The 252,412-nt window shown below is 45.1% G+C and overlaps 4 protein-coding genes across 10 annotated transcripts; all 4 read right to left on the bottom strand.

Moving 5' to 3' along the window:
- Positions 1 to 62,401: 62,401 nt before the first annotated feature.
- On the bottom strand, positions 62,402 to 66,126 carry LOC103108899 (fibroblast growth factor-binding protein 1-like). Of its 2 annotated transcripts, none has more exons than XM_007517882.2 (2): positions 66,008 to 66,126; positions 62,402 to 63,792 (listed from the first exon to the last, which is right to left on the bottom strand). In XM_007517882.2, exon 2 carries the CDS (start codon positions 63,770 to 63,772, stop codon positions 63,071 to 63,073), a length of 702 nt encoding a protein of 233 aa, XP_007517944.1. In that variant the 5' UTR covers positions 63,773 to 63,792; positions 66,008 to 66,126; the 3' UTR covers positions 62,402 to 63,070. The 2 variants fall into 2 exon arrangements, with proteins under 2 accessions (XP_007517944.1, XP_060044288.1); XM_060188305.1 differs by having other exon boundaries at positions 62,402 to 63,796; positions 66,008 to 66,118.
- Positions 66,127 to 75,626: 9,500 nt separating this feature from the next.
- On the bottom strand, positions 75,627 to 77,077 carry LOC103108887 (dynein light chain 1, cytoplasmic-like). The gene is made up of 2 exons (XM_007517868.3): positions 76,566 to 77,077; positions 75,627 to 75,781 (listed from the first exon to the last, which is right to left on the bottom strand). The coding sequence occupies exon 1, from the start codon at positions 76,969 to 76,971 to the stop codon at positions 76,702 to 76,704; it is 270 nt and encodes an 89-aa protein (XP_007517930.1). The 5' UTR covers positions 76,972 to 77,077; the 3' UTR covers positions 75,627 to 75,781; positions 76,566 to 76,701.
- Positions 77,078 to 98,719: 21,642 nt separating this feature from the next.
- On the bottom strand, positions 98,720 to 100,645 carry LOC103108897 (fibroblast growth factor-binding protein 1-like). Its single transcript, XM_060188639.1, has one exon. The coding sequence runs from the start codon at positions 100,629 to 100,631 to the stop codon at positions 99,993 to 99,995; it is 639 nt and encodes a 212-aa protein (XP_060044622.1). The 5' UTR covers positions 100,632 to 100,645; the 3' UTR covers positions 98,720 to 99,992.
- A 16,839-nt stretch (positions 100,646 to 117,484) lies between these two features.
- Positions 117,485 to 217,736, bottom strand: PROM1 (prominin 1). 6 transcript variants are annotated; one of them, XM_060188302.1, is made up of 25 exons: positions 217,686 to 217,736; positions 209,911 to 210,353; positions 195,773 to 195,828; positions 191,937 to 191,963; positions 188,271 to 188,476; positions 179,227 to 179,347; positions 173,882 to 173,945; positions 171,900 to 171,989; positions 168,865 to 169,082; positions 166,968 to 167,042; positions 165,258 to 165,321; positions 163,456 to 163,615; positions 157,839 to 157,991; positions 155,050 to 155,173; positions 149,504 to 149,607; positions 146,714 to 146,798; positions 144,466 to 144,612; positions 142,356 to 142,427; positions 140,251 to 140,343; positions 136,439 to 136,492; positions 133,075 to 133,155; positions 131,070 to 131,138; positions 128,742 to 128,834; positions 126,397 to 126,512; positions 117,485 to 117,889 (listed from the first exon to the last, which is right to left on the bottom strand). In XM_060188302.1, the coding sequence occupies exons 2-25, from the start codon at positions 210,128 to 210,130 to the stop codon at positions 117,835 to 117,837; spliced, it is 2,547 nt and encodes an 848-aa protein (XP_060044285.1). In that variant the 5' UTR covers positions 210,131 to 210,353; positions 217,686 to 217,736; the 3' UTR covers positions 117,485 to 117,834. The 6 variants fall into 6 exon arrangements, with proteins under 6 accessions (XP_060044285.1, XP_016041399.1, XP_060044287.1 ...); XM_016185913.2 differs by lacking the exon at positions 217,686 to 217,736 and adding an exon at positions 217,161 to 217,253; XM_060188303.1 differs by lacking the exons at positions 117,485 to 117,889; positions 217,686 to 217,736 and adding exons at positions 125,790 to 125,862; positions 217,161 to 217,253 and having other exon boundaries at positions 126,393 to 126,512.
- Between the last annotated feature and the right edge of the window lie 34,676 nt (positions 217,737 to 252,412).

The following is a 252,412-nucleotide window of genomic DNA, read 5'->3' as shown; positions in this document are numbered from 1 at the left end:
TAGGAGGGGTACAACTCCACACAATTCCCACCACCCAATCTCCATATCCCACCCCCTCCCCTGATAGCTTTCCCATTCTCTATCCCTCTGGGAGCATGGACCCAGGGTCATTGAGGGTTTGCAGAAAGTAGAAGGTCTGGCTTCTGTAATTGCTTCCCCGCTGAACATGGGCGTTGACTGGTCAGTCCATACTCCCAGTCTGCCTCTCTTTCCCTAGTAGGGTGGGTCTCTGGGGAAGCTGAGCTCCAGGACACATTGGTGGGGTCTTCAATCCAGGGAAGCCTGGCTAGCATCCTAATGGCATCTGGAACCTGGTGACTGAAAAGAGAGTTAACATACAAAGCCAAACAAATTGTTGAGCAATCATGGACCCAAAGCTTGGAATAGTGGAGAGGAAGTGTTAGGGAGGGTACTCACTGCAAACTCTAGTATACTTCTGCTTTCTTACTTTGGTGCCATACTCCAAACTCAGTCAATTTCTGCTTTGCGTTTCTACTTTTTTTTTTTTTTACATGCATAACATTCCCCAGATTCCCATTTAACAATACAACCCCCACTATTTCATTCATCATTTTTCATGGACCTGTATTCTCCCCACCCACCCACCCACCCCCGAGTCTTTTACTTTGGTGTAATACTCCAATTCCATTTCAGGTTCGACTTGTGTTTTCTTTTCTAATCTTGTTTTTCAACTTCGGCCTGAGAGTGAGATCATCCCATATTCATCCTTCTGTTTCTGACTTATTTCACTCGACATGATTTTTTTCAAGGTCCATCCAAGATCGGCTGAAAACGGTGAAGTCACCATTTTTTACAGCTGAGTAGTATTCCATTGTGTATATATACCACTACTTGCTCAGCCACTCATCTGTTGTTGGACACCTGGGTTGCTTCCAGGTTTTGGCTATTAAAAATTGTGCTGCCAAGAACATATGTGTACACAGATCTTTTTGGATGGATGTGTTGGGTTCCTTAGGATATATCCCCAGGAGGGGAATTGCAGGGTCATAGGGTAGGTCCATTTCTAGCCTTCTGAGAGTTCTCCAGACTGTTCTCCACAGAGGTTGGATCAATTGACATTCCCACCAGCAGTGCAGGAGGGTTCCTTTGACCCCACACCCTCTCCAGCATTCGCTGCTGTTACCTTTTCTGATGTGTGACATTCTCACAGGAGTGAAGTGATATCTCATTATTGTCTTGATTTGCATTTCTCTGACAATTAGAGACTTGGAACATTTTTTCATGTGTTTCTCGGCCTTTTGGATCTCTTCTGTGGTGAATATTCTGTCCAAGTCCTCCCCCCATTTTTGGATGGGGTTATTTGTTGTCTTGTTGTTGAGTCTGGCAAGCTCTTTATATATGTTGGTTATTAAACTCTTATCTGATGTATGGCATGTAAAGATCTTCTCCCATTCTGTGAGGGGTCTCTTGATTTGGGTAGTGGTTTCTTTTGCTGTGAAGAAGCTTTTTAATTTGATGTAGTCCCATAGGTTTATACTTGCCTTAGTCTTCCTTGTAATTGGATTCGTTTCATTGAAAATGTCTTTAAAATTTATGCTGAAAAAAGTTCTGCCAATATTTTCCTCTAAGTATCTGATAGTTTCTGGTCTAACATCCAAGTCCTTGATCCACTTGGAATTTACTTTTGTATTTGGTGAAATACAGTGATTCAGTTTCATTCTTCTGCATGTTTCAACCCATTGTTTCCAACACCATTTGTTGAAGAGACTCTGCTTTCCCCATTTAATAGTCTGGGCCCCTTTGTCAAAGATTAGATGTCCATAGGTGTGGGGCCTCATTTCTGGGCTCTCAATTCTATTCCACTGGTCAGTGTGTCTGTTCATGTTCCAGTACCAAGCAGTTTTGATGACAATGGCCTTATAATAAAACAGTTTGAGATCTGGGAGTGTGATGCTTCCGGTTATGTTCTTTTTTCTCAAGATTGTTTTGGCAATTCTAGGTCTTTTCTGGTTACAGATAAACATTTGTAGCATTTTTTCTATTCTCCTAAAAAATGTGCTTGGGATCTTGATGGGGATAGCATTAAATTTGTAGATGGCTCTGGGTAATATATTCATTTTGATGATGTTAATTCTTCCAACCCATGAACATGGAATATCTTTCCACTTCTTTGTGTCTTTTTCAATTTCTTTGAGTAGTGACTCATAATTTTCAGTATACAAGTCTTTCACTTCTTTGGTTAGGTTTACTCCTAGATATTTTATTGTTTTTGTTGCTATAGAAAAAGGAACTGATTTCTGGATTTCAATTTCTTCTAATTTAGTGTTTGCATAGAGGAATGCCACTGACTTTTGAATGTTAATTTTATAGCCTGCCACCTTACTGTATTGCCTGATGATTTCCAAAAGCTTCTTGCTGGATTCCTTAGGATTTTCCATGTATACTATCATGTCATCTGCAAATAAGGAGAGTTTGACTTCTTCTCTTCCAATCTGTATGCCTTTAATTCCTTGCTCCTGCCTGATTGCTATGGCAAGAACTTCCAACACTATGTTGAATAGTAATGGTGATAGTGGGCAGCCCTGTCTAGTACCTGATCTGAGTGGAAATGCTTCCAGTTTTTCACCATTGAGTATGATGTTGGCTATAGGTTTGCTATATATAGACTCCACTATCTTCAGGAATTTTCCATCTATTCCCATTTTTTGTAGTGTTTTAATCATAAAGGGATGTTGTATTTTGTCAAAGGCTTTCTCTGCATCTATTGATATGACCATGTGGTTTTTGGTCTTGCTTTTGTTGATGTGGTGGATCACATTGATTGATTTATGTATATTAAACCAACCTTGCATGCCTGGGATAAACACCACTTGGTCATGATGAACAATCTTTTTGATATATTGCTGTATCCGGTTGGCTAGAATTTTGTTCAATATTTTCGCATCTATGTTCATCAGAGATATTGGTCTGTAGTTTTCTTTTCTTGTTGTGTCCCTGTCTGCTTTTGGTATCAGAGTGATGTTGGCTTCATAGAAGCTGGCAGGGAGTATTCCAGTGTCTTCAATCTTCTGGAAGACTTTTAAAAGTAGAGGTATTAGTTCTTCTTTGAAAGTTTTGTAGAATTCATTTGTAAAACCATCTGGTCCAGGACTTTTATTTTTGGGAAGATTTTTGATAACTGTTTCAATTTCATTAGCTGTGATGGGCCTGTTCATGTTATCCACTTCCTCTTTACTTAGTTTTGGAAGTTGGTAGGTATCTAGGAAGTCATTCATTTCTTCCAGGTTCTCTAGCTTGGTGGCATATAGTTGTTCATAGAAGTCTCGCATGATATGTTGAATTTCTGCAGTGTCTGTTGTGATTTCTCCTCTTTCATTTACTATCCGATTTATTTGGGTCTTCTCCCTTTTTTGTTTTGTGAGTCTGGCTAAAGGTTTGTCAATTTTGTTTACTCTTTCGAAGAACCAACATTTACTTTCATTGATCATTTGTATGGTTTTCCTATTCTCAATGTTATTTATTGCTGCCCTAACTTTAGTAATTTCTGTCCTTCTGGTTGCTTTAGGATTCCTTTGTTGTTCTTCTTCTAGGTCTTTGAGATGTGCAATCAGGCTGTTTATTTGTACCTTTTCTTGTTTCCTAATGTGTGCTTGTATAGCTATGAACTTCCCTCTTAGGACTGCTTTAGCTGTGTCCCAAATATTTTGATAGCTTGTGTCTTCATTTTCATTGAACTCTCGAAACATTTTGATTTCTTCCTTGATTTCCTCTTTGACCCAGAAGTTGTTAAGAAGTGTACTGTTGAGCTTCCACATTTTGGCACTGTTACTAATCTTTTGTTGATTGTTAAGTGTTAGTTTAATTCCACTGTGATCTGAGAAGATGCTTGAGATGATTTCAATGCTCTTGAATTTGCTGATGCTGTCTTTGTGGCCTAACATATGATCTATCCTTGAGAATGACCCATGTGGATTTGAGTAAAATGTGTATTCCAGTTTCTTGGGATGAATGACTCTGAAAATGTCCAATAGTTCTAGTTTATCTATCTCTTCATTTAGCTCCCTTATGTCTTTACTGATTTTCTTCCTGGATGATCTGTCAAGTTGAGATAGTGGGGTGTTGAAGTCCCCTACTATGATTGTGTTACTGTTAATATATTGCTGTAGCTCTTTCAGTAGAAGTTTGATGTATTTAGATGGCTTCTCATTGGGTGCATAGATATTAATAATTGTTAAGTCCTCTTGATTGACTGATCCTCTGAGCATTAAGTAGTGTCCATTCCTATCTTTTTTAATCTTATCTATTTTAAAGTCTATCATGTCAGATATGAGAATAGCTTTTCCTGCCCTTTTTTGTGGGCCATTGGCTTGAATGATAGTTTTTCATCCTTTCACTTTAAGTCTGTGTTTGTCTTGTTGTGTTAGGTGAGTTTCCTGTAGACAACATATTGTTGGGTTGTGTTTTCTGATCCATCTTCCTACTCTGTGTCTTTTAATAGGTGAATTCAGGCCATTGACATTTATTGATATCAAAGATTGAAGATATTTTAACGCCATTCTTGTAGAGTTTTAGAGTGTTTTGATATATGTCCTATTTGTGGTGGTCTGGTTGTTTATAGGAGACCTTTCAGAACTTCTTTCAGGGCAGGCTTGGTGATAGTTGCTTCCTTCAACTGTTGCTTGTCTGAGAAGGTTTTGATGCTTCCATCTAGTCTGAATGACAATCTAGCAGGATATAGTATTCTTGGCTGAAAGCCTTTCTCATTGAGCACTCGATAGATATCTTGCCATTCTCTTCTGGCCTGTAGTGTTTGTATGGAGAAGTCTGCTGCTAATCTTATGGGTTTTCCTTTGTAGGTGACTCTTTGTTTTTCTCTTGCAGCCTTGAGGATCCTTTCTTTATTCTTATTCCTTTCCATTCTAAGTATGACATGTCTTGGTGTCTTTAGGTCTGGGTTAATTCTGTTTGGGACCCTCTGGGCTTCTTGAATCTTTATGTCTTTGGTATTGTCTAGACTAGAGAAATTTTCAGCTGTTATGGCCTGGAGAATGCTTTCTTCCTCTCCTTCTCTTTCTTCCTCTGGTAAGCCAATAATGCGTATATTGTTTCTTTTGAAGTCATCCCATAGGACTCTGTTGTTGTTTTCAGCATCTCTTAATCTCTTTTTGAGATCTCTTACTTCTTTTTTAGTTGTCTCTAATTCATCTTCAATCTTGCTAATTCTGTCTTCAGCCTCATAGATTCTATTCTCTCTGCCCTCTACTGCTTTCTGGAGTTCATCTATTTTGTTGCCCTGCTCTGATACTGTTTTAGCTTGTTCAGCTAGTTGCCTTCTTAGCTTAGAGATTTCAGCTTTCAGCTCTCTAATAACCATGAGATTATTAGAATTTTCTTCCATATTCTCATTTGTTGTTCCTGCAGTTCTGATTACAATTTTTTCAAATTCTTTACTCACTCCTGTTATCATTTCCTTAGCTAATGTTTGGATGTTGAACTCGTTGTTTTGTGCTTCACCCTCTGGAGGACTTTTAGCTGGACTCTTGTCCTGGTTTGAGTCCCCAATATTTTTTCTTGTTGTTTTAACCATTTTATATATTATGTTATGAGTTCCCTTTATCAGTACTTTTCAAATTATTGATCACTATTGCCTGGATTGACTTGTGTCTAAGTAATTTAATTAAAGGGTGGAAGTTAACAGTTTTTTTTCAATCCCTGAGTTGGAGCTCAGTGGTGTAAAAGCCTCTTTTTTTTCTTCCCTGTAGGCTATGGGTGCCTGAGGGCTTTTAAACTATCAATAGGCTTCTTTGCTTATTCACTGACTCCTGACCAAGAGATAAAGCAGGGTGTGGCAGAGATAATCCAGTGGTTATGCAAAGAGACTTTCACAGCCCCTCAGCTATGCCAAGGAGGTATAGGTCTTCTCCTGAGTTTCCCGGTTAGATCTCTGTCCCCTGGTGTCCCTCCCTGTTGCTGCTCCAGATTCTGAGGGTAGTAGCAATGGAGACTCAGAGTTGCACTTGGTGAGTCTCTGGGGAGTCCTTTCCTCCCTTCAGCTGTCCCCTTGTTGTGGAGCAGACTGGAGGTGGTGTCTCCACTGATAAACTGCTGAATGTTAGCAGTCACTTAATCTCTCCTTAGGCCCCTCTCTCCTCTCTGTCACCAGCCACGCGTGTTTGTACTCACGGGTGATTTACTGGGTTCCTGTGGTCATTCTAGTCCTGTCTTGTTTCGGTCCGGGTGGTCTCCTTTGGTATTCCGATCCAACGTGTCTAATAGAGAAGGAATTTGAGACTTTTACATAGCAACAACGTCTTTTTAACCTTTTGTTACACCCATTCAAGATGGAGACACACCCTAGGTGTGGGCCGAGAGGAAACCTCAGGCATGAGAATAATTAGCATAGCCATTGTGCGATCTAGGATCTACCATTTCTAATAGAGAAGGTAATGGAGAGTTTTACACATCAACAGGTCTATTTAACCTTTTGTTTAGACCAACTTAGTTAAAATATATTGCTTGTTAACTAATTTTTACCTTAGACTTTAAATGTAAATTAATTTTATCTTTATGAGAATTATGTTGAAAACCTTTTTCATTTAACTTTGTCTAGTAAGAATTTAGCCTTAAAGTTACTGTTTACCAAACTTTAAACATACACATAAACATGGTCATTAATACACAAGGAGAGAAACCTTTGTTACGAAGACATGTCATTTTAAACACAAATTTAGATATGTACTGTCTTAGTTGTTGGGGGGGTTCACCATCCAGAGGTGGCTTCCCGCGCAGCTTCACTTTTAGGAATTGCAGGTTGCAATCTCTGCACAAATCTCTGCGTACTCCAGCAACTGGTCACAGGTGAGGTGTTCTCTCTCTCAGACTAGTACAACAACCTGTCACAGGTGAGGTGTTCTCTCTCTCTGCGATTAGGACAGCAACCTGTCACAGGTGAGGTGCTCTCACTCTCTAGGACTAGGAAAGCTACCCGACACAGGTGAGGGGTTCTCTCTCTGCGACAAGGACAGCAACCTGACACAGGTGAGTTGTTCTCTCTCTCTTGGATTAGAGCAGCACCTGACACAGGTGAGGTGTTCTCTCTCTGGGACTAGGGCAACAACCTGAAACAGGTGAGGTGTTCTCTCTCTTGCATTAGAGCAACAACCTGGCACAGGTGAGGTGTTCTCTCTCTAGGATTAGGTCAGCAACCTGTCACATGTGAGGTGTTCTCTCTCTAGGACTAGTTCAGCAACTGGTCACAGGTGAGGTGTTCTCTCTCTGGGACTAGGACAACAACCTGACACAGTTGAGTTGTTCTCTCTCTAAGATTAGAGCAGCAACCTGACACAGGTGAGTTGTTCTCTCTCTTCGAGTATAGCAGAACCTGACACAAGTGATGTGTTCTCTCTCTAGGACTAGAGCAGCAACCTGACACAGGTGAGGTGTTCTCTCTCTAGGATTAGAGAAGCTACATGTCACAGAGAGGTGTTCTCTCTGTAGAAGTTAGACAGCAACCTGTCACATATGAGGTGTTCTCTCTCTAAGACTAGTTCAGCAACTGGTCACAGGTGAGGTGGTCACTCTATGGGACTAGGACAGCAACCTGACACAGGTGAGGTGTTCTCTCTCTTGGATTTGAGCAGCAAACTGACACAGGAGAGGGGTTCTCTCTCTAATGGATTAGAGCAGCAACCTGACACAGGTGAGGTCTTCTCTATCTAGGCCTAGGAGACCTACATGACACAGGTGAGGTGTTCTCTCTCTCTGGGACTAGGGCAGCAACCTGACACAGGTGAAGGGTTCTCTCTCTAGGACTAGGACAGCAACCTGACACAGGTGAGGTATTCTCTATCTAGGACTAGGACAGCTACCTGACACAGTTGAGATGTTCTCTCTGTGGGACTAGGATAGCAACCTGACACAGGTCTGGGGTTCTCTCACTTGGGTTAGAGCAGCAACCTGACACAGGTGAGGTTTGCTCTCTCTGGAACTAGGACAGCAACCTGTCACAGGTCAGGCATTCTCTCTCTTGGATTAGAGCAGCAACCTGTCACAGGTGAGGTGTTCTCTTTCTCTGGGACTAGGGCAGCAACCTGACACAGGTGAGGGGTTCTCTCTCTTGGATTAGAGCAGCAACCTGACACAGGTGAGGTGTTCTCTCTCTCATATTAGGACAGATACCTGACACAGGTGAGGTCTTCTCTCTCTCTGGGACTAGGGCAGCAACCTGACACAAGTGAGGGGTTCTCGCTCTTGGATTAGAGCAGCAACCTGACACAGGTGAGGTGTTCTCTCTCTAGGACTAGGACAGCAACCTGACACAGGCGAGGTGTTCTCTCTCTCTGGGACTAGGGCAGCAACCTGATACAGGTGAGGGGTTCTCTCTCTTGGATTAAAGCAGCAACCTGACACAGGTGAGGTGTTCTCTCTCTAAGACTAGGACAGCAACCTGTGACAGGTGAGGTGTTCTCTCTCTGGGACTAGGACAGCAACCTGACACAGGTGAGTTGTTCTCTCTCTTGGATTAGAGCAGCAACCTGACACAGGTGAGTTGTTCTCTCTCTTGGATTAGAGCAGCAACCTGACACATGTGAGGTGTTCTCTCTCTCTGGGACTAGGGCAGCAGCCTGACACAGGTGAAGTGTTCTCTCTCTCGGAGTAGGACAGCAACATGTCACAGGTGAGGTGTTCTCTCTCTATTGGTGGGCAGACACCTGACCCAGGTGAGTTGTTCTCTATCTAGGACTACAGCAGCAAACTGACACAGGTGAGGTGTTCTTTCTCTGGGACTTGGACAGCAACCTGACACAGGTGAGTTGTTGTCTCTCTTGACTTAGAGCAGTAACCTGACACAGTTGAGGTGTTCTCTCTGGGACTAGGACAGCAACCTGACACAGGTGAAGGGTTCTCTCTCTCTAGGACTAGGGCAGCAACCTGACACTGGTGAGGTGTTCTCTCTCTTGCATTATAGCAACAACCTGGCACAGGTGAGGTGTTCTTTCTCAAGGATTAGTTCAGCAACTGGTCACAGGTGAGGTGTTCTCTCTCAGACTAGGACAGCAACCTGACACAGGTTAGGTGTTCTCTCTCTCTGGGACTAGGGCAGCAACCTGACACAGGTGAAGGCTTCTCTCTCTTGGATTAGAGCAGCAACCTGACACAGGTGAGGTGTTCTCTCTCTTGGATTACAGCAGCAACTTGACACAGGTGAGGTATTGTCACTCTGGGATTAGGGCAGCAACCTGACACAGGGGAAGTGTTCTCTCTGTAGGATTAGAGCAGCTACCTGTCACAGAGAGGTGTCCTCTCTGTATGAGTTAGACAGCAACCTGTCACATATGAGGTGTTCTCTCTCTCCGACTAGTTCAGCAACTGGTCACAGGTGAGTTGTTCTCTCTCTGGGACTAGGACAGCAAACTGACACAGGTGAGGTGTTCTCTCTCTAGGATTAGGACAGCTACCTGACACAGTTGAGGTATTCTCTCTCTAGGACTAGGGCAGAAACCTGACACAGGTGAGGTGTTCTCTCTCTTTCCTTAGAGCAACAACCAGGCACAGGTGAGGTGTTCTCTCTCTGGGACTAGGGCAGCAACCTGACACAGGTGACGTGTTCTCTCTCTTGCATTAGAGCAACAACCTGGCACAGGTGAGGTGTTCTCTCTCTAGGACAAGTTCAGCAACTGGTCACAGGTGAGGTGTTCTCTCTCTGGGACTAGGTCCGCAACCTGACACATGTGAGTTGTTCTCTCTCTTGGATTATAGCAGAACCTGACACAGGTGAGGTATTCTCTCTCTGGACTAGGGCAGCAACCTGACACAGGTGATGTGTTCTCTCTGTTGGATTAGAGCAGCTACCTGTCACAGAGAGGTGTCCTATCTGTATGAGTTAGACAGCAACCTGTCACATATGAGGTGTTCTCTCTCTAGGACTACTTCAGCAACTGGTCACAGGTGAGGTGTTCTCTCTTTGGGACTAGGACAGCAACCTGACACAGGTGAAGTGTTCTCTCTCTTGGATTAGAGCAGCAACCTGACACAGGTGAGGTGTTCTCTCTCTAGGATTAGGACAGCTACCTGACACAGGTAAGGTGTTTTCTCTCTGGGACTAGGACAGCAACCTGACACCGGTGAGGAGTTCTCTCTCTTGGATTAGAGCAGCAACCTTACACAGGTGAGGTGTTCTCTCTCTATGATTAGGACAGCTACCTGACACAGGTGAGGTATTTTCTCTCTGGGACTAGGACAGCATCCTGACACAGGTGAGTTGTTCTCTGTCATGGATTAGAGCCGCAACCTGACAAGGTGAGGTGTTCTCTCTCTGGGACTAGGGCAGCAACCTGACACAGGTGATGTGTTCTCTCTCTTGCATTAGAGCAACAATCTGGCACAGGTGAGGTGTTCTCTCTCTAGGATTAGTTCAGCAACTGGTCACAGATGAGATGTTCTCTCTCTCAGACTAGGACAGCAACCTGACACAGGTTAGGTGTTCTCTCTCTCTGGGACTAGGGCAGCAACCTGACACAGGTGAGGTGTTTTCTCTCTAGGATTAGGACACCTACCTGACACAGGTGAGGTGTTTACTCTCTGGGACTACGGCAGCAACCTGACACAGGTGAGGTGTTTTCTCTCTGGGACTACGGCAGCAACCTGACACAGGTGAGGAGTTCTCTCTCTTGGATTAGAGCAGCTACCTTACACAGGTGGGTGTTCTCTCTCTAGGATTAGAGCAGCAACCTGTCACAGGTGAGGGGTTCTCTATCTAGGACTAGGACAGCAACCTGACACAGGTGAGTTGTTCTCTCTCTTGGATTACAGCAGCAACTTGACACAGGTGAGGTGTTCTCTCTCTGGGACTAGGGCAGCTAAGTGACACAGGAGAGGTGTTCTCTCTCTTGCATTAGATCAATAACCTGGCACAGGTGAGGTGTTCTCTCTTGGACAAGTTCAGCAACTGGTTACAGGTGAGGGGTTCTCTCTCTGGGACTAGGACCGCAACCTGACCCAGGTGAGTTGTTCTCTCTTTTGATTTATAGCAGAACCTGACACAGGTGAGGTATTCTCTCTCTGGACTAGGACAGCAACCTGACACAGGTGATGTGTTCTCTCTGTAGGATTAGAGCAGCTACCTGTCATAGAGAGGTGTCCTCACTGTATGAGTTAGATAGCAACCTGTCACATATGAGTTATTCTCTCTCTAGGACTAGTTCAGCAACTGGTCACAGGTGAGGTGTTCTCTCTCTGAGACTAGGACAGCAACCTGACACAGGTGAGTTGTTCTCTCTCTTGGATTAGAGCAGCAACCTGACACAGGTGAGGTGTTCTCTCTCTAGGATTAGGACAGCTACCTGACACAGGTGAGGTGTTTTCTCTCTGGGAGTAGGGCAGCAACCTGACACAGTTGAGGTGTTCTCTCTCTTGCATTAGAGCAACAATCTGGCACAGATGAGTTGTTCTGTCTCTAGGATTAGAGCAGCAACCTGTCACAGGTGAGGGGTTCTCTCTCTAGGACTAGTTCAGCAACTGGTCACAGGTCAGGTTTTCTCTCTCTGGGACTAGGAGAGCAACCTGACACAAGTGAAGTGTTCTCTCTCTTGGATTAGAGCAGCAACCTGACACAGGTGAGGTGTTCTCTCTCTTGGATTAAAGCAGCAACCTTACACAGGTGAGGTGTTCTCTCTCTAAGATTAGGACAGCTACCTGACACAGGTGAGGTGTTTTCTCTCTGGGACTAGGGAAGCATCCTGACACAGGTGAGGTATTCTCTCTCTTGCATTAGAACAACAATCTGGCACAGATGAGGTGTTCTGTCTCTATTTTAGAGCAGCACCTGTCACAGGTGAGGGGTTCTCTATCTAGGACTAGGACAGCATCCTGACAAAGGCGAGTTGTTCTCTCTCTTGGATTAGAGCAGCAACCTGACACAGGTGAGGTGTTCTCTCTCTGGGACTAGGGCAGCAACCTGACACTGGTGAGGTGTTCTCTCTCTTGCATTATAGCAACAACCTGGCACCAGTGAGGTGTTCTCTCTCTAGGATTAGCTCAGCAACTGGTCACAGGTGAGGTGTTCTCTCTCAGACTAGGACAGCAACCTGACACAGGTTAGGTGTTCTCTCTCTCTGGGACTAGGGCAGCAACCTGACACACGTGAGGTGTTTTCTCTCTAGGATTAGGACACCTACCTGACACAGGTGAGGTGTTTACTCTCTGGGACTACGGCAGCAACCTGACACAGGTGAGGTGTTTTCTCTCTGGGACTACGGCAGCAACCTGACACAGGTGAGGAGTTCTCTCTCTTGGATTAGAGCAGCTACCTTACACAGGTGGGTGTTCTCTCTCTAGGATTAGAGCAGCAACCTGTCACAGGTGAGGGGTTCTGTCTCTATTTTAGAGCAGCACCTGTCACAGGTGAGGGGTTCTCTATCTAGGACTAGGACAGCATCCTGACAAAGGTGAGTTGTTCTCTCTCTTGGATTAGAGCAGCAACCTGACACAGGTGAGGGGTTCTCTCTCTGGGACTAGGGCAGCAACCTGACACTGGTGAGGTGTTCTCTCTCTTGCATTATAGCAACAACCTGGCACAGGTGAGGTGTTCTCTCTCTAGGATTAGTTCAGCAACTGTTCACAGGGAGGTGTTTCTCTCTCAGACTAGGACAGCAACCTGACACAGGTTAGGTGTTCTCTCTCTCTGGGACTAGGGCAGCAACCTGACACAGGTGATGGCTTCTGTCTCTTGGATTAAAGCAGCAACCTGACACAGGTGAGGTGTTCTTTCTCTAGGATTAGAGCAGCAACCTGTCACAGGTGAGGGGTTCTCTATCTAGGACTAGGACAGCAACCTGACACAAGTGAGTTGTTCTCTCTCTTGGATTACAGCAGCAACTTGACACAGGTGAGGTGTTCTCACTCTGGGATTAGGGCAGCAACCTGACACAGGTGAAGTGTTCTCTCTGTAGGATTAGAGCAGCTACCTGTCACAGAGAGGTGTCCTCTCTGTATGAGTTAGACAGCAACCTGTCACATATGAGGTGTTCTCTCTCTCCGACTAGTTCAGCAACTGGTCACAGGTGAGTTGTTTTCTCTCAGGGACTAGGACAGCAAACTGACACAGGTGAGGTGTTCTCTCTCTTGGATTAGAGCAGCAACCTGACACAGGTGAGGTGTTTTCTCTCTAGGATTAGGACATCTACCTGACACAGTTGAGGTGTTCTCTCTAGGACTAGGGCAGCAACCTGACACAGGTGAGGTGTTCTCTCTCTTTCATTAGAGCAACAACCAGGCACAGGTGAGATGTTCTCTCTCTGGGATTAGGGCAGCAACCTGACACAGGTGAGGTGTTCTCTCTCTTGCATTAGAGCAACAACCTGGCACAGGTGAGGTGTTCTCTCTCTAGGACAAGTTCAGCAACTGGTCACAGGTGAGGTGTTCTCTCTCTGGGACTAGGTCCGCAACCTGATACATGTGAGTTGTTCTCTCTCTTGGATTATAGCAGAACCTGACACAGGTGAGGTATTCTCTCACTGGACTAGGACAGCAACCTGACACAGGTGATGTGTTCTCTCTGTTGGATTAGAGCAGCTACCTGTCACAGAGAGGTGTCCTATCTGTATGAGTTAGACAGCAACCTGTCACATATGAGGTGTTCTCTCTCTAGGACTACTTCAGCAACTGGTCACAGGTGAGGTGTTCTCTCTTTGGGACTAGGACAGCAACCTGACACAGGTGAAGTGTTCTCTCTCTTGGATTAGAGCAGCAACCTGACACAGGTGAGGTGTTCTCACTCTAGGATTAAGACAGCTACCTGACACAGGTGAGGTGTTTTCTCTCTGGGACTAGGACAGCAACCTGACACAGGTGAGGAGTTCTCTCTCTTGGATTAGAGCAGCAACCTTACACAGGTGAGGTTTTCTCTCTCTAGGATTAGGACAGCTACCTGACACAGGTAAGGTGTTTTCGCTCTGGGACTAGGACAGCATCCTGACACAGGTGAGGTGTTCTCTCTCTGGGACTAGGGCAGCAACCTGACACAGGTGAGGTGTTCTCTCTCTTGCATTATAGCAACAACCTGGCACAGGTGAGGTGTTCTCTCTCTAGGATTAGTTCAGCAACTGGTCACTGTTGAGATGTTCTCTCTCTCAGACTAGGACAGCAACCTGACATAGGTGAGGTGTTCTCTCTCTTGGATTAGAGCAGCAACCTGACACAGGTGAGGTGTTCTCTCTCTAGGATTAGGACAGCTACCTGACACAGCTGAGGTGTTTTCTCTCTGGGACTAGGACAGCATCCTGACACAGGTGAGTTGTTCTCTCTCATGGATTAGAGCAGCAACCTGACACAGGTGAGGTGTTCTCTCTCTGGGACTAGGGCAGTAACCTGACACAGGTGAGGTGTTCTCTCTCATGCATTAGAGCAACAACCTGGCACTGGTGAGGTGTTCTCTCTCTAGGATTAGTTCAGCAACTGGTCACAGGTGAGGTGTTCCTTCTCTGGGACTAGGACCGCAACCTGACCCAGGTGAGCTGTTCTCTCTCTCGATTTATAGCAGAACCTGACACAGGTGAGGTATTCTCTCTCTGGACTAGCGCAGCAACCTGACACAGGTGATGTGTTCTCTCTGTAGGATTAGAGCAGCTACCTGTCATAGAGAGGTGTCCTCTCTGTATGAGTTAGATAGCAACCTGACACATATGAGGTGTTCTCTCTCTAGGACTAGTTCAGCAACTGTTCACAGGTGAGGTGTTCTCTCTCTGGGACTAGGACATCAACCTGACACAGGTGAGGTGTTCTCTCTCTTGGATTAGAGCAGCAACCTGACACAAGTGAGGTGTTCTCCCTCTAGGATTAGGACAGCTACCTGACACAGGTGAGGTGTTTTCTCTCTGGGTTTAGGGCAGCAACCTGACACAGTTGAGGTGTTCTCTCTCTTGCATTAGAGCAACAATCTGGCACAGATGAGGTCTTCTGTCTCCAGGATTAGAGCAGCAACCTGTCACAGTGAGGGGTTATCTCTCTAGGACTAGGACAGCTACCTGACACAGGTTATGGGTTCTCTCTCTGGGACTAGGGCAACAACCTGACACAGGTGAGGTGTTTTCTCACTTGTATTAGAGCAGCAACGTGACACAGGTGAGGTATGTGTTCTCTCTCTAGGTCTATGACAGCAACCTGTCACAGGTGAGGTGTTCTCTGGGCCTAGTGTAGCAACCTGACACAGGTGAGGTGTTCTCTGTCTAGCACTAGTTCAGCAACTGGTCACAGGTGAGGTGTTCTCTCTCTGGGACTAGGACAGCATCCGACACAGGTGAGTTGGTATCCTTCTTGGTTTAGAGCAGTAACGTGACACAGTTGTGGTGTTCTCTCTCTGGGACTAGGACAGCAACCTGACATAGGTGAGGTGTTCTCTCTCTTGGATTAGAGCAGCAACGTGACACAGGTGAGGTGTTCTCTCTCTAGGATTAGGACAGCTACCTGACACAGGTGAGGTGTTCTCTCTCTAGCACTAGTTCAGCAACTGGTCACAGGTGAGGTTTTCTCTCTCTGGAACTAGGACAGCATCCGACACAGGTGAGTTGGTATCCTTCTTGGTTTAGAGCACCACAGTTGTGGTGTTCTCTCTCTGGGACCACAGTTGTGGTGTTCTCTCTCTGGGACTAGGACAGCAACCTGACACTGGTTAGGTGTTCTCTCTCTTGTATTATAGCAGAACCTAACACAGGTGAGGTATTCTCTCTCTGGACTAGGGAAACAACCTGACACAGGTGATGTATTCTCTTTGTAGTATTAGAGCAGCTACCTGTCATAGAGAAGTGTCCTCTCTGTATGAGTTAGACAGCAACCTGTCACATATGAGGTGTTCTCTCTCTAGGACTAGTTCAGCAACTGGTCACAGGTGAGGTGTTCTCTCTCTGGGATTAGGACAGCAACCTGACACAGGTGAGTTTTTCTCTCTCTTGGATTAGAGCAGCAACCTGACACAGGTTAGGTGTTCTCTCTTGGATTAGAGCAGCAACCTGACACAGGTGAGGTGTACTCTCTCTAGGATTAGGACAGCTACCTGACACAGGTGAGGTGTTTTCTCTCTGGGACTAGGGCAGCATCCTGTCACAGGTGAGGTGTTCTCTCTCTTGCATTAGAGCAATAACCTGGCATAGGTGAGGTGTTCTCTCTCTAGGATTAGTTCAGCAACTGGTCACAGGTGAGGTGTTCTCTCTCTAGGATTAGGACAGCTACCTGACACAGGTGAGGTGTTCTCTCTCTGGGATTATGGCAGCAACCTGACACAGGTGAGGAGTTCTCTCTCTTGCATTAGAGCAACAATCTGGCACAGATGAGGTGTTCTTTCTCTAGGATTAGAGCAGCAACCTGACACAGGTGAGGTGTTCTCTCTCTAGGATTAGGACAGCTACCTGACACAGGTGAGGTGTTTTCTCTCTGGGACTAGGGCAGCATCCTGTCACAGGTGAGGTGTTCTCTCTCTTGCATTAGAGCAATAACCTGGCATAGGTGAGGTTTTCTCTCTCTAGGACAAGTTCAGCAACTGGTCACAGGTGAGGTGTTCTCTCTCTGGGACTAGGACAGCAACCTGACACAGGTGAGTTGTTCTCTCTCTTGGATAATGGCAGCAACCTGACACAGGTGAGGAGTTCTCTCTCTTGCATTAGAGCAACAATCTGGCACAGATGAGGTGTTCTTTCTCTAGGATTAGAGCAGCAACCTGTCACAGGTGAGGGGTTCTCTATCTAGGACTAGGACAGCATCCTGACACAGGTGAGTTGTTCTCTCTCTTGGATTATAGCAGCAACCTGACACATGTGAGGTGTTCTCTCTCTAGGACTAGGGCAGCAACCTGACACAGGTGAGGTGTTCTCTCTCTTTCATTAGAGCCACAACCTGGCATAGGTGAGGTGTTCTCACTCTGGGACTAGGGCATCAACCTGACACAGGTGAGGTGTTCTCTCTCTTGCATTAGAGCAACAACCTGACACAGGTGAGGAGTTCTCTCTCTTGCATTAGAGCAACAATCTGGCACAGATGAGGTGTTCTCTCTCTAGTATTAGAGCAGCAACCTGTCACAGGTTAGGGGTTCTCTATCTAGGACTAGGACAGCAACCTGACACAGGTGAGTTGTTCTCTCTTGGATTACAGCAGGAACCTGACACAGTTGAGATGTTCTCTCTCTGGGACTAGGGCAGCAACCTGACACAGGTGACGTGTTCTCTCTCTTGCATTAGAGCAATAACCTGGCACAGGTGAGGTTTTCTCTCTCTAGGACAAGTTCAGCAACTGGTCACAGGTAAGGTGTTCTCTTTCTGGGAGTAGGACCGCAACCTGACACAGGTGAGTTGTTCTCTCTCTTGGATTATAGCAGAACCTGACACAGGTTAGGTATTCTCTCTCTGGACTAGGGCAGCAACCTGACACAGGTGATGTGTTCTCTCTGTAGGATTAGAGCAGCTACCTGTCATAGAGAGGTGTCCTCTCTGTATGAGTTAGATAGCAACCTGTCACATATGAGGTGTTCTCTCTCTAGGACTAGTTCAGCAACTGGTCATAGGTGAGGTGTTCTCTCTCTTGGACTAGGACAGCAACCTGACACAGGTGAGGTGTTCTCTCTCTTGGATTAGAGCAGCAACCTGACACAGGTGAGCTGTTCTCTCTCTAGGATTAGGACAGCTACCTGACACAGGTGAGGTGTTTTCTCTCTGGGAGTAGGGCAGCAACCTGACACAGGTGAGGTGTTCTCTCTCTTTCATTAGAGCAACAATCTGGCACAGATGAGGTCTTCTGTCTCTAGGATTAGAGCAGCAACCTGTCACAGGTTAGGGGTTCTCTCTCTAGGACTAGGACAGCTACCTGACACAGGTGAGGTGTTTTCTCACTTGTATTAGAGCAGCAATGTGACACAGGTGATTAGGTGTTCTCTCTCTAGGTCTATGACAGCAACCTGTCCTAGGTGAGGTGTTCTCTGGGCCTTGCGTTGCAACCTGACACAGGTGAGGTGTTCTCTCTCTAGGACTAGTTCAGCAACTGGTCACAGGTGAGGTGTTCTCTCTCTGGGACTAGGACAGCATCCGACACAGGTGAGTTGGTGTCTTTCTTGGTTTAGAGCAGTAACGTGACATAGTTGTGGTGTTCTCTCTCTGGGACTAGGACAGCAACCTGACATAGGTGAGGTGTTCTCTCTCTTGGATTAGAGCAGCAACTTGACACAGGTGAGGTGTTCTCTCTCTAGGATTAGAGCAGCAACCTGACACAGGTGTGGTTTTCTCTCTTCGGACTAGGACAGCTACCTGACATAGTTGAGGTGTTTTCTCTTTAGGACTAGGATAGCAACCTGACACAGGTCAGGGGTTCTCTCTCTTGGATTAGAGCAGCAACCTGTCACAGATGAGTTGTTCTCTCTGGGACTAGGGCAGCAACCTGACACAGCTGAGGGGTTCTCTCTCTTGGATTAGAGCTGCAACCTGACACAGGTGAGGTGTTCTCTCTCTCTATTAGGACAGCTACCTCACACAGGTGAGGTGTTCTCTCTCTCTGGGACTAGGGCAGCAACCTGACACAGGTGAGGGGTTCTCGCTCTTGGATTAGAGTAGCAACTTGAGACAGTTGAGGTGTTCTCTCTCTAGGACTTGGACAGCTACCTGACACAGTAGAGGGGTTCTCTCTTCGGGGCCACGCCAGCAACCTGACACCGGTGTGGTGTTCTCTCTCCTGGATTAGAGCAGCAACCTGACACAGGTGACATGTTCTCTCTCTCTGGGACTAGTACAGCAACCTGACACAGGTGCGGTGTTCTCTCTCTTCGATTAGAGCAGCATTCTGACACATGTGAGGTGTTCTCTCTCTGGTGCTAAGGCAGCAACCTACCATTTTATTTTGCTCTTTTCCTGTTAATATCTTCTATGTCTGAGGAAATATGATCAAATCTGGAATAGGTCTGTTCTGGATATCTTCTAAACAGATACATTTCCCCTTCTTCATTCCCTTCTTTCTCCTCATGCTCAGTATTACATGTGTAGTAGGCTGGTAATAAACGTATTTTATTCTTAGACTGGTATTTTGTTGTTGTTGTTGTTGTGTTATTTTTTTTTTCTTTCTGGTTTTTGAGCTTGTTGGGGATTTGTCAAGGTTATTGCTTAATGAACACCAAACTTCAGCTTTACTGCCTTTGTTGTTTTGTTTAATCTTCTTAGTTCTAGAGAGATAGAAATTTCTTTTACTTTCTTGGTGTTTCTTTGACTAACATCTTGTGGGGAAAACTTGAGAGACTTGGTTTCCAATTCATTTTCTTTTGTCATACCGACAAGTCACACTCAGCTGGCTTGCAGCAAAGGCGTGAGCAGAATCTCGTTTTCTCAGCTTTATGTTTTCCTTCCATTAAGCATTGTGTGGGTGGGGGGGGGGGGAGTTGGGAGATAGCTCATCTGATAGAGTGCACACTTTATTATGTGCAAGGACTTGGGTTTGAGCTACTGGCTGCCATCCATGTAAAGGGGAAGCTTCAGGGGCCCGTTGGTGGTGCACTTGGTTATGTACAGAGACCCAGGTTCAAGCCCCTGGCCCCCACCTGCAGCCCAAAGGCTTCACAAGTGGTGTCGTGGTGCTGTAGGTGTCTCTCTGTCTCTTCTTCTCTCTATCCCTCTTCCCTCACAATTTCATTTTGCACATCAAACTACATCACTTAGTCCTCAATCCACACTCTGTTACTTTCAACTGTCATTAAAAAGTCTAGAATTTTGCCAAAAGTACAGAGAAATGAGAGTCAGGTGGGGGCTAGGTGAGGCCAGGTGGTGGTACACCTGGTTAAGAGCACACACTACAGTGCTCAAGGACCTGGGTTCAAGCCCCTGGTCCCCACCTGCAGGGAGAAAACTTCATGAGTGTTGAAGCAGAGCTGCAGGTGTCTCTCTCTCTCTCTCTCTTGTAGAAAGATATCTCTTTTAAAATATTTTATTTATTTTACTTATTAATGAGAAAGATAGGAGGAGAGAAGAGAAAGAACCAGACATCACTCTGGTACATGTGCTGCTGGCGACTGAATTTGGGATCTCATGCTTGAGAGTCCAGTGCTTTATCCACTGCGCCACCTTCAGGACCACTTTCTCTCCCTCTCTATCTTCTCTTCCCCTCTCAATGTCTTTCAGTCTATATCTAATAATAAATAATAGAAAAAAGGAAAAATATTAAACAAAAATGAGCATCAGGTGTGGCCTGACCTCAGAATTGTGCTTTCAGTCATAGGGGTAAGGAACAAGCCAATATCAAACCTTTTAGCCCCATCTTAAAGTATTCATTTGTGGTGTTCTTTTAATAAATCAGTTAAATTTTTTATTGCCACCGGGGTTCTTCTGTAGCAATTGGAAAAGGTTACATAAAAATGTCCACATTTCCAGGGGGTCGGGCAGTACCTCAGCAGGTTAAGCTCACATGGCGTGAAAAGCAAGGACTGGCATAAGGATCCTGGCTTGAGCCCTCGGCTCCCCACGGTTCGAGCCCCCCCACCTTGCTCCCCACCTGGGGGGGGTCGCTTCACAAGTGGTGAAGCAGGTCTGCAGGTGTCTGTCTTTTTCTCCCCCCTCTCTGTCTCCTCCTCCTCTCTCCATTTCTCTCCATTTCCTATCCAACAACAATAGCAATGACAATAATAATGATAACAACAACAACGATAAACAACAAGGGCAACACAAGGGAAAAAAATGGCCTCCAGGAGCAGTGGATTCGTGGTGCAGGCACTGAGCCCCAGCAATAACCCTGAAGGGAAAAAAATAAAAAGTCCACATTTCTGTTTTAGTTTGTTTTTAGATGACTGCTTTATAAGATTATAAATGGTTTAGAATTAAAATATCATATCTTTTCAAAATATAACCATACCATAGCCACCACCAAAGCCCTGATAACTTTGCAACTCACTCACCCCCACCCCCCTTGGCATCCTCTGTTCCTCAGTCTGAGTCTAAGCTTGTCCACGTTTCACTTATCGTTGGGGCATTCATTTGAATTCAGTCAAAAGCTTTTCCCCAAGAAATGTAATACAATTTTACATATTTGGGCCAAAGGTGAATAAAAGCAATGCAAATATGTTTCTCGGAGGAAAAAAACCTATAGTATAAAATACTTTGCCTGCATTTTGTCCTTTTGACTTTGGAGGAAAAAATAGTCATTTTTCTCTCTCAGTTGAAGGCTAAGTATAGTCTGTTAAAAATACATTCTAAATAAGCATGAGGCAAAGAAAAGTTTAATTAATGGGAGGGTGGAGGGGTAGATAGCATAATGGTTATGCAAAGAGACTCTCATGTCTGAGGCTCCAAGGACTCAGGTTCTATCCCCCGCACCACTATAAACCAGAGCTGAGTAGTGCTCTGGTAATGAAAAAAAAAAAAAACAAGTTAATGGGTAGTTAACATTTACTAAGTAACAACTTTAATTGATTGTTTGGTAAATAATCTTTGTGTGGCAGATTCTACAGTGGACTAATAGAGTATCAGTGTTTTGATAACTGTCATAGAAAGATCTCGTCCTGGGGCTGGATGGCGGCTCACCTGGCTGAACGCACATGTTACAGTGCTCAAGGAGCTGCAGGGTCTCTTTCCTTCTCTATTACCCAGTTCCCTCTTGACTTCTGGCTGTTTCTATCCAATAAATAAAGATAATACAAAAAATTACAAAGGTAAATATGCTAAAGAGGAAATAAAAATCATTTCTAATGCCATCACTCGGAGGTAGTCACCACCGTCATCGTTTTATTGTAGCGTTAAACTTAACCGCTTGCTAATGGTAGGTGCGTTCAACGTGTTCACCCGTTGGGCTGCCCTCAAGTCTTCATGATGATACAATGGATGTTGATGCAGATCATTTTAATTGGCAATCATAGTTCACCGGTTTCGTAAATTGTTTTTAAACATAGAATTCAAAATAATGAGCCCAAGTGAGTTTTCTGTTTGATACAGTGTCGCTGGAAATATTCCCATGACTTCAAGCAAGCTGGTTGCAGCTGGGGAGATGGTTCAACTGATGGAGCATGGGGGTCGCATGCTTGAGCTTCCCAAGTCGACCCTTGGAATCTCATGTGGTGCTCTGATTGCTCGCTTTCTTTCTCTCTTTCTCTCTTTCTTCCTTTCTTTCTTTCTTTCTTTCTTCCTTTCTTTTCTCTTTCTTTCTTTCTTCCTTTCTTTTCTCTTTCTTTCTTTCTTTCTTTTCTCTCTCTCTCTCTTTCTTCCTGTCTTTCTTTCCTCCTTCCTTCCTCTCTCTTTTTCTTTCTTTTTCCTCCAGCATTATCACTGGGGCTTGGCGCCAGCACTACAAATCCAGTGCTCCTGGCGACTATTTTTTCTTTTTCCCTGGATAGGACAGAGAGAAACAGAGAGGAGGGGAAAGATAAAGATGGAGAGAGAAAGACAGACGCCTGCAGACATGCTTTACTGCTTGTGAAGCATCCACCTTACAGGTGGGGAGTTGAGGGGCTTAAACTCAGATCCTTGTGTGGGGTCCTTTCATGTATTAGTATTAGTACTCTAGCACTAGTATTAGTATTACTATGTGCACTTAACCAGGTGTGCCACCGCCCAACTCTGCTATGACTTCTTTCTCACCTACTCTCTCTCTCTATAAGTCCCATTTGAAACATTCATACATAGTAAATAAAGTAAATCTTTAAAAAAAATAATAGTTGGCAAAGTCTTTGATTCAGTCTAAGGAATGTGTGTGTTTCATACTAATGCTCTCTGGGAAGAAGGTTCTGAAAAGGAGATCTGAGAGTAGACGTATGTTGGGGTGCTTTTGGGAATGCATGGTTCAGGAAAGGAGACAAAAATCAAGAGTGTGCAAACAGGGACATGAGAGGCAACAGCTGATCCCACAGGCAGCTGAGCTGGTGCTTCTGGTTGTCTCCTGGTCCTTCTGGTCTTTCTGGTTGTCATGACTTTGGGCAAGCTGGATCTTTTGAACCAAGAGCAATTCTGGAGGGGACTCATCTGAGGACCATTAGCTGTCAGCATGGCCAGAACCTCTCACAGTACTGATAAGCCAGACACAGCTGGGGAACATTTTAATTTTAGATTCCCTGTTCATATTTTTTTGATTTTTAAAAAATATTTATGTATTTATTTATTTATTTATTCTGTTTCCCTTATTGTTTTATTGTTGTAGTTATTAATGTCGTTGTTGGATAGGACATAGAAAAATGGAGAGAGAAGGGAAGACAGAGAGAGTGAGAGAAAGGTAGATACCTGCAAACCTGCTTCACCACCTGTGAAGCGACTTCCCTGCAGGTGGGGAGCTGGGGGCTCGAACCAGGATCCTTACACTTGTTCTTTGCACCATGTGCGCTTAACCCGCTGTGCTACCACCTGACTCCCTCTGTTCATGATTTTCTTTTTAAGATTTATTTATTAATGAGAAAGATAGGAAAAGAGAGAGAAAGAACTAGATATCACTCTGGTACATATGCTGCCAAGGATCAAACTCAGGACCTCATGCTTGAGAGTCCAATGCTTTATCCACTACACCACCTCCCGGACCATGAATTTTTTTTTTATTTTTAGATTCATCAATACAGACCATCCAGCTTTTATGAACTTTATTTTTTTCAAGTTAATCCAATCCCAATTTGCTGAAGAAAAGTTATCACGGTGGACTACATTAGGAAGAAGGAGACATGACCCTTATCTGACTCTACTAGCCAGAAATCTGGATCCCAGTGGAATTCTGTGAAAGAACTTGTAGAAATCATTCTAAGCCTACAAGCACTACTGACACAAGTATCATTCTCTCAAGACTGTATAGTTACTACATTTGCTATAAATGTATGGACTTAATTTAAGCAGATAAAGGTCATCTGACTGAGATGGACACTCTGGGATTTACCCACCAGAATATTGCTTGGTCTGGGCAGGGGAGATAGCATACTGATCATTCAGAGAAACTCTCATGTCTGAGGCTCCAAATTCTCAAGTTTAATTCCCCCATACTACCAGAAACCAGAGCTGAGCAGTACTCTGGTAAAATAAATAAATAATTACTTGGTTCTAATTAATTGCTCTTCTGTTTTCCATAGTTCTCTTCCCACATGGATAAGTTATCTCAGTAAATACAATATAGGTATATAGCCAGGGGGGAATGGTTAAGTTTCATGGGACCTCTGTGGAATGAAACGGTAAAAAGAAGGCCATTTCTTGATCTGACAAAGTGACAGGCAATTGTCAAATGGGGCCAAAGAGTTACAGAACTCCCCCAAGTTGAGAGACTTCTTACATGCCCTGTTCAAGCTGAGGATTAAGAACCCAATATTCTGAGGAGATATAATCCGATCCATAACAAGTATGTAAAAAATCATCTTTTGAGGCTGGGTAGTGGTGCACCTGGTTGAGCGCACATGTTACAATGCACAAGGAGTGGTGTTCAACCTCCCCTGTCCCCCACCTAGGGAAAAGCTTCACGAGTGGTGAAGCAGGTCTGCAGGTGTCTCTCTGTCTCTCTCCCTCCCTATCTCTTCCTTCTCAGTTTTTGGCTGTCTCTATGCAATAAATAAATTAAGAAAAGCACTTACTTTGGGTCAAGGACTGGCCTATGCCCTACACATATTTCATCTTTTTAATATTCCAAAGATAGGGGCAGACTGGGAGAATGGACCCACCAGTCAACACCCATGTTCAGCGGGGAAGCAATTACAGAAGCCAGACCTTCTACCTTCTGCATCCCACAATGACCCTGGGTCCATACTCCCAGAGGGATAGAGAATGGGAAAGCTATCAGGGGAGGGGGTGGGATATGGAGATTGGGTGGTGGGAATTGTGTGGAATTGTACCCCTCTCCTACCCTATGGTTTTGTTAATTAATCCTTTCTTAAATAAAAAAGAAAAAAATGATTCAAGCCCTGCAGAAGGTTCACCGCTGATTTTAAATTAAAGTTCTGTTTCATTCAAGTAGAGTTTTGTTTACACAAACTTTAAAAATGCTGGCTCCACTGTAAAAAATAAAGCCTACCTATAATAAATCTGATTAATAGCCTTCAAAATGCTGTCAGGAACTGGCTTTTTTTCCCCCCTGACTTCTGAGGAATTAGACACTGAAAGATGACTAATCAAGTACTCAGAGGTCAGGGTAAGTCAATAGATTGGATCGTGTGGTGTCAAATAAGTTTGCTGCCCTTTGAAGTTTATCATTCAATTAAAAAGCTTGAATTTCAGGTTCTTTATTCTACTATAATGGAGTGTGAGGATAAAGAATAAAAATGTCAACATCAATTTGAGACTGAAATCTAATGTTCTAGAACTTGTGTTCTAATCTCACCTCAGCAATTCATTCTTTGAGTGACTTTGAGGAAGGTAATTAATTCATTATAGCTTCTGATTTCTCACAATCGAGTGGGTTAGCACAGTCATGTTGTGTTGTGCCCTGTTCTGTGAGCTGGGAATCTCAGCATGGTCCAGCACACCTGAAGGTCTCATGTCTGCCTCTTGGCTACTCTGCTGGAGTGGCTTCCCTGGGACAAGAGGATCCAAGATGTCTTCAATCTCAGGTCTGGTGCCTGAGTTAGAAGGATTCAGATATTGGGGGTCTTGTTCCTGTGGTGGCAGCTGGTATCCCTCATAAACATGGAACCCAGGTCCTTTTCTACGCTGCTGTCTTCTGTCTGTTAGGATAGCCCGAGTTTCTCACCACGGCTGTCTAGAACCATCTCTAAGTGAACTCAGAGTCCACACAGTTTATAGGCCTGGACCGACAGTTCTGGAGCATCACAATGACTGAATTCCATTGTCCAGATTGAGTCACCAAGCTCATTCTGATGTCAGCCTATGGCAAGTGGGATCCACCTTCTGGTAGGTAGAGGGAGAAGGGACCATCTTTGTAAATAACCTACCCCAGAAACTTTCTTTCCAACGCTAGTAAAAGTTAACAGTAAACAGAGGACCATTCCCATGGTTTAAGCCCATCTGATAGAACAATTGAGCCTCAGGGCTAGAACCCAGGGTTCCTGACTCCTCAGGGATTGTCCTTTGGCTCAATTTCATTGGAGTCAGTAATGCAGCCGGGCTGATTTCTTTTGGCTCACTTCTTTGGGTTGCTATGTGCTATGAAGTCAAGTAGGAAAGGAGGTGGTTTCTCATGGCTTCTGACCCACAGCTTGAACCTTGTACTTGAACTGTACCTTAATTCTGTTGTAAAAGCTATAGAGCATTCAGAGTAAACCCTTAGGCTTGAAATCAGTCTTTCCAAAGAAGACGCTCAAGATAAGCAATATGCTACTTGCCAGGTCGTTGTTATTGCCTCCAATTTAGTGTTTTACTAGTTTTTTAAAAAATATTTATTTATTTATTTATTTATTCCCTTTTGTTGTCCTTGTTGTTTCATTGTTGTAGTTATTATTGTTGTTGTCATTGTTGGGTAGGACAGAGAGAAATGGAGAGAGGAAGGGAAGACAGAGAGGGGAAGAGAAAGACAGACACCTGCAGACCTGCTTCACCGCCTGTGAAGGGACTCCCCTGCGGGTGGGGAGCTGGAGACTTGAAAGGGGATCCTTACGCCAGTCCTTGCACTTTGCACCACCTGCGGTTAACCTGCTGCACTACCACCTGACTCCCCTGTTTTACTAGTTTTTACTTTTTTTTCTTTTTTAATTAATTATTTTTTATTGCCACCAGGGTTGTCACTGGGACTTGTTCTTAATGAACCCATCACTCCCAACAGCCATTTTCCCTTCTTTATTTTAAATATTTCTTTGTTTTGAAAAGACAGAGAAATTGAAAGGGAAGGGGAGATAGAGATGGAGATGGAGATAGAGACGGAGGGGGAGAGAGAGAGGGAGAGGGAGGGGGAGAGAGAGGGGGAGGGGGAGGGGGAGAGGGAGAGGGAGAGAGACTCACAATCATGCTTTACAGCTCATAAAGTTTCCCCTCTGCAGTTAGGGACCAGAGGCTTGAACCTTGGTCCTTGCACATGGTTATGTCTGAACTCAACAGAGTGTGTCACCTCCTGGCCCCCAAAGTGGAATGTTTTATAAAAAATCTGATTATTTTGAAACAAAATTAACCTTATTATTTTCTTTTTAAAAACTATTTTTTGGGAGTCAGGCTGTAGCGCAGCAGGTTAAGCGCAGGTGGCACAAAGCACAAGGACCGGCATAAGGATCCCGGTTCAAACCCTGGCTCCCCACCTGCAGGGGAGTCGCTTCACAGGCGGTGAAGCAGGTCTGCAGGTGTCTATCTTTCTCTCCTCCTCTCTGTCTTCCCCTCCCTCTCTCCATTTTCTCTCTGTCCTATCCAACAACAACAACAACAACAATAATAACTACAACAATAAAACAACAAGGGCAACAAAAGGGAATAAATAAATAAAATAAATTTTAAAAACTACTTTTTATTTATTATTGGGTAGAGTCAGAGAGAAACTGAGAGGAGAGGAGCAGGGTAAGAGGGAAAGAGACAGAGAGACACCTGCAGCCCTGCTTCACCACTCATGAAGCTTTCTTTCTGCAAGTGGGGACCAGGAGCTTGAACCCAGGTCCTTGAGCATTGTCATGTGAGCGCAAAAGAAGATATGCCACCATCAGGCCCCCCTTATTATTTTCTCCAATTTGTTTAATAGTTGTACAACCTCTCAGCAGAGAGATTCACAGACCTGAATATTGTGCTCTAGGGTTAATAAGATGCGTCAAGGGCTGTCGTTGTTTTTAGTACTACTTGGAACCAAGGAATCATGCAGGTTTCACAAAACCCAAGCTCTGTGAGCATTAGAAACTCCACATATGGACAGCACCTGAGCCCACACACTACTCAACAGCAGCCATCGATAACGGTCAAAGCCAACTGCTCTGTGCACCAGGTCTCATATTTCTTGCCCACTACTGCTATCTCTATGTCTACTCAAGAGCATTTTTTCTCAAACTTCTGCTCTGTTCTCTAGAACATCCGTAGTTTGGCCTGTTGCTAGATGATTCTTATTGGCACATAAACCAGTGGTTCATTTGTCCATTTAATAAGCATCAGACATACAAACAGAAAAGTACTTCCCTGGCCTTCTGCACTGGTGCTTTCACCAGCTTGCATCCAAATGCGAATCAATGGAAACACAAAGCTTCCCAAAGGCCTGCAAATTGCATTGTTGTTTATAGAGTGACTACCACCAAAATGGCTACATAGCCCTTCTCTCTCCTGATGGAAAAATGGGTCACTGTAATAAGGAAGGGAGGTGGAGTGAGAGTCAGGTAACCCAGGACTCCTCTGACTAGAATTAGCAACTCTATACATTTTTCCTATTAACATTTTTTTATTTCCTGTGTGTGTGTGGTATATGGATATACATTATATTTTTAACAAAAAAAGAGGAAAAAAAGAGAGAAAGAGAGAGGGAGAGTCATTCCTCCCTTTAGGTGGAATAATGTAATATTTGGACAGCAGGGTGCGGGAGACAACATAATGGTTCTGCAAAGAGAATCTCTTCCATGAGACCCCAAAGTCCCAGGTTCAATATTTCAGCATTCTATGTTCATCAGAGATATTGGCCTGTAGTTTTTGTTGTTGTTGTTGTTGTTGTTGTTGTATCTTTGTCTACTTTTGGTATCAGAGTGATGTTGGCTTCATAGAAGCTGGAAGGGAGTATTCCTGTGTCTTCAGTCTTTGGGAAGAGTTTTAAAAGTAGAGGTATTAACTCTTGCTTGAAGGTTTTTTAGAATTAATTTGTAAAACTATCTGGTCCAGAACTTTTATTCTTGGGAGGTTTTTAATAACTGTTTCAACTGTTGTTACTGTTGTTGTTGGATAGGACAGAGAGAAATTGAGCAAGGAAGGTAAGGCCGAAAGGGGAAGAGAAACAGAGACACTTGCAGGCCTGCTTCATGGCTTGAAAAGAGACCCCCATGCAGGTGAGGAGCCAGGGGCTCAATTGGGGTAAAATATTTTTTTAAAAAAAGTAATTGAACAAGTCAGAAGAGAATTTGGGTTTCCTGGCGCACATTCAAGAGGCATTTATACTCTACTGTAATAACAAGTACGTTGTCTGTGCAGATGCATTTCTATGAATGTGTAAAGTAGAATACATACCTTAATTAAAAATACTAACTCTGATCTTTTTTATTTTTATTTATTTATTTAATAAAGGAGACATTAACAAAACCATAGGATAGGAGGAGTACAACTCCACACAATTCCCACCACCCAGTCTCCATATCTCATCCCCTCCCTTGATAGCTTTCCCATTCTCTATCCCTCTGGGAGTATGGACCCAAGGTCATTGTGGGATGCAGAAGATGGAAGGTCTGGCTTCTGTAATTGCTTCCCTGCTGAACATGGGCGTTGACTGGTTGATCCATACTCCCAGTCTGCCTCTCTCTTTCCCTAGTAGGGTGGGGCTCTGGGGAAGCGGAGTTACATACAAGATGCTAGGTATTATACAGCAAACCCAAACAAAGGGACTTTTCAAAGTTAACCCAATTACCAAATAATGTGATGATAACAATAACTATCCATTGTCTTCTTGAACACTAAGACAGTAGGAACCTCACAGTTCCACTATAGAGCCTATATTTACCCCAGTCCTGGAACCTTAGGGTGGGGCCCACATTCCTGCATGCTCCTCTCAATTCATATCAAATAATATTGCATCCACCGATCGCAACCTAATCAATGCAACAAGTGCCACCCTAGCATGCTTAACTTCAGACTGTGTCCAGAGACTTCAGGTGTGGAATGACAACCCTTCAGCTTCATCACTCGGGTGAGACCTTTCCTTTCATAGTATTCTCTAATTCCATTCCAGGTGGTCCACTCCCCAATAAAGTCCCAAAACCTACATATAACTCTGATCTTCTTATCCCAAATGTGTTACACGTGTTCCTCACCATGAAACATGTGTAAACTTCTGAAATACAATAAAGTCAGCACAGGGAGATGAGGTGCGCTGGTTCTGCTGCAAAGAGCTATCCTTGTATTTTGGGATAAATAGCAAGAAAATGCAACACATCATGTTGGGCTTCTTTTCTTTATTTATTTTCCCTTTTGTTGCCCTTGTTGTTTTATTGTTGTTGTTGTTATTGATGTTGTTGGAGAGGACAGAGAGAAATGGAGGGAGGAGAAGACAGAGAGGGGGAGAGAAAGATAGACACCTGCAGACCTGCAGGTGAGGAGCCAGGGGTTCGAACCAGGATTCTTGCACTGGTCCTTGCGCTTTGCACCATGTGTGCTTAACCCGCTGCACTACCGCCCAACTCCCTCATGTGGGGTTTCTAACTGATTTTTGAAGGATCTCAACAAGTGACATTTTTATTGCAAAGTAATAGGCCTTCTGAGAAGTACACAGACCATAAATGTACACTTTGATTTTTTTTTCATATGAGCACAGCCCTGAGACAAGCCCTCCAGGTTAAGAAACAGTATTTTCTCTAGTTCCAAACCTCCTCTCACACCCTTTTCCTCTAACTAGCTCCAGAATAAACACTTTGTATCTTCTTTCAGCTTAATAGAAGCAAAATCATAAAACATAGGGACTATTTTGTGTTGGGTCAACATTGCACTTGCAAAAGTCACCCTTATTATTTTCTAAATTATATATTTATTTGTTGAACAGAGACCGAGAGAGATTGAGAGGGAAGGGGAGATTGAAAAGGAGGGAGGGAGAGAGAGAGAGAGAGAGAGAGAGAGAGACCTGCAGCAATGCTGCACCACCCATGAAGCTTCCCCCCTGCAGATGGGAACTGGAGGCTTGAACCTGGGTCCTTGTGCACTGTAATGTGTGCACTCAGTCATGTGCACCACCAGCCTGCCCCCATCATTCTTATTCTTGTATGCTGGATAATTATCCTTCCTATTACTGTATGACATTTTATTGTGAGAATATATATTCTCCTTTTCGCTATCATTTGAAAATTTCTAGTTTGGGTTTACTATGAGAATTTCAGTGAATCTTTGTCAACCCTTGTTATTGTTCATCTTTTTCATGCCAACTATTCTGGTGGATGTGGATAAATATAATACTGTAGCGGGCCGGGCGGTAGTACAGTTGGTTAAGCGCATATGACACAAGCACAAGGACCGGTGTAAGGACCCGGCTCAAGCCCCCGGCTCCCCACCTTGGGGGGGGGTGTCATTTTACAAGTGGTGAAGCAGGTCTGCAAGTGTCTGTCTTTCTCTTTCCCTCTCTGTCCACCCATCTCTCTCCATTTCTCTCTGTCCTATCCAGCAATGACATCAATAGCAACTATAATAATAATAACCACAACAATGATAAAACAACAAGAGCAACAAAAGGGGAAAAAATAGCCTCTAGGAGCAGTGGGTTTGTGGTGCAGGCACTGAGTTCCAGCAATAATCCCGGAGGCATATATATATATATATATATATATATATATATATATATATGTGATATATATATATCACTTTGAATTAAAACTGATTTTTTAAAAAATTCCTGAGGCTGGCACTGCTGTCAATAATACCACTGCACTATGGGTCAATTATCTATAATACTGGAGGAGCCAAGTTCAGTGTCAAATTCTCAAGTGTTTCTCCAGTGCTGCCACATTTATAATTCACCTCCCACCTCCTCCACCACCACCTCCATCACCATCACCGCCACCACCAGGTGCCTTCCCTCAAGTCATGTTGACCTCCTATCCTTCTGTTTTTTTCCCCACATTCTCTTTCCCTTACACTCTCATATTTGGCCCTTCCTGTATCTTGAAATTCCACTTTCTGCCATCATTGCCTGATGCATGAAATTCAACTCAAGTCTCCTCTATCCAGGAAACTTGTAATCTTCATGGTTTAACTGCCCACCCTAGTCCACTGGTCTATGTGCTTATGTGCCTATGTTAGTATCTATCAGTTCTTTAAGGGAAAGACAATTTAAGAGGTTGACAAAGGATAGGGCCAGCGAATGTCTGTGAAATAAAAGAACAAATGAATGCTCTGATGTGGTAGATGTGGAAATGAGAGGGACCAGATCTGAGTCTGGTAAATACCTAAAGTACTTGAAAATAACAATGATAGCAATAAAAACAGTAATGGTGATGCTCTATTTCAGTCAACCAAGTTCCCATATAACTTGGTCATAGTAATAATTTTCTATTGCCTTCTTAAACCCTAAAGCAGCAAGGAACCTTCTTCTTTCTCTATAAAACCCATATTTCTCCCAGCCCTGGGACCTATTTCCCCCTCTGTTCAACTGGTTTAAACGAAGGATGACATATGCAAAATATAACACACTTTCTGTTCAGTTCACTGCCAGGACTGAGATGATATTGAGATACTCAGGACTTAGGCATGGGTGAATGCCTTTCCTCACCGCAGTTACTCAGCCGGCCATAGGGAAAGTGGTAGCAAACAGGGATTCACTGTTGGGCTCAGTGAGAATTGTCCCAATCCTGCCTTCAGGGTCTGATGGGCTGTGAGGTTTTCTGTTCTTACCAATGTCTTTGGGTCCAGACATGATCTGGCGTATCCTTTGCCTCTTGGTATTTCCCTTGTAGATTTCCTAGGTAGGGAGGTTCTTGGAAACCAAGACAATGGGCCATCACTAAATATGATATCACTGTCATTTCTTGTACATTGACTGGATCCAGTAAAAGCGTCAATGGAAGCATCTCCTGGTGGGACTTAACAAACACTGCTCAAGAGAGTTGGGCAGTAGCACAGCGAGTTAAGCGCAAGTAGCGCAAACCCAAGGACCAGCATAAGGAGCCCGGTTGGAGCCCCCGGATCCCCACCTGCAGGGAAATCTCTTCACAGGCATTGAAGCAGGTCTGCAGGTGTCTCTCTTTCTCTCCCCCCTCTGTCTTCCCCTCCTGTCTCCAATTCTCTCTGTCCTATCCAACAATGACAACATCAATAATAACAACAACAACAATAATAACAAGGGCAAAAAAAGGGAATAAATAAATAAAAAGAAAGACTGCTCTGGCATAATTACCAATATCTGGTGGTGATTTGGGCTAAAATTTAGAGTACATTTATTTTCCCTTTTGTTGCCCTTGTTGTTTTTTATTGTTGTAGTTATTATTGTTGTTGATGTCGTCGTTGTTAGATAGGACAGAGAGATGTGGAGATAGGAGGGGAGGACAGAGAGGAGGAGAGAAAGATAGACACTTGAAGACCTGCTTCACTGTTTGTGAAGAGACCCCCCCCCAGCATGTGGGGAGCCAGGGGCTCGAACTGGGATCTTATGCCAGTTTTTGCGCTTTGTGCCACTTGCGCTTAACCCGCTGTGCTACCGCACGACTCCCTGACATTTCTTTTTTATATTTTTATTTATTACTGGATAGAGACAGAGAGACATTGAAAGGGGAAGGAAAAAATGAGGAGGGGGAGACAGAGAGATACTGGCAGCCCTGCTTCACCACTTGTGAAGCTTTTACCCTATAAGTGGAGACATGGGGCTTGAACCCGGGTCCTTGTGCACTCTAAGGTTTGCACTCCAATTAGCTGTGCCACCACTTGGCTCCAATATTCCTTTTTTAATTTTTAATTTTTATTTTATAAGACAAAACAATTGAGAGAAGGAGGAGAAAGAGGGAAACAGAGAGAGAGAAAGAGAGAGACTTGTAGCAGTGTTTCACCACTTCTGAATTGTCCCCCTGCCCTCCCCCACTACAGACAGAGGCTGGAGACTTGAAGCCAAGTCCTTGTCAGTGGGTCAGATTATGGTAATAAGAAGTCAATGTTGGATGTTAGATTTACTTTTTTAATTTTAAGATTTTATTTATTTTTTTAATATTTATTTACTCATTTATTCCCTTTTGTTGCCCTTGTTGTTTTATTGTTGTAGTTATTGATGTCATTGTTGTTGGATAGAACAGAGAGAAATGGAAAGAGGAGGGGTAGACAGAGAGGGGGAGAGAAAGACAGACACTTGCAGACCTGCTTCACTGCCTGTGAAGCGACTCCCCTGCAAGTGGCGAGTCGTGGCCTCAAACTGGGATCCTTACGCAGGTCCTTGTTCTTCATGCCATGTGCGCTTAACCAGCTGTGCTACCACCTGACTCCCAGTTTTATTTATTTATTAATGAGAAAGATAGGAGAGAGAGATATTGAACTAGACATCACTCTTGTGGTACATGTGCTGCCAGATATTGAACTCAGGACCTTGTGCTTGAGTGTCCAGTGCTTCTGGATCTTAGATTTAGAACCTGAGCAAATAGAGAGTCGTGAACCCCACCTGTAGCTTTGGGAGTCAGTTGGGAGTCAAAACTTCTGGAGAAGCTAGCTTTAATTACCTACTATGCCCATGCTGCACATCAGCTTGGAGACAGATGAGTTTAAAACCACACACAGAGACTGGAAAGAGAAGATGATTTCATCAAAGGTGATCCGTGAAGTGAGACAAGCTAGCAGTGTGATGACCCACAATCACGTAAGCAGAGTATTTCAAGGAAGATTTGAATGATCAACATGTCAGGAAGTCGTAAGAGTTTTGAGTAAGAGAAGCTCTGAGAATCAACACATAGGAAAGAAAACGTGGCAATTCAGATATGCCCGTATCCTCACTCGGGTTTGATCATTGGCTTCTTTGACTCAGAGAACTCAGGAAAAGGCTGTGTTTTGGGGGCCAGGTGGTGGCGCACCTGGCTAAGCACACACACTATAGTGCGTAAGGACCCAGGTTTGAGCCCCAGTTCTCACCTGCAGGGGGGAAGCTTCACGAGCAGATATCCCTCTGTCTCTTTCCCTCTCTATCTTCCCCTCCCCTCTCAATTTCTCTATGTCTGTATCTAATAAAAAAAAATAGAAGAGACTCTGCTTCTAATTATAATTTATTATAGGGGAGTCGGGCTGTAGCGCAGCGGGTTAAGCGCAGGTGGCGCAAAGCACAAGGACCGGCATAAGGATCCCGGTTCAAACCCCGGCTCCCCACCTGCAGGGGAGTCGCTTCACAGGAGGTGAAGCAGGTCTGCAGGTGTCTATCTTTCTCTCCTCCTCTCTGTCTTCCCCTCCTCTCTCCATTTCTTTCTGTCCTATCCAACAACGACAACAACAATAATAACTACAACAATAAAACAACAAGGGCAACAAAAGGGAATAAATAAATAAATAAATATTAAAAAAAATTTATTATAAAGGGCATAAATGAGTAGTCACATGGCCTGAAAGTTTCAAACCTCTCACCACATGGTTAATTCCTCATGCCTTTTGGTCTGAAGAAGTAGAACTCAGTGATCCAGATTGGTACACCCTCTGTTTTTTCAGTTCCTTGATAGCATTTCAAGCATTTTCACTTTATATTGCATATTGCAAACAGCAACCTGAACTGTCTGTTTCTGTCAGGACCCCTTGGTAGCCTCCTGGACAATCACCATGGGCCCAACATTCGTCAGTTATGGGCATGAAACCCAACTGGGACCCTCTGCCTGGTGCTACAGAAAGCCAGAGACCATCACCCCAACTGTTACAAGCAGAGAAAGGCTCTTACTGCAGTCTAGGAGTACAGTGGAGGGAGGAGGTATACTTAGACCTACTTCTTCTTCATCTCCTTTCCTTCAGGGAATATTTATCTACTGTTTTGGAGAAGAAACGATATATTGTTGGCCACCCATGGAGGCAGGCATCTTGAGATCTTGACCAGGAGACCACGGTGCCAGACCATGTCATAGGCTGCTGTGAGATCAACAAAGACAGCACCCGTCTTTAAATTCTTCTGGAATCCATTTTCTGTCTTTTTTTTTTTATGCTCTGTTGTTCCTCAGTTGTTGTGTCTTGAGTACAAGTAACACTGTACTAAATACCTTTATGACAATTGCACTCACCAACCTCCGGAATTACAGTAGCAACTGAAGTAAGTATTGAAGTAGTTTAATCGTTACCAGTTAGCCAAACAATTTCTCCAGTCCGTGAAAAAACAGTAGCCAAATCCCAGTGAAGAAAGAGAAAAGAAAGAGAGGATAGCAAGAATAGACAGTTATGCAAATCTACTATCCAGTGTATATTCTAGGGGTAACAAGAGGGGAAAGGGAACTAGAGCAGAGATACACACATAGAGAGTCCACTCTGAGTCATATTTCTTCCCCAAAGTAATTCACAAATTCAGAAAGGCAAAGAGGAAAGAAGAAGTGTATGACAAGATTAAAAAGAGAGAGAGAGAGAGAGACAAGAGAGAGAAAAGGGAGAAGATAAGAAAAAGAGTTGTAATTAAAGAGCAGTGCAAGGAACTTCCCAAATGTGTATCAGTGAATTAAAAAAAAAAACACCCTGTTTGGTGGTATGGGGTATCTTGCTAGGAGCTGGTCCCCAGGGACTGCTTATGGGGGGGGGGGGAAAGAATGTATGCTTGAAAATTAAAAGGAAGAAAAAAGAATTTTTTTCCCTACTCTAATTCTTAACCCAAATTAAGTTATAGTCACCTCCTTGGTGTCTAAGGACACCTCATTGGCTGGCCTGCTAAAGGCAGAAAATCCTATTGTTTCCAGGGGAGTGTGTTTGGAGCTCAGGGGCTAGCAGCTTCTCCGTCCGCCATCTTCCAGGAAACCCCCCCCCCCAGACTTTTTTAAAGGATTTCTCGAAAATGAAAACTAGCTCCAGGTCCTTTGATCCAATGAGAGCTATACTCAAGAAGTCTTTGGATCTGCCCTCAGGGTCGCGGTGGTCCCTGGAGACTCCCAAGAGAAAGCCCCCGAGCTAAAGTGCTCTCTCCGGGTCCTCTGCCGGCCGCCCAGCAGCGCTCTGCAACCGGCGGAGGAGCCGCCTTCCCGGGCGGAGGACGATGCCGGGCGCACTCGCCTTGCCCGGCGCCGCCTGGGAAGTCTGGAGCCCCGCTAGTCCGTGTCACCTTTACTCTAATTCTTAACCCAAATTAAATTATAATCACCTCTTTGGTGTCACCCCTTCACAGCTTCTCAGTCCGCCATCTTCCCCCAATTCTAGAATCCATTTTCAATGTAAGTTGAGAGGGCCAGGGCTTGTTCGCAGGTAGATCTTCTGGGTACATCTGGGTGACAAGTCTAGCAGATGGAGACTTGTCTCAAGTGGCCTCCCCCAGGGCTCTGTTCTGGCTCCTACGCTATTTAATATTTACATCAATGACCTCCCAGAAACTTCTTCAAGGAAGTTCATCTACGCCGATGACATCTGCTGTGCAACTCAAGCATCCAAGTTCGACATCCTCGAGGAAACACTCACGAAAGACATGTCTCTGATATCTGATTACTGTAAAAAATGGCGACTAATTCCTAGCACTACTAAAACGGTATCATCTGTTTTCCATCTACACCATGCTTCGGCCTCACGTGAGCTTAATGTGCAGCTTGGCGATACAAGAATCCGGCATGAAGCCCAGCCAGTCTATCTTGGCGTTACTCTCGATCGCACTCTGTCATTTCACAAACATCTCATAAAAACTTCAGCAAAGGTGGGCGCGAGGAATCACATCATTGCAAGACTGGCCAGCTCCTCATGGGGCACGAGCGCTTCCACACTACGATCATCCTCTCTGGCATTATGCTATTCCACTGCAGAATACTGTGCCCCAGTATGGTTCCATAGCCCCCATGTCCACTTGGTCGATTCCAAATTATATTCCTCCATGAGGATCATTTCTGGAACCATCCATTCCACCCCGGTTCCATGGCTTCCAGTTCTTAGCAACATCGCCCCGCCAGATATTCGTCGGGAAGCGGCATCATCTAAGTTCATTTCCCACGTCTATGCTTGACCGGACCTGCCAATATACGCGGATATCTTCGCCCACCCTGTCCAACGCTTGACGTCTCGTCACCCAATCTGGTCCCCTACGCCTACACTGAACTTCTCTGTTCCAGTCTCTTGGAAACAGAGCTGGCAGTCAGCTGAGGTAAAGAACAAACACCTCATCACAGACCCCTGCAAGCGTCAACCCGGCTTTGACCTAGCACTTTATGATTGGGCCCTCCTCAATCGCTATCAAACAGGCCATGGCCGGTGCGCCACTATGTTCCATCGCTGGGGAGCCAGAGACGACCCGAACTGCCCCTGTGGCTACAGACAGACTATGACCCACATAGTCAACAACTGCCACCTCTCCAGATTCAAAGGAGGTCTCGAAACTTTACATCAGGCTCAACCTGATGCTGTTGACTGGTTACGGAAGAAGGGCAAACGCTAGAAGAAGAAGGGAATATATGGGCATAAAGAAGGGCTGGAAACATTAATCTGTTTTCTTGAAACAAAAAGTAAATAAATAAATAAATAAATAAATAAATAAACATAAAATAACAAGTGATAGATATTGTGACCAATGGGATGAAGACCCGTAGGGAAAAAAGGATCCAATGGGGGACCCGGTGGTAACGCAGCAGGTTAAGCACAGGTAGTGCAAATCGCATGGACTCGCTCAAGGATCCCCGTTGGAGCCCCAACTCCCCACCTGCAGTGGGTTGGCTTCACAAGCAATGAAGCAGGTCTGCAGGTGTCTATCTTTCTATCACTTTCTCTTTCTTCCCCTCCTCTCTTGATTTCTGTCTGTCCTATCTAACAAAAATGGCAGCAATGACAACAACAACAACGATAAAACAACAAGGACAACAAAAAGGAAAAATAGCCTCTAGGAGCAGTGGGTTCATGGTGCAGGCACAGAGCCCCAGCAATAACCCTGGAAGCAAAAAAAAAAAAAAAAAAAAGTCCAGTGTTCTTTTTGGTGGAAGGCAAGGTACACTGACTCCTGTCTCGACGGAATGCAGTTATGTACACATGTGGCAAAAAACTACCCTGTACATCAGCATTTTCTCAATAGCATGATATTGAAGTTAAAGATTGATTTCTTTTTAAACTCTAACTTGGTTTTATTCAAGAATATGCCACATTCTTGGTTTGTCTTGAATTTTCTCCTGGTGTGATTTAACTTGTTCCTTTCACCCCTGTATTTCCTACAATCTAGGTAATAGTATAGATGTTGGTTGTTGGCATCAAACATTCTTATCCAGAATATTTCTGTTAGTGTCCTGTTTCTGCCACACAAATTATTACAAATGTATTGACTCAAATCTATACAAATTCATAATCTCTAGTTCTGAAGATTAGAAGATTTATAAAGGTCTCAAAAGACTAATGCTGAGATAGAGGAAGGGCCTCATTCTTGTCTGGAAGCTTTAAGGGAAAAATAAATTTTCTCTTTTCTTCCTTTTTTTCTTTCTCTTAATTTTCTAGACATTCCTTGACTCAGACCTTCTTCTTTGTCTTCAAAGTCAGCATCACTACATCTCTCTGACCAATTTTTCAGAGTTAGTGAAGGTTATTCACTTTTGAGGGATTGCGTTGTTCATCTGGGTATGCAAAGTAGTACCTTAACTTAAATTCCTCCAAGTTTCTTTTTGCCATGCAAGAAAACACATGCATCTAATGGCTGTGCAAAGAGACTCTCATGCCTGAGGCTCTGAAGTCCCAGGTTCAATCCCCTACACCACCATAAACCAAAGTTGAGCAGTGCTCTGGTAGAAAGGAGAAAGCAAGAAAGCAAGGGAAAGAGAAGGGAAGGGGAAGGGAAGGTGAAGGGGAAGAGGAAGGGGAAGGGGAAGGGGAAGGGGAAGGGGAAGGAAAGGAAAGGAAAGGAAAGGAAAGGAAAGGAAAGGAAAGGAAAGGAAAGGAAAGGAAAGGAAAGGAAAGGAAGCACATACATAGATTCTAGAACTAATAACATGGTTGTCTTTTAGGAGTTAGTATCCCAGCACAGCTTCACAGGTGTTTCTCTGCATGTTATTATATCAAGATTTCCATGAGTAAAATGCCCCCTGTTGAGGACAATTTCCTTGTCATGAAGCTAAATTTCTGGGAGGACAAATATATATATGAAAGAGGAGCAGTCAGAAAAGCTTCACACCTCAGAACTACTTGAGTGTGAGGGAAGGGGCTGCAATCATGCAGCTAGCAAAGCTTCATCTTGGAGAGTTTGACTCATCTGGTCAGGGTAGGTGGCTGTCGGATTGGTTCCATTTCCTGATTCAGAAGTGAGTGAATCACACTTACTCAAGCCAGGGACTCAGCCCTCAAGGAAAGAAGTTAGATAGCAGCTGAAGCTCACTTGCCTCATCCTCGCCCCCACCCCACCACCACACACACACTCTCTTCACCCCCCAAACCATGAGGTCTGGTTTCTCAAGGACACCTGGGGTGATGGAGTCATTTCTCAACTTGCCAACAGTCACCAGCAAGAGAAAACATGCAGGTAACTGTCACAATAGGTGAGTTTCCTCAGGGAAATGTTCAGTGGCATGGTCTTCCTTGGGGGACTTATTTAGTCAGACTACCCACCCAAAAAGGGGGGAGGAAGGGGGGACCCACACACCCTTCTTGCAATATTTTGCTAATTAATTTCTGGATTAAAGATGTGATTGCAAACTTTGGGTGTATATCAATAGATAAGTCTTCCTCCTTAGCTCCACTCCCAGTAACCAGTTGCTATTATCAACTTTTGTGTGTCCTTCCAGAAATAGATTCTGTGTGTAGACATTCTGTGTGTACACACAGCTACACTTGTATCATACAAATAACGCCCTCTTGTACACACATATTCTGTATTTTTCTTCTTGGGCTCAATTTCATATCAGAACATATGAGCTTTTTGGCAGATGCATACCTTACATCAATATCTATGAGCTACCTTGCCATTATTTCCTTAAGAAATCTTTTAGGTTTTTTTTTTAATATATATATTTTTTCCTACTAATGACATGACTAATCTTGTTTGGATGTTACCTGAAACACATCTGAGTCTAGTCTACAGCAAATATCTATAAATGGATTTGGGTTTGCTGGTTTGCAAGTTTGATTCAATATTGCCAAATCATTTTCTAAGGAGTTTGGTAAGGAATGATACTACCGCCAGAATGGAAGCTGACTTGTTTCAAAGTCCTTCTTTTGTATTCACTTTTAGTAAGCAAGTAAAGTCTCAAATCAGATTCAAGAGAGAAAACACCCTTCTAAACACCAGAGTGGTGTAAGTGCCCTAGTTCAGATTCTCTTAAGTCACCCTCTCTGGAACTCAGCGTTCTCATCTGAGGCAAAAGGTGAATGCTAAGGCCATAATGCCCACCTGGTAGGGCAGTGCCCACTCAACCTAACTGAAAAGGGCAGGGAAGAGATTCTTCAAGGGACCAGGTCCTGGAAAACAAGTCAGAAACCCAGGTGAACTCGGTGAGGACCCGCAAAAGTGCAGCCTTTGGCCAGGCTGCCGGAGAAGGTGCCACCAGCTACCTGGAGCTACCAGGCGAGCGCGTCGAGCACGCTGATTGGCCTGCGCACATGGAACCGCATCAGGCGCTGGGGCCAGGTGGGCGAGGCAGGTTGAGTTGCTTCCCTTCCTCCCTGGTAGGATTAGGCAAAGGGGTGAGCCAGCCAGCCTGCGCCTCTCTCGCTGCCAGGTGGGTGACTAAGCCCTGGGCTGACAGAGAAAGTGAAAGTTTCCTGGTGGAGAGGTGATCACCACTTTCCACTGATTAGAGGTGACTTCTTTTCTCCTGGGCTGAGGATTTTACATGCCCCGGCTTAACCGGGTCTCACAACTATCCTGTGGAATGGGGGGTATTTTAATCCCTATTTTATAGATGAGGAAACTGAGACCAGAGAGGCTTTAAAAAAAAAAAAACTGTCCACCCCCTACAGTCCACACAGCGGCAAAGGGGCTTCTGACTCTTGGTCTCTGCTTCCAAAGGGATTGAAACACAGCGCTATGACTTCTTTAAAACAGTATAAAACTCGGCTTTGAAAGCATTTTCTTACTTCACCAGGATGTACTCCGAGACTTGAAAGTCCTTTCAGGCACTGTAGGGGTAGACAAACTCACTCACTCACAGCCCCGCCTCCGGGTGCCAAGCCCACCTCTGAATGTCTGAGTCTCCATCCAGACCTGTTTCCCCTGAATTTCTCAGTCAGTGAATGGGCAGGCCAGAAGTTCAGGAGGGGGTCCTCACTCTACAATAGTCCTCTCTGGACTGTCCTGGGGGACAATGTGAACTCTGAAAATGCCTGGACAGGGTGAGGGTAGATAGCATGATAGTTGTGAAAAAGACTCTCATGCCTGAGGCTCCAAAGTCCCAGGTTCAATTTCCTGCACCACCATAAGCCAGAGCTGAGTGCTGCTCTGATACAAACAAAACAAACAAAACAAAAACACAAAACTGGACAGCTAACTTCCCTTTCTGCACACCTAGGGGTGTGGGAGACCCTCCCCTACTCCTTCATCCTCTCATCACTGCCCCACCCCACCCCTTCCCCATCTGTAGCTTTAAGATGTTTCTATTTATATATTTATTTATTTGATAGAAACAGAGAGAAATTGAGAGGGGAGGGGAGATAAAGAAGGAGAGAGCAAGAAGCACCTGCAGACTTGCTTCAAGGCTTGTGAAGCCTCCCCTGTGCAGGTGTGTGTGTCGGGGCGGGGGGAGGACGGGAGACTTGAACCAAGGGCTTTGCACATTGTAGCATGTGCATTCAACCAGGTACTCCAATCTCCACCCTGCCTTCCCCATTTGTACTGACCATCAGGGCATAAGGCAGGTCCCTCTGCAAGGGGTGTGAGTGACTGCTTGTCTGCTGCCAGTCTCATACATGGAGTTTCTCTAGCTTTCTCGCTCAATAAATTTTTTAAAATGTGTAAAAAAAAAAAATGATCCTGCACCAAGAGTTGCCTTGTACCTATGAGAGTTCACTGGTGCCAGCCAGCAGTTGTGAAATATTTAGGTAGTTTCCCTGCCGCCACACTTTCCCAGTTGTTTTAACTAATCCCTCCTTTTGGGCGTTTATATTGTTTTACACATTAGGCTTTGCCATCAAAACACAGTCACCATAAAGTACTTAATCAAACAGTTTCTACTTAGATCCAGAAACCCTCCTTACCTACTTCCTATTTCACCTCCCTCAATCACTGCAAGGCTAGCCTTGTCAGATAAAGTAAGGACTACAGGAGAAGAGAGGGCTTCAGAGACTACATCCCTCCACCTCTGCCAGTGCAGGACTCACTTCTATCCTACCTCCAACTCTTATGTCTCAAAACATGATGGTCCTCTGTGAAAATACTTTCCTCATTAACTCTCGCTAACCATGAACCAGAGTCCCAGGGTTTATACACAGCTGTGTTCAAGTTGAAGATGACTCTGGAGGAAGAATCACTGAGGTTCTCTCTCTCTCTCCTTCTCTCTCTAACTTTCTCTTTCTCCCTCTTTTTCTCTCTCTCCCTCTTTCTCTTTATCTCTCTCTCTCTCTCCAAGTTTAAGCTTTGCGCTATCTAGTTCTCACAGGAAGGACAAAAAAGAGCTTGTAAAAACCTTGACAGCTTCTAAGTAAACTAAACCAGCCCTTGGCAAGAAGGGAGAGTCCTAGTCACACAGTCCAGCACCTGTGTGTGTGTGTGATTCTACACCTTCTAAGGTTCCTGAAGGCTAGTTCTTCCAGGACCCAGAGAGTCAGCATGTTAACCCTTGCTGACCAAGGCCTGTGAGATCATTTGGCTCACACAGAGTCAGCAAGCCCAGTAACAGGATTATCAGCTCATAGTGATGTGCCCAGGACTTAGCTCTGGTCATCTGTTACCCTGGAAGCTCCCTGCTCCTGCTACAGAAGTGTAAGAGTGAAGGGAAGCATTAGACAAAGGGTGGGGTTTCTCCAGTACAGATCTGAATGCCCCTTGACCCATGTTATAAACACCTTGATTTATCATGGCAGTGAGATTCAATAGGAAGAGCATTCACAGTCTCATCTCAGAAGCTGGTAGAGCCCACAATATACATTTCTCATCCTCATTTTAAACTCTGAAGCTGAGCACACTTTTTTTTTTTGCCTCCAGGGTTATCGCTGGGGCTCGGTGCCAACACTATGAATCCAGTGCTCCTAGAGGCTATTTTCCCCATTTTGTTGCCCTTGTTGTAGTTGTTATTTTTACTGTTATTATAGCTGTTGTTGTTGTTGGACAGTGTGGGATTATGTGAAAGTGTCGTATGCTTTACATTGGTTTGTTCTAGTTCTCCCCCGCCAAGAGAATTAGATCAGTCCAGTTAATTTCGCGGGCCCGCTTGGCCCCGCCCCTAGGAAACCCGCCAGAGTTCCAGAGTGACAGAGTTCCTGGGTTCCTGAGTTCGAGAGTAAGAGAGAGTGCTTGCACCACAGCAAAGAGACAGCACAGTTTTGTTTGGTGATTAGTTTGTCTTAGTTTATGAATCGTTGTTCCTGAAAAAAGAAATACAGCTTCCCTGCCCAGCCGTTGTCTCCGCGTCTCTGTTACCCGCCGTGAAGCTAGCTAGCCCCGCCTGCTAGAGCTTACGAATTTTAACAACATGAAAGCATGGTAGAGCATAGGGGGACTCCCCCATCCATGAGATGGAGGTCTGAAAAGACACCCCACCTGTCAGTCTCTTCCTTTCAGGGATAGAACGTGGCGGGGAAACGCTTTTCCTGACTCAGCTTCCCCTTATCAGCCTCCCAAACTCCACAAAGACCTGCAGCTTCTAACACTTAACTCATTCCCCTGCTGCAAACCAAAAGGCTGCCTGCTTGAATACTCCCCACACTGCCTTGCCAGTAGCATAACAATGAGACTTCCACACACCCCATTTCCGGGTTCTTTGATCATCATGGCTTACATCAATACTCTGCCCTTCTCTGCTTTATCTCACTCCGCTGGTTTAACAACCATGTCTTTCCTAACACCTTTAGATAATTAACATTTCTTACCTTATGATTTTGACCTTTTTTGTATCTCATCAATTGCAGTCATACCTTAGCTCTCCCCACCATAGGGATACTGACCCTTTGAAAATCTGTGATCACTGACATATGTGAAAAATGTTCTTTGTCCCACCTTGCTATGTAAGCCTTGTCCTTCTCAGAATAAAATCGGAAGTTCGTACCTGAATTTCTTCTGGTGTTTCTTTTCTGCATCATGCAGTCACTAGAACCAATGACGTGAAAGCCAGTGGCTTACCTCTGTTGTGAGGCCACCCACATGAGCACCAGCAGGACAAGATAGAGAGAAATAGAAAGAGAGGATGGGAAGACAGAGAGGAGGAGAGAAAGATAGACACCTGAAGACCTACTTAAACTGATTGTGAGGCAACCCCCTGCAGATGGGGAGCCAGGACTCGAACCGGAATCCTTAAGCTGGTCCTTGAACTTTGTGCCATGTGCACTTAACCTGCTGCACTACCGCCCAACCCCCATACTTCCCCCCACCCAGGATTATTGCTGGGGCATGATGCCTGCACTACAAATCCACTACTCCTGGTGGCCACTTTTTTCCATTGTTGTTGTTACTGTTGCTGTCATTGTTGGATAGGACAGAGAGAAATGGAGAGAGGAGGGGAAGACAGAGAGGGGGAGAGAAAGAGAGACACCTGCAGACCTGCTTCATCGCTTATGAAATGACCCCCCTGCAGGTGAGAAGCTGGGCACGCAAATCAGAATCTCTGTGTCAGTCCTTGAGCTTCAAACTATGTGTGCTTAACCTGGTGTGCTACCACCCAGCACCCCTGAGTACACCTTTGTAGGAAAACTGTGAGGAGAGAATTGGAACTTTTCCCAATTCCTTCCCCTTACCCGTTCAAGCACACCGTTTTCATTTGCAACAATAAGAAGGGAAGTTGTTGTCCCAACATCATCTGGACATGAGGAAGGAGGTGGGCTGAACTGAAACCCCAGATCTACCTGAAGCCTTCACTGACTCAGAACCTGTACCGTGGGACCTAACTGAGGGGTCTTGTGCTTAGGAAGACCTCTTAGTGTGTCCACAGCAATTCCTGGGCATGGAAGCTAAATGACTTGGCCAGAGCCGTACACTAGTAAATCAGAAATACAAAGAAAGTCATCTGAACCTGAGTCACGAAGAGGGTGTGTGTTGTTGCAACCTCAGATCTGTAGCCAAGTCAGACACATGTTATATGTTGCCGGGACGCCTGTCACTTGTGATTGACATCTGAAAGGGAGGCTGTCTCATACATAGGGCCGAGCCTCTTGACCTGGGGCATGCGGAGTCACCCGCAGGCAGAGTATCAATACTGAGTCAAACTGTGGCTCAGCTCGTGTGTGGGAAAGGCCCATCTGCTACCAGCAGTTCTGCAGAAGTGTAAGAGCCAAGGGAAGCATTTGACAAAGGGTGGGGGGGGTTTCCAACACAGATCTGAACACCCTTTGACCCATGTTATAAACACCTTGATTTCACATGGCAGTGAGATTCAATTGGAAGAACATACACAGTCTCAGGATTATGATAATGTTCACCACAGACTGAGAACACATGAGAAGCTTTGATGGATGTCCTGTCTATTCTCTGTTTCAGGAGGAAACCCTCAGCACCCTTCTTGGGCCAGCCCTTTCATGCTGAGAGCTTGTTTGGAGGTTCTAGCAGGGGAGTGCAGCTACTCCTATACCCTCCACCAAAGACCGGTCCATTGGTATTCGGGGAAGGGGAAGGCTATCCTCTTTGACCAAGCCTGTGGCTTCGGGAGGGACGCACATGGAGCAGTGAGGGAGGAAGGGGACACCCTCTTAGCCAGCCAGATCAGCCAAATCAACCCTGGCGATCAATGGGGTGACAGATGTCGCAGCCAGGTCACCCTCACATCCAGCAGCCCTTTCATTCTGTTCTTCCAGTGGATATTAAATTATATGAACCACAGCACCATCCTGCCATCCACGAAGCTTCCCCTGATGTTGGAGCGCTGTCATGTGGTCACAGCACTTGAACCTGTGGCCTCATGCACATGGTATTTTAAGGCTCTGCTGAGTGAGTGCTCTCCTGGCCTTCACTGATCCTTCTTTTTCCAGGTCCAAGTAGTTTTCCTGGTTCACAGCAAAGAGGTCTCTATGAACGTCCACCAGTGACTGTCCTGCCTCCCTACCAAAACCCCCTGCAGGGGTGCTGATAACTGATGGGATAAATCACCAGCTCTTAGCTTACAAGTGCTGAGAGTTTTCATTGCCTTCCATTGGGATCCACGGGAACCTTTCTCTACCTTTCTGTGACCTAGAAGGTTGGACTTGCGTGCATAGGCTCAGCTGGATTCATTGGCCCTCCGGTTTCTGTGTGAGATTGTTCAGCAGGATGCCAGTAGGCAGGACAAGCTGGGATGTCTCTTTTGCCTCCCTGTGCACCAAAGCTCAGGTTCTTCTACCAAAGGTCCACCTCCATTCCTGTTGGGGCAGAGTCTCCAGGGTTAAACCTACAGACCAGATAGTTGGGAGGAAGGCAGGAAGACAGGACCATTCTCCTGTGAAACTATGAAAACTTACCTGAAGAATCAACAAACTACAACTGGGCTAAGGGGAATTGATCAGTGTCCCTCAGCCTGGATTTATATTCCCCTCCAAAAGCGCCAAGCTGCTGCTGCTCTGTAGTCTGTACTTTTGAACCAATCTCTTGACTTTCTTCACAACTTGAAGATATCTTTTGGTTCATAGACAGAACTGAACTGAAGTGGCAGTGCCAGCTCAGCATACTAACCACCCCACTCCACCCCACTTTCTCCTGCTCTGCTTCATATGTGGAGGGTGTAGTGAGAGGCAAAGCAGTTTCATTTCCCAGGTTTACTGGCTCACTGGGTCTCCATGGCAGGGAGGTCAATTAGGGGAACAGAGGGACGGAGAAATCAGGACTCTGGGGGATGGGGGGTGGCTCACCGGTTAAGTGCACATAGCCCTAAGTGCAAAGACCTACACAAAGATCTGTGTTCCAGTGCCTGGCTCCACACCTGCAGGGGGCTTGCTTCACAAGCAGGTCTGCAGTTGTCTGTCTCTATGCATGTATGTATCATTGTATTGTCTGTCTATCTATCTATCTATCTGTCATCTACCTATCTATATATATATATATATATATATCTCCTATCAATTTCTCTCTGTCCTATCCAATAAAACGGAAAAAAATGGCCACTAGGAGCAGTGGATTCACAGTGCTGGCACCAAACCCCAGCTATAACTCTGAAAGTGAAAGGAGAGAGAGGGAGAGAGAGAGAGAAAGAGGGGGGGGATCAGAACTCTTGTTTCTGGTGGCATTTCTTTATTATTATTATTTCTTTATCGGGGAATTAATGTTTTACATTCAACCGTAAATACAATAGTTTGTACATGCATAACCTTTCTCAGTTTTCCATATAACAATACACCCCCCACTAGGTCCTCTGTCATCCATCTGGGACCTGTATTCTCTCCTCCACCCACCCCAGAGTCTTTTACTTTGGTGCAATACACCAATCCAGTTCAGGTTCTACTTGTGTTTTCTCTTCTGATCTTGTTTCTCAACTTCTGCTTGAGAGTGAGATCATCCCATATTCATCCTTCGGTTTCTGACTTGTTTCACTTAACACAAATTTTTCAAGGTCCATCCAAGATTGGCTGAAAACGGTGAAGTCTCTGGAGGCATTTCTATCAACTTCTGGGTCTCCTGATCCTCATGGGTACTCTCTGTACAGCACCCCAGGCCTTGGACTCTGGGTCTCTGTCCATCCCCAGGGCTACTGTGTATTGGGGGGGGGGCAGGGGCACTAGTTTGAGCCTGCCTCTCCTCTCCTTCTTTGTCCTCGTAGCACTGCTCTTTATTTTAAACTACCTCCATTGAACTCTCTGCTCTATCCTTATAAATTGTATCTGTTCCCTTTGCTGAAGGCTGAACTACCCCAGCACTCACAAAAGTGAGGCATTATTGCCAGGTTCTTCTACTGCTAGTGGGAATGGAAACTGTTGCAAAATTTCTGGCAGGCAGTTTGGCAAGATGTTCCAAGGGCTTGACAAACAGGTGCACCTTTGCCTTACCGTACAGAGCAACTTGTTGAAGTATTTATGAGCAAGGTGATGAATATCTGGGATTTGCTGCCAAATAATCCAGAGAAGATGGTGAGGACTGCACCAGGATCAGAGGATATTGGTCATGAGCTTGTGGGCTCTAGTCCAGTGAGGTGCTGTGGATATGACTCTCATGCATCCACTTCACTAGTGAATGTTTCTCTCTCTTTTTTTTTTAAATAATTTATTTATTCATGAGAAAGATAAGCAGAGAGAGAGAGAAAAAGAACCAGACATCACTCTGGTACATGTGCAGCCAGCGATTGAACTCAGGACCTCATGGTTGAGAATCCAATACTTTATACACTGCACCATCTCCTGGATCACTAGTGAATGTTTTTCAATAGTAAAGGTGTCCTTTGTGTGAAGCTGTATCCCTCTTATCCTATGGTTTTGTCAATGTTTCCTTTTTATAAATAAAAAAAATTTTTTTAAAAAAGAAAGAAAAGCACAGACTTGAAAAAGTTTCTGGAGGTGGGGCTATGGAGCAGCAGCAGCTGTGTTTCTCTCCTGTCCTCTCCAGGGTCAACTAGGATACCAATGGACACTACCTAGGACCGCAACAAGACAGGACTAGAATGACTTCAAAAACCCACGAAACCACTGTTGAGTGTAAATACGTGTGATGTGTGAACAGAGAGGAGCCTAGGGAGAGATTAAGTGGCTGGTAACAGTCGGGCAGCTTACCAGTTGAGACACCACCTCCAGTCTGTTTCACCAACAAAAAGACAGCTGAAGGGAGAGAGGACTTCCCTATAGGGAAGAAAAAGAACAAAAGAGGTTTTTAAGCCACTGTGCTCCAACTCAGGGATTAAAATAATATTGAAACAACTGTCAATTTCCACAACTGTGAACTCTTTAAGTACCTTACTTAGGCACAAGTCAATACAGGCAAGAATAATCAGTAATTTGAAAAGTACTGAGAGAGGGACCTCAGAACATAATATATAAAGTGGTTAAACCAACAAGAAGAAATATTGGAGAAATGAACCAGAACAAGAGTCCAGCTAAAAGCCCCCCAAAGGTTGAACCACAAAATAATGAGATCAACATCCAAACACTAGTCAAGGAAATAATAACAGGAGTGAGTAAAAATTTTTGAAAGAATTCTCACAAGAAATGCAGAAACAACAAATGAGACTCTGGAAGAAAACACTAATTATCTCAAGGTTATTAGAGAGCTGAAAGCTGAAATAGCTGAGCTAAGAACACAACTAGCTGAACAACTAAAACAGTATCAGAACAGGGTAGTAAAATAGGTGAAATCCAGTAGAGGGGAGAGAGAATAGAATCAATGAAGCTGAAGACAGAATTAGCAAGATCCAGGATGAATTAGAGATAACCAAAAAAGAAGGAGAAAGGGAAGAAGGAGGAGGAGGAGGAGAAGAGAAAGACACTGACCAATTCCCCTTAGCCCGGTTGTAGTTTGTTGATTCTTCAGGTAAGTTTTCATAGTTTCACAGGAGAATGGTCCTGTCTTCCTGCCTTCCTCCCAACTATCTGGTCTGTAGGTTTAACCCTGGAGACTCTGCCCCAACAGGAATGGAGGTGGACCTTTGGTAGAAGAACCTGAGCTTTGGTGCACAGGGAGGCAGAAGAGACATCCCAGCTTGTCCTGCCTACTGGCATCCTGCTGAACAATCTCACACAGAAACCGGAGGGCCAATGAGTCCAGCTGAGCCTATGTACTCAAGTCCAACCTTCTAGGTCACAGAAAGGTAGAGAAAGGTTCCTGTGGATCCCAATGGAAGGCAATGAAAACTCTCAGCACTTGTAAGCTAAGAGCTGGTGATTTATCCCATCAGTTATCAGCACCCCTGCAGGGGGTTTTGGTAGGGAGGCAGGACAGTCACTGGTGGACGTTCATAGAGACCTCTTTGCTGTGAACCAGGAAAACTACTTGGACCTGGAAAAAGAAGGATCAGTGAAGGCCAGGAGAGCACTCACTCAGCAGAGCCTTAAAATACCATGTGCATGAGGCCACGGGCTCAAGTGCTTTGACCACATGACAGCGCTCCAACATCAGGGGAAGCTTCATGGATGGCAGGGTGGTGCTGTGGTTCATATCATTTAATATCCACTGGAAGAACAGAATGAAAGGGCTGCACCCATTGCTAGACACATCTTCCTTGAGTGGTAGAGGATTTTGGTCCTACCTCCCTTCTGAGAATGGGGCAGCCGCTATCATTGTTGATCCTCATTGAGGGCAAGGTCCTATGGGGCATTCAGATGTCAACTATTACAAATTGTGCTGCTATGAACCTAGGTATTTAAATATCTTTTGGGGTAGGTGTGTTTGGTTCCTTAGGATATATCCCCAGGAGAGGAATTGCAGGGTCATAGGGTAGGTCCATTTCTAGCATTCTGATAATTCTCTAGACTAGACTACATCCTTCTCCTATTACACCACAGCTGAGTAATATTCTGATCTCTCTTTTGTTGTCTCTCTCTTGTAAAAATAAACAAATCTTGGGAGTCGGGCTGTAGCACAGCGGGTTAAGCGCAGGTGGCGCAAAGCACAAGGACCGGCGTAAGGATCCCGGTTCGAGCCCTGGCTCCCCACCTGCAGGGAAGTCGCTTCACAGGCGGTGAAGCAGGTCTGCAGGTGTCTGTCTTTCTCTCCTCCTCTCTGTCTTCCCCTCCTCTCTCCACTTCTCTCTGTCCTATCCAACAACGACAACAACAATAATAACTACAACAATAAAACAACAAGGGCAACAAAAGGGAATAAATAAATAAAATAAATATTAAAAAATAAAATAAAATAAAAAAAAATAAACAAATCTTTAAAAAAAAAAAACTTTTAGGATAAAGGCTTGGGCTGGGCAGTGGTGCCCTTGTGAGAACATGTATGCTACCATATACAAGGACCTGGGTTCAAGCACCCGTTCTCCACTTGTAGGGGGAAGCTTCATGAGCGGTGAAGTAGTATTGTAGGTGGCTCTCTGAGTCTCTCCCTCTCTAGGTCCCACTTGCCTTTTCATTTATTTCTGTCTCTATCCAAATAGAATCAGTTCAAAAGTTCTGAGTTATAGGTTACTTGTCAGGCTCTGGAGTCCATTCCTACACTAGGGGGATGTGATCTGAGCCCAGTTCTATGTCAGACTACCAGAACACCATAGACTCTCATTGGGAAGAAAATACAATGCTTGATTTTTAGTTATTTCTATTTTAAGTGTTTTATCGATGTGAATTTGGCTCACATTATGATTAGATTTCAGGAGCACAGCTTCACACACATAGATGCAAATATGTCACTGCATCCCACCACTAAAATTCCAGTGCCATGCCACTAAAGAGACCCCTCTAGCTCTCCTCAACTTTCCCTCCCTGCCCCTCCTATCACCACCACAGCTTCCACAGAATTAAAGTTCACTCTGAGTCTGTGGTGTACCTAGTTGAGTGTACATGCTACAAGGCACAAGGACTCAGGTTCAAGCCCCCAGTACCTACCTGCAGTGGGGAAGCTCCATGAGCAGTGAAACAGTGTTATAGTTCTCTCTCTCTCAGTCTCTCTCTCTCCCTCCCTCTTCCTCACCTCTTAATTTCTCTCTGTCTCTGTCAAATAAATAAATAAAATATTTAAAAATACAATCAGTTTAGGGGCTAGACATTGGCACACTCAGTAGACCACACACTTTACAATGTGAGAAGACCTGGGTTCAAACCCCCCATACCTACCTTTAGGGGGGCTTCATAAGTGGTAAAACAGGACTGCAGATGTCTCTTTTTCTCTCCCTCTCTATCTCTCCCTCCCCTCTCAGTTTCTCTCTGTCTCTACCCAAAAACCAAACCAAAACAATTTTTTTATTATTTTATTTATTTATTAGTGGGAAAGATAGGAGAGAGAGAGAAAGAACCAGACATCACTCTGGTACATGTGCTGCCAGGGACTGAACTCAGGACCTCATGCTTGAGAGTCCAATGCTTTATCCACTGTGCCACCTCCCGGACTATTAGAACAAAATTTTTTTAAAAGGCTGTTCATTATTTTTGGCAAGTTCATTTGCCTCAGTTAATTATATGCCACAAATGAGTCAATTAGCCCGAAGTTGTCTTTTACTTTATCATATTTATTTCACAGAACACAGTTGTCACCTGTTCTGTCCCCAGAGACACATTCGGCTCTGTCATGGGCAGAGTAACGTCCCATGAGTCTGCTTCCTGCAGCTGCCGTGCCAGAGTGTTCTGCAGATGGACGAACACACTTGAGGCCCAGAGGATCACAGAGGGACAGACAGATGGTAGCAAATACACATCTTCCACATCACAGTCAAGCCAGGGAATCTGTTCTCTCAGCACCATGGAACCTGGAACTGTCCTTAGCATTTTACTTTATTTTTATTATTAGTGATTTAATACTGATTTACAAAATCATAAGACAACAGGGGCATACTTCCAAATCTTTCTTACCACAGAGTTCTGTGTTTCCATTCCCTCTATTAAAAATTGCAGTGGTTCTCCCAAGATCACAGATATGTAACTAACTATATCTATATATAGTTGCCTTTGGATTTTTTTTTTTTTTGCCTCCAAGTTTATTGCTAGAGCTTGGTGCTGGCACTATGAATCCACTGCTTCCTAGTGGACATTTTTTCCATTTTTACTGGATAGAACAAAGAGAAATTGAAAGAGGAGAGGAAGGTAGAAGTGGAGAGAGAAAGATAAACACATGCACCCTTGCTTCATTGCCTGTGAAATGTACCCCCTACGGGTGAGAAGCTGGGTGCTCAAACCCAGATCATTGTGTGGGTCCTTGTGCTTAGCACTCTGTGTGTTTAGCCAAGTGCACCATCACCCATCCACCTTATTTGATCACTTTTTCTTTTTAAAATTTTTTACAGGTCCATGAAAAATGATGAATGAAATAGTGGGGGTTGTATTGTTAAATGGGAATCTGGGGAATGTTATGCATGTAAAAAAAAAAGAGAGAGAGAGATAGCTCCACACCTAACTTGTTTGCTGGCAAGCCAAGTTCACCTCTGGCCCCACATGAGAATTGGAATACCAACAAAGATAGCTTCCATGGTATGGCATCACCCCCCATTCTCTATCTGAATGAAAAAGTCTAGAATGGTGATACTGTTTGTATATTTGGGTGAACTGCCACACACAAAAATTAGCTGTAAAAGACGATTTCACAATGGTCTCATTTTCTTTATAAATCAGATTGTTCTTTTCACTAAATAATAGTAAACTTTTTGCTATTTGAAAAGCCTCTAATGATAAAAATTAAAACTTTACTTAAAGGTTACTCTGTCTTTTGTTTAATAAAATTCAAAAAGTATTAAAAATATGTAAATGTGTCAAAAAGTGAATCTCAAAACTACTTTAAAGCATGATTTCACCATGCAATTTTTTATTGAGCTAAAATTAAAATCAGAAGATATAGCTTTATGAAGTAAAAAAAATTTATTATAAAATTTTGTTGTCCTTGTTTTTTATTGTTGTTGTAGTTATTATTGTTGTTATTGATGTTGTTGTTGTTGGATAGGACAGAGAAATGGAGAGAGGAAGGGAAGACAGAAAGAGGGAGAGAAAGAGAGACACCTGCAGACTTGCTTCACCGCCTGTGAAGTAACTCCCGTGCAGGTGGGGAGCCTGGGGGCTCAAACTGGGATCCTTATGTTGCTCCTTGCACTTTGTGCCATGTGCATGACCCCCTTGATCACTTTTCCTATGGTCCTGCTTTATCTTCCTTTCTAAGTCACACCTACACCTACTGCTACTTCTAAATGATCCTCCGTTTTTTCTCTTCTCTCTCTAGGTACTGATGGGATTGGAATTCAGAGCCCTCTGGTCATCCTCCCCCTTTACATTTGGCACCAGTGGTTGTGAGTTACCACACAGAACAGGGCTGCCAGAGAAGAGGTTTTCTGCTGAGAGAGAGTTTTATAAGGAGTGAACTAATCTCACTACTGGACTTCTTGGGGATGCGGATATGCCATCTTGTTGGGAAATTGTGAGGAGCCTCACAAAGCATTAAGCCAGTTCGCACTGCTCCACCCTGCATTCCTGATACTATGGCATATCTACATAATCATTGTTTTGCCTGAAAGATCCCCACCCATTCCATTCCTTTGATCTATCTTCGTTCTACCCTCAAGACCCACCCTGTCTCCAGGGCAGTATTAATCCCACCAATTAAAACCCTCACAACAGTTGCTAAAGAAGTTTCTACCTTTCCAGCCTTTCTCCACCCCTTTCCTAGCCATTTCCATTTCCGATTTGCCACTTCCAGGTCTGTCCTATAAAACGCCATGGCTCTCTGATTAATAGATAGATATTGCATTGTCTCACCACCACGTTTTTGGTTCCTGAGTCATCTCCCTTGCGTCACTGAGTGAGTAGCAGCCCAGGCTGGCTCGTGTCAAGTTCTCTTCAGCATAGAAAGCAAGTGCCCAGGAAGAGGCACCCCCCCATGCTAGCCTGGCACCATCTTTCAGCACTCCTCACCTGTATGGAAACATCTTTCCTGTGCTGTAATGAAAAGTATTTCCTTAAGGAACACACACATGCACACACACCTTGATTGTGATTCTCAGAAACTTGGTGTGCCAAGTTAGATAGAAACTTATACAATTTTTTTACCTTCCTCCCATCCATCCTTTCTTCCTTCTTTCTCATTTTTCCTTTCTCTATCCCTTTTTGTTTTCTATTTTTTTGTTTGTTTAAGGATTTTATCTTTTTTTAAAAAAAAAATTATTTATAAAAAGGAAACACTGTGGTCCGGGAGGTAGCACAGTGGATAAAGAACTGGATTTTCAACCATGAGTTCCTGAGTTCAGTCCCCAGCAGCACACGTACCAGAGTAGTGATGTCTGGTTCTTTCTCTCTCTATCTTTCTCATAAATAAATCAATTCTTTAAAAAAATAAAAAGGAAACACTGACAAAACCATAGGATAAGAGAGGTACAATTCCACACAATTCCAACCACCAGAACTCTATCCCATCCCCTCCCTTGATAACTTTCCTATTCTTTATCCCTCTGGGAGTATGGGCCCAGGGTCTTTATGGGGTGCAGAAGGTAGAAGGTCTGGCTTCTGTAATTTTTTTTATTTTATTCTCATCAGAGTTATTTCTGGCTCCTGCTCAATGATTCAAGTGCCCCTAGTGATTTTTTTTTTCAATTTTTTTGATAGAAGAGGCGACAGAGAAAGATAAAGAGGGAGAGGCATGTAGAGAAGGAGATAGAGAAAGAAAGATCAAGTGACACCTGCAGCAGAAGCTTCCCCTTGCAAGTGGGAACTCAAGACACAAACCCAGATCCTTGTGAATGGTAACACATGCACTTTACCAGCTGTGCTATCACCTGGTCTCACTCTCTACCTTTCTCCTTTCTGCTGGGCTAGCATCACTGGAGAGAGAAGAGACCAGGAACTTGTGGCTGAGTGGGAACACAGTGCAATGCTTTTACTGATCAGAGACAATGCTTTTTATATATCTCTTTAACCAGAAGTGGCAAGTGGGAAAAGGAAATGGCTAGGAGAGGGGGTGGAGAAAAGAAAAGAGCACGAACGTAGAAAGCTTCCATAACAGCTGTTGTGAAGGTTCTAACCAATGGGATAAACGAATACCCTGCAGGCAGGGCAGGTCTCAGGCAAAGCAGTGATTATGGTAATAGACCATGGCATCAAGCAATGCAGCAGGGGGGAGCTGGCGTAATGCTCAACACTTTCTTTCCTTCATTTTCAGTGTGTGTATGTGTGTGTGATATATATATATATATAGAGAGAGAGAGAGTGAGAGAGAGAGAGAGAGAGATACCCCCAGGATGTGACTATGATGGAAACCTGAGCACCAATGAAAGTCCTTTACTTCTAAAACTTTCTCATTTTCAGAACATAGAAGAAGGGCCAAGTAGTGGCGCACCCGGTTGAGAACACATGTTACAGTGTGCAAGGACCCAGGTTTGAGGCCTCCGGTTTCCACCTGCAGGGGCAAATCTTTGCTAGTGGTGAAGCAGTGCTGTGGGTGTCTCCCTCTCTTTTTAAATTTTTGTATAGAGACAGAGAGAAATCGAGAGGGGTAGGGGAGATAGAGAGGTAAAGACACAGAGTCTTCAGCCCTGCTTCACCACTCCGGAAGTTTTCCTCCTGGAGGTGGGGATCAGGGGCTTGAACCCAGGTTTTTGTGCACTGTAATATGGACATAGCCAGGTTTGCAACCTCCCCGTCCTCTTCTCTCCTTCTCTATCACCTCCCCCTTCCTCTCGATTTATGGCTGTCTCTATCCGATAAATAAATAAAGATAATGCCAAAAAAAATTGCAAAAGAAGAAATAACTGATTCAATCTGTTCATGTCATGACTTGTTTCACATCTAAAGATCACAAATGCCTGCTATCAACTAAAGACAATTGTGAGTTCATAGGAAGTAGAGACTTGGAGACAGGCCAAATGTTATCCCTGCCACCTCTGCATCTACAGAGTTCATGAAGTGGGCAAGATGCTCAGTCTCCTCATATGGAAATTCAAGGTGAAAACACTTACTAGACAGAATCACTGATGGGTTATAAGAGAGAGGAGGGAGGGGGGAATGGTGCAGAGCCACAGACACATGGCGAGATAACCATCACTCACTTTTTTGGACTAAAAGAGACTACAAAAATTGTTAAGAGCCAACATAAAGAACTTCATCTCCTCTCCCACCAGTCTTGTACTGTGGATTCCAGATGTTCTCTAGTGTTCAACACCTACCGCATAAGAGTTGGTACATTTGGATGATCAAGATTTACTGACCAACACCACTAAAGGATGGGTTTATCCCCATCATGGCTTTTAGCCCATTGGGACATATATGAGTTCATCAACTGAACCCAAGACACTGGTTAAGAAGCAGCAAGAGACCCACCTCTAGCTCAGGTACAACTGGCTCCATTGGAATACATTGGAATACATTGTAGTTCCAATACATTGGAGATGTATTGGAACTACATCTCCTTCTAGTTCTTCCAGTGACCAGACTGTGAGTGAACTAGAGGAAATCTCAACTTTGAGTGCTGGAAAGGAACTGATGAAGTCATCTAATCCAGTTTGTTTGGTTTTCCAATATTTGTGTCACCCAGACCAGATCAAGGTTATTACTTAATAACTGTAATAGTGTTTGATAATTTTTTTCTACCTCAATAATACCTTGGTTGGAGATGTGTGAGTGAGTGAGGCATCTACAGAATAACAATATGTGTAGATCTTTTTAAAATATTTATTTATTTATTTCCTTTTTGTTGCCCTTGTTGTTTTTATTGTTGTTGTAGTTATTATTGCTGTTGATGTCGTCATTGTTGAATAGGACAGAGAGAAATGAAGAGAGGAGGGGAGGACAGAAAGGGGGAGAGAAAGACAGACACCTGAAGACCTGCTTCACTGCCTGTGAAGCCACTCCCCTGCAGGTGGGGAGCTGGGGGCTCAAACTGTGATCCTCACATTGGTCCTTGTTCTTTGCACCATGTGTGCTTAACCTGCTGTGCTACCGCCCAGCTCCCAGTCTGTGTAGATCTTAAGGGAAGCTGTCCTTCCTCCGGTGCAGCCAGTAGCAGTTGGATTGGGTCTGGGTTGTGGATTAAAACTCATCATTACAGAGATGAGATTCAAAGGTTGACCCCAAATCACTTTATTTTTTTTAATATATGTTTTTTCATGTTATTTATTTGTGAGACAGACAGAGAAATTGAGAGAGAAAGGGGAGGCAGGAAGTAAAAGCAGCAGACACCTGCATCATTTTTCACCTCCAATGAAGCTTCCCCTGTGGGTGGGGACTGAGAACTTAAACCTGGGTCCTTGAGCACTGGGATATATGTGCTCAACCAGGTGCACCACTACCCAGACCCCATGAATCACTTTCTAGAGGGACACTGTCAGGACTTCACTGGGACTTGATGTCTGTGCAGTGCTACCACTCCTGAAGGGACTTCGTTACAGACAGAATGTGACAGACAGAGAAACACACCCCAGCACCACTCTGCTGCTTATGAAGCTGACCCCTTGCATGGCTTCCCAGGTGGTGCTCAGGATCTAGAATCCAAGTCCCTGAGCATGGTAAATCGTATGCTCTATGAGGTGAGTTGTCTCCGAGCCCCTAGAGCTGCAGTGTTAATTATGTTTTGAACTGAAGAATGAGTGCACAATGACTATGATGAGCTTAAGGAGCCAGGCAGTGACACACTTGGTTAAATCCACATATCACTATGTGCAAAGATCTGGGTTCAAACCCCTTCACCCCACCTGCAGGGAGGAGTGAGTGGTGAAGCAGGTCTGTAGGTATTTCTCTCTATCTATCTATCTATCTATCTATCTATCTATCTATCTATCTCCCCTTCCCACTCAATTTCTCTCTGTCCTGTCAAATAAAATTAAATAAACAGTTTAACATACAATGAGTGAGATTATCATCACTGTTGATGATAATATCCAGATATACTCAGAAACTGTCAAACTGTGTGTTGGTCACCAGCCCCTCTCAGTGTAGGTCCTGGTAGATCCCCCTCCCCACCAGTCATTCTTCTCTGCCAGCAAGCCCTCTCGCTCTAGAAATGACAAATGAATTAGACGTTGCTCTCATTAAGCTCTTCTGAGGAAGTATGAATGCTACTCAGTTTGTCAATGTAAAAACTCAGTTCAACTTCTTCAGGACTGATTAATGACTAGCATTTGACCTAGAAATGTATAGACTTGCATGAATCAACTTGATTAAACTCAAAACAAAAGTGTTTTTATCTGTTCCAGCTAGTCATGTTTCTTTGAGGTTATTCTCTCTTCCCCTCTTTTTTCAAATTTATTTTTATTTTATTATGATTTATTTTCCCTTTTGTTGCCCTTGTTGTTTTATTGTTGTTTTAATTGATGTCTTCATTGTTGAATAGGACAGAGAGAAATGGAGAGAGGAGGGGAAGGCAGAGAGGGGGACAAAAATAAAGACACCTGCAGACCTGCTTCACCACCTGTGAAGTGACTCCCCTGCAGGTGGGGAGACAGGGGCTCAAACCGGGATCCTTATGACGGTTCTTATGCTTTGCGCCACGTGAGCTTAACCTGCTGCACTACCACCTGACTCCCTTCCCCTGACTTCTGAATGAAAGGTGTGTAAGGTCCTGTGTCCTGGCACATAAATGGACAGCCACAGGGTTGACCTTGAAGCCTACCTCATCCCCCAACCCCCCCGGCATGTTGTCCATCTTCCCGAATTTTCTCATCTCTTGAATTTCATAGGTGTTGTCATCTGTTTCCACTTTGCTCCATTTACTAGCCAACAAAATATTCCAAAGCCCAGCATCTCTGTAGAGTTAAACCTAAAACCCTCCAGGAGTTCCTGCCTCCTCTCATGCATGGGTTTTCTGTTTTACTTTTTTTATATTTTTATTATCTATATTTATTGGGTAGAAACAATCAGAAATCAAGAGGGAAGGGGTGGCAGAGAGGGAGAGAGACAGAGAGACACCTGCAGCCCTACTTCACCACTTGGGAAGCTTTCCCCCTGCAGGTGGGGACTGGGAGCTCAAACCCAGGTCCTTGCCTATTGTAACATGTGCATTCAGTCAGATGCACCACCACCCAACTCCTGGTTTTTACAGGAATCTGCATCACAGGTATTGTGTTTGCACTGGGTTCTGTCCCTTGGTAAGAAATGAGCTCCTTACTCTGCTTCAATGATGGTGGGAATGCAAAGGGAGCAGCCCCTTTGAAAGACTGTATGGAGAGTCCTTAAACAAAAAGAATGGAATTTCCTTGTGATCCAGAAATAACACTCTTAGGCATTTGTCCAGTGGACACTCAAGCATTCATTAGAAGGGATATAGGCAGCCCTATGTTCACAGCTGCATTATTCACAATAACCAAAGAATGGAAGCAGCCCAGATGCCCATCAACAAATAACTGGCTAAAGAAGTTATGGACTATCTATTCCATGGAGTACTACTCTGCAATCAAAAAGATGATAGTGTGTCCTTTGGAACAAAAAAGATGTAACTGAAGGTGATGATACTTAGTAAAACAAGAGATAAAAGACAACTGCCAGATGTTTTCACTCGTGTGAAATCTAGAAATCTGATTTACATGAACTTGCCACAGAAGGAGGAGGAGGGGATGAAGAAGAGGCACGCAAACTGTCTGTAAGATTTATGAGAATTATGGTGGTTATCTTTGGGAGGTGGGAAGGTGGGTGGGGATATGGAACTTTGGTGGTGGGTGTGATGTGAAACTATAAATTGTAATCTTATGGGGTGAGGGTAGATAGCATCATAGTTTTGTGTTGCTTGCGGCGGTGGTGGGACGCAGAAAAAGGAGGTTTGGAGCAGAAAGGTTTGGAGCAGAACACAGTCCTTTATTTGCGCTGGCACCTCAGAGTTGGGTGAGAGAGCAGCAGTTTGGGCCTCGTGGAGGTAGCAAAAATGGCCACCTCACGCAGCAACCTTTCCTGTGTCTAAACCCCGAAGTGAAAGGTGGGCAAGAGAGCAAGGGGAGGAAGAAGGAGAGCTTTTATGGGAGTAGCTCTTGTGAGAATGGGAAGGGGGAGGAGTAACCATAGCACTCCAATATCACGGGGAATTGAAAGTGCCCTGAGGGCACAACATGGCAGAATGGGTGCTCCGAGAATATCCCAACTCTCGCGGGAACTAGCAATAGCCTGAGAGGACAACATGGCAGATGTGACTGCATCTGCACTATTTCCCAGCAACTGTGCAAAGACACTCTTATGCCTGAGGCTCTAAAGTCCCAGGTTCAACTCCCTGCACCACCAAAAGCCAGAGCTGAGCAGTGCTCTGGTAAAAATTAGTTAATTGATTAACTATAATCTTTTTCTAATATTTATTTCTTTATTCCCTTTTGTTGCTCCTGTTGTTTTATTGTTGTAGTGATTATTGTTGTTATATTGGTGTCATTGTTGAATAGGAAAGAGAGAAATGGAGAGAGGAGGGGAAGATAGAGAGGGGGAGAGAAAGATAGACACCTGCAGACCTGCTTCACCACCTGTGAAACGACTCCCCTGCAGGTGGGGAGCTGGGGGCTCGAACCAGGATCCTTACACCTGTCTTTGTGCTATAAGATCTATAATCTTGTAAGTCACAAATAAAAAAAATTCTTAAAGCGGGGGGCGGGGGGAGAAATGAACTCTTCAAGACCAGGGGTCCTGCATGTGGTGATGATGAACTAAGTGGAATCCATTCCTTGGGCTGTTCCTCCAAGCTACAGACCTGTCTTGCCGATCTCCTGGGTTCAAAAGCTGCCTCCCCTCCCTTCTTATTACTTATGAGGTTCTGGTTTGTGTTTTAAACCTATCGTGCCCATGTGTCCTGACTGAAGCTGGGGATCCTGGTTATTACTGCTCAGAAAACACCGGACATGAAGAATGAAAGCTACAGGGACAAAGATAAGGATGCTGGAATGGGTCACCTTCAGGGGGTGACTTAGCATTGATTTTTCTATTTTATTCGATAGGATAGAGAGAAATTGACAGGGTATAGGGAGATAGAGAGGGAGAGAGAAAGAGAGACACGAGCAGACCTGCTTCACTGCTTGTGAAGCATTTTCCACTCCAGGTGGAGAGCAGGGGCTAGAACCCTGGTCCTTGCGAGCACGACTATGTGCGTTTAACTGGATGCGCCACTGCCTGGTGCCCGTGACTTAGCATTCATGCAGAACCAGGAGCTATTCCTTAGATACATTTCTCACTGGTATGTAGGGACCTGCATGTGATTTTGTTGGAGTTAAATGTAGAGAAACCAAACAAAAGTTGGATGTATTTCTGAAAAAACAAATGCTGACAGCTTTATTGTCTTTGTTAATTGTGCAGAAATTGCTTCACACTGCAGTCATCACTGTGACTAGTTCAGCTCAAGAATAGCTCCTTTTCTCTTTTTTCCTCTAGAGTTTTGGCTGAGGCTCAGTGCCAGCACTGCAAATTCACTGCTCCTGGCAGCCATTTTGTCCATTTTATTAGCTAGGACAGACAGAAAATAAGGGAGGAGGGGGAAATAGAGAGGGAGAGAGAAAGATAGACACCTGCAGACCTGCTTCACCGCTTGTGAAGCATCCCCACTGCAGGTGGGGAGCCAGGGGCTCAAACCCAGGTCCTGGCACTTAGTATTATGTGTGCTTAACTGGGTCTCCCCCAAGAATAGCTTCTCACAGCAAACACACACACACACACACACACACACACACACACACACACACACACAGCCCTGCAAGTCACAGAAACATCGACTAAGGCAAACAGTCTAGAAAATCATATTGAAGGAAGCAGATTCCAAAATGCAAACACATACACAAAAAATTACAAACACTTTAAATATCGCGCTGTACTCCGCGACCACAAGTTCCTCTGACGGGGCACAGGGCGGTGGCTTTTAGTTTGCCAAAAGGCTTTGACATGATACCTTAGAAGAGCCCGGTTCTTTCTTTACCTCACTGGCATGTACTGCCCTGGATCATAGTAATAAAGAACTTGCAGAAGCTACCCCAGGTCTCCCCACAGTATTCAACGGCCACCCTCTTCTGGTTCACCAAGTCCGGATCTTCCACACACTCAGGACTGTTGGTGCCCACAGGCCTACTCTCTGTAGGGCCCGGGGAGGTAGTGTCCTTGACATGGTTCTGCTCCTTGGGAGAAGACTCGGATTGCTTGCTGCTTATCAGAGTGGAGCTCACCAGCTTGAGGTTGGATTCTGGGAACTTCTTTCTGCACACCCTGGCCTTCAAGACGCTGTTGGAGTCTCTGCAGAGGACCTTCTGTGACCTCAGGTTCCGACCGATCTGTTTCCAATACATGTTTTTGGAGTGTAACTCTAGGCAGGAGGTTGGATTGCCGGTGAAGACGCAGGAGAACTTGGTGTCCTGTCGAGTGCACTCCACCTTCAGGGAGATGCCCTGCTCCTGCTCAGTCACCTCCCATCTGCAATCTGCCTGGTCTGGGGTGACAAACTTGCCTTTGGTAGGGAGCTTGGGTGAGAGATTTCTCTGCTCCTTCTGGGACTGGTCCCACGTACGCTTCCCCTCCTTGGTGTTTTTGCTGGCCTGTCTGTGCTTTGCTTCCTTTCTGCCCTCCACCAGGAGAACGTGAGCAGCCAGAAGGAGGAGGGAGAGCAGGGTGGCACAACAGAGCTTCATGGTGTCTTCTTGGTAGGAACCTGTCTAACAAACGATGGATGAGTCAGAGCCGGGCAGCTGCTCAGTCATGCAGGGCGGCACCTGACCCTCCCTCCACCCTGACACTCGGCTTTCTGTAGAGGAGTGACATTTTTCACCAATCCTTCTAGAATTATGAGACAAACAGCCGGTCTATTCACATCCCGCTTGACTTGAGTCTTGAGTGTCAAGGCTTCCTACTCACAGTTAGTCATTCACCTCTCTGAGTTAGTAACTCACACTCCTTCATTCATCTGCTTCTGTGTTTGCTCACTTGACTCCCTTGTTTTTTTGTTTTTTTTTTTTGGTTATGTAATAAACACACCATGTACAACTACTCACTAAACCGCCATTGAGGGGGCCAGGTAGTGGAACACCCAGTTAAACGCACATAGAACCAAGTGCAAGGACCCACGCAAGGGTCTGGGTTCGAGCCCCTGGCTCCCCACCTGCAACGGGGATGGGGATGCTTCATGAGTGGTGAAGCAGGTCTACAGGTGTCTCTCTTTCTCTCTCCCTCTCTATCTTCCCCTGCTTTCTCAATTTCTTTCTGTCTTATCCAATAAAATGGGAAAAATGGCCCCCAGGAGCACTGGACTCATAGTGCAGGTGCTGAACCCCATTGGTAACCCCAGAGGTGAAAAGCAGAGAAAGAAAAACTGGGTGTTGACTGAGTTGAATGACCAAATTTCTCTTTGATTTTCTGAAAAAGAGAGAAATAAAGAATGGGACAGAGGAAGAGAGAAGAGGGGAGAAAAGAGAGATACCTGCAGCACCGTACTGCTTATGAGTCTCCCCCCTCCCCCCACACCCACCCCACAGGAACACAGTTCCTCACTTTTGGTAAGGTGTGTACTCTACTGGGTATGTAACCATGCAGCCCCCCTGAGCAAGTCATTCTGAAAGAGCTTAAAGACACTCTTTCAGCAACTGTAAATCATATTCACCAAAATTCTGTCCCAGTCTAAAGTTTAGGTAAGTCTCTCTCTGCATTCCAGTCTCATTTTCCTTAGCTAGAAATCCTGTGTTGGGTATAGAAATACCCAGAACTTCTTACAGCTTTGCTGTGTTCAATTTCTAACCCACAGATCTACGTGGACTCACATGAGAACGCAATGCCCTCGGACATAGCAAATGCTTTGAAAGGTAATGTTTGCCCTGAAGTTAAATCTGCAAGAGACTGGGACCCTCTAGAATGAGTGGAATAGGATGGAGGCATTTGGGTGCATTAAAAGTCCAAGAGAAGCCACCCAACCCAACTGGGCACAATAAACAAGGATGGACATGAATACATTTCAACTGGTTGATTTAAACTGGAAGCCTGAAGGGAAGGAAATGCCTGGTGAATTCCTGGAGTCCAGTTACAGCCCGGTTCTTTGAGCACAGCTCGTAAAAACCAGTCACTGAACACAGAGCGTCACCTTGAATCCTGCACTCGGCTGCGTGGATCGTACCAAAGGGGCGGTGACAACCACACTTGAGAGGAAAAGAGAAATGCTATGACCTGCTATTTCCTTCTGCCACCTATCCTCTCACTTTCTATGTCTACCCAATAAGAAAAAGGAAAAAAAAGAATAGATGTTGGCAAGAAGTTTTGAAAATAGAACTTGGGATGACTCTAGATTATGTTTAACATTTTTCATGATGATGTTTCCTTCTATTCACATTACAAGTGTGAGAGAAGACGGGGGTGGGGTTGGGAGGTGGTAGCGCACCTGGCTAAGCACACACATTACAGCGCACAAGGACCCAGGTTCAAGCCACCAGTCCCCACCTGCAGGGGAAAAGCTTCAGAAGTGGTGAAGCAGGGCTGCAGTTGTCTCTCTGTCTCTCTCCCTCTCTATCTTCCCCTCCCCTCTCAATTTCTCTCTGTCTACCCAATAATAAATAAATAAATATTTAAAAAAAAAAAAAAAAAGAAGAGAAGACAGAACTTGAAGTTAGGTAAGTCCAGAATATAACCCAGATTCCTATCCTGGCCATGTGGCTCCTCTCCACCCCAGTCCCGTTGGTGCTGAGAAAGCAGGTGAGGCTTGTACTGAGGGTTTACAGGAAGCTAGGTATACCAGACGAACACCCCCTCATTCCTCAAGTCCTTGGGATTTCAGGCTTCTCATTTCCCAGATGAGTCTCAGACCCCAGAAACCCAAGGACCTTGGTGAGGGGTGGGGTGGGGTGAATTGGCAGTGTGGCTCCTCCCGTCAGCCTGGTCCTTACCTTGAGCCCTTAATCTGAGCAGGCTGCTCTGGTGCAATCCCAGGTTTGAGTGTAAGTGTGCAGGTTTGCCTCTGTCTCTTCTGCAAAGCAGGCAGGGAAGTTCCTTTTTATAGAAATCCAGGTAGACAAGGGTTTTTTTCAATGTGCATACCAGAGAAGCATTATTCATGCTCTCATGGCCCCACCCTGGACACACCCCTCCAAGGGAGTCAATTCCTACAGGGAACAGGGTTGGTGCAATCCCATGGGAGTTACATGCTTAGCACTGGACCTTCCTTCCCTCTCTCTCTCTCTCTTTAATTTTATTTATTTATTTATTTATTTATTTATTTATTTTCCCTTTTTGTTGCCCTTGTTGTTTTTCATTGTTATTGTAGTTATTTTTGTTGTTGTTATTGATGCTGTCGTCGTTGTTGGATAGGACAGAGAGGAATAGAGAGAGGAGGGGAAGACAGGGAGGAGGAGAGAAAGACAGACACCTGCAGACCTGCTTCACCACCTGTGAAGAGACCCCCCTGCAGGTGAAGAGCCGGGGGTCTTGAACCGGGATCCTTACTCTGGTCCTTGGGCTTAGTGTCAAGTGCTCTTAACCCACTGCACTACTGCCCGACTCCCAATTTTTATTTACTTATTTATTCAGTAAAGAAAGAGAGAGAGCAATTGAGTGGGGAGGGATTGGTAGAGAGGGAACGGGACAGAAAGACACCTGAAACCTACTTCACCACTTGTGACGCTTCCACCCTGCGAGTAGGGACCAGGAGCTTGAACCTGGGTCCTTGGCATTGTAGTGTGTGAACTTAACCAGGTGCGCCACTGCCTGGCCCATACCCTTCCTCCTCTGAACTTCTAAAACCTTCTGTTTACACCCAGCAGTCAGGATGGGAGGTCAACTGAGCTTAACAAAGCCTCCCTACCCTGAGAACATCAGCAGGAAGATGTATGAGGGAGTAATAAACATCACTGTTAAACACTATTGTTTTTTTTTTTTTTATCCATTTTACCTAACATTCCTCCCTTAATTCTTTCCTTTTTTAAAAAATTTTATTTATAAAAAGGAAACATTGAAAAAACATAGGATAAGAGGGGTACAACTCCACACAATTTCCACCATCAGAACTCTGTATCCCTGATAGCTTACCTATTCTTTATCCTTCTGAGAGTATAGACCCAGGGTCATTATGAGGTGTGGAAGGTGGAAGGTCTGGCTTCTGTAACTGCTTCACTGCTGAACATGGGCATTGACAGGTCGATCCATACTCCCAGCCTTTCTCTCTCTTTCCCTAGTGGGGCGGGGCTCTGGGGAAACGCAGTTCCAGGACACATTGGTGAGGCTGTCTGTCCAGGGAAGTCTGGTCAGCATCATGCTAGCATCTGGTGGCTGAAAAGAGAGTTAACATATAAAGCCAAACAAGTTGTTGACTAGTCATGAACCTAAAGGCTGGAGTAGTGCAGATGAAGAGTTTGGGGGGGTGGTCTCCCTTTTGTCAGTAGTTAGTAGGCATGTTTTAGTTATATTCCAAAGGGCCTGTGGCTATACTAGGTTTTTTATTTTGTTTTGTTTTTTCCCTGAGCCTGAAATCTGAAATGCAGGTGGATCCAAGTTATTGTCTGGGGAGATGATGTCATGGCTGGAAAAAGGACCAGAAAGCTGGGTCAGGGAAGAGAGTAGCTCCCTAATATAGGAAAGGAGTATAAATATTGTTGACTGTAAACCCTATCGATTTGATATGATCTGGGGCCCATATTCAGTTTAGGAACCTATGTGACCTCAGCATCCCTGTAGATCTGAGCTCACATCCTGTGGTCATGAATAGGAACATAGAAAGACCTATCTGAATGTCAAACAACAAATAATATTTACTTGTCTTATTCTTTACTCAGTGATGGGCATGATTATTTTCTCTGAATCCTATCCAAAAAAGAAAATAATTTGATATTCATAATTAGATTTTATAATGTGTGATTAATTGTGGTTTACCAGATTATATATAAGCTTACAGAATATAGCTCCATACTGTGTCCACCACCCAAGTTCAAAGGTCCACTCAGGGTTTGTACAGTTGATGGGCTTTGACAAATGCATCATGTATGGATCCACCACCCCAGGGTCATGTGAGTCATGTCACCTCACAAGCCCACCCTCAACCTCTCGTGTGTTATTTCTCAATTCTTCTCCCTCAACCTCGGGATAGTCAACAACCTTTTTAGAGTTGTGCTAGACAACTAGACAATTCTAGTCTCTAGAGTTTTACCTTCCCAAGACCACAACACTGGAATCATTTAGAATATTTTCTTTTCACAAATGTATTTTATTTTTTATTTAATTTCTTTATTGGGGAATTAATGTTTTACATTCTACAGTAAGTACAATATTTTGTATATGCATAACATTTCTCAGTTTTCCATATAACAATACACCCTCCACTAGGTCCTCTGTCATCCTTCTTGGACCTGTATTCTCCATCACCCCCCACCACCACCACCCCAGAGTCTTTTACTTTGATGCAATATGCCAATTCCAGTTCAGGTTCTACTTGTGTTTTCTCTTCTGATCTTATTTTTCAACTTCTACCTGAGAGTGAGATCATTCCATTCACATACGTATTGAAAAAAAAGGAATATATATATACATATATATTATATATATATGTATATATAAATTGTGAGATATATAATATATATATATATATATCACAACTTGATCAGCCTCTCATCTGTTGTTGGGCACCTGGGTTGCTTCTATATTTTGGCTATTGCAATTTGTGCTGCTATGAGCATAGGTATACACAAATCTTTTTGGATGAGTGTGTTTTGTTCCTTAGGATATATCCCCAGGGAAGAAATTGCAGGGTCATAGGTAGGTCCATTTCTAGCCTTCTGAGAGTTCTCCAGACTGTTCTCCACAGGTGTCGGACTAATTTGCATTCCCACCAAGAGTGCAAGAGGGTTCTTTTGTCTGCACAACCTCCAAAGCATTTGTTGCTACTACCTTTTCTGATATCTGGCATTCTCACAAGAGTTTAGTGATAATCTCATTGTTGTCTTTATTTGTATTTCCAAGATAAGACTTGGAGCAATTTTTTGTATGCTTATTGGCCTTTTGTATCTCTTCTTTGGTGAGTATTCTGTTCATATCTTCTCCCCATTTTTGGATGGGGTCATTTGTTTTTTATTTATTTGCTTGTTTTTTGTTGCTGAGTTTGGTGAGTTCTTTATATATTTTGGTTATTAGAATCTTGTCGATGTATGGCATGTAAAGATCTTCTCCCATTCTGTAAGGAGACTCTTTGTTTGGGTAGTGGTATATTTTGCTGTGCAGAAGCTTTTTAATTTGATGTAGTCCCGTTGGTTTGTTTTTGTTTTAATCTTCTTTGTAATTGGATTTGTATCATTGAAAATGCCTTTAAAATTTAGATGGAAAAGGGTTCTGCCAATATTTTCTTCTAAGTATCTGCTAGTTTCTGGTCTAACATTCAAGTCCTTGATCAATTTGGAATTTGTTTTTGTGTTTGGTGCAATATAGTGATTCAGTTTCATTCTTCATCACATTTTAACCCAATTTTTCTAATACCGTTTGTTGAAGAGACTCTCCTTTCCCCGTTTAACAGTCTTGGTATTTTTGTCAAAGATTAGATATCCATAGGTGTGCCTTCTCTTCTTTCTTAAGTCACACCTACACCTATTACTACTTCCGAATGTATTTCTCACCTTTACAATTTTAAGGTTCCTCCATTTTTTCTTGTGATGTGACTATTTTTTGTCAGCTCTCAAGAGGATCCTGTGGAATAAGTATCATGATTCATTTTCTTCCCATTTCCCTCCTGAAAGGCATCTCATTTGACCTAGCAATTGGGCCATAGAACTGAAGCTGTTATAAAGGCTCCTGTGTGTCATGATGTGGGCAATCATTTTCATGCCCTAACCATCTTCTCTGCCCAGGATCCTATCCGAGACTCCACACAAGACTTTGTTACTTGGGCTCATGTTCCTTAGGCTCCTTCTAGCTGTGATGGTTCCTCAGGTGTTCTTGTTTGGGATGACTTTGACATTTTTCAGGAGGACTTTGTAGGTGTTTAGAGACCATGATCCTTTGGGGGATTTATCTGATGTTTTCTTGTGGTTGTATTGCGTTCATGCCATTCTCATCATGAGAGATTGAAGTGTGAGAAAGCAGATTTATTTTGAGGCATTCAGAGGAAGTTTGAACACACTGTCAACCACCTGCAGGCGAAGATGGAGGCAGAAAGCATCTCTCTTGCAGTCAGTGCACTGCCTGGTGATTCGCGTTTAGAGCTGGCTTCACTCTTAAGTGTGTCCTCATCATATGGCCCCTTGACCTTGAGGGCTGACCCTGCTGGATATATCTTCAGTGATTCTATCAGTGGACTGACTAGTCTCTGGTGCGTCTTCATTGCAATATGCCAGGCAAGTATCAGTCCCTCCTTCACAACTGATCTCTTATAGCATAATGGTGATGTCAGAAACTTTCATGCCCTGGGCTCTGAAAGTTCAGACCCTAGTACCACCATAAGACAGGGCTGAGCCTGTGTGTGTGTGTGTGTGTGTGTGTGTGTGTGTGTGTGTGTGTGTGTGTGTGTGTTTCATTAAAATAAATAAACAATCTTTTAAAAAGAAGTTTTTCCTACTGGGGAGACAACATGATGGGTATGCAATTTTTTGGTCAATTTTTCATTTTATTTTAATTCATCGTAAAAAGTATTAAAATAATTGTGAGATTAGTTACATATAAAGCACTGTTAAGTTATTGAATAGCAATGCAATTGTGGGTTAATTTAGTTTTGTGCGTGTCATTGGGCAGGTTTTATACAATAATGTTACTTATTTATTTCTTAAATTATATTGAGGGTTAACAGTTTACAGCATAGTTTTTTTTCCTCTAAAATCTTTTTTTTTAATTTTTTTCACTGAGTGGGTTAATGCATAAAGTATAATTTCATTATGTACCCAGCCCCCACAGTTCTTTTCCTCCCCTCCGCCTCTCCTTCCCCAGAACTCCTTGCTTTGATGCTATACACCATATGCCCCATTCATGTTTCACTTCTTTCTCCCATCTCTATTTTTAGGTCCCACTTATCAGTGAGGTCATAAATGCAAATGGTTTTTAAGCTTGAGGCTCTGAGCATCCAGGTTCAATCCCTAGCACCACCATAAGACAGAGCTGAGCAGTGATCTGGAAAAAAATAAAGAAGGGATTTTTTTGCAGACAAAAAATGCTTTGTGATTACATCATAATGATATTAACTTTGGGGGACAGAGAATGTATGTGAACAGTTATTCAGTCAAGAAGCATCAGCTAATGTCTAGTTAGCTGATGGTCATGCAAAGCATGGATTTTTTTTTTTTTTTTTAGATCTACTAAATAGCATTTTGCATTCCAAATTTAAAGAGAGTCCATTAGTCATGAGATTTCAGAATTCCTGTTTGGAAAGTCAAATGACACACGGTGTTAAAACTTTATTTTAGAGAGATGAGAGGTAGTGAAGAATTGATGGCGTAATGTACAGATGGAGTTTTAATTGAAATATATGTTTGTACATATATTTCATATATATATATATATATATATATATATATATATATATATATATATATATATATGGTTCTCTTTGTCTTAGGGGAATATCCTGTTTTACACCCATAGTGTCAAACTTCTTTCTTCAAAACCCAGATACAGCGTTTAGTTCTGATTCTATTAAGAAAAACCTCACCATTCTTGTATTAATCTAATAAATAAAACTACTTATATTGTTGGTAAAAATAGTAGAATAACAGTAATTTTTAAAGAGTCAACCTAATAATAGTAGTTGTTTTTTTATATTCAAGCATTAGTTATTTCAATACCTTGTGTGTTCTCTAATTCTAAAAAAAATATCTTCTTAGTGTTCTTTAATAAGCTTTCTTTTTCATATATATTTATTTTATTTATTTATTCCCTTTTGTTGCCCTTGTTGTTTTATTGTTGTAGTTATTATTGTTGTTGTCGTTGTTGGATAGGACAGAGAGAAATGGAGAGAGGAGGGGAAGACAGAGAGGAGGAGAGAAAGACAGACACCTGCAGACCTGCTTCACCGCCTGTGAAGCGACTCCCCTGCAGGTGGGGAGCCTGGGTTCGAACCGGGATCCTTATGCCGGTCCTTGTGCTTTGCGCCACCTGCGCTTAGCCCGCTACACTACAGCCCGACTCCCTTTAATAAGCTTTCTATGCAAGTAAGCTCATTGATCATTTCTGAGGTTTTTGTAGTTTTCTTAAGTAAATCTCCCCCAAAACATCTTTTTTTCCCTTTTGTGGTTTATCATTTTTGGATAGGACAGAAAGAAATTGAGAGAGGAGGGGAAGACAGAGAGGGGGAGAGAAAGATAGACAATTGCAGACCTGCTTTACGGCTTGTCAAGTGACCAACCCCCCCTGCAAGTGGGGAGCTGGGGGCTCGAACTGGGATCTTTAATGCTGGTCCCTGTGCTTCACGCCATGTGTGCTTAACCTGCTGCACTACCACCCGGTGCCCCCAAAACATCTTTTTAAAAAAATACATTCTTTTTTTTTGTTTTTTTTTTCTTAATTTCATTTATTTCTTAGATGGAGATAGGGAGAATTATGAAAGGAAGGGGAAGAGGACAAATTATGAAAGGAAGGGGAAGAGGAGAAATTATGAAAGGAAGGGGAAGAGGAGAAATTATGAAAGGAGAGGGCAAGAGACAGAGACACCTGCAGCATTGCTTCACCATTCGTGAAGCTTTCTCCATGCAGGTGGGGACCAGGGCCTTGAACCTTGTTCCTTGTGCTCTGTAATATGTGTGCTTAACCAGGTGCACCAACACCTGCTCCCCCTCAAAAAAAAAAAATTATTATAAGCAAGTCTTCTCCACTGAGATAAAAAAAAAATCAGAGATGGTTTTTCACTTCTACACACACACACACACACACACACACACACACACACACAGAGTCACGTGTGCCACATAGGGGAACACATACATATTCTTTCCTGCCATCTTAGTACTGGGGACAAAAGAAGGTTGTAGGGAAAAAAAAAAGTTTCTAGAGTGAGAAAGTAACCATTTATAAAAGGAGAGCTGGGGCAGAGGGGAGGCTGGCAGTGGCACACACATTCCCATGTGCAAGGACCTGAGTTTGAGTCCTGCTCCCCACCTGCAGGGGGGAAAGCTTCATGAATGTCCATTAGAATTTTCAGTCTCTACCCTATGCATGTTACAGAGAGTGCCAGTGGTCACCATGCAAAGCCGGAAAAGGGAGAAGCCAAGCTGGATTGTCTCTGAGTAACTTCTACAAGTCTGCAGCGCACAGGCATATGAGTGGTAGCTTCTGTCACAGGGGTGAAAAAATATTTAGATGAAAGACACCAGAAAACATTTCTGGAAAGGTCTGTAATGGTCCTGGAAGCTAAGAGCACCCACCCGGAAAGCACAGCTCTGTTAGACGTGGGGTGCCTAGGAAAAGACAGGGTTGAGCAGGGGAGTAAGGCTTTGGGAAACAAAGCACTGCTCTCTAATTGGACCTCATTCATATTGCTACTCATAGAGTCATTCTCCCATTCCCCCCTCTCTCCATAAAAGCACTCCTGAGGCACCTCTTGTGTGGAGTTCTCTCTGGCATCAGTTGGACTGTGGTCAATAATGATGCGCATCCTGCCCTCAAGGAGAAGACGCATGATAGTGGGGAAAGGTAAACTCATCTATCATGGCAGCGTCACTCCAGGTGATTTTACTGCTGGACGGAGGTTGGAGTGCTCCTTGTGGGAGTGCTTGACTGAGCCAGAAGTAGAGGAGATTTCTCAAGGTCTTACAACTAGTGAGGAGATGTTGCAAGAGCTGGAGGGAAAGAACAGCGCTTGTTCCAGCATTACTTAACAATCAGTCTATGCAAATTCCGGCGTTAGTCACCGCAGGGAATGCAAACGTGAAGATAATGCAGTTCTTTGGCTCAGGATAGCGCATTCATGTTGAATGGTTCCCTCTGGTGGATCCACCCTCTCACTCCTTAGCCCCAAGTTGAGAAGGAGTTTTTTTTTTTTTTTTAATCTACTTTCAGATAAGGACTGTATATCTTTCTGACACAAGAGACCTTTACCTTATTTTATCCAAGCCAACTTCAACATCAATTACCTTCATGCCCTACATTGTTCTTGGGCTCCAGCTGCTTTTAAATAGCCAGTTTCCTCCTACATCTCAAGCTGTTTCAACAAACAATTGCTAAGCCAGTATCTTCCACTAAAACTTGGTTCCACTCTTATCTATTTGGCAATGCCTCTCTCTCTCTCTCTCTCTCTCTGATTCCATGTGCCCACTACTACCTTATCTGAACTGTTGTGTTTATATACTGTCAGCAAAGGAACGGTTTTATCTCCTTTGTGAGGGTTTTTTGGTGGTCTTGCTGCCATCATCATCCTGACACAGGGCATCTCAGGCTTAACATTCAAGCCCGAAAAGCTGAAAAGCTCTTAGCTAGCAGTGAATGAGTCGAAGTGGGTTCTGTATTCAACAAGATTAATCTGAGTCTGATGATAGGAAGAAAACTCAAATCAACAGAAGGCAAACTAGAGATTTATTAGAAGTTCCTTATAACTCATGGAGCACGAGGGTTGAGTAAGATCTCCAAGTAGACCATCTGGGGTTTTAATTTTAACTTTTTGAAAAAAAATTTTTTTTATCTTCTTTATTTATTGAATAGAGATGACCAAAAATTGAGAGGGTCCTAACAAGGATGACATAAACAGCAACAACAGCAGTAACTACAACAACAATAAAAAACAACAAAGGCAACGAAAGGGAAAATAAATATAAAATTAAAAATATTTTTTTTAAAAAAGAAGAGACATATGTTCATAGCTGCATTATTCACAAGAGCCAAAGAGTAGAAGCAGCCTAAATGAGTATCAACGGGTGACTGGCTAGAGAAGTTATGGGACATATATTCCAAGGAATACTATGCTGCAATCAAAAAAGGATGATATTGTGTCCTTTGGGACAAAATGGATAGAACTAGAGGTGAATATGCTTAGCAAAATAAATAAAGAGATGAAAGACAACTACCAGATGGAATCTAGGGATCTGATTTACATGAGCTTGCCAAAAAAAAAAAAAGAAAAAAAAAGTCCAAATAAAATATACATTGTAATCTTATAACAAACTATTAATAACAAATAAAAAAATTTAAAAAGAGTGTTTGGCTGACTGATGTCTTCTCTTAAAATATATATTTATTCCAACAACAATGACATCAATAACTACAACAACAATAAGAAAACAAGGGCAACAAAAGGGAATAAATAAATAAGTATAAAACATCCTTAAATGTATATATATACATATATATATATTTATCTATTAATCATAAATAGTGAGTTAGAACCATAGAGTCATTCTGACATTCACATTGCTGGGTATCTAGCTTAAGACCTCATCTTTGAGGTTACAATACTCACCCGTTGGGCCTGTTTCCTGGACATGTTTTATGGCCTCTGAAGTGGTCCAGACAATCTAGAGGCACCAGGAGATATCCCAAAGACTCTTCTAGTGAGGAAATATGTGAGGGTATAAATGGAAATTCCTCTTGATTTTCTTTCTTTTTTTTTCTCACTTCTCCAACACATTTATTATTATTTTTAAAGGAATGGATTTTGAGAAGGAAAAACATGAAGCAGAGAGGTAATGGAATAGAAAATAAATACAGATGTCGGCTGTTTTGCTAATTGTTTTATGACCACAACAAATCAGTACAGAGAACCCCTTCTTCTTCTTCTAGCATTTGCCCTTCTTCTGTAGCCAGTCAACAGGTTGAGCCTGATGTCAAGTTTCGAGACCTCCTTTGAATCTGGAGCGGTGGCAGTCGTTGACTATGTGGGTCATAGTCTGTCTGTAGCCGCAGGGGCAGTTCGGGTCGTCTCTGGCTCCCCAGCGATGGAACATAGCGGCGCACCGGCCATGGCCTGTTCGATAGCGATTGAGGAGGGCCCAATCATAACGTGTTAGGTCAAAGCCGGGTTGACGCTTGCAGGGGTCTGTGATGAGGTGTTTGTTCTTTACCTCAGCTGACTGCCAACTCTGTTTCCAAGAGTCTGGAACAGAGAAGTTCAGTGTAGGCGTAGGGGACCAGATTGGGTGACGAGACGCCAAGCGTTGGACAGGGTGGGCGAAGATATCCACGTATATTGGCAGGTCCGGTCAAGCGAACGTGGGAAATGAACTTAGATGATGCCGCATCCCGACGAATATCTGGCGGGGCGATGTTGCTAAGAACTGGCAGCCATGGAACCGGGGTGGAACGGATGGTTCCAGAAATGATCCTCATGGAGGAATATAATTTGGAATCGAACAAGTGGACATGGGGGCTACGGAACCATACTGGGGCACAGTATTCTGCAGTGGAATAGCATAATGCCAGAGGGTTGCATTGGATCGACCTTCCCGTGGTGCATCCCGTGAGTACCCATTCATTAGGGAAACTGACGATCCTTCCTAGCCGACTGAATCCACATGGATCCCAGTCACTTTCAAAGCCAGCAGAGAACCCCTGTACAAAACAACACAATAAAGGTTCAAAGTTGAGGTGTTCCCTTAGGCAAGGCTGAAGATTTCAGTCTCTGGTATTTGGAATTTAGGCTGCAGTCCTTGTTTTTGGATGGATCACTGGGTGTGTGGCACAGTCCATGCTTTTAACCAGATTTGAACAGAAGAATGACCACCTGGCCCAGGTAGAAGTAGATGAAGTGTTTAGTTTCATGTGTCACATAGCTACCGAAGTTCCTCCCCACAATGCAGTGCCAGGTGGGGTTGTACTTCTTGTCAAATTCCTTCTTGATGTGGGCTGCAATGTCCTTCTCTATGTTGTATTTCTCCAGCGCCTGAGTAGCACACTCCACCGAGTCCTGTTGTATCTCCTCAGACGTGTTGGCGTTTTTGATCACGGCCTTCCGGTCACACATGGTTACTGAGGGGCAGGGGCTGCAACGGTCTCCTGAAGGAGGGGCTGACGAGGCTCAAGGCCGACAAACACTGCTGTCGCTACCGAAGCCGTGGCGCATCTATCCTCTTGATTTTCATCTGGAAGTTAAAAATGAATGTTAAAGAGTATGTTGCCATCAGAATCCAGGAAGAAACTAAAGGAGGTTAGGCTTTGATGTCCATAAAGAGTACTTCAGATGGAGCCAGCCAGTGATGCACCAGATTAAGTGCTCACATTACAGTGCTCAAGGACCCAGGTTCAAGCCCCTGGTACCCACCTGTAGCGGGGAAGCTTCACAAGTGGTGAAGCAAGGCTGCGGGTGTCTCTCTGTCTCTTTCCCTTTCTGTCTCCCCCACCATCTTAATGCCTCTATGTCTCTACCCAATAATAAAGAATTACAAAGAAATAAAAATAAAATAAAGTTTCAAAAGACAAACACACAAAAAGAGTACCTCCGATTAATCTCCATATAAGAAGGGGTCACCGGACCAGGTGGTGATGCACCTGGTTGAGTTCACATATTATAATGTTCAAGGGCCCAGGTTCAATCCCTCAGTCCCCACGTGCGGGGGGAAAAGCTTTGCAAGTGGTGAAGCAGGGCTGCAGGTGTCTCTCTGTCTCTCTCCCTCTCTCTCTCTCTCTCCCCCTTCCTTTGTCATTTCTGGCTGTCTCTATCCAATATATAAATTAATTAAAAAAAAAAAGAAGGGGTCACCAATATGATGTCTCATCTGTATTCTCAGAGTAAGGCAAATGCACGTAGTGGCTCATTTTTAAAGATTGTGTCTGATGACAAAGCTCTTAGGATACTCCATGGTAGACTAAAAACAGTTTATTCTGTCCCTTTCGAGATGAAGAGAAACTGCAGTCCAGAGGCTGCCAGAAGAGACACTGAGCACAATAGATCAAGCAAATCTACAAGTCAAATATTTATCAGGTGTTTATTGTGCTGCTATCACATGTTTATTGTGTTCATGTTCTTCTCCGGTTGGAGTCAGGTCAAGAAAAACAGGCACTGAAGAAATCTTTCAGGAGGTTTACTGTGAATCACACAACGAGAGATCGAACATAAGATCCTATGTTCTCCTGTAAAGGTGGAGAGTGGGTATACTGTGTGAAGTAAGTCAGAGCTGGGGCTATGCAAAGCCAACAAATTGTAACAAATGGCCGCCATCTTGCTCCTGGCCAGGTTAGATAGTGATCAAATCAAGATGGCGCAGCAGGGCAGACTTAATATAACGGCATTGTAACAATGGTAATTGGCTTTTGAGCTCATGGTAGATACCACTGAGCACTCTCAGAAGACTAGTTTTGTCTGATCTGTAGAAAAGTCCTTTCATGGCATAAGGATCTTGGTCCGAGCCCCCGGCTCCCCACCTGCAGGGGAGTCGCTTCACAGGTGATGAAGCAGGTCTTCAGGTGTCTTTCTCTCCCCGTCTCTGTCTTCCCCATCTCTCTCCATTTCTCTCTGTCCTATCCAATAACAATGACATCAATAACAATAACCACAACAATAAAAACAGTAAGGGCAACAAAAGGGAATAAATAAATAAATATGAAAAAAGAAAAGTCCTTTCAGTTGTGAGTAGGCTGTCTGGCTGCTGTCCCTATAACAAACCCTGTAGTTTAGGGTCTTATGTTACCTCCCTGACTGGAACAAGCCATCCAGTAAATGTGTCGCAGGAGTTTCCAATGCAAGGTGATACCCCACACCAATTGGATATTTTCAGTAATTTTAATTCCATTGACTGTGAAATAAGAGATCTGATGGAAGTGAACATAGCATTCCAGTTGTAGTAACCCACTGTGAGGCATCTTTAATTTTTGTAGATTTAAGAGCAGGAAAATTAGACTGGTAAATGAAGAAACAGTGAGGATAGCCCATTCTTCATAGTTAGGTTCATTTCAGTATCAGTTCTTAAAGCTCCTACTACTCTAATTTGCTTCAGGATATATCTTGAATGTTTGAGAGGGCCAGTGGATCTCATTTTACAAAGCTAATTTAGAACTTCAAAAAATAGGTAAGAATTGAAAACAATATGTTGATGATAATTCACCCTAGATCAGACTCATACCATTTTTTTTTGAACTTCAGGAGATGAAGGAATAATTTCCAATATGTGATGTCCCCGAGATTTGGGACCTGACGTCATTAGCCGCTGCATCAACCTATTTATGTGCTTTGCACTTTCTGTGTCAGGGATCTAAGCGTTCAATTTTGCTGACGCCACATCGCCACCGTGTGGTGACCTTATCCAACAAGATGGCCAGAATAGGAAGATTCTGTTCTTTTTTATTTTTTCCCCTTTTTAAAATATTTTATTTTATTTATTTCATTTCATTTTATTTCATTTTATTTTGTCTCCAGGGTTATTGCTGGGGCTCGGTGCCTGCACTACAAATCCACTGCTCCTGGAGGCGATTTTTTCCCTCTTGTTGCCCCTGTTGTTTATCATTATAGTTGTTGTTATTATTGTTGTTGTTATTGCGGTCATTGTGGGATAGGACAGAGAGAAATCGAGAGAGGAGGGGAAGACAGAGAGGGGGAGAGAAAGATAGGACACCTGCAGACCTGCTTCACCGCTTGTGAAGCTAACCCCCTGCAGGTGAGGATCCGGGGGCTGGAACCAGGATCCTCGCGCCGGTCCTTGCGCTTTGCGCCATGTGCACTTAACCAGAAGATTTTTTTCTATCTGATTGATGCTCACACTGCACATTTATAGACATGATTCCATTGTGGAAACCCTCACAGAAACTTCAGATTAGACATCTATGACAATTCCATAGGTAGTGATCATTATGAGTGTCTGAAGTAAAGATTTAAAAAATGGTTCACGTGACTTGCTGATAGTCATAGATTCTAGTCTTTGTACACAGATCTGTTGTAAGGAAAATTATTTCTGTTCTGACAGAAAAAAAAAGGTGGATGCTGGGGCGGGGTGGGGAGGGGGGAAGGAGGGGGTTGTTGTGGTACACCGGGTTAACACATCGTATGAAGTGCAAGGGCCAGCACAAGGATCTGGGTTTGAGCCCTGGCTCTCCACCTTCAGGGCAGACACTTTACAAGCAATGAAGCAGTTCTGTGGTGTCTATCTTTCTCCCTCTCTATCTCCCCTTCCACTCTCAGTTTCTCTCTATGTACATATCTAATAATAAATAAATTAAGTTTTAAAAAATAGAGTAGGTTGTTGTATGCTTTACATTGGGTTCTAGTTCTCCCCCGCCAAGAGAATTAGATCAGTCCAGTTAATTTTGAGGGCCCGCTTGGCCCCGCCCCTAGGAAACCTGCCAGAGTTCCAGAGTGAGAGAGTTCCGGAGTTCCTGAGTTCGAGAGAAAGAGAGAGAGTGCTTGCACCGCCGCAAAGAGACAGCAGAGTTCTGTTTGGTGATTAGTTTGTCTTAGTTTATGAATCGTTGTTCCTGAATAAAGAAATACAGCTTCCCTGCCCAGCCGTTGTCTCTGCGTCTCTGTTACCCGCCCGTGAAGCTAGCCCGGCCGGCTAGAGCTGCCGAATATTTTAACAACAGTAGGTAAAGAAAGGAAGAAAGCAAATGGATGTTTCCAGGAGCAGTGGTCTGTCAGATGAATAATTCAAAGGCGGGAGAGGGACAGAAACGGGACTTTGCATATTTCAGTACTAGGTCTAAAGTCTTTCCCAGTGTTCTTTCCCCAAGCTTTGACAGATGCATAACTTCCAGAGAGCATCAAATCTGTGTTCCTGGGGCCAAGTGGTGGCACGTTCAGTTGAGCACACGCATAATGATGCACATGGACCTGGGTTCAAGCCCCCAGTCCCCACCTGCAGGGGTGAAACTTTTCAAGCAGTGCTGCAAACGTCTCACTTTCTCTCTGTCTCCCCCTTCCCTCTCAGTTTCTCTCTGCCTTTGTTCACTAAATAAATAAAATAATTTTCTAATTATTTTTTTAAAATCTGTGTTAGTAAAGGAACAACCACATGGTACCTCCCAGCTTCCTCCAGGGTGGCATCAGACTTGAGCTCTAGAGAAAGGGAAATATGCAGGGCCAGGTGATGGCACACCTGGTTAAGCACGCACATTACAGTGCGCAAGGACTCAGGTTCAAGCCCCTGCAGGGGGAAAGCTTCACAAGTGGTGAAGCAGAGTTTCAAGTGTCTCTCTGTCTCTCTCCCTCTCTATCTTCCCCTCCCCTCTCAATTTCTCTCTGTGTATATCCAATAATAAATATTTAAAAGGAAGAGAGAGAGAGAGAGAGAGAGAAACATTCTTGAAAGGTCTCCTTAGTGCTGATTGTAAACTAATCAGAGACCCACAGTGGTGACTATATTCTCAGCTAAGCACACAGTTAATGTGTTTTTCTTGTACGCATCCTAATTTTCCACTAGGTTCAAGAGGTTCAGACTCTAGTCATAACTTACCATCTCCTTATCCTTCTGAAAGACAAGAGACTGGAGGGCTGAAAGGAAATAATTGACTTGGTGTCTAAATTAGCCCATTGTTGATATAAACTGACTCACCAGATGTAAGAGGAACATTACGTGGACCTCTGCCCCCACATTCACTGATTCAGTTAGTATGGCAAGTACTTTCTGAGTGTTAACTGGAGACTTGGGAGATTGTGGCACTGAGAAGAATCCAAACTTGTCAAGGCACAGAGGGCATAAATTGGTGCAGTAGCTGCTGATGAAGCCAAGCCCCAAATCTTGGGGACATCACACACTAGAACTTTCTCCATCTTCATCTGAAGTCTGAAACTAAAATGTGTCAAATCCATAGTTCAATTGCTGCCAAGATATTCTTTTTCTCTTTTCTTTCCTTTCTTTTTTATTAGGTAAGACAGAGAGAAATTGAGAGGAGAGGGGGAGAGAGAGGGAGCGAGACAGAGAGACACCTGCAGACCTGCTTCACCACTTGTAAATCTTCTCCCCCACAGGTGGGGACCAGGGACTGTCAACTGAGTGCATCCCCACCTGGCCCCTCAGGATTTTTTTTTTACAATCGTTACCTCTAAACCTCCCATCTTGAAAGACTTTGTGACTGTAGCTAAGTTCATTATAAACTCTGGCGGTGGTCATATTCATCAGGAACAGCAGCATGGACCTTCTTGTGGGCTTCTACAGGACCTTGGCCTCAGTTGCTGGCTTTGAAAGTGACTGGGATCCATGTGGAATCAGTCGGCGAGGAAGGATCATCAGTTTCCCCAATGAATGGGTACTCACAAGATGCACCACGGGAAGGTCGATCCAATGCGTCCCAATTGTGGCCTCAGTGTGGAACAATGATAGAAACTGACCCACTCTCATGGTTCAGTGGATAGAGCATTGGACTCTCAAGCAAGAGGTCCCAAGTTCAATCCCTGGCAGCACATGTACCAGAGTGATATCTGGTTTTTTCTCTCTCCTCCTATCTTTCTCATAAATAAAATCTTTTTTAAAAAAAGAAAGAAAGAAACTGCCCCACTCTCCCAAGGGAGGTTGGGTCAGCATACCCTGACTCGAGGAAGACGGGTCCTGTAATGAGTTCAGCCTAGAATGTCCCCAGCTATGACCACAGAATAAGAGCAGAGACCTACAGGGATGCAGAAGTTAAATAAGCTCCTGCCCTGAATATGGGCCCCAGATCAGATCCATGGGGTTTACAGTTGATGGTATTTATACACTTTTCCCATATTTGGGAGCTACTCTTTTCCCTGCTCCAGCTTTCTAGTCCTATTTTCAATTCTGACATCATCTTCCTAGATGATGCCTTTAGCCTACCTGCATGCTAGCTGTCAGGTTCAGACAAAAATTAGTACAGTCATGGGCCCCTTGAAATAGACCTAAAATAGACTTTCTAATTTTTTCCAAAATGGAGACCTCAAATCATCTGCTATATTCTTGCCTTTAGGTTCCTGTTTATTGAACAATTCGCTCTGCTTTATATCTTAGTGCTTTTTCAGGCATCAAATTGAAGATGCTACCATGATGCCAACCTGACTCCTCTGGGCAGATGACCTCACCAATGTACCCTGGAACCTCACCTCCCCAGAGCCCTGCCCCACTAGGGAAAGATAGAAACAGGCTGGGAGTATAGATTGACTTGTCAATGTCATTGTCCATGTCCAGTGGAGAAGCAATTACAGAAGCCAGACCTCCCACCTTCTGCTCCCTATGAAGAATTCTGGTCCATACTCCCAGAAGGATAAAGAATAGGAAAGCTTCCAGTGGAGGGGATGGGGTGAGTAACTCTGGCAGTGGGAATTGTATGGAACTGTACCTCTCTTAACCTATGTTCTTGTTGATCATTATTAAATCAATAAAAAGTAATGATAATAAAATTAACTCTGGCAGTGTGGTGTCTTGGACACGGTTAACACCATTTAGTGTGATTTTAGGCAGTTAAGAACAAAATATCAAAACTAGAGTGCTTGGAAGGTCACCTGATCTCTAAAATTCTTGGATGGTTTTACCACAGGGGCACTTGAATTCTCGAACTGTTTCATCATGAAATGAACGGGTGGGGCAGGATCAGGTGGGACAGAATCAGGTCACTTTCAGGGTTGTCCACACTGATAACATCAGGCAGATTAGGCTGCAGTTGCCAGATACAGGCAGTAATAAGGAACAAATTCTATTCATTCATGTGGAAGCCCCAGGGTTGGCTGGCTATTTCTGGGGAGACCCAGGGTCAGCTGTGGGGGTCATGTCTCAGTATGTGAACTGAGGATTAAAAATGGATTCTTGGATCACACATTAACTTGCCTGGAATGTGTCTGCTTCGCCACACACAAAAACACAGGTTCAAATCCGGCTCCCACCCCCACCCCAGTTCTGGTGAGGAAAACTTCAATGCTTTGTCATCATTCTCTCTTTCCCTATATCTCTCATCTTTCTAGCTGAAAAATTCAGCCTGGAGGGGTAAGGCCACAGTGATGACAGAAAGAAAAACCGGAATCCTGAGACACAGAAGGGGAATTTTTTCACCCTGACGACCTTGTAACCCAAACCAGAAGTCCAGGTTTCCCAAACTGGAAGTCTAGGTTTAGCTGAGCTCTGGTACCCAGTGCAGCACTGCCCAACCTCCTGATTTGACAACATAAATAATTACGTCTATACTGATTTCATAAACCAATTTTTAAAACACTACATATGGATACAATAGCATCTTTATTTATAATCGTAAACTGCGGGGCACTATCACAGATCCTATTTTAGTTTTTCTGTTAGTTTTTTTTAGTTTATTAGAGCACTGCTTAACTCTGGCTTATAGCGGTGCTGGAAGTTGAACCTGAGACTTTAGAGCCCCAGACATAAAAGGCTTTGTTTGTTTGTTGTTTTGTTTTGTTTATATTGCTACCAGCGTTATTATGAGGGCTGATGAAGAATTCACTGCTCTGGTGGTCCGGGAGGTGGCACAGTTGATAAAGCATTGGACTCTCAAGCAGGGAGGTCCTGAGTTCAATCCCTGACAGTACACTTACCAGAGTGATGTCTGGTTCTTTCTCTCCTCCTGTCTTTATCGTGAATAAATAAAAAAAATAATAAAGAAAGAAGGGAAAGGAGGAAGGAAGGAAAGAGAAAGAGAGAGAGAGAAAGAAGGAGAGAAAGAAAGAAAGAAAGAAAGAAAGAAAGAAAGAAAGAAAGAAAGAAAGAAAGAACTGCTTTTAGGCCAGGAGGTGGCACATCTTGTTAAGTGCACACATTACAGTACACGATGACCCAGGTTCAAACCCTGGGTTCCCACCTGTAGGAGGGAGCTTCACAAGTCAAGAAGCAGGGCTGCAGGTGTCTCTCTCTCTGTGTGTCTCTTTCTCTATCTCCCCCTCCCATCTCAATTTCTCTCTGTTTCTATCCAATAATAAGTAAAAATATTTTTTTAAAAATCCACTGCTGGGGGTTGGACAGTAGCACAGTGGGTTAAGTGCGTATGGCACACAGTGCAAAGACTGGTGTAAGGATCCCGGTTCAAGCCCCAGCTCCCCACCTGCAGGGGGATCACTTCACAAGTGGTGAATCACATTTGCAGGTGTCTGTCTTTCTCTCCCCCTCTCTGTCTTCCCCTCCACTCTCCATTTCTTTCTGTCCTAGTCAACAACAATGACATCAATAACAACAATAATAACAAATAATAATAATAATAACCACAACAACGATAAAACAACAAGGGCAGCAAAAGGGAAAAAAGGTAGCCTCCAGGAGCAGTGGATTCGTGGTGCAGGTACAGAGCCCCAGTAATCACCTTGGAGACAAAATAAAAGAAAATAAAGTAAAATAAAATAAAATAAATCCACTGCTCTGGGAAGTCATTTAATAAAAAGAAAAACAAAAAAAAGGAACAATAGGTTGGTGAAGTAAGATTTTAGAATAGGGTGGGGGCAGACAGCACAATGGTTATGCAAAGAGATTCTCATGCCTGAGGCTCCAAAGTCCCAGGTTCAATCCCCTGATTGAAACCACCAGAAGACAGAGCTGAACAGAGCTCTGATAAAAAAGAAAGAAAGAAAGAACTTTTAGCTACTAAGTAAGGAAAAAAACCCCTGAAGTTTGGGGCAGGGATAGATAGCATAATAGTTATGCAGAGATTGTGAGGGAATTTCCAAAATTTTAGCCTTAGAGCTCCAGTCTTTTTGATTTTTCAGCAGAATTCCCTAACACGACTCTCATGCTACAAAGTCCCAGGTTCAGTCCCCCACACCACCATACGCCAGAGCTGAAAGCAGTGGTCTCGGAAAAGCAAAAAGGAGGAACACAAGTCTATGCCTCTCAGCTCTTATCAGCATCATCACTCTTGTTACCACTGCCACTTCCATCATCTTCAACATTTTTTTTTTTTTTTGGTCTTTAGGGAAAGATTCATCCTATTTGTAACCTCCTTCTTGTCAAATGTTGGAGGGGGACAGTGTCTCACCTATTCATTTGATGGGAGGGCAAGGGGAATTTTGTGAGGTCACCATTTCAAATCCCCAGCAGACAGTCTTGGTTGACATCAAGGCAGTGTTCAGATCCGTGGACCTGTTTCCTTGCTCATTTTCCGCTCTAGATCACTGTGTCTGTTTTCTCTCCTGCTGGGTCAGTTAGGCAAAGACACATTCCTTCTCAGGTCAGTGGAGAGACTCATCCCTGGGCTCCAAATGCTGCCTGCACTTCTGTTTCTGAACTAGTATTTCACCTGAACTAACACTAACTAGTGTTTCACTTAACTAACACGTGAAGAGAAGCCAAGAATCAACATGAGTCCCACTCCCTATGCACGTCCAACATCTTTCCTAACATTTGTGGATGCCCCAAGGTATGAGTCTGCTGACTAAAAAATTTCAAAACCCATTCAATGCAAGAATGATAAACGGGCCTCGTCCCGATTGACCACGCTGACAGATTTGTGAGTGACTTTCTGGAGATCTGGATTGAAATGACCCCTGAGCTGGATCCTGTTTCTGCAGGGGTGACCTAAAAAAATATTGGCAATGTCTGCCAAGGTCACTATAAAGGAAACTGATGACATCTGGGCTCCTGGTTTGTCATCTTCAGCCTGTGGGATAAAGCCTTCACCTTCATACCCTATGGCTGACTTTCCAGCCTAACCTTATATATGCCCTCTCCTATCACACACAGTTTGCCACATCGATTATTTGACTTATTGCTCTTCGGTCAGAATAGGTATAGTTTTTCTCTCTCTCTCCCTTGTGAGTAGATGACTTTCCTAATTAGCTAAATGGTACCCAGCCTTGGCATCCAGGTGATGGACCTGGTTAAGCAGATATATCACTGTACACAAGGATATAAATTTGAGCTCCCCACCAGCAGGGAGGACATTTCATGAGCAGTGAAGCAGGTCTGCAGGTGTCTGTCTATCTTTTTCTATCCCTCTCTATCTACCTCATCACTCCTCTCAGTTTGTGTCTGTCCTGTCAAGTGAAAAACAGAAAGAAAAAGATGGTGAAAATGGCCACCGGAAGCAGTGGATTCGTTATGCAGGCGCTAAGCCCCAGCAATAACCCTGGTGACAGAGAAGAAAAAAAATGTACCCAGCATAAGAAAATCTTTAATAGGGGTCTGGCGGTAGGTAGCACAGGGGGTTTGAGTCCCTGGCTCCCACCTGCAGGGGGGTCGCTTCACAGGTGGTGAAGCAGGTCTGCAGGTGTCTATCTTTCTCTCCCCCTCTCTGTCTTCCCCTCCTCTCTTCATTTCTCTCTGTCCTATCTAACAAGGATGACATCAATAACAACAACAATAACTAAAACAACAATAAAAACAACAAGGGCAACAAGAGGGAAAATAAATAAATAAATATTTAAAAATTTTAAATGGCCTCTAGGAGCAGTGGATTCGTAGTGCAGGCACTGAACCCCAGAAATAACCCTGGAGACAAAAAAAAAAAGGAAAGAAAAAAGAAAATCTTGAATAATCTAGTGAACTTATCACTGCCAGTAATGCGCAGCTTAATGTGCAGCTTGGTGATACGAGAATCCGGCGTGAGGCCCAGCCAGTCTATCTTGGCGTTACTCTCGATCGCACTCTGTCATTTCACAAACGTCTCATAAAAACTGCAGCAAAGGTGGGCGCGAGGAATAACATCATTGCAAGACTGGCCAGCTCCTCATGGGGCGCGAGCGCTTCCACACTACGATCATCATCTCAGGCATTATGCTATTCCACTGCAGAATACTGTGCCCCAGGATGGTTCCGTAGCCCCCATGTCCACTTGTTCGATTCCAAATTATATTCCTCCATGAGGATCATTTCTGGAACCATCCGTTCCACCCCGGTTCCATGGCTGCCAGTTCTTAGCAACATCGCCCCACCAGATGCCAGATATTTGTCGGGATGCAGCATCATCTAAGTTCATTTCCCACGTTCGCTTGACCGGACCTGCCAGTATACGCGGATATCTTCGCCCACCCTGTCCAACGCTTGACGTCTCGTCACCCAATCTGGTCCCCTACGCCTACACTGAACTTTTCTGTTCCAGACTCTTGGAAACAGAGTTGGCAGTCAGCTGAGGTAAAGAACAAACACCTCATCACAGATCCCTGCAAGCGTCAACCCGGCTTTGACCTAGCACGTTATGATTGGGCCCTCCTCAATCGCTATCGAACAGGCCATGGCCGGTGCGCCGCTATGTTCCATCGCTGGGGAGCCAGAGACGACCCGAACTGCCCCGGTGGCTACAGACAGACTATGACCCACATAGTCAACGACTGCCACCTCTCCAGATTCAAAGGAGGTCTCGAAACTTTACATCAGGCTCAACCTGACGCTGTTGACTGGCTATGGAAGAAGGGCAAACGCTAGAAGAACTGCCAGTAAAAGTCTACTGGAACTTGTCTGGATCTGTACATATTTTCTGACCATAACACTATGGCAGATCTACTGTTTACGTCTCTCTTTCTGTGGGTAGTGAAAGCAGTCTTTTTTTGTTCGGAACACCCTTTCCAACACTTGTGTCTTTTTGAAAAATATTTTATTGATGTATTGGATAAAGACTGAGAAGTCAATAGGGAGGGGAAGATAGAGAGGGAGGAAGAAAGAGAGACACTTGTAGCATTGCTTCACCAGTCATGAAGCTCTCTACACCTGAAGGTTGAGACTAGGGGGCTTGAACCTGGGTCCTTGAGCATAGTAACATGTGCACTCAACCAGGTGCACCACTGCCCACAGTCCCCCACTTCTGACTTCTCATGGGCTGCCCACCATGCATCTTTGGCCCTAGCAAAAGATTCAGTAAATGTATTAGACATAAGTCATCATTGTCCTCTTAAGTTCCTGGGGGCACTAGGGAGATGAAAAGGTCCTGTTGTAGTCACCAGGGTAATGGCTCAAATGGCAAGACACTGGGCTCTGAGGATACTGAGTCTACCTCCATCAGTCAACTGGGATCTGAGCAGCGACCTCTAGAGAAGCAGTAACGCTCCCGATTGCCACAGTCCCCACCACTCTATCATGCCAAGTTAAAAACAGTGTTTAGTTGCTACATATCATCAACCTTTTACTCATCGCCCTGTAGCACAGCTCATAGAAAGTGAGTCACCACAAGGGCTCTGAAGATAGGGAGTTGTGCATCTTCTTGGTGGAAGTAGCAGGTCTCCTTCACAATGCTTACCTTGCACTCCACTTGATATGAATAGCTACATCTGATAAAATATTTAGTCTGGAGGGCGAGGGTGGGGGAGAGAGAGCATCCAAGTTCTGCAAATGACTTTTATGCCTGAAGTCCCAGGTTCAATTCCCCCTCACCACTATAAGCCAGAGCTGGGCAGTGTTTTTGAGGTATGCACTGCTATTGTCAACCATCCGTGAATGAACAAGTGGAGGGTCACTTGTTAAGAGGTTAGAGAAGAGTGGATGTGCTGGAATTCATGCCTGTAAGGATGGATGCCTGGAGACAGAGGAGCAGGCAGCCTGGAGTGCAGCCCAGCAGACAGCTGTTAATTGCCGTGAGGCCCTTCAGAGCCACTTCCGCATCCCCTCAGGCGGGGTGTCACAGGACCAGGGCTTGTTCTTCTTCTAGTGTTTGCCCTTCTTCTGTAGCCAGGGCTTGTACCGAGACAGAAATAGGCATGGTATGTGTGCTATGCCACTAGTTCCTGCTGTAATCTCATCACGTTCTCCAGGAAACATGGAATTTTGTTTCCTCATGAAATAGTTAAGGAGATTATGATCTTTCTTCTTTTTTTTTCTTTCTTTTTGTGGATGTTTTAGCAGTTTATATTATAGGTCACTTTAAAAACAAAGTTAAAGAAAATCCGAGAGGAAATTGCACTAAATATACTCATTATGGGGCCGGGTGGTGGCACACCAGATTGAGTACACATGTAACAATGTGCGAGGACCTGGGTTCGAGCCCCTGGTCCCCACCTGCAGAAGGAAAACTTTGTGAGTGATGAAGCAGTGCTGCAGGTGTCTCTCTGTCTCTCTTCCCCCTCTGTCTGTGTCTCCATACCCTCTCAATTTCTGGCTGTCTCTATCATATATATGTGTGTGTGTGTGTGTGTGTGTGTGTGTGTGTGTGTGTATGTTTTATATATTCATTAAATAAGTAGTGATTGAAGCAAGTAGAATGCTTTTTTTGCAAATAAATTATTTTTTAAAATTTTATTTATAAAAAGGAAACACTGACAAAATTATAGGATTAAAAAGTGTAAAACTCCACACAATTCCCACCACCAGAACTCTGTATCCCATCCCATCCCCTGATAGCTTTCCTATTCTTTATCCCTCTGGGAATATGGACCCAGGGTCATTATGGGGTGCAGAAGGTGAAAGGTCTGGCTTCTGTAATTGCTTCCCCGCTGAACATGGGCATTGACAGGTCGATCCATACTCCCAGCCTGCCTCTCTCTTTCCCTAGTGGGGTGGGGCTCTGGGGAATCGAAGCTCCAGGACACATTGGTGGGGTCATCTGCCTGGGGAAGTCCAGTTGGCATCATACTAGCATCTAGAACCTGGTGGCTGAAAACAGAGTTAACATATAAAGCCAAATAAATTGTTGACTAATCATGAACCTAAAGGCTGGAATATTGCCGATGAAGATTTGGGGTCTCTGTTTTGAATATAGCTAGCAGGCCTATTTTAAAGATTTTTTTAATATTTTATTTATTTATTTATTTTCCCTTTGTTGCCTTTGTTTTATTGTTGTAGTTATTGTTATTGTTGTTGTTATTGATGTCATCATTGTTGAATAGGACAGAGAGAAATGGAGAAAGGAGGGGAAGACAGAGAGGGGGAGAGAAAGATAGATACACCTGCAGACCTGCTTCACCACCTATGAAGCGACTCCCCTGAAGGTGGGGAGCTGGGGGCTCAAATCAGGATCCTTATGCCGGTCCTTGCACTTTGTGCCATATGCGCTTAACCGGCTTTGCTACCCCCCAGCTCCCAGTAGGCCTATTTTAATTATATTCCAAAAGGCCCATGACTTTACTAGTTTTTTTCTGAGCCTGACCTCTGATATTCAGGTGGACCCAAGTTATTGTCAGGGGAGATGATGTCATGGCTGGACAAAGGACTAGAAAGCTGGGTCAGGGAAGAGAGTAGCTCCCAAATATGGGCAAGGGGTATAAATGTGGACTATAAACCTATTGTCCTGAAGCAGCTTATTATACCTCCAAGGGGGAAGGAAGAGGGAGGGAAGTCACAACAATTAAAGCTGACCCTTAATCATGTAAATCAGGAGTAGAAATTAAATTTCTCTGTTCTTCCCAATAAGTCAGTTTTGCTCTTCAAGCTGTGACTTGTTTTCTGTGTAGCTTTTCCTCTATGACCACATGCTCTTCCTGTGAGATTTTCAAGGCTAATGACCTCAGGCTCTGTGTCTTTTTAGTTTTTTTTTTTTTTGTATTATCTTTATTTATTTATTGGATAGAGACAGAAATCTAGAGGGAAGGAGGCTATAGAGGGAGAGGGGGAGGCAGTGACACACCTGGTTGAGTACACATGTTACAGTGCGCAAGGACCCAGGTTCGAGTCCCTGGTCCCCACCTGTAGAGGGAAAGCTTAACGAGTGGTGAAAAAGAGACTCTAAATGTCTGTGACTTCAAAGTCCCTGAGGACCTCACCAATATGTCCCAGAACTTTACCTCCCAAGAGCGGAGGCATGGATCAAACTTCCAACACCCATGTTCAGAGGAGAAGCAATTACAGAAGCCAGACCTTCCACCTTCTGCTCCCCATAAAGATCTTTGGTCCATACTCCCAGAGGGATAAAGAATAGAGAAGTTTCCAATGGATGGAGCAGATATGAAACTCTGGTGGTGGGAACTATATGGAATTGTACCCCTCTTATCCCACAACCTTGTCAGTCATTATTAAATCACTAATAATAAATTTTAAAAGTCCCAGGTTCAATTCCCTTCACCACCATAAACCAGAGCTGAGCAGTGCTCTGGTGAAAACAAATAAATAAATATTACCTCTAAGAGGGGCCGGGCAGTGGTGCACTCAGTTAAGTGTATATATTACCAAGTGCAAGGATCTGAGTTCAAGCCCCAGCTCCCCACCTGCAGGTGGTCCACTTCACAAGCAGTGAAGCAGGTCTATATGTCTATTTCTTTCCTTCCCTCTATCTCCCCTTATTCTCTTAATTTCTCTATCCTATCTAATAAAAATTAAAAAGGGGGGCTGGGCGGTAGCGCAGTGGGTTAAGAGCACAAGGTTCAAAGCACAAGGACTGGTGTAAGGATCCCAGTTCCAAACCCCGGCTCCCCACCTGCAGGGGGGGTCGCTTCACAAACTGTGAAGCAGGTCTGCGGGTGTCTATCTTTCTCTCCCCCTCTCTGTCTTCCCCTCCTCTCTCCATCTCTCTGTCCTATCCAACAATAGAAATAACAACAATAACAATAATAGCAACAATAAGGGCAACAAGGGCAACCAAATAAAAGGGGGAAAAATGGCCTCCAGGAGTAGTGGATTCACAGTGCAGGCACGAAGCCCCATCAATAACCCTGGAGGCAAAAAATGAAATAATAAATAAATAAATAAATAAATAAATAAATAAATAAAAGTTTAAAAGAAAAAGAAACCCTGCAGCAAACAAAAGGAATAATTTTTATATTTATTTATTTTCCCTTTTATTGCCCTTGTTGTTTTTATTGTTGTTGTTATTTATGTCATTGTTGGATAGGACAGAGAGAAATGGAGAGAGATGGGGAAGGCAGAGGGGGGAGAGAAAGAAAGACTGACACCTGCAGACCTGCTTCACTGCCTGTGAAGCCACTTCCCTGCAGGCGGGTAGCCCCGGGGGCTCGAACCAGGATCCTTAGGATGGTCCTTGCGCTTTGCGCCACCTGCGCTTAACCCAATGCGCTACCACCCGACTCCCTGAATTTTTTTTTTAAAGTTACCACTAAGGAGAAAAAAAAGGCACACCCCATCAAGACATTCCCTGACTGTATCTGTCACATAAGGCTGGGCACCATCCATTTCTTCTGTCCCCTGCTCTTTCCCCACCTTTATTCATTTACCTGAGTTTATTGTCACTTTTGTCACTGGTAGATCCATGCAGACAGAGTCCTTAAACACTCTGTACCTCAAGTTCAGAGCACAGCCTGTCTGGCGGGGTTTATGGACAACTACTTATGTGTGAATGAGTTAGTGAAGGAATCCCGGACACCAAAGGAGATTAGTGAGCCCTCAGTCTAGCACACGGCAGGTGCGAGATAAACAAGTCCCCATGATGTTGGGGATTAGACCCCAATGTCTTTCTGAGTTTGTCACTCTGGCTTTGTCACTGACATCCTCACTGTATATATATTGATAGTTTTCAGCTGCCTGCCATAAGGAAAAGAAAAAAAAAACGACTTTAAAAATCTCTGTGGCTGCCCAGGAAGTGACACAGCAGGTGAAGCTCTGAGCTCTCTTGCATAAGATCCTGAGTTCAAGTCCTGACATTAGATGTGCCAGAGTGAGGCTCTGGTTGTCTAAATGAAGAAATAAATAAAATCATTTAAAAGATGTATTTACTTATTTATTGGATAGAGGCAAAGTCAAGAGGGAAGGGAGAGATAGGGAGTGGGAAAGAGAGACACCTGCAGCACTACTTCACCTATTGTGAAGTTGAGCCCCTGAGGGTGGGGACCAGGGGCTTGAGCAAACGGTTTGTACATTATAATATGTACACTCTGTGAGGTATGCCACCACCTGCCCCCCCCCGAAAAATGTTTAAAAATATTTGATTTATTAGCTTGGACATAGAAAAATTAAGAGGGGGAAAATGGTAGAAGGGGGAGGAAAGAGAGAGGGAGAGAAAGAGGGAGGGAAGGAGAGAGGCAGGAAGAGAGAGGAAGGGGAGAGAGAAGAGAGAGAGGAAGGGGAGAGAGGGAGAGAGAAGAGAGAGAGGAAGGGGAGAGAGGGAGAGAGAAGAGAGAGAGGCAGAGAGAGAGGAAGGGGAGAGAGGGAGAGAGAAGAGAGAGAGGAAGGAGAGAGAGGAAGGGGAGAGAGGGAGAGAGAAGAGAGAGAGGAAGGGGAGAGAGGGAGAGAGAAGAGAGAGAGGAAGGGGAGAGAGGGAGAGAGAAGAGAGAGAGGAAGGGGAGAGAGGGAGAGAGAAGAGAGAGAGGAAGGGGAGAGAGGGAGAGAGAAGAGAGAGAGGAAGGGGAGAGAGGGAGAGAGAAGAGAGAGAGGAAGGGGAGAGAGGGAGAGAGAAGAGAGGCAGAGAGAGGCAGAGAAAGAGAGGAAGAGAGAGGGAGAGTGAGGGGGCAGAGAGGAAAAGAGAAGGAGAGAGAGGGAGAGAGAAGAGAGAGAGGCAGAGAGAGGCAGAGAAAGAGAGGAAGAGAGAGGGAGAGTGAGGGGGCAGAGAGGAAAAGAGGAGAGAGAGGGAGAGAGAGAGGAAGGGGAGAAAGGGAGAGAGAAGAGAGAGAGGAAGGGGAGAGAGGGAGAGAGAAGAGAGAGAGGCAGAGAGAGGCAGAGAAAGAGAGGAAGAGAGAGGGAGAGTGAGGGGGCAGAGAGGAAAAGAGAAGGAGAGAGAGGGAGAGAGAGAGAGAGAGCGCGGGAGTGAGAGAGAACTGTAGCACTGCACCACCACTCGTGAAGCTTCCCCACTGCAGATGAGGACCAGGGGCTTGAGCCTAGGTCCTTGAACATGGTAACATGTGCGCTCAGTCAGCGCTCAGTCAGCGCTCAGTCAGCACTCAATCAAATGTTCCACCACCTGGCCCCAGTAAATAAAACCTTAAGCACAATGTTCCACCACCTGGCCCCAGTAAATAAAACCTTAAGCACAATTCAAAATTAAAGTGTTATGGTTATGCAAAAGACTTTCAAGCCTGAGGATCCAAAGTCCCAGGTTCAGTCCCCAGCACCACCATAAGCCAGAGCCAAGCAGTGCTCTGGTAGCTCTCTCTGTGTACCTTTCTCTCTGTAGCCCTCTTTCACTAAAAATAAATTATATATGTATTTTTTAAAACTCTGAACTCACCAGTCTACTGATATTATTAAAAAAAAAAATTAAAGTGTTGGGGGTCGGGCGGTAGCGCAGTGGGTTAAACACACATGGCACAATGTGCAAGAACCGCAGGAAGGATCCTTGTTTGAGCTCCCCACCTGCAGGGAAGTCGCTTCATAGACAGTGAAGCAGGTCTGCAGGTGTCTGTCTTTCTCTCCCCATCTCTGTCTACCCCTCCTCTCTCCATTTCTGTCCTGTCCAGCAACAAAAACATCAATAACAACGATAATAATAACCACAACAATGGTAAGACAACCAGGGTAACAAAAAAGGGAAAAAAATGGCCTCCAGGAGCAGTGGATTTATGGTGCAGGCACTGAACCTCAGCAATAAACCTGGAGGCAAAAAAAAAAAAAATTAAAGTGTTATTGTTGTTTTACTAACTACTGCTACTTAGTTTTTTTTTTGTTTTGAGAGCACTGCTTAGCTCTGGTTTATTGTGCTACAGGAAATTGTATTTGGAATCCTGGAGCCTTAGGCTAAAGAGTCCTGTTTTGCATAGTCACTAAGCAGTCTCCCCCTGCCTCAGACCCTTACTTATTACATGAAAAAGAACTGGGGGGTAGGGGTGGGCCAGGTGGTGGCGCACTTGGTTGAGCACACACATTACAGTGCACAAGGACCCTGGTTTGAGCCCCTGGTCCCCATCTGCAGGGGGGAAGCTTTACAAGTGATGAAGCAGTGCTGCAGGTGTCTGTCTCTCTCCCTCCCCCACCCCTCTTGATCTCTGGCTGTCTCTGTCCAAAAAATAAAGATACTTTTAAAAAATAAAAGCATTGGAGACATTCATCTCTACTGGAGAAGTAACTACAGAAGCCAGGAAGTCTTTCTTCTGCACCACAAAAGCAATTTTGGTCTATGCTCCTAGAGGAGTTAGGGGAAGATGGCCAGAGGGCTCTGAACCCTGGTTCTACTGCAAGTTGGAACTTTTGTGACAAGGAGCCTTTGTTTTTGCAGCATCACTGAAAGGGAAGAGATTCTGGAGAACACCTGAGGAAGTCAGGTGCCATTTTGCTTATCTGAGAGGGAAGATGGGAAAGGAAGGACAACTACAGGATGATTTCACTCATAAGTGGAATATAGAGAATTGAAACACAGGGCGGGGGTAGATAACATAACATAATGGTTATGCAAAAAGACTCTCATGTCTGAGGCTTCAAAGTTCCAGGTTCAATCCCCCATACCACCAAAGCCAGAGCTGATCAGTGCTCTGGTAATAATAATAATAATAATAATAATAATAATAATAATAATAATAATAAAAGAGGATTGAAACACTTTGAAAAAACATATGTGTATATAGTCAACCCATGATTAATCTTGGAACAAATACAGTAGTAGCCTCTGGGGGGAGGGAGACAACTTTGGTGATTGTGAGTGGTGGGGCATTATGCCCCTATTATGTGGTAATCTTGTAAATCACTATTACATCACTAAGAAGAAAATAAAATAAAGCATTGGAAATAAAATAAAGGTACCTTAACATCTTCTTCCCCGACTCTTGAATAGTGCCACTTCAAGACCGCTCAGGTGAGCATGTACAAGGTACCCACCAGTGTCACCCTTACATACCGCACGGGCTCCCCCACCTTCTAGGGTTTCTCCTCCCTGGACTTCCACACTGCTGTCATCTGCCTGATGGGTGTCCAGTCTTTCCCCAGCCCCCACCTGAAGTCACAGTTCCAAATCTCATTCCCGTGATACCTTTTAAGAGGCACCTGACCCCATCTTGTCCAGCAGTGTCTGCTCCTCTCCTGGTCTTACACCACATTCTTCTCCATTGGGTGCTGTCCTGACCCAAACCCCTCTCCCGTAAACCAGAGTGAACTCAAGGTCATGGCCTCCACCTCTGGCAGGTGATAATCGGCTCTGAGTAGAGGCAGTGGAGTGTATTTCTCCAGCCTGTTGGTTGTCTAACTGCCCTCATGGATTAAAATATCACCTCCACTTAGTGTCTGTGAAGAGTTTGACATGTCTCTTAATCACACCAAACCCCATGTGTCCCAGTTGAAATCACTGAACCTGTGGTCCTGGAGGTGGCGCAGTGGATAAAGCATTGGACTCTCAGGCATGAGGTCCTGAGTTCAATCCCCGGCGGCACATGCACCAGAGTGATGTCTGCTTCTTTCTGTCTCCTCTTATGTTTCTCATTAATAAATAAATAAAATCTTTAAAAACAAAAAGAAATCACTGAATCTAATTGCTACAGGTTCATAAGCATCAAAGTATAAAGATTAGTGGGGGGTAGATAGCATAAAGGTTATGCAAAGAGATTCTCAAATCTATGACTCTGAAAGTGTCAAGATTGGGATTCTGGAATATACTAACTTTGGGGGTAATATGGGGTGGAACAGGTGGGCAACACATAGGTTTTTTTTTTGGGGGGTGGTGGCAGGTGGTGGTGTACCTGGTTGAGTACACATACTATAATCAGCAAGGACCTAGGTTCAAGCCCCCAGACCCCACCTGCAGGGAGAAAGCTTCACGAATGGTGTAGCAGTGCTGCAAGTCTTTCTCTCTTTCCTTTCCCACTTGATTTCGGTCTCTATCCAATAAATAATAAATTATTTTTTTAATTTTATATTTTTTATATTTATTTATTCCCTTTTTTGTTGCCCTTGTTTTATTATTGCAGTTATTATTACTGTTGTTATTGATGTCATTGTCTTGGATAGGACAGAGAGAAATGGAGGTGGGGGGAGAGAAAGACAGACACCTACAGACCTGCTTCACTGCCTGTGAAGCGACTCCCCTGCAGATGGGGAGCTTGGGGCTTGAACCAGGATCCTAAGCCCGTCCTTAACCCACTGCGCTACCACACTCCTCCCAAAATATTTTTTTTCAGATTTAAGAAAAATTTTATTTATTGATTGTTATTTTTAACAATTTAAATTATATTTATTTATTTACCACCAGGGTTATCTTTGGGGCTTGGTACCTGCATGATTTCACCATTCCTGGTTGCTTTTTTCCCCTTTTTAAAAAAATATTTATTTATTTTCCCTTTTGTTGCCCTTTAGTTTTTTTATTGTTGTAGTTATTGATGTCACCACTGTTACATAGGACAGAGAGAAATGGAGAGAGGAGGGAAAGAGAAAGATAGACAGCTGCAGACCTGCTTCACAGCCTGTGAAGCAACTCCCCTGCAGATGGGGAGCTGGGGGTTCGAACCAGGATCTTACACCAGTCCTTGAGCTTCGAGCCACATGTGCTTAACCCACTGAGCTACCACCCTACTCCCCAGTTGCTTTTTTTTTTGTCTTCTTTCTTTCTTTCTTTCTTTCTTTCTTTCTTTCTTTCTTTCTTTTTTTTCCATATAAATTTTATTTTATATTTTTTTAGTCTGATTTTTTTATTGGGGAATTAATGTTTTACATTCAACAGTAAGTACAATAGTTTGTACATGCATAACATTCCCCAGTTTCCCATATAACAATACAACCCCCACTAGGTCCTCTGTCATCCTTCCTGGACCTGTATTCTCCCCACCCACCCACCCCAGAGTCTTTTACTTTGGTGCGATACGCCAATTCCATTTCAGGTTCTACTTGTGTTTTCTTTTCTGATCTTGTTTTTCAACTTCTGCCTGAGAGTGAGATCAACCCACTGTGTTACCACACTCCTCCCAAAATAATTTTTTTAAAGAATATAGTTCCTTAGATTTGTTTTTCATGGCTATATTGGGACCTGATTATGAATTCAGTTAGGAACAAATTTAGAGAAAATTAACAAATGATGAACACATTTCTTTAAGAATGACTAGAGGTTTATTATTTGTGTTTATCTGACAAAAAATAAATGTAATCACAAGAGAAATCATCACTGTAGCTCTTTCAGCTCAAAGACACCACATGCAGACACACCCCTCCTGTGAGCCATGGGGACAGCCTTAAGTCAGCAGCCTTGATAGTCACACAGACAGACATACAGAACATCTGAAGACAATAATTTCATCATCTCTTTAAGTATTCCAATATGATCCCAGAGAACAAAAGGGCCGTGTGTCATGGAGAACTTGGTGAGATGACAGCATAAGGAGACAACATACCCTAACTGACTCTGTTTTAGTCACATTACGATCGTTATTCCTGTAACATCATGCCTATAGGTATGAAGAAGATGTCTCTGAAATAGCAAGTGAGTGTGTGGGGGGGTGGGGCTGTATCCAGGTATGTCTCTTAGTTAAATTCATAAACAACTACTGGGCTGCATCTGGGTATTTTTGCTGTATCTCATCCTGTAAGATTAGCCACACCTCATCCGAAAAGAATGCATCTGTTTGTTCCAGCCTGGTAGGATGGTTCCGTGTCATTCCGTTGCATCTCATGCTGCTAAGAAGGCTGTTGTTCATTCTGGTGGACTCTCCACATTGCATCCCGGAAGTTCTCCTACCTCACAGCCAGGTGTTCCTGCCTCGCCTTGTCCTGGTAGGTCTGTTGCACTGCATCCTGCTGGGACTGTGGATCTGCCTTCTGACTAGTTGGGACCATCTCCTGAAGTACCTTCAGCTTGGCCATGATGACAGAGTTGTTGGAGGAAACCTTGGTGGTGGTCTTCTCAGCGGTAATCCGCTGTCATGATGGTCTGTTCACCTGTGGTTGTGGCAGTAGTGGTGGGAGACTGTGTAATGGTGGTCTTCTCAGTGTTGGTCTTCTCCATGGTGGTGGGTTGGGTACTGGTGGTCTGTTCTGAGATCTTCTCAGTAGCTGTGGTCTGTTCAGTGGTAGCTGTAGATGTGATGTGTTGGGCTAGTCCAGTGATTAGCTAGCTGTTCAGCAGGGGGTCTCTTCAGTTATGGTTGGTTGTGTAGCAGTGGGCTGTCCAGGGATGCTCCGGTCTGCACAGCAAGTCTGTTGAGTGATGGTGGACTCTTCAGGTGGTGGTCCACTCAGCGGCTAATTATTGAGAGGTTGGAAGTTATGTGACAGAATTCTGCTCTAGTGTTGCTGATGCAGAGGGGTTCACTTTGATGGAATTTGCTCAGTGATGATTCGCTGTGTGGTAGCTGGTGATTCTAGAGGGTTCCCTTCAGTGGTGGCCTGCTCACTCATGGCTGACAGTACAGCAGTGGTCTGTTCGTTGGTAGTGGTCTGGTCAACCGCGGTCTGTTCAGGGGTGGGTTGGTGGCACAGCTGTAGCGTGTTCAGTGGTGACTGGCTGTCGAGCACTGGTCTGTTCAGTGGCTGTTGGTGGCACGGTGCCAGTCTGCTCAGTGGTGATTGGCTGAGTGGTGAGACCCTCGTGGACTGTGGGCATGGCGTTCCCATGGTCCCAGAAGGTGGAGAACACCAGCTTGAGGTTAGATTCTGGAAAGCCGCTCCCACACACCCTGCTGCTCAGGACCGCGCCGGAGTTGGCACAGATATTATTCTGCAAACTCAAGCTGTTGGAGATCTGCCTCCAGTAGATGACGGCGTTTTCAGGATACACTGGGCAGGAGGTTGGGATGCCAGCAAAGATGCAGGAGAAGTCGTGGCCCATTTGGGTGCACTCCACCCTCAGGGTGACAGCCTCCCCTGACTCTCTCATGGTCAGGTGGCATTGGGCCTGGTCTGGGGTGATGATCTGGCGAGTAACCAGATACTCTTGCTGAGAGCTTCTCTGCACAGATGGGTACTGGCTGGGACTGATCGGTGGCTCCCAGAAGCTTACAGAGCTGCGTCCTCGCCAAGGTCTCAACATGCCCTCCACCAGGAGCCCCTGAGCAGCCAGGAGGAGGGACAGTAGGGGAAGGCTCTGGCTCTTCATGGTGACCACGCGTTGGGAACCTGGTTGACAAAAGGCAGGAAAATGAGTTCCTCGGTTCAGGACTGAGATGCTGTGAGATGAGGACTCTGTCTGGCTCCTAGAATTCCTAGAAGCAGCCCATCTCCTCACAGTTCTGCTTGGCTTGTGTCCAGAATGCCAGAGCTTGCTACCCCTCATCCATGTCCTGACCACCCCCATCCTCACCAGCTCTGGATCACGCACTTACTTGCTTACACCTGCCTGTGCTCATCAGCAAACAATTATAAGGAGGCTTCTCGTGGAGCACTGGGCTGGGGGAGTAGTGAACCCAGGTGAGAAGCTTCTAGTGATCTTCTCATTCTCAGTCTCTCTCTCCAGTCTCTCCCATAAGTCAGTGAGTAAACAGATATTTTAACATCTTTTAAAGTATGGGTATCACTCTCTTTAAATTCTTTTTTTAAATGTTCTTTATGTATTGGGTAGAGACCACCAGAAATTGAAAGGGAAGGGGGAGGTACAGAGGGAGAGAGACCACTATTTGCAAAGCTTTCCCCTCTGCAGGTGGGGACTAGGGCTTGAACCTGGGTCCATCCGCACTATAATGTGTGTACTCAGCCAGGTGTGCCACCACTTCACCACAGTTTAAAAAAAACTTTTTTTGTGTGCCTCCAGGGTTATCATTGATGTGCCTGCACTACAAATCCACTGCTCCTGGGGGCCTTTTTTTTTTTTTTTCCTTTTGTTGCCCTTGTTGTTTATCATTGTTGTTATTCTGTCATTGTTGTGTTGGGATACGACACAGAGAAATGGAGAGAGGAGGGGAAGACAGAGAGGGGGAGGGAAAGATAGACACCTGCAGACCTGCTTCACTGCCTGTGAAGCGAGCGACTCCCCTGCAGGTGGGGAGTTGGCTGTGCAAACCGGGATCCTTACACAGGACTTTGTGCTTCATGCCATGTGCATTTAACCCACTGCACCACCGCCCATCACTCTAAAATACATTTTTAATTTTTTTTTTTAATTTAGATAGTGACAGAGAGAAAATGAAAGGGGAGTGGGAGAAAGAGACACCTGCAGCACTATTTTACCACTTGTGAAACTCCCTTCCGTAGATGGGGATCAGAGGGCTTGAACCTTGGTCTGTATACATTGCAATATGTACACTCTACCAAGTGTGCCACCACCAGCCTTCTTTTAAATTTTACCTATTTATTGGATAGAGGCAAAGAGAAATCAAGAAGAAAAGAGGAGATAGAAAGGGGAGGGGGAGATAGCATAATGGTTATGCAGACTCTTATTCCTGAGGCTCTGATGTCCCAGGTTCAATCTCCCTCCCTACACCATCTTAAGTAAGAACTGAGTAGTGTTCTGGTTAAAAAAAATTATGCATATTAAGAAAGGTAAAAATATATGCATGAAATTTTAGAAGACAGAGAGAGACTTTCAACACTCTCCCTTCCCTCTTTTTTTTTTTGTCTCCAGTGTTATCACTGGGGCTCCGTTCCTGTACACTGCTCCTGGAGGCTATTTTTCCCTTTTGTTGCCCTTGTTGTTATTATTGTTATTGTTGTTGTTATTTTCATTGTTGGATAGAACAGAGAGAAATCAAGAGAGGACAGGAAGACAGAGAAGGGGAGGGAAAGATAGATACTTGCAGACCTGTTTCACTGCTTGTGAAGTGACCCTCCTGCAGGTGGGGAGACAAAGGCTCAAACTGGGATCCTTACGCTGGTCCTTGTGCTTTGCATCATGTGCACTTAAGCCAATGCACTACTGCTCGCCCCTCCTTCCCTCTTAATTTCTGGCTATTTATATCCAATAAATAAATAAAGAAAATTTATTTACTGATTCCTTTTTGTTGCCCTTGTTGTTTTATTGTTGTAGTTATTATTGTTGTCTGTCTTCGTTGTTGGATAGGATAGAGAGAGATGGAGAGAGGAGGGGAAGACAGAGAGGGGGAGAGAAAGATAGACACCTGCAGATCTGCTTCACTGCCTGTGAAGCGACTCCCCTTGCAGGTGGGGAGTCCGGGGCTTGAACCGGAATCCTTACACCAGTCCTTGCACTTTGCACCACATGTGCTAAACCAATGCTACCACCTGACTCCCAATAAAGAAAAATTTTAAGTCTTTAAAAAAAAAAGAGAAAATTGAGCAAAAGGACTAAACACACATGCACGCACGCGTGCGCGCGTGCGCACACACACACACACACACACACACACACACACACACGGTCTTCTGCACAGAGAAAGAAGCTATCATGAAAATCAAAACGAAAACGCATCTAACTGAACAGGAAAAGTATTTTCACATCATATACAAACAAAAGATAAATTTCTACAAAGAATTCATGAAACTTAACAACATAAAGAAATAATAGCCCCCTAGGAGGGGGGGTAGTTAGCATAATGGTTATGCAAACAGACTCTCATGCCTGAGGCTCCAAAGCCCCAGGTTCAATCCCCTGTACCACCATAAACCAGAGCCGGGCAGTGCCCTGGTAAAAAGAATACACACACACACACACACACACACACACGTAAACTGCAGAGTCCGGCGGTAGCACAGCACATGTGGCACAAAGTACAAGGGCCCACGTAAGGATCCTGGTTCGAGCCCCCGGCTCCCCACCTGCCTGGGAGTCACTTCACAGGCAGTGAAGCAAGTCTGTAGGTGGCTATCTTTCTGGGAGTTGGTGGTAACGCACTTGGCTCAAAGCCATAAGGAATCCAGGTTCGAGCCTGGCTCCCCACCTGCAGGAGAGTCGCTTCAAAAGCAGTGAAGCAGGTCTGCTGGTGTCTGTCTTTCTCTCCCCCTCTCTGTCTTCCCCTCCTCTCTCCATTTCTCTCTGTCCCATCCAACAGCAACAATAATAGCCACAACAATAAAACAAGGGCAACAAGTAAATATTTTTTAAACAAGTAAAAAAAAAGTTTTTTTTTTTTAAAAAGTAACCTCCAAATGGATCAAGGATTTTGATGTTAAAGCAGAAATCAAATGCTTAGAAAAACATTGGCAGAGCTTTTTTGATCTAAGTTTTCAGGATGTCTTCAATGACTGAAATTCATTCATTCAGGAAAATAAGTAAACAAATGAACCTTTAGGTCTATAACAAATAGAAAAACTTCAGGGGTCGGGCGGTGGCGCAGTGGGTTAAGCGCAGGTGGCGCAAAGCGCAGGGACCGGCATAAGGATCCCGGTTCGAGCCCCCGGCTCCCCACCTGCAGGGGAGTCGCTTCACAGGCGGTGAAGCAGGTCTGCAGGTGTCTATCTTTCTCTCCCCCTCTCTCTGTCTTCCCCTCCTCTCTCCATTTCTCTCTGTCCTATCTAACAACAAAGCAACGTCAACAATGGCAATAATAACCGCAACGAGGCTGCAACAACTAGGGCAACAAAAAGGGGGAAAAATGGCCTCCAGGAGCGGTGGATTCATGGTGCAGGCACCGAGCCCAGCAATAACCCTGGAGGAAAAAAAAAAAAAAAAGAAAGAAAAACTTCAGCACAGCAAAAGAAACCATCACACAAATAGAGAGATTTCTTATGGAATGGGAGAAGATCTTTTTGCCATACATCCAACAGAAGGTTAATAACCAAACTATGCAAAGAACTCACTAAACTCAGCAACAACAAAAATCCCAAAAGGGGGAGAGAATATGAGCAGAAAATTCACCAAAGAAGTGATCCCAAGGACCAATAAACACAGGACAAAATGCTCAGTCACTGGTGATAAGAGAAATGCAAATAGAGACACATTACCCCTGTGAGACTGTCCTACACCAGAAAGAACAGTAAAGGAACCATTTTACACTCTTGGTGAGAATGTAAATTGATCCAACCCCTGTGAAGAGCAGTCTGGAGAACTCTCAGAAGACTAGAAGTAAACCTACCCTATGACCCTGCAATTCCTCTCCTGGAGATATATTCTAAGGAACCAAACACACTCATCCAAAATGATCTGTGTATACCTATGTTCATAGCAGCATAATTTGTAACAACCCAAACTTGGAAGCAACCCAGGTGTCCAACGGAATACTACTCAGCTATCAAGAATGATGAAGTCACCTTCTTCACCTCATCTTGGATGGAGCTTGAAGGAAACATTAAATGAGATAAGCCAGAAAGAAAAGGATGAATATGGGATGACCCCACTCATGGGAAGAACTTAATAAATAAGAACAGAAAGGGGAAACACAGAGTAAAACCTGAGCTGGTTTGGTATGTTGCATCAAAACAAAGGAGTCTGGAAAAAGAGGACAAGGAGAAGGGCTGTGGGGCGGGGGAGCTTTGAGGTGCTGGCACTTGACAATGGAAAAGGAGCTAAGTTGGGGTGAGAGTGTTTTGCAGACGCCTATCTTGGTAAGATGGGAAATTGTACCCATGTGCAACTACTGTCATGACATTGCACGTACTAGAGTGAAGCTCTGCTTATCTCTCATTAATGAGTAAATAAGTCTTTAAAAAATTAAATAGAAGGGAGTCGGGCAGTAGCGCATCAGGTTAAGGGCATAAGGTGCAAAGCCCAAGGACCAGCTCCCCACCTACAGGGGAGTTGCTTCACAAGCAGTGAATCTGTCTTTCTCTCCCCCTGTCTTCCCCTCCTCTCTCCGTTTCTCTCTGTCCTATCCAGCAATGACAATGTCAATAACAATAATAACTACAGCAGTAAAACAACAAGGGCGACAAAAAGGAAATAAATTAATAAATAATAAATAAAAATAAACAAAAATTCAATAGATTGGGGACTGGGCAGTGGCATACCTGGTTAAGCACAGTACAAGGACCCACTCAAAGATCCAGGTTCAGGCCCCTGGCTCCCCACCTTTGGGGTGGAGGGGATGCTTCACAAGCAGCAAAACAGGACTACAGGTGTCTCTCTCCCTCTCTGTCTCCACCTCCTCTCTCAATTTCTATTTGTCCTATCCAATAAAATGGAAAAAAAAAAAAAAAAGGGAGTCAGGCAGTAGTGCAGCGGGTTAAACACATGGGGCGCAAAGCCCAAGGACCCGTATAAGGATCCCGGTTGAGCCCTGGGCTCCCCACCTGCAGGGGAGTCGCTTCACAAGCGGTGAAGCAGGTCTGCAGGTGTCTGTCTTTCTCTTCCCCTCTCTGTCTTCCCCTCCTCTCTCCATTTCTCTCTGTCCTATCCAACAATGCCGACATCAATAACAACCACAACAGTAACTACAACAATAAAACAACAAGGGCAACAAAAGGGAAAATAAATAAATTTTAAAAAATGGGAAAAAAAATGACCATCAAGAGCAGTGGATTCACAGGGGCGGCACCAAGCCCCAGCGATAATCCTGGAGGCAAAAACAAAAAAAAAAGGGGAAAAACTTATACACAAACACATGCAAACAGAAAGACACCCTAATGCGTGGGAGAAAATCTTTATACAACATCCTTGAGAGAAAGGAATAATAACCAAATGCATAAATAACTCAGTAAACTTCGAGCAGAAAAACCTCACTGGAAAGTGGGATGAGGCGGCCAGGTGGTGGTACACATTCTACAATGTGCACAAGGACCTGGGTTCGAGTCCCCAGCCCCCACCTGTAGGTGAAGCAATGGTGCAAGTGTCTCTTTCTCTCTCTATCACTCTTTTCTCTCTCAATTTCTGGCTGTATCTATCCAAAAAAAGGTGAAGATAATACAAAAAAGAAATTTTAAAGGAAGAAAAGTTTTTTTAAAAAGATGTAATGAGGACACAGAACATTCACTGAGAAGAGAAATGGTCTGGTTTCTCTCTCAGTAAAAGAATAAGGAAGCACAGTGTTGATAACAATGCTATCTCGATTTTTTAAAGTGAATGCCTCCTTTGTCTATCTTCCTCTGATTCACTTCCTTGTGAAACTCGAAAATGGAAAGAAAGAGGAAGAGAGGGAGGGAAGGAGGGAGGAATGAAAGAAGGAAAGAAGGAATGAAGGGGAGCACAGAGTCTAGTGGGAGCTGTGGAATTGTCCATGTGCTAAGCTCCAGTAAGAAAAAAAAAAAAAAAGAAAAAAATCCAGTGACCTGAGAGACAAGAGTTTGGGGCTTGAAGTGTAAGGTCCTGAGTTCAACTGCCAATATCATATGTACCAGAGTGATGTTCTGGTTTTCACTTTCTTGGTCCTTGTGTAAATAAATAATAAAAAAAAACTATAGAAAATCATGTAGTATCTGGATAAATGTAAATGCTTAAAGAGCAGTGGGGTCACGTGGGCATGAAGGACCAGCAGGAAAAAAAAAAAGCATACAAAAATCTGGTGGCAAAAAACAACAAATACCTTTAAAAAAAAAAAAGATTCAGGTTCAGGCCAGAAACAGGTTCCCTGGGAGGGTGCCTGCTCTCCAGTGCTGGGGGCTGGGGGCAGTGAGGGGTAGGTATCTTTGGTGCTGTGTGTCTTTCTACTCTTCTGTCTCAGAAACTTGACTCCAGGGGTGGACCCGCAATTCCACCCAGCCCCTAAAACAGAACAGAAAAAGGATTCAGCAGGGACCTTACCTTAGCAGGCAACTTTCCTCGCTTAGTGAATTCAGGGCGTCTATCTGTGTCAATGGCAGGGCTGGTCCTTTTAACGGGACCCCTCTGCCTTAGGGTATTGCAAAATAAACTGGCTGATCTTTTATTACTGGCCTCCTGGGTAGCAAGGCTACCTTGCTGAGAAATGGGCCTGGGGCAGAGGAAACAGGCTAGGGCTGACACCTGGTTCTTCCAACCCAGACAGGACAGGAAGCTATGTGAGCTGAGGACCCCAGCTGGAAGAGCTTGGGGAGAGGAATAAACGAATCTGAACCAAAAAGATGGTCTCACAGAATGGAGGGAATTGGAGATGATTATGCCTAGTGAAATTAGGAGAGACAACTCTGGGAGTCCGGCGGTAGCGCCCCGGATTAAGTGCACGTGGCGCAAAGCACAAGGACTGGCATGAGGGTCCCAGTTCGAGTCCCCAGCTCCCCACCTGCAGTGGGGTCACTCCACAGGCGGTGAAGCAGGATGTAGGTGTCTATCTTTCTCTCCTCTCTCTCTGCCTTCAACTCCTCTCTCCATTTCTCTCTGTTCTATCCAACAACAATGACATCAATAACAACAATAAAACAACAAGGGCAACAAAAGGGAATAAATAAATATTTTTTTTAAAAAAAGTGCACATGGTGCGAAGCACAAGGACCCTTGTAAGGATCCCCACCTGCAGGGGTATCGATTCACAAGCAGTGAAGCAGGTCTGCAGGTGTCTATCTTTCTCTCCCCGTTTTCCCCTCTTCTCTCCATTTCTCTGTCCTATCCAACAACGACGACATCAATAACAACAACAATAATAACTACAACAATAAAACAACAAGGGCAGCAAAAGGGAATAAATAAACATAAAAAAGAGTAAGACAACTACTTATGTGTAATGCAGGGAATTGAAACATGGGGGGGCAGGGGGTGGCACACCTGGTTAAGCACACACAATACAGTGTGCAAGGACCCAGGTTCAAGCCCCTAGTCCTCAGCTGTAGGGGAAAAAGCTTCAGGAGTGATGAAGCAGGGCTGTAGGTGTCTTTCTGTCTCTTGCCTCCCCCGCTCCTCTCAATTTCTCTCTGTCTCTATCCAAAAACAAATAAATAGATGAAAATAAGAATAAACACATGAGCTTGAAAATATACAGAAAAAGGCAACTCTTCTCTTATTGGGGGGGACTATGCTGGTTATTTTTGTGGTGTGTGGGGGGAGGTAGGTGGACAGAACTTTGATGATGGGAGTGGTATGGAATTGTACCTCTTATAATCTTGTAAATCACTAATAAAATATTTTAAATTGTGTTGAGATAATGTAATGGTTATGAAAAGAAGGCAGGAAGGAAGAAAGAAAGAAAAGAAGGAAGAGAAATCCATGCCTGAGGTCCCAGGCTCAATTCTTAGCACTACCATAAGCCAGAGCTGAGTAGTGCTCTATTTTAAAAGAAGGAAGAGGAAAAGGGAGAGAAGGGAGGGAGAAAGGAAAGGAAAAGGAAGGGAAGGGAAGGGAAGGGAAGGGAAGGGAAGGGAAGGGAAGGGAAGGGAAGGGAAATGTTTAGATAATTTAGGGTGGGGGAGACAGCATAATGGTTATGCAAAGAGACTTAAGGCTCCCAGTTGCCTGGTTCAGTCCCCGGAGCCACCATGAGCCAGAGCTGACCAATGCTTAAAGAATTTAGTGAAAATGAAACAATGGTTACCATACATGTCAAAGGTAGTGCTGCTTCTATGTTACCTAAAATAATCCCTAAACTCTCCTCACATGATCCCATTTGACAGGTAGGAAGTTGGAGGCTAGAAAAAGAATTACGGGGATGGGGGGATGGGCAGAGGGTAGATAGCATAATGGTTATGCAAACAGATTCTCATGTCTGAGGCTCCAAAGTCCCAGGTTCAAGCCCCTTAGAGCTGAATAGTTCTCTGGTAAAAAGAGGGGGGAGGGGGGGAAGGAGAGAATGGAAGGGGGAAGGGAGGGGGAGAGAAGGGAAGGGGGAAGGGAGGGGGAGAGAAGGGAAGGGAAGGGAAGGGAAGGGAAGGGAAGGAAAACAGTAATTTTGGTTAAAAAAAAAATTTCCCCCAAATCATGGACCCCTTGGAATATAACCTAAAATAGAATTCCCAGCTTTTGGATGGAGGGAGGAGATAGCCTAATGGCTGTGCGAAAAGTCTCTCAAACCTGAGGCTCCAAAGTGCCAGGTTCAATCCCCCTGAACCACCATAAGCCAGAGCTGGAAGGGGGAGAAAAGAGAGAGGAAGAGGAGGAGCTCAAACCTGAGTCGTTGGCATGGTAACCTGTGCTAGACCTGATGTGCCACCATCCGCCCCTCCCCATACTTGGTGTTCTTTAGAACAGACTGAAGGGGCAGGGCAAGGGCAAACTTGGTTGAGGATATTTTTTACAATGTTCAAGGATCCAGGTTCAAGACCTGGGTCAGATTAATGTGGTAAATAAGTAGTGGTATTTATATATTTTCTTTCTTTCTTTTTTAATCGTCAGGGTTACTGCTGGGACTCAGTGCCTGCACTACAAATCCGCTGCACCAGGAGGCTTCTTTTCTCCCTTTGGTTGCCCCTGTTGTTTATTGTTGTTATTATTGCTGCTAATGCTGTCGTTATGGTTGGATAGGACAGAGAGAAATGGAGAGAGGAGGGAAAGGCAGAGAGGAGGAGAGAAAGACACCTGAAGACCTGCTTCACGGCTTGTAAAGCGACCCCCCTCCCCCGCAAGTGAGGAGCTGGGGCTCCAACTGGGATCATTTCACCCATCCCTGTGCTTTGCACCATGAGCACTTAACCCGCTGCGCTAACGCCCAGCTCCCACATATTTTCTTTCTTTCTTTTTTTTAAATCAATTACCTTTATTTTATTATTTATTTGATAGAACAGCGAGAAATTGACAGGAAGGGGGAGAGAGAGAGAGAGAGACAGAGGGACACCTGCAGCCCTGCTTCACCACTCAGGAAACTTTGCCCCTGCAGGTGGGGACCGGGGGCTTGAACCTGGCCCCTTGCGCATTGTAACAAGGTGCACCACCATCCGGCCCCATATTTATATAGTTTCTTCAAGTTGGAGAGGTACTCTCTGCCATCTTCTGGCTTTCTAGTTTTTTGTTTTTTTTTCTCCAAGGTTATCTCTGGGGCTCACTGCCTGCACTATGAAACCACTGCTCCTGTGGCCATTTTTTTGTTTGTTTGTTTGTTTTGCTTTCTTGATAGGACAGAGAGAAACTGAGAAGGGAGGATAAGATAGAAGAGAGAGAAAAATAGATACATGCAGACCTGCTTAACCACTTACGAAGCGACCACCTCCCCCCCCCCACCCCACCCCCGTGCAGGTGGGGAGCTAGGCAGGAGCTCGAACCTGCATCTTTGTGAGGGTCCTTGTGCTTTGTACTATGTGCAACTTAACCCAGTGAGCCACCTCCCTGCCCCCAGATGCAACTATGATTCCATCCTGACTTCACTAGGCAGACAGCCTCACCAATGTGTCCTGGAATCTCACCTCTCAATATTAAATCATTAATATATATTAAATCATTTATATACATTAAATCATACATACAGGCCTGGACTGTGTCATCACACGGGCTTATGGGAGTGGATTCCATGCACAGTCCACCTGTGCAGAAGTCCAAGGTCACAGGGCTGTTCATGTTAATTGTTTCAAAGCTCTTAATGTTACACTGGAATTTGAAGCTATTTCCCCAGACAGCAAGGCACTTGTAATACCAGACAAAGCAGGTGATACAGTATTGCAAAAAGCTTGAGATTTGGGGAAATTGAGCTGAGGGGAGATAGCATAATGGTTATGCAAAAAGTCTTTCATGCCTGAGGCACCAAAGGTCCCAGGTTAAACCAGCATAAACCAGAACAGAGAAGTGCTCTGATTTCCCTGTACATCTCTCATAAAATAATAAAGAGGGAAAGGCTGACTAAAAAAACAACATATTTACACACCAATGTCTGCTTGCTAATGTCCACAAGTCCAGATTATAAACTGGATTCCCTCCCCACCCCACATGTTTGGAGGTGGCTGTTGTTGGCGAAGACCTCCATACCCAGCCCCTGGGGCCAGAGCCAGTGCTGCTCTGCTAATTGCTGTTGAAAGTGAGGCTGTGGCCAGAGAAGGTCAAACTGAAGGTTGGAAGACCTGGAATGCAGTGCTGAGGGCTGGAGTTCAGGGTGGCAGCTGACCAAGCTGCAGCCCAGGTTGGTGGTGCCGGCTGTGCCCTTCAGACGGAGCCCAGAGGCTGTGTGACTGGCAGAGGGATGGCCAGAGCACACAGGGCAAGGATGCCAGAGGCCCAGCCTCATCCATGGCACTAGTACTAGAGCTGAGTGGGGTACTGGGGAAGGGAGGGGGAGAGAGGGAGGGACGGAGGATGAAAGAGGGAGAAAGAAAGGAAAAGGAGAGGAAAGAAAGAAAGAAAAGGGGAGTCAGGGCGCTAGGGCAGCGGGTTAAGCACAGGGACCGGCGTAAGGATCCAGGTTGGAGCCCCCGGCTCCCCACCTGCAGGGGAGTCGCTTCACAGGCGGTGAAGCAGGTCTGCAGGTGTCTGTCTTTCTCTCCCCCTCTCTGTCTTCCCCTCCTCTCTCCATTTCTCTCTGTCCTCCAACAACAACGGCATCAATAACAACAACAATAACTACTACAACAGTGAAAAACAACAAGGGCAACAAAAAGGAAAATAAAATAAATAAAAGGAAAGAAAAGGTCAGAAAGGAAGGGAGAAAAATTAAAAAAAAAAAAAGAAAGAAAGAAAAAGAAAAAAGGAGCTAAAGAAAATAAAAGAAATGGGGGCTGGGTGGTAGCACGTGGGGTTAAGGGAAACAATATGGCCACCAGGAGCAGTTGATTCACCTGCAGGCACCGGGACCCAACAACAACCCCTGGAGACAATTGAAAAGATAACTGAGGCACACCTGGTTGAGCCCATGCGTCACAAGGCGCAAGGACCCAGGTTCAAGCCCCTGCTCTCCACCTGTACGGGAAAAGCTTCATGAGTGGTGAAGTAGGGCTGCAGTAGGGTGTTTCTCTGTCTCTCTTCTCCATATCTAGTGGTTCTATCCAATAAATAATAAAATTAAGATCATTGATTTTTTTTTAAAAAGAAAATATAAAAATGCCACTAATTATTTACCACATCAGTCTGACCCAGGGCCCACATGCATCCATATTCATACGTAGCACAAGTGGGAAATGTTGCCCTCCAGGCCCAGCCCTCTGCAGGCCTTTCATGGATGGCAGGGCCAGGGATGTTGGAGCAATGCCAGTGTTCCTCTCTTTCTCTCTTTCCCCTCTCTTTCTTTTTAATATTAAAAAATTATTTATTTATTTACTCACCTATTTATTTATTTAGCTAGTTAGTTAGTTAAAAGGTAGGAGGAGAGAGAGAAAGAACCAGACATTATGCTAGTACACAGAGCTGACAGGGACCAAACTCAGGACCTCATGTTTGAGAGTCTATTTATTTATTTATTTATTCCCTTTTTTGTTGCCCTTGTTGTTTTATTGTTGTAGTTATTATTGATGTCATTATTGTTGAATAGGACAGAGAGAGATGGAGAGGGGAGGGGAAGACAGAGAGGGGGAGAGAAAGATAGACACCTGCAGACCTGCTTCACCGCCTGTGAAGCGACTCCTCTGCAGGTGGGGAGCCGGGGGCTCGAACCGGAATCCTTGTGCTTAGCGCCACCTGCGCTTAACCCGCTGCGCTACCGCTCGGCTCCCGAGAGTCTAATTCTTCATCCACTGCGCCACCTCCTGGACTATCACCATCTCTTTAGAGCTGAAATTGAAAGAGTGAAGAAGGCCTGAGAATGGTGGAATTCTGTATATTTGAGGTTCCAGTGCCATAAAAATAGAAAACAAACAAACACCACCTCAAATTGTTTGAATTGGACTACCTTACTTTCCCGAGCTTCAGGTAAACTAAATTTATCTTCTTCTTCTTGGTATTTCTCATTAATAAATAAAATATTGACAGTCTAGTGCCTTAGCCACTGCGCCACCTCCTGGACCAATAAATAAAATCTTGTTAAAAAAAAAAAAGAGTGAAATTGTTGGTCTTATAGGGATACAATGATTATAGGAGGGGAGAGACTTTATAAGAAACAGATGTGTGGTCCAGGAGATGGCACAGTGGATAAAGCACTGGACTGTCAACCATGAGGTTCTGAGTTCAATCCCCGGTAGCACATATACCGGAGTGATGTCTGGTTTTTACTCTCTCTCCTCCTATCGTTCTCATAAATAAATAAATAAATTCTTTTTTAAAAAAAGAAACAGATGTGTCCTGGTTGGTTGTGTAGTGGCAAGAGTATTGGACTTAAAAGCACAAGGTCCTGAGTTCGATCCTCGGTATTACATGCCAGTGTGATGCCAGTCCTACCACCTTCTGGCTCTCTGCCATGTTAATAAAGAAATCATCAGGCTGAGGCGATAGCAGAATAATTATGCAAAAGGACTTTCATGGCTGAGGCTCTGAAGAACCAGGTTCAATTCCCAGCATCACCTGAAGTCAGAGAACTAAGTCGTGTTCGAGTCTCTCCCTCTCTATGTATCTCTCTCATTAAAATAAGTAAATAAAATCTTTGTTAAAATAAATCCCTTTGGGGTCAGGTGGGGGTACACCTGGTTGAGTGCACGTGTTAACAATGCACTAGGACCCAGATTTGAGTGAAGCAGGGCTACAGGTGTCTCTCTCTCTCTCTCTCTCTCTCCTGCTCTATCTCCCTCTTCCCCCTGGATTTCTGGCTGGCTCTTTCTACCCAGTAAATAAAATTAAAATAATTTAATTTTTTTAAAAAATAAATCCCTTGGAAAAACATATGCAGATTTAATACACATTTCTTAGTATAGTAAATTATATATATACATATATAATCAACCTCAGTAAATCTTGCTGCTCCCCTCCCTGCCTTGGCATCTCCGCCCCCCCCACACACACACCCCACAAAAATCTTCTGTCTCCTCATACATTTATTAATGTGTCCTCAGCTTCCACAACCGTGCTGAGCTCCTAGGACATTGTTTTTCTTCCTTTCTTCTTCTTCTTCTTCTTCTTTTTCAGTATTTATTTTTTCTTTCAAATCACTTTACTGGGAGAAATCATCATTTACAGAACATCTTGTCATAGGGATACTGTTTTTTTGTGTTTTTTTTTTTTTTTTGCCTCCAAGATCATCGATGGGGCTCGTGCCTGCATTACAAACTCACTGCTCCTGTTGGCCGTTCTTTCTCCATTGCTGTTGTTGCTGCTCCTGTTATTAGGTAGGACAGATATTCAGAAGGGAGGGGAAGACAGAGAAAGGAAGAAGAGGATAGACACCTGCAGATCTGTTTCACCACTTGTGAGGCGACCCTCCTGTGGGTGGGGAGCCGGGGGCTCAAACCAGGATCCTTGTGCTGGTCCTTGCTTTGTAATGTGTGCTTAACCTGGTATGCCACTGGCCACCCCCCCCCCTCCTAGGACATTATATTTGGTCTATTTGATCACTGCCAGACCTTACTCAGAGCTGGTCCACAAAAACAGTATCTTCTATTTGAACAGAAGGCCAAGTATTTACTGTAATGAGTAATTCTCAACGTGTGGGGATGCAGAACACATCAGCATTATCTGGGCTCACAACCCAGTAAGCCTGCTGAATGGAGAGCAGTGTTTCTCTACTCTGGGGCAGAACCAGGCATCTGAAAGGGGACACCCGGGGCAGTGGGGGGGGGGTCTCTAGGCTGAGGGACAAAATTTGAATTTGTGTTCTTAGGCAGTGGGTGAGTACTGTGTTCTTCCACACAGAAACAAAGTTTAGAAATAAACTATGTTGTCAATGTCTAATAAAATGTTCATCTCTTGTTTCTGATTTGATTCATTTATGATTAATAAATGTATTTTTTCATTATGTTTTCTACCAGATCAGCTCTGGTTTATGGTGGTACAGTGGATTGAACCTTCAGAGCCTCAGGCATGAAAGTCACTTTACTTTTTTTTTTTTTTTCTGAGCCTAACATCTGATATGCAGGTGGATCCAAGTTATTGTCTGTGGAGATGATGTCATGGCTGGAAAAAGGAACAGAAAGCTGGATAAGGGAAGAGAGTAGTTCCAAAATATCAGACAGGTGTATAAATATTGTTGACTGTAAACCCCCCCCCCCAAAAAAAAAACTACTATAGTCATTGGCTCTTTGGAATACAACTAAAACAGGGCTACTAACTATCTACAAAACAAAGACAACCCCCCAACAAATCTTGATATGAACTTTTCCTGCCTTTAGGTTCATGATTAGTCAACAATTTGTTTGGCTCTATATGTTAACTCTTTTTTCAGCCACCAAGTTCCAGATGCTAACAAGGTGCCAACCGGAATTCCCTGGGCAGATGACCCCACAAATATGTCCTGGAGCCTCGCTTCCCCAGAACCTCGCTTCCCCAGAACCCCACCTGACTAGGGAAAGAGAGAGGCAAGCTGGGAATATGGATCGACCTGTCAACGCCCATGTCCAGTGGGGAAGCAGTTACAGAAGCCAGACCTTCCACCTTCTGCACTCCATCATGATCCTGAGTTCATACTCCCAGAGGGATAAAGAATAAGAAAGCTATCAGGGGGAGGGGATGGGATACGGAGTTGTGGTGGTGGGAATTGTTTCGAGTTGTACCCCTCTAATCCTATGGTTTTTGTCAGTGTTTCCTTTTTATAAATAATTTTTTTTAAAAAAAGTCTCTTTACATAACCACTATGCTATGTATCCCATCCCTATTTATTTTATTTTATTTTATCTTAATGAAAGAAAGATAGAAAGACTAGGGCAGTGCTCCACTCTGGCTTATGGTGGTGCTGGGAGCTGAACTTGGATCCTCGGAGCCTCAAGCTTGGCAGTCTTTTATATCACCATCATGCTGTCTCCTAGACCTGATTTAGTTCATTTAATGATTTCAGAGTGCATGTCATTACTAATTCTCATTGGGTGATGTTGCTAGACTGAATAATGTTTCACCACACCCCCCCAAAAAAAATAATTGATGTCATTTTGTGAATGATCAGAAGAAGGTTGTCTGCAGATGTGGGAACCGCTGGCAGAGTCCATCCTTGGCTAAGATGGGCCCTAACCCAGTGACTGTGTCCTTATACAAAGAGGGGAATCTGAGCACACACATCAGAAATGCCTTGTGAGGCTGGAAGCAGAGACATCCTCACACCAGGTTAAACACGGGCAGCTGGTGACTCAGGGAGAGGCCCTCAAGTGTCTATTTCAGTTCCTCTGGGAAGAACCCTGCTGGAAAGAAACTTTCTTTCTTTCTTTTTAATTTTTTTAAAATTATCTTTATTAGATAGAGACAGCCAGAAATCAAGAGGAAGGGGCGATAGAGAGGGAGTGAGACAGAGAGACACCTACAGCCTTGCTTCACTGCCAGTCAAACTTTCCCCCTGTAGGTGGGATCCGGGGAGTCCTTGCCCATCATAACATGGGTACTCAACCAGGTGCCCATCACGTGGCCATAACATGTTGGTTTCTGACCTCTGGCCTCCACAAGCATGTGAGAATGCGGCCCAATGCCTGAAGTCACCCGGCCCCTGTCAAGTTCCAGCAACGCCTTAGAAATTAAGCACAGGGGTAGGGAAGTCAGCACACTGGTTACACAATACCACTTTCCTGTTTGAGACTATGGGGTCCCCGGTTCAACGCTCCCAGCACCACCATCTGCCAGAGCTGAGCAGTGTGTGTTCTGGTCTTTTTTTCTCTCTTTCTCTTTTTTTAAAATTTTTTTAAACCATTTTTCAAATTTTATTTATTTTCCCTTTTGTTGCTCTTGTTGTCTTTTTTTTTTTTTGTAGTTTTTTTATGTTGTCATTGTTGGATAGGACAGAGAGAAATGGAGAGAGGAGGGGAAGACAGAGAGGGGGAGAGAAAGACAGACACCTGCAGACCTACCTCACCGCCTGTGAAGCGACTCCCCTGCTAACCGGGATCCTTAGGCCGGTCCTCGCGCTTTAATTTTTATTTATTCCCTTTTGTTGCCCTTGTTTTTTACTGTTGTATTATTGTTATTGATGCCGTCATTGTTCGATAGGACAGAGAGAAATGGAGAGAGGATGGGAAGGGGGGGGGAGAGATAGACAGCTACAGACCTGTTTCACCCCCTGTGAAGCGACTACCCTGCAGGTGGGGAGCCGGGAGCTCGAACCCAGGTTCTTACTCTGGTCCTTGCGCTTTGCACCACTTGCGCTTAAACCGCTGCGCTACCGCCCCACTCTCTCTCTCTGTGTCTTTTACACTCTCTCTAAAATAAAAAATTAATAAAATCCTTTAAAAGAAAATAAAAATCAAACTCACGTCGTATTGCATTCCACAACATCTCAAGCATTTGTGAAATAGAGATGGAGAGTCATGTTTCTGAAATCAGTCTTTATTGTTCACACACGCCCCTGCGGTTCACCGAGTTGCAACGGCTGGTCTTCCGTGCCACACGGTGAGATGCCACGGAATTCATCCTTGATCCAAAGACTACAATGGAAATTAACAGACAAGAGAGAGACATTCCTGCGTTCACAGCGCCCTCCCGTGACGAAAGCAGAATGGTGCCGGCTTGTCTCTCCCGGGTCCGTGCTCAGGCCAGGTCCATACGTGGCGGCCGCCAGACACTGGAGACTCCCGCAGGGAAGGTTTTGCTTTTCCGGTATGCGGAGCTGCTGCAGACAGACTGAGAACTAGGGCAGCTGCCCCTGCTAACAGACTTCCATTCACACAGTCAGCTTGGGGTAATGCTTATGTAAACCAAAGTTACGGTTCCTCATACTGTAACAGAAATAAATACACCAGGAGAAATCAGGTTATCACAAGGCTGGCAGAAATGCTGCAATGGGCATGGAGAGTGTGTGTGGGTACAGAACATAAAGGGTCAAAAATGAGTCTGCCTTTGGCTCCCTTGAAAACAACAACAACAACAACAAAAATCACTCCCCAAAGCAGGATGTTATGTGATCATAAAGCTAACACAGGAGTTCTTCCTCAGTTCGGCCAGCCTTTCTACGATGCTATGTGGCCTGGACTCATTTCAGGGAGCATGAGAATTGACTTTTATTTGGGCCTGTCTGTTTCTGTTCTATGAGGTTCAAATGCAACTGGTTTCTTTTTTTTTTTTTTTTAATATTTACTTATTTATTTATTCCCTTTTGTTGCCCTTTTTTATTGTTGTAGTTATTATTGTTGTTGTTATTGATGATGTCATATTGTTGGATAGGACAGATAGAAATAGAGAGAGGAGGGGAAGAAAGAGAGGGGAGAGAAAGATAGACACCTGCAGACCTGCTTCATTGCCTGTGAAGCGAACCCCCTGCGAATCCCCGGGGGCTTGAAAACCAGGATGCTTATGCTGGTCCTTGCATTTGGCACCATGCGTGCTTAACCCGCTGCACTACTGCCCGACTCCCTGGTTTCCTTTTTAAAATTCCTTTCTTTGATAACAAAGAGCTTCCTTCATCTCATCATTTGAACATGGTTTGAGGAGGAAGAAAAAAAATAAAAAGGAGAGAGTTGAGTGGTAGTGCAGCAGGTTAAGCGCATATGGCGCCAAGCGCAAGGACCAGCATAAGGATCCCAGTTCAAACCCCTGGCTCCCCACCTGCAGGGAAGTCGCTTCACAAGTGGTGAAGCAGGTCTGCAGGTGTCTATCTTTCTCTCTCCCTCTGTCTTCCCCTCCTCTCTCCATTTGTCTCTGTCCTATCTAACAACGATGACATCAATAACAACCAAAAAAAAAAAAAAAAAAAACCATGGGCACCAAAAAGGAATAAATAAATATTAAAAAAAAATAAAAAGGAAAAAAAGCTTACTTTTTCACAGATGTGTTTTCAACACTACAAAACACAAATAATCCCCAGACAATAATTAGGATCCACCTGCATATCAGATTTCACACTCAGGCAAAAAAAAAAAAAAAAAAAAAAAAACACTAGTATAGCTACAGGCCCTTTGAAATATAACTAAAATATGCCTATTAGCTATCTACAAAATGGAAGACTCCCCAACTCTTCATCTGCACTATTCCTTTAGGCCCATGATTTTCAACTATTTGGCTCTGTATGCTAACTCTCTTTTCAACCACCAGGTTCCAGATGCTAGCATGATGCCGACCAGACTTCCCCGGACAGACAGCCCCACCAATGTGTCCTAGAGCTCTGCTTCCCCAGAGCCCATCCAACTAGGGAAAGAGAGAGGCAGGCTGGGAGTATGGATTGAACTGTCAACACCCATGTTCAGCGGGGAAGCAATGACAGAAGCCAGACCTTCCACCTTCTGCATCTCACAATGACCCTGGGTCCATGCTCCCAGAGGGATAAAGACTAGGAAAGCTGTCAGGGAAGGGGATGGGATACGGAGTTCTAGTGGTGGGAATTGTGCAAAGTTGTACCCCTCTTATCCTATGGTTTTGTCAATGTTTCCTTTTTACAAATAAAAAAAAAAAAAAAAAACCACAAAGAAAAGGAGATGGAGTGATTCTTGTGCTTCACACACTGCTGTACCCACACCCCCCCCCCCACCCTACCCCCAACGGAAGAGGCTGGCCGGCTGACTGCGGGTTCAGAAGAAGCACGCTGAGAAGGAGAAGCAGAACGAGAGTGCAGAAGCTGAGCAGACACAGTGGAGGGTGGGCAACGGAGCCAAGTGCAAGCCAGTGAGGACAGTTACAGAGTGAAGTGCCAGGCCCCCGAGACAGAGGAGCTGCAAACAAGAAATAAGAAGGCTGGTTAAGGAGGCTGAGGAGGAGGAGGACCAAGAGGGGAAGACACAGGTAAGACAAGCAGAATCACAAAAACTGCTACAAGGAAAATATCTCATCAAGGGTGACTTAAAAAAAAGACTAGTATCAGTAGAACCGGTCTGTAGATGCTTTTTGTTATATATATATATATTTTAAATATATATATTCTTTTTTTTTTATTGGGGAATGAATGTTTTACATTCAACAGTAAGTACAATAGTTTGTACATGCATAACATTCCCCAGTTTCCCATATAACAATACAGCCCCCACCAGGTCCTCTGTCATCCTTCTTGGATCTGTACTCTCCCCACCCACACACCCCAGAGTCTTTTACTTTGGTGCGATATGCCAATTCCATTTCAGGTTCGACTTGTGTTTTCTTTTCTGATCTTGTTTTTCAACTTCTGCCTGAGAGTGAGATCATCCCATATTCATCCTTCTGTTTCTGACTGATGTCACTCAACATGATTTTTTCAAGGTCCATCCAAGATTGGCTGAAAACGGTGAAGTCACCATTTTTTACAGCTGAGTAGTATTCCATTGTGTATATATACCACCACTTGCTCAGCCACTCATCTGTTGTTGGACACCTGGGTTGCTTCCAGGTTCTGGCTATTACAAATTGTGCCGCCAATAACATACGTGTACACAGATCTTTTTGGATGGATATGTTGGGTTCCTTAGGATATATCCCCAGGAGAGGAATTGTAGGATCATAGGTAGGGTAGGTCCATGCCTAGCCTTCTGAGAGTTCTCCAGACTGTTCTCCACAGAGGTTGGACCAATTGACATTCCCACCAGCAGTGTAGGACGGTTCCTTTGACCCCACACCCTCTCAAGCATTTGCTGCTGTTACCTTTTCTGATGTATGACATTCTCACAGGAGTGAAGTGGTATCTCATTGTTGTCTTTATTTGCATTTCTCTGACAATTAGAGACTTGGAGCATTTTTTCATGTGTTTCTTGGCCTTTTGGATCTCTTCTGTGGTGAATATTCTGTCCAAGTCCTGCCCCCATTTTTGGATGAGGTTATTTGTTGTCTTGTTGTTGAGTTTGGCAAGCTCTTTATTAGTTGGTTATTAAACGCTTGTCTGATGTATGGCATGTAAAGATCTTCTCCCATTCTGTGAGGGGTCTCTTGGTTTGGGTAGTGGTTTCTTTTGCTGTGAAGAAGCTTTTGAATTTGATGTAGTCCCATAGGTTTATACTTGCCTTAGTCTTCTTTGTAATTGGATTCGTTTCATTGAAGATGTCTTTAAAATTTATGCGGAAAAAGAGTTCCGCCAATATTTTCTTCTAAGTATCTGATAGTTTGTGGTCTAACATCCAAGTCCTTGATCCACTTGGAATTTACTTTTGTATTTGGTGAAATACAGGGGTTCAGCTTCAATTTTCTGCATGTTTCAACCCATTATTTCCAACACCATTTGTTGAAGAGACTCTGCTTTCCCCATTGAATAGTCTGGGCACCTTTGTCAAAGATTATATGTCCATAGGTGTGGGGGCTCACTTCTGGGCTCTCAATTCTATTCCACTGGTCAGTGTGTCTATTCATGTTCCAGTACCAAGCAGTTTTGATGACAATGGCCCTATAAGACAATTTGAGATCTGGGAGTGTGATGCCTCCGGTTCTGTTCTTTTTTCTCAAGATTGTTTTGGCAATTCTAGGTCTCTTCTGGTTCCAGATAAACATTTGTAGCATTTGTTCTATTCTTTTAAAAATGTGGTTGGGATCTTGATGGGGATAGCATTAAATTTGTAGATGGCTCTGGGTAGTATATTCATTTTGATGATGTTAATTCTTCCAACCCATGAACATGGAATATCTTTCCACTTCTTTGTGTCTTTTTCAATTCCCTTGAGTAGTGACTCATAATTTTCAGTATACAAGTCTTTCACTTCTTTGGTGGGGTTTACTCCTAGATATTTTATTGTTTTTGTTGCTATAGTAAAAGGAATTGATTTCTAGATTTCAATTTCTTCTAGCTTAGTGTTTGCATAGAGGAATGCCACTGACTTTTGAATGTTAATTTTGTAGTCTGATACCTTACTGTATTGCCTGATGATTTCCAGAAGCTTCTTGCTGGATTCCATAGGTTTTTCTGTGTATACTATCATGTCATCTTCAAATAGGGAGAGTCTGACTTCTTCTCTTCCAATCTGTATCCCTTTAATTCCTTGCTCGTGTCTGATTGCTATGGCAAGAACTTCCAACACTATGTTGAATAGTAATGGTGATAGTGGGCAGCCCTGTCTAGTACCTTATCTGAGTGGAAATGCTTCCAATTTTTCACCATTGAGTATGATGTTGGCTGTAGGTTTGCTATATATAGACTCCACTATCTTCAGGAATTTTCCATCTATTCCCATTTTTTGTAGTGTTGTAAAGGGATGCTGGATTTTGTCAGAGGCTTTCTCTGCATCTATTCATATGACTATATGGTTTTTGGTCTTGCTTTTGTTGATGTGGTGGATCACACTGATTGATTTACGTATATTAAACCAACCTTGCATGCCTGGGATAAACACCACTTGGTCATGATGAACAATCTTTTTAATATACTGCTGTATCCGGCTGGCTAGAATTTTGTTCAGTATTTTAGCATCTATGTTCACCAGAGATATTGGTCTGTAGTTTTCTTTTTCTGGTTGTGTCCCTGTCTGCTTTTGGTATCAGAGTGATGTTGGCTTCATAGAAGCTGGCAGGGAGTATTCCAGTGTCTTCAATCTTCTGGAAGACTTTTAAAAGTAGAGGTATTAGTTCTTCTTTGAAGGTTTTGTGGAATTCATTTGTAAAACCATCTGGTCCAGGACTTTTATTTTGGGGGATATTTTTGATAACTGTTTCAATTTCATTAGCTGTGATGGGCCTGTTCATGTTATCCACTTCCTCTTTACTTAGTTTTGGAAGTTGGTAGGTATCTAGGAAATTGTCCATTTCTTCCAGGTTCTCTAGCTTGGTGGCATATAGTTGTTCATAGAAGCCTCGCATGACATGTTGAATTTCTGCGGTGTCTGTTGTGATATCTCCTCTTTCATTTAGTATCTGATTTATTTGAGTCTTCTCCCTTTTTTATTTTGTGAGTCTGGCTAAAAGTTTGTCGATTTTATTCACTTTTTCGAAGAACCAACATATACATTCATTGATCTTTTGTATGGTTCTCTTATTCTCAATGTTATTGATTTCTGCCCTAACTTTAGTGATTTCTGTCCTTCTGGTTGCTTTAGGGTTCCTTTGTTGTTCTTCTTCTAGGTCTTTAAGATGTGCGATCAGGCTGTTTATTTGTGCTTTTTCTTGTTTCCTAATGTGTGCTTGTATAGCTATGAACTTCCCTCTCAATACTGCCTTAGCTGTGCCACAAATATTTTGATAGCTTGTTTCTTCATTTTCATTGAAGTCTCGAAACATTTTGATTTCTTCCTTTATTTCCTCTTTGACCCAGAGGTAATTAAGAAGTGTACTGTTGAGCTTCCACGTTTTGGGACTATTACTACTCTTTTGTTGATTGTTAAGTGTTAGTTTAGTTCCACTGTGGTCTGAAAAGATGCTTGGAATGATTTCAATGCTCTTGAATTTGCTGGTGCTGTCTTTGTGGCCTAACATATGATCTATCCTTGAGAATGACCCATGTGGATTTGAGTAAAATGTGTATTCCAGTTTCTTGGGATGAATGACTCTGAAAATGTCCAATAGTTCTAGTTTATCTATCTCTTCATTTAGCTCCCTTATGTCTTTATTGACTTTCTGCCTGGATGATGTGTCAAGTTGAGAGAGTGGGGTGTTGAAGTCTCCTACTATAACTGTGTTGTTGTTAGTATATTGCCATAGCTCTTTTAGTACACGTTTGATGTATTTAGATGGCTTCTCATTGGGTGCATAGATGTTAATAATTGTTAAGTCCTCTTGATTGACTGATCCTCTGAGCATTAAGTAGTGTCCATTCCTATCTTTTTTAATCTTATCTATTTTAAAGTCTATCATGTCAGATATGAGAATAGCTGTTCCTGCCCTTTTTTGTGGGCCATTGGGTTGTATGATGGTTTTCCATCCTTTCACTTAAAGTCTGTGTTTGTCTTGTTGAGTTAGGTGGGTTTCCTGTAGACAGCATATTGTTGGGTTGTATTTTCTGATCCATCTTCCTACTCTGTGTCTTTTAATAGGTGAATTCAGGCCATCGACATTTATTGATATCAAAGATTGAAGATATTTTAACGCCATTCTTGTAGAGTTTTAGAGTGTTCTGATAGATGGCCTATTTATGATGGTCTGACTGTTCATAGAAGACCTTTCAGAACTTCTTTCAGGGCAGGCTTGGCGATAGTTGATTCCTTCAACTGTTGCTTGTCTGAGAAGGTTTTGATGCCTCCATCTAGTCTGAATGACAGTCTAGCAGGATACAGTAGTCTTGGTTGAAAGCCTTTCTCATTGAGCACTCAATAGATATCTTGCCATTCTCTTCTGGCATGTAGTGTTTGTGTGGAGAAGTCTGCTGCTAATCTTATGGGTTTTCCTCTGTAGGTGACTCTGTTTTTCTCTTGCAGCCTTCAGGATCCTTTCTTTATCCTTATTCCTTTCCATTCTAAATATGATGTGTCTTTAAGTCTGGGTTAATTCTGTTTGGGACCCTCTGGGCTTCTTGAATCTTTATGTCTTTGATGTTGTCTAGACTAGAGAAGTTTTCAACTATTATGGCCTGAAGAATGCTTTCTTCCTTTCCCTCTCTTTCTTCCTCTGGTAAGCCAATAATGCGTATATTGTTTCTTTTAAAGTCATCCCATGGGTCTCTATTGTTGTTTTCAGCATCTCTTAATCTCTTTTTGAGATCTCTTACTTCTTTTTTAGTTGTCTCTAATTCATCCTCGATCTTGCTAATTCTGTCTTCAGCCTCATTGATTCTATTCTCTCTGCTCTCTGCTGTTTTCTGGAGTTCATCTATTCTGTTACCCTGTTCTGATACTGTTTTAGCTTGTTCAGCTAGTTGTGTTCTTAGCTTAGCTATTTCATCTTCCAGCTCTCTAATAACCTTGAGATAATTAGTGTTTTCTTCCAGAGTCTCATTTGTTGTTTCTGCATTTCTGGTGACAATTCTTTCAAACTCTTTACTCACTCCTGTGATTATTTCCTTAGCTAATGTTTGGATGTTGAACTCATTATTTTGTGCTTCACCCTTTGGGGGGCTTTTAGCTGGACTGTTTTCCTGGTTAGTTTCTCCAATATTTCTTCTTGTTGGTTTACCCATTTTATATATTATGTTATGAGTTCCCTCTCTTAGTACTTTTCAAATTACTGATCACTATTTCCTGGATTGACTTATGTCTAAGTAAGGTAATTAAAGGGTTCACAGTGGTGGAAGTTAACAGTTGTTTCAATAGTATTTTAATCCCTGAGTTGGAGCTCAGTGATTTAAAAGCCTCTTTTTTTTTTCTTCTCTGTAGGTTATGGGAGCCTGAGGGCTTCTAAACTATAAGTAGGCTTCTTAGCTTAATCACTGACTCCTGACCAAGAGATAAGGCAGGGTGTGGCAGAGATAGTCCAGTGGTTATGCAAAGAGACTTTCACAGCCCCACAACTATGCCACCGAGGTATAGGTCTTCTCCTGAGTTTCCTTGTTCGATCTCTGTCTCCCGGTGTCCCTCCCTGCTGCTGCTCCAGATTCTGAGGGCAGTAGCAATGGAGACTCAGAGCTGCACTTGGTGAGTCTCCAGGGAGTCCTCTCCTCCCTTCCGCTGTCCCCTTTTTGGTGGAACAGACTGGAGGTGGTGTCTCAATTGATAAACCGCCGCACTGTTACCAGCCACTTAGTCTCTCCCTAGGCTTCTCTCTGTCCAGCAGCCACACGTGTTTGCACTCACCAGTGATTTGGTGGGTTCCTGTAGTTGTTCTAGTCCTGTACTGTACTGTTTCGGTCCCAGGTGGTCTCCTTTGGTATTCCTAGTTGATCCAGGAGAGGAGAGTAGAGGAGAGAAATAGATGTGCTGCTGCTCGTAGCCCCGTCTCCGGAAATCTCCACATATATATATATATATATATATATATATATATATATATATATATATATATAATTTATTATTGGATATTATTGGATATAGAAAGAAATTAAGAGAGAGGGAGAGAAACATTGAGAGAGAGAGACAGAGAGACACCTGTAGCCCTGCTTTACCACTCGTGAAGCTTTCCTCCTGCAGGTGGGGACCGGGGATTTGAACCCCGGTCCTTGTGTATTGTATTATGTGAATTTAACCAGGTGCGCCACTGCCTGGCATCCATCTGCTTCTTTTTTTAATATGACTTCAGGGAATACACCCAGGGACTGGTACGTGCATGATGCCACCAGCAGGTGACCACTCTGAGCCAAGTTTTAACACTTTACTTGATCGAGAAAGGAGAGAGGGAGAAGAGAGACACCACGGCAGCACTTGACCATCCACGGAGGACCCACCCCTGCACCCTTGTGCTACCTGAACAGGAGCCCAGGGCCCCGTCAGCTGCTCTGGAGAGGACAGGAACCCCCCACCCCTGTACAAACAAGTCTACTTACTCATCATACACATCCTCTGAATCCATCCGGCGATAGTATTTAGCCAGTTTTACAGCAAAAATCAGAGCCGGAAGTAATAGAAAGGTAGCTTTTCCTATGCCAAACCAAAATAAATTCTAGAAGAGGAAAACAGAATCAGACGGATTAAAGAACTGGGCGTGGGGAAATGGAAGACAGCAGTTGCGTGGAGGAAAATGTTTCCTACGCAACTTTTTTTTTAATGGAATCAGATTTTGTTCATTAGACTCATTTGGGGACTTATCCTGAGTTAGCCACTGTGTGGATTAGAACACATCCCTCTTTTCTCTTCTCTTCTTTTTCTTTCTTTCTTTCCTTCTTTTTTTCACCTCCAGGGTTATAGCTGAATCTTGGTGACTAAAAATCCACTGCTCCCGGTGACCATTTTTTCCCCATTTTATTGGATAGGACAGAGAGAAATTGAGAGGGGAGGGAGAGATAGAGAGGAAGAGAGAATTATAGACACCTGCAGACCTGCTTGGCCTCATGTGAAGTGGCCCCCACTGAAAGTGGAGAGCTAGGAGCTAGAACCTGGATCCTTGAGTGGGTCCCTGCACTTTGTACTGTGTGCCACCACCGGGGACCCCCTTCAAGACACCTTTTAGCAGTTCTTTCTGAAAGCCTTAACTAGGTCCTATCATTATGTCTATTTGCCAATGAGGAACAGCAGCAGCTAGTGGTGAATCCAGGGATTTATGCCCGGGATTCCTGCCAGCCTCCCCACAGGGGATGGACGTCAACACTGCGTACAGAGTAGTATACTTTATGTCCACGTGGATTCATCTGGGGATGCAAGGAGCATTCCACACACATACACCAATTAATGTATGCCCCTCTGTCAACAGCAGGAAAACCAATAATCCCAAGATGTTTTTAGTAGATGCAGAGAAAGCTTTCAACACAATCTAACGTCTGTTTATGGTTAAAATAATTTTCAAGTAAAATCTGTATGGCCCAAATCCACACACTCAATAGTGAGAAGTTGAAAGTTTTTCCCTCTTGGATAAGGAAAAAAAAGAAAAAAAAAAGCTTGTCCACTATCATCAATCCTCTTCAATCATAGTCCTGGAAGTTCAAATCATAAGAACCAGGCAAGAAAAAGAAATAAAATGGGTATAAGTTGGAAGAGGAGAAGTAAAACCATCCTTATTTGCAGATGGAATGATAGTAATATAGAAAGTTAAAAAAATAATAATCTAGGAGAAAACTCTTCAAAATTATTAGGAAAAAGAAAGAAGAAAAGATTTGAAGAAAGAAAATAAGGAAAGAAATAAGGAAGAAATTATTAGGCTATATAGTAACGTGGCAAGTTAAAAAATTAATATGCAAACAGATTCTACTATTCAGGTAGTGAACTAGAAGGAGAAGGAAGAGGAGGAGGAGGAGAAGAAAACGAAGAGGAAGAAGGAGGAGGAGAAAAAGAAGATGAAGGAGAAGGAAGAGGAGAAGGAGAAGGAGGAGGAGGAGGAGGAGAAGAAGGAGAAGGAGAAAAAGAAGAAATCAGCCCCATTTTTACAATGGCATTCCAAAGAATGAGGTATTCAGCAGTAATTTGAACAAAGGAGGTAAAAGACTTATACACCGAAAAAGTATGAGTCACAAAAAGAATAAAAGAAGACGCCAAGGATGGAAAGGTGTCCTGTGTTCACGAGCTGAAGGACAAAGGGCACTCCAATGGCCACCTGACTCACAGCAACATGTGGACTCAATGCCATTCCTGCCAGAATCCCTGTGAGCTCCTTGGGGGGACAGAGCAGACGCGAATGCACATGGACAGCTGAGGTCAAAGTTCTCGTGAATATGGGCCATCCACACCCCAGCTAAACTATCTGGACAAATAGGGATTTTCTTTTTCTAATGTTATTTGTTTACTTTTGATAAAGACAGAAAGAAATTGAGAGGGAGGGGGAGATAGATAGACAGACAGGACAGGCAGGCAGGCAGGCAGACCTGCAGCACTGCTCACGAAGCTTCTCCCGCCCCAATCCCCTGCAAATGGGGACCGGGGGCTTGAACCCTTGTCCTTGCACTCTGTAATGTGTGCACTCTGCCAGGTGTGCCAGGACCTGGCTCCTAAGAGGAGTTTTCTTCACAGGGCCTCTTGACTTGGGGAAATGTAATTGTAGGAGTGAGAACATGGTGCTACATACCTCTGAGACTTCTATCCTTACACATCCACCTCCCTCCCCCCCCCCCCCATTTTAGACTCTAGGACAGTTTGAAGCAGAAAAGAAAGTATTTCCTGTTCTAGTGTGTACTGTGATCTGGAGAAAAATGGAAATGATGGGATTATGATGTCTCCTTGTGTTGATGGCTGGAACTCTTACCATAGGATCCACAATGAAACTGCAGAAGAAAACTTGGATAGTGGAGTCCAGGGCCGTGGCAAAGGGCTTGCAGGATGCAACTCTGTAAGTGATCTGTGGAGTGGAAGCACAGGCAGCCTCTGGCTGAGTGACATCAACAACACCCCCAGGAACGTCTTGTTACAAAATGCCCTGCCTTAGGCATTTCTAATTGGCATGTTTTGTTGTTGTTGTTGTTGTTGTTGTTTGCCTCCAGGGTTATTGTTTGGGCTTAGTGCTTTCACTGTGAATCCACTGCTCCTAGAGGCGATTTTTCCCATTTTTGTTACCCTTGTCGTTCTTACTATTGTTATTGTTGTCATTGCTGTTGGATGGGACAGAGAGTAATCGAGAGGAGAAGGAGAAGACAGAGGGGGGAGAGAAAGATAGACACCTACAGACCTGCTTCCCCGCTTGTGAAGCCACCCTCCCCCTGCAGGTGGGGAGCCGGGGGCTCCAACAGGGATCCTTACACTGGTCCTTGCACTTTGAGTCATGTGCGCTTTAACCCACTGCACTACCGCCCAGCCCAGATTGGTATGTTTTCACAAAAGGGCCGCTACGCCCCGTAAATACAGGTATCCTGGTAGAATGCAACCCAGTCCCCATAGTCTTAACATTTTCTTTTCATTCAGATAAAACTGGAGCTGCTGGGAGACTTTCAACACTCACATAAACTGCTTACCAACCAGTCCAGGCTGCAGCTGACAGCAAGAAGCATGATGATGTGGGGCTGGGTGGTGGCACATGCTACCATGCACAAGGACCCAGGTTCAAACCCCTGGTCATTACCTGCAGGGGGTAAGCTTCACGAGTGGGGATACAGTACTGCAGGTGTCTCTCTGTCTCTTTCTCTCTTTCCCTCCTTCTCTCTCAATTTCTCTATCCAAAAAAATAAAATAAAAATATAAGATATTGTCCATTTCCTTCCATCCTCCTCGAAGCTCTTCCTCCCCACCTTGTCTTGGTTTTCCCAAGAAGATTGCAGCTGAGAACAGGGTAATGCTGATTTCTAGGCAGTCTGTGCTTGAAAGCACAGTCCTGATAGTCCCTACACCTCAGTTCCTAGTTTCCTTCTTGGCAGTTGGGAACATTAAAACACCTTCCTAGGGAGTCGGGCAGTAGTGTATCTGGTTAAGCGCACGTGGCGCAAAGCACAAGGACCGGCATAAGGATCCTGGTTCGAGGCCCTGACTCTTCACCTGCAGGGAAGTTGCTTCACAGGTGGTGAAGCAGGTCTGCAGGTGTCTATCTTTCTCTCCCCCTCCTCTCTCCATTTCTCTCTGTCCTATCCAACAACGACAACATGAATAACAACAACAATAATGACTATAACAATAAAACAACAAGGGCAACAAAAGAGAATAAATAAACAAATACATAAAAATGGTTAAGATAAATTAAACACACACACACGTATACATACATCTTCCTGGTCTTTGAAAAGCAGGAAGGAAACATGAAGGGCCAGGAAAACAGCTCCTCCTGGTAGAACATAGAGCTTACAAGGCTGAGGTCCCCGAGGCTGCAGGTTCAATCCCGAGCACTACCTTATACCAGAGCTGAATAGTGCTCTCGCACTGTCTCTCTCTCTCTCTCTCTTAAATAAATCTTTTAAAATACTAAAATAATTTACAAGTACATGCGTCCAAAACTCATCAGAATTTTGTATCTGAGGCTAGAGAGACACCATAATGGTTATGCAAAATGACTTTTATGACTAAGGCACCAAAGGTCTCAGGTTCAATATCTAGCACCACCATAAGCCAGAGCTGAACAGTGCTCTGGGGGCAAAAAAAAAAAAGAGAAGAAGAAGAAGAAGGAGAAGGAGAAGGAGAAGGAGAAGGAGAAGGAGAAGGAGAAGGAGAAGGAGAAGAAGGAGAAGAAGGAGAAGAAGGAGAAGAAGGAGAAGAAGAAGAAGACTTTATCTAACTGACATGACAGAGGAGGTGGGAAGGAAATGAAGAAGTGAATGTGTGAGTAAATGAATGAATTCGGGACAGGAGTGAGCAAACACTTTCCATTATGGGTCAGAGAGTAAACACATTAGAATTGCAAGTAACTGGGCACATTGTCAACTGCTGTAAGTTGCCTTGGAATTAGCCAAATATAGAAAAAAGTGAGTATTGCTGGGATCCAGTGAAATCTTACCTACCCTAACAGCAGAGCCTGCTGACCTAGTTTTAGAATAAAAAATCAGACACAGTCCTCTAAGGTGTCTCCTACCGATTACTAGGAATTTCCTTTCCTCCTGGTTTTATCCTAAAAGTGATGACCCTGACAAGCACCTTGCATTTTTAAAAGACTTACAGAGATATCCACCCACGTCAGGTAATCTTCAAAGTATTCAACTAAGACATCCCCATAGTTCTTAATTTCCTGGAAAGAAATCAGAGTAGCAAGACCATTAGAATGACACCACCATACCTCCCCCTCTTTTTTATTTATTTTTTTATTTTGCCTCCAGGGTTATCACTGGGGCTCGGTGCCTGCACTACAAATCCACTGCTCCTGGAGGCTATTTCCCCCCACCCTTTTTTTTTTTGCCCTTGCTGTTTATCATTGTTGTTGTTATTGTTATTGTTGTTGTTGCTGTCATTGTCGTTGGACAGGACAGAGAGAAATTGAGAGAGGAGGGGAAGACAGAGAAGGGGAGAGAAAAAAAAACAAACAGACACCTGCAGACCTGCTTCATGGCTTGTGAAATGACCCCCTGCAGGTGGGGAGCTGGGGGCTCGAACCGGGATCCTTACACAGGTCTTTGCGTTTCATGTCACCTGTGCTTAACCTGCTGCGTTACAGTACGGCCCCCTATTTATTTTTAATTTGTTTTTTATTAGAGATGTAATATTGATTTACAAAACTGTAAGGTAATAGGGGTATAATATAATTCCATACAGCTCTACTACCAGAGTTCTGTGTCCCACCCCCTCCAGTGGAAACTGCAGTGGTTCTCCCAAGGTCACTCATAAGGTCTGATTCCCTATCTATCTATCTATCTATATTTCCCCCATTTTTTTCAATGGTCCTACCTTCAGTCCCTTCAGAGTTCACCCCTACATATGTTACTACTTCCAAGTCTTTCCTTTTCCCTCTTCTCTCTTGGATAAGCAAAACTGTACCTGCCTTCCTCTGGCGTATTCCAGGTTTGCTTCTCTTTTTAATGATAATATAAAAATAAGATTCCTCCAGACCTCAAATAAATCCCTCTCTCCATTGTTACTGGTCATTTCTATCAGGAACAACACAATAGACTTCTTTGTGGGCCCCATAGGACCTTGCCCTCAACTTGGATCAACAACAGTAGAGAATGTTCCATCCTCTGAAGGGAGACTGGACAACATACTCTATGCTACACCTGAGGAAGATGGGTCCTGATATTGGGGCAGCTTGGAATGTTCCTACTCATGACCACAGAATGTGAGCTCAGATCTACAGGGATGCAGAGATCACATAGGCTCCTAAGCTGAATATGGGCCTCAGATCACATCAAATTGATGGGGTTGACAGTCAACAATATTTATACCCCTTTCCCATATTAGGAAGCTACTCTCTTCCCTCATGCAGCTTTCTGGTCCTTTTTCCAGCCATGAAATCATCTCCCCAGACAATAATTTGGATCCACCTGCATTTCAGATTTCAGGCTCAGGGAAAAAAAAAAACAAAACTAGTATAGCCATAGCCCCTTTGGAATATAACTAAAATATGCTACTAACTATCTACAAAATGGAGGACCCCCAAACTCTTGATCTGCACTATTCCAGCCTTTAGGTTCATGATTGATCAACAATCTGTTTGGCTTTGTATGTTAACTCTCTTTTCAGCCACCAGGTTCCAGATGCTAGCATGATGCTGACCAGACTTTCCTGGACAGACAACCCCACCAATGTGTCCTGGAGCTCCGTTTCCTCAGAGCCCTTCCACACTAGGGAAAGAGAGAGACAGGCTGGGAGTATGGATTGACCTGTCGATGCCCATGTTCAGCGGGGAAGCAACTACAGAAGCCAGACCTTCCACCTTCTGCATCCCACAATAACCTTGGGTCCATACTCCCAGAGGGCTAAAGAATAGGAAAGCTATCAGGGGAGGGGATGGGATACAGAGTTCTGTTGGTAGGAATTGTGTGGAGTTGTACCCCTCTTATCCTATGGTTTAGTCAATGTTCCCTTTTTATAAATAAAAAATTTTTAAAATAAATAAATAAGATTCATGGTGACTAACACTTCAGCCTCTGGACAACACCATACTCTTCAATCACCTACTTCTTTCACGCGCATGCACGTACACACTGACAGTCATTTGAAAGAAAACTTACCTCGGTAATAACAGTGGAAATGTGGTTTGTAAGGAAGTCCTGAGTGGAATTCAAAGAGGAGAGGATGCCATTCACTCTCTCCTGGAAAACACGAGTAGCATGGGCATGGTATCCAAGGATGAAGGGACTTAGTTGGCATAAAGAGGCAGGTACTGTCTCCTCTTCCCCATTCTCCCACAACTTACTAGAAAGCAACAGACCAGCCCAACCTCCCAGAGGGAACCCAGCACCTAGAGAACTCCCCATTGGGCAGGACTCTGGGTCAAGTCTTCTACTGGAATCATCCCACGGAATCCTCCAAATCACAGACAAGGAAACAGATCTAGTTCAAGGTCCCAGAGCCGGGAAGCTTCAGACCTAGCAATTGTACTTCCTTTTCTTTCCCGCCCACTCCAAAGCCCACACTCATTGCGCTATCTCTGGCAGCTTGGCACGATTAGAAACAAAGTCCTTGTCCTTTCTGTCTAGGGCTCTCAGAGGCTGGCCAGTGAGTCAGGGGCTGGTTTCTGCGCCCCCCCCCCCCAATGTTTCCTCGTGCAGGGCAATGCAGAACCCAGTGTCAAGGTGTGCTGGTCTATCTCTAGGTCTCCTTGGTAAGGGACAAAGTGACTGTCAACTGTGCTCAGAGGATCTGACTCAGAGGTTAGATAGACCACATGAAGGAAGGACTGAGCCCTGCCCAGGGAGTGTGTCAACCGCAATGGACCTTAAGGAGTTCAGGGTACTTTGATGGGCACACAGTCGACTGTGGCAGGGACCACCCTCCAGGAGCAAAGGGGGCTATTCAGGGCCAGCCTAACTATAGCCTCAGGGCTCGGTTTCCAGCCTCAGTGCTGGCACTATGGATCCACTGCTCCTGACAGCCATTTTGTTCCATTTATTATAGGATAGGATAGAAAGAAATTGAGAGAGGAGAGGGATTAGAGAGGGAGAAAATTAGATACCTGCAGATCTGCTTCACCGCTTGGGAAGTGGCCCCCCTGCAGGTCCAGAGCAGGGGATGGGGGGTCAGAACCTGAGTCGTAGCACCAGCTGAGTAGTGAGTGTGCATACCGGGTGCTCCACCACCTGGTCCCCCATCCCAGGACTTCTCAAGCCTGTGGTCTATTGTGTTTGCTCTTTAAGGCTATTGATTCCTTTCCTGGGGTGGGAGTGGGGGAATGGCGATGATGGTGATGATGATAGCAACGGTGGTGGGAGTGACTATGGTTGCTGTGAGGATGGCAGTGTTGGTGGTGCTGGTGGTTAATGGTGACAATGTAGCATTGGTGATAGTGCTGGTGTGTAGGGGGTTGTGAGGATCTGGTTGAGCATGGCAGGACCCCCCCATTGAAAGATGGTTGCTTGGGGGTACGACCATCCTATTAGTCTCTCTCTAGCAGAGGTTGAGCAAGGAGGGACACCATCCCCAAGATCTGTCCCCCCTATTAGCCTCTCTGCCTCACAAGGATCCTGCATTCCCTGACACAACAGCCCACCTCCTTGTCCCTAAACCAGATGGTCTATTTACTCAGAGGTTACCAGAAGTTCATCTCCTTTGATAGTATATGATCCATATATCATTGTTTTACTCTGTCAAACAGTAACTGAAAGTCCCTTCCCTATTTCTCTACCTCCCCTGTTCTTTTGATCACACCTGATCCATCTTCTCTGCCCTCAGGACCCCTCTCTGTCTGCTGGTTATTGATAACCCTATTTCCTCATTACTTCAGCCGATTAAACCCCTTGCTCAACAGTTACTGGAAAAACCCTGGCCCTCCCCTGACGCCCTGCCTCCCTGACCATATATGTTATAGACAATTTACTTCCCCCTACCACCCCTTAAAAACCCTGCTTTGCTGCTCAGTAAACAGATTGTTCTCCAACACAGTCCCCGGGTGACCTCTTGCTGCGTCACTAGCCACGGACACTGAGAAAGACCCCGTAAGGTTAGCGCCTGCTGCCTGGACGCATATTCCCATAAGTCACTCGCTTTTGGCTTGCAACGGAAGTGGCCACACCAAGGAACCTGTGCCAGACAGAGGTCTCCCCACAAGAGCCCGGCACAGATTAATGGTGACAGTGTAGCGGTGGTGATGGTGCCGGTGGTTAATGGTGATGGTGTAGCGGTGGTGATGGTGCTGGTGGTTAATGGTGACGGTGTAGCGGTGGTGATGGTGCTGGTAGTTAATGGTGACAGTGTAGTGGTGGTGATGGTGCTGGTGGTTAATGGTGACAGTGTAGCGGTGGTGATGGCGGTGCTAGACTGATTATGGTGGCAGTGGTGGTACTAATAGAAATGGTGGTGGTGGTGATGGTGGTAATAATGGTGATGAAGCAGCTGTTGTAATAATAGGAATAATGGTGGTGGTAGTAATAGTGGTGTTGGCTAAGCATGTGTGCATTTTTTTCATTTCTTTTCTTTTTCTTTCTTTTTTTTTAATTGCCACCAGGGTTCCTGCTGGGGCTCTGGTGCAGTGCTTACACTACGAATCTACTGCTCCTGGAAGCTATTTTTTCTACTTCTTTTCCTTTCTATTTTATTTGATAGGACAGAGAGAAATCGAGAGGTAAGGGGGACATAGAGAGGGAGACCTGAAAACCTGCTTCACCACTCTTTTTTTAAAATTTAATTAATTTATTTATTAAATAGAGACAAAGAAATTGAGAAGAAAGGGAAAGATAAAGAGGGAAAGAGACCGAGTGTCACCCGCAGTCCTACTTCACCACTCATGAAGCTTTTCCCCTGCAGGTGGGGACCAGGGGCTTGAACCTGGGTCCTTGCACACCGTAATGAGGCCACTTCACCAGGTGTGCCACCACCTGGCCTCTTTCACCATTCTTTTATTGTTTTTTTTTTTTTTTTTTTTTGCTTCCAGGGTTATCACTAGGACTCAGTGTCTGCATTACAAATCCACTGCTCCCGGAGTCCATTTTTCCCTTTTGTTGCCCTTGTTTATCGTTGTTGTTGTTGTTATTGTTGCTGTTATTGCTGTCATTGTTGCTGGATATGAGAGAAATGGAGAGAGATGGGGAAGACAGAGAGGGGGATAGAAAGATAAGACACCTGCAGACCTGCTTCACTTTCTGTGAAGCGACCCCCCTGTAGGTGGGGAACCAGGAACTCAAACTGGGATACTTACGCAGGTCCTTGCGCTTTATGCCATGTGTGCTTAGCCCACTGCACCACCGCCGAGCACCCTTCACCTTCACCAGGTGAAGCTTCCCTCCTGCTTCTGGGAGCAGGGGTTCAAACCCGGGTTCTTGCACATGGCCACCTACGTGCTCAACCAGGTGAACCACTGCCCAGCCCTGCATGTACACACTGTCATAAGACCCCAAGACAAGAAAAAAAACGCACACACATGCACAAAGATGTCCTTACCCCCAAGTCACTGGTTTCCTGCTGAAATGCCTCTACGGTCTGGTATATGCTGCTCTGTGAAACAAACACAGACAGTATTTTTCATCTTGATACAGGAAGTGGCAAGACCACACACACACACACACACACACACACACACACACACAGTCTGTGCCCCACCCTGCCCCATGACCCAGTTAACTGGCAAGTTCAACTTGACTTCTGTGTGGCTTCATCCTAGAGAAAGTAGGAGTTGGTGCCCATGTGCATGCCCGCCTCTGTTCTACGGGACCTGGGGAGAAAGCTGAGCTGGTGGGTTGTGGGCATGGAGCCCTAGAAGGCCCTGTGAATCAGGTATCAGCTTTTCTCTGATACCTGATTCTCAGACTTTTAAAAGCCTGGCTTGTGGGGCCATAGTGCACCCAGCCAAGTGTAAGCAGCATCATGGCCCAAGAGAGCTCCCCAGCCCCCATCTGCAGAGGGAGGATTCTTTGAGAGCAGTGAAGCTGGTCTGCAGGTGTCTCCCTTTCTTTCTCTCTCTCTCTCTGTTGGGCACTAAGCCAGCTCCCCCTGCATTCCTGATACTATAGCCTATCTACATAATCATTGTTTTGCCTGAAAGATCCCCACCCATTCCATTCCTTTGATCTATCTTCTTTCTGCCTTGAGACCCTCCCCACCTGCAGGGTAACATTAATCCCACCAGTTAAAACCCTCGCAACAGTTGCTAAGGAAGCGTCCACCTTCCCAGAGAGCTTTTGCCTTTCTCCAACCCTTTCCTAGCCATTTCCGTTTCTGACTTGCCACTTCCGGTTCTATCCTATAAAAGCGTTGTCTCTCTGATCAATAAAGACATTGCATTACCACTCCGCCACAAGTTCAAGACTCTCTCTCCTGCATCGCTGAGTGAGTAGCAGCCCAGGCTGGCTCCGGTCAAGTTCTCTCCAACCCAGAGAGCACACGCCTGGGAAGAGGCACCCCCATGCTAGCCTGGCAAACCTTTTCAGCTCTCCCTCCCATTTCAATTTCTCTCTGTCCTATGAAATAGAATAGAAAGGAGAAAAAAAAGAAAGAAAAATGGCTGGGAGAGGAAAAGAGGTGAATTCATAGTGCTGGCACTGAACGCCAGCATTAACTGGTGGCAAAATAGACCACGGGGGGCCAGGCAGTGGAGCATTGGGTTAAGCACACGCAGTACTGGCGTAAGGACCCCAGTTAGAGCTCCCGGATCCCCACCTGCAGGGGGGAGTCACTTCACAAAGGTGAAGGAGGTCTGCAGGTGTCTATCTTTCTCTCTCCCTCTCTATCTTCACCTCCCCTCTCAATTTCTCTCTGTCCTACCCAAAAAATCAGGAAAAAAAACAATGGCCACAGGAGCAGTAGATTCATAGTGCAGGCACTGAGCTCAAAAAAAAAAAAGCCCAGAGAAGGTACAGAAGGAGGAGGGGGGAAAGGAGGAGAAGAAGGAGGAGAAGAAGAAGGAGAGAAAGAAGGAGAGAAAGAGGAGGAGTAGGGAAAGAAGGGAAAGGAGGAGGAAGAAGAGAGAAGAAGCAGCAACCTTGCTCTGAAAAGGCCAGGGAGTCCTGTCCACGTGTAGGAAAGTTTTTCTGTACATGCGAAACTGGGGGTAGGCTCAAACAAGTATCATGGAGAACCGTGATAAGCCCAACATAATGAAGATGTAATAAGATGCTGTAGTAAGAGAGCTTAGTGAATATTCCAAGAAACCAGAAAGTCAGGAGGAAAAAAGCAATGGGGTGGGGGGTGGGAAGGACAAAACAAAACAAATAACTAGTGCTGGAAGGTTCTAAAGTTGGAGTCAAGGTGGGGGTAGATAGCATCATGCTTATGTAAAGAGACTTTCATGCCTGAGGCTCCAAAGTCTCAGGTTCAATTCCCCCACACCACCATAAACCAGAGCTGAGCAGTGCTCTGGTAAAAAAATAAATAAAGTCGGAGTCACAAGGATTAATGAATTTCTGTTATATACAATTAATCATTAATTTTACATGCAGAGTAAGATGATTTTTTAAAGAAGCATTTATTTTTCTGTGGATTTATATAAACACAATTTTGAGGTTGAAAATTTTTTAAATTTTTATTTATTTATTAGCTAGAGGCAGAGAGAAATTGAGAAGGGAGGGGCGAGACAGAAAGAGACAGAGACACCTGCAGCTCTATTTTACCAGTCATGAAGCTTTCCCCCTGCAGGTGGGGACCAGGGGCTTGAGTCCAGGTCCTTGCACACTGTAATGTGTGCACTTAACCAGGTGAGCCACTGCCTAGCCCTGAAAATATTGGGTTTTTCATAAAATTTTTATTTATTTATTATTAATGAGAAAGATGAAGAGGGTGGAGACCAGACATCACTCTGGTAAATGTGCTGTCAGAAACTCAACCTGGGACCTCGTGCTTGAGGGTCCAATGTTTTATCCACTGCACCACCTCCCAGACCACCAAAAATATTAAAACATTTTTTTAAACTGTCTTTATTTATTGGATAGAGGCTATCAGAAATTGAGAAGGAAAGGGGGAGACAGAGAGGAAGAGAGACTAAGAGACACCTGCAGCCTTGTGCCACTGCTCGCAAAGCTTTCCCCTTGCAGGTGGGGACAAGGGGCTTGAACCTGGGCCCTTGCACATTGTCCTTTGCCTTTTACCCCTGTATCACCCTAATAAAGCCTTGAATTGTTTAAACGCATTCCCAGCTGCCCTGCATTTAGTTCCTTCCGTGCCACGCGGCAGCAAAAGTCCTTCTGTTTCAGTTACAACAAAGAAGGGAGAGGGGAGAGTGGAGGCAACACTCTCAGAACCGTGAGAAGCAGGCAGAAAAGGACTTATCCTTGCCTTCGAGTATGTCTTTAGGATAAAAAGAATTTGCAGGTAAATAAGGTGAGTCTCACACACACACACACACACACACACACACACACACACACACACACACACACACACACACACACACACACGGTTAGAGAGGCTTTGGCAGAATGTTAGCTGCAGCCCACCCAGCAAACAGCAACGAACAGACCTTCCCCAGAGTCACCCGTCATTGCTGCTGTTCCTGACGCTGTTTTCACATGGTCAGATGTGGAAGCATCACCACCCAGAGGAGACAGGATTGCAGAGTCCCTCTGCTTATGAGGATATGAGGATGGGCAGAACCAGTGACCTGGGGCTCAACGCCTGCACTATGAATTCACCACTCCCAGCAGCCATTTTCCCTCCCACCCCGTTTTATTCCTTAGAGCAGAGGGAAATTGAGAGAACTGAGGCTGGGGGGGGAGGGGGGAGACAGAGAAGAAGAGAGAGGGGCCTGATGGTGGCGCACCTGGTTGAGTGCACAAGGACCCAGGTTCAAGACCCTGGTCTCCACCTGCAAGGGGTAAGATTTGCGAGTGGTGAAGCAGGGATGCAGGTGTGTCCCTCTTTATCTCACCCTACCCTCTCAATTTCTGGATGTCTCTATCCAGTAAATAAATAAAGATAGTAATAAAAAAATAATTGAGAGAAAGAGAGACACAGAGAGAGAGAGACAGACAGAGAGAGAGAGAGACCTTAGCACTGCTTTATTGCTCATGAAGACTCCCCCTCTTTGCAGGGAGGATTTGGGGTCCTGAACTGGGTCCTCATGGTAACCAGTGTGCTGGACTGGGTGAGTCACTGCCTGGCCCCCTGCCTTTATTATTCATTTATTTTAAAGCCCAGTTTCTGAGCCGGAGCCCAGCAGGCTGTGCCCTTCTGTGGGAGGTGCATATATGTCTGCATGCTCAATGAAAGGCCTCTGGGGTGAAGGTCTTGGGGAGACATAGGAGGTGGGTGGGGGTGTTTACCATTTGTTGTGCCATGGACTTGACCTGGTTTTGGTAAATTTTTCTAATAGTCTTTATGTCATTTTTCAGCAAAGTTCTCAAATCTCCTTGAGGCTACAAAGAAGAGAAAATGAACAGTGAGCAGCACCCTTTTTCCAGACTCTAACACAAGTCCGAGACACGCCGCTTCCTACCAGAGAGCCCGTGGCATGCTGCAGAAACAAACCTTCCTTCTCTTCCTCACCTCACCGTCACACAGCCACGTTTCTGTGACTGCACTCCTGTCTCCCAGATGAGAAAACCAAGGCTCAATGGAGAGACCTTCCGTTAGCTCACACCGAGCGTTCACTCTCACTGCTGCCATTTGACAGAAAAGGAAACTGAGGCACAGAGGGGGTGATTATCTTTTCTATTTATTTATTTATTTATTTATTTATTTATTTATTTATTACCAGAGCACTGGTTAGCTCTGACTTATGGTGGTTCAGGGGATCAAACCTGGGATTTTAAAGTCTCAGGCATGAAAGTCTCTTTGCATAACCACCATGCTATCTACCCCCATGAGTGTGGTTATCTTGCCCAAGGTGCCCACCCTTAGACAATGGTAGAAGCAGGATTCAAACTCCTGCCTTCCTGTAGAGCCTGTGCTTCTTGCCACCTGCTCTGTTTCTTCTTGAAAAGGACTAGGCACAGTCACTTAGTCCCCGGTCAGTAGAGGCATGGGAGGAGGGCAAGCGGGTGGTGACACGGAGGGTGTCTCTGTTCCCTTCTCTGCTTGAGATTGGAGATGCAGTGTACCAACTAGGAATCCCCACACGCCCTCAGCTCCCATTCCCCATGTGGCAAGGAAATGGCCACCTGTGTAAGCATGTGCGTGCGCAGCAGGGGTGCTGAAGGATGGAAAGGTTCCTTGCTGTTTAGATATCTTCTTCAAGGGATGAAGGGATGTGTGTGGGCGGTCACACAGCGGCTTAAGCGCACGTGGCGCAAAGTGCAAGGACAGGCATAAAGATCCCGGTTCGAGCCCCCGGCTCCCCACCTGCAGGGGAGTCGCTTCACAGGCGGTCTGCAGGTGTCTGTCTTTCTTTCCCCCTCTCTGTCTTCCCCTCCTCTCTCCATTTCTCTCTGTCCTATCCAACAATGATGGCATCATCAACAACTACAATAATAACTACAACAACAATAAAAACAACAAGGGCAGCAAAAAGGAAATAAATAAATAAAATAAAATGTATCTTCTTCAGATTTGGGAGCAGCTCTCTGCCTTAATCCTGCTTCTTGATACTCTCAACTAAGGCACCAACTTCCCAGATAATATTTCTAGTCCACCCCCTCTTAGTAATCAAGCTCAAGACACAGGCTCCTAGAAACATTCTGAAAACAGACTTCCCAGCTTCCTTCTACCCTAAAGCCCCTACTCTCATCTGCTCTATTCCTACTTTATGGTTCCTGTTTATTAAACATTTTGTCCTGCTTTCCATCTTATTGAATTTCAGCCACCAAGTTGCAGATGCTACTAGGATCCCCTCCTGACTTCCCTGGGGCAGATGACCTCACCAATGCTTCCCAAAGTCTCACCTCTCCAGAGCCTGCCCCACTAGGGAAAAAGAAACAGGCTGGGGGTGGTGAATCAATCTGCCAATATCCATGTCCAGTGGAGAAGCAATTACAGAAGCCAGACCTTCTGCCTTCTGCACCCCTATAAAGAATTTTGCATCCTACTCCCAGAGAGATAAAGAATAGGGAAGCTCTCAGTGGAGGGGATGGGGCACGGAACTCTGGTGGTGGGCACTGTATGGAACTATACCCTTGTTATCTTACGGTCTTGTCATTCGTTATTAAATCACTAATAAAAAAAATGAAAATAGAAAAGAAGAGAAAGAAAAAAATATCCATTGCTGAAGCAGTGAGGGCACCAGCCCCAAGAGTCGAGGTCGGTCAGGAGCCTCTGTGTGCAGCCAGAAGGCCCTCCCCAGGACACATTCAGGTGCTCACAGGTCACGGGACAATAGCTGCGGCTGGGAGCTTTTCACAAGCAGGAGGAGATAATTTTAAACAAAGGATCACAGCTTCCCTGAGGACGGCTACAGTGACTGCAGCATTGAGCCCACATGGGCAGGACTCACCAAGCTGTTGGTTTTATCTTCCAGGCCATTGGCATATAACAAAAGGTTCACTTTGACAGGAGCTTTGCTTGTCTGCAAAAGAAGTTTCAAAATAAAGCTGTGGGAGTCGGGTGGTAGTCTAGTGGGTTAAGCGCACATGGAACAAAGCACAAGGATCCCAGTTTGAGCCCCCAGCTTCCCACCTGCAGGAGAGTCGCTTCACAGGCTGTGAAGCAGGTCTGCAGGTGTCTATCTTTCTCTCCCCCTCTCTGTCTTCCCCTCCTCTCTCCATTTCTCTCTGTCCTATCCAACTACAACGACACCAATAACTACAAGAATAAAACAAGGGCAACAAAAAGGAAAATAAATAAACATTTTAAAAAATTTTAAAAGTTTTAAAAAAAAATAAAAATAAAGCTGTGTATAGATCAGAGATTTTTCTCTTTCTTTAAATTTTATTTAATTATTTTGGATAGAGACAGAGAGAAATTGCGTGTGAATGGGGAGACAGAGAAGGAAAGAAGCAGCACTGAAGTTTTCCCCTTGCAGGTGGGGACCAGGGGCTTGAACCCTGGTCCTCAAGCACTGTAACATGTACGCTTTGCCAGGGGTGCTACTGCCTGTCTCTGTTTTGTTTTGTTTCCACAGAGCACTGCTCAGCTCTGTCTTATGGTTGTGCAGGGGATTGAACCTGGGACTTGGAACTTCAGGCATGAGACTCTTTTTTGCCTTACCATTATGCTTCCCGCCCCATCCTGATCTTTCTTTCTTCCTTTCTTTCTTTCTTTCTTTCTTTCTTTCTTTCTTTCTTTCTTTCTTTCTTTCTTTTTTCTTCTTATTTATTTTTTTCCCCCTGAAACCAGAGCATTGCTAACCTATGGCTTCTGGCGGTGCTGGGGATTGAACTTGGAACTATTGGTGTTCAGGTATGAAGGTCTTTCTGCACAACCACTATGTTATCTCCTCAATCTCAGTCAGTGGGGAATTTTTCAACCTTAACAGCAGCTAAGGCAGTGGAGTGGCCACAGCCCTAAAACCAAACTCTTTTAGGCAGTGACAGCATCTACATTCTTAGACATATGAACTGTATTCTTTTTACTCAACCATCTCAATTCAACCATAAAAGTACGGATACACACTATTATGTAGAAGAACCTCAAAGACATTAGGTCATGTGAAAGGGACACGTTGAGGTCGCTGGACACAAAAGGTCACGTAGTGTATAATTCCCACTCATGTGCGATGTCCAGAATCGCTAAGTTCACAGAAACAGAGCAGAGTGAGAGTTGCAGAGCTGGGAGTCTGCAGTAGGGAGTCAAATGGAGGTTTTCTTTGGAGAGTGATAGACATTTATTTTGGAAATAAAACGGCTAAAGAGGTAGTGCAGCAATAACATACCAGACATGCATGCCTGAGGTCTCAGAAGTTCTAGGTTCAGTCCCTGGTGCCACCATAAGCGAGAGCTGAGTAGAATTCTTCTCTCTCTCTCTCTCTCTAGTAATTAAATCATTAAAATATTTTTTAAAGATAGGGCTAGATGCCATTGTTCAGCATTATGAAATATACTAGAGAGTAACCTGCTGTTAAAATAACAATTTTATATCTTTTTTAAAACAAATTTTCTCTTTAAAAAATTTTAATTATCTTTTTTATTTATTGGATAAAGACAGTCAGAAATCAAGAGGGTAAGGTGAGACAGAGAGGGAGAGAGAGACCTGCAGCCCTGCTTCACCACTCATGAAGGTTTCCCCTGCAAGTAGGGACCGGGGGTTGGAACCCGGATCCTTGCGCATTATAATGTGCACTCAGCCAGGTGCGCCATCACCCGGCCCAACAACATTATATCTCTGTAGCAGTGTGTTTGCAAGTTTTCACACTGGTACCATTTAAGAAGGCTAGAGAAAGGTTTTTACAAGGTCTCTCTGTGTTATTCCTTGAAACTGCAGATAAATCTATATAATCACTCAAAATTAAAAATTTCCAATAGAAATACTTTATTTTAGATTACATGAAACTCATCGCAATATATACCAGAAAAGAAGCACATACTTCATGCTCTAATTCCCCTCCCTCCCCACCCTACCCCCAATACTAAGCATCTTCAAAAACCCAAAAGAACCCCTGGGCATACCTCAGCCAAGAAGGCGCTGAAATCTATTTTGTCCACATCCAAGTTACTGAAATTCAGGAGGTTCTGTCTTCCTGCGTCATCCAGCAGAGTGATTCTGCCCACGTTTACGGTTAGCTGGTCTAAATCCTGGTGTATGCTTTCGATGTGCTACGTGGTTACAAGAGGAGTCATAAACAGGCCCGTGATTCTCCGACAAAGTCAAGTACCTCATACCTTTCTCACTTCCTCCCTTCCTCCCTCCTTTCCTTCCTTCCTTCCTCCCTTCCTTCTTTCCTTCCTTCCTTCCTTTCTGTCAACTTCAGTGTCACTTTATTGAGAGAATGTTGATTCGCAGGGTCATTATTGTCACAAGAGCACATTTCCACATTTCCCCAAAACAGGAGTCAGTACATTTCACTTTCAACCAAACCATCATCTTATTCATCATAAGGACTTAGTTCAGGGACAACAGGTTCCTAACAGCACTGCAAGAGGCTGCAAACCACTGAGGTTTTACCCTGTACTGTCCTTTGCTCCCCGCCCCCATCCCTTTGGATCCCAACTATGAGTGAAGTCATCTGACATTTCCCCATCTATTTATGCTTTTAAAGAGCAGTAACAAGGAGCCAGGTGGTGTCACATCCGGCTAAGTGTACATAATACCATGCAAAAGGATCCGGGTTTGAGTCCCCCCCCCACTCCCCACCTGCAGGGGGTCTGCTTCACAAGCGGTGAAGCAGGTCTGCAGGTGTGTCTCTTCCTCCTTCTCTCTCCCCTCTTAATTTCTCTCTGTCCTGCCAAACAAAAATATGTGGTCCGGGAGGTGACGCAGTGAGAAAGCTTTGGACTCCCAAGCATGAGGTCCCAAGTTCAATCCCCAGCAACACGTGTAGCAGAGTGATGTCTGATTCTTTCTCTCTCTCCTCCTATCTTTCTCATTAATAAATACATAAAATATTTTAAACAAATAAAAAAGAGCAGGGATAGATAGCATAATAGTTATGCAAAGAGACTCTCATTCCTGAGGATCTGAGGTCCCAGGTTCAATCCCCCATACCACCATAAGCCAGAGCTGAGTAGTACTCTAGTGGAAAAAAAAAAAAGAAGAAAGAAAAATAGCCACCAGAAGCAGAAGCAGTGGATTTGTAGTGTAGGCACTAAACCCCAGCGAGAACCCTGGAGGAAAATAAATAAAAACAATAATGATAGGCAGGACAAAAGGTGGTAGTTCTATGACTTCCACTGGCATTTCTCCCTAATACTCTCCTCCCTGCCCTCCCTACCTCTCACACTAATTGAGCAGGTGGGCCTCAGAGCAAAACGGATTTGCTTCTCCACCCTCAGACACCCTGTAGGACCCTGCATAAACCGAGGTGGAGCATGGCCAGGGCCATCCAGGATGCCTGGGAGGTAAAGGCTTTCTGTCAGTCTCCAGAGGGGCTCTTTTGCCTCCATGGGCTGAGCAAGAGAGAACCTGTGGAACAGGTCCCAGCCCCCCTGTAAGCCTCCTTCGAGCAGGGTCTCACGTCCTCTCTGTGCTATGGTAGCCTCTGTGCTAGCCCGTGGTTTCACTTCCTAGCTTGACCATTGACCCAACCGTTATTGGAAAGATCCTCAACATTTCCCTGTTTCCCGCTCTTCTGACCATATATGGTGCAAACAAGCAACTGTCTCTGAAGACCCCCAGCGGCCCCCTCCCCCCTTAACTCTTCCCCCTACTCCAACCTATAAAAACCCTTGCTTGGGAGTCAGGTGGTAGCGCAGCGGGTTAAGCGCAGGTGGCGCAAAGTGCAAGGACCGGCCTAAGGATCCCGGTTGGAGCCCCCTGCTCCCCTCTTGCAGGGGGGTTGCTTCACAAGCGATGAAGCAGGTCTGCAGGTGTCTCTCTTTCTCTCCCCTTCTCTGTCTTCCCCACCTCTCTCCATTTCTCTCTGTTCTATCCAACAACGACGACATCAATCATAACAAGGGCAACAAAAGGGAATAAATAATTATCAAAAAAAATGAAAAATAAAAGCTTTGCTTGCCATACAATAAACTCGCTATTCATAGGCAAGCAGCCTCCTGGGGTGATCCTTGGCTTCGTCTCTTGCCGCGATCTGCGATCCGCAGGAAAAAACCCCCGGTGCGTGCTCACCCCTGCTGCCCTTGATTTGACCTCTTCGACCCCTTCCTCTGGTGAGCAGCAGAGTGGGTCAGCCGGCCCTAGTCAGGACCCGGACAACACCCCCGAGGGAAGGGAGGCAGCCAGGGTGGTCTGGCTCGTTACCTTCTCCATGCTGAGCTCTTCGCTGATGTTATAGATGTTCTCCAGCTTCAGTGTGTTGTAGAGGCCTCTGTCTTCTTTGCAGTCGCTGTAGAAGTAAAGTGAGCCATCACACTCCAGACAAAGGCAGCTGTGGCTTTCGTGTGGATTAGCCCTTCCCCTATCTGTCTCTGTCAACACGGATGTCGCTTCTGGATTATCCACACAGAGTCAGTCGCCCATGAATAAATCCCCCCCCCCCACACACACACACCCAGCTGGCCTGAATCCATTCCTTGCTCTACTCCATGTCCCATGCTGATGACAGACACAGTTACCTGCTACCAGTCTCCTGTGCGTGTTTCCCAGGGATGTGAGAAAGAACAGGTTACACACTGGGAAGAAATCGACTTTCTTTCAAGTGGAGCAAGGGCAAACTGACAGTTCGCCCCTTACCAGACCTGAGTCCCCCTGGTTTGAGCACCCCCACGAGAGGGAGCTCCATGAATGATGATGTGGTGTTATGGTAACTCTCTCTTAGTTAATTAATTACTATTGGATAGAGTCAAGAGAGAAATTGCAAGGAGAGGGAGAGACAGAAAGGGAGAGAGAGACACCTGCAGCTCTGCTTCACCATTTGTGAACCTTTCCCCTTGCAGGTGGGGACCAGGGTCTCGAACCCAGGTCCTTGTGCACAGTAATATGTGCGCTTAACCAAGTGTGCCACCACCTGGCCCCTCTATCTGTCTCTCTCTATCTGACACGAAAAGAATGAATAAATAAGCCCTGGAGTAAGTAGTGAGATTATATATGCATATCATCCAGGTGCTGCAAAAATAATAATAATAAAACAATGGTCACTAGAGAGAAGTGCATTAGAAAGCACACTGTGGGCATTATTAAGATTACATTGGGGCGGCCAGGTGGTGGCGCACCTGGTTGAGCGCATGTATTACAATGCGCAAGGACCCGGGTTCAAGCCCCCGGCCCTGTGGGGGGAAAGCTTTACGAGTGGTGAAGCAGGGCTGCAGATGTCTCTCTGTCTCTCTCCCTCTCCATCAGTCCCCTCTCCCTCTTGATTTCTGGCTGTCGCTATCCAATAAATAAAGATGATAATAAATTTAAAAATTTTTTAAAACTTTTTTTAAAAAAGATTTCATTAGGGTTTGGGTGGTGGTGCACCCCGTAGAGTGCATGAGTTTCAACGCTCAAGGACCTGGGTTCAACCCCTCGGCCCCACCTGCAGGTGGGGGGACACTTCACAGCTAGTGAAGCAACTCTGCAGAAGCTTCTCTTTTCCTCTCCATCTTTATCTCCCCCTCCCCTCTTTCTTTCTTTCTTTCTTTTTTTTTTTTTAAAGATTTTATTTACATATTAGAAAGTTAAGAGAAAAGAGAGAGAAAGAAACAGACATCACTCTGGTATGTATGCTTCCAGGGATCGAACTCAGGGCCTCATCTTGAAACTCCAACGCCAGGGGAGTCGGGCGGTAGCACAGCCGGTTAAGCGCATGTGGCGCAAAGCAGAAGAACTGGCGTAAGGATCCCGGTTTGAGCCCCCGGTTCCCCACCTGCAGGGGAGTCGCTTCACAGGCGGTGAAGCAGGTCTGCAGGCGTCTGTCTTTCTCTCCTCCTCTCTGTCTTCCCCTCCCTCTCTCCATGTCTCTCTGTCCTATCCAACAATGACAACAACAATAATAACTACAACAATAAAACAACAAGGGCAACAAAAGGGAATAAATTAAAAAAATTAAAAAAAAAAGAAGTATAACTCAGATAGACAGATAGATACAAAGAGAGAGAAGAAGGGAAAGATACACAGCACAGAAATATCCTCTAGTGTGGTGGGGCCCAGGGTGGAACCTAGGACACAAGCAAGTACACTGTCCAGATGCACTATCTTGCCAGTCTGGTTGGATGGAGAATATATATACACTTTTTAGTAGAGACAGAGGAAAATAACACATTAAGTCAGACTTTACTATCTCCTGTCCTATGGTCAGTTGCTAGAAGAAGATTCTTAAATCGAGGTAAATTCTTTTTTTTTTTTAATTTCTTTATTGGAGGATTACAGTCAACAGCAAAATACAATAGTACATGTATATACATGTATAACATTTCCATATAACAATACAACCCCCCACTAGGTCCTCCTCTGCCATCACGTTCCAGGATCTGAACGCCCCCACCTACCCACCCCAGAGTCTTTTACTTTGGTGTAGTAAACCAGAAATAGAGGTAAATTCTCTTTTTTTAAAATATTTATTTATTTATTTATTTATTCCCTTTTGTTGCCCTTGTTTTTTGTTGTAGTTATTATTGTTGTCATTGTTGCTGGATAGGACAGAGAGAAATGGAGAGAGATGGGGAAGACAAAGATGGGGAGAGAAAGATAGACACCTGCAGACCTGCTTCACCACCTGTGAAGCGACTCCCCTGCAGTGGGGGACCGGGGGCTCAAACTGGGATTCTTCTGCCGGTCCTTGCACTTTGTGCCACATGCGCTTAACCCACTGTGCTACCGCCTAACTCCCGAGGTAAATTCTTAAATAAAGGACCCTTTTTGATTACTGGACAAAGGCATCTGCATTCCTCATCTACTGTTCTAAGATCTGAAAGGTTCTCAGGAGGAGTCTTTAATTTTTTTTCCTGGTCTTATTTCTAGTCTTTCTTTGCAAAGAGTAGAGCTTGGCTTAACTCAGTAACTGGAAAATCTAATCATTACAATTGAAAACCTGTTGAAACCAACATTTTCATTTTGGAAAATAACATCTGAGGTAGTAAAAAAAAAATTGCAAAATACAATTACTTGTACCTGTAAACTTGTTCGAAAGTGAGATTAACATCGGATTTGTTTAATATCATGCCAGAGAGGTAGAATTCCCAGTTCTTATTCAGCAAATAAGGTGTGTCCAAAACCTGAAACAATAACAACACTTTGTATAAAATAATGGTGTTACCCAATGTGTATGGCGTGAGGAATCAATATATTGGGGAGGGTTCATGTTACAATTTCCTTCCTGGAAAAGAACGTAGTTGACTAAATTAACCACTGAAGCATCAGAAGGAAATACTGGAAGTTGTTTTTGTGGGGAGAACACTTGATTTTAAGAAAGTACATTAAAAATAAGAGAAAAATAGGGCCTGGGTGGTGGTACACCTGGTTGAGTGCACATGTTACAAATGGACAAGGACCAGGGTTCAAGCCCCTGATGCCCACTGCAGAGGGAAAGCTTCACAAGTAGTGAAGCAGGATGCCAGGTCTCTCTCCCTCTCCCTCTCTCCCTCTCTCTGTATCTCCCCGGTCCTCTCTACTTCTGGCTGTTTCTATCCAATAACTGAGTAAAGATAATACATTTTTTAAAAAATGAGAAAAACAGACAACTTGGTTTAGAAAGTCTTGGAATATTTACCTTCATTCTTCACTGTTTTCTCGTGACCAAAAAAAATCAAACGATCACACTTTTCTGCCTTCACACCATATTGACTTTAGACGACCTAGTTAATCGTGCTGGTAGATGGGCTTGAGAACCAAGTATAACTAAATCCGAACAGCCCCACTAGGCATTCCCATTTAGGAATGCCCCAAGCAACTTCGCACAGGACAGAAGACAGTGATTGATGTGTTACTTTTTGCCAAGAAGACAAACAATTTAGAGTTAATTTGACAAATTGATGCTTCCGACCAATTGAATAATCAAGCCAACATCTCAAGACCACTTGTGATGTAGTCATTACCCACCCGATTTTATACAGATTTGAGGTAAGAAATACAAATCTATCTTGAAAATTAGAATGTGAAGGGGCCAGGCAGTGAGTGATGTACCCAGTCGAGTGTGTATAGGCTTGAGTTCAAGTCTGGCCCCTACCACCCGGCCACCCCCCACCAAGGAGTAAGCTTCATGAGCAGTGAACCAGTGCTGCAGCTCTCTCTCTCTCTTTCTCTTAAATGAGCTTCTTGTTATTCTTTTTCATCTTTTGTTTTTTTTCATATAATACATTTATTTATTTTTTTCCTTAACTATGAAAGTTGGTTGGGGACCAGGTGGTGGTGCACCTGGTTGAGCACACATTACAATGTGCAAGGACTCAGGTTCAAGCCCCCAGTCCCCACCTGCAGGAGGAAAGCTTTGCAAGTGATGAAGCAGGGCTGCAGGTGTCTCTCTGTCTCTCGTTTTCTATCTCCCTCTTCCCTCTCGATTTCTGCCTGCCTTTATCCAGTAAATAAAGATAATTTATTTAAAAAAAAAAAAAAAGAAAGAGCGCTAACTGTAGCCAACACAATTTGTTCTTAAAACATTTCAATACCCATGGCTTAAGAACAAAGACATTTCTTACATAAAGAGAGTCCCCATGTTTAAGAGATTATATATTCATAACTGGATATATACAACCTGTATTCACATTGCTTTAATTCTCACCACGATATATATATATTGCACATTGATTTTATTTCTTTATTAACACAAGCTAGGAAAGGAGGAATAGAAAGAGAAAGAAAGAGAGAGAGAGAAAAGAGAGGAGAGAACATTTATTCTGGTACATGGGGTGCCAGGGATTGAACTCAGGACCTAATGCTTTTAAGTCCAATGTCACGCTTCTCCTTCTTCTTCCTTCTTCTTTTATTTTTTTAAATTTTCTTTTTTCTAAATTTATATAAATATATATATATGGTCTTTGCTATCCACTTTTACAATGATTGCTCATTGCTTTACTTCCATTACTAAAAAAATCTTTGATCAGGGGCCAGGAAGTAGCGCACATGGCATGAAACGCAAGGACCGGCCTAAGGATTCCGGTTTGAGCCCCCAGCTCTCCACCTGCAGGGGGAGTCGCTTCACAAGCGGTGAAGCAGGTCTGCAGGTGTCTGTCTTTCTCTTCCCCCTCCTCTCTCCATTTCTCTCTGTTCTATCCAGCAACAACAACAGCAATGGCAACAATAAAAAAATAATAACAACAACAATAACAACAAGGGCAACAAAAATGGGGGAAAATAAATAAAATAAAAATAAATTAATTAAGCGCAGGTGGTGCAAAGCACAAGGACCGGCATAAGGATCCCGGTTCGAACCCCGGCTCCCCACCTGCAGGGGAGTCGCTTCATAGGCGGTGAAGCAGGTCTGCAGGTGTCTTTCTCTCCTCCTCTCTGTCTTCCCCTCCTCTCTCCATTTCTCTCTGTCCTATCCAACAACGACAACAACAATAATAACTACAACAATAAAACGACAAGGGCAACAAAAGGGAATAAATAAATAAAATAAATATTTTTTTAAATTAATTAATTAAAAATCTTTGGTCATTGATTTTACTTTCTTTTTTAAAAATAAATGTTTACTACTTAAGTTTTTGCCAGAACACTGCTCAGCTCTGGCTTATGGTGGTGCAGGAGATTGAACCTGCAACTTCGGAACCTCAGGCATGAGAGTCTCTTTGCATAACCAGTATGCTATCTACCCTCCACCTTCACTGATTTCCATTCATTTATTTATTTATTTATTTATTTTCCCTTTTTGGTGCCCTTGTTTTTTATTGCTGTTGTAGTTATCATTGTTGTTGTTATTGATTTTGTCATTGGATATGACAGAGAAATGGAGAGAGGAAGGGAAGACAGAGAGGGGGAGAGAAAGACAGACACCTGCAGACCTGCTTCACTGCTTGTGAAGCGACTCCCTTGCAGGTGGGGAGCTGGGGGCTCGAACCAGGATCTTTACGCCAGTTCTTGCGCTTTGCACCACTTGCACTTAACCCACGGCACAACTGCCCGACTCCCCTCACTGATTTTCTTAAAATGTTATTTTTTCTTTTTTTTAAATTTTATTTTATTTTCCCTTTTGTTGCTATATATTTTTTTCTTTTTAAATATTTATTTATTTATTCCCTTTTGTTGCCCTTGTTGTATTGCTGTAGTTATTATTGTTGTTGTAAATGCTGGATAGGACAGCGAGAAATGGAGAGAGGAGGAGAAGACAGAGAGGGGGAGAGAAAGACAGACACCTGCAGACCCGATTCACCACTTGTGAAGCGACCCCCTTGCAGGTGGGGAGCCGGGGGTTCTAACCAGGATCCTTCCGCTGGTCCTTGTGCTTTGCTCCACCTGCGCTTAACCCACTGCGCTACTACCTGACTCCCAAAATTATTTTATTTCTTCATTAACACAAGCTAGGAAAGGAGGAAGAGAGAGAGAGAGAGAGAAGAAATGAGAGAGAAAGGAGAGAGAAAGGAGAGAGAGAGAGAGAGAGAGAACATCTTTCTGGTACATGGGGTGCCAGGGATTGAACTCGGGACCTGATGCTTCTAAGTCCAATGTCAAGCTTCTCCTTCTGCTTCTCCTTCCTCTTCCTTCTCCTTCTTTTACTTTTTAAATTTTCTTTGTTTATTGGATAGAGACAGCCAGAAACCGAGAGGGAAGGGGGAGAGGGGGAGGGGGAGGGGGAGGGGAGGGGGAGGGGGAGGGGGGAGAAAAACCCCGTGAAGCTTTCCCCCTGCAGGTTGGGCCCTTGAGCATCGTAACATGTGCGCCCAACTAGGTGCGTCCCCACCCAGCCCCTCCTCCTCCTCTTTCTCCTTCTTTATTATTATTTTTTTAAATCTTTTTATTTTATTATTGGATAGAGTCAGAGAGAAATTGAGAAGGGAGGGGGAGACAGAAAGGGAAAGAGACCGAGAGACACCTGCAGCCCTGCTTCACCATGTGTGAAGCTATCCCCCCTGCAAGTGGGGACTGGGGGCTTGAACCTGGGTCCTTGTGCACTGTAATGTGTGAGCTTAACCAGGTGTGCCGCCACCCAGCCCCTCTTCCACACGTCTTTCTCACCGCACCACCTCCTAGGCCCTTTTCTCTTTCTATCTCTCTCTCTCTCTCTCTCTCTGTCTCAACCTTCTCAATTTCTTTCTGTCTTTATCAAAAAGAAAAAAAGGAAAAGGAAATCAGAATGTGAGGAAAAATCCTGGAAAGCCAGTGTGAGAAAAGAGACAAACAGAACAAGATGTCCTCAACAAGGCTGAGCTGGCGGCTCAGAGTCTCAGGGTCAGCTGTACTTGCTTGCAGAGGGGCAAGTGAAGCTTAAGTCTGCTTCCCGACTGCTTCCCCAGACTCCCTTGGGGGGGAACAAGGCCTGAACTCCTCAGCATCTTTCTGCTCATGAGAAACCTCCTGGCAGGCTCCTTCCCAGGATGCTCTGGAGCACAGGAGGAACCCAGTAGTTTCTCTCCTGGTGATCTGAGCCACCGTCATTCTCCTAATAACGTTACCTTCCAAGCTACAACCCAGTTTGATTTCTGGTCCTGGCTTACCTACATTCAGTCCACGTTTTGTCACTCTTTTTTTTAAATATTTATTTCCTTTTGTTGCCCTTGTTGTTATATTGTTGTAGTTATTATTGTTGTCGTCATTGTTGGATAGGACAGAGAGACATGGAGAGAGAAGGGGAAGACAGAGAGGGGGAGAGAAAGACAGACACCTGCAGACCTGCTTCACCGCTTGTGAAGCGACACCCCTGCAGGTGGAGAGCTGGGGGCTTGAACCAGGATCTTTATGCTGGTCCTTGAACTTTGCACCACATGTGCTTAACCCGCTGTGCTACCGCCCGACTCCCTGTTTTGTCACTCTTAATAAAAGAAGTGTCAATTTATCAAATGAAAACTGAATAGCTTGGCTGTGGAGATACCACAAAAGTTATGAAAAAAAAAAAAAAGAAGAAGAAGAAAGAAAAAGAAGGAAGAAGAAAGAAGGCCCTAGGTTCAATCCCTAGCACCACCATAAGTCAGAGGTGAGCAGTGCTCTGGTATAAGTAGTCAAACATAAAGTTAAAAACAAATTTAAAAGAACTACAACAACAAAAACAACTTACCAATAGATTGCACAAGGACCTAGGTTCAAACATCCAGTTCCCGTGGGCAAGGTAGGAAGCTTCAGTGTTGCAGGTCTCTCTCTCTTTTTCTTACTCTCCCTTTCTCCCCCTTCCTTCTCAGCTTCTCTCTGTCTCCATCCAAAAATAAGTAAGTGATAACATCAAAAAAAAAAACTGAATACTCACCTCGGTCCCCACTGATCTCAAACCCACCAACTACAAGGAAGTTAACATTCACACTCAAGTTCTTTCTTTTTTTATTTCTTTAATCTTTATTCATTTATTGGATAGAAACAGTCAGAAATTGAAAGGGAAATGGGGAGATAGAAAGGAAGAGAGACAGAGAGACACCTGCAGCACTGTTTCACCACTTGCAAAGCTTTCCCCCTGCGGATGGGGACTCGGGGCTCAAACCTGGGTCCTTGTGCATTGTGACAGGTGCTCTCAACCAGGTGTGCCACCAGCTGGCCCATCGAGTTCTTTCCTAGTGGGCACAAAAATCCATGCTTACCCGGAACAACTTCCTATTTTGATAAGGTTCGCAGACCAACTTTTCCAAATTCCCACCGACAACAAAGGTCAGAACCACCAAGGCCATGAAGATCCAGCAGAAGAGAAAACTGATTCCAACACCCCTGGGGGAAGGGAAAAAAAAAAAAGAAGAAATGAACAGAAGCATCAAGAAGAAATTTTCAAACTTATCAAGCAATATTGACTTATCCTATCTGTCCAGTCTAGGAGACAGACCTGGCAATGCCCAGCTAGAAGCAGAGTAAGGGTCTCATCATGTCCAGAAGTGAGGACAGAAGAGGGTAAGACCTGTGCTCTTTGAGTGCTGGACCCTCTATGCAGGGACCCTTGTCAGCAGGTGTTGGTATGCTTTTGAAAACGCCTTCTGTTTCATTAGTTTAATCCCCCCTGCTTAACACTATTCTATTTACATAACACTGTATTCTATTTACATAACCTCTGTTAATAAGCACCACCTTCCCTCCAGGGCATTGGTGGTTCAGTGGTAGAATTCTCACCTGCTCCGCCCCCTCTCCTTGTCATACCCTGATTTTCACCAGTCACTTTTCTCTCCACCCTTGCATCCTGTTCCCACCCTACTGGGCTAGTATATTTATAAGGACAAGATTGTTTGTATTAGTTTAGCTTAGCTTGGTATAGATTGCGCTGCGTCCTGCATGAATAAAGAGATACTGCGTACAACCCAGCCATGAGTCCCGGGTCGTCTGTTACCCGCCCGTGAAGCCAGCCTGGTGAAAACAGCAACCAGGCATCTGGTCTACCTGCTGGCCAAACCTGGGTCCAGGGATGGCTGAGTGACCCCAGTCTTTTCACAGAGGACCCATGAGTGGGCATGTTCTTTTGTTTCATAATAATACTTTTCTTTTTGAGGTTAACATGGTTCCCAAGACTATATTTGTTTTAGAAGTACAATTGTGCACATTTTCAAAATATGTCACTCTAAGGCAGGGGTAGATAACATAATGGTTATGCAAACAGACTCTCATGTCTGAGGCTCTGAAGTCCCAGGTTCAATCTCCTGCACCACTATAAGCCAGCGCCAATCCGTGTTCTGGTAAAAAAAAAAAAAAGAAAGAAAAAAAGAAAAGAAAAACAACTCCATGAAAAGATGTGTCACCCCACTACTGAGGCATCAATATCCCTCCACCAAAATCCACTCGGCCTCCTCCATCCTTGCAAGCCACTTCCTCAGCAACATGCCCTGTTCTACTCCCAAGGGCTTCTCCTCCTTTGACGCTGCTTATTCCTTTGCTTTGTTTGTTCTCCCCAGTGAGTGGGATCCAGTCAGTACCTTCCTTTTCTCTAAGTCCCTTTAGTATTTCCTTTAGGGCTGGCTTCATGGTAGTGAATTCCTTTAGCTGTTGCTTGTCTGGAAAGATCTTCACACCTGACTGGTAGCCTAGTGGGAGAGGTTTTGAGGCAGCCGCTGTAGCTGTGGAAGTTCGGGGCCAAAGTAGCTTTGCATCCAGAGAGAAGGCAGAGAGCAGCGTGGATGGCAGCTGCAGAGGCAGAAGTCTGGGTGTCTTGGGGAGCTGCTGACAGCTGTCATGCACAGGCAGTACAACCACTTTTTTTTTTTTTTAAATATTTTCTTTACTTTTAGGTAGAAACAGGAGAAATTGAGAGGAAAGGGAGAAATAGAAAGAGGGAAGGAGAAAGAGAAAGAGAGAGAGAGAGAAAGAGAGAGAGCTGCAGCACTGCTTTACAACTTGTGAGGCTTCCCTCTTGCAGTTGGGGACTGGATGCTTGAACCTGGGTTCTTGCTCATGATAGCGTGTGCACTCAACCTGGTGTGCCACCTGGTCCCCCAGAATAATTCCTTTTTGTAGGAAGGAGGACACCCTCAGCAGAGCAGATGGATGAAGCAGGATGGTGCCTGCCAAGGAAGCTGTGCATTGGCTGCCATGGGGGCACAAAAGGGAAGGGAGGGGTGTAAAGGCTCTCACACAGGAGGAGGGCACAGTGCTGGTGGGCGAGGACCCGATAGCAGGGGCCACAGAGAGCTCAGGCCACTGTGACACTCTGGGAGGGAAAGGACGGGTCTGACTGACCACATTCACTCTATTTCCTGCCCTTTAAACTCTCCTGGTTTCCATCACTAATCGAGGCTCCTTGTCTAACTCCCAAAGGTGCTGGGTGGGTCGTCTCTCTCAATCAAATGTCAAAAGTTTACAAGTGCAAAAGGGTGTGATGCTCCTGACCATGTAGAGCTGTGTCTGACACCAACCACGTCAATCTTCAGCAATACCTAGTGGATGGATGGGGGGAACAGGGGATGGGGGATGGGGGGTGGGGGGTGGGGGATGGATATGGGGAGCTGAGGGATGACAGCTAGATAAATGATGGGTGGGCAAGTGAATGATGGATGGACAGATGAGTGGGTGGATGGATGGATAGGTGAACGGATGCATGCATGCAAGAATGGGAGTGAATGAATGAGAGGATGGCAAACCAAAGAGAATCAAGAAAGCAGACCTGGAGCTGAATGCCCACGGTGACTGCTATGAAGAGGAGTCCATCCTATAAAAATGCTATGTCTAACCTCACTGATCACAGGACAACCACTTTGGAGTTGTCTTTCACATTTCACAGAAGACGGGATTTTCCCAAGCTTCTCCAAGGTAGAACTGCACAAGATACCCCATGCAAGAGCAGCAGGCTCCATCCAGAGGCCACCAGGTCCCTGCAGCCCCAGACACAGCTGCCCTCCTTCCTGTACGTCCCCCCCCCACCCCACCCTCTCACAAGACAAGAAGAGCAGACACTCACACCATGAGGAAGACGCCGCCGGTGTTTGAGACGAAGCCTCGGCGGGTAGGGGTGGCCCCGTGGCTGTAGCCAATGGTGCCACACAGCAAGCCCAGGAGGTAGAAAACCACGATGAGGCTCAGCAAAGAGCAGATGAGCAAACTGCCCAGCCACCTGGTGAGGCAAGCACAGCATCAGACACATCAGAGAGGCCGCAACGTCACCAAGTAGGAGACGCGGTTCAGGGCTGGAGTTCCTGGGTTTCTAGACCAGGCGACCTCACATCACATTCCTCTGCCAACTTCTCATATGGTGGTGATGCTGTCATGAAAAAAGATCCCTTCCCAAGCCTAGTTCTCCAGCCCACCCCCAAAAGAAATTTTCTGGGTGGGAGAGACAGCATAATGGTTATGCAATGAGACTTTCATGTCCGAGGCTACAAGGTCCCAAGTTCAATCCCCTGCAGGTGGGGCCTGGGGGCTTGAACTTTCTTCCTTGCTCATGGTAGTTACGTGAGCTCAACCCGGCGCACCACTGCCTGGACCCCCCAGAATAACCACATTTTGTAGAAAGGAGGACACCCTCAGCAGAGCATAATGGATGAAAGATGGTGCCCACCAAGGAAGCTGTGCAGAGCTGAGCAGAGCTTGAAAGAAAAAAAGAAAGAAAGAAAGGAATGAATGAAGGAAGGAAGGAAGGAAGGAAGGAAGGAAGGAAGGGAGAGAAAGAAAGAAAGAAAGAAAGAAAGGAAGAAAAGGAGGGAGGGAGGAGGTGGAGGGAGAGAGAGAGGAGAGAGAGAGAGAGAGAGAAGAAAAAAAGAGAGGAGGCTGGGCAGTGGTTTACCGGGTTAAGCAGACATAGTTCCAAGTGCAAGGATCCTGGCTGGAGGCCCCAGCTCCCCACCTGCAGGGGAAATACTTCACAAGTGGAGAAGCAGGTCTGCAGGTGTCTCTTTTTGTCTCTCCCTCTCTATCTTCCCTTCCTCACTCAATTTCTCTCCGTCTTATCCAATAAAATAGCTGCCAAGAGCAGTGGATTTATAGTGCTGCCATCGAGCCCCAGTGATAACTCTGGAGGCAATAAATAAATAAATAAATAAATAAGGGAAACTCCCCCCCTCCCAGTACTCCTACTCAAACTTTAGGAATCATGGTTGTCCTCCATTGATTTATATCCATGGGCTCAAAAGCAGGGTTTGCTCAACTTCTTCAAGGCCAAGATAAAAAAAAAAAAATAGCCCTTGAAAGATAAAAGGCAACTATTGGATAATTTTACTCACTCGTATGTGGTGCAGAGAGAACTGAAACACACAATCTTGAAAGAAAAAAAAAAAAGTAACCCAGCTTTCTCTAAGACTTTGTGAAAACTGTCGTGGTTATTGGTGGGGGCGGAACACAGAACCTTAGGGGTGTGTGACTATCGGCCCGCCCCCTTGTGCCCTGTAAGCCATTTTCGGATCATACTTACAATGTTCAGTTCTTTCTAAGTTCTTGATGCTTTGAATGCTGATTGTAATAATGATTTTGTGCAGACACCACATAGCTACATAACAGATAGTGAAATATCAAGCTCGGGGGGACAGGGGGAGGGATATAGCTAGCAGGCAGAATGCACTAAGTATTGGTATCACACCTGAGTTTGATCCCTGGCCCAACATGGGAGCACCATGGACAGTGCCAAGGGAACTCCATGTATGGTAGAAGGGTAGGATGGATTCTCTCTTTCATTTTCGCCCTCTCTCCACCCCATCTCCAAAGATACACAGGGGTTAAAAATGAAAGGAACAAGAGGGAGTTGGGCAGTAGTGCAGCAGGTTAAGCATAGGAGGCTCAAAACATGAGGACCAGCATAAGGATCCCAGTTCGAGCCCCTGGCTCCCCACCTTCAGGGGAGTTGCTTCACAGGCAGTGAAGCAGGTCTGCAGGTGTCTATCTTTCTCTCCCCCTCTCTGTCTTCCTCTCCTCTCTCCATTTCTCTGTCCTATCGAGCAACAATGACAGCAATAATAACTACAACAATAAAACAACAAGGGCAACAAAAGGGAATAAATAAGTACATATTTTTTTTAAAATGAAAGGAACAGAAAACTCTTATCTCTGGTGTCAAAGATACTGTTTCAGAAATAGTGGGCAAGACTGAGGGGGAGGATAGCGTGTCTTTTAGAGAACCAGAAGCTCTCTCTTTCCCTCTCCCTCTCTATCTCTCTCTCTCTCGTCCCCTCCCCTCCCTCGCCACAGCACTGCTCAGGTGTGCCCTTATGGTGGTAGTGATTTGTCGGTCTGCTTCTAAATTCTGCTTCTAAGACCCCTTCTGTTTCATTGGTTTAATCCCCCCTGCTTAACACTGTATTCTATTTACATAACCACTGTTAACTAAGCACTGCCCTGCCTCCAGGGCATTGGTTTAATCCTCACTGGTTGGCGCTTTTTCCTTCTCCCCACCCCCTATCCTACGTACATCCTCTTCGGACCTGACTCTTCGGCCTCAGGATATATAAGGACAGGATTGTGATTAGAGATAGCTTAAATTGCGCTGCGTTCCACATGAATAAAGACTGAACTGCGTACTACTCAGCCATGAGTCCCTGGTCATCTCTCTCTCCTACCCGCGAAGCCAGCCCGGCAGTGGTGGTGGTGATTGAACTCAGGACTCTGGAGCCTGAAGCACGAGTCTTCTTACACAGCCATTATATGATCCTCCCACCCCTCCAGAAACTCTATGTGGTAAATGCCTTGACTGTTTTAGAATTTTACAAACACTCTAAACTCAATGCCTCAGGATGCAAATCTCAATGGTACAATGGTCCAGTGAGACCTTATAGGATACAGGGTCCTCTACTAGGTCCTCTTGGTCTTCTCTATATGCAAATCAACCCTTCTCAGGAGCTGAGGAGCATTCTGGGGCAGGAAGACTTGCTGATTGTTTTTTTTTTTTTTTTTTTTTGCCTCCAGGGTTATTGCTGCGGCTTGGTGTCTGCACTATGAATCCACTGCTCCTGGAAGCTATTTTTCCCATTTTGTTGCCCTTGTTGTTGTGCTTGTTGTAGTTGTTATTGTTGTCATAGCTGTTGTTGTTGTTGGATAGGACAGAGAGAAATGGAGAGAGGAGAGGAAGACAGAGACGGGGAGAGAAAGACAGACACCTGCAGACCTGCTTCACTGCTTACGAAGTAACCTCCTGCAGGTGGGGAGTTGGAGGCTCGAACTGGGATCACCCTTGCACTTTGTGCCATGTGTGCTTAACCCGCTGCACTACCGCCGACTCCCAGACTTGCCTTTTTTTTTTTTTTACCAGAGTACTGCTCAGCTTTGGTTTATGGTGGCGTAGAGGACTGAACCTGGGACTTTGGAGCCTCAGGCATGGAGTCTGTTTGCATAACCATTATGCTATCTACCCCTGCCCTTGCTGATTTTTAAACCACAGAAAAGTAGAGTTGGCTTCTAGCACTAAAGCTGCCGTGAGACACTTCATTCAATGAAGAACAGTCTGGATAGTTACGACAGCCACGCGCACCTGTTCTGGGGCATTTTGTTGCAGATATTGAGAATAGAAGATCAAACAGGTCACAGAGCCTGGCCTCAAAAACATTTACAGCTAACGGACGTCTCTAAACTTCCTTTTCAAAATAAGCGCATTTCATTTATTTGTATTATGTATTTATTTATTTCTGGATAGAGACAGAGAGAAATTGAGAGGGGGAGGGAGGAAGATAGAGAGACTCTTGCAGCCCTGTTTCACCACTCGTGAAGCTTTCTCCTCACAGGTGGGCTCAAACCCAAGTCCTCTGCACACTATAATGTGTGTGCTCGGCTAAGTGTGCCACCGCTTGGACGCTTCAAAATACGTTTATACATCGCAGGTGTGAAGGGAGGTGTATGGAAGAAGGCAATGGCGGGGAGTACGGGGGGTTGGTAGTGCAGCCAGTTAAGTGCAGATGGTGCAAATCGCAAGGACCGGCTCAAAGATACTGGTTCAAACCCCGGGACCCCCACTTGCAGGGGATTTTTTTTTTTTCAGAAAAATAAATGAATATTTATTTATTTTTAGAGATGTCAAAGACCTGAAAAAAAAATAAACTTCCTGCCTTCCATGCTGGCAGTAGGAATGAGAATTTGCAGCTTCTCCATGCATTTGGTCTGAGGATGGCTCCAGGGACAGGCATCTCACACCTCATGAGACCCTCCCCTGCTGGCCCTCTCTCTTGACATGCCCTCCATCCTCCCCCAGCCCCACACCCACCCCAGCCAACTCCCCTCCACCTACAGCCATTTCTGACAAGGTAATTACTGGCTAGAGAGCAGCTTATCTGAGCTCTGGGAACCACAGGCTAGTTCCAAGGACTTGCTGTAAGACCCAGTCTCTACATATTTACTTTATGAACCAACAAAGGAAAAGAGGCTTCTCCCCACCACTTTTCTTTTTTAGCCTATGTATTTTGTTCCCCATTTTTTATTTGTGATTAATAGTCAGTCACAAGACTTAAAGATTACAGGGTATAGTTCTACGCCACACCCTCCCAACTCCCAAAGATAACCACCAGAGTTCTCACAAGTCTTAGAAACAGTATGTTTGCTTCTGGTTTTGTTGGTTTGTTTGTTAGTTTTTGCAAATTCATGTGTAGCAGATCTCCAGATTCTACATGATTGAAGCCATCTGGTAACTGTCTTTCACCTCTTTATTTATTTCACTAAGCATCAATCACCTCCAGTTCCATCCAGTTTGTCCCAAAGGTTACAATATCATCTTTTTTAAAAAATATATTTATTAATTACCTTTTGTTGCCCTTGTTGTTTTATTGTTGTAGCTATTATTGTTGTTGTTATTGATGTCGTTGTTGTTGGATAGGACAGAGAGAAATGGAGAGAGAAGGGGAAGACAGAGAGGGGGAGAGAAAGACAGACACCTGCAGACCTGCTTTGCCTGTGAAGCGACTCCCCTGCAGGTGGGGAGCCAGGGGCTTGAACCCAGATCCTTCTGCCAGTCCTTGCGCTTTGCAGCACCTGTGCTTAACCCACTGCGCTACTACCCGACTCCCCACAATATCATCTCTTTGGATGGCAGGGTAGTACTCCATGGAATATATATCTTGAATATATATATCTATATATCTATCTTCTTTAGCCAGTTGTCTGTCAATGCACATTTAGGCTGCTTCCATTCTTTGGCTATCGTGGATAATACTGCTATGAACACAAGGGTGCAAATGTCCCTTTGGGTACAGGTCCAAAAAAGAATGACAGAGGACCTAGTAGGGGTTGTATTGTGATGTGGAAAACTGAGAAATGTTATGGACAAACTCTTGTATTTATTGTCAAAAGTAAAACATTAATCCCCCAATAAAGAAATTAAAAAAAAATCGACGGGGTGCAGAAGGTGGAAGTTCTGGCTTCTGTAATGGCTTCTCCTCTGGACATGGGCACTGGCAGGTAGAACCACACCCCCAGCCTGTTTCTATCTTTCCCAAGTGTAAATTTTCTTTCTTTAAATAAACACAAACCGAGTCAACCCATAGCAGGGCATGGTATCTCTATACAGCTTGCTGTCTTAGCGTTACACTGTTGAAAATCCACAGTTATACCCCGTTCTGAAGCCAGTTTCACTCACGTCCCCTCATTTCCTGCCAGAAGGCAGCACTCACCTGTACGAATCATATTTCTGCACTGAGGGCAAGTGGGAGTTGATATATGATTCAGACTTATTAATAGATTTCATGATCTCCGACAGCTTTTCCTCAATGGGAATCTGATCATGGATTTTGTAAATACTGGAACCAATGGAAATCAAGGTCTTTTTGGTATCTGGAAAAAACAAACACAGCTCAGTTAGGCATTCTGCAAGCTGGAGGGAACAGCGACTTCAAGTTTGAACCACCCTCAGTGATTCCCAACCTGGGCGAGTGTCAGTTAACAAGGTGGAAAGTCTCTGGGGCAACCGGAGAGCAGCTGAGACCATCAGACAGGTTACTTGAGCGATGAACAGGCTGTGAGTGCTGGCTTTTTCAAAATTATGATTAAAGTATTTATTTATTTGTATATTACAGAATTACATGTCAACAGGGGTATAATTCCATGCCATTCCCACCCCCAGAGCTCTGAATCTTCACTCTCCCCACTGCAATCCACCACAGTTCCCATGGGCCAACCATCTTCTCCACAACTATCTGTCCACATTGATACATAGTTGCCCCTTCTTTTTCTGATTCAATCCTTTCTTCCCCTCCAAGCCACTCATGACATCATAACTACCTCCATATGTCCCTCTCCTTTTTCCTTCTCTCTCTCTCTCTCTCTCTCTCTCTCTCTCTCTCTCTCTCTCCCTCTCTCTCTCTCTGGGTGCTGGTGGAACTGGAGTTCAGAGCTTTTAAGGTGAGGCACTGAAGTCAAGTCAGACTTTTCTTCTTGTTGCCACTAGACTCAGCAAGAAGTAAATGGGTCAGGTGACTCGAGCATCTGGTCTGATGTGCTCACCACGGGTCAAGCATCTTGACAAGTGTTAACTCACTGGTGCCCCTTTTTCCTACGGTGACCTTGAGGCTTGTGCAGGGGAGAGGACTCACCCGAAGGCCTTTTTTTTTTTTCAAGAAAGCACTAGAGACGAGATTGGAACACAGGCTTAATTCTAGAGCTTCTGTTAAATAATTCTGAAAAAGTGATTTACTTGTTTGCTTGTTTCTGTATGTTTATTGTTACCACCAGGGCCACCGCTAGGTAGGGCTTGGTGTCTGCACTACAAATCCACTGTTCACAGTGGTCGTTTTTCCTTTTTTTTTTTTTTTTTTTTATTCGATAGGACAGGTTGAAATGGAGAGGGAGGGGGAGATAGAGAGACAAATAAGACACCTGTATATCTGCTTCACTGATCCCGAAGTCCCCCCAACCCTGCAGTTAAGGGCACGGTTAAACCAAGGTCCTGTGCTCTGCAATGTGTGCTCTCTACCTAGTATGACACCACCCGATGCCCACAATACATTTCTCTGGCTCTCTCCTGATTTGACAGTTAGTGAGTGCTTTGCTTGTTTGTTCATTTTGTTTTGACCAGAGCCCTGCTCAGCTCTAGTTTATGGTGGTGTGGGGGATTGAATCTGGGGCTTTGAAGCCTCAGGCATGGGAGTCTGTTAGCATAACCATTATGTGGTTTACCCCCCCCCCCCCCCGCCAACACACACACAATACATTTCTCTACACTAGCTGTCCAAATATATATTGGATAGAGAAAACTTGAGGGGGGAGGAGGAGAAGGAGAGAGAGAGCGAGAGAGACCTGTAGTACTGTTGCACTGTTCTTAAAGCATCCCCCTTCCCCCTGCAGGTGGAGACTGGAGGCTTGAACCAGGGGTCCTTGTGCATAGTAACGTGTGTGCTCTACTAGGTGCACCACCGCCCAGGCTCACTGTGCAAAAGCTATCCAGGAGAAAGCGGTACAGAATTGCTTCCAATCTCACCTGATACAACATTCCTGGCTTGGTCTTCTACCTTCTGAGGTATATCATTGAAGGTCTTATTCCCCTGAAAAACACCCCACAAGAAAGTGTTGTTCACAGTTAAGGCAGGAGCAGTTAACTAGCCCTCGACTTGTTTTCAGCTTCGTATAGGCAACAGAAACAAAAGAAAAATACAGCATTCCTCTGAGCACTTGGAATTACCAGCATGTGGACATTAAAGACCAAGAAAATGAAATCCCCTCTATAAGAAGACTTACTGTCTGTACTGCATCAATTGAAGAGCACTGCTCTTTTTCTTTTTCTTCTTTTAGTTTTTTAAACAGTTTGCCTCTGTTTTGGAAGATTCATGCTACACTCACACAGTGGACAATGTGCATTGAGGAATCTTAATCCAGGATGGTTGACGTTTTGGGTTGGGAGATTCTGTGTGAGTTTGTGGGGGGTGGGGGGGTGGGGGCAGGCCTTTTCAGAGCTTTGAATCAGATTCTGTCTCCTATACACACTCAGTACCAGCTACACCATCCCAAACTCCAAGTCTGAGTAGGAAAGCATCTTGTATCACGGACAGAAGCTGAGAAGGAAAGGATAGAAAGGGGAAACACAAAGCAGAATTTAGACTGGGATGGGTGTACTGCACTTAAGGAAGGGGGGTGACACTTTGAGGTCCTGGTGCAGGGTGGAGGAGGAGGAGGACCTAGGTGGGCGGGGGGTGAGAGAGTTTTGTAGAAAACTGAGAAATTTTACACATGGACCAGCAACTGTTGACTGTAAACCATTAATCCCCCCCATAATAAAAAAAACTCACAGGAGTTGGGCAGTGGTGCACCAGGTTAAGAGCACATAGTACCAAGCATATGGTCCTGCATGAGGATCCCGGTTCGAGGCCCTGGCTCCCCACCTGCAGGCGGGGGTCACTTCACAAGCAGTGAAGCAGGTCTGCAGGTGTCTATCTTTGTCACCCCCACCCCCATCCTCCCCTCCTCTCTCAATTTCTCTCTGTCCTATCCAATAAAACAGAAGAAAAAAAAGGCCACTAGGAGCAGTGGATTCATAGTGTTGGCACTGAGCCCCAGCAATAACCCTGAAAGCAAAAGAAAAAGAGAGAGAGAGAGAGAGAAAAAACCACTATCAAGACCAGCATGATATTCTTTCTTCTTATTATTATTTTTTTAGATAGAGACAGAGAGAAATTGAGAGGGGAGGGAGGGGAAAACACAGGAGAGAGACAGAAAGACACCTGCAGCCCTGCTTCACCAAGAGGTGAAGCTTCATGAGACATGAAGCTTTTCCCCTGCAAGTGGGGACCAGGGGCTCAAATCCGGGTCCTTGTGGACTATACTGTGTGCACTTAACCGGGTGCCCCACTTGGCCCTGAATGACATTCTTTACATCTGAACTCCAAGGGTGTGACACTGTGTTCTGTGCTCTTCCTTTTTCTCTTCAGGTCCCAGCATGGTGCTCTGCACAGGGGTCTGAGTGACTATTTCTTTGGGATGGTGGTGACTCTTAAATTGGAATGATGATCCAAATGCCCTGAAGACAGCACCTATCATGCTTCCTGGCACTGCCCTCTGGAATTTTACTGCTTTTCTGCTGCTCCCAATTTCCTTCTGTGCTGGTTTGTTCCTTAAGATGATATAAAAGAAACACCTGCCTTCCCCTGCCCCTACCAAAAACAAAACAAACAAACAAACAACAACAAAAACATACCTTTTGGACCAGGCTGGATAAATCTGTTTGAAGAATATCATCGACACTTTGGATCTGTTTATCCAAAGATGGTAGCTGAAATTTTACAGAAAAATGGAAGTGAGTGGGGCCAGGTGGTAGTGTATCTGGTTGAGCGCACACATTACAGTGCACAAGGACCCAGGTTCAAGCCCCTGGTCCCCACCTGCAGGGGGAAAGCTTCACGAGTGGTGAAGCAGGGCTGTAGGTATCTCTCTCCCTCTCTATTCCCCCTCCATTCTAAATTTCTCTGTCACTATCTAGTAAATAAATAAAAGAAAAAGAAAAAAGAAAGGAATGAAAAATACAAGTGAGACAAGGCTACCCACACCTAAAAAAAAGTGGCCCTAAGTGAAGGACTCTGGGGTGGGGTGGGGGCAGTGCTTAGGCCCTGGAACATGGTGGCAGAGGAGGACCTAGGTGGGGGGTTAGAGTGTTTTGTGGAAAACTGAGAAGTGTGACACATGGACCAGCTACTGTATCTGACTGTCGACTGTAAACCATTAATCCCCCCAATAAAGGAAAAAAAAAAAACAAGGGAGTCGGGCAGTAGCGCAGCAAGTTAAGCGCAGGTGGCACAAAGCGCAAGGACCAGCATAAGGATCCCAGTTCAAGCCCCCTGGCTCCCCACCTGCAGGGGAGTCGCTTCACAAGAGGTGAAGCAGGTCTGCAGGTGTGTCTCTTTCTCCCCCCCTCTGTTTTCCCCTCTTCTATTTCTCTCTGTCCTATCCAACAACGATGATATAAGTAGCAACAATAATAACAACAATAAAACAACAAGGGTAACAAAAGGGAATACTAAAAAAAAAAAAAGATGCTGGGAAATTGTGCAGTCACATCTGCCATCTTGTCCCCTCGGGCTATTGCTAGTTCCAATGAGTGTTGGGACATTCTCGGAGCGCCTGTTCCACCATGTTGTGTCCTCAGGGCATTGTCTATTTCCCCGCCATAGTTGAAGTGCTTTGGTTACTCCTCCCCCTTCCCATTCTCACGAGAGTTATTATCCTATCCTAGAGTGCTATGGCTACTCCTCCCCCTTCCCATTCTCGTGAAAGCTGCTCCTATAAAAGCCTTTCTTCTTCTGCACCTCGCACTCTTTCCAGTGCTCCACTTCGGTGTTCAGACGCAGGAAAGGTTACTGTGTGAGGCGGCCATTTTCGCTACCTCCACGTGTCCCAACCTGCCTCTCTAGCACCCAACTCTGAGGTGCCAACACAAATAAAGATTTGTGTTCCCTCTGCGCTCCGGACCTCCTATCTCTCTTCTCCGTGGCACACAACGACATCTGGCGCCCAACATGGGGCGCTGGCAAGAGAGCAAGGTGCGGAAGAAGGGCTTTTATAGGAGCAGCTTTCGTGAGAATGGGAAGGGGGAGGAGTAACCATAGCACTCCAGGGTAGGATAATAACTCTCATGAGAATGGGAAGGGGGAGGAGTAACCATAGCACTCCAGGATAAGATAATAACTCTCGTGAGAATGGGAAGGGGGAGGAGTAACCAAAGCACTCCAAATATCTTGGGAAAATAGACAATGCCCTGAGGGCACAACATGGCGAAACAGGCACTGAGAGAATGTCCCAACTCTGCAGGAACTAGCAGTAGCCTGAGGGGACAACATGGCAGATGTGACTGCATCTGCATAATTTCCCAGCAGAAAGAAACACGAAGTCATCTGTAACCAAGTCCCCAAATCTCTACAGTATAGCGTCTGATCCAAATCTCTACTGAACATCAGAGTGTCGTCTGGGGATACAATGCTGCTTTCTTTGGAGGGAGGGGGATGACACAAGAACTGAGTGAGGTCAGTTCAAAATGAAGCAGGAGGTGGGGGGTGGTGGTGGGGATCCATACGGATCAAGTAAATATATGGCTTAGTGACCTGGTCCAGCTTGGGTTTGACCTCCAGCTGGCTCAGAGAGTTTCTGATGTTGTCGCAGGTCTTGGCTGCTGGCTCCTGGGTGCACTCGGGGACACTGAGGGTCTTCTCAAGGCTTCCCCTTATCTCCTGCAGGCTGATGCTGAGCTGAGCAGCTGATGTTTTCAGCGTCTCTACAGACTTGTTCACATGCACCAGGGTTTCCTTGGTCTTCTTGATGGCTGTGGAGAGAGACCCAGCCTGCATCAGAGCAGCCCTGGCAGACATCCCTTCTCATCCACAACAGTGTCCAGGGAAGGAACCCTCCTGTCCTGATGGTGGGAATGTCAGTTGGTCCAGCCCCCCATGGAGAACAGTCTGGAGAACTCTCAGAAGGCTAGAAGTGGACCTACCCTAGTCCTCTCCCCAAGGAACCAAACGCACCCATCCAAAAAGGTCTGTGTCTACCTACATTCATAGCAGCACAATGTATAATAGCCAAAAGCTGGAAACAACCCAGGTGTCCAACAGCAGAGGAGAGGCTGAATAAGCTGTGGTCTGTATACACAATGGAGTACTACTCAGCTGTTAAAAATGGTTAATTCACCTTCTTGCCCTCATTTTGGATGGAGCTTGAAGGAATCACGTTATACGTGTGATCAGCCGGAAAGAGAAGGATGAATATGGGATGATCTCACTCATGGACAGAAGTTGAGAAATAAGAACAGAAGGGGAAACACAAAGCAGAACTTAGACTGGGTCTGGTGTATGGCACCAAAGGAAAAGACTGGGGGGGGGGGGGTTGATGGGCAGGGGCAGATAGCATAATGGTTATGCAAACGGACTCTGATGCCTGAGGCTCCAAAGTCCCTGGTGCAATTCCTCCACACCACCATAAGCCAGAGCTAAGCAGTGCTCTGGTTAAAATAATAATAATAATAAGACTCTGGGATGGTGAGGACTTTCAGGTCCTGGAGCCTGATGGTGGAGGAGGACCTAGGCTGGGGGACAAGAGTGTTTTTCAGAAAACTGAGAAATTTTACACATGTACCAACAATTGTATTTACTGTTGACTGTAAACCATGAATCCCCCCAATAATAAAATATTTTTTAAAAGCTGCCCTGGGGCAACCTCTGATGAACTTGGAAGTGACCAGCAGCCAAAAGGGGGATGGTATCACTCCTCAGCGCCACTGTGTCCTGAAGAGGCCAGGCCATCTAGACAGGCTTGGCCCTCAACCCCTGACCCCAGAATTTCCTTACACCCAGCAGCATGTCAGAGACAGCTTTTGCAGGAGTCGGCTGGAAGCACAGAGTGAGTTGGGAGTGGAGTTTGGGTAGGGCAGGTCGAGATCCCAGCTTTGCCAGCTGCCTCGTGACTTGGGGCTCAATCTGAACTCTCCTGTGTGATGTACTCAGCTGAAATGGGAAGCCACACTACAGGCAAGATGAAATTGGTTTGGGAGAGGGCATTAAGCACCGCAGTAAAAACACACAGCTCAGGGGGTCGGGCAGTGGCGCAGTGGGTTAAGCGCATGTGGCGCAAAGCTTAAGGACTGGCGTAAGGATCCCAGTTCGAACCCCCGGCTCCCCACCTGCAGGGGAGTCGCTTCACAGGCGGTCTGCAGGTGTCTGTCTTTCTTTCCCCCTCTCTGTCTTCCCCTCCTCTCTCCATTTCTCTCTGTCCTATCCAACAACGAACAACATCAACAATGGCAATAATAATAACCACAACTAGGCTACAACAACAAGGGCAACAAAAGGGGGAAAAATGGCCTCCAGGAGTGGTGGATTCATGGTGCAGGCACCGAGCCCAGCAATAACCCTGGAGGGAAAAAAAAAAAAAAAAAGCACAGCTCAGTAAACATCTACCATCCCCCAACCAGTACACAGGGCACAGATTGGAATGTGTTAACTCTTTCTTTCTGTTAACCTGCTGCACTACAGCCCGACTCCCAACTCTCTCTGTTCTTTGTTTCTCAGCTCCTGTCCATGAGTGAGACTGTCTCATATTCATTCTTCTCTTTCTGGCTTATCTCACTTAACGTGACTCCTTCAAGCTCCATTCATGATGCGGGGAAGAAGGTGACTTCATCACTCTTAACAGCTGAGTAGTATTCCACTGTGTAGATAGACCACGGCTACCTCAGCCACTCACCTCTCACCACACCCTGGCAACACTATGTGGTCCAACCCCCAGAGCCCCTTCCATCTGTACCTCAAGATTTAAAGAGAGTTCAAGGCCAGAAGCAAACAGCAACAAGAAAGGATGGTGGATGATAAGATGACTTGGTGACACGGGAAATGTGTGTGTACTTGGGGGCCATTCACAGGTGGTGGGTTTGGGATTTCATGACGTCAGGTTCCAAGAAGGACTGAGACAACAGAGGAAGAAACAAAAAAATAAAACACATGCCCCCCCCCCCAGACTCCAAAAAGCCACTGGATTTCTGTAACACAGTTACTGGGTTGTAAGTCAGAGGTTATAAGAACCTTCCAGATCTAACCAAGACTCTATACACCCCATGTCTCAAGTCAGGGGAAAGCTAGTCCATAGTTTCCACTTCAGCTAAGTGACGTTTTCCTCAGCTCACAGCACATTCTCCTCATCAGGTCTGACCTGTGGCTCCAATCTGATTTGCAAGCGTCAATTTGTACGCTCTCCTTGCTCCCCAAAGGCTGCTAGGTACATAAGGCTGCGAGGAATTCTTAGCAAAAACTTAGTCAAAGCAGTTTACTCAGCATGTTCCTCTGGCTGGCTTTACCCATCTGAACTTTGGATGGGGCAGCATTCGCGCACTCAATTTACGTGCCACCGCCATACGCCAGAACCAAGCAGTGCTCTCAACGTTTCACCTCTGCGTCCTTACATGGAAGCATCTTAGTCAAGATGGCGCCCACCAGGCGAGCACGCTGGATCCCAGTGACTTCACAGAAACAGGCGGGCAAACCATCACAGTCAGCCACTGTTTCGCCCACCATGACTCTGGGCCCACCATGAGAGGTCTGGCACCGAGTGGTCGGTGTGGCTATGGAGTGGAAGCTTCTGCCGGGCTTACCTTCAGCCACGTCCTGAAGGCCATCCATAACTGGGACCACCCTTGGCTTCAGCTGTTCAAGGATCCTATTTCCCAGCAATGACTTGATGCCTAGGTCCAGAAAAGCACAAAGGGGTGTGTGTGTGTGGGGGGGAGGTAGTGTCATTTCCTCCCATTCAAACATTTCTTTTCACACTGTCTATAGAAAACCATTTCATTCTCTCCTTCTGGGGCATTCTATTTTACATTCTAGACCCCAGTGAGGGTGCTCTTTTTTGTGTTTGTTTTGTTTTAATTGATATAATTTTTATTTATAAAATGGATGTTGACAAGACCTTAGGATAAGAAGGGTATAAGTCCACACAGTTCCCACCACCAGAATTCTCTATCCCCTCTCCTCCCCTGATAGCTTTCCTATTCTTTAACCCTCTGGGAGTATAGACCCAGGATCATTGTGGGGTGCAGAAGGTGGAAGGCCTGGCTTCTGTAATTGCTTCTCTGTTGAACATGGGCGTTGGCAGGTCAAGCCATACTCCCAGTCTGTCTGCCAGTGGGGCAGGGGTCTGGGGAAGCAGAGCTCCAGTGATCTGCTTTCTACAAGACCATACATATAAATGGTATTATCTTTACTAAATGCAGTCTAATTTCCATTCTTTAACATGCAGTCGATCCCCACCCCCCATGCCCTGCCCCCTCTGCTGGGAACCACTATTGTGTTGCTAGAGCCCCGAGAGTTTGCTTTTCTTTGTTCTGCTTGTCCCTGTGTCGTACTTCTCATCTCCCACACATAAAGACATTATACAGTGTTTGTCTTTCTCTGTCTTATTTCACTTAGTTCAACAGCATTTAGGACCATTCACAAAGTGGCAAATGGCAGAATTTCCTTCTTTTATTTATTTATTATTTATTCTTAAATAGGGGCGTAGTCCTCCTCCACATACTCTCACCACACCTTTCTTATCCATTCATTGGCTGCAGGGCGCTTAGATTGTCACATCTCTTGGCTACTGTGCCTAGTACTGCAATGAACATGTGTACGTGCCTTTGAATGTGTGTTTTCATAGTTCTGTGGATACGCCCAGAAGTGGGGTACCTGGGTCATGTGGCATTTCTAGACCTGACTTTCTGAGGACAGGGGTTTACTGTCCTGTGGAGCCAGCGCCACTCTCTTCAGAGTCCCCGCATCCATGTCGCCTCCTTCCTCTACAGTCACTCCACAGACAGACCTTTAATTGTTTTAGGACCAGAGCATCTACCATTCACCATTTTACACCAGAACTGCTCAGGTCTCTCCTCTCAGCCACTAGGTCTGGGTTTCTTGACCATACAGCACTGCCCACACACGAGGTAGGGAGATTCTCCATGCATTACGGGATGTCTAGCCGTATCCCTGGCTTCCACCAGAAGCACTGTCCACCTTGCCCCAGCCCCAAATATTTCTTGATCTTTCCCAAGGGCTGGGCTGTGTGTGGATACCCAGTGGGTTTGCAATTTCTTCCCACCCGGTCAATGAGGCCCTGTGGTTCCCCGTGTTGCCTTTAACAGTGAGTTTCACAGAGACCTCTGTCCGCATCACATGGGGGATGAAGAACAAGGGTCACCCTAAAAAAAGCAAAGGTGGGTGGGGGTATAGCAGAATGGTTATGCAAAGAGACTTTCATGCCCAAGGCTCTCAAGTCCCAGGTTCACTCCCCGACACCGGTATAAGCCTGAGCTGATCAGTGATCTGATAAAAATAAATAAATAAATAAAGTACAACAATGACAGCAGCAACAACAATAATAGTAACAACAGTGATAAAGAACAAGGGCAACAAAAGGGAAAAAAAACAGCCTCCAGAAGCAGTGGATTCATAACTCTGGAGACAAAAATAAAATAAAATAAAATAAAATAAAATATTTTTTAAAAAGCAAAGGCGTCTTTATGACAAATGCTAGGTTTTTCTCAGTAATTAACAAGCTGTAAGTCATTGACTATCACAGGTCATTTCTAATTTTACTCACCATCCAGATGGGAGAAGGCCCTCATCTTAGTGGTGTCATACTCATTCAGGAGATACTTTATTTGCTAAAATAAATAAATAAAAGCATGAAATCACTTCTAAGATCCAAAGCCATAAAATTAAAAAAAAAAAAAAAGAGAGACTTAACAAACAAATTTCATCTTAAACCTGTTACTAAGATATCCTCCTGACTTCCCTGGGCAGACGACCTCACCGATGTGTCCTGGAACCTCACCTCTCCAGAGCCCTGCCCCACTAGGGGTGAGACAGAAACATGCAAGTTGGAGGTATGGCTCCACCTGTCAGTGTGCATGTCCAGTGGAGAAGCAGTTACAGAAACCAGACCTCCCACTTTCTGCACTCCATAAAGAATTTTGGTCCATACTCCCAGAGAGGGAGAAATGTAAGAAGATGACAAAAAAGAAGCTCTGACCTCCAACCCAACCAGGACTCAAGAAAGAAGAGAGAATGAACAAAGGGGAGGGGGGCATTCCTGCTAGCACTCAGAAGTAGCAAGTGTGATTTAGAAAGGAAAAGAAAGCAGGACTAGATTAACAACAGTAGAGAATGTTCCATCCTCTGAAGGGAGGCTGGGCAACATACTCTATGCTCCACCTGAGGAAGATGGGTCCTGATACTGGGGCAGCTTGGTACGTTCCTAGTCGTGACCACAGAATGTGAGCTCAGACCTACAGGGATGCAGAGGCCACACAGGCTCCTAAGCTGAATATGGGCCCCAAATCACATCAAATCGATGGGGTTTACAGTCAACAATATTTACACTCCTTTCCCATATTAGGGAGCTACTCTCTTCCCTGATCCAGCTTTCTGGTCCTTTTTTCAGCCATGACATCATCTCCCCAGAAAATAACTTGGATCCACTTGCATATCAGATTTCAGGCTCAGGGAAAAAGAAAAACAAACAAACAAACTAGTATAGCCACAGACCCTTTGGAAAGTAACTAAAATATGCCCACTAGCTATCTACAGAATGGAGGACACACACACCCCCCCCCCAACTCTTTGTCTGCTCTACTCCAGCCTTTAGGTCCATGATTGGTCAACACTTTGTTTGGCTTTGTATGTTAACTCTCTTTTCAGCCACCAGGTTCCAGATGCTAGCCTGATGCTGACCGGACTTCCCTGGACAGACAACCCCACCAATGTGTCCTGGAGCCCTGCTTCCCTGGAGGCCAACCCCACTATGGAAAGAGAGAGACAGGCTGGGAGTATGGATTGACCTGACAACGCCCATGTTCAGTGGGGAAGCAATTACAGAAGCCAGACCTTCCACCTTCTGCATCCCACAATGACCCTGGGTCCATACTCCCAGAGGGTTAGGGAATAGGAAAGCTATCAGGGAAGGGGATGGGATATGGAATTCTGGTGGTGGGAATTATGTGGAGTTGCAACCCTCTTATCCTATGGTTTAGTCTATGTTTCCTTTTTATAAAAATAATAAAATAAAATAAAAAGCAAGGGCATAGAAAAAATGGATAATGTGTATAGATATAGATAGTTACAGAAATAATAGTCAACCCATCCATACATGTGATCTTGGGAGAACTAATAGTTTCTAATGGAAGGAATAGGGACATAGAACTCTGGTGGAATTATACCTGTTATCATCTAATTGTGTAGATCAATATTAAATCACTATTTTTTTTTTTTTAAGTTTTACTAGCTTGGTGTGTGGTCACATTTCTTTTCTTTTTTTTTTTTTTAAGTTTTTATTTATAAAATGGAAACACTGACAAGACCATAGGATAAGAGGGGTACATCCACACAATTCCCACCACCAGAACTCCATATCCCATCCCCTCCCCTGATAGCTTTCCTATTCTTTATCCCTCTGGGAGTATGGACTCAGGGTCATTGTGGGATGCAGAAGGTGGAAGGTCTGGCTTCTGTAATTGCTTCCCCACTGAACATGGGTGTTGACAGGTCAATCCACTCTCCCAGTCTGTCTCTCTCTTTCCTTAGTGGGGCAGGGATCTGGGGAAGCGGGGCTCCAGGACACATTGGTGGGGTCGTCTGTCCAGTGAAGTCAGGTTGGCATCATGCTAGCATCTGGAATCTGGTGGCTGAAAAGAGTTAACATAGAAAGCAGATCAAATTGTTGACTAATCATGAACCTATAGGCAAGAATATTGCAGATAAAGATTTGGGGTCTCCATTTTGGAAAAAGCTAGTAAGGTCTATTTTAGGTATATTCCAAGGGGCCCATGACCCAACTAGTTTTTTCTGTGCCTGACATCTAAATATGTAGGTGACCTAAGCTATGGTCTGGGAAGATATCATCATAGTTGGAAAAATCTAATTAATAATTTTTTAAATCATCCTAAGTCAGAACATTTTTACATGGTGGAGAAAGAAATTGAATGGGAATGGGAAGAGAGACAGGGAGAGAGAGAGAGACAATTGCAGCCCTGTTTCACCACTGGTGAACCTTCTCCCCTGCAGGTGGGGGCCAAGAACTTTGAACCTGGGGCCAGGAGCTTCGAACCTGGGTCCCAGTGTACTGCAATATGTGTGCTCAATGGGGTATACCACCATCCAGCACCCAGAACGTTTTTAAAAAGGAAGTAGTGTGTTGTTTTAATATTTTTGTTTATTTTTTATAGAGATAGAGAGAAATTGAGAGAAGAGAGGGAAATAGAGAGGGAAAGAGACAGAGAGACACCTGCAGTTCTGCTTCACCACTCATGAAGCTTCCTCCCTGCAGGTGAGGACTGGTGGCTTGAACCTGGGTCCTTACGCACTATAATGTATGCACTTAACCAGGTGCACCACTGGAAATAGTGTATTTTTACATTGTTTTTAAAACCTAGATTTTTTTTTTTGCCTCCAGGGTTATTGCTGGGGCTCAGTGCCTGCACTACGAATCCACTGCTCCTAGAGGCTTTTTTTCCCCCTTTTGTTTCCCTAGTTGTTTATCATTGTTTTTGTTATTATTGTTGTTGTTGGATATGAGAGAAATCGAGAGAGAAGAGGAAGTCAAAGAGGGGAGAGAAAGATAGACAACTGCACACCTACTTCACTGCTTGTGAAGCCACCCCCCTGCAGGTGGGGAGCCAGAGGCTCGAACTGAGATCCTTGCTCTGGTCCTTGCACTTACTTTGCGCCATGTGAACTTAGCCCGCTGTGCTACCACCCAGCCCTGAAACCTTTATTTCTTTAACATATTCCAAAGTTTAAGGCACCTGATTTCCCAGGGCCAGAAAGGTGGTTCAGTGGGTAGAATAGCTAGAGAGGGAGAGGGAGAGGGAGGGGGAGGGGGAGGGGGAGGGGGAGGGGGAGGGGGAGAGGGAGAGGGAGAGGGAGAGGGAGAAGGAGAGAGAGAGGAACACAGCTCCATCATTTTACGATCTTCTGCTTGTCCCTTGATCGTCTTTATGTGGTGCTGGGATCAAACCCAGGGTGCAGGAGGCAGGCTCTTGACTGCGGAGCAACCTCCCCAGCCCCACAGACATCATTTGTAACCATCATGTGCAAAACAACACATCAACACACACAAAAAAACTGCTTTCCAGACACCTGGTCTTCCTTCTCTCAAAGGCAACTCTGTTTCTCTTTGGCCTTTTCTCAAGGTACTTTATCCACCCGCAGAGATACTAGCAAAGAGATGTTTATAAGGAAAAAAAAAAGTTTTACTACAAGAACAATTTCTTGTACACAATACTGGAGTTTACTCTTGTCCAGAAAGGAAGGAGAATGACACTAAGCAGATTCTTTCTTTCTTTCTTCCTTCCTTTCTTTCTTTCTTTCTTTCTTCCTTCCTTTCTGTCTTTCTTCCTTCCTTCCTTTCTTTTTTTTAAAATTTTATTTGTTTATTCCCTTTTGTTGACCTTGTTTCATTGTTGTAGTTATTATTGTTGTTGTTACTGATGTTGTCATTGTTGGATGGGACAGAGAGAAACGGAGAGAGGAGGGGAAGACAGAGAGGGGGGAGAGAAAGACAGACACCTGCAGACCTGCCTCACCGCCTGTGAAGCGACTCCCCTGCAGGTGGGGAGCCAGAGGCTTGAACCGGGATCTTTCCGCTGGTCCTTACGCTTTGTGCCACCTGCGCTTAACCTGCTGCGCTGCGGCCCGACTCCCCTCTTCCTTCCTTCCTTCCTTCCTTCCTTCCTTCTTTCTTTTCTTTCTTTTTCTTTCTTCCTTCCTTCCTTCCTCTCTCTCTTTTAGTTTCTATCTATTTGATAGACAGCCAGAAATCAAGAGGAAGGAGGACATCGAGGAGTTGAGACAGAGGCACCTGCAGCCCTACTTCCCCATTCGTGAAGCTTTCCTCCTGCAGGCAGGGACTGGGAGCTTGAACCCGGGTCCCTGCACACTGTAATGTGTGCACTCAACCAGGTGCACCACCACTCAGCCCCAGTTTTCTTTTCTTTTTTTAATAGCATGACATTCTAAAATTGGCTAAGCATCTTTTTAATCATTTTAATTATTTTTGTCAGCCATTTGTTAAACTTGTGATTAATAATGGCTTAAAAGCCTGCCATTATTAATACTGGCTGTGACAGTCCACACCACACTCACCGCCAAATTACTGTACCTCCATCTCTTAGAATAGCCGCCATAGTTCCCACAAAATCTTAAAGACTTAGTTTACTTCTGGTTTGGTGTTGTTTCTTGTTTGTTGTCTTTTCTTTTTAGGAGAGCACTGTTCAGCTCTGGTTTATGGTGGTGTGGGGGACTCAGCCTGGGACTTTGAGCCTCAGGCGTGAGGTAAGCGTCTCTTTGCATAACCATTAGGCTATCTCCTCCTGCCCATTTGTTTGGTTTTTACAAATTCATGTGTATCAGCTCTCTAGAATCCACATGAGTGAAACCATCTGGTAGTTGGTTTTCATCTCTTCATTTCTTTTACAAAGCATAACCAGCACCACCCCCCAGTTCCATCTACTGAGTCTCAAAGGAAACAAAATCAACTTTTTTTCATTAGAAAAAATTTTTTTAACTATCAAGTATCATAATGCATTATATACATTGTACTAAAAGAAGAAAAAACAATTCTGAAATGATGCTTTTAGAAATCACTTGCTGGGTCTTTATTTCTTCATTTATATTAAAAAAAGAAAAAAGTCTGTCTCCTCTGATTTATTGAGATTCTAGAAGGTCCAGATGACATTCTAGACATGTTTAGGAAGTCTGAGGTGCCCCAAGGGAGGGGGAAGACAGCATACTGGTTATGCAAAAGGCTTCCATGTCTGAGACTCCAGAGGTCCTACGTGAATCCCTGGCACAACCATAAGCCAAAGCTGAGCAGTGCTCTGGTGAGAACAAAACAAAACAAAACAAAATGCAGTAGCCTTGAAGAGCCTGGTAGCCTGCAGTGGTTACCTCTGAAGTTGTGTTCAGGAGACTTTTCATGTCCTGGAAATTGCTCCGGGCCAGCTCTCTGGTACCCCTTATCCTGGTGGTCTGGTGCTGACTGGCCATGAAGCCGAAGATGACACCAAGGCTGCAAGGAAGGGAGGGGAGAAGGGTCAGCATTGATGCAGGGGGCGTGGCCAGGAGGGAGCCCTGCGCAGGGCACATGGGGCAGAAGACTGTTTTCCCTGCTCGCCTTCTCCACTCCCACAAGCCGTGAGGCCCCTCAAGACTGAGCACACAACAGGCTCCATGTTCACAGTGTAGCTAGCCAGTGTGCTCACTCGGTGGAAGCCCACACGCAGGCACTTGTGACCACACCTGTCTCCCCGTGAAACATACTTCAAATCAATATTAACCAACCAACCAACAAAATCATCCTAATAGGCCCCTGAATATCCCTAAAATGTCCGCACTTGATGATTCTTCTTGCTCGTGGGCTACCAATGGACCCGTGATTTACATTAATTGGACCAACTAGCTTGTTTGGGGGCCTATGTCTTTTTTTTTTTTTTTAAGAATACATTATTTATTTATTTGGAAAGAGACAGAGAAATTGAGATGGGAAGAGGAGCTAGAGAGGGAGAGAGAAAGAGAACCACATGATTCTCCACTCATGAAGCTTCCCCTGTGCAGGTGGGGGCCAGGGGCTTGAACCTGGGTCCTCGTGCATGGTAACATGAACACTCTGTCAGGTGCGCTAATGTCCAGTCCCTGGGTCTAAGTCTTTTTTTTTTTTTAATATCTTTCTTTTTCTTTTTGTTTATTTATTCCCTTTTGTTGCCCTTGCTGTTTTTTGTTGTTGTAGTTACTGGTGTCATCGTTGTTGGATAGAACAGAGAGAAATGGAGAAAGGAGGGGAAGACAGGAAGACAGAGAGGGGGAGAGAAAGACAGACACCTGCAGACCTGCTTCACCACTTGTGAAGCGACTCCCCTGCAGGTGGGGAGCTAGGGGCTGGAACCGAGATCCTTATGCGGGTCCTTGCACTTTGCGCCACGTGCGCTTAGCTATCGTCAGACTCCCCAGGTCTAAGTCTTTAAACATTAAAATGTGACATTTGAAATTGCTCATTGTTGGGGCCAGGAAGTGACGCTCACAGCAAATACCTATTACAACGTGCAAGGACACGGGTTCAAGCCCCTACCTGTATGGAAGAAGCTTTATGAGCAGTAATGCTGCAAGTGCCTGTCTCTTTTTCTTCTTTCCTATGCCCCCTTTTTTTCTGTCTCTATCCAGTAAATAAACAGTTTTAAAAGATATTTCGAAAAATAAAATCACGTTGCTCATTGTTATGGGCGTGCTGGTCTTAGCCACTAGGTGGCAGCAAGGAGCTACATAAACTTACACAATTTTCCTATGGAAATTTGTATGACTGTTGGTCTGAAACCATCACTAGAAGGTGTGGTTTGTTTTTCCAAAAACGGTTTGCAAATAGCATGCAAACTCTTAGAAGGTGCGAGAGGGGGTTCTGGTGAAGAATGACAACTTTGTTGCTTTGCCAAAAGCTACATCTTAAAGCTTGAACACTGGGCTATCTGATAGGCAGATAGGCATGGTGACCAAATTTGTGGGTCTGCTCGCTTTATTCCCAAGATGTTAAAAAACTTCTCAGTTCTGGATATCTGGGGACAGTCTCTGATTTATGCTCACGATTTGTTCTTCAGAGTGTTCCTTGCTGGTCCCCCATAAAATAAGTCCCCACAAAACTACGACAGAGGCAAATTAGGGTTCCCAAATGAATCCTGGGAAGTTTGTAGCACAAACTTTGAACAGCATTAAATACACACACACACACACACACACACACACACACACACACACACACACACACACACACGTAATGTGAGAGAGTATGAAACAAATTGGTATAAGAGAGAGAGATCAGAACACTGCTCAGTTCTGGCCCATGGTACGAGGACTGAATTTGGGACTTTTGAGGCCTCAGGCAGTAAAGTCTCTTTGCATAACCGTTATGCCATCTCCCCCGACCTGAACAACATTTCTTATTGCTACAAGTTGCTGTGTGCCACTAACTCACACCTAAAGGTCTTGGGAAAACCCACTTTCCATTGGAGAGTTTCGGTTGGTGCCTCATGACTGAAAAGTAGAGAGCTGAGTTATAAAGGAGAGGGCAGCAAGCAAGCAGAAGCATGCACCCTGTGCCAGCCAGATCAACCTGCTTCAGTCCTACTTTTTTTTGTTCATTGGCACTGGGATCTGAGATGCAGATGCCGTACCATAGAAATAAGTCTTAAAGGATGACGTTATTGCCAAAGACCAAAAGTGGTGATTTTAGAAGTGTGGACAAACGGAAGGAAAAACTTATTCCTAGCATGTACCTGGAGATTTATTATAATGAAATGGCATATATCCATCTTCTTCCTGCCCACAATGAGATTCCACATAGGGGTGAGGCGGGGGGGGGGGTACCTGTCCCCAACGTGTCCCAAAGTGTGTGTGTCCTTCATCACACTTGGGGTCCATTTTCCCTAGTAAGTCCTCCAGGTGACCTTGGAAAACAGCAAACCCAAGTTCCCTTCGCTCCCCAGACCTTCCTGGAGAGGAGAAGAGCCTACTTGTCTTGAACTCACAGATGTCCACCCCTGATATTCTGATGGAATATATTATATTTAAGACATGTTGTGTTTTGGAGTCTGTCTTACATCTACCTATGTTTAACGTCACTAAGAGGGGGTGGGGACTGCTTCTCTTGACAATTCTGTACAATGTCAGACCTTTCTGTGACTCTCCCAAACCTGTATTTTTAACATAAAGCCTCCCATTAAAAACACATTAACTAATCAAAGAAAAGAAACTGTAGGGAGTCAGGGCGGTAGCTCAGTGAGTTAAGCACACATGGCGCGAAGCACAAGGACCAGCAGAAGGATTCTCGTTCAAGCCTCTGGTTCCCCACCTGCAGGGGAGTCACATCACAAGTGGTGAAGCAGGTCTGCAGGTGTCTATCTTTCTCTCCTCCTCTCTGTCTTCCCCTCCTCTCTCCATTTCTCTCTGTCCTATCCAACAACGATGACAACAACAGCAATAATAACTACAACGATAAAAACCAACAAGGGCAACAAAAGGGAAAATAAATAAATATAAAAAATTTAAAAACAAAAGAAAAGAAACTGGAAATATTATGACTTTTGGTACTAGGCAGATAAGCCCATGGTTTCCACTTGCAAACTTTGCTTTACAACTTGTTTAACCGCAAACAGAAAATAAAGAAGTTATGCTTTATACTGCTGTTGATTTAGATATTCCTGGCTACTTGTAAGCAAAAAAAACAAAACAAAACAAAGTTATGGGTGTGTGTGTGTGTGTGTGTTTTCTTGTTTTATTTTTATTTATTTATTTTTTTAACATTTCCCAGGTTTTTTTAATTTTTATTTATTTATTCTCTTTTGTTGCCCTTGTTTTTTATTGTTGTAGTTATTGATGTCGTCGTTATTGGATAGGACAGAGAGAAATGGAGAGAGGAGGGGGAGACAGAGAGGGGGAGAGAAAGACAGACACCTGCAGACCTGCTTCACCGCCTGTGAAGTGACGCCCCTGCAGGTGGGGAGCCGGGGGCTCGAACCGGGATCCTTATGCCGGTCCTTGTGCTTTGCGCCACCTGCGCTTAACCCGCTGCGCTACCGCCCGACTCCCTGTTTTCTTGTTTTAACAACTACTGTCCAACGTATAGAATCTGAGGATACAAAGGAACAAAATCCTCCTTTTTGGAAAAAGGGAATAAAACTTTAATGACTCTCAGTTCTCTGGTGTTTGACAAAAACATGTATTTCTGGGGAGTCAGGCGGTAGCGCGGCAGGTTAAGCACATTTGGTGCAAAGCGCCAAGGACCGGCATAAGGATCCAGGTTCAAGCCCCTGGCTTCTCACCTACAGGGGAGTCGCTTCACAAGTGGTGAAGCAGGTTTGCAGGTGTCTTTCTCTCTTCCTCTCTGTCTTCCCCTCCTCTCTCCATTCCTCTCTGTCCTATCCAACAACAACAACAATAAAACAAGGGCAAAAAAGGGGAATAAATAAATATTTTTTTAAAAAAAGGAAGAAAACAAACAAACAAAAAAACCCATGTATTTCTATGCACTGCAACCAAATTTCTTGAACACTCTTTAGCATGAGATAGGTATTTTTATAGCATATTAGCACTGTGTCTATATTTTCCTCTACTTTTCTCATATGTACATTTAAAAGTAAATGTTTAAAACCTCCTTTTGTTGGTTTTGGATAGAGATGCAGAGAAAATGAGAGGGAGGAAAAGTTAGAAGGAGCAAGAAAGAGAGACACCTGCAGCACTGCTTCACCGCTTGCAAAGTTTGCACCCGAAAACACAAACACATGCTCGAACTAGAGTGTCACCTCTGGCCCTCCACGTAAGATTCCCTAAGAGTGTGCCCAAACCTTTACTGTCTGAGGCATTGTCCACCAACTTTCTGCCAGTCTCTATCGACTGAGTGAAATTAACCAACAAAAATCAAAAAGATGCTTTTGTCTCCAGTAGCTTACTTTTAAAGATCATAAAGATCATTTTCTATTTTCAGTGTAAGTTATTCTCTCCTTCCCATAAAGAACGTTTCCTGACTGCCAGGCCAGCCAGCTCAATTGCTCTTCCAGGATCAATCCCCTGCACCACTATAAGCCAGAGCTAAGTAATGTTCTGGTTTAAAAAAAAAAAATCAATGAATCATAAAAGAATAAAATAAAATAAAAATACATATACATGCTACTTTCTAAACCAAAATAACCTTAGGTGTGTGTGTGTGGGGGGGAACCTACCCAAATTTGTTTGATTGATCTGCATTCTCAAGAAGGAAAATAAATTGTAGCATTTACTTTATATATAAATAAAAATCAAGTTTGCTTATGACTTTGTGGCTTTACCATTTATCAATAATGTGATTCAATCAGGTCAGCATGAGCTTCAATGTATACAGCACATAACTAGATGTGATGCAAATAAAAGTCTGATTTAAAATAGAGACCTAATACAGTATATGTGTATCATTCAGAAGAACTTGAAAGTCCATAGTACCTGTGCAATATGTAATAAGTGTAAACATTTTCTTTCTTTCTTTCTTTTTTTTTTTTTTTGCTTGCTTAAATGAGTAAGTTCACGCAGTAAAAAAGTTTCCTGAAATGACATTACAAGTACTTAATGTCAGATCGAAACTGTGAGCTTGTTAGGGAAGTAACCAAGCTCAAAGGAACCCCAGGAACAAGTATTTTCAGACAGCACATCTGTGCCTCATGGCTGACATCTGGCAGGTAGGGGAGGGGAGAGGCTGGGCTGTTCAAGCCTTTGGGTAAATGAAGGCCCTGAGTTCCCGGCTTAGAGGAAATGTGCTAGAATCCCTCCTGAGTCTGACAGCTCTGGGCTCTGAATGGCATTCCTGGAAGCCAGGGAGGAGATGACTCCTCCCACAAACTGGAGGATCTGTGCAATCCCGAAAATTCTTTAAACATGAAGCCGAGAGACTGAGCCATCTGGGATTGCCATGATCTAAACCTATGCTGTTTCTCCGAATTCAACGTAAAGAAATGGTCAGCTCAAGAGGGGGAGAGAGAGAGAGAGAGAGAGAGAGAGAGAGAGGGAGGGAGACAGAGAAAGAGAGAGGGAGAGAGACTACCCACATTACAGATACAGAGAAAACACAGACACCTAACTCACTGTTGTTCAGACAGGATACATAAAATCAGTTAATGTATTTACTAATCATCCAATTCATACACACACACACACACACACACACACACACACACATATATATATATATATATATATATATTTATTGTTAAGGGGTTTTGTTTGGTTTTGTTTTTAGCAAAGATATCTTTGTTAGATAAAAACAATAGAACTTCTCTGGGGCAAACGGTCAGCCACAGATGGTCCCACATAATGAACTTTGCTTCCTGGGTGTGCAGCTAGAACTTCAGTGGGTATAAAAACGGTGAATTCAGGAGTTGGGCTGTAGCACTGCGGGTTAAGTGCTGGTGGCACAAAGTGCAAGGATCCCAGTTCGAGCCACTGGCTCCCCACCTGCAGGATGGTCGATTCACAAGTGGTGAAGCAGGTCTGCAGGTGTCTTTCTTTCCCCCTCTCTGTCTTCTCCTCCTCTCTCCATTTCTCTCTGTCCTATCCAACAATGATGACATCAATAACAACAATGATAATAACTACAACAATAAAACAAGGGCAACAAAAGGGAATAAATAAATAGTTTTTAAAATGGTGAATTCACTTTCTTCCCCTCCTCTTGAATGGAGCTTGAAAGAATCATGCTCCGTGAGATAAGTAAGAAAGAGAAGGATGAATAAGAGATGATCCCACTGACAGACAGAAGTTGGAAAGTAAGACAAGAAGGGAAAACACTAAGAAGAGAACTTGGACTGGAGTTAGTGTATTGCTCCAAAGTAAAGGACTCTGGGATGGGGAGGGGGTTCAGGTCCTGGAACATGATGGCAGAGGAGCACCTAGGTGGGGGAGTTAAGTGTGTTCTGTGGAAAATTGAGAAATGTTACACATGTACAAACTACTGTATTTTACTGTCAACTGTAAACCATTTATCCTCTGGTAAAGAGGGACAAAAAAAAAAAACAACTTCAGTGGGTAGTACAGCTTTAGCTGTGTTGAGGCCTGCTTTCTGCTCCCATTCTCCAGAAAAGCTCGTAGCCTTACTCCCCACTACTGAACAAATGCTGCGCTTGGAGAAGCAGCAAAAGGAGGCCTATTCTCCTGCTCTCTGTGTCTGCTCCAGGTCCAGCTCCTCTCTGCCCCGGGTACTTTCTCTCTGCTGCCAAACAGCACAGCATCCACTGGCTGAGTGAGTGAGGAAGTGAGAACCAAGATCAAATGTCACCACCGGTGTCAGAAAGCATAATCTTCAGGCATAGAATCTGAGGCAGACTCAGAATACACCATCCTCCTCAAAGCAGGGGGTATGGACCTGTCAGGTCACTGGATGGACCTGCCAAGGCAGCTACAACATCTCCAGGAAAACATTCTGAATCCAAGACCTCGAGACAGAGTGGAAGCTTACTGCAGATTCAAGAGAACTGCGTAAAGGCATCAGGAAGCTAATTTCGATCCAGAACAGTCTCCAAATTTGGGGACTGTCCTCATTCGCCAAGATGCTTTTGGATGCACAACATCAACTAGCAAATACTTGTTCTATCTTCCTGCCAGCTTCCTGTCCCCCCAAACAGTTACTTAAGAGGGAGAAGAATGTGGAATTTGTGAGATCCCCTGTTCAATGCTCAACATTGCATGTATAATGCAGAAGCAGGTATTCTGGCCTTTCTCACCTCCACTCTCAATCAACCAATCAATAAATCACAGTCTTTAAGAAAAAGACATATATTTCTGTGATTAACGAAGTACAGTATCAGGGGAGTTGGGCAGTGGCATGCTGGTTAAGCACGCACAGTATTATGTGTAAGGACCCAGGTTCAAGTCCCTGCTCCCCAGCTGCAGGGAGGATGCTTCACAAGCAGTGAAGCAGGTCAGTAGCACATGTCTCTCTTTCTTTCTCTATCTATCTTTCTCCCCTTCCTCTCTCAAATTTCCTATCAAATAAAATGAAAAAAAAAGGGAAAAAAATGGCCGCTAGGAGCGGTGGATTCATAGTGCAGCACCAAGCTTCAATCACTGCTGGGAGAAAAAAAAATTATATATATAATGATTTAACAGAATGTCTCCCCCACCCACCCTCCAAAAATGCTAATTACCGCTGGCTTGTCACTCAAAGTACCTTGTCTACAAAGATAACATCTTTGTTGTAGGGTTAACTGTGAAAGCATGGTAGAGCTGAGAGGAACTCTCCCATCCTTGAGATGGAGGTCTGGAAAGACATCCCACTTGTCAGTCTCTCCCGTTCAGGGATAGAGCTAGGAGGGAAACACTTTCCTGACTCAGTTTCCTCTTGTTGGTCTCCCAAGCTTCACAAAGACCTGCAACCTCTCACAGTTAACTCATTCCCCTTCTGCAGACCAAATGGCTGCCTGCTTGAAAGTTCACTACAGTTCACCTGCTTTTGATCACACATCTTCCATTCTGCCTTGACTAAAAGACCTTTCTCTCTATTCCCTTCACCTCCTCCACTTTGGTCTAACTCCTCTATCTTATCTCTCTGCCATAAAGGCTCTTTTCAGTCTGCTACTCTCTTGCCACTAATCACTCCGGAACTCCCCTTTACCACTATCAATTCTCTTCATTCCTTAGAACTTTTGCCATGAAGGTTCTGACCTTCAAAGTCCACCACTACTGCCTCATGTGAAAAATGTCCTTTGTTCCCTTCTGCTACTTAAACCCTGCCTTCTGTACAATAAAGTAGATCATTTGTTGTTGGTATGCTTCTAGTTCTGCTTCTGGGATCCCTTCTGTTACATTGCTTGACATTGTGGTCTATTTACATGGTCATTCTGTTACATTTGTTTGGTCTCACTCCCCCTGCCTCCGGGAGATTTTGGTTCAGTCCTTGCTGGTTCTTGCTCTTCCCTTTTCCACGACCCCTATCCTACATACGTATTCTCCCTTGGATCCTGACGCTGCCGCAGGAGGAGAAGGATGCAGGACAGAATGGGGTTGTGATTAGATTAGATTAGATTAGATTAGTTTTTTGAATAGTATCCCCGCTCACTCGTGAATAAAGAAATACTGCTTCTCCGCTCAGCCATGAGTCTCTGGTCGTCTCTGTCTCCCGCCTAAGAAGCCAGTCCGGCAAAAACAACAATTTGTGATTAAAATGGTCTCCTGGTCCTTTTCTGCTCTTAGCCACCAGAGTTAACGCAAGAGGCCAAGTAACAACACGGCTTACCTCTGCTGTGAGCCCCCCCCCACACACACACAAGTACCAGCACTTTTTGAACCCTAAGACAAGGATGGGGGTTGTCTCTTTTCTGCGTGTTGCTGCTACTGTTTTGCTTTCAACCTAAGAACTTGGTGGTTAAAACCTAAAACCCTCCTTACGGAGGGACCTAACACCCGATGGCTGCCCAGCATGCACTTGCCTTATTAGAATACAGAGCACCAGCAGGGAGACAGCAAAGTACTTCCTCAGGCAGGGCCCGCTCTTCTTCTGTCGCTGGTGCATTTCTCCACCACACTTGTTACAGCAACGGCACAGGCCAAAGAAGAACCCCACAAGAGGCATGAGGATAACAAACAGCAGGCCCAGGACGGCGCAGATAATAACCCCGAGTTCATAGGCGATGATCTGCAAGTCAAACGGAAGAAACAGCATGGGGGTTGGGGGGCAACACACACAGTAAACCAGGCCTCCCATGGGGCACACATTTTAGTGTTTGAGATCTCTGAGTTAAATCCCAATGTGTCTGAGTCTTTGTGTTTTTCCATGTGGAAGTTTCTGGAAACAGAGGAAGCAGAGGTCTGAGTTGACTCTCTTTTCTCAGCTCTCAGGATGAAGTTGCAAATGGCTTAATTTCAGCCTCCCAGGTCTTTTCTTGAAGTGTCAGTGGTGCAACAAATGTATAAAAAATGTAAAATTTGGGGAGTCGGGCGGTAGTGCATCGGGTTAAGCGCACGTGGTGCAAAGCACAAGAACCAGCATAAGGATTCCTGTTTGAGCCCCCAGCTCCCCACCTGCAGGGGAGTTGCTTCACAGGCGGTGAAGCAGGTCTGCAGGTGTCTGTCTTTCTCTCCCCCTCTCTGTCTTCCTCTCCTCTCTCCATTTCTCACTGTCCTATCTAACAACAATGATATCAATAACAACAACAATAACTACAATACCAATGAAAAACAACAAGGGCAACAAAAGGGAATATAAATAAACAAACAAATAAATAAATATGATTTTTTTAAATGTAAAATTTGGGGACAGCCAGGTGGTGGCACAGCCAGTACTATGCATAAAGACCCAGGTTTGAGTGCCACACTCCACCTGCAGTGAGGACACTACACAAGCAGTGAAGCAGGTCTGCAGCTACCTATCATTCTCTCTCCCTCTCATAAATAAATAAGTAAATAAGAGGGAAAATGGCCACCAGGAGCGGTGAGTCCCAGTGATAGCCCTCGGAGGAAAAAAAAATGTAAAACTTGTATAAAATTGGGGGCTGGGCAGTGGCACAGAGGGTTAAGCGCAGATGGTGCAAAGCGCAAGGACCCACGTAAGGATCTGGTTCAAATCCCCAGCTCCCCACCTGCAGGGGGGTTGCTTCACAAGTGGTGAAGCAGGTCTGCAGCTGTCTGTCTTTCTCTCTCCGTCTCTGTCTTCCCCATCTCTCTTGATTTCTCTCTGTCCTATTCAACAACAATGACAGCAATAACAACAATAGCTACAACAACGATAAACAAGGAAAACAAAAAAGAAGAAAATAGCCTCCAGGGGCAGTGGATTTGTAGTGCAGGCACTGGGTCCCAGCAATAACCCTGGGGGCAAATAATAATAATAATAATAATAATAATAATAATAATAATATTTGTATAAAATTGTAAACTATGTTCAATCACTTTTAAAAGATAGTATTAAGTCAGGTGCATATGGGACGTGAATGGATTTTTTTTATTATTATCTTTATTTATTTATTGGATACAGACAGAAATCTAGAGGGAAAGAGGAGACAGAGAGGAAGAGAGACAGAGAGATGAACACCAGCAGCCCTGCTTCACCACTTGCAAAGATTTTCCCCTGCAGGTGGAGACCGGGGGCTTGATAACATGTGCGCTCAACCAAGTGCACCACCAACCAGCCCCTGGGAAGTGAATAATCTTTATCAACACACACATGTATATTAAGGCTAAAATGCTAAAAAGGTGAGTAGCAAGACAGTTCTGGAGAGCAGGAGCTCAGCCCAGGCTTGGACCCAATTCCCACCACTCAGGAGGACACTTCAGAGCCTTGATACTTTTTTCTCTCTGTGGGACTATGTGAAAGCTTGGCAGAGCTTAGGGGAACTAGCCTGTCCTTGGATGGAGGTCTGGAAAGACACCCCACTTATTAGCCTCTCTCCTCACAGAGATGAGCCAAGAGGGAAAAGTCTCCAGACTCAGTTTCTCCTTGTTAATCTCTCAAGCTCACAGAAAGCCTACAGGCCTCTCACACTTAAGTTTCTCCCTGCTAGCTGCAGGCCAAATGGCTGCCTGCTTTATGGTTCACTCAAAGTTCACACATCCACTTCACCTTTTGATCACATAGGAGAACACACCCTATCATACACCCCCAACAGCAGACAGTGAAAAGCCCCAAATCTTATTTCCTTGTGTCCTTTGATATCTATGATTTACACCAAGTTTTGTTTTTCTTTTCTCTACCTCACCTTACTGGTTTAACCCCTATGCTTCTCTCAAATGCCTTTGGATAATTAACCTGCCTGCATCATGGAGACTAATCGTTTTGACTTTTGTGTATCCCATCAATTCTTGTGATACCAGCCCCCTACTATAGGGGCAAACTGACCTTTAAGAAACCTGTAATTTCTGACATATGTGAAAAATGTTCTTTGTTTAACTCTCTATATAAACCTGTACCCATCTTCAAATAAATGAGTGTTTGTACTAGAATACTCCCCGAGACCTCCTTTCTGAATCACACGGTCCCTAGAGCCAGTGAGGGAGGATTGGAGACTTACCCCCGGCTGGATCCCCTCCACGGGACTGCCAGCATCTCTCTCATTCTTTCTATCACTCTCTCACTCTCTTTCTACCTGGAAAAGTTGGGCCTGAGCCATGATGCCTGTAGATGACAAAAAAAAATTAAAATAAAAAGAAATTTAAAAGAATAAGAGACTGAATCTTCCTATATTCATCAAGTGTACAGTCCCGCCTACATGAAACCCTGCCCTGACTTGAGGTTCCACTTGCTGGGAACAGCAGCCCTCCTTCCCATGCACCCTTTGGATCAGTCAGTTGAGAAACTAGCTTCAGATAAGCCCAACACTCACACAGATATTAAATTTTCTCAATAAACATTCTAAATTGTTTACTATTTCTAAATGCATTAAAAACTGACTCTGAATCCCCAGGAGACAAGGTGGATGGAGATACTTTATTTTTTTTTTTTAATACTTATTTATTTATTTTCTCTTTTGTTGCCCCTTTTTTATGGTTGTTGTTGTTATTGATGTCATCATTGTTGGATAGGACAGAGAGAAATGGACAGAGGAGGGGAAGACAGAGAGGGGGACAGAAAGATAGACACCTGCAGATCTGCTTTACCGCCTGTGAATCGACTCCCCTGTAGGTGGGGATCTGGGGGCTCAAACCAGGATCCTTAACCTGGAACTTTGGCCCAACTCTCGGATATGCTTTAAAAGTACTAACTCTAGGCCCAAATTTCACACTGTCCGTACATCTTTCCCAGTGTTGCCGAACATAATTATGAGTCTCAGGAATCAGCAATGTCATTTCAGGAGTTCTCTTGGAGCACCTGATGTCTAGCCAGGCTTTGGCAAGGGTCTAAACTGTTCTTTGAAACACCCAGGACTCCAGAGAGTGTTGTGGTCAAGGTCAAGGCTGAAACTTACAGAGATGAGTTGTTATTCCTCCAGGAGCTATTAAAACTGGGAGAAAAGACTAGGGATGATGGCAAGAACCAAAGTGAAAGACAAAACTTTATTCGTTGACAGTGGAGAGGGCAGGGAGGAAAAGTCTAGGTAAAAACATGTCACCACCTACTGGCTCTAGACACATCGACGTGGGAAGGCAGAGGAGAATGTTACCTGCACCATCAGGAATACACTTTCTGGCTGCAGATGTCAAAGCAGTTGAGGTGTTTGTATAAGTCAGAGGCAGCATGCAAGAAGAAAACAGAAAGGATTTCATCAGCCACAACTGAGAACATTCATTTTGCACACAGAGAAAAACCAAGGCAAAGGAGGATCAATAGGTGCGAGACAAGAGGAATCCTGAGCGTTTGGGGAGTCAAAATGGAACTTCCACTTCAGTGTAAACTCACTTGGGTTGCTCCAACGGCTATGAGTCAGTATCCTTGGGAGTTTGGGGCAGGGGAATCAGAAGATAACTAAAATGAGGACACCCAGCACACTAACTGATAGTATAAGAGAGAGAGGGGGACTCAGTGGCTGCATTCAAAAGCAACGTCTTTTGAAGTGTCTTAAGATTAAATGAAAGTTAAAAAAAAATCCCTGAAAAAAGTATGCCGGCAGTCTCGCCATTTGAACTTCAGACTTTGTTGTGTGGTCCTATGGCCCTTCTCTTGGCTTCATGTCGCCACAGCTCCTGGCCGTCCTGGTCCCCAGAGAGCCTCAGGCTCACACTCTCCCCTCCTCTGTTCTAAGCTCCCTCGTGCTGACTCCCGGCCCAGAACAAGCTACCCTAACAAATTAACAACTGTAGAGTAAATGTAATCCCCCAAAAGTGGAGTTTCGCACGATTCCATTGTCCTGTTTCTAGTTGTTACCCTAACCCCCCTCCAAAATCAAAAGCCATGATTCAAAAAGATATATGCATCCCTGTTGTTTACTGCACTGCTAAGACTGAAAAACAAAACAAGGCAGGGGTAGATAGCATAATGGTTATGCTAAGAGACTTTCATGTCTGAGGCTTCAAAGTCCCAGGTTCAGTCCCCCACACCACCATAAGCCAGAGCTGAGCAGTGCTCTGCTTAAAAACAAACAAATAAAAAAACAAAACAACTAAGTGCTCTTCAGCCAACAGATAAATGAGGAGCTGGGCAGTGGTGCACCTGGTAGAGGTGCACAGGTTACCATGTCCAAGGACCTGGGTTCAAGTCCCCAGACCCACCTGCAGGGAGGGGGGGAAGCTTTTGAGCCGTAAAGCAGTGCTGTGGGTATTTCTCATCCTCTCTGCCCCTCTTTCCCTTTCAATTTCTGTCTCTCTTGAAAAAAAATGAAGGAATGAAAAGATGTGATATAAATGTATACATAGGTGTGTGTGGATTTACACAGGCAGAGACCATATGCCGTGTGGTTGTCACACAAGACGAGCTGAGAACGCAGTGAACAGTCCACGCTCAGTGCACTGTCCTGTTCCAAAAACACACAGCCCAGGTACCACCAGGCTGTCAAAAAGGTCTTGACACATTTTTTTTTTGCATAGAAAAATAACAAGAAAAACACGTCCTGACTTTTCCAGCAGCCCAATATCTAAGATGGACTGACAGCTGGCTAAACAGCTCCCCTGAAGAATGCACCGCTTTGCTACGTGTGTGACCTATGTTTGAGACCGACCCCTACTGCATGGCAGGAGCTTTGGTGCTGTGGTCTCTCTCATTTTCTCCCTCTTCCCCTCTATCTCTACCAAAAAAGAAAAATGAATGGGGAAAAAAAATTCTACTAAGCAGCTTGTGAAGCACTTAGCCCTATATCTGTCAAAGTAACGTCCAGTCTCTGATACTAACAATATATTAATAATCCAAGCGTGTGAGCTCTAATGAACCGCAGACGATGACCCAGTCAGGGACTCTCCTGTACTGCTTCTCATCTAAATGCTTTCTGAGATGCCTGGGGACCTTCTCCTTGGGTACACAACTAGGTATCTTTAGGGCATCTCCCTTGGAAAGGAGAAGAACTTCCAGGCTAGTTACTACCCTTTGGAGGGCAGGAAAACAGGAGCAAGTTCTTGACTTCTCACAGACATGCCAGGTGATTTCCAAACACCACAAGTCCACTTGGAATGATGCCTAGGCCATCCCTGGGCGCCAACTGTGTATCCAGTGACAAATGGCGTGAGTCAGGGCCAACACCGAGTCCCACATACCCCAGCCCCAAAAGTCAGGGAAGGGAAAGGAAGTAACACAAGGAATGATATGGGTGAGGAAGTTACAAGCAACAGGAGTCCCAGGGAGGAGAGTCCACCAAGAGGTTGGACTGGAGATGAGCCATGACCACATGGAGACCACCTGGACTCATCTCCCAGAACATCTTCCCTGCTGGCAGTCATGCGTAGAATGAAACCCAGGGGGCTGGGTGTTTTTAAAAACAGAAACATATTTTCCTCAGAGTCTGGGGGCTGCAGGTCAGGATAAGATGTTAGTGGGTTTGGCTACTTTTTTTTTTATTTTTATTGCCACTAGAGTTATCACTGGGGTTCTGGGCTGGCACTGTGATTCCACAATACCCAACAGCCATTTTTCCCTAATGCTTTTCTTTCTATTTTATTATATAAGTAAAAGAGAAACTAAGAGAGATGGAGAGAGAGAGAGAGAGAGAGAGAGAGAGAGAGAGAGACAGAACACCTGCAGACCTGCCTCACCACTTGTAAGGCAGATAGGAAGCAGTGAGGGGAGGGGGCTTGAACCTGGGTTTTAGTGCATGGTAACATGTGCACTCAACCAGGTGCACTACTGCCCAGCCTCAGGCTTGGTTATTTCTAAGCTTGATTAGAATTAATTTTCCTCTCCATGTTGCTTACAGATATACTTATTTCCTTCTCCTTTTTTAAATTACTTTAAAAATTTTAGAGTATTTTATTTATTTTATTTTTGAGAGAGATGCAGAGAGAGAAAGACAGAGAGAAACACCAGAACACTACACAGCTCTGGCTTATTGTAGTGCAGGGGGGAACTGAACCTAGGACTTTGGAGCCTCAGGCATGAGAGAGTCTCTTTGCATAACCATTATGCTATAAACCCCCACCCCTTTTTTTAATTTTATGGAGGCCCTGGGAATTGAACCCAGAGGTTCACACATGCAAAGCAAGCTCTCTGCCACTAAGCTACATCCCCAGCCCCCCTTTCTTCTTTCAGTAATCAGAAAGTCTTTCTGTCATTTGGCTGTGAGCCTCTAGGGAGAGCATTCTCCCTTCCCACTTCCCAGCTGTAGCCAAGGGCACACCAGCAATGTGAAGCTACTTTTTAACAAACTATTAAAAATGAATAAATAAGTAAGTACAGTGTCACTGTTTCTAGAATCATTGATACAACCCTTTCAGGGTGTTCTCCTCTATTAGCTAACAATTTAGCACCATGCTATCTGTAAAGATATTTTAGTTTTTAAGTAACCAGTAGCTTGAAAGGTGGACTTTTCTTCACATGCCACGTCTGACTTTTTTTTTTTTTTTTTTTTGCCTCCAGGGTTTGCTAGGGTTCCTTGAATCCACTGCTCCTGCAGGCTATTTTTCCCATTTTGTTGGGCTTGTTGTTATTGTTAATGTTATTGTCGCCATTGCAGTTGCTGTTGTTGTTGTTAGATAAGATAGAGAAAAATGAAGAGAGGAGGGGAAGACAGAGAAGGGGAGAGAAAGACAGACACCTGCAGACCTGCTTCACTGCCTGTGAAGGTGGGGAGCTGGGGCTCAAACTGGGATCCTTATGCTGGTCCTTGCGCTTTGAGCCATGTGCACTTAGCCCACTGCACTACCGCCTGGGCCCCTGTCTGACATTTCTGTAGTAGTACAGTACAACTCCTAAGGTGTTCATTCTCTGGAACATTTGTTAGTCAGCAAAAGATTGCTCAATGTGTCGATTACATAAGCAATTGTTAAACAATCTGTTTTCAGGTAACTTAGCAAAAAAAAAAAAAAAAAAACTTAACTCATTCTTATTTTAAGGAACAAATGTATCAATAGAAATTACCGATCTCTGATCAGATGCGAAGTCGAATTTCTTCTCTATGACTTGCCTTAAAGTATCTGGGGGGAAAAAAAAGATGAGAAACCAAAAACAAAATTATTTTGCTACTAAAATACAAAATGCATATTGATTTTTTTATTAATTTTTTTATTATCTTCATTTATTTATTGGATAGAGACAGCCAGAAATCAAGAGAAGAGGGGAAGATACAGAGTAAGAGAAACAGAGAGACACCTGCAACACTGCTTCACCACTAGCAAAGCTTTCCCTTTGCAGGCTGGGGCTGGGGGCTTGAACCTGGGTCCTTGAGTGTCGTAATCTGTACACTCAAAGAGGTGTGCCACCACTTGGCCCCCATATTTACTTTTCATAATTGCTCTTTGAGGTAGCCTCGGTTCACAAACCCATAGGTATTTCAGAAGTATAATTTTTCATCTCAAAATACTTGACTCTACCTACCGCCACCACCACCCATAATCACAAAATGCATATTTAAAAAACAAAATTCTATTTTTACTCAGAAATTACTATGCCTCTGTGTGGTGCTCTTAATTTTTTATTCTAATTTCCTTTTTTTAAAAAAAAAATAATTCTTTACTTGAGAAAAAGAGTACAACTCTGGTACAAAAGATGTCAGGGATTGAACCTGTGACCTCTGGCTTAAAAGTCTAACACTTGTTCTTAAGGTGTGCTGTGGTAAACCTGGTGGCAATATAAAAATAAATACATTACTAAATAGGAGTGCTGTATTTTATTTTTTGTTTCCTGTATGTCTATAACGTCAGGGGTTTTTTGGTTTTTGTTTTAAGTCCTAACAGGGGTGGTACCTTGGCTGGGAAGGGAGGGGGGTTGCCAGGGACTGAAAAATCTGAGTCTAAATCAGGGTCTCATTAATCTAAGGAATGCACTCTACCACTGAGCTGTATCCTCCTTTCCCAAGAAACCAGACACTTCACACTAAAGAAAAAAAATATACAATTCCCACTCACCGTTTGTGTTTAACTTGAAACCTCTAGTCACTCACACATTCCATTAGATCACAGACAAAACCTGATTTCCCTATAGCTCCAAGTTCTTAATTAAGTCTGGTTTTTAAATTTGCAACCTATTTTTAAGTCTCCTTTATCATAATAATTTAGAGGGGGAAAAAGAAAGAGAGAAAGAAAGAAAACTATTAGCCCTTCAGCAGTCAGCTCGAGACAGTTTGCATACACAGGAGACCAGTGATAGATAAGTGGTTCACAGCCCGAAGCTCTAGCTGTCTGCTTTGCTTCCTCTTTGTCTGTGAGGAAACTGTATGTTTGGGGCTTTACTTTTTTATTGTCAAGAATTGTAAGCTTTATTCAAGAAAACTGAGAACATTCACATGTTAGGCAGAGAGAAAGGGAGAAAGAGAGAGAGAGAGAGCGAGAGCGCACTGGGCTTTATTTTATTTGTTCATTTTATTATTTTCTTTTTCTCCAGGGCTATCACTGGGGCTTAGTGCCGGCACCACAAATCCATTGCTCCTGGCAGACATTTTTTTCCATTTTTGTTGGATGGGACAAAATGGAAATTCCTCTAGAAATTGAAAGAAGAGGGGAGATAGAAAGGGAGAGAGAAAGCGAGACACCTGTAGACCTGCTTCACTGCTTGTGAAGTGTCTCCCCTGTGGGTGAGGAGATGGGGTCTCGAACATGGATTCTTGCACAGACGGGTCCTTGTGCTTAGTACTATGTGTGCTTAACCAGTGTGCCACCTCCAGCCCCCTGTTTGGGGCTTTATAAAGGCAATCCCAGAGGACAGAGAGGTGATTCTGTGGGCAATGTGGACTTGCATGGTACCGTAAATACCGGAGCTGAGGAGTTCTTCGGCCTCCTTTCCTCTCATTATAATGTTGTTTTTCCCCAGCTCTGGGGTATTCTGCATATACAGTTCTACCATTCCAAGGACGGCTTTTCCTATTTCACAGAGGGGGAAGGAAAGAGACAGAGACAGAGAGGGAGGGAGAGACAACTCCACATAGCTCCATCATTGATGGGAATTCTCCTCTGCTCTGTCCATGGTACACTCATGTGGTGCCCGGGCTCGAACCAAGGACCTCATGCTTGGCGAAGTACATGCTTTACCAGGTCTCCTATCTCCTGGCCTAAAAAAAACGAACAAATAAGTCTTTTTAACTGAAATATGTATTTAGGTACTCATTTAAAAAATTTCCAGTTAAAAATAGTCAATATTGGGCGAGGGTAGAGAGCATAATGGTTATGCAGACAAACTGTCATGCGTAAGGCTCTGAATTCCCAGGTGCGACCCCTCCACACCACCATAAGCCAGAGCTGACCAGTGCTCTGGTTAAAAAAAAAATAAATCAAAATAAGAATATTTAAAAGAAATAGTCAATATTTTTAACTGGAAAGTAAAAAAAAAAAAAATAAGGAGGGGTAAGTTTCCGTCTGAGTCCATCCATTTTCTGCATGAAGTACAGGGCAGATGGCTGATGGAGGGAGGCTTAATGTAGCAACATGGGGCAAAAAGAAAGGAAGGAAGGAAAAGAAAAAAGAAAAGAAGGGAAGGGAAAGGGAGGAAAAGAAATCTGCCAGGAATGGCAGATTCAGCACCAGCACAGGCCCCGGCGATAACGGTGTTAGCAGTGAGAGAGAGAAAGAATGGAGGGAAATCGTAATTCAGGAGCTTACAGATTCCTGCATGAGACAGAGAAGCCAGGCAGGCACAGCAGCAGTGAGCAGCACCACCCACCACCTCTGGGCTCCAGGGGGATCACTCTCCCTGCACAGTGAGGAAGGAACCCTGCTGGCCAGCTGTGAAGCGACAGACCCCCCTTTCTTTCTGCAAAGCTAGAGAGACTTCTCTCTTCCTACTGCTGCCCAAGAGTGTGCTCCTTGCTCTTCCGGCAGACACTTGTTCAAGTCTCTTTTGTTGGTTTCTTTGGCTTGTTTTGTCCCGCTCAATAAAAAATAAAAAATAAAAAAGTGACCTTTGGGATTTTAATGTGTATCCGAAAGAATGAGAAAGATGTGTATGGACCAGTCTAAAGTAAGGGACATCTATGTTTTGTACTGTTTTGAATTGCCACCAGGATGATTGCTGGGGTTCGGTGATGGCACTAGGAATTCAGCACTCGCAGCCGCCATTTTTTCCTTTTTTAATTTTTTTCCCTTCTTTATTTGATAGGACAGAGAGAAACTGAAAGGGGAGGGGGGAGATAGAAAGAGCACCTGTAGACCTGCTTCACTACTCACGAAGTCTGAAGATAGGGAGCAGATGCTCGAACCCACATCCTTCCATGTGGTATTGTGTGTACCCATCCAACCCATCTCATCTTCCTTCCTTCCTTCCTTCCTATCGCTCTTTCTTTCTTTCTTTTTTCCTTTCTTTCTCTCCTTCTTTCTTCCTTTTTTATAAACTATTTATTATTGGATAGAGACAGGGAGAAAAATTGAGAGGAGGGGGAAATGGAGAAGGAGAGAAACAGAAAGATACCTGCAGCCCTGCTTCACCACTCGTGAAGCTTTTCCCCTGCAGGTGGGGACCAGGGGCTTGAACCTGGGTCCTTGTGCACCATAGTGCGTGCACTCAACCAAATGTGCCACCGCTTGCCCCCCTTTTTTAAAGTATGGTGCAAAAAAAAAACCACTAAGGCTGGGGTGAAGGTGTTTTGCAAACGCCTGTCTAACATGATATGTCAACAACAGTACCACATAACATTAACCTCCAATAAAATTTTTTTAAAAATGGGAGCTGGGAGGCAGTGCAGTGGGTTAAGCGCACATGTTGCAAAGCACAAGGACTGGCATAAGGATCCCGGTTCGAGCCCTCGGCTCCCCATCTGCAGGGGTGTTGCTTTGCAAGCAGTGAAGCAGGTCTGTAGTTGTCTATCTTTCTCTCCTCCTCTCTGTCTTCCCCTCCTCTCCATTACTCTCTGACTTATTCAACAACAACAGCAGCTATGACAACAATAGCAACTATAACAAGGGCAACAAAATGGGAAAAATAGCCTCCAGGAGCAGTGGATTCGTAGTGCAGGCACAGAGCCCCAGCAGTAAACGTGGTGGCAAAAAAATAAAATAAAATAAATTAAAATCCAAAGTGCCAGATGACAGATACACTATATTTTTATTTGTGGAGAATACATACACACTAACTTGCTTGTATATGTAGAAAATGTGCCTGAAAACACTCATACACACACACACACACACACACACACACACACACACACACACACCATAGTACAGTGGCCGCTTAGCAAAGAAGCAGGTGAGATGAGTGACTGAGAATTAGGAATGGGTCAGACACATCACACTGTTACTTTGTACTTTCAAATTCTGAACAATGTAAAAACATTACCTATTCGAAAACATTGGCTAATGTTCTAAAGTTCCTGATACAAATCAAATCAAAGCAGAAAATGTTGATGATTTGGCTGAAAAAATAAATAAATAAACAAGCAGGGGCAACAGCTGGAAGTCCTTTGTGCAAAGATATACAATAGAGCAAAAGGGGCAAGGAGAACCAGCCCAGAGACAGCGCACTCAGCTACCAAAAGAGCAAAACGACATGGCCCACTGGTTAAAGAAATGGTCCACTGATGAAAGAAACGCAAATGGAAACATTTTCTCTAGAACACGCCAGACTGGCAATGGTAGTCTTCCTGAACGGGCCTGGAAGCAGTGTGTGGAGCTAGCATTTCCTCGGACTAAGCCTGGAATTGCAGGCCAGTGTCCACACTGGAGAAGAATTTGGTGACATCAACCAAAATAGGAAACAGACTCCATAAAAGATGTGAGCTTTCGGATTTTAACATGTACTTCCCTCTGACCTAGGCTTGTCAAGTTTGCCCCAGTAATTCCTTTTCTACAGGTTCCTTCATTTTTTTTTTCTTTCTTACAAATGACTAGATAAAAATCTTCCTGGTTGAGGCGGGGTGGTGGTGCATTCCACTGAACACACCTGTTGCCATGAGCAAGGACCTGGGTTCAAGCCCTGCAGGGAGGAAGCTTAACTAGCGGTGTAGCAGTGCTACGGGGTCTCTCTCTCTCTCTCTGTCTCTCTCTCTCTGTCTCCTCCTCTATCTCCCCCTCCTCTCTCAATGTCTCAGGTTTTTTAAATATTTATTTATTCCCTTTTGTTGCTTTTGTTGTTTTATTGTAGGTGGGGAGCTGACCCTTGTGCTTTGCGCAGTGGGTTAAGCACACGTGGAGCAAAGTGCGAAGACTGGTGTTAGGATCCCGGTTCCAGCCTCCGGCTCCCCACCTGCAGGGGAGCCGCTTCACAGGCGGTGAAGCAGGTCTGCAGGTGTTTATCTTTCTCTCCCCTTCTCTGTCTTCCCCTCCTCTCTCCATTTCTCTCTGTCCTATCCAACAACCATGACTTCAATAACAATAATAATAATAACTACAACAATAAGACATCTGCAAGGATTCTATATCCAAGCACCATGGCTTACTACTTCACGAATGGTGGGGTTGAGGGGTTTGATTGCAAGCTCCTTCTGCCTCTTTCTGTGTAACAGATATATGTAACAGCTGAATGCTATACACACTGACGAACTAGGAGCATAAAAAGGTCAAGCAGTGTGAGCTCAGCAAAGGCAGGCAATTTGGATAAAATTGCTTGGTGGTGGGGAAAACTAAAAATTTGGGGAGGGAAAAAAAATAGCATACTAAAACTCTGAAGTCCTAAGTGTTTTGCTCCACTTCAAAAAAATCAAAACAAAGAAGCCAGGAACTCAAAGAGGGTGGATGCTGGGTGCTGTTTATATCAGACACTCTAATCATAAAACTTCAAACAATTAACTCAAAATAAAAAAGATGATAATAAGCTTTGGCCCTACATCAAAAGATTGGTTAATGAATGTTAAAAGTTCCATGCTCAAAAAAAAGAACACTATTTTATTTCAAACACTAATTTACTTTTAATTATTTATGTATTTGATAGAGATAAAACATGAGAAGGGAGAGGGAGGTAGAGAAGGAAAGAGACAGACACCTGTAGCCCTGCTTAGTCACTTGTGAAGCTTTCCCCCTGCATGTGGGGACCAGGGGCTTGAACTCAGGTCCTTGTGCACTGTAATGTGTGTGCTTAGCCAGGGGCGCCACTACCTGGCCCCCAAGAAAACTATTTTAAGCAAAACCCTGACAAGAAAAGACAGAAAGCGAGGTTCGCAATGCAATATCAAATCAAAATTTCAAGCTCTGGAACATGCAAGTATTCTGTTTTTTTCTTATGCGTTTCAGTCTGTATTCACGCTTTTTTGGGAAAAAGTGGACCTGCTAAGAAGGGACCAATCTAGACAGCCATCTGCACAGTCAGCATCTGCAAAGGAAAAGCAACCAGACATTTTGTGTCTCCTGATCCCATCTCTAAGCTGCTTTTGCCCGCAAAGGAACCCGCATGGGATCTTCATTCGCGCTAGCTAGCTCCTAGGGAAGGCAAAGGCCAGGAACTTGGTCAGAACAGCACAAAGGCAGAAGCACAGACACGGCAAAGCTCAGTCAAAGCTCAGTCGGGGAAATCCTACAGGTCAGGCAACTAGGTTGCTTGACAAACAAGCAACAAGGTAACAGTCAGACACTGAGGACAGAGGAGCATCCTATAAAATACAAAAACCACAAGGAGACAAAGCAGTCAACTACAATGAGGAGCTTTGGGGTAGTAATTCAAATAGGCTAGCTTTTTTTTTTTTATTTTTTATTAAAGAAAGGATTAATTAACAAAACCATAGCTTTAAAGAAGTTTATGAGACAATCAAGACATCTGAACACTATATATATATATACATATATATATATATATATATATATATATATATATATATATATGTATATATATATATCCTCCAGCGTTATTGCTAGGGCTTGGTGTCTGCACTACGAATACACTGCTCCTAGAGGCTATTTTTTTGCCCTTGATTTTTTTTGTTGTTGTTGTGGTGGTGGTGGTTATTGTTACTGATGTCATCATTGTTGGATAGAACAGAGAGAAATGGAGAGAGGAGGGGAAGACAGAGAGGGGGAGAGAAAGATAGACACCTGCAGATTTGCTTCACTGCCTGTGAATTGACTCCCCTGCAGGTGGGGAGCCTGGGGCTCAAACTGGGATCCTTATGCCAGTCCTTGCGCTTGATACCATGTGCTCTTACCCCACTGTGCTACCACCCAACCCCCTTTTTTAATCATTTTATGGGAGGGGGAGATCCTGGTCTAGCTGTTGGCACATGGTAAACCTTTCATCTGAAAAACATTTTCACACCCAACTTAGGTCTTTTTCCATCATCATTCCTAAAGAATACTGTTAACTCCGCAGGATAATAACAGTGTGCCTTTCCCTCCTTCCTTTATCTCTCTCTCTCTCTTTTTATTTATTTATTTTTTTTGCCTCAGGGTTATAGCTGGGCCTTGGTGCCGGCACTGCAAATCCACTGCTCCTGGCAGCCATTTTTTTTCCATTTTATTGGATAGTACAGAGAGAAACTGGGGGGGGGGGGGAGGGGATCGAAAGGGAGAGAGGAAGAGAGACACCTGAAGACCTGCCTCACTGCTTGAGAAGTATCCCCCCCTGCAGGTGGGGAACTGGGGGGGCTCTTGGGGGGGGGCTAGAACCCAGATCCTTGCACAAGTCTCTTGTGCTCAGTACTAGGTGCACTTAACTGGGTGTGCCACCACCCGGCCCCCTGTGCCTTTATTTCTAAAGACAGACCCTGAAACAGTCACAGCTGAAATGATAGAATACCAGGCTTTGCTGCAAAATGAAAGTGGGTGAAGATGAGGAGGGAGGAGAGGCAGAAGTGGAACAAGACTACTCGTGAGTTGGCAGCTACTGGAACTTGGGGGACAGGTAAAGGATTCTTCCACTTTTGTACATATTTAAGATACCCCACAATAAAGTAAAATAACAGTTTTGATTGGTATGCTCACATTGGAAAACCTTTAGTATTGCTGAAAATAAGAATAATAATGTATGTTTTATAATACACAATTCTATTTAGATAATACCCAATAGAGGTGAGCTTATATAGCCGCCATAGATACATAAATTTATTTTCATAGGAAGTCAGAAAGCAGCTCATTCTGTAGGGTGGATGCCTTGGCATATGCATGACCCAGCTGAGGCCCAGACCCAAGGATGTCTCTCCTTTTCTATCTCAAATAAGAATGAACTCGATGCACGAGGCCACAAAGACATACACACACACACGCACACGCACAGAGAGAGAGAGAGATTACAGAAGTACTATGTAGAATAGCCCTACTAAAGGGGTGGGTGGGGAGATAGCTCAGCCTGTTAAGAGCCCAGCCTGGTATTAGAAGTGGGGCCCTTGTGGTCTGGGAAGTGGTGCAGTGGATGGACCACTCAGGCATGAGCTCCTGAGTTCGACTGGAGCATCACTGTATAAACACTACTGGAGTTCAAATTCCTGCCCCCCCCCCAGCACTGCCCTGTACCCCTAGCCTTCAGCAACCGCTTCTGCAAGTGCAAATGGCATTTTGCTCATTCTACCGGGCAAGCCTTCAACACCATCACCTGTTGCGTTCAGCAGCTGCTGGGGCCTCTGGTGTTCACACTCAGATGCAGCCTCTGTTTCCCAGAGGCACTGAAAGAATGTCCTTGCTGGACGTCAGGGCAGCAGCGAGCATTTCCTGGACACATATCCGGGAAGTTCAGGGCCTGCCTCTGCTGTTGACTTAGGGAGAGGCAAGATCCCATGTTGGCGGGGCTGGGGTGCAGGTGACAGGAACCCACTGGGCTGAGCGAGTTTCTCTGTCCAGCTACCAAGTCTGAGAAGGATCAGAGGGGTGTCTCTCACCAGCAGTGGGGCTGTCATCCCCCACTGGGACCCAGCCAGACTTCCCAGACCCACTGAGGTCCTGCAAGCACATCTGTCCAGCAGGGCTCCACAAGCGAACATGCAGGGACAGCACTGAGGGATGGCCCTGGGTTCTAGCCCAACTCGGCCACTTGGCCAACTATGTCTGAGAACTGAGATCGGTCTGTTCACCTCTCAGAGTCTTGCTTTCTATTTCCTTTTCAATTTCTTCTTCTTTTTTTTTTAAATCTTTATATATCTTTTTTGATTATTATTTGATTGGACCAAGAGAAATTGAGAGGGAAGAGAAGCTAGAGGAGGAGACAGACAAACACCAGCAGCCCTGCATCTCTGCTTGCGAAGGTCCCCCCACACACACCCCTCAAGTCGGTGGGGAGTCTGGCTTTTCTCACAGCAAAAGAAAACCCTCCCTACTGCCCTAGACTAATGTCAGCCTGCCTGGGCTTAAACCTTGCCCCCAGAGTCTGGAAGGTAGTGCATCTATCTGGTAGAGTACATGATTTGCCATGATGAACACTCAGCTTTGGTACCACCCAAGGCTCACACCGGTATAAACCCCTCCCACCGGTCAATCAGTCAGTAAATAAAGAAGTCAGTCCCACCTCTGCCTCTGAGCAGTTGGTGACCCTAGGCCTCAGCTTCCAGACAATGAAAGAGCACTCTGCTCACCGGGCTGTTTGGGGTTCCCTGATCCCTCAGCAGGCAGGCAGCCTGTGGCTGTTGGCAACTCTGTGAGGACAACAGGGCAGCTGCGTGATGCCAGCTCCTTGACAGGAGAGAAGGGGACCAGTCAACGGGGGCTTGCTTGCCCCTCCACAGGGATTCCCCTCTAAGGCCCAGACCCACAGGAGACAATGTGGCTTTGCCCGGGCTAGCGGGGGGATACATGGCTGGTGGGTATGACACAGTATCCGGTTTCTACGTGGACGCTGGCTTAGCGACAGCTACTGGGCAGCTGTCCTCAAAGCCATCCCTCTCCCACAGGGACTGTGATGGCACTGAAGTCACTCCAGACGTAGTCACACACTGAGCCCAAGCAGGTATGACCGCAGTTGGGACCGGGCTCAGAATTTCCAGCCATGGGAGCTACTCTCTACCCTATCTCTATCCAGCTCTCTAGTTCTATTCTCAGCTCCGACACCATCTTCTCAGACAATATTTTTAGTCTGCCTCCAAGTTAGCAATCAAGGTCAAGCAAAAATTGCTAAAGTAATAAGCCCCTAGGAACATATCTAAAATAGACTTCCTAGCTTCTTTCCACCCTAAGATTCCTATTCTCAACTGCTCTATTCCTACTTTTTGGTTCCTGCTTATTAAACATTTTGTCCTACCTCAAATCTTACTGACTTTCAGCCACCAAGTTGCAGATGCTATTGTGATCCCATCCTGAATCCTGGGCAGATGACCTCACCAATGTGCCCCAGGACCCCACCTCTGCAGAGCCCTGCCCCACTAGGGAAAGACAGAAACAGGCTGGGGGTATGGATCCACCTGCCAACAACCATGTCCAGTGGAAAAGCAATTTCAGAAGCCAGACCTTCCACCTTCTGCACCCCAAAAAGAATTTTGGTCCATATCCTCAGAGGGGAAAAGGTTAGGGGAAGATGACTAGAGGGCTCTGAAACTCAATTCCATCAAGACTCCAAGAGAGAAAAGAGGAAAGACATTTGGAAGTAGAAATAGGTGTAGGTATGATTTCAATAGTCAACTCATATCTGTGATCTTGGGAGAACCACTGCAGTTTCCAAAGGAGGGAATGGAGACACAGAACTCTGGTGGTGGAAACAGTATGTTACACCTGTTATGGCATAATTTTGTAAATCAACAATAAATCACTAAAAAAGTATTCCCAGCCACTCTCTTGGAAGTTGGCAGGAAGCTCAAGCCTGGTTCTCCACCCAAGGACCACAGGGTTAGGGGAGGGGATGTAGAGAGAGCTGGCCAGGAAGGCAGGCTGGGAAGTGGCGACACGCAGGGGCAGCTGGGACGACAGGTAGTGAGCACCAGGTACCTCCCTGGCGGCTAACTCCTCCACAGAGCTGCTGAGAAAGTCCTTTCTGTCACCCCTTCGCTAATGCTGACAGGCTGCCGTTCCCTGTGCCAGAGGGTTCTGACTCAGATTCCCAGCCGGTACAGGCTGGTGCAATCAGGAGAGTCAAGACCTCCCTCGACCACCACCTCCACCTGACTCCCAGAGTTGCCAAGGAGACCTGGGTGAGTCAGTGGCTGCTCTTGGAGGCTAATTATGAATCTAGTTTGTAGGATCCTGGCCTCCAGACACAAAAAGATGTTAAGTCTCAAGAAATTCCTCCCAGGGGCCAGGTAGTGGCCACCAGGTTGAGCGCACATCAAGGTTACAATGTGCAAGGACTGGGTGGGGTTTGAGCCCCCAGTCCCCCACCTGCAGGGGGAGAGCTTTGCAAGTGGTGAAGCAGGGCTGCAGGTGTCTCTCTGTGTCTCTCCCTCTCTATCACCCCCTTCCCTCTCAATTTCTGGCTGTCTCTATCCAACAAATAAAGAAAGAAAAAAAAATTTTAAAAAGAAAGAAGAAATTCCTCCCGACCTGCTTTTCTTGGTCCTTTACAGTTTGGTCCTTGGGGTCAGTTCTCAGCAGAGCAACACACACACACACACACACACACACACACACGTTCTTTCTCTCTACACGGTGAAACCTCTAACCCTGTGACTTCAGCGACCTGTGTCTGGCAGCCTCTGCTGTGAGGGGCTAAAGAATATAGGCAAGCGACAGAGTGGGAGAAAGCCAGCACCTCAGGGTGGGCCTGCTAAACTCAGTGTTGGATTCATGAAGCCACTCAGTCATTCACCTTGGAAGGGAGGGGTAGCACTCTGCTGCTCTGGTCTACGGATGAAACTTTGGGGAATTTCCTTCTCCAGAGTCATGAGCACGGAGGAAGGTCAAGTGACAAGCAAGTCTAACACTCTCAGATTAGGATTATTAAATCTATTAGATTAGGATTTAACCCTCAGAGGTCATCTTGTCTTCTGGCCTCTGGGGATGATGTCGGAATTCAAAACTGCAAATTGCACTGAGTGCTTTGTGTCCACCAGAGGCTCTTTGAACCTGGCTATCTGAATGAAGGCTTTGGAAAACACAGCTTTGTCTTGTAAAATAAGTGTGCAGACAGAGTTCCTCTGAAAGACAAGGTAACATATGGGAATGCGATTAGGGATTAGCCAGCTCCATGATACGTATTAGAATGGCACACAGGATAGTGCTTCGAATGAAGAACTCAGAACAAACCTACAGGAGACAACTCAAGTACACCACTGACCAATTACAAAGAAAAACCGAATCCAAGGTTCAAAACACAGGTAGATATCTGTTTGTTCAGTGACATTTATATCAAGCCTACAAATGAGGGGAGCATTTCTATCAAGAACAGTTCACTTCTCTCAAGAACGTCAACTTTATTTTTTTGCTTCTGTTCTTTGGACTTCCAGATCCAGTCTTTGACGTGACAAGAAACAGTGAGCGGTGTTGATTTAAGTTTCTCTGCATAACAATAAGGGCCCAGAATTTATTTCACAGAACTGGAAGAAAAATTGAGAATGACACTTCAGGCTGTTTTAACTGCTGAGTGTCAAATGAAAAAAAAAAAAATTCAGTAAAGATGCATTTTATAAAAAAAAAAAAAAAAAAAAAAAAAGCTATAAACTTCCCATAATGTAAATGAGTCCTAAGGTTCATTCTCAAAAACTAACACACACATGCAAACGTAAGACTCTTATAAGCAACAGCTGACAAGCTAAGGAAGCTAACAGAGATTACTAAGATGTATTTTTAGCAATTCATTACAATATTGATCCTGTAGTTTCAAAACAAGTTCAGGATTGATATGGCATCAAGACAAAGAAAACTTGAAGGGGCCAAACCCTCACACCAAGCAAGTCCCAAAGATCAATTTATTTTTTTATGGGTCCATTCCTGAAAACACATACCCTCCCCTGACCCAAGAAAAAAGTCCAAGTACAGACAATAGATCAGACAGCCGTAGGCGGTCGACACACAGCAGCACCTGTAAGAATTCTAGGCTAGTGGACGCCGTGTAGGCCCCAGCTCCGTCCCCTCGCTCCAGATTTCAGAACTAAGGTAAATGGCGAAGAGGGTAAATGGATACAGCTGCCAAGCCTGTCCTGGCCCTAAGCAATGTCAGAGCCACGTTTTGTCAGAGGTAAAAGATACTTTTAAGTGCTAGCATCCCATGAGAGACAATTATTAATTTCACATGTGCAGGCGGAATCTTCATTTTGTAACCCTAATATTTACCGCTTCAGTATGCATTTAATAACTGGCAGCTCTAACAAAGAGAGAGAGAAAGAAGGAAGGGACGAATAAAGGAAAGAAGGGAGGGAGAACAGGAGGCAGGGAAGAAGGGATATGGAAGAAAGGAAAGAGAGGGGGAAAAGGAGGGAGGGAGGGAGGGAGGGAAGGAAGGAAAAGAGCAAAAGAGAGAAGATGAGGAGGGAGAAGAAGGTAAAATAATTAGAAAACCAACATAAGTGGTGAGGTTTAATTGCTTTCATTTCTTATTAATATCCTTAACCTGATCTGCGGTTCTTAATGTCAACTTTCTGCTCCTGGGCAATCACCCATTTAGAACCTCTCTGACTTTAGAATCAGAGAGACAGATGCCAAAAAGGCTGGGGGCCCTGAGGTCCCGGGTTCAATCCTCATCACCACCATGAGCCAGAGTTGAGCAGCACTCTTTTCTCTGTACCTCTTACTCTCGTTAAAATAAAGAAAATAGGGGGTCGGGCGGTGGCGCAGTGGGTTAAGCGCAGGTGGCGCAAAGCGCAGGGACCGGCGTAAGGATCCCGGTTAGAGCCCCCGGCTCCCCATCTGCAGGGGTGTCGCTTCACAGGTGGTGAAGCAGGTCTGCAGGTGTCTATCTTTCTCTCCCCCTCTCTGTCTTCCCCTCCTCTCTCCATTTCTCTCTGTCCTATCCAACAATGAACGACATCAACAATGGCAATAATAACCACAAGGAGGCTGCAACAACAGGGGCAACAAAAAGGGAAAAATGGCCTCCAGGAGTGGTGGATTCATGGTGCAGGCACTAAGCCCAGCAATAACCCTGGAGGAAAAGAAAAGAAAAGAAAAGAAAAGAAAAGAAAAGAAAAGAAAAGAAAAGAAAAGAAAAGAAAAGAAAAGGAAGAAAATAACATAAATAAAAGGAAATGAACCTCTGACTTCAAAACGCTGTCTACTCTGAGTGTACCTTCACCAAGGAACGCTGAGGTCCCTGTGTCTGCAGACAGGTGAGCGTCTTCCTCAGGGGGGGTCACTTACCTTCTGGGAAGGGCTGGGGTAGCACCATGTGGATGAAGAGGCATGTCATTCTGAACATAAAGCCAATGGGCCCCGGCCTGTACACCTCTTTAGTCTCATACTGCACGGTGGGTATATCAGATACCGTATCTCCAGCCTCCTCGGCAGACGCCCACGGGCCCTGTGAAACGGTCGTCCACATCAGTCCGAGCAGCAGTGGGATCCCAAGAGCATGGGCCATGGCTAGCGGGAGCCCCACAGCATGAGGTAGAAGCGGGGGAGGGGGGGACCTCCTGCCTCAGAGGTTCTGGAAGCCTTGTTGAGGTCCGAGCGAGGGTTTCTGTGCTGTGTTGCTGTGGTGAGGACTGGTTGGTGGGGTCCCCCGGTTTCCTGGCTGTGTTGGCATGAGATGAGGGCTATCAAGGAACCTTTTTTGGGAGGCTCAGGGGCTCAAGACACCATTCCTGGCAAGGAGAGAAGGGACAGCAGTCAGCAGGCTGGCAGTCTGAGGAGCTTTAGAGCAAGCCCTAAGCCTAATCCAGTGATGGAGGGCGGGAGCAAGCTCCGTCCTGCTTTGGCATCTTTGTGGGACAAAAGACCAGAGTTCCTCCCCCAAGACATGACACTCCAGACACAAACCCAGAAGCAAAGCTGGTGCAGATGATATTGGGAGAGAAAGAACAGAGTTCGCATTTATGTGTCACTTAGAATATTCTAGATACAGGGGCCAAGTGATGGCACTCCTGGTTGAACGCACACATTACACTGCACAAGGATACATGTTCAAGCCCCCAGTCCTTACCTGTAGGGAGGGGGAGGTTTCATGAGTTGTGAAGCAGTGCTGCAGGTGTCTCTCTCTCTCTCTCCCTCTTTATCTGCCCCTCCCCTCTGAATTTCTTTCTTTTTTTTTTTTAAGGAAAGAATATTCTAGATATTACCCTCCAGGATGTCCCAAGCAGGGCCCTGCTAAAGGCACTGTCCCATTTTAGAGTTGAGGAAAGTGATGGACTAGAAACTGACAGCAGAGGGAGGAACTGACAAGAGAGAGAGGAGGGAGTTGATGGAGGTAGGTAAGAAAACTGATAGAGAGATTTGATCACAAGGGCACTGCTGAGCAAGAGTGGGATGGGAGGTGACCACTTTTGAGTAGTGGAGTGACAGCATTTAAATCCGACGTACACAGGCTGTGCAAACAGATTTTCAGGCTCAGAACCCAGGAGTGTGGTGACACAATATGCCAGTGACCATGGACGGAAGCCCCAGCACAGTGGTGACGTCAGCCTTGGCGACAGAAGGCTGACAGAGTATGCAGTGATCTGCCCAGGTGCATGGTGGACTGTAGGTGAATCCAGACTGTGCTGGGTATGCAAAGCACTGTAGGTAGGCTGAATAGACTTAAAAGGACAGCAGCCGGAACTCTGGCTCTCTTTGGCTGTGGCTTCTTCTCCTGGTCAGATGAATCTTGACGGAGGTGCTCCAGGCATCCATCCGCCATGGCTACTTCTCCTGAGAACTAAACACGTGTGACTCTGCTAGCCAGTAAACTTTTAGACCCCTCTACAGCTATGAGCAACCTTTACCAGAGCTGATAATTGTTTTATCTCATGGGACTAAACTTTGATAACCATATTTAGACTTTGTGGACCTAGCGTACTCTTAACCCTTGATGATAAGTGCTTATTTTGCCTTTTACCAGTTTCACTCTAATAAACCGTGTATTGTTTAAACCATTTCCCAGCTACCTGCTGAGAATCCTTCTACATGACGCCCTGACTCCCAAACCTTTGTTTAAAGTTAATTTACAACACAGGAGCACCACAAGTCAAAGCTGAGCAGTGAGTGCTCTGATTAGAATCACGATGATGACGATGATGATGATGATGATGAAGATACCAATAATACTAGGCTTCACTCATCTTGGATGGCGCTTGAAGACATCGTGTTAAGTGAGATAAGTCAGAAAGAGGAGCATGAATATGATCTCACTCCTGGACAGAAGTTAAGAAACAAGAACAAAGGGGGAACACAAAGCAGAACTTGGACTGGGTTTGGTATACTGGTCTCCAAGGCAAAGGACTCCGGGGAAGGACGGAAAGGAGGGGGCTTGGAGTGTGTTGGGCTGCATGATGGTGGAAAAAGAGCTAAAATGGAGGTGAGAGCGTTTTGCAGGCACCTATCATGGTGAGACGAGAAACTCTACCAAAGAGTCAACAACTGTGCAATAGAGTGTGTTAACTCCACAATAAGGTAACTTTTTAAAATTGTTGTTGTTGTTGTTGTTATTATTATTGATGTCATCATTGTTAGATAGGACAGACTGCCACCTCTCCAGATTCAAAGGAGGTCTCGAAACTTTACATCAGGCTCAACCTGACGCTGTTGCCTGGCTACGGAAGAAGGGCAAACGCTAGAAGAAGAAGATAGGACAGAGAGAAAAGGAGAGAGAAGGGGAAGACAGAGGGGGGAGAGAAAGATAAAACACTTGCAGACCTGCTTCACTACTTGTGAAGCAACCCCCCTGTAGGTGGGGAGCTGGAGACTCAAACTGGGATCCTTATGCTGGTCCTTGCGCTTTGCACCACATGTGCTTAACCCGCTACGCTACCGCCTGACTCCCAATAAGGTGACTTTCAAGATAAAATATACCATCAGGCATAAGTGAATGATATAAAATAACAAAATAAACCCACGGGCCTTCAGGAGTCCTATCATGACAGACACTTTAACCTACATCCAAGTCAAAGAAAGTTCCAGACAATTGATGGAACTGTATGAGCTATCCAAAGGAAGATGTCAATTCACATTGACTCTCCTTAAAATACCTTACTGTCTGGTCTTCTTCTTTTTTTATATTTATTTATTTATTTTCCCTTTTGTTGCCCTTGTTTTTATATTGTTGTTGTAGTTATTGATGTCGTCGTCGCTGTTAGATAGGACAGAGAGAAATGGAGAGAGGAGGGGAAGACAGAGGGGGGGAGAAAAAGATAGACATGGGGTCGGGCGGTGGCGCAGCGGGTTAAGCGCATGTGGTGCAAAGCGCAGGGACCGGCGTAAGGATCTCGGTTCGAGCCCCCAGCTCCCCACCTGCAGGGGAGTCGCTTCACAGGCGGTGAAGCAGGTCTGCAGGTGTCTATCTTTCTCTCCCCCTCTGTCTTCCCCTCCTCTCTCCATTTCTCTCTGTCCTATCCAAAAACGAATTGCATTAACAAGGGCAATAATAATAACCACAACGAAGCTACAACAAGGGCAACAAAAGGGGGAAAAAATGGCCTCCAGGAGCGGTGGATTCATGGTGCAGGCACTGAGCCCAGCAATAACCCTGGAGGAGGAAAAAAAGAAAAAAAAAAATGAAAAAAGAAAAAGATATTGCTCTCTCTTTCTTCCTCTCTCTGTCTCCCTCCCTCTGTCACCTCCCCTATCTCCATTTCCCTTCTCAATTTCTGTATCTACCAAAACATAAATATCTTTTAATCTTTATTTTGGATAGACAGAAATTGAAAGGGGAGGGGGAGATTGAGAGGGATAGAGACAGAGAAATGCCTGCAACTTGTCTCACCACTTGTGAAGCTTTCCCCCCAGCAGGTGGGGACCGGGGGCTTGAACCCAGGTCCTTGCACATTGCAATGTGTGAGCTCAACCAGGTGCACCACCTCCTGGCCCCAAGAAAATTAGTTATTTTTTAAAAAGGAAAGAAGAAAGCAAATAGTCTTTGTGAGACCTCTGACCGCTCTTGGAGGTCTCCTAGGCTGCACAGGGTGGAGAGGGGAGCAGGGGAGAGGGGCTATTCAGATTGGAGAGGACTACTGTCCAATAGGCAGGTACACACACACACACACACACACACACACATCATATACACAATCACATACTGATAGATGGCACGCACACCATTCACAATAATATACACACAGACACACAACACACACACGTCCACACGCACATATGCACATGCACTCCACTTGTAATATGGACGTCACTCACCACTTCTCAAGCCATCCACTAAAGAACAGATGGGCAGACAGTCGAGAAGCTGAAGGTATTAAAGGCTCAACTAAGTGAAACGGACGTCAGGGTAATGCCACCAGGGCTCTGGCAGGGACAGAGAGAAATACGAGAGTGAGAGGAGTGGGATTGGAGGAAGAAGAGAGAGGAAGAGAGAGGAGGAAGGAAGAATGCCCCCACAGGAGAGTTGTAACTAGACAAGACATCCTCAGGACAAAATGTAGGGGTGGAGGTTGAAAGCCGAGTGAGTTGCGATTTTTTCTTCTGCAGACTTCCAGGATCCATTTACTGGGTTTCAGCTACACGGTCAGAGTTCTCCCTTGCTCCAAGATGAAGGCCTCTTCTCACTGGGCAGAGCTCATTTTTAGAGCACAGTCAACGCTTACTACTTCTGAGACACTCCACAAGTCCAACACCACATAAGGTGGATCCAAATCAAATCCAATAAAGGAGGAGGCTTTCTTCATCTCATTTTTTTTTCATTCATTCATTCATTCTTTTTTTTTTTTTCTGCCTCCAGGGTTATCGCTGTGGCTGTGCCTGCACTTCGAATCCACTGCTCCTGGAGGCTATTTTTTCCCATTTTGTTGCCCTTGTTGTTGTTGCTATTGTTATTGTTGCCATCGATATCATTGTTGTTGGATAGGACAGAGAGAAATGGAGAGGAGGGGAAGACAGAGAGGGTGAGAGCAAGAGAGACACCTGCAGACCTGCTTCACCGCCTGGAAGCGACTCCCCGCCAGGTGGGGAGCCGAACCACGATCCTAACACCAGTCCTTGTGCTTTGCTCCACGTGCGCTTACCCGCTGCACTAGACCCGACTCCCCATAATCATTGTTTTGCCTGAAACTCCCCTCCCTACTTCCCCACCCATTCCATTCCTTTGATCATATCTGATCTATCTTCTCTTTGCCCTCAGGACCCCCTCTGGCTGCTGGTTACTGATAACCTTGCTTCCTCGTTCCTTTAACTAGGGATTAAACCTCTTGCTCAATAATTACTGGAAAAGTCCTGACCCTCCCCAGACCCTTTGCCTCCCTACCATATATGGTATACACATGCCACTTCCTTCTGCGGCCCCTTATAAACCCTGCTTTGCTGTTCAATAAATGGATTTTGTACACGACACGTTCCCCTGGTGATCTCTGGTGGTGCCTCTTGCTACATAGGGAAAGATACAGTTGCTCACCACTACTGCCCCAGAACCTTCCTTCTCCTCCCGCCCCATCATGCACAATAGAGTGGGTAAGCCCTAAAGTTTTTGCCCAGGGAAGAGGCCTCCCCACCAAAGAGTCCAACAATCATCTGTTTTTTTCTTTTTTTGGGGGGGAGGGAGTGGGAGCTTGAACTGGAAGTTGCCCAGCTTCTGAGTCCTAAGGACAGAAACCCTGTCTCTCTCTGACTGCGTGAGCTTGCCTGAACTCCGAGCTGCTTCCTGGAACAACCGGCCAGGTGTGTCTTGAAAGCCTGGTGAAGGCAGTTCCTGATTCCTTCTAGTAAAGATTGGCAGGGTCTCACAGGGCAGCTAGGGCCACAAACCAATCAGGGCTCTTGTTCTAAATCCCGAAGCCCCCTGCCCTGGGCTCTTGAGCCTGGAGAGCCAGCCTTTCTGCCACTTCTCAAAAGCGCTCAGTCCCCTGTCCTTTTTCTGTTAAAATTCCCCAGAGTGAGCTTCTATGACTTGCAACACCTATCAGTCTTCTCCAGAAATGTTACAAATAGAGCTTGGCCCTCTGCAAATTCCACTTCCTTCCTAGTTTCAACGGCATCAACAGAACAGCCTGTGGTTTACAGTTTTCTGGGGTCCTGTTTGTTTTCTTTTTGTTTGTTGTTGTTTTTCCTCGGCCAGGTCATGAGCTCGATACCCTTCAGCTGCAGAAGGGATTTTCAGGATCAAACCCTGCAAGTTCTGTGAGCTATCTGCTGCACTGCCTCCCTGACCCTAAGCTCTGGTCCCTTCCAACCTGCCCTTAGACACACTCCTCCACTTTGCTGTGCTAGAACCTGCATAGCCTCGAGTGGAGACCACAAGGAATTTCATCAAATATATATCTAAATAAATAAAATAACTATGAAGCACACCCAGGAAACAAAACTATAGCGACGGTCACCGCAGCTTTTGTTCTCCAGAAAGCATATGAGTCTCTAGTCCCAGCACTAAGGACGACAGTGGACAACTGTGTGCATGGGGTCTGGAACTGTGCATGGAGTTAGGGGCCTAACAACACACACACACACACACACACACACACACACACACAGAGCTGGCAGTCATAAACTGCCTCCAAGGTCCCTAGTGTCCCCCCAAACAGACAAGGAGGGGGGGCTTTCACACAAGCAGTCACGTCACACAAGCTGAATGGTTGTGGGAGTTGCTCATATCCAAGTTTTCCAGCCAGCACAGAGAAGGGGCGATTTCAAATGGCTGAGACAAGCCTGGAACCCCCAGCTGAGTGGCTCCAGTGGGGAAGAGCCCTGGAAAGCCTTTCTGGAGCTGGGGAAGGAGGAAGATCACCTGAAGCTGCAGAAAGTTTTTGGGGTTCTGTACCTGCCCCCCCCTCCATCTCTGCTTGACCACTGGACCCCACAAACTGCCTGGCGCTCCCGATCCTCCCTCTCCCCCTGCCCCTTACGCGAGCCTCTGCAAGGCTGCAGGACACAAAAGACTGAGTGCAGCCAGCGGGTTTGTCTCCAGGAACCCGCCACCAGAAGGGAAGGCGGGGGGGGGGGGGGGGTGTTCAGCGGGGTTGGGGGGGTGGCCACCCCGGCTTGGCGTGGTGGGGGTCTGGCCAGGATCTGGGCTCCCCCAGGAGGAGGAGAAAGAAGTCCGGGAGCGGTACACCCCCATTACCAGCGGTCGGACCACCCTGCCCCCCTGGGCTGGGACTTTCGGGGGAATTAACCTGCCCCCCCTCCTCCCTCACCTCCATGCGCCCCTCTCTGTCCACGCTTCCTTTTGTTGTCCCAGCCTGCGCGGGGCTGGCGAGGTGCGCCCCGAGCGCCCCGCTCTGCACCCCGCGATCGCCGAGGGGCCCAGCTCTGTTCACCCTTAGGGTGGGAGGGGGTGCCTCAACCCGAGTGCAGGCGCCCCCTCTTGGACTCCTGGGGGGGCTTCCCAGGGCGCCCCTAAAAGTCCCTTCCAGCTACAGGAGGTCGCCGGCTCAGTGCGCTGGGTTTGCAAAAAAGGAGGAAGTTGCTCCTTCCAGCTCCCCAGACGGGGAGGTCCAGGGAGCCCCCACCCCCTGGGCCACCCCAGGCGCCTCGCTCACCTCCGAGCAGTTGCCGGGACCCCCGAAGCGTCTCTCCCGGGTGGTCAGCGCGGACGTTGGCGCCCAGGAACCTGGAGCCTCGGCCGCGCTCGTCCAATCGCGGGAGAGAGCGCCCACCCACCCGGCCACCCACCCAGGCACCCAGTCTTCTAGCCACCCAGCAATCCGCGAAGTTCGCACCCAGGTCACCCTCCCGCTCTGCACTGGTTCCCGGGGTCCCCCCACCCCAACCGCCGCATCGGGAAGGGGAAGCAGAGAGGAAGACAGAGAGCCCCCAACTCCCCAGCTTTCCACAAGGGGGGGGGGTACCCTCAGAGCCGCAGAGGCTTCCCGGGCTCAGGGGTGCGGACCTGGCGACTCCCCTTTCGCAGCCCGGCTCTCCAGACCCGGGTTTGAGGACGACTTATGGAGGGGCTTCGGGGAGAGCGGCTTTGCTGCTGCCCCGCGAACCCCAAGAAAGCGCGGGACCTCGGTGCCGGGCAGGGACCAGGAGGAGCTGCCGGCTGGGTCCCCAAACCCACTCACCCGCGGCGGGGCGGCCAAGCGCAGCCTGGGGGCCTGCGGGGCGGCGGGCTCGCTGCTCGGAAGCCAGGCGGTGCAAGGGCTCTTTCTGGGGGCGCCCCCCACTCAACCGGCGGGGCAGTTTGGCTGCGGTGTCCAGAGGCACCCGCGCAACCTGGGCCCCGCACTTCCTGCGCGCAGACCTGCCCACCAGCCCGCCTCCAACAGGCCGCCGAGCCACTCCCCTTCTAAAAACTGTCCCCCCCTCCTCTCCCTTCTTCCAGCTCCCAAGGGCCAGTGAGACCGCTCTCGGCTGGGCTACCTCCTTTGCCCTCTGTGCCACCAGCGGACCCCGCCCCCCCTTTGCTTTGCTTTTTGCTTTTTCCAGACAGAGGGACACCACAGCACAGCTCCCCCTTCTCTCAAGAAGCTCCCCCTTTGCTCTGGTGCTCCCACAGAGTGGCTGAGGGACCAACCGGATCCCAAGGGCCTGATAAAATGTCTCCTGCAGGCGGTAGCGCATTGAGTTAAGCGCACATGGCACAAAGCTCAAGGACCAGCATAAAGATCCAGTTTGGAGCCCCCGACTCCCCTCCTGTAGGGGAGTCCTTTCACAGGCGATGAAGCAGGTGGCAGGTGTCTTTCTTGCCCCTCTCTGTCTTCTCCTCCTCTCTCCATTTCTCTGTCTTATCCAACAACGATGACATCAATAAGAATAATAACTACAACAATAAAAACAAGAGTAACAAAAAGGAAATAAATGAATTTTTTTTAAATGTCTACTGCGGGGGCCGTGGTGGCGCACCTGGTTGAGTGCACAGGATGCAATATGCAAGAACCAGGGTTCAGTCCCCCAACCTGGCCCCTGCAGGAGGAAAGTTTTCCTGAGGAAAGCTTCTGAGTGCTGCGGGTGTCTGCTCGCTCTCTCTCTCTCTCTATCTCCCTCTTCCTCTCAGTTTCCTTCTGTCTCTATCCAGTAAATAAATATAGATAATAAAAAAAAAGTTAAGTGTCTATTACACCTGCCGAGTTAGCTCCCAACACAGCATCATCAGCAGCATCAAAGTAAAAGCCAAGTCCTTTATGTTCTTAATGTGTCCCACCGAAATGCTGGAGTTAGTAAACACACACACACACACACACACACTCACAAGCAAGAAGCCAGCAAGTTTTAACTACTAATTCCATGTTTGTCTCTCTGCTGCCTTGTCATCTTCACTCCAGTTAAGCTGAGTGCCCTCTGCCGAGGACACCCCAACCTTGCTGTCTTGAATTGGAAATACTGACCCTGGGGGGGGGGGGGGGAAGGGGAACACAGCTTATGGAAGAAAAGCCCCATCAGAATGGTATCTAGCACACTGTAGGTGTTTGTGTCTGTGGTGCAGATGGGAGGGTGGACACCAGCAGACAGTGGAATGGTGGACAGGGATTTTTAACCCTGTAGTTCTCTCTTTACCCCAGAATCTAGCACCAAAAAGGTGCTGAAAGAGTGCTGTCTGAGTTCTGTGGACCTTGAATGTCTGTGTTTTTAGGGCAGCAAATGGCAGTTTGGGAAACTTGTAGAAATTACAACTCAGGCAATGGTAAAATCCAGTGCTGCTGGGAGAGGCAGAGTCAGGCCTGTTTCCTGCTCTGCAGAAAAGTCCAGAAAGTCAGAAATCTTTGCTGGAACACCTGCAGAGACCCCAGAGGGAGCCGCTCAGCCCTGCTCTGACCTGACCAAATGCCGATGCCACCCCTTCATAAGATTCTCATTTTGCGCATGTGGTGCAAAGCGCAAGGACTAGGATAAGGATCCTGGTTTGAGCCCCTGGCTCCCCACCTACAGGGGAGTCACTTCACAAGCCATGAAGCAGGTCTGCAGGTGTTTATCTTTCTCTCCCCTTCTCTGTCTTCCCCTCCTCTCTCCATTTCTCTGTCCTATCCAACTACGACATCAATAACAACAATAATAATAACTACAACAATAAAATAACAAGAGAAACAAAAGGGAAAATAAATATTTTAAAAATTTTTTTTAAAGTAAAAAAAATTCTCATTTTGCCTTCCTGAACCTCAGCTTCCTTGTTGAGAAAAAGAAAATAACAGGGCCTCAAATAATTCCTGTCTTTTTAAAATTTAATTCTCTTTATTGTGGGATTAACGGTTTACAGTTGACAGTGAAATACAGTAGTTTGTACATGTGTAAAGTTTCTCAGTTTTCCACATAACAATTCAACCCCCTCTAGGTCCTCCTCTGCCATCATGTGTACACAGATCTTTTTGGATGGGTGTGTTGGCTTCCTTAGGATATATCCCCAGAAGAGGAATTGCAGGATCATAGGGTAGGTCCATGTCTAGCCTTCTGAGAGTTCTCCAAACTGTTCTCCACAGAGGTTGGACCAATTGACATTCCCAACAGCAGTGCAGGAGGGTTCCTTTGACCCCACAACCTCTCCAGCATTTGCTGCTGTTACCTTTTCTGATGTATGACATTCTCACAGGAGTGAAGTGGTATCTCTTTGTTGTCTTGATTTGCATTTCTCTGACAAGCAAAGACTTGGAGCATTTTTTCATGTGTTTCTTGGCCTTTTGGATCTCTTCTGTGGTGAATATTCTGTCCATGTCCTCCCCCCACTTTTGGATGGGGTTGTTATCTTGTTGTTGAGATTTGCAAGTTCTTTATATATTCTGCTTATTAGCCTCTTGTCTGATGTATGACATGGAAAGATCTCCATTCTGTGAGGGGTCTCCTTGTTTGGGTAGTAGTTTCTTTAGCTGTGCAGAAGCTTTTTAATTTGATGTAGTCCCATAGGTTTATGCTTGTCTTAGTCTTCTTTGTAATTGGATTTGTTCCATTGAAGATGTCTTTAAAATTTATGTGGAAAAGAGTTTTGCCAATCTTTTCCTCTAAGTATCTGATAGTTTGTGGTCTAACATCCAAGTTCTTGATCCACTTGGAATTTACTTCTTTATTTGGTGAAATATAGTGGTTCAGTTTCATTCTTCTGCATGTTTCAACCCATTATTTCCAACACCATTTGTTGAAGAGACTCTGCTTTCCCTATTTAATAGTCAGGGCTCCTTTGTCAAAGATTAGATGTCCATAGGTGTGGGGGCTCACTTCTGGGCTCTCAATTCTATTCCACTGGTCAGTATGTCTATTCATGTTCTCGTACCAAGCAGTTTTGATGACAATGGCCCTATAATACAATTTGAGATCTGAGAGTATGATGCCTCCGGTTCTGTTCTTTTTTCTCAATCTTGTTTTGGCAATTCTAGGTCTTTTCTGGTTGCAGATAAACATTTGTAGCATTTGTTCTATTCTTTTAAAAATGTGGTTGGGATCTTGTTGGGGATAGCATTAAATTTATATATGGCTCTGGGTAGTACATTCATTTTGATTATATAAATTCTTTCCACTTCTTTGTGTCTTTTTCAATTTCCTTGAGAAGTGACTCATAATTTTCAGTATACAAGTCTTTCACTTCTTTGGTTAGGTTTACTCCTAGATATTTTAATGTTTTTGTTGATAGAGTAAAAGGAATTGATTTCTGGATTTCAATTTCTTCTAACTTATGTGTTTGCATAGAGGAATGCCACTGACTTTTGAATGTTAATTTTGTAGCCTGACACTTTACTATATTGCCTAATGATACCCAAATGCTTCTTGCTGGAGTCTTTAGGCTTTTCTATGTATGCTATCATGTCATCTGCAAATAGAGAGTTTGTCTTCTTCTCTTCCAACCTGTATGCCTTTAATTCCTTGCTCCTGCTTGACTGATATGGCAAGAACTTCCAACACTATGTTGAATAGTAATGGTGATAGTGGGCAGCCTTGTCTAGTACCTGATCTGAGAGGAAATGCTTCCAGTTTTTCACCATTGAATATTATGTTGACTGTAGGTTTGCTATATATAGACTCCACTATCTTCAGGAATTTTCCATCTATTCCCATTTTTGTAGTGTTTTGATCATAAAGGGAGGTTGTATTTTGTCAAAGGCTTTCTCTGCATCTATTGATATGACCATGTGGATTTTGGTCTTGGTTTTGTTGATGTGGTGGATCATGTTGATTGATTTATGTATATTAAACCAACCTTGCATGCCTGGGATAAACCCCACTTGGTCATGATGAACAATCTTTTTAATATACTGCTGTATCAGGTTGGCTAGAATTTTGTTCAGTATTTTCACGTCTATGTTCATCAGAGATATTGGTCTGTAGTTTTCATTTTTTTGGTTGTGTCCCTGTCTGCTTTTGGTATCAGAGTGATGTTGGCTTCATAGAAGCTGGCAGGGAGTATTCCCATGCAGCAGCCTAGGTTGACTCCAGTTGAGCTCTCTCCAACCCAGAGAGCACTTGCTCGGGAAGAAGCACCCTCAGGCTCTCCCGGCACTTGAGAATGACCCATGTGGACTTGAGTAAAATGTGTATTCCAGTTTCTTGGGATCAGTGACTCTGAAAATGTCCAATAGTTCTACTTTATCTATCTCTTCATTTAGCTCCCTTATGTTTTTATTGACTTTCTGCCTGCATGATCTGTCAAGTTGAGAGAGTGGGGTGTTTAAGTCCCCTACTATGACTGTATTGCTGTTATTGTGTTGCTGTAGCTCTTTCAGTAGATGTTTGATGTATTTAGATGGCTTCTCATTGAGTGCATAGATGTTAATAATTGTTAAGTCCTCTTGACTGACTGATCCTCTGAGCATTAAGTAGTGTCCATTCCTATCTTTTTTTAATCTTATCTATTTTAAAGTCTATTGTGTCAGATATGAGGAGAATAGCTGTTTCTGCCCTTTTTTTGTGGGCCATTGGCTTGTATGATAGTTTTCCATCCTTTCACCTTAAGTCTGTGTTTGTCTTGTTGAGTTAGGTGGGTTTCCTGTAGACAGCATATTGCTGGGTTGTATTTTCTGATCCATCTTCCTACTCTGTGTTTTTTAATAGGTGAATTCAGGCCATTGACATTTATTGATACCAAAGATTGAAGATATTTTAACGCCATTCTTGTAGAGTTTTAGAATGTTCTGATAGATGGCCTATTTATGGTGGTCTGATTGTTTATAGGAGACCTTTCAGAACTTCTTTCAGGGCAGGCTTGGTGATAGTTGATTCTTTCAACTGTTGCTTGTCTGAGAAGGTTTTGATGCCTCCATCTAGTCTGAATGACAGTCTAGCATGATACAGTAATCTTGGTTGAAAGTCTTTCTCATTGAGCACTCGATAGATATCTTGCCATTCTCTTCTGGCCTGTAGTGTTTGTGTGGAGAAGTCTGCTGCTAATCTTATGGGTTTTCCTCTGTAGGTGACTCTATGTTTTTCTCTTGCAGCGTTCAGGATCTTTCTTTATCCTTATTCCTTTCCATTCTAAATAAGATGTGTCTTGGTGTCTTTAAGTCTAGGTTAATTCCTTTTGGGACCCTCCGGGCTTCTTGAATCTTTATGTCTTTGATATTGTCTAGACTAGAGAAGTTTTCAGCTATTATGGCCTGAAGAATGCTTTCTTCCTTTCCCTCTCTTTCTTCCTCTGGTAAGCCAATAATGTGTATATTGTTTCTTTTGAAGTCATTCCATAGGACTCTGTTGTTGTTTTTAGTATCTCTTAATCTCTTTTTGAGATCTCTTACTTCTTTTTTAGTTGTCTCTAATTCATCCTCAATCTTGCTAATTCTGTCTTCAGCCTCATTGATTCTATTCTCTCTGCCCTCTACTGTTTTCTGGAGTTCATCTATTTTGTTACCCTGTTCTGATACTGTTTTAGCTTGTTCAACTAGTTGTGTCCTTAGCTCAGCTATTTCAGCTTTCAGCTCTCTAATAAACGAGATAATTCGTGTTTTCTACCAGAAATTTTTCTTTATTTATTGGATAGAGATAGCCATCAGTCAAGAGGAAGGAGGAGACAGAGAGGGAAAGAGACAGAGAGACACCTGCAGCACTGCTTCACCACTTGCAAAGCTTTCCCCTGCAGGTGGTGACTCGAACATTGCAGGAGGCTCGAACATTGCAACATGTGCTCTCAACCAGGTGCACCACCACCTGGCCCCTTGTCTGACCTTCTTAAGACAAAAGACTAAAATTTATGTAAGAGCTGTTCAAGGAGGACTTTATTTGTTCCAAATAAAAATTTCACTCACTTTGAGAGGAGTGGCCTTGGGCAAATCAGGGATCTCCTCTAGTGTTCATTTTGCTTTTTGTCCACCTTAACTTTGGGCTTAGATAGCAAAAAGAGCATGGTTAATAATCAAACAGTGAGAAAACATTCTTGTATTAGGAAAACTTTTCCAGTAAATTTGTGACTCATCCATCAGACTGCTGCATTCAGATTGGAAAACACGGAAGAAAGTATCAGTCCAGCACGGACAAAGTAAGCAGGGGAAGTACCCACAGAGTACTTGGCTCAGCAGCACTGCAATCCAAACATGAAGCCAGGAGTGGGGTAGGGGAGCTGGGGCAGTGTCACGCTTTAATGGGGGTGGGTGTGGGGTGGCTTTATATTTTAGATGCTGAAGCTGTCTTCTGGAAATGGTTTCAAACATAGGTCTCCCCCTCTGACATCAGTTTTAAAATGCACTAACTCAGGAAGAACCTTACCATTACCCGTTAGCCTTATGTGCCTTCTCATGAAATCTACTAACGTTATTTGAGGTAGTTTTTTTTTTTTTTTTTCCCTAAATCTCACGTCTCTTTCTGTATCCATCTGAGCCACTCCTGGGATTTTATGTCCACGTTCTTCTTCCTGATTATTTCTCCTGTGAGATCAAGCCTGCTCGCTATGCTTTTCAAGAATACTTTCATATCATTCATCATTTTTTGTTTTTTTCCCCCACACCCAGTGCCTCTATTTGGAGTGTTTTTATAGCTTATAATTTCATTTCTCCTCTTGCATTGCCCTATTTATTTCATAAACATTCTGTTCTGTGTTAGAGAGCATTTATTATAGCCTGTCCTTGTTCTTCTTAGTATGTTTTAAGTTCACTGCTAGATAACCTTCTTTCTATAGCATCCAGATTAATTTCTGAAAATGTACCTTTTCCATCACTCTGTCAGGTAATTGCTTTCCCAGGTGGAGGCACTGTGGTTCTGGCTTTGGAGATGTTTTGTTTTCAGGAGAGAGTGACAATCTGTTGGTATTTTCCATAGTCACTGGAAGTGCGGGGGGGAGGGGGGCAATCTAACACTAAAACCCCTCACTGTCCCCTTTCCCCTTTTGACTAGACCTATGGCCAACAGGAATGCAAGGTCCATAACCCACTTGCTCCCTGGTCCCTCCTTAGGACCCAACCATCAATGGCACTGAGCATCTATACCCATGGTGCTTTGCTCCCAAGAATTCCCAGGCTCTGAAGGATCACGGACAGCAAATGACTCAGCCACAGTAGCAGATGCTGGCATCTCTGAGAGTCTGTGTCTGGGGCAGCTGAAGTCTCAGCAGGCAGTTGAATTTCCCCCTCCTCTGTGGGGGTGCTCACTGGAGCCTGGGTGTCCCCAGAGTCACTGACATTCAGCATCTGGCCACAGTGCCTGCTCCAGAAGGTTGGATGGGTCTCCCCTTCCTCTGTAAGGGAAATCAATCGTAAGAGTCCCAAAGATTTGGGTGATCCCGTAGTCCAGATCTGCTTGCCTTCAGTCTGGTGCACAGGCCTTGTTGGTCATTATGCCAGGTTCCCTGCATTGCTTGATGCTGTGGTCTATTTACATAATCACTGCTTTGCCTGAGACCCACCCTCCCTGCAGGGCATTTGTTGAATCCCCACTGGTTAGATGGAAGCCTGCTACCTTCAATCTTTTTTCTTCTCTCCACCCCCTCTCCTAGCCATTTCCTTTTCCGACCTGCCACTTCGCTTCAGAAGAGATAAAGGCATTTTCTCTGATCGATAAAGGCATTCCATTTCGTTCCCACTCGGCCACGAGTTCCTGGTTCCTCTCCGTTGTCGCTGAGTAAGCAGCAGCCCTGGTTGGCTCTGGTCGAGTTCTCTCCCCCACGAAGCAACCCAACAAGGCCTCACTGCCCTGGCTCTGCTCCCTGCCTTGGCCATGACTACACCTTCCCATGCTGCCAACATTTCACAAATACAGGTGAGTGGATGCAGTGGGTTCCAGATCTCCAAGTGGTAAGCTGAAGTGAGTCACAGAGGAGATAGTTCATTGGCTACTGGCTGTGTTTGATTGTTTGAATAGAATAGAGAGAAACTAAGAGAGATGGGGAAAGCAGACAAAGGGAGAGAGAGAGAGAGAGAGAGAGATCTGCAGTATTGCTTCCCTGCTTTCAAAAACTTCCTCCCTGTAGGTAGAGACTAGGGGCTCAAACCTAGGTCCTTGTACATCGTAACATGTGCACTCAACCAGGTGCTCCACTACCAGACCTCAATACTGGTTGTATTTTAAGGGGACTTTGTACTGATGTGGTTTATTCTGCCATGTTCTCTGGGTATGTCTGGTTTTTCCTCATTATTTCTATTATGATTGTTGTTGTTATTTTACCAGAGCATTGGTTTATAGCATTGCTGGAGATTGAACCTTGGACTTTTGGTTCCTAGGGTATGAAAGTCTTTTCTTATTATTATCATCATCGATATTGTCATCATCTTCATCGCCATCATCTTCATCGTCATCATATTTATTTATTGGCTAGAGACAGCCAGAGGTCGAGAGGCAAAGGGGAGATAAAGAGGGAGAGAGAGAGAGAGAGAGAGATACCTGCAGTACCACTCGTGAAGCTTTTCCCCTGAATGTGAGGGCTGAGGGCACCCTGCCCCACCTAAAAGTCCTTTTGCATAACCATTATGCTTTCTCCCCAGCCCAGAGATGGCCATTTTTAGAGCGCACAGCTAAGTCACGGCACAAGGGTTTGTCTGTCTTTCTCTATAGAATTCACATCACTTAGCAGATTGCCCACACGGTCCAGCCACGTTGCTTCAAAATGCAAAATATAGGGCTGGGCGTGGCACGCCTTGTTAAGTGCACAAGGACCTGGGTTCAAGCCCCATCCCCACCTGTAGGGGGGAAGCATCATGAGAACTGAATCAGTGCTCCAGGTGTCTCTTTATCTCTCTATCACCTTTCCCTCTCTATCTTTATTCTATCAAGTAGAATAAATATTTTAAATACAAAATATCTTTCTTTTTAGAGCTGAGTAATATATTATCTTACCATTGTGAAACTTCTCCTAAACATATTGTGAAGGGTATTTATTTATTTATTTATTTATTACTGGAACACTGCTCAGCTCTGGCTTAGAGTGGTGCTGGGGACTGAACCTTGGACCTTTGTTGCTTCAGGCATGAAAGCCTTTTTGTATAGCTATTACAGTATCTCCCCCACCCTGAAGGTTCTCTTTTGCTTCATGCTCTATCAGCTTCCTTGGCTATAGCCAGCTCTTTATTTAAACTCCAGTAATATTTCTAATTAAGTCAGCTGTTCTTTTGTTGGGGCAATTAGGGGTTAAATTACACTCTTATCCAGCTACTGTTTACCAGCCCATGAAAAGGGAACAGCTGTTTCTTGTGGTATGAGGAGAAAGCATGGGGGTGGGGGTCAGGAGCCTGAGTCTCAGTCCTAGATTTGCTTCTCCACTCAAATATTCATGTATATATTCAATAAATAAAGATTCGCACTGTTTTTTTTTTTTTTTTTTTTTGCGACTAAGGTTACCACTGTGTCTTGATGGCAGCACTACAAATCCACTGCTCCTGGCAGCCATCTTTTCTTTTTTCCTTATCTTTCCTTTTCACTTATTTTCCTTCTCTTTCTCCTCCTCTTCCTCCTCCTTCTTCTCCTTTTCCTTCTTTTTTTCTTCTTCTAATTTGTATTAGATAGGACAGAAAGAAAGTGAGACAGTAGAGGGATAGAGAGTGTCCCAGGAGGTGGTGCAGTGGATAAAGCATTGGACTCTTGAACATGAGGTTTAGAGTTCAATCCTAGGCAGCACATGTATCAGAGTGATGTCTGGTTCTTTCTTGCTCTCCTCCTATCTTTATCTTCAGTGTCCTCACCCACAGAGTTTTTTTTTTTTTATAATGGAGAGTAATATATCTATCTATCTATCTATATATATATAATTGAATAGAGACCAAGAGAAATTGAGAGGGGAAGGGGGGATAGAGAGGGAGAGAGAAAGAGAGACACTCATAAAGCTTTCCCCCTGCAGGTAGGGATGAGGGGCTTGAACCTGGGTCCTTGCACACTATAATGTGTGTACTTAACCAGGTGAGCCACCACCTGACCCCCCTAAATAGAGGTTTTATAACATGAAACGAGACGACATATTTAACACACCACGTACAAAGCAGGCAATAAATTATTTCTTCCTCTCCCACTCTCACCCTCCCACTTTGTCTCCTTCAAATATTTCCAGGTCACCATCTGCATGTATCCAACATCATCCCAGGTGTTCAGGACACAGCAGAGACTGAAACACAGGAAGACCAGAGCTATCAGGTTTGGGGGGGGGGATAGACAGACAAATACGTAAATAACAACAACAACAAATTCTGCCAAACAGATCACTTTGCATGGAATTAAAAACCGTGGTGAAAATCCAGCTGAAGGGACCAGGTGGAGGCACACCTGGTTGAGCACATACGTTACAATGGCAAAGACCAGGGTTTGAGCCCCCACCCCCACTTGCAAGGAGGTGAAGCAGTGCTGCAGGTGTCTACCAGTCTCTTTCCATCTCTACCTCCTCCTCCCCTCTGGATTTCAGGCTGTAGATAAATAAAGATAATTTTTAAAATTAAAGAAGAAAGAAAGAAATAAAGGAAGGAAGAGAGAAAGAAAGAAAAAAATAAAGGAAGGAAGGAAGAAAGGAAAGAAAGAAAGAAAGAAAGAAAGAAAGAAAGAAAGAAAGAAAGAAAGGAAGAAAGAAAGAAGGAAAATCCAACTGGATAAGGTCACTGAGCAAGGAGATGAGGGAGGAGCATTTCCAAGGTCACTCCCAGCTTTGAGTCTAAGCAGACTTGCTGCTTGAGGTTCATTTCTGGCCAGAGCATTGACTTTGGAAGTTAACTTTGCACCTCTGGGCCTCGGTTTCCTCATCCAAGCATGTAACCTCTGAGACTCTTTCGCTGGTCCAACAGCTTGTCTCTCTCTTCTCCCTCCAAACTCAGCACGGTGTTGGAGTGAGTGTGTGATTTATAAGGAGCTTCGTAGTTAAACTTAGGAAAGGATCACTGAGTTACACATTGCTGGGGGGGGGGGGGGGGGTTAGCTCAGTGGCAGTGCATATGCTTCACATGTATGAAGTCCTGAGTTCAATCCCCACCCAAAACTACTCTGCCCCTACTCAAATTTACCTGTTGGTTGGTTGGTTTTTAACTCTGTCTTATGGAGATTTGGGGGATTGAACCTGTGACTTAGGAGACTCGGGCATGAAAGTCTATTTATATAACCATTATACTATCTCCCCGGCCTTTTAAATTACTTGTCAATAGACCAGATGTTGTGCTGCTGGGTAACTTTGTTAGCCAACTAGTTTTGAATCTTAAAAATTAAAGCCAGGTTGACTCTGCAAGTCAATAAGAGTGTTGGGAGTTTATCTGGAGCTGCCAGCCACCTTATCTGAGTCAGTTCCTAACCTGCTGTAACTCCTAGGGGGCCCCAGGAGCCACAGACCCTAAGGGTGACAAGAATCACTGCGGCTCAAACACATTTTGAGTAGCTGAGTCTCTGGGAGGCTCTGGGAGGCTCTGCTCTGCACAGCAGGCTCTGGAAGCCTTTTCTGAAAAAAACGTAACTGTGATGGTTGCAGGGGGAGAATGAGTGGAGGACGAGGTCTCTGGAGCCTAACTTAATGGCATCTGCCATGCACTAAGTAACAGATACAACGTCTCCTGTCTGGGTTGTTTAGAAGGGCAGCACTGATCTCACACATCGTGGTGAGGGTTCCAGCAAAGGACACAACTTGCTTGAGGGGCTGGGCACTTGGTTAAGCACATAGGTTACCATGAGCCAAGACTGGGGTTCAAACCCTTACTGTCCACTTGCAGGGGACGGGGTGGGGGTTGTTTCCTAAGCAGTAAAGCAGGTCTGCAAGTGTTCTATAGGTGCCCAACCACAGTGACAACCCTGATGGCGATAAACAAACAAACAAACAAACACAAAGGACACAGCTTGAGCTCCAGGGAGACTGGTGCCTCCAGCATTTTCCCCCTTTTGCAGCTGCCTGGCCACGAGCTGTGTCCCTGTGCCTTCTGGGGTTAGATGATATTTTTCTGGCTCCTTTCAGGTCTTTGGAAATTCTGTGTTAACAGACATTCAGCCTTCTCTTGCCTTCTCCTGCGGAAAGTGCAGAGAGGGTTTGGCTTTCTCCACCCCCCCACTGTCTCTCTGGAGGCTCAGGGAGCTGAGCCTGGCCAGTGGTTCAGCCACCCTGATTGAAGTACCACCACCCCAGATGCTCCTTGGGGCTGCCCTGCTCTGTGTTCTTCGCCCCAGGGTGAGTGATCTCAGAAGAGGGGAGCTCTGCTCCCTGCCCCAGCTCTCCAGGGCAGGTCCATCCCCTCCTCAACAAGGCCTGCAACTGCTCCAGGGTCCGAATTGCTGACTTGGGTTAAGTGACACCACCCACACAGGCCATCTGCAGATGAAGGCACGGAGGTCGCCAGGAGACTGAGCTGTGGAAATCAGCACACACAAGGGGCTGGGTGGTGGCACACCTGGTTGAGCGCACTTATTACAATGCATAAGGACCTGGGTTCAAGACCCTGGTCTACACCTGCCGGGGTGGAAAGCTTTGTGAGTGGTGAAGCAGTGCTGCAGGTGTCTCTGTCTTTCTTCCTCTAGATGTTTCCCTTACCTCTCAGCTTCTGACTTCCTTTATCCAATAAATAAATAAAGATTTAAAAATATCAGCACGTACAGACCTTAAGGAAACAAGCTGTAGGGGGAGTGAACGCAGAGAACACGGGGCGGGGGGAGGAGGCAGCAGAGTACAGGCCTGAGGCCCAGCGCCTCCCAGAGTTCTTGAACTGAGCAGCTAGACTTTTCACTGGGAGATGCCCTACAAGAATGTGTGATCAGTCAAAACTCTCCAGAGCAACAGAACAAGAGGACGTCTGCTTGAAGAGCTGCTACCATGTTTTGGCTTGTATGGTGATGGAGGCTGGGTCCAGGAAAGTCCCTGGACCTGTCCACTGCAAGCTGGATCTACTGGTGTGTTATTGGTACAACCCTGAGACCATGGGAACCCTTCACGGAAACCCAGCCCAAGGACAAGAGGAGACCAGTTAAGTCCTCCTTGGTTAAACAATGACTCAGGAGGGGGAGTCTGGCAGTAGTAGCACAGTGGTTTAAGTGCACGTGGTACAAAGCACAAGGACCGGCTTAAGGATCCCGATTCGAGCCCCCAGATCCCCACCTGTAGGGGGGGGTTACTTCACAGGCGGTGAAGCAGGTCTGCAGGTGTCTGTCTTTCTCTCCCCCTCTCTGTCTTCCCCTCCTCTCTCCATTTCTCTCTGTCCTATCCAACGACGACAACATCAGTAACAATAGTAACTACAACAACAATGAAAAACAACAAGGACAACAAAAGGGAAAATGAATAAATATTTAAAAATTTAAAAAACAAACAAACAATGACCCAGGAAGAAAAAGGGAGAACTACTCTCTCTTCTGCTTTTTGTTCACTTCAAGTTCTTGGTAGATTGGACGGTTTCCAGTTACGCTAAGGAGGGTCATCTAATTTCCTGAGTCTACCGACTGGAACGTTAATCCGGATGGCAACACTTTCACAGACACACCTAGACGCAGTGTTTAATCTGGGTACCTCATGGCCAAGTCCAGTGGACACAAGATTAATCATCACAGAAGGGCAAGGTGCCTTCTTTTCCATTACCTCTTCCTCCTACCAGATGACCAGAACTTGGCTGCTGGCTAGAGCTCCAGCAGTTATCTTAGGTCATGAGTTGATCTTGCACTCGAAGTCATGAACAGTAGAGCCCAACATGGAAGGAAGTGGGATGTCCAACAAAATGGAGCCCTGCTCCAGCCCTGCACTGGCTTCCTTCCATCATGGGTGAAGAATAATAAGCCTGTATGGGGCTGAAGGCATTATTATTCTTGGGGTTTCTGTTACTCAGATGTCTTCATCACTAATCCGATGATAATAGCTCACATCCGATGGAAGATGGCAAGTTAGGGTGTGTGTGTGTGTGTGTGTGAGTGTGTGTGTGTGTGTGTGAGTGTGTGAGTGTGTGTGTGAGTGTGTGTGTGTGTGTGTGTGAGTGTGTGTGTGTGTGTGTGTGTGTGTGTGTGTGTGTGTGTGTGTGTGTGTGTGTGTGTGTGTGTGTGTGTGTGTGAGTGTGTGTGTGTGTGTGTGTGTGAGTGTGTGTGTGTGTGTGTGTGTGTGTGTGTGTGTGTGTGTGTGTGTGTGTGTATGGGGAGTTCTTTACCAGTCATTCATTTCTGCCTCTATTAGCCCAACAAGCTTGGACCTGTACTCCCCCTAACCATAGACTTGTGTCCCAGGGTCAGCTTAGCTACAAAGTTTACATTTGAAAGAGTAAGAGGCGGAAGAGAGGATAAACTCCAAGCCGACAGCAGATAAAGCCACAACTCTCTTGTCCAATCTTTGATGAAGCTACAATGACCAGACTCCATGCCAGGCATCAGTAACTACATATTACAGGGTCTCATCTAAGATTCATTGAAAAGACAGGGTAGATGCAGGCTGTCCACTTTCTAGAATACAAAGCTGAGGTTGAAATGGCAGAGCGGGAATCCGCCTGGATCTTATATCGCTTTTGTTTGTTTTAGTCACCAAAACATATTTTTCTTTGGCTTGTATGAACTTTTCTTAGGTATTCCATGGCAAACGCTAGAAGAAGAAGGTATTCCATAGATTTGTTCCAACGAGGCAGAGAATGAAATAGCCTCATAGCTTCTCCCCTGCTCCTGGAACAGGGTGACAAGTGGCTGAGGTCAGTCAGTCACTATCATAACCCCTGTTCACTTGGTGTCTACTATGGACCTGAGGTGGATTATCACAGATGCCAGCAATGCTAACAGAGGGCCTTTTGCTCTCAAGTGTGGACATCAGTTTCCTCTGCAGAACTCACACTGCCCTGACACATTCCTTTTGTTTAGAAGAAAAAATACTGGCCAGGGATGTAGAGTGCTAAGTCTGGTTCCCTCCAACTGCGAGTTGTGTGGCTTTAGATTAAGTTGGGCAACCTCTCTGGGTTTCTGCTTCTCCTTCAGGGCCTTTGAGGGTTTCCCAGCCTGTGCTTGTGCTGCTTCTGAGAGCTCTTTCATTCAGGTCTGGTCAGAGCTTGTCAGAGCAGCGCTAATTTCAAGTCCTCCAGGAAACTGGATGCTCAGTGGGAATTCAGGCACCTTCCCTTACATCCCAAAATAATCATGTAAATATAAATCGGGCTTCAGCTGCAGTTTCTTTTTATAAAGAGCAGAGACATCTGAGAAGGGACTGTTGTAGTTGAAATAGTCCCTGGAACCCTGTTTTGACCTCCTCCCTAACCTTTCTGTTTTGGAGACCTCAGTTGGGGAGGGAGTGCCCGGGAAATGTGTTTCCAGCACTGCTGAGGCTGACAAGTACCAGGAGTTCCTGGTGAAACTAGTAGAACTGGGGTATAGCTCAGCCTTCTGGAGTTGAGACTCTGCGGGTTGGAGAGAGGCCAAGAACAAGTACTCTTCCGTTTGACTAGAGTATAGTAGTTAGAAAATAAAAGAGTTCGGGAGTGCAGCTTGGTGTGGGTTTAAAAAAATTTAGAGGTTGGGAGTCTGGCGGTAGCGCAGGTGGCACAAAATGCAAGGACCGGCATAAGGACCCTGGTTCGTGCCCCGGCTCCCCACCTGCAGGGGAGTCACTTCACAGGTGGTGAAGCAGGTCTGCAGGTGTCTATCTTTCTCTCCCCCTCTCTGTCTTCCTCTCCTCTCTCCATTTCTCTCTGTCCTATCCAACAACGACGACCAACATCAACAACAACAATAACAACAACAATGGCAACAAAAGGGAAAATAAACATATATTAAAAAAATCGAAAGGTTTATTACATTGCAGTACAGCAGTACAAAACAGGATTATTTAGGTACAGCGAGATAGGCAGTAGGACAGAGATACAGGTTCCTCAGTACAGCCCTAGAAGAGAGTCTTTTAAGCTAAGTTTTACCAGAGTTGGGCTACATGTGTCCAGTGTCATCTATGAGAGGCAGTATGATGGATCCTGGGCAGCAGAGCAGGCACCAAGGGCACAAAGGAAAAGAGACTGCCAGAACAGGAGACCCCAATTTCCCACACTTCCGGCAGGCTCCCGGTAAAGTCCATCAGCCTGATGCTAGTTGTGGGTTTATTACATCCCCAAATCCTATTCATGGGCTGTGTCACAACACCAGAGGCCCTCTGCTAGGTGACAGTGCCAGGAATTGAACCTGAGACCTATTGCATGCAAGTCCTTCGCATTACTGATGAGACTCTCAACAGCCCAGGAATAAGTATTTATTTACTATAAGATGAAATAAGCATTTATTTATTAATCTCGTTAATTTATCTGTTATTGGATAAATTGAGAGGGGAGGGAGAGGGAGAGAGGGAGGGAGACAGAGAGACACCTGCAGTCCTGTTTCACCTCTCGTGAAGATTTCCCCCTGAAGGGTGGGGACCAGGGGATTGAACCTGGGTCCCTGAGTAGTGTAATGTGTATGCTTAACCAGGTGTGCCACCACCTGGCCCCTAGCATTTATTTATTTTAAGAACAATAATTTTATATTATTATTATTGTTTTGTACTAGTGTGCTCTTAATATTTTCTATCGAATAGACACAGAACTTAAAAGGGGGAGGGGAGATGGATAGATAGATAAATAGATAGATAGATGGACAGATCCACCTGCAATACTACATCACTGCTCATGAAAGAGTTTCTCTCTGTAGATGAGACCAGAGGCTCAAACCTGGGCCCTTCTGCATGGTAACGTGTGAGCTCAATCAGGTACACCACCACCTGGCCCAGAATAAGCATTCCTAAGAATCACCCAGGGCCTGGGAGGTTCCTACAGTTATATGAATTGGAAATTGCAAGGCATATGGCCCTGGATAAATGCTCTGTATCCAGGTTTAGAGAAACTGCTATCCAAAAACAACAAAATCACTCAGTCCAGAGCCCACACTAGCTGGAGTTGATGCAGACCTCAGTGCCCGGGTAACAAGCAAGTGAGAAACACATGTTTCTTGGCAACTCACCAGGCGTGAGCCAGGATTGTGACCTGGCTGAGTGCTTGCTGGTGACCAAGACTATCCCTGCTCTGCTCTGGGGTGTGAACTTGGGGAGGGAAGCTCAGTCTGACCCTGCAGGGCTTGTCCTAAAGGCCAAGGAAAATCACAGAAGGAGTGAGGACAGCCGTCAGATTTTCAGGGCCTGTTCCTGAATTTTCATCTGGAAACTTGGGGTGAGACTATTCCATTCCTACTTTTTGGTTTCTGTTTACTAAACGATATTTGTCCTGCTTTCCATCTGATTGCCTTTCGGTCATCAAGCTGCAGATGCTACTATGATTCCATCCTGGGCAGATGACCTCGCAGATGTGTCCTAGAATCTCACCTCTCCACAGCCCTACTCCACTAGGGAAAGATAGGAACAGGCTGGGGGGATGGATCAACCAGCCAACACTCATGTCCAGTGGAGAAGCAATTATAGACCTTCTACCTTCTGTACCCCCAAAAGAATTTTGGTCCATATTCCCAGAGAAAAAGAAATGATAGGGGAAGATGACCAGAGGTCTCTGAACTCCAATTCGATCAGGACCCAGAGAGAGAAGAGGAAAAGTGGAAGGACACTCAGAAGTAGTAATACGTGTAAGTGCTACTTAGAAAGGAAGGGAAGGGGAGTCCGGAGGTAGCACAGTAGGTTAAGCCCACGTGGTTCGAAGTGCAAGGACCGGCATAAGGATTCCAGTTTGAGCCCCTGGTTCCCCACCTGCATGGGAGTCGCTTCACAGGTGGTGAAGCAGGTCTGCAGGTGTCTATCTTTCTCTCCCCTTCTGTCTTCCCCTCCTCTCTCCATTTCTCTCTGTCTTATCTAGCAATGATGACAACAATAACAACAACAATAATAACTACAACAACAATAAAAAAACAAGGGCAACAAAAGGGAAAATAATATTTTAAAAATTTAAAAAATAAATAAAATACTAAAAATAAATTAATAAATAAATATTTATAAACAAAAAAAAAAAAGGAAGGGAAGGCAGGCCCACAGAAAAAAATGGGCAAAATACCTGTATCTGTGATCTTAGGAGAACTACTGAAGTTTCCAGTGGAGAGGATGAGAACACAGAACTCTGATGGGAATGGTGTGAAATTACATTCCTGTTGTCTTAGAATTTTATAAATCAGTATTAAATCACTAATAAAAAAGATCACAAGAGTCAGGCAGTAGCGCAGTGGGTTAAGCTCACGTGGCTTGAAGCACAAAGACAGGCAAAAGGATCCTGGTTCGATCCCCCGGCTCCCCACCTGCAGGGGAGTCGCTTCACAGGTAGTGAAGCAGGTCTGCAGGTGTCTATCTTCCTCTCCCCTTTTCTGTCTTCTCCTCCTTTCTACATTTCTCTCTGTCCTAACAATGATGACATCAATTACAACAATAATAACTACAACAATAATAAAAAAACAAGGGCAACAAAAGGGAGAATAAATAAAAAAAAATTAATTAACAAAAAAAAAAAAAAATCACACACACAAAAAAGTTCCTGATGTCCTTATGTCAACCCTGCTCCAAACCCCCATTGTGGCCTTTCAGCTGCCCCTCCCTTCCTTCCTAAGTAACCAGACCACCTGGCCCTCCCCTGGGGCCATTCCCAGCACACTCCTCCTGGGGCCATTCCCTGCAGAGCCCCCCAGGGCCCTGCCTGACCAGTCCTTCAGGGGAACACAGGTGTTCCTGGGACACACCTGCCATCTCCCACGCTCACTGGTCCAACTATCTCTTTGCCGTCCCCCCCACCTTAGAAGAGGTGCAGAGGGTGGGGGAGAGGTAGGCAGGGGGGCTACTTTTAGGGCTTTCCCCAGGCCTGCTATCCCTTAATATCTGGTGAGGAAGGAGCTTGAGTATATTTACTAATGAAGCTCAGATCACAGGATCATTGTAGATGTTTGCAGGAGCTCAGTGAGTACTAAGTCAAAGAAAGCTCTCCCAGCAAAGGAACTCTCCTGCACTGCTGGTGGGAATGTCAATTGGTCTAACCTCTGTGGAGAGCAGTCTGGAGAACTCTCAGAAGGCTAAAAAGTGGACCTACCCTGTGACCCTGCAACTCCTCTCCTGGGGATATATCCTAAGGAACCCAACACACCCATCCAAAAAGATCTGTGTACACATACGTTCTTAGCAGCACAATTTGTAATAGCCAAAACCTGGAAGCAACCCAGGTGTCCAACAACAGATGAGTGGTTGAGCATGTTGTGGTCTATATACACAATGGAATACCACTCAGCTATTAAAAGTGGTGATTTCACAGTTTTCATCACATCTTGGATGGAGCTTGAAGGAATCATGTTAAGTGAAATAAGTCAGAAACAGAAGGATGAATATGGGATGATCTCACTCTCAGGCAGAAGCTGAAAAACAAGATCAGAAGAGAAAGCACTAAGCAGAACCTGGAGTGGAGTTGGTGTCTTGCACCAAAGTAAAAGACTCTGGGGTGGGTGTAGGGGAGAATACAGGTCTCAGAAAAGGATGACTGAAGACCCAGTGGGGGTTGTATTGTTATGTGGAAAACTGAGAAATGTTATGCATGTACAAGCTACTGTATTTACTGTCAAATGTAAAACATTAATCCCCCAAATAAAGGGGGTAAAAAGCCCCCTAGTCCCAATTCTGTTCATCTTCCTCCCCCTTCTTTCAGACGCCCAGTACTCATCCCTGGGTCCCCAGCTGGTCCCTGGGCCCTCTGCCCTGCTATCCTATCCTGGCTGCCCATGTCCACCTGTGGTTCCCAGGGCTGGCTGCACAGTGTACCTGCAGGTGAGCACTGGCAGTGGTCATCACTACTGTGAATGACAACTTCCTTGAGCTGCGACCACTGGCTTCTCTTCCCCAGTGCTGATGTGAGTGTCCCCAGAACTGTGGGCTCAGGACCAAGGGCAGAGAGCCTGTCCACCTCCTCCCTGCAGCCTCGTGGAGCTGGCACCGCCGTCTGTCCATCTGTCTGTGGACGGGGAGGCCCAGGTGGTGCTCTGGGCAGGAATCTCATCCACAAACAGGGACATGTGGCAGCCTCACTGGGAAGTCAATGTGCTCTCTGAAATCGCCTAGGCCTGTGCCCTGCGGTGAAGGAAGGTGACAGTCTGGTGGAGGGTCCTGACACCTTAATGGGGAGGTGTGGACCTATTCACCTGTGACAATCCTGGCAATCAACATTTCCTAAAACAGTGATGGAATTAAACAGTCACCTGGGTTTGGACTGGGAGATTAGCTCCCCCAGTAGAAAGCACACCTTACCAAGCACAAGGTCCTGAGTTCAAGCCCTGGTGCAGCTGTCTGTCCATCTGTCTGTGAAGGAGAGGCCCAGGGTTGCTCTGGGCAGACTTGCTGCTGCTGGAGCACTGAGGATGATGGCAAGGGATCACTGATGTCTGTCTCTCTCTCTTTTTCTCGCGCCACTATTTTCTCTCTAAAGGAATAAAAATGACTCAGTGGTAGTACTGCACATTCAAGAGATCCTGGGCTTATTCCGCTGCAGAGTAAAAATATACAGAGGGAGAGGGAGAGGTAGACAGATAGAGGTAGAGGTAGACAGAGGTAGAGGTAGAGGTAGACAAGAGGTAGAGGTAAACAGATAGAGGTAGAGGTAGACAGAGGGAGAGGGAGAGGTAGAGAGAGACAGAGGGAGAGGTAGAGGGAGAGGGAAGGCAGAGGGAGAGGGAGAGGGAGAGAGGGAGAGGGAGAGAGGGAGAGGGAGAGGGAAGGCAGAGGGAGAGAGAGAGGGAGAGGGAAGGCAGAGGGAGAGGGAGAGGGAAGGCAGAGGGAGAGAGAGGGAGAGGGAGAGAGAGAGGGAGAGGGAAGGCAGAGGGAGAGGGAGAGGGAGAGGGAGAGGGGGAGGGGGAGGGGAGGGGGGAGGGGAGATGGAGAGGGAAGGCAGAGGGAGAGGGAGAGGGAGAAAGGGGACCAGGAGGCAGTGCCCTGGTTAAATACACCTAGTACTAAGTGTGAGGTCCTAAGCACGGACCTGGGTTAAGCCTGTGGTTCCAGGCTGGCAAAGGGTCCTGGGCTCAGTGCCAAACTTGCACCCAAACTTTATGGGGGTTCTCTGCACTTCTGCAGGCAGAGGATTGGCTACCCTTTTCAGGTTTTTAGAATCCAGCCATGGAGACACCTGACTTGGATTTGAGCAGTCACTGACCTCTGATCTCAGCAATGACAGCCGCTTTAGCTTCTGCTGCTCACCACCACCTCCATCTGCCTGGTCACTCGTCCTGCCGGGAATCAACAAGGGGAGAATGAGCCACAGCAAACACAGGACCACAGGAGCCACACTGAGCAAAGACACACAGAGTGGAGGAAATAAGGCAGCCAGCGCTCTGGCTGCACCCCTCCCCCACCCCCAGACTCTGAGAACAATGGGACATGGCCTTTGCTCTCCTCTATTCTTTTAAAAATTGTTCTGTGGTTTCCATTTTTCTATAGGAAAAAAAAAATTTGCTATCATTCAGAGAAGAAAATTCTCTTTAGAGGAAGAACAGTAACTGTAATTATGTAAGAATCCCCCCACCCCCCACCTTCATCTGTAAGTTTTTCTATTGTTCAGGTTTTCAGGGGATACATTTTGGCATCCAGCTTTGCTGGGAAACAAGGTCTGAACACTGAAATATGTGCTGGTTTTCACTCTGTAAGTATTTAGTTGAAAGAGTCAATGGGAATGCTGTAAGAGATGGTTTTCATGTTCTGGTAAACTCCATTAAACAGTACATTTATTTGGGGGGGGGATTGTGGTTTCTTTCTTCTAATCTCATTTAGACTGTTGTAAAATTTTATTTCTTCAGTGACTGAACTAAAATAAAAAGGAAAGAAAGAAAAAGGTGAGCGAGATTTGCCCTGAGCTGCCTCTCCAGGACAGACCGTCTTATTTTTCTAATCTTAGTGGAGGATCTAAACATAATTTTTAACCATGCCATCAGTTGATGAGTCCACTGTGATAGCTGCTAAACTGGGCAATTCTAAAATCCCCTAGGGTAGATTTAACTGGCTCACAAAGGAAAGGTTTGTGCCCAGCTGATTTTTCTGCTATAACAGCTTCCTTGCCATCCCAAACCCTGGGTAAAGACACTAGTTCTAGCTACAGGGGAACAATTTATGGGGCTCAGTGCTTAGCCAACTGTTTGGATTCAGTGGGTGTGGCTGTGGATGAAGTCTAAAGGCTCCTCGCACAGAAAGAAGACAATATAACAACACAGTTCTTCTCATCTTGGTGGGATGAGTCCTGTTTTATATTTTCCTTGCTTCTATTTTCCACTGGGTCTGTTCCTGTCAAGTTTGCTATGCCATTGTCCAGTCTCCGCCCTACTGAACATAGGGGGATAGAAATAATTGACAGGGTGGGGGTGGGAAAGAGTTCATCGGGTAGAGTGTATGCCTCACCACACACAGGGTCCTGGGTTTGTGCCCCAGGGGCACAGAGAAGCACCCTCAGGGGGACTCCTCTCTCTGTCTCATTTGTCCTATCTTCTTTCTTTTTCTCTCTCCCTGGGGGAAAAAAAACAGCCCAAGAGGTCATTCTGGGTGGGTGAGGAAGACAGCATAACGATTATGCAAACAGACTCTCATGCCTGAGACTCCCAGGTCTCTGGGTCAATCCCCCACACCACCATAAGCCAGAGCTATGTAGTATACTGTTGAAACAAAACAAAACAAAACAAGACAAAACAAAACGGGTCGGGCGGTAGCGCAGCGGGTTAAGCGCACGTGGCACAAAGCATAAGGACCAGAGTAAGGATCCCGGTTCCAGCCCCAGCTCCCCATCTGCAGGGGGAGTTGCTTCACAGGTGGTGAAGCAGGTCTGCAGTTGTCTACCTTTCTCTCCCCCTCTCTGTCTTCTCCATTTCTCTCTGTCCTATCCAACAACGAATGACAACAACAATAATAACCACAACAAGGCTACAACATCAAGGGCAACAAAGGGGGGGGAAAACAAACAAAAAAACAAGAGGTCACTTCATGGTATTGTGTGTGCTCAAGGTCATGCAGCCGTTCCCTGGAGCCACCTGAAAACTATAAGTAATAACTGAACTGAATACCGGCCATTTGCTCTTTACATATCTGACTTTAGACCTTGCTTCTCTTACTGACTTAGAAAGGTTAACCGAGGTAAGCTCTAATTTGACAAAGAGGTTTAGTTTTTGGAGGGGAGAGCAAAACTTCACAGGGAGACCATCCGACAGTTTGGAGAAGACTTTTTAGTAAAAGGCTGGCGAAGGAAAGTGGGAGAGTTCAGCTAGAATCTGCTAAAATAAGCACAGCTGGAAACACGCCCCGGCGGACAAGAGCAGCCCAGTATTGCCAGAAAATTCAACCCAGCCCTACCCAGGGCAGCCAACCTGGGTCACGTTCTTGCTGATGTCCCTGGAAGCTACCACAAAACTATCAGTTCAAAGGACACCCAGACACTAATTCAAAAAGACATGCGTACCCCTGTGTTCATAGCTGCATTATTCACAATATCCCAAGAGTGAAAGCAGCCTAAATGTCCATCCACAGATGACTGGCTGAAGAAGTTCTGGGAGAGGGCAGGGGTAGATACCACAATGGTTATGTAAAGAGACTCAGGTCCAAGACTCCCAAGTCCCAAGTTCAATTCCCCACACCACCATAAGCCAGAGCTGATCAATGCTCTGGAAAAAAAAAAGTTATGGTCTATATATTCCATGCACTATTAGTCTGCATAAATAATAATAATAATAATAATAATAATAATGATATATGATATTGTTTCCTTTGGGACAAAGTGAAGGGAACTGGAGATGTAAAATATGTAAAGAGATAAAAGACATTAACTGGATGGTTTCAAGCATATATGGACTCTACAGGTCTGATACACAGGAACTTAAACAAGGAAAATGAGGGGGAGAGAGAGAGAAGCAAGCACGCTGTGTCTAAGACTTGTGAGAACTATGATGATTATTCTTGGGAGATGAGAAGGTGGGGGCACAGAATTTGGTGGTGGGCATGGTGTGGAGCTATACACTGTAATCATATGATCTTGTAACCCAGTACTAATTAATAATAAAAAAAAACTACTAGGGAAAGTACAGGGGAGCTGGTACAATCCAAGCCAGACTCTGCAGTGAGGGCCCACAACAAATCCCAGCCACTAGCTGCCTGGACCAGGGTGCAGTCTTGAACAACTCATGTCACTCCGAGCAGCTATAGTCCTTGAGAAGGTGCCAGTCCTGGGTCACAGTCACCCTAGATGTGGACATAACAGCCCATGGCCACAGGAAGAACAGCAGCCTTTGTAAGACGGCACATTCTACCCCCCCCCCCCCCACAGGATAATGGTATTGTTGAGGGACCGCTCAGGGAAAGGAGTTTCTGAGCATTTTTTTAAAAAAATTTTTTTATAATATTCTTTTTTTAAAAATATTTATTTTATTTATTCCCTTTGTTGCCCTTGTTGTTTTACTGTTGTAGTTATTATTGTTCTTGTTGTTGGATAGGACAGAGAGAAATGGAGAGAGGAGGGGAAGACAGAGAGGGGGAGAGAAAGATAGACACCTGCAGACCTGCTTCACCGCCTGTGAAGCGACTCCCCTGCAGGTGGGGAGCCAGGGGCTCGAACCGGGATCCTTATGCCGGTCCTTGTGCTTTGCGCCACCTGCGCTTAACCCGCTGTGCTACCGCCCGACTCCCCCGAGCATTATTTTTTTAAAGCTACACTTGGAACAGAGACGCACGCTTATAGCATAGAGATTTGCACATGAAAAAGATTTTAACCAGTGGAGGGCTAAGTGTGCAATATAGAAAGAGGAAGGAGCCAATGAGAAGCAAGTGCTGGGGTGACGTCCGAAGGGGTATAACTGGGGAACAGAATGGTGGGAAAGGGTCTTTTGGTTCCCTGCTTCCCTTGCTCTATTAAGGGTCCATAGGCCCTTGGGACATCCGGTTCCCAAGTCTCTTCTCTTTTACTTAAAAATCTACACTTCAGGGATGAGCGGCTGAGCAAGTTGTGGTCTATATACACAATGGAATACTACTCAGCTATTAAAAATGATGATTTCACCGTTTTCAGCCCATCTTGGATGGAGCTTGAAGAAATCATGTGAAGTGAAACAAGTCAGAAGCAGAAGGATGAATATGAGATGACCTCACTCTCAGGCAGAAGTTGAAAAACAAGATCAGAAGAGAAAACACAAGTAGAACCTGAACTGGAATTGGTGTATCGCACCAAAGTAAAAGACTCTGCGGTGGGTGGGTAGGGAGAATACAGGTCCAAGAAGATGACAGAGGACCTAGTGGGGGTTGTATTGTTATGTGGAAAACTGAGTAATGTTGTGCATGTACAACAAACTACTGTATTCACTGATGAATGTAAAATATTAATCCACCAATAGAGGAAAAAATAACTATACTTTGCATGGTTAAATAAAGGGTCTGTTGCAGAAATGGTCCCCAAACATGAGCCCAAAGTACACTGTAGTGTTGGCATCTGAGCACCAACTCCAGGCCCACTGGCACTTTTGGAGAGTGCACGGCCTTTGATGTAATACATTCGCTCACCTACTCTCATCAGAGGGACCCGTCCAACCCCTGCCCTGTTCTCCTCATGACTGAACTCCTGGGCTCCTCACAACACTTTCTCATGGCTCAGCCTCCCTGGGTCAGGTTCCATCCTCACTAGGCAGGCACAAGCAGGAATTCACTCCTCTCAGGCCTCTCATTCCCTCAGTCCTGTATCCTGCAGACATACAAGATGTTCCCTGAACACACAAGTTCTCCGTCCCTGATTGACAACACAGGGATAAGATGATCACAGATGCCTGGGAAGATGGCTGTCTTTCTGGAAGGGTCTGTGACCACATCATTATGGGCACAGTAGCTGAACACACAGCGCGTTTAAATGAATTTCCTTTTCTCCCAGTCATTCTCAGAGAAGATTGTTGATTTTATTCAATTTCACAAATGCTAAGTATTTTGTTCCATTCCAGCGCCTTTAAGAATACCATTATGTGGGGGTCAGGTGGTAGCACAGCGGGTTGAGCATACATGGCACAAAGTGCAAGGACTAGCATAAGTGTCCCGGTTCGAGTCCCCACTCCCCACCTGTAAGGGAGTCGCTTCACAGGCAATGAAGTAGGTCTGCAGGTGTCTTTCTCTCCCCCTTTGTCTCCCCTCTTCTCTCCATTTCTCTGTCCTATCCAACAACAACATCAACAGCAATAATAATAACCACAAGGCTAAAACAACAAGGGCAACAAAAGAGGAAAAAATAGCCTCCAGGAACAGTGGGTTCATGGTGTAGGCACCCAACAATAACCCTGGAGGGAAAAAAAAAAGAATAAAAGAATACCATTATCTCAGAAAGACAAATACTGGGTGATCAGCCTCCTGTGGAGGATGACAAAGCAACACAGCAAGCCAGTATTGACAAACCATTTGGAGCTAAGTGTGTGTGTGTGTGTGTGTGTGTGTGTGTATGTGTGTGTGTGTGTGTGTGTGTTGGTATGCTTCTAAAACCCCTTCTGTTTCATTGGTTTAATCCCCCCTGCTTAACAATGTATTCTATTTACATAAACCACTGTTAACTAAGCACTGTCCTGCCTCCAGGGCATTGGTTTAATCCCCGCTGGTTCATACTCTTTTTGCTCTGCCCCCTGTCCTTTTCACACCCTGATTTCCACCAATCTTTTTTTGCTCCACCCTCTCTATGTCACATCCTGTTTCCATCCTACTTGGCGAGTATATATACAAACTGCTCTGTCACCAGAATCATCAGAAGCACTTCACCAGAACTTCCGTCTCTAACAGGCTCTGGAGAGAGCCTATAAGCTGATCTGCACTGGCAGCCTCAGGATATATAAGGACAAGACTGTGATTAGAGATAGCTTAGATTGTGCTGCGTTCCACATGAATAAAGACTGAACTGTGTACCACTCAGCCATGAGTCCCTGGTCATCTGTCTCTCACCCACGAAGCTAGCCTGGCATAATGGCGGCCTGAACAGGGACTGGCATGTGTGTGTGTGTGTGTGTGTGTGTGTGTGTGTATGTCTCTGTGTGTGTGTGTGTGTGTGTGTCTGTGTGTGTGTAGGGTGGCACAGGATGGAGGGGGTCCCACAGGCTATAGTGAGAGGATTTTGGCACTTTGTGGTGGTTTGGCATAACAACTTTTTTCTCCTTTCTTCTCCTCTACTCCTTTCCTTTCCTTCCTCCTTCCCTCCTGTCCTCCCTCCCTCCCTTCCTCCCTCCCTCCCTCCCTTCCTCCCTTCCTTCCTTCCTTCCTTCCTTCTTCCCCTTTTTTCTTTACCAAAGCCCTGCTCTGGTAAAGCCCAGCTCTGACTGATGGTGGTGAAAGGGACTGAACCTGAGACTTCGGTGCCTCAGGCATGAAAGTCTTTTTGCAGAACTATTATGCTGTCTCTCCTGGCCCAACAACATACTTTTAAAGAGTAAAAAGGCATTCCTGGACCATATCAAATGACAAACTGATGTTACCTTCCTAAAAGCAATATATATTTTTCAAGTCTTACCAATGACCATCTTTTAAGGAGACCAAGGGCCCATTAAGTTCTAATAGGTCAGGTTGTGAAAAAGGCTTTGGTGTTAGCAGAAAAACATAAAGGGGTTCCTGCATCCAAAGGAGATGCACAGTCTTGAAAAAAAAAGTTTTCAGAGCCTCAGGCTGGTCTCTGAAGGCTATACTGTTCTCACTCAGAGAAGGAACTGGAGTTGTGGGGGGAGGGGGGAGAGGCCTGAGAACAAAGGTGAAATCAGAGTCTATGCGTGCCTGGTGTTGACTCAAAAGCAAGATGAACTGTTGACCTTCAGCAAGGTAAAAGGAATGCAAGAGGCCAAGCGAAGAGAAACACGTCAGAGGCAAGGCGACAAACACTGGGGCCCCTGCAGAGCCCCTTCCACATGGGAGGCTGCAAACTTACTCCCCACCCCCCCCACCCCAACCAGACACCAAAGACAGAGACAAGCAGAGCTCCAGGGGTGGTGGAGTGGTGCTTTGCACTCTTCTCTGCATATCATTAAAATCAATTCACTGTTAGGATTTGCTGTAGCATACAAGACCTCACCATAATTTATGACTTTTTATGCTATTTATACATAGCTGCATCTTATAAAGTAATGTCACCAGTTGCTTGCTTTCTCTATAAAGCCCATACATCTCCCAGTCCTGGAAACTCTAGGATGGGGCTTACTTTCCTGCATGCTTCTCTCAAGTCATACCAACTGATACTGCATCTGCTGATCCCAACCTAATCAATGCAACCAGTACCACCTCGGCATGCATCACTTCAGGCTGCGTCCAGAGACGTCAGGCATGGAATGTCAACTCTTCTGCTTCCTTACTCAGGTGAGACCATTCCTAGCTCATAAGACTCCTTAATTCCATTTCGGGTGGTACACTTCTTAACAAAACCTCAAAACCTAGATACAGATCAAGGTCCATGAGGTAGGACATATATACATATATAAGTTAGGGGAAATATATACCTTAAAGCTAAAGTGCACAGTAATTTGCAGTGAGTCAAAATATGAAGCAAGAAAGTAGAAAGACCTAAAAAGACACCATAAAGTACCTAGTGAAACAGTTCTACTTAGACCTAGGTATCCTCCTCACCTACCTCCTGTTACACGTCCCCCAGTCACTCCAAACAGCTAGCTGTATCAGACCAAGTAAGGACTACAAAAGCTGAACAGGGACAAGAGACCCGCACACTTTAACGATGACTCTTTAGTCACTACCAGGTCACCCTATCACCTGGGGCCCTAGGCAGGGAGCCTTGGGATTCCCAAGCAGACAGGATGGCCCTAGACCTTTAACAGATCCCTCTCTCCACTGTCACTGGTCATCTCCATCAGGAACAACATAATGGACTCCTTTGTGGGCCTCTATAAGACCTTGCCCTCAATGGGGATCAGTAATGGTAGGGAATGTTGCACTCTCCGAAGGGAGGTTGGACAACATACTCTACTTACCACCTGAGGAAGATGGGTCCTGAAATTAGTGCAACCTGGAATGTTTCTAGCCCTGGCCACAAGATGTGAGCCCAGACCTACAGGAAAACAGAGGTTACATAGGCTCCTGTGCTGAATATGGACCCCAGATCAAACTGGTGGGTTCACAGTTAACAATATTTATATACATTCCCAATATTTGGGAGCTATTGTCTTCCCTGATCCAGATTTTTAGTCCTTTTTTCCAACTATGACACCATCTCCCCAAACAATAACCTGGGTCCACTTGCATATTTGATGTCAGGCTCAGACAAAAACTAGTAAAGTCATGGGCCCTCTGGAATATATATAAAAGAGAACTACTAGCTTTTTTCAAAATGGAGACCCCAATCTTCATCTGCAATATTCATGCCTGTAGGTTCATGATTAGTCAACAATTTGTTCTGTTTTATATCTTAATTCTTTTTCAGCCACCAGGTTCCAGATGCCAACCTGACTTCCCTTGGAAGATGATCCCACTAATGTCTCCTGGAGCCCCACCTCCCCAGAAACCTGCCCCACTAGGCAAAGAGAGAGTCAGGCTGGAAGTATGGATCAACTTGTGAACATCCATGTTCAGCAGAGAAGCAATTACAGAAGCCAGACCTTCCACCTCTGCACTCCACAATGATCCTGGGTCCATACTCCCAGAGGGATAAAGAATAGGAAAACTGGGGAGTCAGGTGGTAGTGCAGCAGGTTAATCGCATGTGGCACAAACTGCAAGGACCAGCATAAGGATCCCCAGTTCAAGCCCCTGGCTTCTCACCTGCAGAGGAGTTGCTTCACAGGCGGTGAAGCAGGTCTGCAGGTGTCTGTCTTTCTCTCCCCCTCTGTCTTCCCTTCCTCTCTCCATTTCTCTCTGTCCTATCTAACAACGATGACATCAGTAACAACAATAATAAGTACAACAATAAAAAGACAACAAGGGCAACAAAAGGAAAAATAAATAAAATAAAATACAATAAAAGAATAGGAAAACTATGGGGGGGTGTAATATGGAGTTCTGATGGTGGACATTGTGTGGGGCTGTACCCCTCTTATCCTATGGTTTTGTCAATGTTTCCATTGTATAAGTTAAAAATTAATTCATAAGGCAGAAAAGCCATCTGCTTTTGGCTCCTTCCTTGGGTCACCTGTCTTTTTGGCTACTATATTTGTGAAGTGAGTTTTCCTCCTGTTCTTGTGTGAAGTGTTTCATCTTTCCAGAGACAACTGTGAGTCTTCACAGGGCTCCCAGCCTGGTGGGCCCAGCAGCTGAGAATCACATCAACTGATCACCATCCTGCAGATAGAAACTTGAGGAACTAGCCAGGGAATTAGCACAGTGTCAACGCAAAGAGACTCTCATGCCTGAGGCTTCAAGATCCTAGGCTCAATCCAGAGCTCAGCAGTGCTGCTGGCCCCTCCCAGCTGGGTCCTGGAGATTTATTTCCCAGGCTGACTCAGTTCTCTACCGCTGGCTCCTCTCCTGTCTTGGAGGAAACTTGGACCCCAAGGCACAAGGGGTGCTCGGTCCTGGACCCCACAGGAGCCCCACAGACAGGGGAATGGCTGGGAAGTGGAGCAAGAGCCCACCTCCCCCCGCCGCCCTGGGCCACGCTCTGTGACGCAAGGGCAACCTGGCGGGTTGCCATCCCAACCGGCAACTACGGGCAGAGTCCTCTCCACCCAGAGCCTTTCACAAGGTAGGGGTGAGGGAGGGTGGGTGAGCCATCAGGAACTGCGCTTGGGGCAATGGGGGAGAGGGAAGGAGTGGGTGCCCCCAAGTCTGCCCACCACCCACCCTCCACTCTTCTTCCTGTAGAACAAACAGAAGGGCCAGCAGGGCGGGGAGGGATAGCGTGGGGGATGGACGGCGTGGGGACGAATCCCTTTGTTCCTGCAACAGCTCAAGTCGCCCCTCTTCTTGCCACACTCAACAGGGCAACCCAGGTCTCCCCCTTTTTTTTTTGGAGGGGGGCAGTTCTGTTTCTGATTTGGGGGCATTGTGCCTCCCCAGGCGTCCTCTGCACTCTGTCCCTGGGGCCTCTCTGGGGTCACCTCCACCCCAGCTGTCTCAGGCCTCCTTGTCCTCCCCTCTGAGCACAAGCCCCAGTGTGACTGGAGTGTTCAGATTTCCCTCCCTCCCTCCCTTCCTCCCTCCCTCCCTTCCTTCCTCCCTTCCTCCCTCCCTCCCTTCCTTCCTTCCTCCCTTCCTTCCCTCTCCTTCCTTCTTTCCTTCCACTTCCTTCCTTCCTCCCTTCCTTCCTCCCTTCCTTCCTCCCTTCCTTCCTTCCTTCCTCCCTCCCTTCCTTCCTCCCTTCCTTCCTTCCTCCCTTCCTTCCCTCTCCTTCCTTCTTTCCTTCCACTTCCTTCCTCCCTCCCTTCCTTCCTCCCTTCCTTCCTTCCTTCCTCCCTCCCTTCCTTCCTCCCTTCCTTCCTTCCTTCCTCCCTCCCTTCCTTCCTCCCTTCCTCCCTTCCTTCCTTCCTTCCCTCTCCTTCCTTCTTTCCTTCCACTTCCTTCCTCCCTCCCTTCCTTCCTCCCTTCCTTCCTTCCTTCCTCCCTCCCTTCCTTCCTCCCTTCCTTCCTTCCTTCCTCCCTCCCTTCCTTCCTCCCTTCCTTCCTTCCTTCCTTCCCTCTCCTTCCTTCTTTCCTTCCACTTCCTTCCTTCCTCCCTTCCTTCCTCCCTCCCTTCCTTCCTCCCTCCCTTCCTTCCTCCCTTCCTTCCTCCCTCCCTTCCTTCCTCCCTCCCTTCCTTCCTCCCTTCCTTCCTCCCTTCCTCCCTCCCTCCCTTCCTTCCTTCCTTTCTTTCTTCCCTCTCCCTCCTTCCTTCGTCTGTCCTTTTTTTTTTTAAATTTTAATTGAATTTTATTTTTATTAGTTAACCAGAGCACTGTTCAGTTCTGGCTTAATGGCGGTGCGGGGCTTTGGAGCCTCAGGCACCACCTGAGAGTCTGTTTGCATAACCATTGTGCTATCCACCCTCCGCCCTCTTCTGTCCTTCTTTCCTTCCATTTTCTTCCCTCCTTCTCCTTCTTTACTTCGTTCCCTTTTTCTCCTTCCTTCCTTCTCTTTCCTCCCTTCCTTTCTTCCTGCCCTTCTTCCCCTCTCTCCCTTTTCCTCTCCTTCTTCCTCTCTCTCTTCCTCCCTCTCCATCTCTCCCTCTCTCTTTCTCGGGGAGGACTTGGGAGACCCAAGGGGCACAGACAGTGATAAACGGACAAGACAACCGCCACCAAAATGGCCGCTCACAGAAGAAACATGGCAGCTTGCTGAGGCCTCCCCCACATCTGACTGGGCCAGGCCAGGACAGACACCCCCCCCCCACACACACACACACACACAGCGGACGCCCCTAGGGCCCTCCCCGGGGGTCTGGAAGCCCCCCAAAGGCCCTCAAAGATGCGGGCGGAAGCTCCTCACCTGTTGAGTCCCGCCTCCCAAGCTACTTCCTGTCCCAGCATCCTCTCTGCTCCCTGATTGACAGCAGGAGGGGGCACGCTGCCTCCGATTTGCAGCCCTGCTTAGACCTCAGCGCTAAGCTGCCCGGGCCACACAGAGGTCACAGCTGCTTGTGGACCAAGGCGGGTCCCACTGTGCTCCTGCTCATCCGACTGTCCCCTCTCCAGCAAATGGCTGAGCCAGTGGCTGCAAAAGCCAGATGTCAGCAAAAGCGAGACACCAAATCTCTAGAAAAAAACACCAAAAAGACAGCCTGGGAGGTGGTACCAAGGTTAAAACTTTAGACCACCACCCCCACCCCCAAGTAGGAGGTCCCTGAGTTTGATCCCCGGCATCATGTGTGCCAGAGTCATGCTCTGGCTCTCTCTTTCTTTGTGTCTCTCAATAAGAAATACACAGTTTATTGGTATTTTTTTTTAAATCACCAAAATGGGCACCAACATCAGCAATCCTCTTTGTTTTGAGCCACTGAAGAAAGGAACCAGAGAGGACCTGAGTGGCCAGGCTTTCCCATCTGCAGAAGTGTTCTCTTCTTCTTTTTTAATATTTTATTTACTTATTATTGGATAAAGATGGAGAGAAATTGAGATGGGAGGGTGAGACAGGGACAGAGATAGAGAGACACCTGCAGCCCTGCTTCATCACTTGTGAAGTTTTTCCCCCTGCAAGTGGAGACCAGGGGCTTGAACCTAGGTCCTTGTGCACTGTAATGTGTGCACTCAAGCAGGGGCAGGAGTGTTCTCTAGCATAGAAAGGAGTCTTTATGTATCTATTACCCACCCACCCCCGCCAAGTTGGGTCCTCATATGTGTGATTTCACCCCTTCCCTGAATGATTTTTTTTTTCATTCTGAGAAAGAGAATGGGGTTGGGGGGGGGGGCAACAGTGGCAGAGCTTCCCTTAGTGCCACTCCCATGTGATGCTAGGGCTTGAACCTGGTCCACACATGAATAGCAAGTCACGTGTCCTACTCAGTAAGCTAGCAGTTTAGCCCTGGACAGAAATATTTATAAGTCTCCACTCTAGCGCTGTTCCCACGAACAGATGAGGTCTGACTTTGCAGAATAAGAAGTCACTTTCTGCTGTTACACTTTTGTCATTCTTCCCCCTGCATGGAGCTAGTTGCCTCCTTTCCTCTCTGTTGGGAGAACGATGTCTCTCTTTCTGTAGCTATATTCCATGTGGGCCAACTGTAAAAGAACTAAGACCAAACCTTCAGAGGGGCCAGACCAGACCTGAAAACTCAGACAAACTTTCCAGTTGTGAATCCTCAAATGACTGAATTATCTCACCAATGACTCTTGTCTCTGTCTCCCTCTCCCTCTCCCTCTCCCTCTCCCTCTCTCTCTCCCTCTCCCTCTGAGTTGCATTGCAGCACTGCCTGTTTTCAGTAGACACACTCCCTTGGCAGGTTCTTTCCGGCCTCACCTGACACACTAGGGTCAGTCTGTCCTACTGAGTGCTTGGGTCAGGAACTCCCACATGTCTCCCTGCCATCTCATCTCTGGTCACCACCAGTCCATCCTAGGATGGGAGGGACTTCCTGACTTCTTGTCCACACTTTGCCTGCACTGCAGAACTCCTCCCCACCCCCAAACAGAAGTGGGGTCTCTGGTCCAAAGAGCATGATGCCTCCTGGGGAATGTCCTGAAGAATTACTGATTGCAGGTGGGGTCAAGGGCACTTTCTCCCATGATGCCCCGGGCTTAAGAACTTAACCTGTTTATAAGAGAGTTCCTGAAGCAAAAGGCGCATAGGGACTGTTCAAGTTCAAATACAGTAGGTCAGCAGGCAGCAGGTGGAGTACAGACCTGGCATGGGTAAGGTTCTGCTTTGGAACCTCAGTACTGCAAGTGTTGTAACTGTGCTCTGACCTCTCTGCCTCCCAATAGATACATGTTTCTTCATCCCTTGCACCACTACAAGCCAGAACTGGTACAAACAAACAAACAGTATTTATTTATTTATTGTAAAAGAGGAGCGAGGGGGGAGCAGAGAGAGAAACCAGAGCACTGCTGAGCTCTGGCATAAAGAGGGGTAGAGATTGAACCTGCAGCTTTAGACAGGCTGCTTGGTGCTCTTACAGCCTGAACTCTCTTCCAAGTCTTAAATTAACATTTAAAACCACGAGGAAGAGAGTAGGCAGGCAGTGGCACACCTA

The sequence above is a fragment of the Erinaceus europaeus genome, chromosome 3 (assembly GCF_950295315.1).
Source record: "Erinaceus europaeus chromosome 3, mEriEur2.1, whole genome shotgun sequence".
NCBI lineage: Eukaryota > Metazoa > Chordata > Mammalia > Eulipotyphla > Erinaceidae > Erinaceus > Erinaceus europaeus.
Note: the sequence above shows the minus strand (reverse complement) of the source record. Positions and strands in the feature narration are given on the sequence as shown.

Bases quoted from the DNA above. Each gene is read 5' to 3' on its own strand.
- LOC103108899 (XM_007517882.2), bottom strand. From the start codon at position 63,772: ATGAAGCTCTGTTGTGCCACCCTGCTCTCCCTCCTCCTTCTGGCTGCT.
- LOC103108887 (XM_007517868.3), bottom strand. From the start codon at position 76,971: ATGTGTGACCGGAAGGCCGTGATCAAAAACGCCAACACGTCTGAGGAG.
- PROM1 (XM_060188302.1), bottom strand. From the start codon at position 210,130: ATGGCCCATGCTCTTGGGATCCCACTGCTGCTCGGACTGATGTGGACG. The intron at 140,344-142,355 runs GTGAGTCCTGCC...TCTTCTTTGTAG, and splicing joins AAGATAAAACCAACAGCTTG to CCTCAAGGAGATTTGAGAAC. The intron at 117,890-126,396 runs GTAAGTAGACTT...TTTCTGTTACAG, and splicing joins TCAGAGGATGTGTATGATGA to TATGAGGAACCGTAACTTTG.
- LOC103108897 (XM_060188639.1), bottom strand. From the start codon at position 100,631: ATGAAGAGCCAGAGCCTTCCCCTACTGTCCCTCCTCCTGGCTGCTCAG.